The following is a 236,862-nucleotide window of genomic DNA, read 5'->3' on the forward strand; positions in this document are numbered from 1 at the left end:
GGGTAGGAAATGGCTTGGAGTCCTGCCCCCCGTAGGATGGTGTGTTGAGGTAGGGGCAGAATCTTTTTATGTGTCCCTCCTCTTGGCAGTAGTAACACCCCCTGGTACCTGGTCCCCATTGTCTATAGGGATTTGGGGGTCCTCCACCCCGGACCCCCCTTCCTCGGCTGAGGCCTCTACTTCGGTTAGGGCCATAGGTAGTTTCCATACTTAAAGCCAAGATCTGTTCGGCCTCGGGTTTTGTTTCCTTTTTCCTTCTTTCATCTCGAGAGTTGTAGACGGATTTTGCAATGGATAAGATTTCGCTTACGCTCTTTCCATCGTATCCAATTTGGAGATTTAGGGCTTTCCTAATGTCTGGGCAGGCCTGATCCTTGAAGAAACCTTTAACGATTACTTCATGCTGTGGATTTTCGGGGTCTATCCCTCCCCACGTCTTGATGGCAGAAACCAATCTGGTGTAATAATCAGATGGGTGTTCGCTTGGTCCCTGCATTATCGTCTGGACTTTGGTCCAATTAACAGTGCGTTGTCCGGCAGCCTTTACGCCGTCCAGAATGGCTTTCTTAAATAGGTTCAAGTACCAGATTCCATTAGTGGTGTTGTAATCCCATGCAGGTTCTACTCGGAGGCATTGTGCTGTGAGAGCCTGCAGTCCTTGGGGCCGTCCCCTCTGGTAGTCGGGTGATTCTATTGCTTCCCCAGCTTTAGTTAGAATGTCTGCCTTCTCTGCCTCATTGAAGAGGGCGTTCAGAAGGACATGGACATCTGGCCAGGTGGGGTTATGGGTGGAAAAGATGGCGCTGATTTGGCAGTGGCATTTGTCGGGGTCGTCCCTCAGAGAGGGCATCTGGTTTGACCAAGTTACGAGGTCAGAGGTATAGAAGGGTTGATGTGTATAAACCATTCGCGGGGATCCATCAGGTTGGAGCGGCGGAATCGGCAAAGCCCTTAGGGGCATCTGGACCGCGGTAGAGCTCACTGTAGAGCTTACTTGATCAGAAGTTCCTGGAGCTCCTATACTGTGATCTAGGGGTTCTGCTGTGGGCTCACAAGGTTCTGAGGGGAGAGGGTTCTTTGTAGCTCGGACGGGGTCCTCAACGGTGTCGCGAAGCGTTGAGGGGGGGATTTTAGTTTTGGCCTGCCCGGGGTCTTTCTGGTCCCTTTTAGCCTGTAGCCTTGTGACTCTTTTGTTCTCGTTGCTTTGTGCCCCTTCATCCCCCGTTTCTTCATCACTACTTGAGCTACTACTAGGCGGTGGCGGTGGTGGTCCTCTATAGTAAAAGGGAATCAGGGCCTGTTGTACATCATCGTCTACGGAGTGCCCTTCGTAAGGGGGAGGCATGGGCTGCCGTCCGGGATTCAATATAGGTAGCTGGTAGGATGTAGTCCCTTTCGGGGCTTGAAGGAATCCCTTTACGTCCTCAAAGGTAGCCAGGTATTCCAACTGACAGGGTTTTTCCTCCATCAAGTATTTCTTTAGGTGGTTCAAGCGCTCTTCATTAAACGAACCCCCTGCCGGCCAACGCAATTCAGGCTTGGCGGAGGCGGTGCTGGCGGGCCAGATTTCAGAGCAGAGGTCCTCTAATTTTTGCTTCGATAATAATTTGTGGCAAGGAATCGTCTTCCAATACGTGATGACAAATTGGAGAGGAGAGTCATGGTCCTTCTGAGACTGAGATGGCTTTCTAGAAGCCTTCTTCCCAGAGTGAGCCCGCTCGCGTTTGGAAGCCTGGGTACCCATTTTATGTTTTACGCGTGTCTAGACAGAAAGAGGGAAGAGAAGGGGCGGTAAGGATTGGTATATCTAGGAGATTGGTATACTTAATACAGGGATTTATAGTAAAGAGGGGTCTTTCGTCGCTTGGCAACTTCCTTAGTGGGTTTTTAAAGAGCTCTAGCTATCCGGTTCCTTATATTTCCTTCCTATTTCCTTAGTCAATAACCTGGGGTCCCTTTCCACTCTGCCGATCCCGCCCAATTTCTCATGGGCTATCCCTCCTGGCAACCTCCTACCTATCGACACATTCTCAGGAAAAGGGGCCCTACTGAACGCCCGCGCCGTGCGGTGCCAGATCGGGTGGTCCCTGGATAGAGTTTCGGGTCAAAAATCCCCCTTGCTTTCGGAAGCGGGCTTATGATACACGTGGTACGTAGCCCGACCGGTGCGGCTGGGATTAGGATAGAAAGCAAGACCACTTCCTGCCCCCTAGAAAGGACGCTCGGGAAGTTCGGAAAGAGAGCTCCAACCCCTTGCTTTCAACTGGGATGCCCGTTGCGGAGAGTCGACTATCTTTCAAGTCGGGTCTCTCCGTCTTACCCTTCGGGCTCCCAATTGGTGCGGCTGGCTGGAGAGGTTTTAGAGAAAGAGATAGAGCTCAGAACCCCCCTCTCGGGTCGAGCGGCGGTCCACGGTCTCTCTCACTAACCGGACCGAGAGAAAGGCAAGAAGGATCAATAGAGAGGAGGGCAGAGAATTCAGTTGCCAGGAGATTTCCACCCCCTTCCCACCAGTGCACTGGATTTACTTTTCCTATACTCACGCGTCTTCTACGGCGATCCCGGGATCGATGAGTAAGCCGGCCGGATTCCCTTTGCTCCCCGGCTGAACCCTTGGGACGTTCGATTACCGCCCGGAGGATGGCCGGAGGTCAAAAGGATCTTCCCAGGCAAAATGGCCCGGAGCCGGCTGAAGATTTCGGGGGCCCCGGTCAGCAACACGGGAGAACCGCCTGCCCCACGTTGGGCGCCAAATGTTACGGTAAATTCCCGGTGCGGAGTTGCCCTGCCACCCAGCTCATCGGACTAAGTCCGCGGGTCCTAGCGGAAGAAATGAGTTCAGCCGGAGACGGAGCAAGATGCGGAGATCCGAGTTTATTGCGCAACAGGTTCAAGATGAGATTGAACCCCGAGAATGGGGCGACATAAGCTTTTAAAAGTTCCCTCCAAGTCCCAGAATACAGTGCAGAAAACGTCATGAATATATTATGGGAAGGTTGGGTTTCACAGATTACATCATGAATACATTGCAGAAAGGTGGGGTTACATGGATTAGCATTTTGGGAAGGGAGGGGGAGATATGCAGAGCAAGAGATATGCACAGATAAACATAGATAAACGTTTCCTGAGTACAGGTGATGGCAAGACAATGGCGCAGATATGCATCGTCTGCCACCTGGCATTGCCCGAGGAAAGGGTTTGGCAGAGCGATCCGACTGGATTAGGGTCTTCCTGAGTACGTGACCTGTCGCTCAGGAGATTATGGAGGCATGGGAGCATCATGGAGTCCAGAGGGAGCCGAGTAGAATGACGGCAAGATGGAGAAAATCGGAGTTTTGGTTGATTTTATATTATTTTCCAAAGTTTCGGTACTTTGCCGGTCAAGTGTATATTGAGTATCAAAAGCGGAAACAAAATGGATACATTGTAACAAGACTTTGACAGTTTTACAAGGTCGCTGGTTTCGGTTCCATTGTTCTCGCAGCGGGGAGCTGTCAACGGCTTGTCAGGTGGTTAAATGAGGTGTGCAAGAGCTCCCTGAGCTAGCTCCTGCAGGGGAATGCATGCTCTTGATTGGCTGAGGCGCGGCCATTATAGTCAATGGAGAATGCAGTTCGATACGGTCTACCCATGTTAAAATAGGGCGAAAGGAAGGTTTAAGAAAGAAGGGCTTATTCCGCCCATATATAGAAGGGAAGGATATGATTTTATAAGGCCAAGGGGTATAGTGTGGTGCTTGTGCAACAGTGTGGGGGCTGAGGGTTCACGGCAGAGTTGGACACCGTGGAGGTCATCGCCTCGGGCCTTTCACTAGGAGGAGTGAGGAAAGGTACCCCCCCTCCTTCCGTATCAATTTATGAACATTTATTATATATTTAGGACCTTAAAATTCTTATTACACTCCCCAGATCAAGGGAAGTCATAGTTCTGCTCTGTTCTTCCTTGGTCAGACCACACTTGGAATACTGTGTCCAATTCTGGGCACCACAATTTAAGAAGGATGTTGACAAGCTGGAAGGTGTGCAGAGGAGGGCTACCAAGACGATCACTGGTCTGGAAACCAAGCCTGATGAGGAACGGTTGAAGGAGCTGGGTATATTTGACAGTGGAATGGTCTCCCTCAGAAGGTCATTATGGACAGCCCCACCGCAAGTGCTTAGAGTTGCTGGGAGACCCTTTCTCACCAGTCCCCTCCACCCTGGTAAGAAGGAGGGGTTGCTAAACCACTCAAGGTGGGGACGTCTCCTAGCAACTCTCAGGACCCTCAACAAACTATGCTTCCCAGGATTCTTTGGAGGAAGCCAGGACTCCTTAGTGGCCTGATCCTGTTTGCATATGCAGCACAGGTGTGGTCTGGGGCATGTGTTGTCTTTTTCCTTTCTTTTCGGAATAACATTGGGGGGGGTTATTAACAAGGATTGTAGGAATAATGAAAGATACAGATAAATAGACGAGTCTTTTCATGCCATTTGTATCACAAAAATAGCAGGAGGATCTACGACATATAGTTCATTATTGCTGGTCGCTGTATGAGTTCTTGGTTGGTGAATTAAACAGAAGCAGAAAAAATGGAGACAGGACAGAACAGAGTTTACAGAACAGCCCACATTGCATAGCCAAATGGCTAGTCAGGAGTCCTTGTGGGTGTGTTCCTGTGTCCAAGGCGTTGGAGTAGAGGGGAAAGTGCCTGGTTCATCTCTGTGGGGAGAGGGAATTCCCCAGCGGAGGATCCGGCGCCAGGATGCCCTCACTTCACCCCAAACTCTGAGATTGGGGAAACTACCAAGAGGGCCCCCTCTGCCAACCTGAACACGCAAGAGGGTTCCTGAACACCCAGGAAGGTCTGTAGGGAATCACAGGATCTGTGAGGTGGAAGTCATTGGCCAAGGTGTTGAATTCAGGCTTTTCTCTGTGGCAAGGTTACATCTAGGATTCACTGGCTGCTGTTCTTCAGCAAGAGTTTGCTTCAGCCAAATCCAGTTCACATCTGCACATGTCCAACACAAGGTAGGAGGTTTGGATGGAACTGAGAGCAACACGAGTCACCCCAGTAGCAGTGTCTGAGTCCTTTTTCCATGCCATGTGGAAAGAGCACCAGATCTTGACCAGGGGGACATTTTTGTCAATGTCTGAGACTTTTCCGGCAAGCTGCTCAAGAAAGTTTTTATGGTTTTCTTTTTACCATTGTTGATCTGCAGTGTTGAGGGTCATGGGCCCAGTGACTAGTGATTCAGACTCAAGTGCCTTCAAATAGGCAGGCCATGAGGAGGACCTCCCGAACAAGGGTCTATGGATGCTTTCTTCTTTCTCCTCCTCTTCTTTAATGTGTTTACTTTTAAGTACAGTGGTACCTCGGGTTACAAACACTCCGCTAACCCAGAAGTAATACCTCGGGTTGAGAACTTTACCTCAGGATGAGAACGGAAATTGTGTGGTGGCGGCAGCGGGAGGCCCCATTAGCAAAAGCGCACCTCAGGTTAAGAACAGTTTCAGGTTAAGAACAGGCCTCTGGAACTTATTAAGTTCTTAACCCGAGGTACCACTGTAGTTCTAAAACTTTTTTGATATTATTGTTCTATATGCTTTATAGCTGTAAACCACTGTGGTATGTTTTTAAGATACCATGGTCTATGAATTTTGACTAACCATCCTGTGTTCCCCGAGGACACACGCTGAGCTTGGTGGCAGAGCGGCAACGCTCCGTGTTAATATAACACATAATCCCATCTTATGTTCTGCTTCTGCATCACCCTGTTGACTCATGCTCAGCTTGTGATCTACCAAGACCCCTAGATCCTTTTCGTATGTACTGCTAGCAAGCTAGGAGTCCCCCCCCCTTATATTGGTGGATCAGGTTCTGCCTGCCTAAGTGCAGGACCAGACATTTTGTTGAAGTAAGTCTCGCTCCAGGACTCCCAACTGGGAAATGTATTGATTCTTCTGTATTTTGTAGTACTCAGAAGGGACCACCAGGGTCATCCATCCCAACCCCTTGCCATCTTTTGCCCGAGGTGGGGCTCGAACCCACAACCCTCAGGTCCCCTCCCAATATTGCTCGGACCTTTCAAGCTGCTGGTGGGCAGGTGAAGGGGACAGGGCCCAAGGCTGCGCTTCCCTTCTCCTCTCTCCTTTCCCGCCTTTTCCTTTCCCCTCAGCTCACGGCCGCGTCGAATTTCGAGATCCCCTTGCGGCATGACGTCACCCACGAGCCGTTAGATTGAGGGAGCGGAGGAGGCGCGGCTTCCTGCTGCCCTCGCGCGTCAGAGACGGCGACCCTCAGGGGTGCAGGGCGCAGGCGCAGGCGACATGGAAGAAAAGGAGGCGAGCTGGAATCCTAGAGAGGCCAGGAAGTGGGGGCGGGGGTCCCCGGTCCTCCAGAGCGGAAGCCCCTCCTTCGTCCTCTGCCAAGGCTGCCTGGTGGCCCCTCCTGGGATCCAGTGAGTCTCCTCTCTCTTTCCCCTTGGGGCGCCTGGGGGAGAAGGGGGGTCCCAGGGCTGCAGGGGGAGGATGCCCAAGGGGGGGGGAGCGTCCTCCCCCTTCCTCTTTCTTCTTCCTTTGCCCCTTTGGGGAGGGGAAAAAGTGGCATGCCAATGCCCCCCCTTCTGAGGGAGGAGCCCCCACCAGGCCGTCCTTTGCTTCTGGAACAGCCTTTCCCCCTACAAGCTGCTGCCTTACAAGGGGTCCCCACCCTCCCCAGAAGAAAGCCCCTCTCTGTGGGCTCCTGCTCTCCATAGAGGGGGGAACTGGGTGCGTTCAGCTCACGAAGGGTTAAAGGGAACTAAGCTGGATTCCTAGAGAAGGGAGGACAAGGGGGCGGGGTCCCTCAAAGCAAAAGCCCCCCCCCGTCTTGAAAGGGGAGGGGGTTGCTTTCCTCTCTCTCCTTTGCCAGAGCTGCCTGGGTCCCCCTTCTGGGATCTGCAGTCTCCTCTCTTCCCCCTTGGGGTGCCTTGCATAGAAGGCGGGTCCCCAGGCTGTAGGATGAACGTGCACGGGGGGGGGGTCAGAGACCCACAAATCAACGAGCTTTCCCTGCACCCTCATCAAACTACAGTTCCCCTGATTCTTTGGAGGAAGCCAGTACTCTTTAAAGTGGCCTCATCCTGCTTTGTAGATGGGGGGCTGTGTTTGTCTTTTTCCTTTCTTTCGGAATAACTCTTAATGTGGTCATGTAAACAAGGATAATGGGTACAGTAAATGATACAAATGAATAGACTGAGGCAGTCAGTAAAGCATGAGACTCTTAAACCCCTAGTCATGGGTTTGTGCCTCAAGTTGGGTGAATATTTCTGCATCACAGGGGGCTGGACTAGATGATCCTCAGGGTACCTTCCCATTCAATAGTTTTCCGACTGTAAATCCTCTCCCTTCATTTGTATATCACAAAATATCATAATAAATGTGCAGGGATATCTGCAACATATATTTCATTATTAGTGGTCACTGTACAGTGGTACCTCGGGTTAAGTACTTAATTTGTTCCGGAGGTCCATTCTTAAGCTGAAACTGAAGCACCACTTTAGCTAATGAGGCCTCCTGCTGCTGCTGCGCCGCCGGAGCACGATTTCTGTTCTTAACCTGAGGTACTATTTCTGGGTTAGTGGAGTCTGTAACCTGAAGCATCTGTAACCTGAGGTACCACTATACTGAGTTCATTCATTCATTCATTCCCCACCCATCTGGCTTGGTTTCCCCAGCCACTCAGGGCAGCTCCCAACGGAATATTAAAAACACAATACAGCATTAAACATTAAAAACTTCCCTAAACAGGGCTGCTTTCAGATGTCTTCTAAAAGTCTGGTAGTTGTTTATTTCCTTGACATCTGACAGAAGGACGTTCCACAGGGCAGGCACCACCACCAAGAAGGCCCTCTGCCTGGTTCCCTGGAACCTCACTTCTCACAGCGAGGGAACCATCAGAAAGCCCTTGGCGCTGGACCTCAGTGTCTGGGCAGAACAATGGGGGTGAAGACGCTCCTTCAGGTATACAGGACCAAGGCCGTTTAGGGTTTTAAAGGTCAGCACCAACACTTTGAATGTGCTCAGAAACGTACTGCCACTCCCAGTCACCAGTCTAGCTGTCGCATTCTGGATTAATTGCAGTTTCCGAGTCACCTTCAAAGGTAGCCCCATGTAGAGCACATTGCAGTAGTCCAAGCGGGAGATAAAACTAGAGCATGCACCAATCTGGCGAGACAGTCTGTGGGCAGGTAGGGTCTCAGCCTTCATACCAGATGGAGCTGATAAACAGCTGCCCTGGACACAGAGTTGACCTGCATCTCCATGGACAGCTGTGAGTCCAAAATGACTCCCAGGCTGCACACCTGGTTCTACAGGGGCACAGTTACCCCATTCAGGACAAGGGAATCCCCCACACCCACTTGTCCCCTGTCCCTCCAAAACAGAACTTCTGTCTTGTCAGGATTCAACCTCAATTTGTTAGCCACCATCCCTCCTCCAGCTGCCTCCAGACACTCACACAGGACCTTCACGGTCCAGAAGGAAGTTATGGTTGATGCTATCAAAAGCCGCTGAGACCCAGCTAGGAGAATAATTGCTCTACTGATGCAGAAACATTTTTAATGCCTTACTGTGTTTGATGTTCATCTTATTGGAAGCCGCTCAGAGTAGCTGAGATAACCCAGGCAGATGGGCGGCATAATAGTAGTAGTAGTTATAGTAGTAGTAGTAGTAATTATGTATTACTATTACTATGCTTAAATTTTTATTTAGACCAGCCAGACTGAGCCAAATTCTGATGATTTGTGTGTGTGTTTTCTGCAGATAATAACTTCTTAAACTTAAATTTAGACCAGCCAGATTAAGACAAATTCTGATGGTGTGGTGTTTTTTTTCTGGAGTCTTTATTTTTCTCTCACGGAGCTGTAATAAGTTTAAAAACAGCTTAAAACAACTTACAACTACAATATGTTCAGAGCCTGGGCTTTAGTGCAGTGCAGCCTTGATTACTAGCAAAAACCATCCACATTTGTCTGGGGACATTTTTCTGATCCTGACACAGTGCCAATTTTATAACAGAACAATGCATTTGCTTTGTAGGGTTTGCCAGCATCTCTAATTCGGACGGGAAGAACTTTGCAGAAGAAAAGAGGGACTCCTTCTGATAGCTTGGGAGCTTCCTGAAAACATAGATGGATGAGCAAGACTCGGCTGGCCCTAAAGCAGGAAGAGACCATGCGATTGAATATGGGAGCACTGGGGGATTCTGGGAAAACTCTGTGCTGGTGATCCAGGGTGAGAAGGACACCCTCCACTCAGATGTCCAGAGCCAGCAGCCCAAGCAATTCTGCTGCCAGGAGGCTGAAGGACCTCGAGAGGTTTGCAGCCGACTCTACCACCTTGACTGTCAGTGGCTGAAGCCAGAAAGGAACACGAAAGCTGAGATGCTGGACCTGGTGATCTTGGATCAGTTCCTGGCTGTCCTTCCACCCGAGATAGAGAGCTGGGTGAGGGAATGTGGAGCAGAGACCAGTTCCCAGGCAGTGGCCCTGGCCGAAGGTTTCCTCCTGAGTCAGGCAGAGGAGAGGAAGCAGGCAGAGCATCAGGTGAGAGAGACTTTCCTCTGGAAACTCCCAAGGGGCTCCAAACCAGAGCAAGAGTATCCCAAAATGTGGTACTAATGTCCCATCCCTTTATGGATCGGATCCAAGGAATGAGATCTGCTACCCCTAAAGTGTTTGCCTCTACCATTGCTTTTCTAATCCCCCTTGCCATTTTGTTTTGAATCTTTGTTGCTCTTTCAGGTTCAGGATCTGTTGACAGAAATGGGTCCTGATTCCTCTGAGGCAGAGAGGACTCTGATGGACACCAGAGAGAGACCACTAGGTAAGGAGCGAGTTATTTCTCTCCTTGGTCACATCCTGGGGATTTGGAAATTAATCTGTCAGTTTTTTCCGTCTTTTGTGGGGAGGCAGTTGGGGCCAAGAGCCCAAAGGAGGTGGGATAAATTTTTACATAACTAAAAGACGAAAGGTGTACGGATGTCAAAAGGCACTCAATAGGGTAGACTTCTTCAAAGGTACACCTGTAATTAGAGATACACTCCTGAACATTGGAGAAAAGCAGGCATTCATGGCTTCCCACTTCTCTTTGTCTCTGGAAGGTGACAGGATGATACCCACAAGACCTCCTCATCTGTCTTTTCATGAGCCTGAAGGGGAAGCAGCAGCTATGGAAGCAGATCAGGTAGGGGGCAGGAGACATGTAGGGAGAGAGGCTGAGGGGTGGGGCTGGCAGGGTGACTCCCTCTACCTCCTGGCTCCTGTCAACGGTGCCCTGAAGAAAATGAGGAAATGCCATTCAAGATGGTTTATGTGCTGAGAATATGGAACATCCACCTCATCCTTATCGCCTTCTCAATGTCGCCAATATTATTTATCAGCAGTTGCTGTTTTGTTTCTATATTTACATTGAAGACTAAATAGGTTTCTAAGCAGTTGACAAACCATAAAAATGGGCCAGGATTTATCTAACTAACCCCATCACCCTTATTTGTTTAGGATTTGGTATGCTTTGAGGATGTCGCTGTTCATTTCACGGGCAAGGAGTTGGCGTTGCTGGATCCTGACCAGAAAGCTCTGCATAAGGAGGTCATGGAGGAGAATCGTGGACTCCTGGATTCTCTGGGTAAGGCTCTCTGAGGATCATCATATCTTTTTTGAAATTCCATATCTCTCTCCTTGCGATGAATCTCCAAGGTTTGGCTGGAACTCAGTAGCGCTACCTACACCACCTGGAAATCTCAGGCCCCCAGAAATCACTTGGAATGGAGGGTGATTGGAGGTGTTGTCTGTGAATATCCGTCAGAGTGGGTAGGGAGGTTGAAGTAGCTTCTGCCAGATTTGTGTTTTTGCTTCTGTTGATTTTGGTTGACTAAAGAGATAACTGACAATGGATACATAGCAGATTCCATGATTGGGCCAAACAAAATTAATTGAATCTCAGGTTCCCATAAATATATCAGCTAATACCAGCCAACAAAGGCAGTGAACTCCATAGTAAAAATTCCCATCTAATTCCCTTCAGTTATTCCTCTTTTACAGCTGTTAATTAGCAATGTTGAAGAATGAACAGTTGTGAATGGTTGTTCTTCCTGAGTCTCTAATTACCGTGTTTTTTGCACCATAGGACGTACCCGACAATAGGACTCACCTTGTTTTAGAGGGGGAGAACAAGAAAAAAAAACTCCCCCTCTCTCCCCAGCGCCTCTTCAGCGAAGCGGCAGGAGGCGCTGCGCAGAGAGGGGGAGAATTTCCCCCCTCTTGTTTTCCCCCTCTAAAACAAGGTGCCGTTTAAGGTGCGTTCAGTCGCCTTCAGGCGGCTACCTTGGAAGCCTGGAGAGAGAGAGGGGTTGGTGCGCACCGGCCCCTCTCACTCTCCAGGCTTCAGGTTTCTTTCAACCTGCTCTTTGGGGCTGGGCGGGGGGAAGCCCACCGCCAGCCCCAAAGAGCAGGTCGAGGAGCAGGGGAAAGGCGCGCAGCGGAGAGGCTGCTGCCATAGTCGCACGTCACCTCTCCAGCCGGGAGAGGGTCGTGGGGCAATGGCATCTTCGCTCCATAGGACGCACACACATTTCCCCTTCATTTTTGAAGGGGGAAAAGTGCGTCCTATAGAGCGAAAAATATGGTAGTTTCTCTCTCTCTCTCTCTCTATGTGTTACAATACCACTTAAAATCTATATAACAACATATAGAAGTGAAATTGATTTTATTTGATCTGTTGTACTGTATTTTTCCAACATTCTTTTCCTCTTTCAAAAATTATTCTTCCACACTTTTCTCTTTTTATTCATTCCTCTTATCATATTATATTTTAATGAATGTAAAACATTTAAATAAAATGTTAATGTTTAAAAATTATTGTTTTTTACATTCCAGGGGGTGATGAATTGGAAATTAGTAACAAGGGGGACCAGGACAGAATCCACACAGTGAAGAAGCCATATAAATACTTGGAGAGTAAAGAGAACTTTAGTCAGAGTTCCCAGTCCACTTCTCATCAAAGAAATCCCATTGGAAAGAAACCCTACCAGTGCTTGGAATGTGGAAAGAGCTTCAATCAGAGCACCCATCTCACTTCTCATCAAAGAATTCATACTGGGGAGAAACCCTACCAGTGCAAGGAATGTGGAAAAAGCTTCAGATGGAAGATCAGTTTCATTTCTCATCACAGAATTCATACAGGGGTGAATCCATATCAGTGCTTGGAATGTGGAAAAAGCTTCAGTCAGAGCACACATCTCACTTCCCATAAAAGAATTCATACTGGGGAGAAGCCCTACCAGTGCAAGGAATGTGGAAAGAGCTTCAGATGGAAGGTCAGTTTCATTTCTCATCAGAGAATTCATACAGGGGAGAATCCATATCAGTGCTTGGAATGTGGAAAAAGCTTCAGTCAGAGCACACATCTCACTTCCCATAAAAGAATTCATACTGGGGAGAAACCCTATCAGTGCCAAGAATGTGGAAAGAGCTTCAGTCAGAGCGCCTCTCTCACTTCCCATCAGAGAACTCATACTGGAGAGAAACCCTATCAGTGCTTAGAATGTGGAAAGAGCTTCACCTGGAAGAACAATCTCACTTCCCACCAAAGAATTCATACAGGGGAGAAACCCTATCAGTGCTTTGAATGTGGAAAGAGCTTCAGCCACAGCCACAGTCTCACTTCCCATCAAAGAATTCATACAGGCGAGAAACCCTATCAGTGCTTGGAATGTGGAAAGAGCTTCAGTAAGAATGCCCATCTCACTTCCCATCAAAGAAGTCATACAGGGGAGAAACCTTATCAATGCTTTGAATGTGGAAAGAGCTTTAGTCACAAAAACAGTCTGACATCCCATCGAAGAAGTCATACAGGGGAAAAACCCTATAAGTGCTTTGAATGTGGAAAAACTTTCAGAAAGAGCTCAGATCTCACTTCCCATCAAATAATTCATACTGGGGAGAAACCCTATCAGTGCTTGGAATGTGGAAAGAGCTTCAGTCAGAAGTGTGGTCTCATTTTTCATAAAAGAATCCATACAGGGGAGACACCCTATCAGTGCTTGGAATGTGGAAAGAGCTTCAGTCACAATGGCTCTCTCACTTCCCATCAAAGAATTCATACAGGGGAGAAGCCTTATCAGTGCTTGGAATGTGGAAAAAGCTTCAGCCAGAGTAGCCATCTGACATCCCATCAAAGATTTCATACAGGGGAGAAACCCTATGAATGTTTGGAATGTGGAAAGAGCTTCCGTCACAGCTACAATGTCACTTCTCATCAAAGAATTCATACAGGGGAGAAACCATATCAATGTTCGGAATGTGGAAAGAGCTTCACTCAGAAGAGTAGTCTCACTTCTCATCAAAGAATACATAAAGGCGAGAAACCATATCAGTGCTTGGAATGTGGATATAACTTCAGTAGTAGCAGCAATCTTACTTCCCATCAAAGAATTCATACAGGGGAGAAACCCTATCAGTGTCAGGAATGTGGAAGGAGCTTCAGTCACAATTCCTCTCTCACTTCCCATCAGAGAATTCATACTGGAGAGAAACCCTTTCAGTGCTTCGAATGTGGAAAGTGCTTCAGCCACAGCTACAAACTCATTTCCCATCAAATAATTCATACAGGGGAGAAACCATTTAAATGTCAAGAGTGCGGAAAGAGATTCACACAGAGCACAGGTCTCACATCCCATCAAAAGATTCATATGGTGCAGAAACCATATCATTGCTTGGAATGTAGAAAGTGGTTCAGTCGGAAGGATAGTCTCATTTCCCATCAAAGAATTCATACAGGGGAGAAACCCTACCATTGCTTGGAATGTGGAAAGAGCTTCCGTCACAACTCCACTCTCTCTTCCCATCAAAGAACTCACTCTGGGGAGAAAGCATAGCAATTGCTAAGTTGTGATTGTATTTTAGTAGACTATAATTTGTATCGCAACAGTGTTCTTGTGCTTCTTCAACCCAGCAGAGAAGTCAGCCTTGCCTCTCAAATCCATGGAGTGCAAACCTGGTGTCCCATATTATTCATACTATGTATCCAGATCTGTAAGGTGGAAGTCAAGGTGTTGATTTCAGACTTTTCTTTGTGGGAAGGTTAGCTCTAGAAATCTCTCACTACTCTTCTCCTTGATCCTTAAAAGTCCTTAGCGCATGCCAGGAGCAAAGAATTGCATCCATGAGGGAAAAGGAGTTCTCTGTGTATTACATGTTCTAAACAGCAGTACTGTAAGCAGTTTGTTTGCTTCAGCCAAATCCAGTTCTCCTCTGCACACATATAATACATGGAAGGAGACTTAGACTGAACAGAGATTCAGAGCAGTGTGATTCACCCCAGTGGCAACGTCTTACACCTTTTTCCATTCCTGTTGAGTGAGCACCAGATCTTGACCGGGGGACAGTTTTGTCATTGTGTGGCATAAATTCCTTGAACTGGCGACCGTTTCCCTTCCTCCTTAGTGTTAGTGGAGTGTCAGTCCGTCACAACAGATGAAGTATTTTTAGGGTTACTTCTTCATTGAAATTTCTCTCTGCCTGTTGAGGTCAGGCAGCAACCTTGACTGTACTCTTTTTGATCCTTGCTTAAAATATTTTGTTATACAAACCTTTCCAGAAATAGAGGTATTGATTTGTTTCAATATTATACATTTAATATTAATGTTTTTACTCTTTTCTTCCATTTTTTATTTATTTTTCTCTTATATCTCTTATATCTCACCAACAAAACATACTATGTTAACGTCATAGACAAATACTACTACTACTACTAATAATAATAATAATAGTAGTAATGGCATATCTATATTATTCTAAATTATTTAAATCCTATACCGTATATCTTTACTTTTACTTCCCTTCCACTCTTTCCATGGTTTCTTTTTTCTTTTTTAATGGTAAGTGGTTCTTAAAACACACATGTCTAACACCTCAATTTGATGCAAATAGATATGCTGAACGGGCTTTGTTTCGACACCGTAGCATCTCAGTTCCAAATCGGCCAACTTAGCCTTGCGTTACTGACACATGATGTTTCCGACGTCCCACCTTGATTCACGCTGGCACACCAGGATATGCCTTGCACTCTGTAAACCGACTTGCGGGCAAGGTCGCTGGGAATCGTGGCACCTCCTGTCTCCTGCAACGTTGGGAATCAGGGCGAGTAAGGCCAACGCAATGTCAAGTGCAAGAAGAGGGTGGGTGAGTAGGAAATGAACTGCGATGATGAGCTAGTCCCACTTTCACTCCACCTTAAGTCGGGAGGGGGTCGTCGTCTCCTTTACTACACTTGCACTTGCAGCAAAGCACGAATGGGGTAGCAAGCAGAAGGAAAGGGGAGGCCACTAACAGTAACAGACCAAACCCTGCAAAGATCCCCACGGCCTGCGTTCTGTGCCAAATAACTGATGCCCTGGAATGACCGAGCTTATTTCGGCAAGGTCCCTTGTCATAATGTATAAGAAGGAAGTCATCGTCAAGTGATTCCAAACAGTACCAGCAAAAGGCATGTTTACAGTTTTTGCACATCATTTGGGCACAGCCTTCATCCCGTTCAATGTAAACTTTGCATTTTGGGCAGCGTTTGATGGGTGCATCATCTTCTTCCATTTTATAAGCAGAGCTTGTTTCCCCTGGAAGGTAGCTGATTGGCATATTTTCTTGACAGCCTTGTCCTGGATGCCAATTTGATTTGCACGCCGAGCAAAATTCTATGTCGCAAGATTTGCATTGTACCAGCTGGGGGTTCTGGGGGCCTGATTCCTGAAGCTGACAAACCGCTTGGCAGGAAGAGGATGGGCACCAAGTCCGACAAGGATCCAAAAGCACTTCTCTTTCAAACTGTAGCTTCTTATACTTCTGCATGATTTCTGATGCAACCATACACTCAATTTCATTTTCTTGAAGATGACCTCGCTTCGGGCAGGAGGCATCAGGGCAGCTAATGGCTGTTTCTAAGCCTTCCTTGATCAAAATCTCCACATACTGTTTCAGGCACAAAGTACAGAAGATGCACTGGCATTGTGCGATTGTTGTCATCTGCTCCACTGGAAATTCCCCAAGGCAGAGTTTGCACGACACAAGAGGATCGAGAACCAAGTCCCAAGTAGGTCTGTATCTTGCTGTAGTCATTGCAGAATAACCCTCCTGCCGCCGCCGCCGCGCGGGAAGAAGGGGGGACTGGGGCCGCCGCTGCCTCTTCCCTCCTGCTCTGCTGCTGCGGCTGCTTCTCCTCCTCCTCCCGCTCGCCTGGACCGCAGCGCCTCAGTCTCCTGCGCTGCCTTGCCCGGGTGTTGCCTCTTGGTGCATTGTGTGCGGCTGCCTTCCTGGCGAAGTCTTGCCCGCGCGCCTGGGCGCTTCTGCCTCTCCCTCTCCCGCCGCTCCTTTTCTTCTCCTCCTCCTGCCCGCTGCCCGCCTCCCCGAAGGAAGGGGAGGAGCTTTCCATGGTTTCCTGTCTGCACCTGTTATGACTCTTGGTGTAAAATGTTTCTATATAATCTGTATATGATATCCAGTCACCTTTCAAGTCTTTTATCATATTTCTTTCTTAACCTGTTTGTCATATTGGCTACTTTGATGTATATATCTAGTATTTTGAGATGCCATTCTTCTTTTGATGGGACATTTTTCTGTAGTTAGAATTTGAGTGAATGTCCTCACGTACATCCATAAGTTAATTTTTATTTTACTTTTTAGATTTCTGTCATTATTCCCAGAAGAAAAGCTTGTGGATTATTGGGTACTGTTTCTAAAAAAACCTTTTCTTAAGCTCATTGTACACCATCTCCCCAAAATTTTTGTTACCCTACAACATGAACACCATAAGTGATCAAATGTACCAACTGTTCCCTTACATTTCCAATTACATTTCCAATTATACTTTTAGATCTAAACATTTTGGCTAGTCTGTTTGGTGTCAAATACCACCTGTGGATCATTTTTAAATACTTCTTCTTTAGAGCATAGCTGACAATGAATTTGATTTGTTTTCTACAATTGCACCCATAAATTTAAATCACTATTGTGACCCACATCCCACCCCAACTTATCAAAGATGATTTCACTAGCTCTTCTTTCGTTTCCCACTTGAACAATATTTTATACATTTTACAGAGGTTTTTAACCGTACATCTTAATATCTTTTTCAAATTGTGATTATTGTTCTGTAAATGTGTTTTTTGTCTGCCTTAAATCTTGAGTTAATTTGATTATAGTTTAGCCAGTCCGACACATTTTTTTCCTAATTTCTCCATAGAGTTAAAAGGAACTCAGCTGGATTCCTATGTGACATGTTCTGTTATTAGTGGTCATTGTATTGAGTTCTGGGTTCGTGAATTGTCTTAAACAGAAGAAAGGGAAACAGGATAGAGAATAATTAACAGATTAGCAGTTCACATCGTATAGCCAAACACCTAGTCAAGAGGCCTTGTGGTTGTGCTTAAGTGTAAGTAAGCGTTATTTTTCCTCTTCTGCTACCAATGAAACAGCGTAAAGCCTTGGTCTGTTGATGAATTCGGGGGTGGGGGTGAGGTTCAAAGCGAGGAGAATAATTGCTGTATTGATGAAGAAAAGTTTTTACTCTTTGATGCCTTACTGTGTTTGATGTTCATCTTATTGGAAGCTGGGGTTAGGGTTAGGGTTAGGGTTAGGGTTAGGGCAACCCAGTCAGATGGGCAGCATAACAGAAGTAGTAGTAGTAATAATAATTATGTAATACTATTACAGTGGTACTTTGGGTTAAGAACTTAATTCGTTCTGGAGGTCTGTTCTTAACCTGAAACTGTTCTTAACCTGAAGCACCACTTTAGCTAATGGGGCCTCCCGCTGACGCTGTGCCGCCAGAGCACGATTTCTGTTCTCATGCTGAAGCAAAGTTCTTAACCCAAATTACTATTTCTGGGTTAGCGGAGTCTGTAACTTGAAGCGTATGTAACCTGAGGTACCACTGTAATTCGTTCCAGAGGTCCATTCTTAACCTGAAGCTGTTATTAACCTGAGACATGCTTTCGCTACCGGCACACAATTTTCGTTCTCAACTTGGGGCAGAGTTCTCAACTCAAGGTAATTCTTCCAGGTTAGCGGAGTTTGTAACCTGAATCGTTTGTAACCTGAAGTGTTTGTAAGTTGAGGTCCCACAGTACTGCGCTGAAATTTAAATTTAGACCAGCCAGACTGAGCCAAATTCTGATGGTGTGTGTCTCCCCCCCCCCCTATCCAAGAGATAGTAACTTCTGCTTATATTTAAGTTTAGACCAGCCAGATTAAGACAAATTCTGATGGTGTCTGCCCCCCCCCCCCAAAAAACTTTATTTTTCTCTTGTGGAGTTTAAAAACAGCTTAAAACAACTTACAACCACAATATGTTCAGAGTCTGAAGTGCAGCCTTGATTGCTAGCAAAAACCATCCACATTTGTCTGGGGACATTTTTCTGATCCTGACACAGTGCCAATTTTATAACAGAACAATGCATTTGCTTTGTAGGGTTTGCCAGCACCTCTAATTCGGACGGGAAGAACTTTGCAGAAGAAAAAAGGGACTCCTTCTAATCTCTTGGAAGCTTCCTGAGAGCACAGATGGATGAGCAAGACTCGGCTGGACCTAAAGCAGGAATAGGCCCGGCCACTGAAGATGGGAGCACTGAGGGATTCTGGGAAAACGCTATGCGGAAGATCCTGGGTGAGGAGGACACCCTCCGCTCAGATGTTCAGAGCCAGCAGCTCAAGCAGTTCTGCTACCAGGAGGCCAAAGGACCCCGAGAGGTATGCAGCCAACTCTACCACCTTGTCTGTCAGTGGCTGAAGCCAGAAAAGAACACGAAAGCTGAGATGCTGGACCTGGTGATCTTGGATCAGTTCCTGGCTGTCCTTCCACCCGAGATAGAGAGCTGGATGAGGGAATGTGGAGCGGAGACCAGTTCCCAGGCAGTGGCCCTGGCCGAAGGTTTCCTCTTGAGTCAGGCAGAGGAGAGGAAGCAGGCAGAGCAGCAGGTAAGAGAGACTTTCCTCTGGAAACTCCCAAGGGGCTCCAAACCAGAGCAAGAGTATCCCAAAATGTGGTACTAATGTCCCATCCCTTTATGGATCGGATCCTAGGAATGCGATCTGGTACCCCTAGAGTGTTTGCCTCTTCCGTTACTTTTCTAATCCTCCTCCCAATTATCTCTTTTGAATCTTTGTTGCTCTTTCAGGGAAAGGACCAGATGGCAGAAATGGGTCCCGATTCCTCAGAGGCAAGGAGGACTCCGATGGAAACCAGAGAGAGACCACTGGGTAAGGAGAGTGTTATTTCTCTCTTTGGTCACATCTTTGGGATTCAAATCTGTGGGTTCTTTTCCTTTTTCATGGGGATGTGGTTGGGCCCAAGAGCCCAGAGGAGCAGAGATGTATTTTTGCACAACTAAAATAGGAAGTTGTACAAATGTCTCAGTAGGATAGACTTCTTCAAAAGTCCATCTGAAATTAGAGATGCAGTCCTGAACATCGGAGAAAAGCAGGCATTCATGGCTTCCCACTTCCCTTTGTCTCTGGCAGGTGACCGGATGATGCCAGCAAGACCTCGTGCGTCTTTTCATGGTGGAGAAGGAGAAGCAGCGGCCATAGAAGGAGATCAGGTAGGGGGCATGAGACTTGTAGGGAGAGAGGCCGAGAGGTGGGGCAGCCAGAATGCTTGGAAGAAAACAATGTGGAGTTCCACCCATTTAAACAAAGATTAGGACCCATCATTAAAATAATAAAGTCATTCCAGCGAGATGTTAAAATAAGCATTCATACCATGTGGAGCAAAACAATCCCATTAAAACAACACAACAATTAACAGGCAGAAAACAACGGAGCAATGTGTGGTAGATCATCTTTATGCTGTCTAAGAGGAGAAGATTTCCCTTTTTCTTTTAGGGTCCGGTGTGCTTTGAGGATGTCGCTGTTAATTTCACGGACAAGGAGTGGGCGTTGCTGGATCCTGACCAGAGAGCTCTGTATAAGGAGGTCATGGAGGAGAATCATGGACTCCTGGATTCTCTGGGTAAGATTCTCTGAGGATCATCATATCTGTATTGAAATTCCATAAATCTCTCATTGCGATGAATCTCCAAGGATTGGCTGGAACTCAGTAGCGCCACCTACACCAACTGGAAATCTAATGCCCCCAGAAATCATTTGGAATGGAGGGTGATTGGTGGTGTTGTCTGCGAATATCTGTCAGTCAATGGAGACAGAGCAGATTTCGTGATTGGGCCAAACAAAATTAATTGAATCTCAGGTTCCCGTACGTATGTCAGCTAATACCAGCCAACAAAGGCAGTTAACTTGGTAGTAAGAATTCCCATCTAATCCCCTTCATTTCTTCTTATTTCACAACTGTTCATTAGCGATGTTCAATAATCAACAATTGTGAACGGTCGTTCTTCCTGAGGCTCTAATTAGTTTCTCTCTAATATATACATACCATGGAACTTGAATGCCTTGGTACGTGTATGCTTTGGCTCCCAAATGATTGAAAATTCAAAATGAGTGTTCCGGTTATCGAACGATTTTCGGAAGTCGAATGGTCAGCGCCGCTTCCAATTGAGTACAGGAAGCTAAGTCAATTGGAAGCAGCACCTTGGTGCAATACTTTTTCATTTCTCCCTGTTAAAATTCATCTTGTTTGTTTTGGCTCAGTTCTCTAATCTGTCAAGGTCGTTTTGAAGTGTGATCCTGTCCTCTGGGGTGTTAGCCACCCCTCCCAGTTTGGTGTCATCTGCAAATTTGATCAGGATGCCCTTGAGTCCATCATCCAAGTCGTTGATAAAGATGTTGAATAAGACCGGGCCCAAGACAGAACCCTGTGGCACCCCACTAGTCACTCTTCTCCAGGGTGAAGAGGAAACAGCTTAGTTCTCAAACTACTTGGAACCCGAACACTTCAAACCCAGAAATGAGTGTTCCAGTTTTTGAACCCTTTTCGGAAGCCAAACGTGCTCCAACTTGAGTGCACACTTCTGTTTTGAGCGAGCAGCTTGTCCCAGCAATGACTGCCACCACTCCCTTCCCCTCCCTCCCCTCCCCTCCCCTCACCTCTGATGGGAAGCGCCTCTTTCCTTGCTACAAAGTGGAGTTGGGTGGCTCCTCAGAATGTAAGTGACTCCGGAGTAGGGAGACTTGGAAGTTGGCGACTCTCCCCCAGCGGTGGGGGAACTATGCTGAGCAGGTTGACCTTCCCATCCCTTTGCCTTCCCTCCCTCCCCAAGCCCGACCCCAAGCAAGATCCAGGCGAAGCAGCAGCATGGGTGCCACATTCCCGAGCAGGAGATAGGGGCGCTCGCACTGTGCGCAGGCTCCAGCCCACCTGACTCAGCATCTGGCAACTAGGAGAGCAGCAGCTGCCGCCTCCTCTCTGCGCTCTGGTGCTGCTGCTGCTGCATTCCTGTTCCATCACACCAGGGATGTGTCGGCAGTACCGCCCTGGCTGGCCCAGGGCTGCTACTTTGACATGCTGCCCAAAGTAGAGACAGAAGCCCTGGGACTCGCCCAGGTGAATGGGGAGCATGGGTAGATGCTGGAAAACATGCAGAGGAGAGAGCAAGCAAGCGAGAGAGCTGCTTTGGGGAGAGAGAAATTTTGCCTCCCTTTCCTTCCTCCCACTTAAACTCCCCCTCCCGCATCCAGTTAGCCACATCCTTCCCCACACACATCCTACGCGCACTCCTCTTCCCTCCAGTTTGAGTGTTTTTCGTTCCCCCCACTTAAACTCCCCTCCCGCATCCAGCTAGCCACCTCCTTCCCCACATGCACCCCTTGTCCCTCCAGTTTGAGTCCTCACCTTAAAATCTCCTCTTTCACCCCTGTCCCTCCAATGGCAATGGGTAGATCACTGCCAGTTTTTGATACTGGGTAGTAGATGGCACCCTGGTTTATTGCTTTCATTTTATGGATCAACGGTCTCATTAGAGAGTAAAATTCAGGTTAAACTGCTGTTTTATGGGTTGTTTTTAATTGTCTGGAACAGATTAATCCATTTCGCATTACAGTGGTGCCCCGCAAGGCGAATGCCTCGCAAGATGAAAAACCTGCTAGACGAAAGGGTTTTCCGTTTTTCGATGCACTTCGCAAGACAAATTTCCCTATGGGCTTGCTTTGCAAGACGAAAACTTCTTGCGAGTCTTGCGATTTTTTCGCTCCCCCCCCCTTTTTCTAAGCCGCTAGACGCTAATAGCCGGTAAGTCGCTAAGCCTTTAATAGCCGCTAAGCTGCTAATAGGGCTAATCCGCTAAGCTGCTAATAGGGTTGCTTCACAAGACGAAAAAACCGCTAGACGAAGAGACTCGCGGAACGGATTATTTTCGTCTTGCGAGGCACCACTGTACAGTTGTACCTCTAGTTACGAACTTTGTAACTCGAGGTACCCCTGTACTTTCTATGGGAAAGCTCGCTTTGGTTTTGGGATACAATTCAAGAACAGTTTAAGTTTGAGAACCAAGGTACCACTGTAATTGGTTTTATAATTGCAGGTGGTGATGAAATGGAAATTAATAACAAGTGGGAGCAATACAGAATCCACACAGTGGAGAAGCAATATAAATACTCAAAGTGTGAAGAGAGCTTTAGTCAGAGGTCCCAGTCCACTTCTCGTCAAAGAAATCCCATTGGGAATAAACCCTATCCATGTTACGAATGTGGAAAGAACTTCAGCCAGAGCACCCATCTCACTTCCCATCAAATAATTCATACAGGGGAGAAACCCTATCAGTGCTTCGAATGTGGAAAGACCTTCAGTCGGAGCGGCTCTCTCACTTCCCATCAAAGAGTTCATACAGGGGAGAAACCCTATCAGTGCTTGGAATGTGGAAAGACCTTCAGTCGGAGCGGCTCTCTCACTTCCCATCAAAGAGTTCATACAGGGGAGAAACCCTATCAGTGCTTGGAATGTGGAAAGACCTTCAGTCGGAGCGGCTCTCTCACTTCCCATCAAAGAGTTCATACAGGGGAGAAACCCTATCAGTGCTTGGAATGTGGAAAGACCTTCAGTCGGAGCGGCTCTCTCACTTCCCATCAAAGAGTTCATACAGGGGAGAAACCCTATCAGTGCTTCGAATGTGGAAAGAGCTTCAGTCAGAGCACCCATCTCACTTCCCATCAAATAATTCATGCAGGGGAAAAACCCTATCAGTGCTTGGAATGTGGAAAGACCTTCAGTCGGAGTAGCCATCTTGCTTCCCATCAAAGAATCCATAATGGGGAGAAACCCTATCAGTGCTTGGAATATGGAAAGACCTTTAGTCGGAGCGACTCTCTCACTTTCCATCAAAGAAGTAATACAGGGGAGAAACGCTATCAGTGCTTGGAATGTGGAAAGACCTTCAGTCAGAGTGCCTCTCTCACTTCCCATCAGAGAACTCATACTGGAGAGAAACCCTATCAGTGCTTGGAATGTGGAAGGAGCTTCCGTCACAACACATCTCTCACTTCCCATCAAAGAACTCACAGTGGAGACAAACAATAGCAATTGCTGTGTAGTAATTTTATTTCAGGAAACTTTAATTTCTATTCCGACAGTGTTCTTGTGCTTCTTCAGCTCAGCAGAGAAGTCAGCCCTGCCTCTCAAAGCTCTCGAGTGCTAACCCGGTGCCCAATATTCTTCAAATACGTATCCAGATCTGCAGTGTGGAAGTCAATGGCCAAGATGTTGAATTCAGGCTTTTCTTTGTGGGAAGGCTAGGTCTAGAAATCTCTTGCTACTCTTCTCCTTCGATCCTTCAAACCATTTCCTGAGTGCATGCCAGGAGCAAAGAATTGCATCCCCAAGGGAGAAAGAATTATCTGTGTATTATACATCAAAGGCTGTTGGGAACAGCAGTAAGCTTGTGGAGTGAGCACCAGATCTTGACTGGAGACATTTTTGTCAGTGTCTGGCATATATTCCTTGAGCAGGTGACTCTGTTCCCTTTCCTCCTCAGTGTTAATGGAGCGTCAGTCCATCACAACAGATGAGGTATTTTTGATGATGATGATTTATCCTGCCCATCTGGCTGGGTTTCCCTAACCACTTTAGGTAACAGCAACAACCGGGAAAAGATAGACATAACATTTTACAAGGACAGGAAGGAACACTACGGACAGGATAATTGCCAGAACAAGGAGGTAGTTTGAATCCTTCATTTGTAGTCTTATAAATCATTTAATGTGTCAACACAAACAGAAGTTATTAATATTGCAGTTGTTGTATAAGGGATTATTATTATGACTGTAATGTAATTGAAATTTATAAGATTTTGGAATGACGAAGTAAAGAAAATAATCAATTATACAACAAACCAACAACACCAAAGCTGGCTTATGAATACAAATATAAAGGACAATTTTACTAGAATAGGTATATAAATTCATAAACCTACTAAACAAAAAGCAAACTAAAGTGCAATGTGCATAACCAAGCCTGGAGATACTCATAAACATAGAATGAACTAATGTCTTTCTTTACTATATCGGTTGTGTATGCGGTAAGTATTACATTACACGGCTGGAGCAAAGAAATCGTTCTGCAGATAGTCATTCACTGGAAGCACAAAACCATAAACGTAGGAGCAGTTGCGAGATAGCGTTCTTCCAATAGTCATACCTCTTCATTAAGAGATAGAGGCTATCCGCAGGAGTTACCGTATTTTTCGCTCTATAACACGCACCTGACCATAACACGCACATTGTTTTTAGAGGAGGAAAACAAGGGAAAAAACATTCTGAATGAAACAGTGGATGTATCATTTTTGGGCTTCATGCTGTGGCCACAGACATGTGATCTGATGGTGAATTTGGGATGACCCAATGCAAAGATCCTGAGAATCCCTGTGGATCCATGCTCTGTAACCACGTTTTTGCACCATTGCAGCCCCAGGCAACAGTGGGTGCGTGATTTTTTTGGTGCAGGCTGTGGCCATGGACATGCTATGTGATCTGATGTTGAATTTGGGGTGACCCAATGCAAAGATCCTGAGAATCCCTGTGGATCTATGCTTTTTAACCACGTTTTTGCACCATTGCAGCCCCATGCAACAGTGGGTGCGTGATTTTTTTGGTGCAGGCTGTAGCCATGGACATGCTATGTGATCTGATGGTGAATTTGGGGTGACCCAATGCAAGGATCCTGAGAATCCCTGTGGATCCATGCTTTTTAACCACATTTTTGCACCATTGCAGCCCCATGCAACAGTGGGTGCGTGATTTTTTGGTGCAGGCTGTAGCCATGGACATGCTATGTGATCTGATGGTGAATTTGGGGTGACCCAATGCAAAGATCCTGAGAATCCCTGTGGATCTATGCTTTTTAACCACGTTTTTGCACCATTGCAGCCCCATGCAACAGTGGGTGCGTGGTTTTGGGGGGGCAGGCTGTAGCCATGGACATGCTATGTGATCTGATGGTGAATTTGGGGTGACCCAATGCAAGGATCCTGAGAATCCCTGTGGATCCATGCTTTTTAACCACATTTTTGCACCATTGCAGCCCCAGGCAACAGTGGGTGCGTGATTTTTTGGTGCAGGCTGTAGCCATGGACATGCTATGTGATCTGATGGTGAATTTGGGGTGACCCAATGCAAAGATCCTGAGAATCCCTGTGGATCTATGCTTTTTAACCACGTTTTTGCACCATTGCAGCCCCATGCAACAGTGGGTGCGTGATTTTGGGGGGGCAGGCTGTAGCCATGGACATGCTATGTGATCTGATGGTGAATTTGGGGTGACCCAATGCAAGGATCCTGAGAATCCCTGTGGATCCATGCTTTTTAACCACGTTTTTGCACCATTGCAGCCCCAGGCAACAGTGGGTGCGTGATTTTTTTGGTGCAGGCTGTAGCCATGGACATGCTATGTGATCTGATGGTGAATTTGGGGTGACCCAATGCAAAGATCCTGAGAATCCCTGTGGATCTATGCTTTTTAACCACGTTTTTGCACCATTGCAGCCCCATGCAACAGTGGGTGCGTGGTTTTGGGGGGGCAGGCTGTAGCCATGGACATGCTATGTGATCTGATGGTGAATTTGGGGTGACCCAATGCAAGGATCCTGAGAATCCCTGTGGATCCATGCTTTTTAACCACATTTTTGCACCATTGCAGCCCCAGGCAACAGTGGGTGCGTGATTTTTTGGTGCAGGCTGTAGCCATGGACATGCTATGTGATCTGATGGTGAATTTGGGGTGACCCAATGCAAAGATCCTGAGGATCTATGCTTTGTAACCACATTTTAAGTGGGGAGGGAAGGAAAAACACAGAAGGGACAAGGAGCAGGAGAGGGGTGTGCAGAGAAGCAGCTGGCTAAGAATGCAGGAGAGGGGTAGGGAGGAAAGGAAGGCAAAAGTTTTCCCCCACCCAAGCCAGCCAGCCATCTCTCTCTCTCTCTCTCTCTCTCTCTCTCTCTCTCTCTCTCTCTCTCCCTCCCTCCCTCCCTCCCCCCCTCTCTCTCTCCCTTCCCCCCCTCTCTCTCCCTCTCCCTTCCCCCCCTCTCTCTCCCTCTCCCCCAGCAGCACTGGAGCTTGCCTGGAGGGGAGGGGCTTTCCCTGCTCTTTGTTCCGTTTCAGCAAACACAGCAAGGAAACAGAGAAGGGTGGGCAGTAAGACCCTGAGGCAGAATGCAGGAAAGCAGCCGCTTTCTCTTTTCAAGTTTCGCTTCTCTGTGCAGCGTGCAGCCCCGCGATTTGATTTTTGCTTGATTTTTCGGCTCCAGGGACCACACATTCGCTCTATAACACGCACAGACATTTCCCCTTCCTTTTTAGGAGAAAAAATCTGCGTGTTATAGAGCGAAATTTACGGTAATTCAAACAGCCTTTGAAAGGGCTAAAAGAACTAGGCAGGATTTGTTAGTACCGAAACCTAAAAACAAACAGGACAGGCTTTTTTGTTCTATAGAGTACAATTATTTATCTTCTCCTATTTAAAGGGCAATTAAGCGACAGTGTAATTGATAACTAATAAAAATTATTATTAAACAAATCTGATGATAGCTTGGCCAGTCCAATACAAAAATTTCTTAATTTTTACATTTTTGTTTCTCCCTCAAATGTTTTAGCAGATCATTGTAGGTATCCCATGTAAGGAATGATAATTGGAGCTTTTCAGATTGCTTTTCCAGAATAAATGATGCTTTTATTGCTTTTTCATAAAGGTAATAAGGTTGCAACAGCTAGGGCGTAGGTTGCAACAGTTAGCATATTTTTAATATAGCTTGTGGCTAGGCTACCTACAGGGAAGTTGTATCTTTAGAACAAATTGTGGTTAAGATGTTAGCAAGAAGAACAGAACTAGGGAGCTAATGTCTTGAAAGTAGCCAGGATGTGGCTTTCTTGCTAAAACTAGTATGTCAAGGGTTGAAGAGGTCAGACCCAAAAAGGGAATTCACAAATACAGTGGAACCTCAGCTCCTGTATGCCTTGGGAGCCAAATGCTCCAGCTCCCAAATGAATGAAAACCGGAAGTAATTGTTCCGGTTTTTGAACAGTTTCTGGAAGCCAAATGCTTCATGCTGCTTCCATGGCTTCTGCTTGGCTGCAGGAGCTTCCAATCAGAAGCCATGAATGCGCGGCGTGGCTTCCGCATCTTCTGATTGGCTGCAGGAAGCTTCTGTAACCAATCAGAAGCCGCATCTTGGTTCCTGAACTGTTTCAGTAATCGAACAGACTCACAGAATGGAATGAGTTTGGAAACCAAGGTTACACTGTATGAGAGAAGGTCGATGAATTCATGGGAATGGGAAATGTCAACAGTGGTGGAGAATTTACTATTTTAATTAGGTGGTCATAATTAGGTGCCCGTGTTTCATTGAATCTGGGTGATCCTGAAAACAAAACACCAAGGTGGTTTTTCCCAATAGAAGCAAAGACAAGTAAGGGAAATCAACATGGAGGACAAATGAGATATAAAAGTCCAGGTCCCAAAATTATTTATTACATTCATTTTTATCACCAAGATTCTCACCATCCACAATAGTTTCGTTCTTATCACTATTTCTATTTCTTTTTCTATTTCTTCCCAAATCTTCACATCATTATCATTTTAGATATTAGGATTATTTGCCGAAAATACCCTGATGTTGGGAAAATTGGAGGGCACAAGGAGAAGGGGACGATGGAGGACGAGGTGATTAGACAGTGTTCTCCAAGCTACCAGCATGAGTTTGACCAAACTGCGGGAGGCAGTGGAAGATAGGAGTGCCTGGCGTGCTCTGGTCCATGGGGTCACAAAGAGTCGGACACAACTAAATGACTAAACAACAGCAACATCACACTCCTAAATATTTCACTTTTTTCTCTATTTTCCTTGTACCTGTTACAATAACCCTTTATAATAACCCATCTTCTGGAAACTTCACACGATGTTGTTTGTAGGAATAAATGACTCTGATCCATTCAACGTATTATACAGGGCAGGTGGCAACCCTGCATGATGTGACTGTTGATCCTTAGTTGGGGTGGGGGGCCATAGGCGCCGACTCCATGGGGCCTGAGGGGGCCCGAGCCCCCTCAAAAATTCGTTTGGGGGGGCTCAGCCCCCCCAATAATTTAAGAAAATTATTACCGTAAACTTCGCTCTATAACACGCAGATTTTTTCTCCTAAAAAGTAAGGGGAAATGTCTGTGCGCAGGGGCAAAAATAGGCAAAAATCAGGCAAAAATAAGATCGGGCGGGCGGGCGGAGGGAAGGCAGAAGCTGCTGCTTTCCTGCATTCTGCCTCAGGGTCTTACTGCCCACCCGCTTCTGTTGCTGCGTTTGCTCAAACTCAACAAAGAGCAGGGAATCCCCTGCCCTCCTGGCAAGCAGAGGGTTAAGGAAAGGATCGAGTCCTTCCTTCTAATTCTTTCCTAGTCACACTGCGTGCAGGCTCCAGCCCACCACCTCCTCCTCTCCGTGCTCTAGGGATGCAGGTGGGAGAGAGAGAGAGAGAGGGCTGGCTTGGGGGGGGGGACTTTTGCCTTCCTTTCCTCCCCCCCACCCCGTTAAACTCCTCCCCTGCATTCTTAGCCAGCTGCTTCTCCGCACACCCCTCTTGTGCTTCTTGTCCCTTCTGTGTTTTTCCTTCCCTCCCCATTTAAAACGTGGTGACAAAGCACGGATCCACATGGATCCTCAGGATTTTTGCATTGGGTCACCCCAAATTCACCATCAGATCACATTACATGTCCATGGCTACAGTCTGTACCAAAAAAATCACGCACCCACTGTTGCCTGGGGCTGCAATGGTGCAAAAACGTGGTTACAAAGCATGGATCCACAGGATCTTTGCACTGGGTCACCCCAAATTCACCATCAGATAACATAGCATGTCCATGGCTACAGCCTGCACCAAAAAAATCACGCACCCACTGTGGCCTGGGGCCACAATGGTGCAAAAACGTGGTTACAAAGCACGGATCCACATGGATCCTCAGGATTTTTGCATTGGGTCACCCCAAATTCACCATCAGATCACATAGCATGTCCATGGCTACATCTTGCACCAAAAAAATCACGCACCCACTGTTGCCTAGGGTCACAGTGGTGCAAAAACATGGTTACAAAGCACGGATCCACATGGATCCTCAGGATCTTTGCATTGGGTCACCCCAAATTCACCATCAGATCACATAGCATGTCCATGGCTACATCTTGCACCAAAAAAATCACGCACCCACTGTTGCCTAGGGTCACAGTGGTGCAAAAACGTGGTTACAAAGCATGGATCCACATGGATCCTCAGGATTTTTGCATTGGGCTACTCCAAACTCACTGTCAGATATTAAAAATCTTTATAAAATAGAGAATTAAATACATACAGAATGTTAAATTTTCAGTTTCGAAATATTAGTACTAGTTTAGTACTGTATTTCTATATTACTATAGTACTGTATTAGTTATTTTCAAATACTTAAATATTTTTAGGGTGTAAGACCCAATTAAAGCCCGTTATTTACATACAGTATTACAGTATTTACATACAGTATTAGGCATACTGTATTAACTTTATTAACTGTATTAAAGCATTAACTTTGAGATATTATTTAATGAACCCTCAGCCTTATTCAAAGTAAGCTTAAATTAGCTATTTCACTTATTAATCAAAGTGCTATTACTGTGCGACAGCAATATTTTATGTTTTATTCTTTTAATGATAGTTTAGGATTTATTTAAATATCATTTCAGTCTTTTCAGAGCTATATATTCACTGCTCTGTAATAGTCTATAAGCATAATTGTTACTGTAAATTAAATTAGCTTTTTACGAAAATACCGTGCGTGTTTATGTTTTGTTTCTTTTTTCAAAGCCAAAAAGTGTTTCAGGCTTGTCGAGTTTCCCGGAGTGTGGAGTTATAGAGAGTCAAGTTTTCGGGGTTCTAATGTTGATCATATGACTCTAAAATACTTTTAAAAAACTTTAAAACTCACTAATTTTCATCTAAAATTTAGAAAACTTCCCGGGGCAGGACCCCGGTATGGGCCCCCCAATATTTTTTATACGTCGGCGCCCCTGTGGGGGGCAGATGGGGTCCTGCCACGATGGCAGGAGGGAGCAAGGGTATCTGCTTGTTCCCGCTCCCCTCCCACACCTGACCTTCCTTTATGCCCCTCCTGCCCCCCCCCAACACATCCTATACCGGATGAAGCAGGGTTGCCACTTCCCCCAACAGCATGCAGCGGGTTCGCTACGGGTACAGGTACTTCTCTGACTGGCAGGAGCTCTTCCATCGACCAAGGGAGGTTTGTGGCCATGTTCCGAGAGGAGGAGCCCCACATCCAAAGTGGGACAAGGACTACCTGCAGGGCTTCAGGTCCATGGTGGATGGCTTCTGCTGGGGCCACTAAAGGATCCTTGGGCCCTTCTCCCACCCAGTTTCTCTCTCCCACACGGACAGACACAAGTCCAACGCCTGAGGCGGAGGAGCCTCTTCATTTCTCCTCAGTGGCAGCGGAGGAGGAGAGAGGGAAGAGGGTGGCACTATAAGGGACTATTTAGGAATCCATTTAAATACTGGATGGCATGCAGGCAAAGCTTGGTGAAAGGGACTTTTTTAATAAAGCAAAATGCCTTTCTAAAGAAGCAGAAGCTCCAAAAGCAAGAGAGATGAACAGAAATTACGCAGAATGAAAAGAAATCCCCCGATAAATGAGGGAGCCCAGGGAAACTGTCGCCTGGTCTGCCAGGAATCGGCCTCCTTGGCGCCCAAAACTGAGGGGAGGGTCAGGTTTCGAAAGGCGGGAAGGTGGGAAAAGGCGGGAAAAGCCGTTTCCCTCAGAGCAGCCACGGCCGCCTTCCCGGCGGAGGGGCGGGGCCAGGGCTGTTTCGTCACGGGTCCTTGCCCCGCCCTCCCTCCGCCTATCCCTTTCCCCGCTTCGTGCTCTGAGGCGTCCGGGTCGCCGGCAGGGAGCATGCGCAGCTGCTCAGAGCCTCCTCTGCCCTCTGTGCGCTCGGCTCGCCAGGGGTTAAGAGGAGCCGAGCTGGAATCCTAGAGAGGCCAGGAAGTGGGGGAGGGGGTCCCCGGTCCTCCAAAGCGGAAGCCCCTCCTCCTCCGTCCTCTGCCCAGGCTGCCTCGGTGGCCTCTCCTGGGATCCAGTGAGTCTCCTCTCTCTTCCCCCTTGGGGCGCCCGGGGGAGAAGGGGGGTCCCAGGCCTGCAGGGGGAGGATACTCAAGGCAGGGAGCATCCTCCCCCCCTCCTTCCTTTGCCCCTTTGGGGTGGGAAAAAGTGGCATGCCATTGAAACCCCCCCTTCCGAAGGAAGATCCCCCTCCAAGCCGTCCTTTGCTTCTGGCACAGCCTTTCCCCCTACAAGCTGCTCCTCTGCCAAGGGGGTCCCACCCTCCCCACAAGAAAGCCTCTCTCTGTGGGCTCCTGCTCTCCATAAAAGGAGGAACTGGGTGTGCTCTGTCACCCAAGGTTTAAAAGGAACTAAGCTGGATCCCTAGAGAGGGGAGGACAGAAGGTCGGAGGGGTCCCCCAGAGCAAAAGGCCCCCCCCTTGAAAGGGGAGGGGTCACTTTCGTCCCTCTCCTTTGCCCATAGCTGCCTATGTGCCCCTTCTGGGATCTGCAGTCTCCCCTCTCTTCCCTCTTGAGGTGCCTTGGAGAGAAGGGGGGTCCCAGGGCTGTAGGATGAAGGTGCATGAGGGGGGCAAAAAACCCCAAATCAGGAAGCTTTCCCTGCACTCTCAACAAACTATGATTCCCATTATTCTTTGGAGCAGGGGTCAGCAAACCTTTTCAGAAGGGGGCCGGTCCACTGTCCCTCAGACCTTGTGGGGGGCCAGACTATATTTTGGAGGGAAAAAATGAACGAATTCCTATGCCCCACAAATAACCCAGAGATGCAGTTTAAATAAAAGGACACATTCTACTCATGTAAAAATACGCTGATTCCTGGACCGTCCACAGGCTGGATATAGAAGGTGATTGGGTCTGATCCGACCCCCGGGCCTCAGTTTGTTCATGAATTGGCTTAAACAGAAAAAGGGGAAATGGGATAGAGAGGAATTAATAGATTAGTAGTCCACATCCCATAGTTAAACGCCTAGTCAGGAACCCTTGTGGTTGTGCTTAGATTTTTCCTCTTCTGCGACCAATGAAACAACAGTTAGGAAGCCGTGTTGGTCTGCCGTAGTCGAGACAACATTTTTACAAAATCCTTCCAGTAGCACCTTACGGACCAACTAAGCTTGTTATTGGTATGAGTTTTTGTGCGCATGCACACTTCTTCAGATAGACTGAAACAGAAGTCGCCAGATGCTTATAAATAGTGAGAGGGAGGGGTATTTCTCAGAAGGGTGGTGGGAATGGGTGACTGGCTGATAGGTGTGGTAAATCTGTTGACGACTGTTAATGACTGCAATTGGTCTTACAGGAAAAAGCAAGGGGTGAGATGTCCAAAAATAGCTTAGCATGTGTAATGGGATAAGAATCCAATGTCTCTATTCTGACCAGGTCTCTCCATAGTTTTAAGTTTAGTTGTTGTTTAGTCGTTTAGTCGTGTCCGACTCTTCGTGACCCCATGGACCAGAGAACGCCAGGCACCTCTGTCCTCCACTGCCTCCCGCAGTTTGCTCAAACTCATGCTGGTAACCTCGAAAACACTATCCAACCATCTCGTCCTCTGCCGTCCCCTTCTCCTTGTGCCCTCCATCTTTCCCAACATCAGGGTCTTCTCCAGGGAGTCTTCTCTTCTCATGAGGTGGCCAAAGTACTGGAGCCTCAGCTTCACAATCTGTCCTTCCAGTGAGCACTCAGGGTTGATTTCCTTCAGTATGGAGAGGTTTGATCTTCTTGCAGTCCATGGGACTCTCAAGAGTCTCCTCCAGCACCATAATTCAAAAGCATCAATTCTTCGGCGATCAGCCTTCTTTATGGTCCAGCTCTCACTTCCATACATCACTACTGGGAAAACCATAGCTTTAACTATACGAACCTTTGTTGGCAAGGTGATGTCTCTACTTCTCAAGATGCTGTCTAGGCCTGTCATTGCCCTTCTCCCAAGAAGCAGGCGTCTTTTAATTTCGTGGCTGCTGTCACCATCTGCAGTGATCATGGAGCCCAAGAAAGTAAAATCTCTCACTACCTCCATTTCTTCCCCTTCTATTTGCCAGGAGGTGATGGGACCAGTGGCCATGATCTTCGTTTTTTTGATGTTGAGCTTCAGGCCATATTTTGTGCTCTCCTCTTTCACCCTCATTAAAAGGTTCTTTAATTCCTCCTCACTTTCTGCCATCAAGGTTGTGTCATCTGCATATCTGAGGTTGTTGATATTTCTTCCGGCAATCTTAATTCCGGCTAGGGATTCATCCAGCCCAGCCTTTCGCATGATGAATTCTGCATATAAGTTAAATAAGCAGGGAGACAAAATACAGCCTTGTCGTACCCCTTTCCCAATTTTGAACCAATCAGTTGTTCCATATCCAGTTCTAACTGTAGCTTCTTGTCCCACATAGAGATTTCTCAGGAGACAGATGAGGTGATCTGGCACTCCCATTTCTTTAAGAACTTGCCATAGTTTGCCGTGGTCGACACAGTCAAAAGCTTTTGCATAGTCAATGAAGCAGAAGTAGATGTCTTTCTGGAACTCTCTAGCTTTCTCCATAATCCAGCGCATGTTTGCAATTTGGTCTCTGGTTCCTCTGCCTCTTCTAAATCCAGCTTGCACTTCTGGGAGTTCTCGGTCCACATACTGCTTGAGCCTTCCTTGTAGAATTTTAAGCATAACCTTGCTAGCGTGTGAAATGAGTGCAATTGTGCGGTAGTTGGAGCATTCTTTGGCACTGCCCTTCTTTGGGATTGGGATGTAGACTGATCTTCTCCAATCCTCTGGCCACTGCTGAGTTTTCCAAACTTGCTGGCATATTGAGTGTAGCACCTTAACAGCATCATCTTTTAAAATTTTAAATAGTTCAGCTGGAATGCCATCACTTCCACTGGCCTTGTTATTTGCAGTGCTTTCTAAGGCCCATTTGACTTCACTTTCCAGGATGTCTGGCTCAAGGTCAGCAACCACACTACCTGGGGTATACGAGACATCCATTTCTTTCTGGTATAATTCCTCTGTGTATTCTTGCCACCTCTTCTTGATGTCTTCTGCTTCTGTTAGGTCCTTTCCACTTTTGTCCTTTATTGTGGAAATCTTTGTACGAAATGTTCCTTTCATATCTCCAATTTTCTTGAACAGATCTCTGGTTCTTCCCATTCTATTGCTTTCCTCTATTTCTTTGCATTGCTTGTTTAAGAAGGTCTTCTTGTCTCTCCTTGCTATTCTTTGGAAATCTGCATTCAATTTCCTGTATCTTTCACCATCTCCCTCGCATTTTGCTTGCCTTCTCTCCCCCGCTATTTGTAAGGCCTCATTGGACAGCCACTTTGCTTTCTTGCATTTCCTTTTCATTGGGATGGTTTTCGTTGCTGCCTCCTGTATAATGTTACGAGCCTCCATCCATAGTTCTTCAGGCATTCTGTCCACCAAATCTAAATCCTTAAACCTGTTCCTCACTTCCACTGTGTATTCATAAGGGATTTGACTTAGATTGTATCTTACCGGCCCAGTGGTTTTTCCTACTTTCTTCAGTTTAAGCTTGAATTTTGCTATAAGAAGCTGATGATCTGAGCCACAGTCAGCTCCAGGTCTTGTTTTTGCTGACTGTATAGAGCTTCTCCATCTTTGGCTGCAGAGAATATAATCAATCTGATTTCGATGCTGCCCATCTGGTGATGTCCATGTGTAGAGTCGTCTCTTGTGTTGCTGGAAAAGCGTGTTTGTGATGACCAGCTTGTTCTCTTGACAGAACTCTATTAGCCTTTGCCCTGCTTCGTTTTGATCTCCAAGGCCAAACTTGCCAGTTGTTCCTTTTATCTCTTGACTCCCTACTTTAGCATTCCAATCCCCTATAATGAGAAGAACATCCTTATTTGGTGTCACTTCTATAAGGTCTTGTAAGTCTTCATAGAATTGGTCAATTTCAGTTTCTTCAGCACAAGTAGTTGGTGCATAAACTTGGATTACTGTGATGTTAAAAGGTCTGCCTTGGATTCGTATCGAGATCATTCTATCATTTTTGAGATTGCATCCCAGTACAGCTTTCACCACTCTTTTGTTGACTATGAGGGCCACTCCATTTCTTTTATGGGTTTCTTGCCCACAGTAGTAGATATGATGGTCATCCGAACTGAATTCACCCATTCCCGTCCATTTTAGTTCACTGATGCCCAGGATGTCAATATTTATTCTTGCCATCTCATTTTTGACCACCTCCAACTTACCCAGGTTCATGGTTCTTACATTCCAGGTTCCTATGCAATATTTTTCTTTACAGCATTGGACTTTCCTTTCGCTTCCAGGCATATCCGCAACTGAGCGTCCTTTCGGCTTTGGCCCAGCCGCTTCATCAGCTCTGGATCTACTTGTACTTGCCCTCCGCTCTTCCCCAGTAGCATGTTGGACGCCTTCCGACCTGAGGGGCTCATCTTCCAGCGTCATATCTTTTATATGCCTGTTGTCTTTGTCCATGGAGTTTTCTTGGCAGGGATACTGGAGTGGCTTGCCGGTTCCTCCTCCAGGTGGATCACGTTTGGTCAAAACTCTCCACTATGACCTGTTCATCTTGGGTGCCCTGCTCGGCATAGTTCATAGCTTCTCTGAGTTCTTCAAGCCCCTTCGCCACGGCAAGGCAGTGATCCATGAAGGGGTTAAGTTTAGTAATAAGTTGTAATTCAACAACTTCTCTTTCAAGTAAATGAAACAAGACATAGTGTTGATCTGTTGATGAACTTGATGGATGATATTCAAAGCTAGGAGTATAATTGCTCTGTTGATGAAGAAACAATTTTAATGTTTGATGCCTTGCTGTCTTTGATGTTCATTTTGTTGGAAGCTGCTCAGAGTAGCTGGGGCAACCCAGTCAGATGGGCAGCATAGTAGTAGTAGTAGTAGTAGTAGTAGTAAGAATAATTGTTGTTGTTTAGTCGTGTCCGCCTCTTCGTGACCCCCTGGACCAGAGCACGCCAGGCACTCCTATCTTCCACTGCCTCCCACAGTTGGTCAAACTCATGTTAGTAGCTTCGAGAACAATGCTGATGGTGTGTGTGTTTTCTGCAGTCTTTATTTTTTCCTCATGATGCTGCAGTGTGTGTGTGCTCAGTTGTACCAAAATCTCAAGCTGTCGGGGGTGTGGGGTGTGGAGAGACTTTAAATTTCTTCACCCCCTTTCTGAAGGCTCTGTGTGTATCTCAAGGTTGGTCTGGTTGTTGTTGTTGTTATTATTCCTCTTATTCCTATGACTTCATTACAACCACATTTATAAGTTCAGAGTTGGCTTTAGTGGAATCCAGCCTTGATTCCTAGCAAAACTCATTGACGTTTACTGAAAGGACATTTTTATGATCCTGACAGAGTGCCAATTTTATAACAGAACAATGCATTTGCTTTGTAGGGTTTGCCAGCACCTCTAATTTGGACAAGCAGAACTTTGCAGAAGAAAAAAGGGACTCCTTCTAATCTCTTGGGAGCTTCCTGAGAGGAAAGATGGATGAGCAGGACTTGGCTGGACCTAAAGCAAGAAGTGGCCATGCCATTGAAGATGGGAGCAGTAGGGGATTCTGGGAAAACTCTGTGGGGAAGATCCTGGGTGAGGAGGACACCCTCCACTCAGATGTGCATTGCCAGCAGCTCAGGCAGTTCTGCTACCAGGAGGCTGAAGGACCCCGAGAAGTTTGCAGCCGGTTCTACCACCTTGTCTGTCAGTGGCTGAAGCCAGAAAGGCACACGAAAGCAGAGGTGCTGGACCTGGTGATCTTGGAGCAGTTCCTGGCTGTCCTTCCCCCAGAGATGGAGAGCTGGGTGAGGGAATGTGGAGCGGAGACCAGTTCCCAGGCAGTGGCTCTCGCTGAAGGTTTCCTCCTGAGTCAGGCAGAGGAGAGGAAGCAGGCAGAGCAGCAGGTGAGTGTGACCTTCCTCTGGAAACTCCCAAGGGCTCTGAACAAGAGATAGAGTATCTCAAAATGCAGTACTAATGTCCCACTGCTTTATGGATAGGATAAGTAAAGGTAAAGGGACCCCGACCATTAGGTCCAGTCGTGGCCTACTCTGGGGTTGCAGCACGCATCTCACTTTATTGGCCGAGGGAGCCAGCGTACAGCTTCCGGGTCATGTGGCTAGCGTGACTAAGCCACTTCTGGCGAACCAGAGCAGCGCACGGAAACCTCATTTACCTTCCCGCTAGAGCGGTACCTATTTATCTACTTTCGCAGTGCTTTCGAACTGCTAGGTTGGCAGGAGCAGGGACCAAGCAACGGGAGCTCACCCCATCGCGGGGATTCGAACCGCCGACCTTCTGATCAGCAAGTCCTAGGGACTGAACAACAGGAGCTCACCCCGTTGTGGGGATTCAAACCGCCGACCTTCTGATTGGCAAGTCCTAGGCTCTGTGGATTAACCAGGCATAGGCAAACTCCGGCCCTCCAGATGTTTGGGACTACAATTCCCATCATCCCTGACCATTGGTCCTGTTAGCTAGGGATGATGGGAGTTGTAGTCCCAAACATCTGGAGGGCCGGAGTTTGCCTATACCTGCCCTAAAGTGTTTGCCTCTGCCATTGTTTTCTAATCCCCCTTCCCATTTTGGTTTGAATCTTTGTTGCTCTTTCAGATTAAAGATCTGTTGACAGAAATGGGTCCTGATTTCTCTGAAGCAAAGAGGACTCCGATGGACACCAGGGAGAGACCACTAGGTAAGGAGGGAGTTATTTCTCTCCTTGGTCACATCCTGCGGATTCGGAAATTAATCTTGGGTTTTTTCCCTCTTTTGTGGGGAGGCTGTTGGGGCCAAGAGCCCAGAGGAGGAGAGATGTATTTTTACGCAGCAAACAGATGAAAGGTGTATGAATGTCAAAATGCACTCAGCAGGGTAGACTTCTTCACAGGTCCATCTGTAGTTAGAGATGCACTCCTGAACGTCGGAGAAAAGTAGGCATTCATGGCTTCCCACTTCCCTTTGTCTCTGGCAGGTGACAGGATGATGCCCACAAGACCTCCTCATCCAGCTTTTCATGGTAGCGAAGGGGAAGCAGCGGCTATGGAAGCAGATCAGGTAGGGGGCAGGAAACTTGTAGGGAGAGAGGTTTTTAAATAAATAAATAAATAAATAAATTTTTATTGTTAAAATAATTCAGCATTAATACACACATGTTATGAATATACAAACATACATTTCATACAATCCTTAAAAATATTCATACAGTCCTTAAAATATTCATACATACCCACACACAATCCCACAGATACTTCTTTTTCCCACCCCACCCCTTACGCCTCACCCCACTCTTGTGTTGAACTTCCAATCTACTCAACTGCAATTTCTTTCCACTTCTATTACCTTCTTTCACACACTTTTAAACCAATTTTCTGCTTCTTTTTCTGTTACGCATTGTTATCCATCTTATTATTTCAGTATTTATAACGGAACTTGTTTATTCTAATAGGAGTTCTGATTTTTCAATATAGTTTTGCAAGTATCCTTTAAACACTTTCCAGTCCTTGTCTATCTTCTCTTTTGAGATCCTTCCAATTTCTCCCATTGTTTTGGATATATTGTAATACTCCAATAATTTGGCAAGCCACTCTGTCGGTATAATACCACTTTTCCAATGTTTCGCAATCAATAGCCTTGCGGCTACTGTTGCATATAAATATAATGTCTTGTCTTCTTCCTTTAGACTTCCTGGTACTATTCCCAATAGAAAACCTTCTGGTGTTTTCCTAAATTAATATCTGAACTTTTTTTTTCATTTCATTGTATATTGTTTCCCAAAATTGTTTGATGTTTAAACAATTCCACCATATATGCATCATAGTACCTTTTCTAGTGTTGCATTGACAGCAGACATCATTACAATTTTTATTCATTTTTGCTATTCTTTCAGGTGTTAAATACCATCTATGTTGTATTTTAAGGTAATTTTCTTTCAATATATAACACATAGTAAATTTCATATCTTCTTTCCACAATTTTTCCCATTGTTTGAGCATAATATTTTTCCCAATATCTTGCGCCCATTTAATCATGGATGCTTTAACCAGTTCATCCTTTGTTTCCCACTCTAAGATCAGATTATATAATTTAGATTTTTTTTTGTATTAAGTATTTATCAAATTTTGATATTTCTTTTTCAAATCCTATCTTCTTGCCTTTTGCTAATCTATACTTAATTTGAATATATTGGAACAAATCACTAATATGAGCTTTAATTTCTGTATAATCCTTTAATTCCAATTCTCCATTTTCTTCCTTTAATACAGTTTTATAAGTATTTTTCTTTCATATTTAATTTTTTCACTGCAACAATTTCTGCCGGCTATTCCCACCAAGGAGTTTTCGGTTCTAGGTCTTTCTCCCGTATTTTAGATATAGACTTTCTGACTATATGCCCTAGGAATGTGGTACTAATGTCCCATCCCTTTATGGATCGGATCCTAGGAATGCGATCTGGTACCCCTAGAGTGTTTGCCTCTTCCGTTACTTTTCTAATCTTCCTCCCAATTATCTCTTTTGAATCTTTGTTGCTCTTTCAGGGAAAGGATCTGATCGCAGAAATGGGTCCCGATTCCTCAGAGACAAGGAGGACTCCGATGGACACCAGGGAGAGACCACTGGGTAAGGAGAGTGTTATTTGTCTCTTTGGTCACATCCTAGGGATTCGAATCTGTGGGTTCTTTTCCTTTTTCATGGGGATGTGGTTGGGCCCAAGAGCCCAAAGGAGCAGAGATGTATTTTTGCACAACTAAAATAGGAAGTTGTACAAATGTCTCAGTAGGATAGACTTCTTCAAACGTCCATCTGAAATTAGAGATGCAGTCCTGAACATCGGAGAAAAGCAGGCATTCATGGCTTCCCACTTCCCTTTGTCTCTGGCAGGTGACCGGATGATGCCAGCAAGACCTCGTGCGTCTTTTCATGGTGGAGAAGGAGAAGCAGCGGCCATAGAAGGAGATCAGGTAGGGGGCATGAAACTTGTAGGGAGAGAGGCCGAGGGGTGGGGCAGCCAGAATGCTTGGAAGAAAAAAATGTGGAGTTCCACCCATTTACACAACGATTAGGACCCATCATTAAAATAATAAAGTAATTCCAGCGAGATGTTAAAATAAGCATTCATACCATGTGGAGCAAAACAATCCCATTAAAACAACACAACAATTAACAGGTGGAAAACAACGGAGCAATGTGTGGTAGATCATATTTATTCTGTCTAAGAGGAGGACATTTCCCTTTTTCGTTTAGGGTCTGGTGTACTTTGAGGATGTCGCTGTTAATTTCACGGACAAGGAGTGGGCGTTGCTGGATCCTGACCAGAGAGCTCTGTATAAGGAGGTCATGGAGGAGAATCATGGACTCCTGGATTCTCTGGGTAAGATTCTCTGAGGATCATCATATCTGTTTTGAAATTCCATAAATCTCTCCTTGCGGTGAATCTCCAAGGTTTGGCTGGACCTCAGTAGCGCCACCTACACCACCTGGAAATCGAATGCCCCCAGAAATCATTTGGAATGGAGGGTGATTGGTGGTGTTGTCTGCGAATATCTGTCAGTCAATGGAGACAGAGCAGATTTCGTGATTGGGCCAAACAAACTTAATTGAATCTCAGGTTTCCGTAAGTATGTCAGCTAATACCAGCCAACAAAGGCAGTTAACTGTGTAGTAAGAATTCCCATCTAACCCCCTTCATTTCTTCTTATTTCACTACTGTTCATTAGCGATGTTCAGTAATCAACAATTGTGAACGGTCGTTCTTCCTGAGGCTATAATTAGTTTCTCTCTATATATACAGTCATACCTTGGAACTTGAATGCCTTGGTACGTGTATGCTTTGGCTCCCAAATGATTGAAAATTCCAAATGAGTGTTCAGGTTATCGAATGATTTTCGGAAGTCGAATGGTCAGCGCAGCTTCCAATTGAGTACAGGAAGCTAAGTCAATTGGAAGCAGCGCCTTGGTTTTTGATCAGTTCTGGGAGTCGAACAGAACCGTTCGAGAACCAAGGGACAACTGGATATTAGTGTAACAATACCATTTAACATCTATATGATATAAAAGGGAAATTTATTTTTATTACACTGCATATGTTCCACAATTTGTTTCCTCTTTTAAAAATAGTTCTTCCACACACTCTTTCCCTTTTCTATTCCTTTCTCTTGTATTACATCTTTATGAACACAATATATTTCAATAAGATATTAATATTTTTAAATGCAGTGGTACCTCAGTTTTCAAATAGCTTAGTTCTCAAACTACTTGGAACCCGAACACTTCAAACCCAGAAATGAGTGTTCCAGTTTTTGAACCCTTTTCGGAAGCCGAACGTGCTCCAATTTAAGTGCACACTTCTGTTTTGAGCGAGCAACTTGTCCCAGCAATGACTGCCACCACGCCCTTCCCCTCCCCTCCCTCCCCTCCCCTCCCCTCTGATGGGAAGCGCCTCTTTCCTTGCTACAAAGTGGAGTTGGGTGGCTCCTCAGAATGTAAGTGACTCCGGAGTAGGGAGACTTGGAAGTTGGCGACTCTCCCCCAGCGGTGGGGGAACTATGCTGGGCAGGTTGACCTTCCCATCCCTTTGCTTTCCCTCCCTCCCTCCTTCCCCAAGCCCGACCCCAAGCAAGATCCAGGCGAAGCAGCGTGGGTGCCACATTCCCGAGCAGGAGATAGGGGCGCTCGCACTGTGCGCAGGCTCCAGTCCACCTGACTCAGCATCTGGCAGCTAGGAGAGCAGCAGCTGCCGCCTTCTCTCTGCGCTCTGGTGCTGCTGCTGCTGCATTCCTGTTCCATCACAACAGGGATGTGCAGACAGTACCGCCCTGGCTGGCCCAGGGCTGCTGCTTTGACATGCTGCCCAAAGTGGAGACAGAAGCCCTGGGACTCGCCCAGGTGAATGGGGAGATGGGCAGATGCTGGAAAACATGCAGAGGGGAGAGCAAGCAAGCGAGAGAGCTGCTTTGGGGAGAGAGAAATTTTGCCTCCCTTTCCTTCCTCCCACTTAAACTCCCCCTCCCGCATCCAGTTAGCCACATCCTTCCCCACACACATCCTACGCGCACTCCTCTTCCCTCCAGTTTGAGTGTTTTTCGTTCCCCCCACTTAAACTCCCCTCCCGCATCCAGCTAGCCACCTCCTTCCCCACATGCACCCCTTGTCCCTCCAGTTTGAGTCCTCACCTTAAAATCCCCTCTTTCACCCCTGTCCCTCCAATGGCAATGGGTAGATCACTGCCAGTTTTTGATACTGGGTAGTAGATGGCACCCTGGTTTATTGCTTTCATTTTATGGATCAACGGTCTCATTAGAGAGTAAAATTCATGTTAAACTGCTGTTTTATGGGTTGTTTTTAATTGTCTGGAACGGATTAATCCATTTCGCATTACAGTGGTGCTCCGCAAGACGAATGCCCCGCAAGACGAAAAACCCGCTAGACGAAAGGGTTTTCCGTTTTTTGATGCGCTTCGCAAGACAAATTTCCCTATGGGCTTGCTTCGCAAGACGAAAACATCTTGCGAGTCTTGCGATTTTTTTCGCTTTCCCCCCTTTTTCTAAGACGCTAAGCCACTAATAGCCGCTAAGCCGCTAATAGCCGCTAAGCCGCTAATAGCGCTAATCCGCTACTCCGCTAATAGGGTTGCTTCGCAAGACGAAAAAACCGCTAGACGAAGAGACTCGCGGAACGTATTATTTTCGTCTTGCGAGGCACCACTGTACAGTGGTACCTCTAGTTACGAACTTTGTAACTCGAGGTACCGCTGTACTTTCTATGGGAAAGCTCGCTTTGGTTTTGAGATACAATTCAAGAACAGTTTAAGTTTGACAACCCAAGGTCCAACTGTAATTAGTTTTATAATTGCAGGTGGTGATGAAATGGAAATTAATAACAAGTGGGCGCAATACAGAATCCACACAGTGGAGAAGCAATATAAATACTCAAAGTGTGAAGAGAGCTTTAGTCAGAGGTCCCAGTCCACTTCTCATCAAAGAAATCCCATTGGGAATAAACCCTATCCATGTTACGAATGTGGAAAGAGCTTCAGCCAGAGCACCCATCTCACTTCCCATCAAATAATTCATACAGGGGAGAAACCCTATCAGTGCTTGGAATGTGGAAAGACCTTCAGTCAGAGCGGCTCTCTCACTTCCCATCAAAGAAGTCATACAGGAAAGAAGCGCTATCAGTGCTTCGAATGTGGAAAGAGCTTCAGTCATAGTAGCAGTCTCACTTCCCATCAAAGAATCCATAATGGGGAGAAACCCTATCAGTGCTTGGAATGTGGAAAGAGCTTCAGTCACAACACATCTCTCACTTCCCATCAAAGAAATCATACAGGGGAGAAACCCTATCAGTGCTTGGAATGTGGAAAGAGCTTCAGTCACAACACATCTCTCACTTCCCATCAAAGAATTCATAGTGGGGAGAAACCATATCAGTGCTTGGAACGTGGAAAGAGCTTCAGTCAGAGCGACTCTCTCACTTCCCATCAAATAATTCATACAGGGGAGAAACTCTATCAGTGCTTCGAATGTGGAAAAAACTTCAGTCGGAGCGACTGTCTCACTTCCCATCAAAGAATTCATACAGGGGAGAAACCCTATCAGTGCTTTGAATGTGGAAAGAGCTTCAGTCAGAGCGCCTCTCTCGCTTCCCATCAAAGAATTCATACAGGGGAGAAACCCTATCAGTGCTTTGAATGTGGAAAGAGCTTCAGTCAGAGCGCCTCTCTCGCTTCCCATCAAAGAAGTCATACAGGGGAGAAACCCTATCAGTGCTTTGAATGTGGAAAGAGCTTCAGTCATAGTAGCAGTCTCACTTTCCATCAAAGAAGTCATACAGGGGAGAAACCCTATCAGTGCTTTGAATGTGGAAAGAGCTTCAGTCATAGTAGCAGTCTCACTTTCCATCAAAGAAGTCATACAGGGGAGAAACCCTATCAGTGCTTTGAATGTGGAAAGAGCTTCACTAATAGTAGCAGTCTCACTTTCCATCAAAGAAGTCATACAGGGGAGAAACCCTATCAGTGCTTGGAATGTGGAAAGAGCTTCAGTCAGAGCGGCTCTCTCACTTCCCATCAAAGAAGTCATACAGGGGAGAAACCCTATCAGTGCTTTGAATGTGGAAAGAGCTTCAGTCATAGTAGCAATCTCACTTCCCATCAAAGAATCCATAATGGGGAGAAACGCTATCAGTGCTTGGAATGTGGAAAGACCTTTAGTCGGAGCGACTCTCTCACTTCCCATCAAAGAAGTCATACAGGGGAGAAACCCTATCAGTGCTTCGAATGTGGAAAGAGCTTCAGTCAGAGGGCCTCTCTCACTTCCCATCAAAGAAGTCATACAGGGGAGAAACCCTATCAGTGCTTGGAATGTGGAAAGAGCTTCAGTCAGAGCGCCTCTCTCACTTCCCATCAAAGAAGTCATACAGGGGAGAAACCCTATCAGTGCTTCGAATGTGGAAAGAGCTTCAGTTGGAATGACTCTCTCACTTCCCATCAAAGAAGTCATACAGGGGAGAAACCCTATCAGTGCTTCGAATGTGGAAAGAGCTTCAGCCACAGCCACAGTCTCACTTCCCATCAAAGAATTCATACAGGGGGAAAACCCTATCAGTGCTTGGAATGTGGAAGGAGCTTCCGTCACAACACATCTCTCACTTCCCATCAAAGAATTCATACAGGGGCAAAACCCTATCAGTGCTTGGAATGTGGAAGGAGCTTCCGTCACAACACATCTCTCACTTCCCATCAAAGAACTCACAGTGGAGACAAACAGTAGCAATTGCTGTGTAGTAATTTTATTTCAGGAAACTTTAATTTCTATTCCAACAGTGTTCTTGTGCTTCTTCAGCTCAGCAGAGAAGTCAGCCCTGCCTCTCAAAGCTCTCGAGTGCTAACCCGGTGCCCAATATTCTTCAAATATGTATCCAGATCTGCAGTGTGGAAGTCAATGGCCAAGATGTTGAATTCAGGCTTCTCTTTGTGGGAAGGCTAGGTCTAGAAATCTCTTGTTACTCTTCTCCTTCGATCCTTCAAACGATTTCCTTAGCGCATGCCAGGAGCAAAGAATTGCATCCATGAGGGAGAAGGAGTTCTCTGTGTATTACATGTTCTGAACAGCAGTACTGTAAGCAGTTTGTTTGCTTCAGCCAAATCCAGTTCTCCTCTGCACACATATGATACATGGAAGGAGACTTAGACTGAACAGAGATTCAGAGCAGTCTGATTCACCCCAGTGGCAACGTCTGACACCTTTTTCCATTTCTGTTGAGTGAGCACCAGATCTTGACCGGGGGACATTTTTGTCATTGTGTGGCATAAATTCCTTGAACTGGCGACCGTTTCCCATCCTCCTTAGTGTTAGTGGAGTGTCAGTCCGTCACAACAGATGAAGTATTTTTAGGGTTACTTCTTCATTGAAATTTCTCTCTGCCTGTTGAGATCAGGCAGCAACCTTGACTGTACTCTTTTTGATCCTTGCTTAAAATATTTTGCTATACAAACCTTTCCAGAAATAGAGGTATTGGTTTGTTTTAATATTATACATTTAATATTAATGTTTTTACTGTTTTCTTCCATTTTTTAATTTATTTTTCTCTTATATCTCACCAACAAAACATACTATGTTAATGTCATAGACAAATACTACTACTACTACTACTACTAATAATAATAATATAATGGCATATCTATATTATTCTAAATTATTTAAATCCTATACCGTATATCTTTACTTTTACTACCCTTCCACTCTTTCCATGGTTTCCTGTCTGCACCTGTTATGATTCTTGGTGTAAAATGTTTCTATATAATCTATATACGATATCCAGTCACCTTTCAAGTCTTTTATCATATTTCTTTCTTAACCTGTTTGTCATATTGGCTACTTTGATATATATATCTAGTATTTTGAGATGCCATTCTTCTTTTGATGGGACATTTTTCTGTAATTAGAATCTGAGTGAATGTCCTCACGTACATCCATAAGTTAATTTTTATTGTACTTTTTAGATTTCTGTCATTATTCCCAGAAGAAAAGCTTGTGGATTATTGGGTACTGTTTCTAAAAAAACCTTTTCTTAAGCTCATTGTACACCATCTCCCCAATTTTTTTGTTACCCTACAACATGAACGCCATAAGTGATCAAATGTACCAACTGTTCCCTTACATTTCCAATTACATTTCCAATTATACTTTTAGATCTAAACATTTTGGCTAGTCTGTTTGGTGTCAAATACCACCTGTGGATCATTTTTAAATACTTCTTCTTTAGAGCATAGCTGACAATGAATTTGATTTGTTTTCTACAATTGCACCCATAAATTTAAATCACTATTGTGACCCACATCCCACCCCAACTTATCAAAGATGATTTCACCAGCTCTTCTTTCGTTTCCCACTCGAACAATATTTTATACATTTTACAGAGGTCTTTAACCGTACATCTTAATATCTTTTTCAAATTGTGATTATTGTTCTGTAAATGTGTTTTTTGTCTGCCTTAAATCTTGAGTTAATTTGATTATAGTTTAGCCAGTCCGACACATTTTTTTCCTAATTTCATTTTTGTTTCTCCCTCAAGTCTAACATATGTAGCTACCCCATTTGTAACCCATATTGATTTTTTCCTTGTCTTTGCTTCTATTAAGGATACCCACCTTGGTGTTTTGTTTTCCAGTAAGTTTCTATGTTTTCCCCAAACCCTATTTTGTCCTGGTAACATGATTTTGTTGTTTAGTCATTTAGTCGTGTCCGACTCTTTGTGACCCCATGGACCAGAACATGCCAGGCACTCCTGTCTTCCACTGCCTCCCGCAGTTTGGTCAAACTCATGCTGGTAGCTTCAAGAACACTATCCAACCATCTTGTCCTCTTTTGTCCCCTTCTCCTTGTGCCCTCCATCTTTCCCATCATCAGGGTCTTTTCCAGGGAGTCTTCTCTTCTCCTGAGGTGGCCAAAGTCTTGGAGCCTCAGCTTCAGGATCTGTCCTTCCAGGGAGCACTCAGGGGTGATTAGAGAAGCTTTTATGTATTCCAGCTTTACCATACCAGATACATGAGTGCCAACCATGTCCCTCTAGCTCTTAACAGCTATGTGTTTTCCAGCAGTATCTAGCCTTTTATCCAACACAGATAGAACGCTTCAGAAGACGATTCTAAATCTGGAACTGTGGAGCCCACACTCACCCTGAACAACTAAAAGGCTCCTGGGAGGCCAGAGGGGCATTGCTGCTGCCCTGAGTGCTGGAAGGAAGACTGCTCCCTGCTGCAAGGCCCATTTCCATGTGGCGTAAAAGGCTCCTGAGAGACCAAGGGGACATTGCCGGAACAGCTGATTGAGGCAACTTGCTAAAATGTTTTAAATGGTTCTAATTTTGGTTCCCCTGTTTTGATTTTGTCGGGTTGGTGTTGGATAAATGTTATTTGGGGTTGATGGTTACTTTAATTAGTGTATAAATGTAAGCTGGTTGTTGTTCTTACTGTTTTCCATTGATTTATCGGTTACTTTGTTGCTTCTATAGATTTTTTTATTGTTTGTTGTGCTGTGTTTTTATATTTTTATATTGTTTTTATATTGTTGTTGTGCTGTGTTTTTATATTTTAAATGTTTGTTGTTGTGCTGTGTTTTTATATTTTAAATGTTTGTTGTTGTGCTGTGTTTTAAGCCAAAGAGAGTGGCTGTGGAAACCCAGCCAGATGGGAGGGATGTAAATTAAAAAATTATTATTTATTATCATTATATTCATTTTTATCACCGAGATTCTCCCCATCAATGATAGTTTCATTCTTTTCAATATTTCTAAATCTTTGAATTCCCCCACCCTAAATATTCACATAATGCTAAACCTAGGTGAGCACATAATGCTCACCAAAAAGCTGCCAGACCCAATCTTTACATCTTCACGCTACAAAAGTAGAGGTCAGACTAAGCATCTCTCTGGTCAGCCCAGAAGCAACACATGTGTAGAACATTTTTTGGAGCGAACCTGCACCTGGTTTAAATAACCCATCTTCTGGAAACTTCACATAGTGTTGTTTCTGTGAATAAATGAATCTAATCCAGCACATTAAACAGGGCAGGTGGCAACCCTGCATGATGTGACTGTTGCTTAGCTGGGGGGCAGATAGGGTCCTGCCACAATAGTGGGGGGGGGGTCTCCTTTGGCATGAAGGAGCAGGGGGTGCCTCTCCCCCCTGGAGTTGTCTTCCCCCACCTGACCTTCCTTGATGGCACCCTGCCCCTTGCAATAACATGTCCTGTACCAGATGAAGCAGAATTGCCACTTCTACAAGGGGATGCAGAAGGTTCGCTACCTGTACAGGTACTTCTTTGACTGGCAGGAGCTCTTCCATTTCGCTGATGACCAAGGGAAGATTGTAGCCATGTTTGCAGTGGAGGAGCCCCACATCCAAAACTGGGACAAGGACTACCTGCAGGGCTTCAGCTCCATGGTGGATGGCTTCTGCTGGGGCCACTACAGGATCCATGGGTGCTTCTTGTACCCCAGTTTTCTCTCTCACACACGGACAGACACAAGTCCAACGCCTGAGGGGGAGGAGCCTCTTCATTTCTCCTCAGTAGGAGTGGAGGAGGAGTCGGGGGAAGGGATGGCACTATAAAGGACTATTTCGAAATCCATTTGAATAAATGGATTTCAATACTTAATGGCATGCAGGCAAAGCTTGGCGAAAGGGACTTTTTAAATAAAGGAAAATGCCTTTCTAAAGAAGCAGATAGAAGCTCCAAAAGCAAGAGAGATGAACAGAAATCGCGCAGAATGAAAAGAAATCCCCCGATAAATGAGGGAGCCCAGGGAAACTGTCGCCTGGTCTGCCAGGAATCGGCCTCCTTGGCGCCCAAAACTGAGGGGAGGGTCAGGTTTCGAAAGGCGGGAAGGTGGGAAAAGGCGGGAAAAGCCGTTTCCCTCAGCAGCCACGGCCGCCTTCCTGGCGGAGGGGCGGGGCCAGGGCTGTTTCGTCACGGGTCCTTGCCCCGCCCTCCCTCCGCCTATCCCTTTCCCCGCTTCGTGCTCTGAGGCGTCCGGGTCGCCGGCAGGGAGCATGCGCAGCTGCTCAGAGCCTCCTCTGCCCTCTGTGCGCTCGGCTCGCCAGGGGTTAAGAGGAGCCGAGCTGGAATCCTAGAGAGGCCAGGAAGTGGGGGAGGGGGTCCCCGGTCCTCCAAAGCGGAAGCCCCTCCTCCTCCGTCCTCTGCCCAGGCTGTCTCGGTGGCCTCTCCTGGGATCCAGTGAGTCTCCTCTCTCTTCCCCCTTGGGGCGCCCGGGGGAGAAGGGGAGTCCCAGGGCTGCAGGGGGAGGATACTCAAGGCAGGGAGCATCCTCCCCCCCTCCTTCCTTTGCCCCTTTGGGGTGGGAAAAAGTGGCATGCCATTGAAACCCCCCCTTCCGAAGGAAGATCCCCCTCCAAGCCGTCCTTTGCTTCTGGCACAGCCTTTCCCCCTACAAGCTGCTCCTCTGCCAAGGGGGTCCCATCCTCCCCACAAGAAAGCCTCTCTCTGTGGGCTCCTGCTCTCCATAAAAGGAGGAACTGGGTGTGCTCTGTCACCCAAGGTTTAAAAGGAACTAAGCTGGATCCCTAGAGAGGGGAGGACAGAAGGTCGGAGGGGTCCCCCAGAGCAAAAGGCCCCCCCCCCTTGAAAGGGGAGGGGTCACTTTCGTCCCTCTCCTTTGCCCATAGCTGCCTATGTGCCCCTTCTGGGATCTGCAGTCTCCCCTCTCTTCCCTCTTGAGGTGCCTTGGAGAGAAGGGGGGTCCCAGGGCTGTAGGATGAAGGTGCATGAGGGGGGCAAAAAACCCCAAATCAGGAAGCTTTCCCTGCACTCTCAACAAACTATGATTCCCATTATTCTTTGAAGCAGGGGTCAGCAAACCTTTTCAGGAGGGGGCCGGTCCACTGTCCCTCAGACCTTGTGGGGGGCCAGACTATATTTTGGAGGGAAAAAATGAACGAATTCCTATGCCCCACAAATAACCCAGAGATGCAGTTTAAATAAAAGGACACATTCTACTCATGTAAAAATACGCTGATTCCTGGACCGTCCACAGGCTGGATATAGAAGGTGATTGGGTCTGATCCGACCCCCGGGCCTCAGTTTGTTCATGAATTGGCTTAAACAGAAAAAGGGGAAATGGGATAGAGAGGAATTAATAGATTAGTAGTCCACATCCCATAGTCACGCCTAGTCAGGAACCCTTGTGGTTGTGCTTAGATTTTTCCTCTTCTGCAACCAATGAAACAACAGGTAGGAAGCCGTGTTGGTCTGCCGTAGTCGAGACAACATTTTTACAAAATCCTTCCAGTAGCACCTTACAGACCAACTAAGCTTGTTATTGGTATGAGTTTTTGTGCGCATGCACACTTCTTCAGATAGACTGAAACAGAAGTTGCCAGATGCTTATATATAGTGAGAGGGAGGGGAGGGGTATTTCTCAGAAGGGTGGTGGGAATGGGTGACTGGCTGATAGGTGTGGTAAATCTGTTGACGACTGTTAATGACTGCAATTGGTCTTACAGGAACAAGCAAGGGGTGAGATGTCCAAAAATAGCTTAGCATGTGTAATGGGATAAGAATCCAATGTCTCTATTCTGACCAGGTCTCTCCATAGTTTTAAGTTTAGTAATAAGTTGTAATTCAACAACTTCTCTTTCAAGTAAATGAAACAAGACATAGTGTTGGTCTGTTGATGAACTTGATGGATGATATTCAAAGCTAGGAGTATAATTGCTCTGTTGATGAAGAAACAATTTTAATGTTTGATGCCTTGCTGTCTTTGATGTTCATTTTGTTGGAAGCTGCTCAGAGTAGCTGGGGCAACCCAGTCAGATGGGCAGCATAGTAGTAGTAGTAGTAGTAGTAGTAGTAAGAATAATTGTTGTTGTTTAGTCGTGTCCGCCTCTTCGTGACCCCCTGGACCAGAGCACGCCAGGCACTCCTATCTTCCACTGCCTCCCACAGTTGGTCAAACTCACGTTAGTAGCTTCGAGAACAATGCTGATGGTGTGTGTGTTTTCTGCAGTCTTTATTTTTTCCTCATGATGCTGCAGTGTGTGTGTGCTCAGTTGTACCAAAATCTCAAGCTGTCGGGGGTGTGTGTGTGGAGAGACTTTAAATTTCTTCACCCCCTTTCTGAAGGCTCTGTGTGTATCTCAAGGTTGGTCTGGTTGTTGATGTTGTTATTATTCCTCTTATTCCTATGACTTCATTACAACCACATTTATAAGTTCAGAGTTGGCTTTAGTGGAATCCAGCCTTGATTCCTAGCAAAACTCATTGACGTTTACTGAAAGGACATTTTTATGATCCTGACAGAGTGCCAATTTTATAACAGAACAATGCATTTGCTTTGTAGGGTTTGCCAGCACCTCTAATTTGGACAAGCAGAACTTTGCAGAAGAAAAAAGGGACTCCTTCTAATCTCTTGGGAGCTTCCTGAGAGGAAAGATGGATGAGCAGGACTTGGCTGGACCTAAAGCAAGAAGTGGCCATGCCATTGAAGATGGGAGCAGTAGGGGATTCTGGGAAAACTCTGTGGGGAAGATCCTGGGTGAGGAGGACACCCTCCACTCAGATGTGCATTGCCAGCAGCTCAGGCAGTTCTGCTACCAGGAGGCTGAAGGACCCCGAGAAGTTTGCAGCCGGTTCTACCACCTTGTCTGTCAGTGGCTGAAGCCAGAAAGGCACACGAAAGCAGAGGTGCTGGACCTGGTGATCTTGGAGCAGTTCCTGGCTGTCCTTCCCCCAGAGATGGAGAGCTGGGTGAGGGAATGTGGAGCGGAGACCAGTTCCCAGGCAGTGGCTCTCGCTGAAGGTTTCCTCCTGAGTCAGGCAGAGGAGAGGAAGCAGGCAGAGCAGCAGGTGAGTGTGACCTTCCTCTGGAAACTCCCAAGGGCTCTGAACAAGAGATAGAGTATCTCAAAATGCAGTACTAATGTCCCACTGCTTTATGGATAGGATAAGTAAAGGTAAAGGGACCTCGACCATTAGGTCCAGTCGTGGCCTACTCTGGGGTTGCAGCACGCATCTCACTTTATTGGCTGAGGGAGCCAGCGTACAGCTTCCGGGTCATGTGGCTAGCGTGACTAAGCCACTTCTGGCGAACCAGAGCAGCGCACGGAAACCTCATTTACCTTCCCGCTAGAGCGGTACCTATTTATCTACTTTTGCAGTGCTTTCGAACTGCTAGGTTGGCAGGAGCAGGGACCAAGCAACGGGAGCTCACCCCATCGCGGGGATTCGAACCGCCGACCTTCTGATCAGCAAGTCCTAGGGACTGAACAACAGGAGCTCACCCCGTTGTGGGGATTCAAACCGCCGACCTTCTGATTGGCAAGTCCTAGGCTCTGTGGATTAACCAGGCATAGGCAAACTCCGTCCCTCCAGATGTTTGGGACTACAATTCCCATCATCCCTGACCATTGGTCCTGTTAGCTAGGGATGATGGGAGTTGTAGTCCCAAACATCTGGAGGGCCGGAGTTTGCCTATACCTGCCCTAAAGTGTTTGCCTCTGCCATTGTTTTCTAATCCCCCTTCCCATTTTGGTTTGAATCTTTGTTGCTCTTTCAGATTAAAGATCTGTTGACAGAAATGGGTCCTGATTTCTCTGAAGCAAAGAGGACTCCGATGGACACCAGGGAGAGACCACTAGGTAAGGAGGGAGTTATTTCTCTCCTTGGTCACATCCTGCGGATTCGGAAATTAATCTTGGGTTTTTTCCCTCTTTTGTGGGGAGGCTGTTGGGGCCAAGAGCCCAGAGGAGGAGAGATGTATTTTTACGCAGCTAACAGATGAAAGGTGTATGAATGTCAAAATGCACTCAGCAGGGTAGACTTCTTCACAGGTCCATCTGTAGTTAGAGATGCACTCCTGAACGTCGGAGAAAAGTAGGCATTCATGGCTTCCCACTTCCCTTTGTCTCTGGCAGGTGACAGGATGATGCCCACAAGACCTCCTCATCCAGCTTTTCATGGTAGCGAAGGGGAAGCAGCGGCTATGGAAGCAGATCAGGTAGGGGGCAGGAAACTTGTAGGGAGAGAGGTTTTTAAATAAATAAATAAATAAATAAATTTTTATTGTTAAAATAATTCAGCATTAATACACACATGTTATGAATATACAAACATACATTTCATACAATCCTTAAAAATATTCATACAGTCCTTAAAATATTCATACATACCCACACACAATCCCACAGATACTTCTTTTTCCCACCCCACCCCTTACGCCTCACCCCACTCTTGTGTTGAACTTCCAATCTACTCAACTGCAATTTCTTTCCACTTCTATTACCTTCTTTCACACACTTTTAAACCAATTTTCTGCTTCTTTTTCTGTTACGCATTGTTATCCATCTTATTATTTCAGTATTTATAACGGAACTTGTTTATTCTAATAGGAGTTCTGATTTTTCAATATAGTTTTGCAAGTATCCTTTAAACACTTTCCAGTCCTTGTCTATCTTCTCTTTTGAGATCCTTCCAAGTTCTCCCATTGTTTTGGATATATTGTAATACTCCAATAATTTGGCAAGCCACTCTGTCGGTATAATACCACTTTTCCAATGTTTCGCAATCAATAGCCTTGCGGCTACTGTTGCATATAAATATAATGTCTTGTCTTCTTCCTTTAGACTTCCTGGTACTATTCCCAATAGAAAACCTTCTGGTGTTTTCCTAAATTAATATCTGAACTTTTTTTTTCATTTCATTGTATATTGTTTCCCAAAATTGTTTGATGTTTAAACAATTCCACCATATATGCATCATAGTACCTTTTCTAGTGTTGCATTGACAGCAGACATCATTACAATTTTTATTCATTTTTGCTATTCTTTCAGGTGTTAAATACCATCTATGTTGTATTTTAAGGTAATTTTCTTTCAATATATAACACATAGTAAATTTCATATCTTTTTTCCACAATTTTTCCCATTGTTTGAGCATAATATTTTTCCCAATATCTTGCGCCCATTTAATCATGGATGCTTTAACCAGTTCATCCTTTGTTTCCCACTCTAAGATCAGATTATATAATTTAGATTTTTTTTTTTGTATTAAGTATTTATCAAATTTTGATATTTCTTTTTCAAATCCTATCTTCTTGCCTTTTGCTAATCTATACTTAATTTGAATATATTGGAACAAATCACTAATATGAGCTTTAATTTCTGTATAATCCTTTAATTCCAATTCTCCATTTTCTTCCTTTAATACAGTTTTATAAGTATTTTTCTTTCATATTTAATTTTTTCACTGCAACAATTTCTGCCGGCTATTCCCACCAAGGAGTTTTCGGTTCTAGGTCTTTCTCCCGTATTTTAGATATAGACTTTCTGACTATATGCCCTAGGAAGCCTTTATGTACTTTGACTTTCTCATATATTAGATAGGGAGAGAGGTTGAGGGGTGAAGGAGCCAGAATTATTGAAAGAACAAAATGTGGCGTTGAACCCATTTACACAAAAATTCATCATTAAAATAATAAAGTAATTCCAGTGAGATGTTAAAATAAGCATTCATACCATGTGGAGCAATACTTTGGCCACCTCATGAGAAGAGAAGACTTCCTGGAAAAGACCCTGATGTTGGGAAAGATGGAGGGCACAAGGAGAAGGGGACGACAGAGGATGAGATGGTTGGATGGTGTTCTCGAAGCTACCAGCATGAGTTTGATCAAACTGCGGGTGGCAGTGGAGGACAGAAGTGCCTGGCGTGCTCTGGTCCATGGGGTCACGAAGAGTCGGACACGACTAAACAACAAACCATGTGGAGAAAACAATTCCATTAAAACAACACAACAATTAACAGGTGGAAAACAACGGAGCAATGTGTGGTAGATCATATTTATTCTGTCTAAGAGGAGGACATTTCCCTTTTTTTTAAAGGGTCTGGTGTGCTTTGAGGATGTCGCTGTTCATTTCACGGACAAGGAGTGGGCGTTGCTGGATCCTGACCAGAGAGCTCTGCATGAGGAGGTCATGGAGGAGAATCGTGGACTCCTGGATTCTCTGGGTAAGGCTCTCTGAGGATCATCATATCTGTTTTGAAATTCCATCTCTCTCTCCTTGCAATGAATCTGCAAGGTTTGGCTGGACCTCAATAGGGCCACCTACACCACCTGGAAATCTAACGCCCCCAGAAATCACTTGGAATGGAGGGCGATTGGCGGTGTTGTCTGTGAATATCCATCAGAGTGGGTAGGGAGGTTGAAGTAGCTTCTTCCAGATTTCTGTTTTTGCTTCTGTTGATTTTGGTTGACTAAAGAGATAACTGACAATGGAGACAGAGAAGATTCCATGATTCCATGATGAAACAAAATTAATTGAATCTCAGGTTCTCATAATAATGTCAGATGATACCAGCCAAGAAAGGCAGTTAACTCCAGAGTAAGAACTCCCATCTAATTCCCTTCAGTTCTTCCTCTTTCACAACCGTTCATTAGCACTGTTCAACAATGAACAGTTGTGAAGGGTTGTTCTTCCTGAGGTTATAATTAATTTCTCTTTATATATATATATATACAGTGGTACGTCTGGATGCGAACGAGATCCGTTCCGGAGCCCCGTTCACATCCTGAACAGAACGCAACGCGTGTCTGCGCAGGTCGCCATTCACTGCTTATGCACATGACTTCATTTTGAGTGTCTGCGCATGCACGAGTGGCAGAACCCGGAAGTAACCCGTTCCGTGACTTCTGGGTCGCCGCGGAACGCAACCTGAAAACACTCAACCTGAAGCTAACCCGAGGTATGATTGTATTAGTATAACTCTTTTCTCTTTTTATTCCTTTCTCTTATATTATTTCTTTATGTATCAAAACTCATTTCAATAAAATACTAAGATTTAAAAAATAATTCATTTTTTTATTGCAGTTGGTGATGAATTGGAAATTAATAACAAGGGGGACCAAGAAGGAATCCACACCGTAGAGAAGCCATATAAATACTCGGAGTGTGAAAAGAACTTTAGTGAGAGCTCCCAGATCACTCCTCATCAAAGAAATCCAATTGGGAATAAACCCTATCAGTGCTTAGAATGTGGAAAGAGCTTCAGTCACAAAGCCAGTCTTTCTTCCCATCAAAGAATTCATACAGGGGAGAAACCTTTTCAGTGCTTGGAATGTGGAAAGACTTTCAGAAAGAGCTCAGATCTCACTTCCCATCAAAGAATTCATACAGGGGAGAAACCCTATCAGTGCTTGGAATGTGGAAAGAACTTCAGACACAGTAGCCATCTCACTTACCATCAACGAATTCATACAGGGGAGAAACCCTATCAGTGCTTGGAATGCGGAAAGACCTTCAATCAGAAGAGCAGTCTCACTTCTCATCAAAGAATTCATAAAGGTGAGAAACCCTATCAGTGCTTGGAATGTGGAAAGAACTTCAGTCACAATGTATCTCTCACTTCTCATCAAATAATTCATACAGGGGAGAAACCCTATCAGTGCCTGGAATGTGGAAGAAGCTTCAGTCACAGTGCCTCTCTCACATCCCATCAAAGAATTCATACAGGGGAGAAACCCTATCAGTGCTTGGAATGTGGAAAGAGCTTCATTCAGAAGAGTAGTCTCACTTCCCATCAAAGAATTCATACAGGAGAGAAACCCTATCAGTGCTTGGAATGTGGAAGGAGCTTCAGTCACAACGCATCTCTCACTTCCCACAAAAGAATTCATACAGGGGCAAAACCCTATCAGTGCTTGGAATGTGGAAGGAGCTTCCGTCACAACACATCTCTCACTTCCCATCAAAGAACTCACAGTGGAGACAAACAATAGCAATTGCTGTGTAGTAATTTTATTTTCGGAGATTTTAATTTGTATTGCAGCAGTGTTAGTGTGCTTCTGTCATTCATATCAAAAACAATCTTATGTTTTATTCTGGGTTTGTTCCCCTTTCATATGAAACTAGACATGGGAGAACATTGCTGCTGCCCTGAGTGCTGGAACGAATACCGCTTCCTGCTGCAAGACCAATTTCCACCTGACTTTGAGGGCTGAGCCCACACTCACCCCAAACAATTAAAGGACTCCTGGGAGGCCAGAGGGACATTGCTGGAACAGCTCTTTGATTGGGGCAACTGGCTGAAATGTTTTACACAGTTTTAATTTTGGTTCCTCTGTTTTGATTTTGTCAGGTTTCTGTTGGTTAAATGTTTTTAGTTTGTGTTGATGGTTACTTTAATTAGGGTATAAATGTACTACACTTGATCTTAGCCAAAAGGCCGAGAAGCGATGATTAGGGTATAAATGTAAACTGTTTATTGTTGTTGTGGTTGTTGTTATTTGTTAGAAGAGTAGTACCTTAGATCCCAAATTTAATCTGTTCCGTAAGTCTGTTCCAAAACCAAAGCGTTCTAAAACCAAGGTGTGCTTTCCCATAGAAAGTAATGCAAAATGGATTCATCCAGAGGTTGGCAAGCTAAGGCCCATGAGCCGGAAGTGGCCCATGAGCCGCCACTGAACCGAGCTACCTTGGGCCCTTCTTCCACCCCACTTTTTTCTCTCACACACGGACAGACACATTTGCAATGCCTGGGAGAGAGAGAGAGAGAGAGAGGGAAGGGGGTGGCACTATATAAGTCTAATATAAATGAAATGAAATGGGTTACGGATGAGGTTTCAGTGACATTGTTAAATAAAGGCACCATAATTCACTTCTCCAATGGTATAACATTGTTGAAGTCCTATGAGAATGTATATGATTGTGTAATAAAAATACAATGTTCATAACTATGTAACCACCTGAATGTTACGTTGGAAAATATGTTAACTATAAAAGTAGGGAGTCAAGAGATTAAAGGAATAACTGGCAAGTTTGGTCTTGCAGTTCAAAATGAAGCAGGGCAAAGGCCTATAGAGTTCTGTCAAGAGAACAAGCTGGTCATCACGAACACACTTTTCCAACAACACAAGAGACGGCTCTACTCATGGACATCACCAGATGGGCAGCATTGAAATCAGATTGATTATATTCTCTGCAGCCAAAGATGGAGAAACTAGATACTGTCAGCAAAAACAAGACCTGGAACTGACTGTGGCTCAGATCATCAGCTTCTTATAGCAAAATTCAAGCTTAAACTAAATAAAATCCCTTATGAATGTTAGGAGTATCCTACTCTCATGTAGGACCCTGGCAGAGACACATGCCCGACTGGCATGATCTCTCCCTCCTGGTCGATCGTTTGGGAGCTTCAAAAGCTTTATCCAACCTGAACATCACAGCGACTGATGCCTTGGAGACATCAGCACACTCAGGGATCTGCAGAGTCTTCGCAGTTTGCATAACAGACCTCAGTAGCACAGCATTTTGGCTAATCTACATTTATTTACATATAATACACTTGGAGCATTCTGCTTTAGCTCCTTCTTCTTTCTCATCAGACAGCAAAGACAAAGAACAAGGGACAATAGTCCCACTTCACAGAATACAGTAATACCAAAACATCCTGTCTCTGCCACTTCCCACACTGTGGAATGAAAACATACGCTGTCATGTGATTGACAACAATCCCATGACTGCAGACACGGAGCAGGAATCCCCAACATCCTCCCCTGATTCATGAACCGAATTGTAGTCATCAGTGTAACTGCAACAAACATACAGATGCCATACACACAGTATACACCTGTATCCCCCGTTCCACCCTTGGAGCTACCTGCAACTGGATAAGCCTTGGGCCTTACCATCTTGCACTTCTGACTAGTCTTGGTGTCATAGCTCTCCTGACTATCAATAAGTTTCACACCTGGCTTTGTGGGGACTCGAAGCCTAGCCTTGTTCCTCTCTGAGGAATCAGTCTTCACCCTTACAGCCCTTGGGCGTGGTTTCCCACCCTTTGAGGACAAACCCTATACCCTTTGCAATACTTCTGGTTCCAAGACCTGTGTCAAGCCACTAGCCACAGTTAAATCTGCAACAGCTGTGTTAGCATACTCCTGAGCATACCTGGTGGTAGCTGTCTCAGATCTGCATATCAGGCACACGTCCTTCACTGTATCAGTGGGACTCACCTCACTTTCAGCAACAGCAGTAGACTCAGTATCTGAGCATTTAGAAGTGGGGTACCATGGAAAATACACACATTTCCTTCTGATTTTGCACTGCACTGAACATCCCTAGTGGGTAAAATCAGCTTGGTATGGGGCCTTCGTATTTTGTACAAGCCATCTCCATACCCAAGGAAGAATCTATGCTTCCTACCTTATGACATCTCTACCCACATGTCAGACCCATCCTCTGGTCCCTTTGCACATCTTGGGTTTACCTTGTCACAATCCCTATCAGAAACCTTGTTTGAATCCAGGGGAAGACCTTGCAAACTACGTTTGCCGAGCGTATCGCTCTGTTGCTTCTGAATCCACACATCAGAAACTCCATTAACAATAGGGTGCCTTTGTAAGATACCCATATTGCCTCCCCCTTTTCCTTTGTCTTGAGCACTGGTAAACCTGACCATCTTCATGTCAGACATCAGCAATCTGGAAGACCAATACATTACAATATAGTAAGAACAAGCCATTTATAATGTCACTTTCGTTCTTCTGGATGGTCGCACGCTGTTTGTTGACATAAACATAACAGCCACGTTGCATCAGCTCGGCTTCTCGACCTGGAATGAAAAACACGTTAGACATCACAATGTTACAGCTTTTCAGTTCCATGGTCCAGACGTGCCACTGGTGGCAAGTACCACAAAACAAAATGTAGCAGCTGTTGAAGCTTCATATTTGGTGGCACTTAGAATCGCTAGAGCTATGAAACTTCACACCATTGCTGAGGATTTCCTGTTGCCAGCGGCCAAAGACATTGTTCGAGTTATGACTGGAGATGAATTTGTTATGAAATTGAGTACAATTTCCTTATCTAATGACACTGTCCGCAGAATTATAGATGACATGTCTGCTGATATTCTTGATCAGGTAATCCAGGAAATTGAATCTGCTCCACTTCCAATATTTAGTATCCAGCTTGATGAATCTACAGACATTGCAAACTGTTCACAGTTACTGGTTTACATGAGGTATATTAATGATATAATAATGGTGACTTTAAAGATGAGTTTCTTTTTTGCAAACCTCTTGAAACGACAACTACTGTACGTGATGTATTTGACACTGTTGGTTCATTTCTGAAAGAGGATAAGATGTCTTGGGAAAAGGTTTGTGGTGTTTGCACAGATGGTGCTCCAGCTATGCTAGGATGTCGATCTGGATTTCAACGTTTGGTACTGAATGAGTCACCAAAAGTCATTGGAACTCACTGTATGATTCATCGGCAAATATTAGCAACGAAGACGCTGCCACAAGAGTTACAAGAAGTAATGAAAAGCGTCAAGTTCTGTCAATTTTGTAAAGGCGAGCACTTTAAACAGTCAACGTTTTCACAACTGTGCAACGAGTTGGATGCGCCGAACAATGCTCTGCTATTTCACACTGAAGTGAGATGGTTGTCGAGAGGAAAATGTGTTTCTGAGCTTCGTAATGAACTCAAAATGTTATTTAATCAGAAAGCAAGACTGCCGTTCAAAGCTCTTTTCAGCAATAAAAGTGAACTGCAGAAAATAGCTTACTTGGTTGCCATCTTTGCCATCTTCAATGAGTTAAATTTATCACTGCAAGGACCAAATGCAACATGCCTCGATTTGTCTGAATAGATCCGATCATTCCAAATGAAACTTCAGCTTTGGCAAAAAAAATTGGATGAAAATAAAATTTACATGTTGCCCACCTTATCTGCTTTCTTTGAGGAACATGACATTGAACCAGACAAAAGGATTTCTGTGAAAGAAAACTTGCACTTGCTTGCAGATGAAATTTCATTGTACTTTCCAAATCTACTTGACACCCCATTTGCACTTGCCAGAAGCCCATTCACAGTCAAAGTTGAAGATGTCCCTGAGACAGCACAAGAGGAGTTCATTGAACTTATTAACAGTGATGCAGCGAGAACTGATTTCTCTACAATGCCAGTTACAAAATTCTGGATCAAGTGTTTGCAGTCATATCCTGTTCTGAGACTGTGTTGCGCCTTCTTCTTCCATTTCCAACAACATATCTTTGTGAAACAGGGTTTTCCAGCTTATTGGTTATCAAGTCTAAATAGAGAAGTAGACTTGTTGTGGAAGATGATCTTCGTTGTGCTCTTGCAAAGACGGCCCTGAGAATTTCTGATCTGGTGATAAAGAAGCAATCTCAACCTACACACTGATGTTGGCTTTTTACACATACTGTTGCAAAATGTAGCAATGTAGTTTACTGTTGTTATAATAAGACTGTTACCCATGCTACACCATGCTTCAAGACAAAATTTCATTTATTTGTCGTTAGAAATAAATATTTCACAGTATATAATTACATATTGTTTTTGCGATTAATCACTATGATTTAATTATTTTCAATTTGTAATAATGAAAATACATCCTGCATATCAGATATTTACATTACGATTCATAACAGTAGCAAAATTACAGTTATGAAGTATCAAAGAAAATAATTTTATTGTTGGGAGTGACAACATGAGGAACTGTATTAAAGGATCAGTTACAGATAGGTAGCGTGTTGGTCTGCCATAGTCAAAACAAAAAAAAAATCCTTCCAGTAGCACCTTAAAGACCAACTAAGTCAGTTCTTGGTATGAGCTTTCGTGTGCATGCACACTTCTTCAGATACACTGAAACAGAAGTTTCCAGACCCTTCTATATAGTGAGAAGGTGGGGAGGGGTATTACTCAGAAGGGTGGTGGGAATGGGTGATTGGCAGATAGCTGTGATGAGCCTGTTGACGACTCTTAACGACTGCAATAGGTCTTACAGGAAGAAGCGAGGGGTGAAAAGGTGAAAAATGGCTTTGTCATGTATAATGAGATAAGAATCCAAGGTCTTTGTTCAGACCAGGTTTCTCAATGGTTTTAAGTTTGGTGACGACCCCTCATGTCGTTAAGAGTCGTCAACAGGCTCATCACAGCTATCTGCCAATCACCCATTCCCACCACCCTTCTGAGTAATACCCCTCCCCACCTTCTCACTATATAGAAGGGTCTGGAAACTTCTGTTTCAGTGTATCTGAAGAAGTGTGCATGCACACGAAAGCTCATACCAAGAACTGACTTAGTTGGTCTTTAAGGTGCTACTGGAAGGAATTTTTTTTGTTTTGTATTAAAGGAATTACAGTTATGAAGCATCAAAGAAAATAATTTTATTGTTGGGAGTGACAACATGAGGAACTGTATTAAAGGGTCGCGGCATTAGGAAGCTTGAGAACCACTGCCTTAAGGTAACACTGTTGAAACAGCTGCCTAGGAGAGCCATTGGGGGTGCATGACAATGGCACCTCTCCGAACCCTCCCATGAACCACTGAAACAAAGGGGGAAGGAGCAAAGGCTGCTGTCAAAGGGGTGTGGCTCCCCCCTCCAGAAAACAGCCCAGGAGTGCGAGGCAATGGCAGGCACCCCGCCCGCTCCTTCCAAGCCTCCCCTGAGCCATCAAAATGAAAGGGGGTCTACCGGCAACGTGGCACGCCCCACCCCGGAAGCAGCCCAGGAGTGCAGGGAATGATACCCACAGGCTTGTCTTCTATATTTGCCATTTATGGGTGTGAGTGCATGCAGAATTTGAAGGAAGCAACTTACATTCGGGTATTGCTATTTTTTCTCTCCCCCCCCCCCCCGAATTTTAAAGGTGTGGTTTATATTCGGATGCGGTTTATATTCGGGCCAGTATGGTTTCACTTTTATATCTAAACATTTTGGCTAGTCTGTTTGGGGTCATTCCACGCCAAATCATATGGTGCCATGAGATACCTATGAGATAATCTCAAATTAATGTTTTAAGATTTTTTTGGTTCAAAATTCGGTGCGAGAAAATTTTTTGAAAATTCCTATTTTCATGCCATTTACAATAGGTAAAAAAGGTTAAGTCCAGTTGCAGACGACTTGGGTTGTGGCGTTCATGTCACTTTACTAGCCAAGGGAGCTGGCGTTTGTCTGCAGACAGTTTTTCTGGGTCATGTGGTCAACATGAATAAGCTGCTTCTGGTGAACCAGAGCAGCACACGTAAATTCCGTTTACCTTCCCACCGGAGTGGTACCTATTTATCTACTTGCACTTTTGATGTGCTTTCAAACTTCTAGGTTGGCAGGAGCTGGGACTGAGCAATGGAAGCACACCCCATCATGGGGATTTGAACTTCCGACCTTCTGATCAAGAAACCCTAGCCTCAGTGGTTTAGACCACAGCGCCTCCCGCATCCCCTCATGCAATTTAGGCTAATGCAATTTCTGCATCAGTTTAGAAAAAAGCTCTTTTTATGCTTATTTTTCAACCAACTGCGCTTATTTTGGTATCAAAATAAAGCAACTTTTTTCTCTCTTGAAATAAGGCAGAATCAGGCATGCCTACCTACCTCAGGAGACCATTTCAAATATAAGGAGTCACCAATGATAAGGCCCCACCATTGGATCTCCACCAACCTCACCTCCAATGACTGCATTATAGCCTCTGTTCCCTACTCATGCCTCCTTACTTCTCAGACTCCCGAATCTCCTTTGCCAAGTTTTAAAAACAGTGGGGACATTGGTTCCCGGGCTAGAGATGATCACGGTGTGGATTTGCCAAGTGTGCCTTCCTCTTAGCATGTTTCTCCCTTGTGTCCAGAGTTTGAGTGTCTTCAAGGCCCATGACACCTTTGGTAAAGGCTGTTCTCCAACAGGAGCGCTCGCAGGCCAGTGTTTCCCAGTTGTCGGTGTTTATACTACATTTTTTTTTAGATTTGCCTTGAGATGGTCCTTAAACCTTTTCTGTTGACCACCAGCATTACACTTTCCATTTTAAAGTTCGGAATAGAGTAGTTGCTTTGGAAGACAATAATCAGGCATCTGCACAATATGACCAGTCCAACGAAGTTGATGTTGAAGAATCATTGCTTCAACACTGGTGATCTTTGCTTCTTCCAGTACACTGATTTTAGTTCACCTGTCTTCCCAAGTGATGCGTAAGATTTTTTGGAGACACTGTTGGAATCTTTTGAGGAGTTGGAAATGGTGTTTATAAGTGGTCGACATTTTCCAACATTACACCATCGAGCTGGATTTGTTGCCCTGCCCCCCGCACAACACACCAGATGAAGCAGGATTGCCACTTCTCGCAACGGTATGCAGCGAGTTCACTACCTGTACAGGTACTTCTCTGACTGGCAGGAGCTCTTCCATCGACCAAGGGAAGTTTGTGGCCATGTTCCCAGAGGAGGAGCCCCACATCCAAAAGTGGGACAAGGACTACCTGCAGGGCTCCAAGCCCATGGTGGATGGCTTCTGCTGGGGCCACTACAGGATCCTTGGGCCCTTCTTCCACCTCAGTTTTCTCTCTCCCACACGGACAGACACAAGTGCAGTGCCTGAGGCGGAGGAGCCTCTTCATTTCTCCTCAGTGACACCCGAGGAGGAGAGAGAGAAGGAAGAGGGTGGCACTATAAGGGACTATTTTGAAATCCATTTAAATACTGGATGGAATGCAGGCAAAGCGGTGGTGAAAGGGTCTTTTTAATAAAGCAAAATGCCTTTCTAAGAAGCAGACAGAAGCTCCAAAAGCAAGAGATATAAACAAAAATTACGCAAAGTGAAAATAAAACCCCCGATAGACGAGGGAGCCCAGGGAAACTGCCGCCTGGTCTGCCAGGAATCGGCCTCCTTGGCGCCTGAAACTGAGGCGAGGCTCAGATTTTGAAGGGCGGGAAGTTGGGAAAAGGCGGGAAAAGCCGTTTCCCTCAGGGAAGCCGCTGCCGCCTTCCCGACGGAGGGGCGGGGCCAGGTCTGTTTCGTCACGGGTCCTTGCCCCGCCCTCCCTCCGCCTCCCCCTTGCCCCGCTTCCTTCTCTGAGGCGTCCGGGTCGCCCGCATGGAGCATGCGCAGCTCCTCAGAGCTTCCTCTGCCCTAATGTGCGCTCGGCTCGCCAAGGGTTAATAGGAGCCGAGCTGGAATCCTAGAGAGGCCAGAAAGTGGGAGCGGGGGTCCCAGGTCCTCCAGAGCGGAAGCCCCTCCTCCTCCGCCCTCCGCCAAGGCTGCCTCGGTGGCCCCTCCTGGGATCCAGTGAGTCTCCTCTGTCTTCCCCCTTGGGGCGGCTGGGGGAGAAGGGGGAGGGCCCTGGGCTGCAGGGGGAGGATACTCACGGGGGGGGGGAGAAGACCCCCAAGGCAGGGAGCATCCTCCCCCCTTCCTCTCTGTTCAAACTGCTGCTCCTCTCTGCCTGCCAAGGGGGTCCCACCCTCCCCAGAAGAAAGCCTCTCTCTGTGGGCTCCTCCTCTCCATAGAGGGGAAAGCTGGGTGCCTTCCGTTCGCCAAGGGTTAAAAGGAACTAAGCTGGATTCCTAGGGAAGGGAGGACAGAAAGGGGGGGAGGGAGAGGACCCCCAGAGCTAAAGCCCCCCGCCCCCGTCCTTGAATGGGGAGGGTGTTACTTGGTCATGGGTATGTGCCCAAGTTGGGTGAAGATTTCTTCATCACAGGGGACTGTACAATATGGTCCGCAGGTTCCTTTCCCACTCAATAGTTCTCTGATTGTAAATTCTCTCCCATCCTTTGTATATCACAAAATATCGAAATAAATGTGCAGGGATATTTGTGACATATGTTTCATTATTAGTGGCCACTGTAGTGAGTTCCAGGTTCGTGAATTGGCTGGAAAAGAAAAAGGCAAAACAGGAGAGAGAAGAATTAACAGATTAGGAATCCACATCCCATAGTCAGATGCCTTGTCAGGAGCCCTTGCGGTTGTGCTTAGATTAAGTGTAAGAGTCATTTTTCCTCTTCTGCTACCAATGAAACAGCACAAAGTCTTGGTCTATTTGATTTCGGAGGAGGGGGGATTCAAAGGGAGGAGAATAATTGCTCTATTGATGAAGAAAAGTTTTTAATGTTTGACGCCTTACTGTGTTTGATGTTCTTATTGGAAGCCGCTAAGGCAACCCAGTCAGATGGGCAGCATAGAAATAGTGGTAGTAGTAGTAATAATAATAATATTACTATTACTATTGCTATGCTTAAAATTATATTTAGACCAGCCAGATTCAGCCAAATTCTGATGGTGTGTTTTTTCCCCTTTTGGAGATTTTAACTTTTGCTTATATTTATGTTTAGACCAGCCAGATTGAGAAAAATTCTGATGGTGTGTTATTGTTTTTCTGGAGTCTTTATTAAAACAACTTACAATCACAGTAAGTACAGAGTCTGTGTTTCAGTGCAGTGCAGCCTTGATTGCTAGCAAAAGTCACCCAAAGTCACCCCAGACACCCAAAAGTTTGGGGACATTTTTCTGATTCTGACAGTGCCAATTTTATAACAAAACAATGCATTTGCTTTGTAGGGTTTGCCAGCATCTCTAATTCAGACACAGCTTTGCAGAAGAAAAAAGGGACTCCTTCTAATCTCTTGGAAGCTTCCTGAAAGCACAGATGGATGAGCAAGACTCGGCTGGACCTAAAGCAGGAAGAAGCCATGCCATTGAAGATGGGAGCAGTGGGGGATTCCGGGAAAACTCTGTGGGGAAGATCCTGGGTGAGGAGGACACCCTCCACTCAGATGTGCAGAGCCAGCAGCTCAGGCAGTTCTGCTGCCAGGAGGCTGAAGGACCTCGAGAGGTTTGCAGCCGACTCTACCACCTTGGCTGTCAGTGGCTGAAGCCAGAAAGGAACACGAAAGCTGAGATGCTGGACCTGGTGATCTTGGAGCAGTTCCTGGCTGTCCTTCCACCAGAGATAGAGAGCTGGGTGAGGGAATGTGGAGCGGAGACCAGTTCCCAGGCAGTGGCCCTGGCTGAAGGTTTCCTCCTCAGTCAGGCAGAGGAGATGAAGCAGGCAGAGCAGCAGGTGAGATATATTTTCCTCTGGGTTTTCCCAAGGGGCTCCAAACCAGAGGGAGAGTATCCCAAAATGCATTACCGATGTCCGATCCCTTTATGGATAGGATCCAAGGAATGAGATCTGGTAAAGTGTTTAGCTCTACAAAATCCTTTTCTGATCCTTCTCTCCATTCTCTATTTTGAATCTATGTTGCTCTTTCAGGGAAAGAATCTGATGGCAGAAAGGACTCCGATGGACACCAGGGAGAGACCACTAGGTAAGGAGGGAGTTATTTCTCTCTTTGGTCACATTGTGGGGATTTATAAACTACTGTAATCTGTTAGTTCTTTTCTGCTGTCTGCGGAGGAGCTGCCGGCTCTGGAAGGGGGGGTGGAGAGCAGGCGGGGGCATGGCTGGTGCGCATCCTGGGGGCAGGGCGCCGGGGGGGGTGCATGGTCGCACGTCCGGAAGTGGCCGCGATGGCACCCCACTGGCATGGTGGTGCGGGGGGCGGTACACTTGCCTGCGCCTCTTGTCCTCCACCAGTGGAGGCTGTTAGGGCCAAGAACTCAAAGGAGCAGAGATGTTTCAACTAAAATATGAAAGGTGTACGAATGTCAAAAGGCACTCAGTAGGGTAGACTTCTTCCAAGGTCCACCTGTAATTAGAGATGCAGTCCTGAACATCGGAGAAAAGCAGGCATTCATGGCTTCCCACTTCCCTTTGTCTCTGGCAGGTGACCGGATGATGCCAGCAAGACCTCGTGCGTCTTTTCATGGTGGAGAAGGGGAAGCAGCGGCTATAGAAGCAGATCAGGTAGGGGGCATGAGACTTGTAGGGAGAGAGGCCGAGGGGTGGGGCAGCCAGAATGCTTGGAAGAAAAAATGTGGCGTTCCACCCATTTACACAAAGATTAGGACCCATCATTAAAATAATAAAGTAATTCCAGCGAGATGTTAAAATAAGCATATCATGTGGAGCAAAACAATCCCATTAAATCAATGCAACAATTAACAGGCAGGGGGGAAAACAGAGCAGTGTTGTAGATCATCTTTATGCTGTCTAAGAGGAGGACATTTCCCTTTTTTGTAAAGGGTCTGGTGTGCTTTGAGGATGTTGCTGTTCATTTCACGGACAATGAATTGGCGTTGCTGGATCCTGACCAGAGAGCTCTGCATGAGGAGGTCATGGAGGAGAATCATGGACTCCTGGATTCTCTGGGTAAGGGTCTCTGAGGATCATCATATCTTTTTTGAAATTCCATCTCTCTCCTTGCGATGAATCTGCAAGGTTTGGCTGGAACTCAATAGTGCTACCTACACCACCTGGAAATCTAACGCCCCCAGAAATCACTTGGAATGGCGGTGTTGTCTGTGAATATCCGTCAGAGTGGGTAGGGAGGTTGAAGTAGCTTCTGCCAGATTGTTTTTTGTGTATTTCAGCTAATACCAGCCAACAAAGGCAGTGAACTCCATAGTAAGAACTCACATGTAATTCCCTTCAGTTCTTCCTCTTTCACAGTTGTTCATTAGCAATGTTGAAAAATGAACAGTTGTGAATGGTTGTTCTTCCTGAGGCTCTAATTAGTCTATCTATATATACTGTATTAGTGTAACAATACTACTCAATACCTATATAATAACATTATAGCCTATAGAATATAATAACCTACCGTATTTTTTGCCCTATAGGATGCACCGGCCCATAGGACGCACCTGGTTTTTTTGGTGGGTGGGGAATAAAGAAAAAAATAATTCCCCCCCACAGCCGTGGATTCAGCGCGCCCTGCGCTCCGGGCAGCAGGCTGCTATCCGCAGCCTAGGGAGCCCTGCAGGAACTCCTGCGGGCTCCCAAGGCTTGCTGATAGCTTCCTGAAGCCTGGAGAGTGAGAGGGGTCGGTGCGCACCAACCCCTCTCGCTCTCCAAGCTTCAGCGAAAGCCTGCATTCGCCCCATAGGACGCACACACATTTCCCCTTCATTTTTGGAGGGGAAAAAGTGCATCCTATAGGGTGAAAAATACGGTACTTAGTCTATTACACTGCATTTTCCCACCATTTCTCCCTCTTTAAAAATTATTTTCTCTTTTTATTTCTTTCTCTTATCATATAATTTCTTTTTTTGTTAGAGCATTTATTAATTTTCCAATAAAAAACATCAAATCAACATATCAAATCATAATCCAATAAAAATAAAAAAGATCAATTTGTCTTCCGAATTGTAATTTTTATTTTACGAATTCCCATTCTGAACCTCAGTCCTGCATCTCATCGATATTTCCATATCTCGATTTTATCTCTCCAACCTTCTTTGTCTCTGCGATCCTCAATCATGTCAGAAAACAGATAACCCTTTGTCCGTGTAATGTACCCTTTGTTTGTGTAATGTACCCTTTCAATTGTTGTTGTTTTTTTACTTCATCTTGCCTCCATCCATTCCGGGCTTTTGTCCAGCTCTCTGAAGTTTATTATCTTGGCAGCTCCCAAATCATTAATCTTTCCCATCCAGCTGTTGTCAAAACCTTCCTTTTAAGATTTGTAAATGCAGTATCTTGCGCCTTATTGAGTTGTTCTTAAGCAGACTGTTTGCTGTATTGCAATATATCAGTCATTCGGTGATCGATCAGCCTTCCTGGAAGCCACCCAGTCCCCCCTCCAGGCCCTAGAGGCCATTTAGCCTTTTCTCTCGTTCATAATGGAAAAAATCTTTTGCAAACAGCTGCACTGTATATTATCCAAAATATTGTCTCAAACCGTTGTAGTCAGCCAACAATTACCGTATTTTTCGCTCTATAACATGCACTCGACCATAACACGCACGTAGTTTTTAGAGGAAGAAAATCCGTAGGCATGCCACCCGTAGGCATTCCCTCCATAACACGCACAGACATTTCCCCTTACTTTTTAGGAGGAAAAAAGTGAGTGTTATGCTGCAAAAAATACGGTAATTCCTGTTTCTCTTAATCAGGGAGGGATTTCAAATTTTCCATAACCGCGTAATAGGGGAGCAACATTTTAATCCTTTGTTCTCCTCTTTAACAAACATTTCAAGTCTTAAAAAAAAAGAAGCTGCTCATGAGTCCGAATTGTAAATAGAAGTCCTTCTGCACTCATTTTTTTTAGAAGCAATTTAAGTTCTAAATGAGGCTTAGCATGAAAAACCAATTCTTGATCTTAAGAAAGGAGAATAAGAGCATATCAATCACCTCCGCAATCCACACACCATGATGAGGATCTCTTTGAAGTCCGAGCTTATACACCAGAGACTGTACATTCAGCAGGTTCCCCCCCCCCCGGCTTTTTCCATTCAGACCATGTCTGTTTGTTTTTCAAATCAATCCCAAACAGATGTGTCTGGCTATAGGAGTGACATCGGAGAGTGCCAGCCGTGACCGTGCTCTTTGACCCCGTGTCCTGCCGGCTGCACCTTAGTGCACGCTGGCAATCTCGGACAACCCGCAGGTCTTTGAGACAGTCCTCCCGTACACTGGGGAGGCTGCCAGGGCGAATTACCCCCATATAAGCCCTGAATTATCGGCACAGCTGGAGTCCGATCTTGTGGGAGGCTGCCATTTCCCACCGCCGGAAACAGGAAGTCCTCTTACCATATAATTTCCTTATGAATGAATTATCTTTCAATAACATACTAATATTTAAAAAATAATTGTTTTTTTCATTGCAGGGGGTGATGAAATGGAAATTAATAACAAGGGGAACCAAGAAAGAATCCACACCATAGAGAAGCCATATAAATACTCAGATGGTGAAGATAACTTTAGTCAGAGCTCCCAGACCACTTCTCATCAAATAAATCCCATCACGAATAAACCCTATCAGTGCTTGGAATGTGGAAAAAACTTCATTCAGAGCATTCATCTCACTTCCCATCAAAGAAGTCATACAGGGGAGAAACCCTATCAGTGCTTGGAATGTGGAAAGAGCTTCAGTCGGAGCAGTTCTCTCACGTCTCATGAAAGAATTCATACAGGGGAGAAACCCTATCAGTGCTTGGAATGTGGAAAGAGCTTCAGTCAAAGTGCACATCTCACTTCCCATCAAAGAATTCATACAGGGGAGAAAACCTATCAGTGCTTGGAATGTGGAGAGAGTTTCCGTTTGAATCGTCATCTCACTTCCCATCAAAGAAGTCATACCAGGGGGAAACTCTATCAGTGCTTGGAATGTGGAAAAAACTTCACTCAGAGCATTCATCTCACTTACCATCAAAGAAATCATACAGGGGAGAAGCCTTATCAGTGCTTCGAATGTGGAAAGAGCTTCAGTCACAAAGCCAGTCTTTCTTCCCATCAAAGAATTCATACAGGGGATAAACCTTTTCAGTGCTTGCAATGTGGGAAGACTTTTAGAAAGAGCTCAGATCTCACTTCTCATCAAAGAATTCATACAGGGGAGAAACCCTATCAGTGCTTGGAATGTGGAAAGAGCTTTAGTCAAAGTTCACATCTCACTTCCCATCAAAGAGTTCATACGGGGGAGAAACCGTATCAATGCTTGGAATGTGGAAAGAGTTTCCGTCTGAATGGTCATCTCACTTCCCATCAAAGAAGTCATACAGGGGAGAAACCCTATCAGTGCTTGGAATGTGGAAAGACCTTCAGCCACAGTAGCCATCTCTCTTATCATCAAAGAGTTCATACAGGAGAGAAACCGTATCAGTGCTTGGAATGCGGAAAGAGTTTCCGTCACAGTAAGACTCTCATTTCCCATCAAATAATTCATACAGGGGAGACACCCTATCAGTGCCTGGAATGTGGAAAGTGCTTCCGTCACAGCTGCACTCTCTCTTCCCATCAAAGAACTCACTGTGGGGAGAAACCATAGCAATTGCTGTGTTGTGATTGTATTTTAGCAGACTTTAATTTGTATCGCAACAGTGTTCTTGTACTTCTTCAACCCAGCAGAGAAGTCAGCCTTGCCTCTCAAATCCATGGAGTGCAACTGGTGTCCCATATTGTTGTTGTTTAGTCGTTTAGTCGTGTCCAACTCTTCGTGACCCCATGGACCAGAGAACGCCAGGCACCTCTGTCCTCCACTGCCTCCCGCAGTTTGTTCAAACTCATGCTGGTAACCTCGAAAACACTATCCAACCATCTCGTCCTTTGTCGCCCCCTTCTCCTTGTGCCCTCCATCTTTCCCAACATCAGCGTCTTCTCCAGGGAGTCTTCTCTTCTCATGAGGTGGCCAAAGTATTGGAGCCTCAGCTTCACAATCTGTCCTTCCAGTGAGCACTCAGGGCTGATTTCCTTCAGAATGGAGAGGTTTGATCTTCTTGCAGTCCATGGGACTCTCAAGAGTCTCCTCCAGCACCATAATTCAAAAGCATCAATTCTTCAGCGATCAGCCTTCTTTATGGTCCAGCTCTCACTTCCATACATCACTGCTGGGAAAACCATAGCTTTAACTATACGAACCTTTGTTGGCAAGGTGATGTCTCTACTTCTCAAGATGCTATCTAGGCCTGTCATTGCCCTTCTCCCAAGAAGCAGGCGTCTTTTAATTTCGTGGCTGCTGTCACCATCTGCAGTGATCATGGAGCCCAAGAAAGTAAAATCTCTCACTACCTCCATTTGTTCCCCTTCTATTTGCCAGGAGGTGATGGGACCAGTGGCCATGATCTTCGTTTTTTTGATGTTGAGCTTCAGACCATATTTTGCGCTCTCCTCTTTCACCCTCATTAAAAGGTTCTTTAATTCCTCCTCACTTTCTGCCATCAAGGTTGTGTCATCTGCATATCTGAGGTTGTTGATATTTCTTCCGGCAATCTTAATTCCGGCTTCAGATTCATCCAGCCCAGCCTTTCGCATGATGAATTCTGCATATAAGTTGAATAAGCAGGGAGACAATATACAGCCTTGTTGTACTCCTTTCCCAATTTTGAACCAATCAGTTGTTCCATATCCAGTTCTAACTGTAGCTTCTTGTCCCGCATAGAGATTTCTCAGGAGACAGATGAGGAGATCAGGCACTCCCATTTCTTTAAGGACTTGCCATAGTTTGCCGTGGTCGACACAGTCAAAGGCTTTTGCATAGTCAATGAAGCAGAAGTAGATGTCTTTCTGGAACTCTCTAGCTTTCTCCATAATCCAGCGCATGTTTGCAATTTGGTCTCTGGTTCCTCTGCCTCTTCTAAATCCAGCTTGCACTTCTGGGAGTTCTCGGTCCACATACTGCTTGAGCCTTGTAGAATTTTAAGCATAACCTTGCTAGTGTGTGAAATGAGTGCAATTGTGCGATAGTTGGAGCATTCTTTGGCACTGCCCTTCTTTGGGATTGGGATGTAGACTGATCTTCTCCAATCCTCTGGCCACTGCTGAGTTTTCCAAATTTGCTGGCATATTGAGTGTAGCACCTTAACAGCATCATCTTTTAAAATTTTTAAATAGTTCAGCTGGAATACCATCACTTCCACTGGCCTTGTTATTTGCAGTGCTTTCTAAGGCCCATTTGACTTCACTCTCCAGGATGTCTGGCTCAAGGTCAGCAACCACACTACCTGGGGTGTATGGGACATCCATATCTTTCTGGTATAATTCCTCTGTGTGTTCTTGCCACCTCTTCTTGATGTCCTCTGCTTCTGTTAGGTCCTTTCCACTTTTGTCCTTTATTATGGAAATCTTTGTACGAAATGTCTTACATTCCAAGTTCCTATGCAATATTTTTCTTTACAGCATTGGACTTTCCTTTCGCTTCCAGGCATATCCGCAACTGAGCGTCCTTTCGGCTTTGGCCCAGCCGCTTCATCAGCTCTGGATCTACTTGTACTTGCCCTCCGCTCTTCCCCAGTAGCATGTTGGACGCCTTCCGACCTGAGGGGCTCATCTTCCAGCGTCATAACTTTTATATGCCTGTTGTCTTTGTCCATGGAGTTTTCTTGGCAGGGATACTGGAGTGGCTTGCCGGTTCCTCCTCCAGGTGGATCACATTTGGTCAAAACTCTCCACTATGACCTGTTCATCTTGGGTGCCCTGCTCGGCATAGTTCATAGCTTCTCTGAGTTCTTCAAGCCCCTTCGCCACGGCAAGGCAGTGATCCATGAAGGGGGTGTCCCATATTATTCATACTATATATCCAGATCTGCAAGGTGGAAGTCAACGGCCAAGGTGTTGAATTCAGACTTTTCTTTGTGGGAAGGTGAGGTCGAGGAATCTCTCACTACTCTTCTCCTTGATCCTTAAAAGTCCTTAGCGCATGCCAGGAGCAAAGAATTGCATCCATGAGGGAGAAGGAGTTCTCTGTGTATTACATGTTTTGAACAGCAGTAAGCAGTTTGTTTGCTTCAGCCAAATCCAGTTCTAATCTGCACACATATGATAGATGGGAGGAAACAACGAGGGCCTTCTCGGTAGTTGCGCCTGCCCTGTGGAACAGGCTCCCAGCAGATGTCAAGGCAATAAACAACTATTTTATTTTTAAATGACAACTGAAGGCAGCCCTCTTTAGGGACGTTTTTAATGTCTGATGCTGTATTGTTTTTAATATTCAGTTGGAAGCTGCCCAGAGTGGCTGGGGAAACCCAGTCAGATGGGCGGGGTATAAATAATTTATTATTATTATTATTATTTATTATTTAGCCAGACCATTTAGAGGACACCCCCTACAAGCGTCTTTCGATGCTAGTTTTTGTTCTGTTTGTTTGTAATGTTGGCTATTAACTAGTTTTTAACTTCTTGTGATGCTATTGTTCAGTTTTATGTTTTTGCCTTATCTCCCAGGTCCTGTGCCATTGAATAAAACACACAATCCCGTAATGTTTAAAATGAATTAATAGATATGAACAATTGTTTATGTTTCAAAGTGAAAAATTTCAAGCCTATAGCACAGTCGTCAAAACAACCACGTGAAATAAAAATAAAACATTTCAGAAGTTCCTGAAATGATGGATCATTGGTCCAAAGACGGGCCATGACGCTGGGCTTTGCTGCTGCAAAAGATGAGTCTGGCAGATCACGGTTCTGTTGGTGATTCATTCCCTGTGCCTGCAGTCATGGGATTGTTGTCTATCCCATGATGGTGTATGTTTTCATTCCACAGTGTGGGAAGTGGCGGAGACAGGATGTTTTGGTATTACTGTGTTCTGTGAAGTAGGGCTATTGTCCTTTGTTCTTTCTCTTTTTGCTGTCTTATAGAAAGAGGAAGGAGCTACAGCAGAATGCCCTGTATTGTATGTAAATAAATGTAGATTAGCAAGAATGCTGTGCTGCTGAGTTTGTTACGCATCCCTGAGTGTGCTGATGTCTCCAAGGCATCAGTCGCTGTGATGTTTGGGTTGGAGAAAGCTTTTGAAGCTCCCGATCAACCATTAGGGAGAGAAAATGCCAGTCGGGCATGCCTACACGAGCGTAGGACGATCCTAACAGGTTCCTGTGCCTCGACTGGGACACCCAGCTTCTAAATTGGACTTAAACAACCATTGCAGGAATCATCTCAAAAGGTTAAAGGGAGCCTCTTCAGTCACCCACAACCCATGGGGAAAACCCCCATAACCAAAACCTGTTGTGGTTATGAGGTGGGACCAGCCTGCGCCCATAGCACTTGGCCCCTTTGTGGCAGAGTAACACGCAGCTTCCAAGTGCGCAGGAGTCCCAGGTCTGGTCCAGAGAATGGAAGGAAATTACAGGAAACATCCAAGTACAGACAGAATTCTTTTACTCCTGGTCTCAAGCCTGCTGGCTTGGCCCTGGGACCAGGTGCCTGGGGCTGTGCATCTGACATCAGCATGCAGTGACATCAGGCACTCATGCCCCCACTGGGCCATGCATGGCCCTGGCGCAAAAGTTGTGGGTGCCCAGCCCCTCCATTGGGGGGATGTAGGGGCTGCCAGGGCCCTGGAAAGCCTGTGCCTATGGTCTGTCTTCAGCGTAATGGTTACAAATCATACATAAATTAAGCATCTTTGCTTCAATACTGGTGATCTTTGCTTCTTCCAGTACACTGATTTTAGTTCACCTTTCTTCCCAAGTAATGCGTAAGATTTTTTGGACCAAACAAAAAAAATTCCTTCCAGTAGCACCTTAAAGACCAACTAAGTTAGTTCTAGGTATGAGCTTTCGTGTGCATGCACACTTCTTCAGATACACCGAAACAGAAGTCACCAGACCCTTCTATATAGTGAGAAGGTGGGGAGGGGTATTACTCAGAAGGGTGGTGGGAATGGGTGATTGGCAGATAGCTGTGATGAGCCTGTTGACGACTCTTAATGACTGCAATAGGTCTTACAGGAAAAAGCAAGGGGTGAGAAGGTGAAAAATGGCTTTGTCATGTATAATGAGATAAGAATCCAATGTCTTTGTTCAGACCAGGTCTCTCCATGGTCTTAAGTTTGGTAATAAGTTGCAATTCAGCAGCTTCTCTTTCCAGTCTATTTCTGAAATTCCTTTGTAGTAAAACAGCTACTTTGAGATCTTGTACAGAATGTCCTGGGAGATTGAAGTGTTCTCCTACTGGTTTCTCTGTCTTGTGATTCCTGATGTCAGATTTATGTCCGTTTATTCTTTGGCGTAAGGTTTGGCCTGTTTGTCCAATATAGAGAGCTGAAGGACACTGTTGGCATTTGATGGCATACACAATGTTAGATGATGAGCAATTAAATAGTCCCAAGATGGTATGTGTGATGTTGTTGGGGCCAGTAATGGTGTTGTCCGGGTGTATGTGGCAGCAAAGTTGGCATCTGGGTTTTTTGGAGACACTGTTGGAAACTTTCGAGGAGTTGGAGATGGTGTTTATAAGTGGTCGACATTTTCCAACTTTACACCATTGAGTTGGATTTGTTGCCCTGCCCCCCCCCCCCCACAACACATCCTATACCGGATGAAGCAGGATTGCCACTTCTTGCAACGGCATGCAGCGAGTTCATTACCTGTACAGGTACTTATTTGACTGGCAGGAGCTCTTCCATTTCGCTGATGACCAAGGGAAGATTGTAGCCATGTTTGCAGTGGAGGAGCCCCTCATCCAAAACAGGGACAAGGACTACCTGCAGGGCTTCAGCTCCATGGTGGATGGCTTCTGCTGGGGCCACTACAGGATCCTTGGGCCCTTCTTCCACCCAGTTTCTCTCACCCACACAGACAGACACAAGTCCAACGCCTGAGGCGGAGGAGCCTCTTCATTACTCCTCAGTGGCAGCGGAGGAGGAGAGAGGGAAGAGGGTGGTACTATAAAGGACTATTTTAGAATCCATTTGAATAAATGAATTTAAATACTGGATGGAATGCAGGCAAAGCAGTGGTGAAAGGGACTTTTTAATAAAGCAACATGCCTTCCTAAAGAAGCAGATGGAAGCTCCAAAAGCAAGAGATATAAACAGAAATCACGCAGAATGAAAATAAAACCCCCGATAAACGAGGGAGCCCAGGGAAACCTCGGCCTGGTCTGCCAGGAATCGGCCTCCTTGGCGCCTAAAACTGAGGCGAGGCTCAGATTTTGAAGGGCGGGAAAAGGCGGGAAAAGCCGTTTCCCTCAGAGCAGCCGCCGCCTTCCCGGCGGAGGGGCGGGGCCAGGGTTCTTTCGTCACGGGTCCTTGCCCCGCCCTCCCTCCGCCTCCCCCTTTCCCCGCTTCCTGCTTTAAGAGGAGGACCTGAGTCGCCCGCATGGAGCATGCGCAGCACTTCAGAGCTTCCTTTGCCCTCTGTGCGCTCGGCTCGCCAAGGGTTAACAGGAGCCGAGCTGGAATCCTAGAGAGGCCAGAAAGTGGGGGCGGGGGTCCCAGGTCCTCCAGAGCGGAAGCCCCTCCTCCTTCGTTCTCTGCCAAGGCTGCCTCGATGGCCCCTCCTGGGATCCAGTGAGTCTCCTCTCTTTTTCCCCTTGGGGCGCCTGGGAGAGAAGAGGGGTCCCAGGGCTGCAGGGGGAGGATACTCAAGTGGGGTGAAGACCCCCAAGGCAGGGAGCATCCTCCCCCCTTCCTCTCTGTTCAAGCTGCTGCTCCTCTCTGCCTGCCAAGGGGGTCCCACCCTCCCCAGAAGAAAGCCTCTCTGTGGGCTCCTTCTCTCCATAGAGGGGAAAGCTGGGTGCCTTCCGTTCGCCAAGGGTTAAAAGGAACTAAGCTGGATTCCTAGAGAAGGGAGGACAGAAAGGGGGAGGGAGAGGTCCCCCAGATCTAAAGCCCCCCCCCCCTTTGAAAGGGGAGGGTGTTACTTGGTCATGGGTATGTGCCCAAGTTGGGTGAAGATTTCTACATTGCAGGGGACTGGACTATATGGTCCGCAGGTTCCTTTCCCACTCAATAGTTCTCTGATTGTAAATTCTCTCCCATCCTTTGTATATCACAAAATATCGAAATAAATGTGCAGGGATATTTGTGACATATGTTTCATTATTAGTGGCCACTGTAGTGAGTTCCAGGTTCGTGAATTGGCTGGAAAAGAAAAAGGCGAAACAGGATAGAGAATAATTAACAGATTAGGAATCCACATTCCATAGTCAGACGCCTCCTCGGGAGCCCTTGGGGTTGTGCTTAGATTAAGTGTGAGTAAGAGTCATTTTTCCTCTTCTGCTACCAATGAAACAACATAAAGTCTTGGTCTATTTGATTTCGGAGGAGGGCGGATTCAAAGGGAGGAGAATAATTGCTCTATTGATGAAGAAAATTTTTAATGTTTGATGTCTTACTGTGTTTGATGTTCATCTTATTGGAAGCCATTGAGGCAACCCAGTCAGATGGGCGACATAGTAGTAGTAGTACTATTACTAGTAATAATATTTCTATTGCTATGCTTAAATTTATATTTGGACCAGCCAGATTGAGAAAAATTCTTTATTTTTCTCTTGTGGAGCTGTAATCAAGTTCAAAAACAGCTTAAAACAACTTACAACTACAATATGTTCAGAGCCTGGGCTTTAGTGTAGTGCAGCCTTGATTGCTAGCTAAAGTCACCCACATATGTCTGGGGACATTTTTCTGATCCTGACAAAGTGCCAATTTTATAACAGAACAATGCATTTGCTTTGTAGGATTTGCCAGCATCTCTAGTTCGGACAGGAAGAACTTTCCAGAAGAAAAAAGGGACTCCTTCTGATAGCTTGGGAGCTTCCTGAAAACATAGATGGAGGAGCAAGACTCGGCTGGCCCTAAAGCAGGAAGAGACCATGTGATTGAAGATGGGAGCACTGGGGGATTCTGGGAAAACTCTGTGCCGGTGATCCTGGGTGAGGAGGACACCCTCCACTCAGATGTGCAGAGGCAGCAGCTCAGGCAGTTCTGCTGCCAGGAGGCTGAAGGACCTCGAGAGGTTTGCAGCCGACTCTACCACCTTTTCTGTCAGTGGCTGAAGCCAGAAAGGAACACGAAAGCTGAGATGCTGGACCTGGTGATCTTGGAGCAGTTCCTGGCTGTCCTTCCACCTGAGATAGAGAGCTGGGTGAGGGAATGTGGAGCAGAGACCAGTTCCCAGGCAGTGGCCCTGGCCGAAGGTTTCCTCCTGAGTCAGGCAGAGGAGAGGAAGCAGGCAGAGCAGCAGGTGAGATATATTTTCCTCTGGGTTTTCCCAAGGGGCTCCAAACCAGAGGGAGAGTATCCCAAAATGCATTACTGATATCCGATCCCTTTATGGATAGGATCTAAGGAATGAGATCTGGTAAAGTGTTTAGCTCTGCAAAATCCTTTTCTAATCCTTCTCTCCATTCTCTGTTGCTCTTTCAGGGGAATAATCTGATGGCAGAAATGGGTCCTGATTCCTCTGAGGCAGAGAGGACTCCAATGGACACCAGGGAGAGACCACTAGGTAAGGGGGGAGTTATTTCTCTCTTTGGTCACATTGTGGGGATTTATAAACTACTGTAATCTGTTAGTTCTTTTCTGCTGTCTGCGGAGGAGCTGCCGGCTCTGGAAGGGGGGGTGGAGAGCAGGCGGGGGCATGGCTGGCGCGCATCCTGGGGGCAGGGCGCCCAGCACGGGGGGGGGGGTGCATGACGCACGTCCGGAAGCGGCCGTGATGGCACCCCACTGGCATGGTGGTGCGGGGGGCGGTACGCTCGCCTGCCCCTCCCATCCTCCACCAGTGGAGGCTGTTAGGGCCAAGTACTCAAAGGAGCAGAGATGTATTTTTACACAACTAAAATATGAAGTTGTACAAATGTCTCAGTAGGATAGACTTTTTCAAAAGTCCATCTGAAATTAGAGATGCAGTCCTGAACATCGGAGAAAAGCAGGCATTCATGGCTTCCCACTTCCCTTTGTCTCTGGCAGGTGACCGGATGATGCCAGCAAGACCTCGTGCGTCTTTTCATGGTGGAGAAGGGGAAGCAGCGGCTATAGAAGCAGATCAGGTAGGGGGCATGAGACTTGTAGGGAGAGAGGCCCGAGGGGTGGGGCAGCCAGAATGCTTGGAAGAAAAAATGTGGAGTTCCACCCATTTACACAAAGATTAGGACCCATCATTAAAATAATAAAGTAATTCCAGCGAGATGTTAAAATAAGCATATCATGTGGAGCAAAACAATCCCATTAAATCAATGCAACAATTAACAGGCAGGGGAAAAAACAGCAGTGTTGTAGATCATCTTTATGCTGTCTAAGAGGAGGACATTTCCCTTTTTTTTAAAGGGTTTGGTGTGCTTTGAGGATGTCGCTGTTCATTTCACGGACAAGGAGTGGGCGTTGCTGGATCCTGACCAGAAAGCTCTGCATGAGGAGGTCATGGAGGAGAATCGTGGGCTCCTGGGTTCTCTGGGTAAGGCTCTCTGAGGATCATCATATCTTTTTTGAAATTCCATATCTCTCTCCTTGTGATGAATCTGCAAGGTTTGGATGGAACTCAGTAGCGCAACCTACACCACCTGGAAATCTAACGCCCCCATAAATCACTTGGAATGGAGGGCGATTGGCGGTGTTGTCTGTGAATATCCATCAGAATGGGTAGGGAGGTTGAAGTAGCTTCTGCCAGATTGTTTTTTGTGCTTCTGTTGATTTTGGTTGACTAAAGAGATAACTGACAATGGAGACAGAGAAGATTTCGTAATTGGGCCAAACAAAATTAATTGAATCTCAGGTTCCCGTAAATGTTTCAGCTAATACCAGCCAACAAAGGCAGTTAACTCCATAGTAAAGACTCTTGAGAGTCCCATGGACTGCAAGAAGATCAAACCTCTCCATACTGAAGGAAATCAACCCTGAGTGCTCACTGGAAGGACAGATTGTGAAGCTGAGGCTCCAGTACTTTGGCCACCTCATGAGAAGAGAAGACTCCCTGGAGAAGACCCTGATGTTGGGAAAGATGGAGGGCACAAGGAGAAGGGGACGGCAGAGGACGAGATGGTTGGATAGTGTTTTCGAGGTTACCAGCATGAGTTTGACCAAACTGCGGGAGGCAGTGGAGGACAGAGGTGCCTGGCGTTCTCTGGTCCATGGGGTCACGAAGAGTCGGACACGACTAAACGACTAAACAACAACAACAACAAAAACTCCCATCTAATTCCCTTCAGTTCTTCCTCTTTCACAACCATTCATTAGCAACGTTGAAGAATGAACAGTTGTGAATGGTTGTTCTTCCTGAGGCTCTAATTGTTGTTGTTGTTTAGTCGTGTCCGACTCTTCGTGACCCCATGGACCAGAGCACGGCAGGCACTCCTGTCTTCCACTGCCTCCCGCAGTTTGGTCAAACTCGTGCTGGTAGCTTCGAGAACACTGTCCAACCATCTCGTCCTCTGTCGTCCCCTTCTCCTTGTGCCCTCCATCAATCCCAGCATCAGTATCTTCTCCAGGGAGTCTTCTCTTCTCATGAGGTGGCCAAAGTACTGGAGCCTCAGCTTCACAATCTGTCCTTCCAGTGAGCACTCAGGGCTGATTTCCTTAAGAATGGATGCGTTTGATCTTCTTGCAGTCCATGGGACTCTCAAGAGTCTTCTCCAGCACCATAATTCAAAAGCATCAATTCTTCGGCGATCAGCCTTCTTTATGGTGCAGCTCTCACTTCCATACATCACTACTGGGAAAACCATAGCTTTAACTATACGAACCTTTGTTGGCAAGGTGACGTCTCTGCTTCTCAAGATGCTGTCTAGGCCTGTCATTGCCCTTCTCCCAAGAAGCAGGCGTCTTTTGATTTCGTGGCTGCTGTCACCATCTGCAGTGATCATGGAGCCCAAGAAAGTAAAATCTCTCACTACCTCCATTTCTTCCCCTTCTATTTGCCAGGAGGTGATGGGACCAGTGGCCATGATCTTCGTTTTTTTGATGTTGAGCTTCAGACCATATTTTGCGCTCTCCTCTTTCACCCTCATTAAAAGGTTCTTTAATTCCTCCTCACTTTCTGCCATCAAGGTTGTGTCATCTGCATATCTGAGGTTGTTGATATTTCTTCCGGCAATCTTAATTCCAGCTTGGGATTCATCCAGCCCAGCCTTTCGCATGATGTATTCTGCATATAAATTAAATAAGCAGGGAGACAAAAAATAGCCTTGTCGTACTCCTTTCCCAATTTTGAACCAATCAGTTGTTCCATATCCAGTTCTAACTGTAGCTTCTTGTCCCACGTAGAGATTTCTCAGGAGACAGATGAGGTGATCAGGCACTCCCATTTCTTTAAGAACTTGCCATAGTTTGCTGTGGTCGACACAGTCAAAGGCTTTTGCATAGTCAATGAAGCAGAAGTAGATGTCTTTCTGGAACTCTCTAGCTTTCTCCATAATCCAGCGCATGTTTGCAATTTGGTCTCTGGTTCCTCTGCCTCTTCTAAATCCAGCTTGCACTTCTGGGAGTTCTCGATCCACATACTGCTTGAGCCTTCCTTGTAGAATTTTAAGCATAACCTTGCTAGTGTGTGAAATGAGTGCAATTGTGCGGTAGTTGGAGCATTCTTTGGCACTGCCCTTCTTTGGGATTGGGATGTAGACTGATCTTCTGGCCACTGCTGAGTTTTCCAAATTTGCTGGCATATTGAGTGTAGCACCTTAACAGCATCATCTTTTAAAATTTTAAATAGTTCAGCTGGAATACCATCACTTCCACTGGCCTTGTTATTAGCAGTGATTTCTAAGGCCCATTTGACTTCACTCTCCAGGATGTCTGGCTCAAGGTCAGCAACCACACTACCTGGAGTATACGGGACATCCATTTCTTTCTGGTATAATTCCTCTGTGTATTCTTGCCACCTCTTCTTGATGTCTTCTGCTTCTGTTAGGTCCTTTCCACTTTTGTCTTTTATTATGGTAATCTTTGTACGAAATGTTCCTTTCATATCTCCAATTTTCTTGAACAGATCTCTGGTTCTTCCCATTCTGTTGTTTTCCTCTATTTGTTTGCATTGCTCGTTTAAGAAGGTCTTCTTGTCTCTCCTTGCTATTCTTTGGAAATCTGCATTCAATTTCCTGTATCTTTCACTATCTCCCTCGCATTTTGCTTGCCTTCTCCCCTCCACTTTGTAAGGCCTCGTTGGACAGCCACTTTGCTTTCTTGCATTTCCTTTTCATTGGGATGGTTTTCGTTGCTGCCTCCTGTACAATGTTACGAGCCTCCATCCATAGTTCTTCAGGCACTCTGTCCACCAAATCTAAATCCTTAAACCTGTTCGTCACTTCCACTGTGTATTCATAAGGGATTTGACTTAGATTGTATCTTACCGGCCCAGTGGTTTTTCCTACTTTCTTCAGTTTAAGCTTGAATTTTTGCTATAAGAAGCTGATGATCTGAGCCACAGTCAGCTCCAGGTCTTGTTTTTGCTGACTGTATAGAACTTCTCCATCTTTGGCTGCAGAGAATATAATCAATCTGATTTTGATGCTGCCCATCTGGTGATGTCCATGTGTAGAGTCGTCTCTTGTGTTGTTGGAAAAGCGTGTTTGTGATGACCAGCTTGTTCTCTTGACAGAACTCTATTAGCCTTTGCCCTGCTTCGTTTTGATCTCCAAGGCCAAACTTGCCAGTTGTTCCTTTTATCTCTTGATTCCCTACTTTAGCATTCCAATCCCCTATAATGAGAAGAACATCCTTCTTTGGTGTCACTTCTATAAGGCAGCGTTTCCCAACCCCTGTTCCGCGGCACACTTGTGTGCCGCGAGACGTTCCCTGCTGTGCCGTGGGACGGAGCGGGCGAGTCGGGCGGCGAGAGGCGGGGCGGCGGCGGCGAGCACACGCGGGGCGGCGAGCGAGCTCCCTTCGCCGCTCGCTACTGAGCCTTTGTGTGCTTCCGAGCCTTTGTGTGTAGCGGCTGCATCCCATTGCCGCTCGCTGCTGGGCCTGCGCATGCGCGAAGTTTTCGCGCTTCCCATCACCGCTCGCTACATTTTCGCGCCTAGCAGCCTACCTCCCTGCTTTTTGCTGTGCCGTTGGACGGAGCGGGCGAGTCGGGCGGCAGCAGGAAGTGGGGCCGTCCTGCCTCTACCGAAACAGCACGGCAGGTCTGAGCTGGCGCCTGGAAGGACACAGATTGCTTCATTTCGCTGCATTCCACAGCTCCGAGGCTGGCAGGTAAATGCGTGCACTTCTCTCTCTCGTTTTATTTAATGTGCATTTTAGAAGCATGTGGGAAAGTGTGCATGTGTGTGTTTGGGGCTAGATTTCATGCATGCCTTTTTTAAAAAAACAAAAAAAAATCCTTCCAGTAGCACCTTAAAGACCAACTAAGTCAGTTCTTGGTATGAGCTTTCGTGTGCATGCACACTTCAGATACACTCAAGCTTTGCATGGCCCATATATATGCGCGTGTGTAAGGCATGTGCCATTCCCATTACGGATTTCTGATCCCCGGGTGGGTGCCCTCTGGGATCGAGGAACAACAGTGCAGAGAAATCAGCAAGCTTTTTTTTCTTAAGTTCTCTTCCTGCTTCATCCACATTCACCCCCCCAAAAGGCCATTTTCTGCGTGCTGAATAAATTCTGCCACTCAAACGGCACGAGGTGCCAATGCATCGGGGCTGTGGAATTTATTCTGCTTGCAGAATTCTTCAACTCAACCGCATTTTGATGTTTAAATGTTGTATTTTAATCTTGTTTTTAAGTTATATTTCAATCAACTTGTTTTTTATTATTGTTTTTATTTCAATCGACTTATTTTTTATTATTTATTATATTTCAATCGACTTGTTTTTTATTATTTGTTGTTAGCCGCCCTGAGCCCGGTCTTGGCTGGGGAGGGCGGGGTATAAATAAAATTTATTTGGGAAAGATGGTTTAGGTATGTCCAAGCAGGCTTGATAGCAAAAACTGTTTCTCACAAACTTAACATCGTATACAGACAGTGGCCTTATTACAGTGTTTTTCAACCGCTGTTAGTGTTTTTCAACCTTTTTAGGTTTTCTGTAAACTGGGGAAGACATCCATGTTGGAAGTTCAATTCCTTGCTTAGCCATGAAGCTCAATGGAAATTGCCTTGCTCTTGCCCTCTCTAATCCAGTGTTTTTCAACCGCTGTTCCGCGGCACACTAGGCCCTCGGGGACCTCGTGGCTTCCGCTTTTGCGTGTGCTGCCGTCACTCTTCCCGCCATTCCCATGTATAATTCGTGCCCGTAATACAGGCAGTAAAAACTGTTCTGTATAACGACTACCCCGCCTCTCTCCCCCATCTAAACCCATTTTTTTTCCTTTGCAGAAAGGAGCCGCTGCATTGAGGTCCGGACTCCAGCCTGGACCTATCACAGTAGGACATCATCTTCCGACTTCCTTCCAGAGCACAGAGACCAGGACTCAGCGGGAGTCGGCACTGCAGAGAGGCCGGATACTGCAGTGATGGAAAAGTTTTTGAAAAGAAAAGAACTGGACTCTGAACAAAATTTGGAGCCAGATGAGAGCCCAAGTATGAGTGGGCATGAAAAGAAAGCAAAGATGGTTAGCTCAAGCAAATCCTCTGGCACAAGGCTATATAGCGAAAGCTATATTTCATTTGGATTTACTTTCACCGGAGATGCAAGCCAACCAATTCCACTGTGCGTGGTGTGTGGTGAAAAGCTAGCTAACAGTGCTATGGTCCCAAGCAAACTTAAACGCCATCTCCAAACGAAGCACCCTTTGCTTCAAAACAAGAATGAAGACTATTTTGTTCGCCTGCGTGAAAACACGGAGAAACAGGCAACTTTCATGAGACAAACCTCAAAGGTAAATGAAAGAGGTCTTAAAGCTAGCTATCACGTTGCTGAACTTATAGCCAAGTCAAAAAAGTCGCACTCTGTGGCAGAGACATTAATACTTCCCGCCTGCAAAGCTATTGTAGAGGAGATGCTCGGACCTGAAGCAGCTAAGGAAATAGCCAAAGTCCCTCTCTCAAACAACACAATTTCCAGACGTATTAATGACATGTCTGCAGACATTGAAAGTGTGGTTTTGGAAAAGATCCATAGCAGTGAGAAATTTGCATTACAACTTGACGAGTCTACTGATATCAGTGGACATGCTCAACTCTTGGCCAATGTGCGTTTTGTTGATGGTGATGCAATTAGAGAAAACTTCTTTTTCTGCAAGGCATTGCCAGAAAAAGCAACAGGAGAAGAAATTTTTCGGGTCACATCAGAATACCTTGAACAAGGAGGACTTAAGTGGGAAAACTGCACAAGTGTCTGCACCGATGGAGCTGCAGCCATGGTCGGGCACACCAAAGGCTTTGTAAGCAGAGTGAAAGAAAGAAATCCAGATGTGATTGTTACGCATTGTTTTTTGCACCGTGAGGCCCTCGTAGCCAAGACTTTACCAGCAGACCTAGTTCATGTGTTGGATGATGTTGTGCGCATGGTAAACTTTGTAAAGTCACGACCCGTGAAAAGTCGCATATTTGCAGCTTTGTGTGAGGAGATGGGAGCGAAGCATAAAACCTTGCTGTTTCATACGGAGGTCCGGTGGTTGTCGCGTGGCAAGGTCTTGGTTCGTGTGTATGAGCTGCGGGAGGAACTTAAAGTGTTTCTGACAAATGAGAGGTCAGATTACGCAAAACTGCTTGCAAGTGATGAGTGGTGTGCAAGGCTGGCATACCTGGCAGATATATTTCATCATCTGAATGAACTGAACACACGAATGCAAGGCCGAAATGAAAACCTGCTTACAAGTACAGATAAAATAAATGGATTCCGTGCAAAGGTGCAACTCTGGCATCAACACGTGGAAAGTGGCAATCTTGAAATGTTCACACTCACCAAGCAATGGCAAGGTGTTCACACTGCTGCACTGTGTGAGATAATAGCTAAACATTTAAAAACTCTCGAGGGGAAGTTGTCATTTTATTTCTCTTCAGTCTCCACTGAATGCCTTGACTGGGTTAGGGACCCTTATAGCTCAGCATCAGTTGGTGGAAAGGACATGACTTTACAGGAGCAGGAGGAACTAACTGAACTGAGACAAAATCGTGGTTTCAAGCTAAGATTTGCTGATCTACCTTTGGACAGTTTTTGGTTGGAAACTGCCAAGGAGTTCCCCCTTCTGGCAAACAAAGCTATTTTGACATTGCTCCCATTTTCCACTACATATCTCTGTGAGTTGAGCTTTTCAAGCATGATTGCTATAAAAACTAAAAACAGAGAGAGACTGAGAGCTGTTGACGAAGAGCTACGTGTGTGTCTTTCTTCGATTCCAGCCAGAATATCAGCTTTGTGTTCAGCCAAACAGGCCCAGGTTGCGCACTGAATAAAGTATTTTATAATTTTTCATATTTCTGTTTACTTACTATTTCATAATTAAGTAACTTATCTTATATTTATTTACGGCTATTAGCCCATAAAATATGTACAAACATAAAAGCACAGAAGCATAAAAACCAATACATCGAACGACAGAAGAGGAACACCACGATGCAAGAGTGGGACATTGAGCAGTGACAAATAACAGCTTGGGGCCCAGAAAGTTCCGAGGGACGGTTCACAGAGAAAGGAGAACTGGAGACGAGATCCGTCGTGCACTCTCATCATAACTGTCCGATTAGTTTTTGTTGTTGTTGTTGTTTGGTGGTTTTTGTGTGTGAGATAACCGCATTCAGGAATCTCGCCACCTGCAGAGTTAAAGAAGAATCTGTATCCTGCAAGATACAGTAAGTAATTATAAAATACTTTCTTTGTGTTTATTTGATGCCTATTAAAGAGAGTTACTTTATATATAGTCAATATAGGCACAGAGTTAATTTTTTAAACATTTTCTAATGGTGGTGTGCCTCGAGATTTTTTTCATGAAGCAAGTGTGCCTTTGCCCAAAAAAGGTTGGGAAACACTGCTATAAGGTGTTGTAAGTCTTCATAGAATTGGTCAATTTTGGTTTCTTCAGCACCAGTAGTTGGTGCATAAACTTGGATTACTGTGATGTCAAAAGGTCTGCCTTGGATTCGTATCGAGATCATTCTATCATTTTTGAGATTGCATCCCAGTACAGCTTTCGCCACTCTTTTGTTGACTATGAGGGCCACTCCATTTCTTTTACGGGTTTCTTGCCCACAATAGTAGATATGATGGTCATTCGAACTGAATTCGCCCATTCCTGTGCATTTTAGTTCATTGATGCCCAGGATGTCAATATTTATTCTTGCCATCTTATTTTTGACCACATCCAGCTTACCAAGGTTCATGGTTCTTACATTCCAGGTTCCTATGCAATATTTTTCTTCACAGCATTGGACTTTCCTTTCGCTTCCAGGCATATCCGCAACTGAGTGTCCGTTCGGCTTTGGCCCAGCCGCTTCATCAGCTCTGGATCTACTTGTACTTGCCCTCCGCTCTTCCCCAGTAGCATGTTGGACGCCTTCCGACCTGAGGGGCTCATCTTCCAGCGTCAAAACTTTTATATGCCTGTTGTCTTTGTCCATGGAGTTTTCTTGGCAGGGATACTGGAGTGGCTTGCCGGTTCCTCCTCCAGGTGGATCACGTTTGGTCAAAACTCTCCACTATGACCTGTTCATCTTGGGTGCCCTGCTCGGCGTAGTTCATAGCTTCTCTGAGTTCTTCAAGCCCCTTCGCCATGGCAAGGCAGTGATCCATGAAGGGGTCACTAATTAGAGGCTCTAATTAGTCTATCTAAATATACTGAATTAGTGTAACAATACTACTTAATACCTATATAATAACCTATTATAGCCTATAGAATATAATAACCTACTTAGTCTATTACACTGCATTTTTTGCACCATTTCCCCCTCTTTAAAAATTCTTTTCTCTTTTTATTCCTTTTCCTTATCATATAATTTCTTTTTTTTGTTAGAGCATTTATTAATTTTCCAATAAAAAACATCCAATTAACATATCAAATCGTAATGCAATAAAAATAAAAAAGATCAATTTGTCTTCCAAATTGTAATTTTTATTTTACAGCTTCCCATTCTGAACCTCAGTCCAGCATCTCATTGATATTTCCATATCTCGATTTTATCCAACCTTCTTTGTCTCTGTGATCCTCAATCATGTCAGAAAACAGATAACCCTTTGTCCGTCGAGTGCAGATTTGTTTGTGTAATGTACCCTTTCAACTGGTTTTTTTTTTACTCACGCCACGTCATCTGGTTCCATCCATTCCGGGCTTTTGTCCAGCTCTCTGAAGTTTTTGTAACTTGGCAGCTCCCAAATCATTAATCTTTCCCATTCAGCTGTTGTCAAAACCTTTCAAGATTTGTAAACGCAGTATCTTGCGCCTTATTGAGTTGTTCTTATGCAGACTGTTTGCTGTATTGCAATATATCAGTCATTTGGTGATTGATCAGCCTTCCTGGAAGCCACCCAGTCCCCCCTCTGGGCCCTAGAGGGGGGCTTCTAGACATCCATTTAGCCCTTTCTCTTGTTCATAATGGAAAAAATCTTTTGCAAACAGCTGCACTATATATTATCCAAAATATTGTCTCAAACCGTTGTAGTCAGCCAACAATTAATTCCTGTTTCTCTTAGTCAGGGAGGGATTTCAAATTTTCCGTAACCGCGTAATAGGGGAGCACCATTTTAATCCTTTGTTCTCCTCTTTAACAAACATTTCAAGTCATTAAAAAAAATGTGCATGAGTCCCAATTGTAAATAGAAGTCCTTCTGCACTCATTTTTTTTAGAAGCAATTTAAGTTCTCAACGAGGCTTGGCATGAAAAACCAACTATTGATCTTAAGAAAGGAGAATAAGAAAAGCATACCATTCACCTCCGCAATCCACACACCACAATGAGGATATCTTTGAAGTCCGAGCTTGTACAACAGAGACTGCATTCTGCAGGGGTTTTTGTTCAGCTTCGATTCAGACCATGTCTGTTTGTTTTTCAAATCTATTTTAATTCCCAAACAGATGTGTCTGGCTATAGGAGTGACATCGGAGAGTGCCAGCCGTGACCGTGCTCTTTGACCCAGTGTCCTGCCGGCTGCACCTTAGTGCACGCTGGCAATCTCGGACAATCCATGGGTCTTGAGACAGTCCTCCCCTACCCTGGGGAGGCTGCCAGGGCTAATTACCCTGAATTATCGGCACAGCTGGGGTCTGATCTTGTGGGAGGCAGCCATTCTCAACCGCCGGAAACAGGAAGTCCTATTACCATATAATTTCTTTATGAATGAATAATCTTTCAATAACATACTAATATTTAAAAAATAATTGGTTTTTTTTCATTGCAGGGGGTGATGAAATGGAAATTAATAACAAGGGGAACAAAGAAAGAATCCACACCATAGAGAAGCCATATAAATACTCAGATGGTGAAGATAACTTTAGTCAGAGCTCCCAGACCACTTCTCATCAAATAAATCTCATTACGAATAAACCCTATCAGTGCTTGGAATGTGGAAAAAACTTCATTCAGAGCATTCATCTCACTTCCCATCAAAGAATACATACAGGGGAGAAACCTTATCAGTGCTTGGAATGTGGAAAGAGCTTCAGTCAGAGCATTCATCTCACTTCCCATCAAAAAATTCATACAGGGGAGAAACCCTATCAGTGCTTGGAATGTGGAAAGAGCTTCATTCAGAGCATTCATCTCACTTACCATCAAAGAATACATACAGGGGAGAAACCTTATCAGTGCTTGGAATGTGGAAAGTGTTTCCGTCTGAGTAGTCATCTCACTTCCCATCAAAGAATTCATACAGGGGAGAAACCCTATCGGTGCCTGGAATGTGGAAAGAGCTTCAGTCAGAGGAACGGTCTCACTTACCATGAAAGAATTCATACAGGGGAGAAACCGTACCAGTGCTTGGAATGTGGAAAGAGCTTCAGTCGGAGCACCTCTCTCTCTTACCATCAAAGAATTCATACAGGGGAGAAACTCTATCAGTGCTTGGAATGTGGAAAGAGTTTCCGTCTGAGTCACCATCTCACTTCCCATCAAAGAATTCATACAGGGGAGAAACTCTATCAGTGCTTGGAATGTGGAAAAAACTTCACTCAGAGCATTCATCTCACTTACCATCAAAGAAATCATACAGGGGAGAAACCTTATCAGTGCTTAGAATGTGGAAAGAGCTTCAGTCACAAAGCCAGTCTTCCTTCCCATCAAAGAATTCATACAGGGGAGAAACCTTTTCAGTGCTTGCAGTGTGGGAAGACTTTCAGAAAGAGCTCAGATCTCACTTCTCATCAAAGAATTCATACAGGGGATAAACCCTATCAGTGCTTGGAATGTGGAAAGAGCTTTAGTCAAAGCTCACATCTCACTTCCCATAAAAGAATTCATACGGGGGAGAAACCCTATCAGTGCTTGGAATGTGGAAAGAGTTTCTGTCTGAATGGTCAACTCACTTCCCATCAAAGAATTCATACAGGGGAGAAACCCTATCAGTGCTTGGAATGTGGAAAGACCTTCAGTCACAGTAGCCCTCTCTCTTATCATCAAAGAGTTCATACAGGAGAGAAACCCTATCAGTGCTTGGAATGTGGAAAGAGTTTCCGTCACAGTAAGACTTGTTGCGTTCACAAAGTAAAGGAAGGATTGAACTCTGATTAATAAAAATACACACAGCGGCTTGAACCAGCAAGACTCTGGGAAGGGTGCGTATAATCGTGTCTCTCTGTGCTTGTCCGTCACACAGTCCCTGGCCCAGGCCGTTTTATTCACAAAAGAACTTTTGACAGAGCGTTCAAAATAACCAATCAGATTTCTTCTGAGCATTTCCACAAACCCACGTGGGGAGGAAGTTAACCTATAAACACTAGTTATCCATGCACACTTTTGGGGTAAATAAGTTGAGAACTACAAAGGGGTGCATCTGGCAACCCCAGAGGTGAGAAATAAACATGATAAGGATGGCCAGAAAGACCAGATCACTATCCCCTTCATGTGAGATCTGTTTCCTGGCTCCAAGATTAACATCTTAAGATAAATATATAAGAAAACTGCATCAAAGAAACTTGCCCACTATCTTTATGGCACAGGATGCCTGCCTGGCGAAGCAACTGCTGTGTACGTGACATGTGAAATGGGCAGTAGAGGAAATGGCCAGAGATGCAGTGGTGTAGATTGATCAAGAATCATGTCAAAATAGTTTAAACCCAGTCAACGCAATGCTTTCATTGCTGACACAGTTGGCTTACTCTATATTTGTTATAATTCCTCATAGCAATCCCACCTGATCACTACATCTCTGGATATTTGCACTCCGACAAGACTCTCATTTCCCATCAAATAATTCATACAGGGGAGACACCCTATCAGTGCTTGGAATGTGGAAAGTGCTTCCGTCACAGCTGCAATCTCTCTTCCCATCAAATAACTCACCATGGGGAGAAACCATAGCAATTGCTGTGTTGTGATTGTATTTTAGAAGACTTTAATTTGTATCGCAACAGTGTTCTTGTGCTTCTTCAACCCAGCAGAGAAGTCAGCCTTGCCTCTCAAATCCATGGAGTGCAAACCTGGTGTCCCATATTATTCATACTATGTATCCAGATCTGCAAGGTGGAATCAATGGCCAAGGTGTTGAATTCAGACTATTCTCTGTGGGAAGGTTAGGTCTAAGAATCTCTTACTACTTTTCTCCTTTGATCCCTCAAAGTCCTTAGCACATGCCAGGAGCAAATAATTGCATCCATGAGGGTGAAGGAGTTCTCTGTGTATTACATGTTTTGAACAGGAGTAAGCAGTTTGTTTGCTTCAGCCAAATCCAGTTCTCATCTGCACACATATGATACACGGAAGGAAACAGCTCTATTCAGCCAGACCACTTAGAGGACACCCCCTACAAGCGTCTTTTGATGCTAGTTTCTGTTTTGTTTGTTTGTAATGTTGGCTTTTAACTAGTTTTTAACGTCTTGTGATGCTATTGTTCAGTTTTATGTTTTTGCCTTATCTCCCAGGTCCTGCGCCATTGAATAAGACACACAATTCCCTAATCTTCAAAATGAATTAATAAATATCCACAATTGTTTATGTTGCAAAGTGAACAATTCCAAGCATATAGCACAGTCGTCTAAACAACCACATGAAATAAAAATAAAACATTTCAGAAGTTCCTGAAATGATGGATCATTGGTCCAAAGACGGGCCATGACGCTGGGCTTTGCTGCTGCCAAAGATGAGTCTCGCAGATCATGGTTCTGTTGGAGATTCATTCCCTGTGCCTGCAGTCATGGGATTGTTGTCTATCACATGATGGTGTATGTTTTCATTCCACAGTGTGGGAAGTGGCGGAGACAGGATGTTTTGGTATTACTGTGTTCCGTGATGTAGGAGTATTGTCCTTTGTTCTTTCTCTTTTTGCTGTCTGATGAGAAAGAGGAAGGAGCTAAAGCAGAATGTTCTGAGTGTATTATATGTAAATAAATGTAGATTAGCCAAAATGTTGTGCTACTGAGGTCTGTTACGCAAACTGCGAAGACTGTGGATTCCTGAGTGTGCTGAGTCGGGCATGTGTCTCTGCCAGGGTCCTACACGAGAGTAGGACGATCCTAACAGGTTCCTGTGCCTGGACTGGGACACCCAGCTTCTAAACTGGACTTAAACAACCATTGAAAGAATCATATCAAAGGTTAAAGGGAACCTCTTCAGTCACCCACAACCCATGGGCAAAACCCCCATAACCAAACCTGTTGTGGTTATGAGGTGGGAGCAGCCTGCGCCCGTAGCACTTGGCCCCTTTGTGGCAGAGTAACACGCAGCTTCCAAGTGTGCAGGAGTCCCAGGTCTGGTCCAGAGAATGGAAGGAAATTACAAGAAACATCCAAGTACAGACAGAATTCTTTTACTCCTGGTCTCAGGCCTGCTGGCTTGGCCCTGGGACCAGGTGCCTGGGGCTGTGCATCTGACATCAGCGTGCAGTGACATCGGGCACTCATGCCCCCACTGGCCCATGCATGGCCCTGGCACAAAAGCTGTGGGTGCCCAGCCCCTCCATTGGGGGGATGTAGGGGCTGCCAGGGCCCTGGAGAGCCAGTGCCTATTGACTGTCTTCAGTGTAATTGTTACAAATCATACATAAATTAAGCATCTTTGCTTCAATACTGGTGATCTTTGCTTCTTCCAGTACACTGATTTTAGTTCACCTGTCTTCCCAAGTGATGCGTAAGATTTTTTGGAGACACGGTTGGAATCTTTCGAGGAGTTGGAGATGGTGTTTATAAGTGGTCGACATTTTCCAATGTTACACCACTGAGTTGGATTTGCTGCCCTGCCCCCCCCCCACAACACATCCTGTACCAGATGAAGCAGGATTGCCACTTCTTGCAACGGCATGCAGCGAGTTCACTACCTGTACAGGTACTTCTTTGACTGGCAGGAGCTCTTCCATTTTGGCATCAACCAAGGGAAGTATATGGCCATATTCCCAGAGGAGGAGTCCCACATCCAAAAGTGGGACAAGGACTACCTGCAGGGCTTCAGCTCCATGGTGGATGGCTTCTGCTGGGGCCACTAAAGGATCCTTGGGCCCTTCTTGCACCCCAGTTTTCTCTCTCCCACACAGACAGACACAAGTCCAACGCCTGAGGCGGAGGAGCCTCTTCATTTCTCCTCAGTGGCAGCGGAGGAGGAGAGAGAGAAGGAAGAGGGTGGCACTATAAGGGACTATTTTGGAATCCATTTAAATACTGGATGGAATGCAGGCAAAGCAGTGGTGAAAGGGTCTTTTTTAAGAAAGCAAAATGCCTTTCTAAAGAAGCAGAAGCTCCAAAAGCAAGAGAGATGAACAGAAATCACGCAGAATGAAAATAAAACCCCGATTAAACGAGGGAGCCCAGGGAAACCTCGGCCTGGTCTGCCAGGAATCGGCCTCCTTGGCGCCTAAAACTGAGGGGAAGGTCAGGTTTCGAAAGGCGGGAAGTTGGGAAAAGGCGGGAAAAGCCGTTTCTGTCAGAGCAGCCACCGCCGCCTTCCCGGCTGAGGGGCGTGGCCAGGTCTGTTTCGTCACGGGTCCTTGCCCCGCCCTCCCTCCGCCTCCCCCTCGCCCCGCTTCCTTCTCTGAGGCGTCCGCGAGAGAAGGCCCTGGGTCCCCCACAAGGAGCATGCGCAGCTCCTCAGAGCCTCCTCTGCCCTCTGTGCGCTCGGCTTACCAAGGGTTAACAGAAGCCGAGCTGGAATCCTAGAGAGGCCAGAAAGTGGGGGCGGGGGTCCCAGGTCCTCCAGAGCGGAAGCCCCTCCTCCTTCGTCCTCCGCCAAGGCTGCCTCGATGGCCTCTCCTGGGATCCAGTGAGTCTCCTCTCTCTTCCCCCTTGGGGCGGCTGGGGGAGAAGGGGGAGGGCCCTGGGCTGCAGGGGGAGGATACTCACGGGGGGGGGAGAAGACCCCCAAGGCAGGGAGCATCCTCCCCACTTCCTCTCTGTTCAAGCTGCTGCTCCTCTCTGCCTGCCAAGGGGGTCCCACCCTCCCCAGAAGAAAGCCTCTCTCTGTGGGCTCCTCCTCTCCATAGAGGGGAAAGCTGGGTGCCTTCCGTTCGCCAAGGGTTAAAAGGAACTAAGCTGGATTCCTAGAGAAGGGAGGACAGGTGTCTTGGGGTTGTGCATGCTGGGGGAAGGTGCGTCTGACATCAGCGGGCAGTGACATCGGGCACTCATGCCCCCACTGGGCCATGTATGGCCCTGGCACAAAAGTTTTGGGTGCCCAGTCCCTCCATTGGAGAGCCTGTGCTTATGGTCTGTCTTCAGCGTAATGGTTACAAATCATACATAAATTAAGCATCTATCGGAGCCCTGATAGAGATTCAGCTTAATAACTTAACAGTTTGAGAGTAGAGTTCTGACTTGGCTACAATATCATCAACTATATGAAATGTTTAAAACAGACAGGAAAACATTTTTTGGACCAAAGCTCACCATTTGTAAAAGACCTTTTACAAAACAAAGAAAAATATTATCTATAATGTACAAACTGTTGTTAGATTGGGAAACAAAAGATGAGCTTGTTAAAGCTTCTATGACACACTGGCAATAGAGAAAGGATATAAATGATAATTAATAATAATAATAATAATAATTGTGGCGTTTGCCTCCAAGTGGGTCATAAGGAAAGGGTTAAATGAGAGAGGAGGAGTGAGAGTGGAGCTGTGTGGAAGTCAGTTGAGAGTTGGGAGTTGAAGAGGGAAGTTAAGTCTGTGGGTTGGTCGAGTTGTGTTGTGAGTGAGTGAGAGGAATTGTTAGGTGAAGTCTGATAGATAGTTGGAATAATCAGTTTGAAGTTCCAGTTACAGATAGGTAGCCGTGTTGGTCTGCCATAGTCAAAAAAAAAAAAAAATCCTTCCAGTAGCACCTTAAAGACCAACTAAGTCAGTTCTTGGTATGAGCTTTCGTGTGCATGCACACTTCTTCAGATACACAGTTTGAAGTTGTTAGAAACGCGTAAGACAGTTAAGGAACAAAGATTAAGAAACTGCCAAGAAAAATTAATTGTAACCATAAGTTTGTTCATGCCTATAAATAAACTTGATTATTTGTTAATGTTGTCAGCTGTCTGGACTCTGTGTACCTGTGAGAAACGGGTTGGTGGCAGCGAATAAAGCAATCACAGTGGTGGCACAGGGTCAATAGACCGTCAAACGTCCGGGGACCCTGTGTGATCGCCACAATTAATCTGAGCCTCTGGGAAAATCTGTGGAAGAGCGATTTGAAGTACACAGCATGTAATTCTTTGAAGGAGAACTACCTGAAAATGATTTCCCGATGGTATTTAACTCTGAGCAGACTTGCTAAAATAAGTGCTGGAGATGTAATGAAGTCGAGGGTACATTTTATCATATGTGATGGACTTGTAAAAGGGTAAGAGAGTATATTGGGAAATTATATACAGTGGTGCCTCGGTTACTGAACATTTCGGTTTTTGAATGCCAAAAACCTGGAAGTAAATGCTTCCATTTCCAAACACACCTTAGAAATCGAACTACTTCCGAGGCATTTTTCAATTTTCTCAATAGAATTTGCCATCTGCCCATTGCGCCCAGGTTGTCGAATGTTTCAGAACTTCCGGAATGGATAACATTTGACAACCAATGTACCACTGTATCATGAACTGGAAAAAAAACATGTTTAAAAGTTCATTTTCAAAAAGCAAACAATCCCCAGTGTTATTTTTGTTGGAGATAATTCGGAGGGAAATTCCTAGGTGTCAAAAAAGGCTATTCATGTACGCCACTACCGGGGCCTGTGTCTTGTGAGCCCAAAGAAGTAAAATGAGGTCCCAACCAAAGAAGAATGGAAACTTAAACTGATGAAATATGTGCAGCTTGCAGACTTAATTTATAGAATGAGAGCAAGGATGCACGTTTAAAGAAGCCTGGAAAATGTTTACTGAATATATGGGTGTCAGGGGAGTGTCATCGGAACAGGGAAGGGAGGCAGAGAGACCGTTGGGATACAGGGAGCCCCCAAAGATCTTGCGAAGCAGTTCCTCTTCCTGTGGTGGGGAAAGCCAAGCCTCCAGTGGGGAAGAGGGATGGGGGGGGTGCTGCTGGGAGCCCCAGCACCGCACCTTGCCAGGAGGGAAACACGCATCTTCAGTCGCCCACCTTGCGCAGAGGGGTAAAACGCAAGGAAGGAAACGGCTGGGGGTGACGAAGTTCTTATGTTGGGGTAAAAACAAGAAAGAGCCACTCCTGGATAACTGCTAGCGATTGAGGCAGACATGAACTTTGGGGTTCTGCACTGTAAAGTTTTGCACCAAAATAAAACCTGTAAAAGACAGGTCAGAGTCCTGCCTGGTTACTTACGAGCAACCACCAGTGCCACCTGACAATGGGTAAAAATTGTGTTCATTTAAAAACGCTGGTAGCATTAAGATAAATTCAACAGTGTAAATAAGTTTTGATGGATGCAATAATGGAATACTGAATGGTTTAGTTCATGTAAAATATGCAGGGATATATGGTATGTAAAATAAACCACCGAAAGAGAAGGGAGGACATTGATTTAAGGTTGTTTAAATGTCGTTTAGAAAATTTAATAAAAATTATATATACTGGTGTAAAAGGTAAAGGGACCCCTGACCATTAGGTCCAGTCGTGGCTGACTCTGGGGTTGCGGCGCTCGTCTCGCTTTATTGGCTGAGGGAGCCAGCATACAGCTTCCGGGTTATGTGGCCAGCATGACTAAGCTGCTTCTGGTGAACCAGAGCAGCGCACGGAAACGCAGTTTACCATCCCGCTGGAGTGGTACCTATTTATCTACTTGCACTTTGATGTGCTTTTGAACTGCTAGGTTAGCAGGAGCAGGGACCGAGCAACGGGAGCTCACCCCGTCGCAGGGATTCGAACCGCCGACCTTCTGATCAGCAAATCCTAGGCTCTGTGGTTTAACCCACAGCGCCAGCAAAAGGGCAAACCATTTTAGTTTCTATTCTTGACCCTGTTTTCCTACAAGGGGGGAAAGAAGCAAGCACCAAACTTACCCTCAGCTGGGAGTCAGACCCACCCCATGCATTTTGGAGCACACAACCTCTCTCCAAAGAACCCTGGGAACTATATTTTGTTGAGGTGCTGGGAACTGCAACACTGAGTAGTAGTAAACCAGTTCCCAGAATTCCTTGGGCACAGTCAAGTGCTTTAAATTGGGTGCACATGACCTTATAAACCTTTATCTTTCCGTCTCCTGGCTAAAAATTCCCCAAGCTATTTGGACTTTCCTTGTAAGGGATTCTCTCAGTCCCTGGCAGTGCTGCTTTTAATCAGGTGTTTTTTAATTATTTTATTTACTGGAACATTTCCCCCCCAAAAGAGGGATCCCTCCCAACGTACATTCTGCCGTTGTCCCTGAGCATTGATGCTGTGGGCCTCTGAGCCCCCTGGGCTGGCCAAGACCCCGCTCCCTCCTTTGCCAGGAAATGTGCAGAGATGGGAAACCCACTGTCCAGGCCCCCCAGCCACCCACCAGAGACAAAGGAGGAGACAAGAGCATTGAGAAAACCCTTTTTTATTATTATCTGCACGGGGAAAGATTTACTTCTTCTTTGAGACGCCCACGGTTCTGCCACGACGGCCGGTGGTCTTGGTGTGCTGGCCACGGACACGTAGGCTGGGATGTGGAGAGAAGAAAAGTGTGGTGTATCAGCAAGGTGGGGGGAGAAGAGAAATGACAGGCATGCCCCCCCCCCGCTCAGCCCTCATGACCCAATTTCTCAGCCAACTAATGAGTACAGTGAGGGGCCTGCCAGATATCAACAGGCAGGGAATTTGCTACCCAGGAAGCTTTCTTATCCTCTCAGTGTCGCCCCTCTGCCCCCCAACACCTGCTCGCTGCTGCTTGAACCCGCACGGACACCCTCTTCTTAGCCCCCTCCCTCTTGGCTACTCACCCCCAGAAGTGGCGCAGGCCCCGATGCGCCCGGATCTTCTTCAGCCGCTCCAGGTCCTCGCGGAGCTTGTTGTCCAGCCCGTTGGCCAAGACCTGTTGGTGCAGAGGAAAGGGGTTGGCCATGGGGCAGTTCCCTTCTCAGAACAGAGGCCCTGCATCCATGGGGCAGAGGATACACAGCCGCCACCCGCCAGCCCGGGAGGCAGATGTCCACCTAGCATGCCTTTTGGGCTCGCATGGGAGAAGAAGAATTTGGATTTGATATCCCACTTTATCACTACCTTAGGGAGTCTCAAAGCGGCTAACATTCTCCTTTCCCTTCCTCCCCCACAACAAACACTCTGTGAGGTGAGTGGGGCTGAGAGACTTCAAAGAAGTGTGACTAGCCCAAGGTCACATAGCAGCTGCCTGTGGTTCACCAGATTACGAGTCTACTGCTCTTAACCACTACACCACACGGGCTCTCAGTGTAGGAAGAGGTCTGGGCAACCGCGCCTGGTCCTAGCCCCTGCTGAACTCAAGAGAGACAATTTCATGCCCACTTCTCAAGTCCATTTTGCAGATTTTACAAACCATAAGGACCTAGGAAGAGCCCTGAGGTTGAACCAGGCCAGAAGGGACCCTTCTGGACTCTCAGCAGCTAAGCAGATCCCTGTTAAGGGAATCTCGCAAGCAGGATCCAAGCTGAAGAGTAGCTCCTGAGATTCCTAGCAGATAGTATACAGGAAGATCATTGCCTCTGAGCAGGGAGGAAGTGTGGAAACAGCCTTCACTACAAATCTGTCCAGTCTTCTGGTAGCCAAAGCTATCAACGTTTGTGGGTCAAACTCTCTGTCTGAACAGGCTCTCCTCCTCTCAGCTTTTCAAGTCCAACCGTCGCCACTGTCCCATGGATTTCTCTTTGGCAAGGTTTCAAATTGACAGCCCACCAGCTGCTCCTCAGAGGAGGCAGGCATTTCACTTGCTGCTGTCCTCCTGGCTCTCACCTGGCTGTACTTCCCATCCTTGACGTCCTTCTGCCTGTTCAGGAACCAGTCAGGGATCTTGTACTGACGAGGGTTCTGCATTATGGTGATGACACGCTCCACCTGCGAGGGAGAGGGCCAAGAGCGTCACAGATACGTTCTGTGTTGCGTTTGAATGAATCCTAAACATGAGACTGATTGTATAATAACTACAACAGGCAAAAACCCCAGTAAATAATAATGATCATATTGTGTTAAGTAAATCAAAGATCAAGGTACATATATATTTAAAATCCTGTTTTATATTTCAGGAAACAGGAGTACCAAAAAGAGAGAAGACACCAAGATTTATATCCCAACAACAATGAAGTATAATTATTATTATTATTATTATTATTATTATTATTATTATTATTAATTTATACTCCGCCCATCTGGCTGGGTTTCCCCAGATGGACTCATTCAGGAAAGCAGGGGAGCATTAGAGGAGGTTGTTGGATTTAGCCCAGCATCCTTCAGTGGCCACGCGTTGCACCTGAACCACCGCAGAAGCCATGCTAGTCGGGACAACCAGCTGAACAAGGTGTGCAGCAGAGGGTGCCCCCATCCACCCACCCACATGCACAGCTCGCCCTCTAGGCTTTCTGGAAGGACACCCAAGACCCACTGAAGATAGGACACACACACACACTCACCTCATCTTCGGTGAGCTCTCCAGCCCTCTTGGTCAGGTCGATGTCCGCCTTCCTCAGCACCACGTGGGCGTAACGCCTGCCCACCCCCTGCAAGCAAGGAGAGGGGAGGATCAGGGGAGCAGGACCAAAGTGGCACTCGGAGAAAAGGCCACATGAAGGGATGCGACAGAGAGCACGGAAGTAGCTAACCGAATCTGCTTACTCAAGACCGTTCTAGGAACAACTGCGCAAATAATTTTTTTGCAGAAGCAAAGAGTACGTTTGTGCAGGAAAAGCTTGGCCTTGAGCTAGTTTGATAAGAGGGAGAAAGGAGGCCCTCTGCTTTTGCCGAATCACAAACCCAGCCCCGGTCACAGAGGCCTGTTTCCCCCTGAGAATGTGACTTGGTTCCTACACAGGGGTTAAGTAAAGGCGAAGGGACACCATGTCATTTACTGACCGCTGCAGGTCCCCCAATGGCCGCCGCCACCTCAAACATCACAACCGCTGTGAGAGTGGCATTCCAGGGGGCGGGCTGGACTAGATGACTTAACGGGGTCCCTTCCCATTCTATAATTCCATGATTAACTGAAGGAAACGGACCTTGATGGCGGTGATGGCAAAGGCGATCTTCCGCCGCCCGTCGATGTTGGTGTTGAGAACTCGCAGGATGTGCTGGAACTTCTCGGGGATGACAAGCGACTTGGGGAGGAGAGAAGCAAAGATTTATTGAGGCTCTGGAAAGGGCAGCAAATCCTGGCAGCTCTGCAAAAGAAACAAGTCTCCCCATCGCCACTGCCACTGGAAGCTTGGAGGGCTCAGAGATGGGGGCCCAGACCCCTAAGAATGACTTAAAACCAGGCTTCCTGTGCCCTGAGTGTGTGTAGAAAGTGAAGTCAGGGAAATAGATGTTTGCAGGTGTAAATGATTTCAGGCCTCCATTTCACAGATGGAGAAACTGAGGCTGAGATGAGCCACAAGCTGCCCATTTCCAGCCTCAGAATCCAGAATCCCACTTCTCCCAGCGGACCGAAAGGGAAACCTAGAAGTACATAATAGTAATAATAATAATAAATTCTTCTGCAGTTCCCAGAAACAACATTGCTGCCTCTGACCGCAGAGACAAAACATACTTCTTTGAACCACCCTGAACCCTGTGGGTCTAGGGTGGTATATAAATTTACTGTAATGATTATAATAGCAGCTATTTCAGCCTCACCACCACCTGTGAGCAAGGCTAGCCTGACAGTTGCTGGAGCCACCCAACCAGATGGGCAGGGTATAAACAATAAAAGTATCATTACTGTTGTTATTATTAGAGTATGAGCTTGCAACCAGTAAGCCCCAGAGCCCCACGAGGGCTTGACCCCAGATGAAGCCCCTGCCCACAAATGCCCCCCATCTCCCTCTCTGCAAAGTCAAGACGAAGCACGGCGGATCCCGCCTCCCTTGCAGGGCTGTCGCCAAAAGCATCTGGAGCGACTTGAGGACTAGGAACCTGCCAAGCCCGTTTGCCCTCAGACTTGGTCTGACCCTTCTGTTTCCCTCCCCTTATGGTCTTGATTTATTGGCTACTTTAAAATGAGGCTGCATTTTAAATTGGTCCCCCCTATGTTTTTACTGTGATTTTATTGGTGTTAGCTGCCCTGAGCCCGGCTCTGGCTGGGGTATAAATTATTATTATTATTATTATTAGCGAAGGGAGCTGAAGTGAACTGTGCGATTGAGGCTCCTCGAGGGGCACTGCCTGCCAGGATCAAGGAGGCTGCCCCCCAAAGAACTCGGCCAGGCCCACTCTCAGGCTCAGCGGCCCATTCGCCCCCATTTCCCAATTGGAGGTGATCACACGACTGGCCTACCTAGCAGGCTCGTTGTGAGGCTCGCGGCAGTTATGAGCAGCTTCACCGGAGCTCCCAGCTGCGGCCACGCAGGCAGGAGTTCACCAGGTGCAGCGCTTCGCCCGCTTGGGAGAGAATCTGGGGAACTCCCTCCTTCGCCCACCGGGAAGACCCCCCGCGCCCTTAATAGCTCCCCGAAACCAGAGCCCATGCGGCACCCTCCCCGGGGAACACCACAGTCCCGCTCCCGGCGCTCCCCCCGCGGCAGATGGCGGCGGATTCCCGGTTCCCCCCTCGGACCCACCATGGCTGCAGCGCCTGTCTCTCTCTCCTGCTGTAGCCGGAAAAGGAAGTAGAGCCGGCGCCACGGCCTGCATATAAGACCCTCCCACCGAAGCGAAAACAACTTCCGGCGAAGGTGGGGCCTAAGGACAGACCCACTTCCGGAACCATAGAGATAGAAATGTAGAGCTGTCATAGGGAAGCCCTTTGCTCAGCGACGTGGACCGGGTCGTCCCGCTTGTATAACCCCACTCATTTACAAATGTGTCAGGGGTGAAGCGGGTAAAATGGGGTGCCGCCCCATTTCTGCTGGGAAATGCAATTACGTGTTAACACGTTTTCTATATCTATGGTCCAGGGAGGAGTTTCTCCAGTTGGCTGTGCTCCGCCCTGTAATGCCCGAGTAGGAAACAAGGAGGTGGAGCGGAAGGTTCCGTGAGAGCATATCTCCTCGCCGGAGGAAACAAGGCGTCCTTTTGGGGGTATCATGGGGAGGGGGAGGAGGAAGAGGGGTGCTCGACCACCACAACCCCTTCGAAGCTTCCGCCGCCTCAGCAGCCGACGAAGAGGTCTCCTATTGGGCCACTTCCGCAAAGCGGCCGCTGGGCATTCTGGGGCTTGTGGTTCTCCGTGTCGAAAAACCGGAAGCCGTTCCCCTGGAAGCCCCGGATGAGGAAGGCAGCGGCCCCGGGCGAAGCGGAGCCCGGAGAACAGCGGCGGAGGCGGCAGCAGAAGCAGGAGCAGCCGCAGCTCCGGGCGGGAGACATGGACGAGGAAGAGGCGGGGGACGGATCGGTGAGGGTCACGGACCTGCCCCCGTTTCCGGTCTCTGAGCCCCCGACTTCCGGTGTCTCATAAATAAAGGACACCCTCCTCTCGTTCCCCCTCTTTATCTTTTTCTCTTCAGTCGCGAAAATAATATTTGGGCTGGGGGTGGGGAATGTTCTGGCGACCTTTGACCCCGCCCCCCGCAGTCTCACGTCTTTGGCCGGTGCGCGTGCGCGGTGGGGCTTCCCCCTCTGCACCTGTTGGGCTCCTGCCTGTCGCTTTTAAGCAGTCGGAGCCCCTTTGGGCTGCAAAGAGGCAAAGCAGGGCAGAAACGCAGCTGGACAAGCCATAACGGGGAAGGCGGGCTGAATAATAATAGTAATAATAGTAATAATAATAATTATATTTTATATTATTTGCACCCTGCCCATCCGGCTGAGCTTCCAGCATATACAGAAACATAATGAACCATCAGACATTGCAAACTCCCCTCTTCTGGGCTGCGTTCAGGTGCCTCTGATCTGCCTCTTGAAAGCAGAACCTTTGCACTTTGGAACTCCCTGCCTCTTGACACCAGGCAGGCCCCTTCTCTGCGTTTTTTCCGGCACCAATTGAAGTCGTCTTTGTTTAAACAAGCCTGTCCAGGTGTTCAGAAAATCTGTATGCGTTTCTAGTTTATTCTGCTTTTAACTTTCCATTTGTTTAAAAGTCACAGTTGCAATTTTTAAAGTAATGACTTTACTGTTTTTGTCTTTCTTTCTAAACCACTTGGAGGTTTTCCCCTACAATCAAGCAGTATATAACTTTCATAAAATAAACAAACATTATTCTGCTCATTGCACCTATATTCTGCCTTCCCTCCAATGAGCTTGTGATCCCTGCCCTGACACACAAACACCGTTTTGTCCTCTGGACAGCCCCGCAGGGTAGAAACTGGCCCAAGGTCGCGCAGTGAGCCTCATGGCTGTTAAGGGATTTGAACCCGGGTCTTTGATTCGGTTGCTCTGGACTCCCCACCAGCTCACCTGGCCTTTGGCAGAAGCAGCCCTTGCCCATGTTGAGTTACAGCACCAGACTCAAAAGGGCAGCAAGGTTTTGGCTCAGACCCTGACCGTGTGTCTGCCAGTTAATGGCTTCCTCTCAGTCTGACTTATGGGGGGTTAAAATTGTGCCGAGTGGGACCATTTGTGTCTCCCCTCTGAGCTCCTTGCGGAAAACAGTAGCCAGTTCCTGGAGGGGAAAGTGGCTCTTGTGCTCAGATCCTGGCTCTTGTGCTCAGATCCTGCTTCCTGGTCTGCCCCACGGAGAACCTTAAGGTCCATAAATAGCAACACCCTAGAGCAGTGTTTCCCAACCTTGTGCCTACAGCTGTTTTTGGACTACAGTTCCCATCATCCCTTGCCACTGGTCTTGCTAGTCAGGGATGATGGGAGTTGTAGTTCAAAAACAGCTGGAGGCACAAGGTTGGGAAACACTGCCCTAGAGGTCCCTAAGGAAGTCAGATTAGCCCCAACCAGAGCCAGGGCCTTCTCAACACTGGCCCCGGCTTGTTGGAACGCTCTGTCTCATGAGACCAGGGCCCTGCAGGATCTGATTTCTTTCCGCAGGGCCTGTAAGACAGAGTTGTTCCGCGTGGCCTTTGGCTTGGAATCAACTTGATCCCCTTCCCCTTTTTCCTTTCTCCTCCTGTGATGGAACTCCTATTTGGGGACTTCCCTGGCTTTTTTCTGGCCCATGTAGGACCAGCCTGGATAGTTAGTCTTGGTGAAGACCTGATGTTTTCATCCCCAAAAAAGTGTTTGATTTGAGTTTCCATTGATATGAGGTTACATTTTAATGCTTTAATGTTGTATTTTAATCTTGTTTTTAAGTTGTATTTCAATCAATTTGTTTTTATATTGGTTGTTAGCTGCCTTGAGCCTGGTCTTGGCTGGGGAGGGTGGGGTATAAATAAAATTTATCATTATTATTATCATGGGCGCCTGGTTGGCCACTGTGAGAACAGAAGTCTGGACTCGATGGGCTCTTTTCTTGCGTCCCTAACCTTCCTTCCTCTGCCCTTTAGGGTCCGAGCGAGGAGGCCTTGCAGCTGAACCTGGGCGAGTTGGACCTGACCTCGGATGAGTTCATCCTGGATGAAGTGGACAGTAAGTTCTCCTCCTTCCCTCTCCTTCAGAGCTACTTGCTTTGGGAAGGGCCCCAAAGGGTCATCCATACTGACCTTTGTTCAAGGGAGGGCCAGGAAACTGTTCCACCTCCTCCTGGAGAGGAAACAGGGTTCAAAATCAGAGTTTCCCAGATCCTAAACTGACACTCTAAACCGTGGGTAGACAAACTAAGGCCTGGGGGCTGGATCAGGCACAATCACATTCTATCAGCATGTTTTTACATGAGTAGAATGTGTCCTTTTATTTAAAATGCATCTCTGGGTTATTTGTGGGGCATAGGAATTTGTTCATTCCCCCCCCCTTCAAAATATAGTCCGGCCCCCCACAAGGTCTGAGGGACAGTGGACCAGCCCCCTGCTGAAAAAGTTCACTGACCCCTGCTCTAACCACTACACCCCACTGGCTTCCTAGAGTCCTTCCGCTGTGGGAATTAAGCAGGTCAATAAATACAGGGAAAGGCAAACTCTTCGAGAAGGATCTGAAATGTTTCCCTTGGAGCTTGAATTTATTCTGGGTGGTTTCATTTGATGTTTTAACGGGTTGTAAACAGTGTTGAGATTTTTTCCCCCTTTAAAATATAAAGCAGCATTTTTGGGGCAGCAGGGTTTGGGGGGGGGGCTACCTGCCTTGAAAACAAGGGGGTGGGTTTCCCTCCTGCTCATGCCCTGCTCTGAGTTATGACCAGTGGGAAAACCTTTCCGTCTTGGCACGATTGCTCTGTCACGCCCCCATAGATTTTTTTTTGGGGGGGGGAGGCAGAGCAACCGTGTCCCGTCCCCCCCGGTCTTGACCTTGTTCTTTCTCCCCCCCCCCCCAGTTCACATCCAGGCCAACTTGGAAGATGCTCTGGTGCAGGAGGCGCTGAAGACGGTGAGAGGGGGGAGGTCTGCCGGGGCTGGGAGATGGGGAAGGGAGAGCGCCCCCCCCCAGGTGGTGACCCCTCCCCATTCTATCCCGCAGGGGGTGGACCTGAGGCACTACTCCAAGCAGGTGGAGCTGGAGCTGCAGCACATCGAGAACGCCTCCATCAAGGACTGTATCCTCAGAAGCAGAAGGGTTGAACGGGGCACCCAGAGGTCCTCTAGCTGAACCTATGCAAGGTGGAAAAGGCTCACCAGAGCCCAGGAACAGAGCTGGCTTGGCCTGGCTTTCTGCACGGGGGGTGGGGTCTGTGGAGTTTTGGGCGTGTACCCAAATGTTTGGAGGGGGAGCTTTCGTCGGCTGTCTCCTCCCAGCAGGCATTTCTCCTTAGTGGCCTCATCCAGACATCAAGGAGAGCAAGAACATTGCGTCGCTCCACACGCAGATCACGGCCTGCGACGCTGTCCTGGAGGTGAGGAGGGCCCCCCTCTGTAATATTAGTAATAATAGTAATAATAACACTTAATTGATGCTACAAAAAAACCAGCATAAAATACGGTATAAAACGTGAATAACAATAAAATCAAAAATCAATTTAGGGGGGAAATCCATCCAATAAACATTAGGGCTAGCTGGCTGAATTAGTCCTATCTGGGCCAGCGAGGAGACCAGGGGAGAATTAGCTGTGGGGTCTCAGAGCGGGTAATCTTCATAAAAAGGGGAGGGGGAGGGAAGGAAGGGGGAATAAAAGATCAGGCTAAGTTCAAATTGAAAGCCAGGCGGAACAGCTCTGTCTTACAGGCCCTGCGGAAGGAGGTTAAATCCTGCAGGGTCCTGGTCTCATGGGACAGAGCATTCCACCAGCCCGGAGCCATCACCGAGAAGGCCCTGGCCCTGGTGGAGGATAGTCTGACTTCCTTAGGGCCCGGGACCTCTAAACTATGGTTTTTCATGGACCTTAAGGTCCTCTGCGGGGCAGACCAGGAGAGGCTGTCCCGTAAATATGAGGGCCCTAAGCCACAAAGGGCTTTAAAGGTCAAGACCAGCACCTTAACTGTAGGCACCTTAACTGTTTTTAATCTCATCCTGCCTTCCTTGGGAAGGGGAGAGGGAGAGTCACGAAGCTGTATTTCACCCAAGCGCCAGTCTGAGGTGTCGTGCTCTGCTCTCCCTCTTCACGATGCCCCGATCTGTGCGCGGGAGCAAGACCCTACCCTGTTCTCAATGAATCACTGTGAGGCTCCTCCCTCCCAGAATCATATATAGGATTGTCGTTGGAAGAGACACCCGGCGGTCATCTAGCCCAACCCCCTTTAGCACAATCATCTCAGCTAAAGAATTTCTGACAGATGGCCATCCATTACAGTCATAACCTCTTGTTACGTTCAGTTCAGGTTACGTCTTTTCAGGTTGCGTCCCGCGGCGACCAGGATGTGCCAGAAAGGGTTACTTCAGGGTTTCACCGCTCGCGCATGCGCAGACGCTCAAAATGACGTCATGCGTAGAAGCGGTGAATCGCGGGATGCGCAGACGTGGGTTGTGTTCTGCTCGTGTTGCGAATGGGGCTCTGGAATGGATCCCATTCGCAACCAGAGGTACCACTGTATTATGTGTGATTATCGTTTTTGTGTTTCTTATACGTACTACTGGAAGAAGCATACGTGTGTGTGTGTGTGTGTGTATATATATATATATAATGTATATTGTTACGGAATAAATCTAGGTGTGAGGCTGCTCAGTCACTCAGCTCATCGGGCAGAGCCCACTGGTCCCTACGGAATTCAGTGGTACCTCGGGTTACAGACGCTTCAGGTTACAGACTCCATTAACCCTGAAATAATACCTTGGGTTAAGGACTTTGCTTCAGGATGAGAACAGAAATCGTGCTCCGGTGGCACAGCAGCAGCAGGAGGCCCCATTAACTAAAGTGGTGCTTCAGGTTAAGAACAGACCTCCGGAACGAATTAATTACTTAACCTGAGGTACCACTGTATTGTGATCTACCCTGAGGTATAAGGGTGTAGGGTGATATGCAAAATTGATTGATTGATTGATTGATTGATTGATAATATCATCATCGTCGTCGTCGTCCAACCACTGCTTCAAAACCTCCAAGGAAGGAGAGTCTACCGCCTTCTATCCCTCGGTCAAACAGGTCTGGCCGTCAGAAAGTTCTTCCTGTTGCTTAGCTAGAATCTCTTTCGAAGCCACGGATTCAAGTCCTGCCCTCCGAACAGCCCTTGATATATTTGAAGATGGCTCTCCTGCGAGCATCCCGATGGGGACGTTCAGGGGCAGCCAGCCAGCCATCTCCCACTGTCTTTGTCCACTGCTGCCCACCTGCAGCTCCTCAAAAGGATTTTTCCCTCTGCAAACAGAAAATTTTCTCCCCTCCAGTTAATCATTCCCAGAGGTAGACATCTCCTGAGCGAGGAGGTTCTGCTTTAGACATCCTGGCCGAGGGACATTCCCAGGGAGAGAGTCTGTCTCCTTACGTAGGTCTTGCCAGCAGGTATTAATAATAATAATAATAATAATACTGGTAATAATAAGAATGATAATAAATTTTATTTATACCCTGCCCTCCCCAGCCAAGACCGGGCTCACGGCGGCTAACACCAAATATAAAAGCAATCGATTGAAATACAGCTTGAAAAACAAGATTAAAATACAACAGTAAAACATTAAAACATTAAAATGCAGCCTCATTTCAGTGGAAACTCAAATCAAAAACTTTTTTGGGGATGAAAACGTCAAATCTTCACCAAGGCCAACTATCCTGACTGGTCCTACGTGGGCCAGAAAAAAGCCAGGGAAGTCCCCAAATAGGAGTTCCAACACAGAGGGAGAAAGGAAAAAAGAAAGAGGGGGAGGGAATCAAATTGATTCCAAGCCAAAGGCCAGGCGGAACAACTCTGTCTTACAGGCCGTGCGGGAATAAACCAGAAATCAGGCCCTGGTCTCATGAGAGAGAGCGTTCCACCAAGTTGGGGCCAGTGTTGAGAAGGCCCTGGCTCTGGTCGAGGCTAATCTGACTTCCTTAGGGCCCGGGACCTCTAGGGTGTTGCTATTTATGGACCTTAAGGTCCTCTGCAGGGCATACTGGGAGAGGCGGTCCCGTAGGTACGAGGTTCCTTGCTTCCTTCAGCCATTTCTCCCTAAGCATGACCCGCCTTTCCTTCCTCCCCGCATGTTGCAGCGCATGGAGGCCATGCTGAGCTCCTTCCAGTCCGACCTGAGCAGCATCAGCTGTGAGATCCAGACCCTGCAGGAGCAGTCGGTGGCCATGAACGTCCGGCTGCGCAACCGCCAGGCCGTCCGGGGCCGCCTCTCCCAGCTGGTGGACGAGCTGGTGGTCCCCAACATCATGATCAGGTCAGTGGCGCAGGTGGAAGGCGGGAGACGTGCCAGGCGAAAATGTCTCCCTCCGAAACAAAGACTGAAAAGTGGATAAGTTCAGATCCAAGCAATATTCACTGCTAGCCAGTCTTTCAGTGCAGTAGCAACGATGCACTCTGGAACTCCCTGCCACTTGAGTTTCAATCTCTTTTTAAAATCTTATTTTCAGTTTTTTGGGGGGGGAGTGGGTGGGAGACAGGAAGTCCTAGGGGTGAGTGTGTGACATCCCCTCCCCCCTGCCGTGTTGTCTTCCCAGCACCATCCTGGAGTCACCTGTGACGGACCAGGCCTTTCTGGAGCAGCTTCATGAGCTGAACAACAAGATCAACGCTGTGAAGGAGCAGGCTTTCCGTGAGACCATGGCCTGTACGGACGTGACTGACATCCTGGACAAGCTGAAAGCCAAGGTGAGGGGTGAGGGGACCCTCCTCCCCAGCTGAGCCCCCCCCATGACCCCCCCCATTCAGGGTCGGCACCTTGGTGAGTTGTCTCACCAAACGCAGCCCCTAGCAGGTTTCTTCTATCCATTCCTTGAAGGATGGATTTTTGTTCTTCCGGTTCATGAACGCCAGTCTTTTTGTTCCGTCAAAAGGGCACAGAAAGTCCATCCATGCCGTCCAATGTATTCCTGTTCTGTATTAAGATTTTTCTGATGTTGTAAGTAAGCCGGAACTGGTCTGTGACCGTAATAATAAAAATTCAATTCAATCACCCATGCCGTCCCTTAGCTAGACGGGGATACAATTCAAAAGGATTTTTTCCTCTCCTCTGCAAACATAACATTTTTTCCGTCCAGTTAATCATTTCTGTCACCCTCTCCCAAAAATTTACCAACGTAGGACATTGAACAAATGTCTTTTTTTTAAGAAGTACTGTCACAAGGGCGTTGTCATAGAGGCCAAGTTCCTGTTTCTATGTACATTCTATGCCCACATGTCTCCCTCTGGCACAACCTCTGTTGCTATTACCGTATTTTTTGCCCCATAAGACGTACCTGACCATAAGATTTTAGAGGAGGAAAGGGGGAAAGCCCCATTTTTGGGGGGGATCAGCTCACAGTTGTGCAGCTTCTTTTGCAAAGGGGAAAAGCCCTGGTTTTTTGAGGATCAGCTCAAAGTTGTTGAGCTTACTTTGCAAAGGGGGAAAAAATCCTGTTTTTATGGATTCAGCTCTGTTCTGTTCAATTCTGCAGCTTCTTTAGGAAAGGAAAGGGAGCTGTTTCTACAGTTTCCAGGCAGATATTCTAATCAGCCAGTCACATGTCGGTGGGGAAACAAACAGCCTCCGTCTGCAGAACATTAAAAAATGGAGGCCTGGGCAAGGGGCCGGAAAGGGAGCCAGCGATCGACCACACACCTGCTCCATAAGACGCACAGACATTTCTCCTTACTTTTTAAGAGGAAAAAAGTATGTCTTATGGAGCGAAAAATACGGTAGTTATTAAATTTCTACCGTGCCCTTCGTGATTGACCTCATATGTGGAGAGGCCTGAGTCCTGAGCTTTTTAAGTCCTGAGCTTTTTAAGACTTTATGGGTCAAAACCCGCCCTATGAATTGGACCCAGAAACTACTTGGCAGCCAGTGCAGAAATTTGTCAATTCTGAAGTGATTTGGGGGGGATTTTTTGAATGGGGAGCTGCTCCCTCCTCGCTCTGCGTTGCCCTGGAAGAAAGGCTGAGGCTGGGGGCTCTTCAGGACCCAAGCCAACCCCCCCCCCCGCCCTCAGTCCTCTTCCCTGACATGCCCCCCTCTCTCCCCCTCCTGCCAGGCGGTGGCCAAGATCCGGGAATTCATCCTACAAAAGATCTACTCCTTCCGCAAGCCCATGACCAACTACCAGATCCCCCAGAATGCCCTGCTCAAGTACAGGTAGGAAATTGCGGTGCCCTTTCAGGAGTCTCCCAGCATTCCCTGCTGCTGGCTGGGCCAATAAGAGAGCAGCCTCCCACAATCCCCTGCTTAGTTTCGTTTTCTGGCCACCCGCTGTGGACTGCCAACTCCCAGCAGCCCTTGCTCAGCCTGATCGGAAACATCAGGCGCCTGTGTGTGTTTGTGCGCCCTGCGTTATGAACACTCGTTTTATTTTCTTATTTATTCCATTTGCACAGCGCCCTTTCTCCAAAGATCCCAGGGCAGTGTGCAACTTTCAGAGCGTCACCTTTAGGAAACACCTGAAGGCAGCCCTGTCTAGGGAAATTTTTTAATGTCTGATGTTTTATTATGCTTTTTTATTTTAATGTTTTTAATATTTGATGTATTACTGTATTTTAATATTTGTTGGAAGCTACCCAGAGTGCCTGGGGTAACCCAGTCTGATGGGTGGGCTGCTGCTGCTGCTTCTGCTGTTGTTGGGTGGGCAGTTGCTGTTGTTTATTTTACACAGCATAATAATAAGATCAGCACAGTAATAGTTCCCCATGACTTGCTCAAAGCGTTGGTGCTGACCTTTAAAGCCCTAAACGGCCTCGGTCCAGTATACCTGAAGGAGCGTCTCCACCCCCATCGTTCTGCCCAGACGCTGAGGTCCAGTGCCGAGGGCCTTCTGGTGGTTCCCTCACTGCGAGAAGTGAGATTACAGGAAACCAGGCAGAGGGCCTTCTCGGTAGTGGCACCTGCCCTGTGGAATGCCCTCCCACCAGATGTCAAAGAGAAAAACAGCTACCAGACTTTTAGAAGACATCTGAAGGCAGCCCTGTTTAGGCAAGCTTTTAATGTTTGATGAATTACTGAATTTTAATATTTTGTTGGAAGCTGCCCACAGTGGCTGGCAAAGCCCAGCCAGATGGGTGGGGTATAAAGAATAAATTATTATTATTATTATTATTATTATTATTATTATTAAACGCCCAAAGACCTGGGAATGTTTTTGTCTGGCGTCTAGAGACATGCAATTATTGTGCCACCACAGAAAAGGCCCCCCTCTGGACCTCATGGGGAGGGGGGACACAGAGAAGGGTCTTGGATGGCAAACACAGGGTCTGGGTCAGCTCTTGGTGGGAGGCTGGTGTGCAAATTCCTCTGGCGTCATCCTGGCTCCCGAATTTCCCAGCATGCCTTGCTCAGGGCCAGGTCTGGAAGCGAAGTCTCCCCACTCGCTGTGTCCCCCAGTCTCTCTTTCTCTCCCCTTTTCTCTCTGCAGGTTCTTCTACCAGTTCCTGCTGGGCCACGAGCGCTCAGTGGCCAAAGAGGTCCGGGACGAGTATGTTGAGACCATGAGCAAAATCTACCTCAGCTACTTCAAGTCCTACACCAGCCGCCTTATGAAAGTGCAGGTGACTCTCCTTTAGATCACTCGTGCCCCCGAAGAGTAGGAACGGACCCCAAGAAAAGGACCCCAATGTGGGAATATTTGTGGGGCTCAAACCCACGGCCTAGAGATTAAGAGCCTTGTGTTCTGCCGACAGAACTACCTGCTCTTGTTTTTGCCATAAAGGAGTGTTAAATCATATAAAAAAGCGCTTTGGTAAAGATTCCATGATGCGTCTTAAGAGCAGTGGTTGTAAACAGAGGAAAACCAAATGTCAGATAAGTAAACCGCGAAATGTGGGTTGCGCTAGCTGAGCCTTGTGGACATAGCTTTTCCCTTTTCTTGCGAGGAATCCTGTTCGGAATAAGGGAATTTCCCTTAAAAAATGGGAAACGTTGACAGCTATGCTGGGGGATCCTGTCCAACTCTGCAATTCCATGATTTTAAGTACGGTTGCCCAAGGGCTAGAATAACAAAGTCCAAGTTAAAAAGCGGGAATGAATGTTGCGTTCACAAAAAGGGATAATATCAGCGTCTAGTTCCAGGTGTGCCAGGCTTGCGATGAGGCTCATCTGGAAAACGTGCATGCCGTGAAAGAATGCCAAATCATGTAAAACGTGCTTGGAGGTGCCAGTCCTCATGGAAATCTCAAATTACACATCATTTCCTCCGTTGTTTCAGTATTCCTGAGTGAGTGGTGTAAGGTTTCGAGGTGCTTCCCAGCGAACTGCAATTAATATTTGAGCTGGCAAGATTGCAAGATTGCTCAATATATCTATGCTGGTATCACCAGACGTATTCTGTGTTAATTTTGGGTGACAGCCGTCCGTCCATTCCTTCAAACTCCTCTCTCTCTCTCTTTCTCCCTGCCCGCAGTACGAAGAAGTGGCCGAGAAGGACGACCTCATGGGGGTAGAGGACACGGCCAAGAAGGATATCCTTTTTGCGGGGGACGACGGCACTTGCCCCTTTCCCAGCCTGGCCCCTGATAACGGGGTTGGAATAGATGACCTTTGGGGTCCCCCTCCAGTTGGGCTGGCTGCCAAACGGGAGCTTCGAGAGCTGCCTTCAACAGTTCCCTCTTGCGAGGGGCTTGGATCCTGAGCAGAACTCTCATTAACGTCTATTAAATTTATCAGTCACAATTTTTTTGCCATTGCAACTCAGAAAAAGCCACATTAAAACTGGGCAGGGACTGCATTTGAAACAGCCCACCTGCTCCCAAAGGCCACCATTGGCAGCCAAAGACCTGGCTAGGAATGAAATAATAATAATAATAGTAAATTAATTATATGCACCACCCATCTGACTAGGTTGCCCCAGCCACTCTGGGCAGCTTGAGGAGATGGTAGTGATGGCACCAGGTGAGCCTCCCAGGGAGAGATTTCCGCTAGTGGGGTGCCACCACCAAGAAGGCCCCGTTCCCGTGCTCCTTTTGGGGGGCACCCACAAGGTCTGGGTGGGGGTCTGCGTCCCTGGGCACGTTTCTCCCTTGACTCTCCTCGCTGCCGCCACGCTTTTTCTCAAAGCCGTCCCTCCGGAACCGCAACACCATTTTCACGCTGGGGAACCGGGGCAGCGTCATTGGGGGGGCCGAGCTGGAGGGCCCCATCATCGTCCCCCACTCTGCCCAGAAGAGCGACGTCCGGGTGAGTCCCTCTCTTTTAACCCCCTCCTTTCTGTCTCCCCCTTTTGGAGTGGGCCCTATGAAAAACATCTAAATATTAGGGATTCTTGGAGCAGCTGTTTGCACCACTTTTGAGCATAGCTGTCAACGTTTCCCTTTTTTTAAGGGAAATTCCTTTATTCCGAATAGGATTCCTCGCAAGAAAAGGGAAAAGTTGACAGCTATGCTTTTGAGGCTTATCATCATTATCATCGTTATTATTCAGTAAATTTGTATACTACCCTTTATCCATAGATCTCAGGGCGGTTCACAACATAAATGCTCTGAAGCCCTCCAGTGGGAGGGAGTTCCACAGGTTACGTCCTTTTAATCGGTACCGACTCCACCAGTTCCAGAGTTAGCTCTCCTCCAAGCTGGGCAGGATTTCACAGACTCCAATCGTGTCGCCTTCCCCCAACCCTACAATGTCCCTTTTCATGGGCTTCTTCCCATTTGGGGACATCAGTTGAGGACAGGCCAGATCCGGCAGCCGGGCTCCTCCTCCTTATGGAGCCTCCAGCCCAGAGGCAGTCTACCTGGATTCCCAGGTTCATTTGGCCCTTGCGAGAAGAGGCCGCTGGCCTGAGCTAGCTGTCTTCTTGGAGAAGGAATAGATTGGGGTGCCAGGCGTCTCTCCCCTCGGGGTGCAGGGAAGCTCTGCCTGCTGCTCTCCTGGTCCTGATCCTGACCCCCTTCTCTTCCCGCCCCCCCCAGTACCCCTTTGAGTCCCTCTTCCGCAGCCAGCACTTCGCCCTCCTGGACAACAGCTGCCGCGAGTACCTCTTCCTCTGCGACTTCTTCCTGGTGACGGGGACCCCCGCCCTGGACCTCTTCAACGCCGTCATGGGGAAGACGCTCACCATGTTCCTCGTGAGTAGGGGTGCCCGGGGAGGGGGGAGACTGCCAGGGACAGAGGAGGGAAAGGGACACCCTCCTTCATGTTCCCTTTCCCCACCTCTCCGAAGCATATGCTTCCAAGGAGCGTGACTTTGGAACTCCCTGCCTCTTGATGCACGGCAGGCGACTTCCCTGCATGCTATTCGGTGTCAGCCACGACTGGACCTAATGGTTAGGGGTCCCTTTACCTTTAATCTTATAATTGAAGTTAATTAAACTTTTTGTGTGAACTGCTTTAAAGTGGGGTTTTTTAAACACACACACATACAAACAGACCATCAGGTGGCATATAAATTTGTTGAAACAAATGACTAAATTGTTGGTTTGCCCTTTGGGTTTGTCTCTCACTCTCCCCCCAAAAACCAACAACAACAACGGCAGAAGCACATGGACGCTTACGTGAGCGACTGCTACGACAGCATCGCCGTCTTCCTCAGCATCCATATCGTCCTCCGCTTCAAAGCCATCATGGCCAAGCGAAACGTCCCCGCCATCGACAAGTGAGTGGGGAAGGGGCCCCTTCCCGGGGGGGGGGGGGGGCGGTCATAGCTGTCAACTTTCAGATTTGAAAATAAGGGATCAGCAGCCTCGAAAATAAGGAATCAGCAGCCTCAAAAATAAGGGATCAGCAGCCTCACCTGTCCTCACCTGTCCCGGGGACAGTCTACAGGATATCTAACAATCCAGGATAGCAGTGGGAAACGGTGCTGGAATAAGGGAATTTCCTGCAAAAAAAGGTTGACAGCTATGGGGGGGGGGGTCAACCAGTCCAATCCAGTTCAGGGATCTCAGCTCAAAAGATCCCTGGCAGACGGCTTCCCGCCCTCTTCTCCATCGCCTCCTGCAGAGCAGGATTCCCCCTGGACCCGCCTGACAACGGAAGTCTTTCTCCCAGCCTTGTTCTCCTGCCGGGTTGAGGGCGATCTTCCCCCTGGCCAGACTTCTGGTCTCCAGCTTTGGGGGGGGGGTCCCTAAGGTGCTGGATCTCGGGATATCTCCGTCAAATATAAATATTAAGCGAGGAATCCTGTCTGCCTGCTCTCCCCTGCTCCCCGCCCCGGACATGCAGGTATTGGGACAGGCTCCTGGAGATACTGTGGCCGCGCTTTGAGCACATCCTGGAGCTGAACATTCAGAGCATCCAGAACACCGACCCCCAGAAGCTAGGCTTCCTCGACACCCGGCCCCACTACGTGAGTCTGGGGAGGGGGCGCCACACCATTTGAATCCCTTCCAAGGGAATCGGAAACAGTTTAATGAGGGATATAGCCCAGGGTTTGGTTTGTTCTTGTGCTTGCTTTCAGTATGTGTCTTGTGTCTTGCGTATATCGATCTCTGGCAAGCAAGCAGCCTGATAAGCAGTAATGACTCTCCGTCAGTTTTATGTATGTTTATTTGCAAGAAAAGCACATCCAGAGCACGGCTTTCTGCATTCTCTCATTAACGACAGTTGATCAGTCTGAATCATCGTCCCTCCCCCAACAGGAAGAATGCCACAATCCGGCTTTTCTTCTTCTTCCCTTCTGTTGCTCTCTGAGCTTAACTCGCCTCCTAGTACGGGGACTGGCCGGCTAGTCTGCCTCCTCCCCACTCCCAGAAGACACAGTCTCAGACTCTGGCTTATCTGCTGGCTGCCTGGCAACACTCTGGCCACCTTCCAACTCTCCCTCTCCTTTAGAGCTAACAGCATCTTCCTTGGGAAGGAGTGGGGCCGAGCTGTCCTTTCCAGATTCTGACAGCCAGCTCTCATCTGCAGAGTCGGCCCCTTGCTCGCTTAGCTCAGTTTCTGAGGCCGACTCTTCCACGGCGCTCTGGGGGGGCCACGTTCCTGACATTGTGTTTTTATGCTGCGAGCTGCCCTGAGACCTTCAGATGAAGGGGGTGGTATACCAATGTAATAATCATAATAACAATAACAATAATGCCATGTGAGGCTTCCCTCCTGACTGTTCAGAGCCTGGCCATGGGAAGAGCGAACCCAGAGGATGCTGGGCGGTTTGGTTTTATCTTCCTTAGAAGTTCTGATTTTGTTTGTCGAAAGCATTTTGGCCAGCTCAAAAGAGGCTCCCGCAGTGTGGCTTCCAAACGCCTTAGGGGTGGTAAAGGCAGCCTCTGCACACACACACACACACACACACACACACACACACAACTCAGGCTCGCATCTCCAGTACATGACACAAAAGGAAAAAGGGCTGCGGGGGGATGAGGGGGAAAGCAAGCTCAGATGCCAACTTTCAGCCCCCTCAAAGTTGGTGGGCCTTGCCATTGCCCCTTTCCCACAAGCTTACCTGCAAAACACCCCCCCCCCATATTTTATTCAAGTTGGCATCCCTGGCCCTCTCTCTCTCCCTTTCATGCAACTGGAAAAGCCTGACAGAGCCGCTCTGGGGTGCACATTCACCGCTCCCCAAGCACGCTCATCTACTAACCCTCTCCCTTCACCCCCAGATCACCCGGCGGTACGCAGAGTTCTCCTCGGCCATTGTCAGCATCAATCAGACGTTCCCCCACGACCGGACGCTGACTCTGCTGGGGCAGTTGCAGGTAAGGTGGGGGCTAATTTAGTCATCATTACTTGTATTAGAGCATTTGCACCCGACTCTCCCAGAAAGGGACTTGGGTTCAATCAAAACGAGACACGTAGGCTCTCAGTCTTAAAAAGAAAAGAAAAACAGCAACAACATGCAAGGGAAAAGGTATAGGGAGGGAAGAGAAAAAACTAAAACTCAGGCAGTAGCATGTAAACAGGTGTCCCTGTTGGCGTACGCTGGCTTATGGCTACCTGGAAAATGGGGGGGCCTTCAGAGGAACAGGCCCCCGCCCCTGCCCCACCCTGTGATGCTGTTGCTTCTTTCTTGGGAGGGGAATCCATTTAAAGCAACCACCCCCTTTCTCTCACTTTCTCCCTCTTCCAGACGGAGGTGGAGAATTTTGTCCTGCGGGTGGCGGCCGAGTTTTCCTCGCGCAAAGAGCAGCTCATCTTTCTCATCAACAACTATGACATGATGCTGGGCGTCCTCATGGTAAGGAGTGGGTCCCGGGGAGCTGGGCTCCTGAGCCCCATGCACTTGGGGGGCCGGAGGCCGAGATCTCCCAGCCCTGGGGGGTCTCCGGTTGATGGGCAGCCGGGCAGCCATCGTCCCGGCGGTTGGACGATGAGAAGCCTTGCTTCCTTTTTTCCTCCTGTCCTGAATTAGGCTGTTGAAACCAAGAGAGCTTGAGAACATGGAGCTATAGACTCCCAGGGCTGGAAAGGGACCCCCAGCGGCCATCTAGCCGATGATTTATTAAATTTATGTACCGCCCTTTATCCAGGGACCGCAATGCGGTTTGCAGCATAGGACACAAAATACGTAGGCCGTGTATACATATGAACCGTCCTGACATCCTTTTTTATAATTGACCTCACCTCCAAAGGGGGATTGTTGGGTTGATATTTATAATTATAATTTATTTATACCCCGCCTTTTCTCCCTGACAGTGATTCAAGGTGGCTTACAGATAAATTATGCATTTTGTGTTTTTTACATTGTGATTTTATGTTGTGAGATCTATGGGCATTGGGCATTATACAAACAAACTAAAGAAAGGTGCTCTCCTCCATGGTCTCCCAAGTCAGACAGATGAGGCGAAAAACAAGAAAACAAATATTCTGAACGAAACAGTGGATGTATGATTTTTGTGGTTCATGCTGTGGCCACAGACATGTGATCTGATGGTGAATTTGGGGAGACCCAATGTAAAAATCCTGAGGATCCATGGGCTTTTACCTCCCCCCTCCCAGGCAGCCTCATTTATTGCTAGCATCCCTTATCTCCCTCCTGATCCCTTACCAATCAGCTGCTTCCTTTCAGCACTCCCTTCCCTCTTGTTTGCCTTAGTTTCTTTTCCTTAGCTGGAGAAGTTTTTTGCTCCTCTTTTTCTTCTAATTTCTCTCCTTATTGCTTTAATCTTCCTGTCTCCCCCCTTTGCAAGTTTGCTGCCTTTACCTCCCCCCTCCCAGGCAGCCTCCCAGGCAGCCTCTAGCCTCCCTTATCTCTCTCCCCCACCCCCGATCGGCAAATGATCAGCGGCTTTGTTTCAACACCCCCTTCCCTCTTTCAAAAAGAAAAAGAAAAAAGCATGATCTGCTTTTTGCCCCTGGGCAATTCAGCTCCAGGGACCACGCATTCGCCCCATAAGACACACAGACATTTCCCCTTATTTTTTAGGAAGAAAAAAGTGTGTCTTATGGAGTGAAAAATACTTGTGTGTGTACACACACACATATATATGTATGTATGTATGTATATGTGTGTGTGTATATATATATATATATATGTATGCAGGTTTTGGTGTCCTCGGGTGTCTTCCCGTGTAAAAGTTGGGGTGTCTAGGCGACGTTTCGACGAGGTCTCACTCGTCATCTTCAGGCTGGTGCTTTCGGCTTCTTGTTACTGGAACAGAGCGGGATCTCAATGTTTGAGTTCCTATAAATACTGTAGAGGGGGTGTGGTGTCTAGCCTCCAATGTTCTGGGCAGAGAGGAAGTTCCCAGGCTAGTGTGCCTTTTCTTCTTTTGTTCCTTAATTACTTGAGAGATACCTTGAGTGATTTCTTGAGTGATATCCTGAGTACCACTTAGGTGGGTCATTAGGTGTGGATTAGTTGCTAAAGTCTTTGTGTCTTGACCTCTTGAACTTTGTGAAGAGTTTTCCTGAGAAGATGGCTGTATTGCACTTAGTTGTGCTTTGGCTTGGCTTCGTGTATAGGGGCGAGCTGTGGTTTTGTGGCTTGTGTCAGCCAGATCTGTGTAGGGATTGCAGGGGGGTGCAGCATCCGGAGGTGCCACCATGGATTGGCTACTGGATGGTGTCAGTAATTCATCTGTGGAGAGGGTCTGGGTTTGGGTCTGGTGTGGTTGATTGGTGTTGGCGTTCTGTGTGCCTCTGGATCTGGTGTCAGTTTTTGTGGGGAGGGCTAATTTCCAGATGTCTGGCAAGCGGGATGTGTCGTCACGCTTGTTCATGTTGTGAGGGTGTTTCTCTATCTCGATGGCTTCCATGATTATTCTCTTGTGGTGATGTTCCGTGTTAAAGAGCAATTTGGAATCTGCAAAATTAATTTCGTGTCCTGTTTCTTTCATGTGTTGGAAAAGAGAGGAAGTTTTTTCTTCTTCTGCCAGACATCTGGAAATTAGCCCTCCCCACAAAAACTGACACCAGATCCAGAGGCACACAGAACGCCAACACCAATCAACCACACCAGACCCAAACCCAGACCCTCTCCACAGATGAATTACTGACACCATCCAGTAGCCAATCCATGGTGGCATCTCCGGATGCTGCACCCCCCTGCAATCCCTACACAGATCTGGCTGACACAAGCCACAAAACCACAGCTCGCCCCTATACACGAAGCCAAGCCAAAGCACAACTAAGTGCAATACAGCCATCTTCTCAGGAAAACTCTTCACAAAGTTCAAGAGGTCAAGACACAAAGACTTTAGCAACTAATCCACACCTAATGACCCACCTAAGTGGTACTCAGGATATCACTCAAGAAATCACTCAAGGTATCTCTCAAGTAATTAAGGAACAAAAGAAGAAAAGGCACACTAGCCTGGGAACTTCCTCTCTGCCCAGAACATTGGAGGCTAGACACCACACCCCCTCTACAGTATTTATAGGAACTCAAACATTGAGATCCCGCTCTGTTCCAGTAACAAGAAGCCGAAAGCACCAGCCTGAAGATGACGAGTGAGACCTCGTCGAAACGTCGCCTAGACACCCCAACTTTTACACGGGAAGACACCCGAGGACACCAAAACCTGCATTCCTGTACCCGTGAAAATCTACGAAAGCAAATATATATGTATATGTATATATATGTGTGTGTGTGTATATATATGGTGGTATACAAATTTGATTAACGTTAGTGTGGCAAAGGTAAAAGAGATCCACCATTCTGCTCCTGAGCATCCAATTTGCTCCCTTGGCAGACCCAAGGGGGGGGGGGGGAGGGAAAAGCAGGAGCAGGTTGTGTGGGGCAGAGGTCTGCCCCCTCCCTGCCCTGGCGGAGAGAGGAAGGCCTGGCTCTGCCCGCGAGGGGAGGGGGCGGGGGTAGCAAAGGCCCCTTTCCCTCTGCCCCCCTCTGTGACACCCCTCTTCCCATCTTCCCAGGAGAGAGCAGTGGAGGAGAGCAAGGAGGTGGAGGGATTCCAGCAGCTGCTGAACGCTCGGACGCAGGTAAGCAAACAGAGCTGCACCCAAGGAGGGCACGGTTGCACCCATACCTGTGCCCCCTCTCAAAGGGTGCTGTGGGTGGGAGACGAGTTCGAGGCAGGCTCCAGGAAGGCCCTGTGCTGCTGGCTTCAGCCGTGGAGCCAGGCCGCAGTTTCCTCTCCCCGTCCTTTGGGGGGTTTGGCCCTCCTTCCAACATGAGGGCTAGGAACTTGAAGCCGATGCAGCACACCACTGAGAATTTATCAGCTGCCCTGGCGGGGAGGGGTAGTCTCTCTGGTGGGGGGCATGTCCTGCTCCTTCGGGGGTCCTTTGTCCCTATCTTGCACTTGGCTCTCACCTGCCGGCATGCAATAGCAAGAAAAAAGCCCACCAAGAACTCAGGTTTCAATAGTGGGAGTGGTCTCTACTCGCACACCACACACTTCTCACAGCCCAAAGTAGAGCTGAAATAAAAACCAGGAGTGACCTTCTTTCTATAAAAACTTCTGATAAACCCAAAGAAAACCGCATATATTCAGCGTTGCAGTTCTCACAGCGTTGCAGGCGCTCTTGAAACTTATTTTGGCCTGAGTTCTTGGTGTGCTTTTTTCTTGGCATGCGACAGCAGCCACAACCTAGGGAACGGCTTCGACTGGCTGGCTGAACCAGGAGAGGGAAGCCAAGGGGTCTCAAGCCCTCTGGGAGTTGGGGGCTTCCCCTGTGTGTGAAGACCGATGGAGCAGGCGAGACCAAGAGGGGCTTTGACTGCTCAGAAGGCAGTTTTCTAGAGGGCCGGGCAGGGCAACCGGGGTTTGCCAGTCTGGGAGAGGGAAAAGGAAGGCTCTGGTCCTGAACATCTGCTGCCTTGAGGGACATCTAGGGAAGGAGGAAAGGCTTGCGTCGTTTTGGGGCCTTGAACGCAGCAGAAACGTGTGACGCTGCAGTTACAAGTCACCACAGGAGGGGCTGTGGACTTCATTCCATTGCCAAAGACAAACCTGAGCTCCCGGTGCTAGAAACTAGGGGGAGCCCTTTCAAACGGCGCTGGAAGCACGTGAATGGGGTGGCCGTAGGGGGAGCTTGGTCCTCGAGACGCCTGTGGGGCTGGGAGGGCATTTGAGCTTCCCAGAAATTCCAGTGGGGCTCTCCAACGGGCGGGCGGTTGTGATCTGGGTCCCTCCGCAACGGTTCTCAACCTGTGGGTCCCCAGATGTTGTTGGACTACATCTGTTAGTTTCTGTTTCTCCCTGAGCAGCTGCGTGGAGTCACAGGACTCTGTTTACATTCCTGGGATTCCATACTATTGGAGTCTCACGGGAAAAGAGACGGGATGTGACGTTAGTGGTTTCCTGGTTCCTTTGTTCCTTTGTTCGGTTGCTCTCTGCTCTCACAGGGAGTGGATGTATATTTCTTTGCTCTCTGCATAGCTAGAAAATAAAGCATAGCAATGTAGCTCATACTATCTCATCCTTCCGCCTGCTGTTTTGATGCTCTGCTGGGACGACGCGCCTGAGCTCTGGCCTTGCTAGCTAGGGGTGATGGGAGTTGTAGTTCAACAACATCTGGGGACCCATAGGGGGAGAAAGGCTGCTCCAGAGGTTCGCAGACTCCGACTCCCATCACCCCCTGGGTTGTACACCCTTATTTTCCGGGGCTTCTGGGAGATGGAGTATAGCGAACGGAGGGCGGCTCCGCTGGGGGTCTCTTCCATCCTTCCTTCTCCCTCTCTCCCCCTTTCTCCTTTGCAGGAGTTCATTGAGGAGCTCCTGGCGCCCGGTTTTGGGGGAATGATTGCCTTCGTGAAGGAAGCGGAGGCCCTGGCAGAACGAGGCCAGATGGAGAGGCTGCGCGGGGAGGAAGGTGAGGGGTTTGGCAGGTGGGGAGAAGCAAGGAGGCAGGAATCCTAGAGTTGGGACCCCGAGGGTCATCCAGCCCAACCCCCTGCAGTGCAGGGAATATTTTGCCCAATGTGGGACTTGAACCCATGGCTAGGGTGGATAAAAAAAAACAATTTTAAAATAAAGTAAAAATCAAAGTTCAAAACATTTTTTAAATTATTATTTAAATTGGATTTTTGAAATAAAATACTTTTGAAGGAAAAATCTTTCTAAATATAGTTTTCTATTTAAGTTCCATTATAGTCCAAAGGCTATTCATCAGGAAACAAGGATTTGTTTTAAGTTTTTCATGTGTGCTAAAACTCAATCTAAGGTGTGTTGTGTGTTGTTGTTGTTTTTTTAAAAAAAGTTTAACCACATCAGTTAATAAACTATAATGCTATAATGTTATTGTTTTAGCTAAATAATTTTTTATTAAGGAAATGATTAGTTATCTCTTTCCAACAAAGTACAGCAGAAAAATTGTCCATATATAAACAGTTAACTTACTAAACCTCACAATGATGTCATTATTATCGCTCTGTGTATTTCTAATAGTATAACCAAATCAGTAATTTTTTATATGACTGTAAAAATGACTTCCAAAAAGGAAACCTTCATCTTGTTGTAAATATTAAGATTATACCAGCAATAATGAGTCTTTCTGTAAAAAAAAAGATTTCAAGTCTAGTGATCGATTTGATTTAGATCATGGGTAGGCAGATTAAGGCCCGTGGGCAGGATGAATCCAGCCCGCGGACGTTCCAGGAATCAGTGTGTTTTAACATGAGTAGAATGTGTGCTTTTATTTAAAATGCATCTCTGGGTTATTTGTGGGGCATAGGAATTTGTTCATTTCCCCCCCCCCCAAAAAAATACATTGTCCGGCCCCTCACAAGGTCCGAGGGACAGTGGACAGGCCCCCTGCTGGAAAAGTTTGCTGACCCCTGGTTTGGATCAAATCCACCCTGCCCACGGCCCGGAGGCTGAGAGTCTCATTTGCTACCGACGGAGCAATTTATGGAGTTGTAGGGATGGAAGTGGGTCCCCCGAAGGTCATCCAGCCCAACCCCCCTCCCTGGTACAGTGCAGGAGTTGGTGTCCGTCTTAAAGGTAAAGGTACCCCTGCCCGTACGGGCCAGTCTTGCCAGACTCTGGGGTTGTGCGCTCACCTCACTCTATAGGCCGGGAGCCAGCGCTGTCTGCAGACACTTCCGGGTCACGTGGCCAGCGTGATGAAGCTGCATCTGGCGAGCCAGCGCAGCACACGGAAACGCTGTTTACCTTCCCGCTAGTAAGCGGTCCCTGTTTATCTACTTGCACTTAAGAGTGCTTTCAAACTGCTAGGTTGGCAGGCGCTGGGACCGAGCAGCGGGAGCTCAGCCCGCCGCGGGGATTCGAACCGCCGACCATGCGATCCGCAAGCCCTAGGCGCTGAGGTTTTACCCACAGCGCCACCCGCGTCCCTGCCGTCCGTCTTACCTCTGCTTAAAAAACCTCCCAGAGGAGGAAAGTCCCTCTTCAATGCCCCCACCCAAATCTCCCCCCTTCCCCTCTCAGCCCGGGTGACGCAGCTGGTGCGCGGCTTCGCGGGGACCTGGAAGGCGGCGGTGGAGTCTCTCAGCCAGGATGTCATGCGCTCCTTCACCAACTTCAAGAACGGCACCACCATCATCCAGGTGGGCCCCGTGGGCACGGAAGGGTTAATGGGTGCCGTGGGGGGGGGAGGGAGGGAGTGTCCACAACACCCCCCCATTGAAAAGACAGAGGGCCGCCCCATGGCTTGTGGAAGCCCCAACCTGAGCAAATTCAGGAAGAGCTGGTGTGACTTGACGTCTCCATCCCAAAAACAGTTTTGGATCTGAGTTTCCATTGAAATGAGGCTGTGTTTTAATGTTGTATTTTAATCTTGTTTTTAAGTTTCAATCCATTTGTTTTTATATCGGGTGTTAGCCGCCCTGAGCCCGGTCTAGGCTGGGGAAAGCGGGGTATAATTAAAATTTATTATTGTGTGTATTATTGCACCATCCAGGTTTTCCCCTAAATCCCCCCCCCCCCAAGGGAACAGGGCAGGATTTGGCTGAGGTCCCACAATCGCAAATCCCAGAAATCATCTTTAAAACCCCCTAGGCTCTCCCCCCACCCAATTTCAAATGGTTCTTGCACCCCCCAAAAACCCCCAGCTGCTTCCTGCTTGTAGAATCCCAGGGGACCCCCAAAGGTCATCCAGCCCAACCCCCATAGCACTTAGTACGGGGTGTCCATTTGTTGTTCCGGGGGGGGCTCTCCGCTGTGCCCTTGTGTGTTCTCCGGGGGGGGGGGGTGCCTGTGACCTTCTCCCCACCCCCACCCCGTGTCTCTTATCTCACCCCCCGACCCCCCTCTCTCCCCACAGGGGGCCCTGACGCAGCTAATCCAGTATTACCACCGCTTCCACAAGGTCATGGCGCTGCCCCCCCTCAAAGCCCTCCCCGTCCGGTCTGAGCTCATCAACATCCACCACCTGATGGTCGAAGTCAAGAAGCACAAGCCCAACTTCTGAGCTGGGGGGGGGCGGTTGGTTTTGTGCATGGCAGGTCGTGTTTTGGGGGAGAGGCCCTATCACTGCTTCCCCCCCCCATCGCTCCATGATCTCCATGGTGTGGGGGGCAGCCCTGTTTTGGGACCACGTCTCCCGTTTGTCTCTCTGTCTTGCTTTGTACAGTGGAAATAAATTCTCTAGCAACTGACGCCTGGGATCCATCGTTTCATTGCCAGGAGGAAAAAAAGGGAGGAGGGCCGTTTATTTCTCCTCCTCCAGGAGGTTTTTTAAGAGAATCACAGCGCTGGAAGGGGGCCTGGAGGTCATCTAGCCCAGCCCCGAGAGAACGAGAGAGGGGAGGCATGTTTGTGTGAGGAGGATGAGGTCACAATAGGCTCCTGGATCAGGCCCATGCAGTTCAGCCTCCTGCTCCCGCAGTAACCGATAGAAAAAAGACAGTCACAAAACTGAGAAATTGCACAAAACAAATTAAACACCGTGAAAATCCCTGAAACAAGAAGTAATCGGCTAGAAATATTATCTTGTGGAAATAAACTAAATAATAAAAATCAAAAAGATTAAGGAAAAAATTAGAAAAACCTAAGAATTGAACAAAGCCTTCATGGGATGCAGGCTACAAACATCATTTCACTGAACTATTTGGTTTCCTCAGAAGGAAATAGAAAAATCACAAACTTTAAATGACCAAAATTCAAAAAGAGGGGTAGAAACCCCCAAAATTCCGAAGTGTTATAATCCTAGCTCAACCGAGGTAAAGCAAAACGCAGTAATAAAGGATTAAGGACTCAAAAGTACAGTTTCTAATACTGAATTTATAAAAAAGGGGTTTGAAAACCTAAATGGCACGTTTTAGACAAAGCCCAGCTTGAAGAAAGCAAAGCGCAGTGATCGAGGGTTGAGGACTCAAGTGTGAAAATTCTAGTGCTGCTTTTACAAAAAGGTTTAGAAAGGAATACAAGACGAGCTGTTTTAGATTTTAAACAAACTCACCAACAGGGCTGAAAGGCTCCCATGGTCTAGATGTTACTGCTGATGTTAAAGACTGGTCTTTTTGATTTTTATTATTTAGTTTATTTCCACAATAAATAATGTTTCCAGTCGATTACTTCTTGTTTCAGGGATTTTCACGGTATCTCATTTGTTTTGTGCCACTCCTGCTCTCACAGTGGCCAACCAGACCCCTGCGATCTGCCCTGAGATCGTGTGATAAAATAAATTCCTATCGTGAGAAGCCAGTGAGCAGGATTCGAAAACAAGACCTCTCTCCCCCTGCTGTGGTTTCCATCAACTGATATTCGGAAGCATTTGCTGCCTCTGCTGGGACTCTTAGCCACCCAAGTTGGTCACTTCATCTTGTGGCAACAGGTTCCGCAGGCTAACAGTGCCTAAGTCCTTTTTATCTGTCCTGAATCTCCCAGCCTTCAGCTTCCTTGCTTGCCCACTGGTTCGCTGGATCCAGAGGATGGTTGTTGTGGAGCGTTAAGAATCAAGTCCCCCCGCCCCACAGAGACCCCTGGGGGGGCGCCTCCCTCGAACTCCCTGCAGAAGGCTTTAGTTGACCCTCTTATTTGCACACTGGGGGGTAGGAAAGCGAAACTCCAACGGACAGGCAAAGGCGAGGAAATAATAATGGAGCCAAAGAAAGCAGCAAAATTATAGATGATCTATTAGGCACCATACAATTTCCACAATTAATTACAAAACATTACATGGTTGGGTCGCCTGCTTCCAGCACCAGGGGGCAGCCCCTCACTCGCTTTTTAAGAAAACAAAAAAGCCAAGGAGGAGCTTTTGTGGGGGGGGGACCCCTTTCAAGAGAGAATGGGTGGGAAAAAAACTTTGCAGGCGGCCGAGAGAAAATAAATTTATTTTTAAAAACTTCCCGAGCACCAAAAACTGGGTGTGAAACTCGCCTTTTTCCATCTTCCATAAAAATAAAAAGGCAGCAGGAGATGAAAATAGTCTCTTTTTCTTATATCCACTCCTTTAAATAATATAATTAATTTATTTTTATTTTTTTCTCTTTATAAAAAAAACAAAAAACAAAAACACACAGTTTTCCTTTCTGGTCTTTGGAGCTGCTCTGGGGGCGAAGGGAAGTTGGGGAGGCAGAAGACGCTTCTTAGAAGCACGCAGAACATTGGGGAGGGGCTTGAAAGTTTAGCAAGGGGGAGGGGAGGGGGGCTGAATTCCTGGCAGGACACTATCATTTGTGCAAAAGGGGGGAACCTCCCAGGGGCAGTGTCTAGTTTTAGAACCATTAAAAAAAAACAAAGTTAAGATATGTTTGGGGCAATTATTGAGGTGGCTAGGGTGGAGATAACCAGGGTTTGGGGGAGACTCCATTGGGAAGTCAAAGGACCCCTCTCTGCTCTTGGTCTCTGAACTGGGTGGGGGCTTTTGTACCAAGTTTGCCCCCACTGAGTGTCATTTAGCCCTTCTGGTTTCAGCAGTGCCTATTCAATCGCATTTGCCACCTTGTAATGGGAGCTTGAGTTCATCTTGCTTGGTTCCTGTGCTCTGTGCATTAGGGTAGAGACAAGCAAAGTTGTTCACTCCAGCTGCCTCTTTCCAGCCCACAGGCAGGTTCCTGTAGTATCTCCCCCCCCCCCATTTCCTTCTGTAAATGTGGGGCTTAATTGGTGATGCCTGTTAGGGGGTGAAGGGATTGCCCTAGAGAGCCCGGAAAAGGCTTGTGGCTTCCCTTTTGCACCTGTTGGGCAGCTGGGACAGGGGTGGTGGGTGAGGCCTTAAAACGGGTGCAAGGGCCAGCAGGGAGTGGGAGTGGCCATTAGGGGTGGGGGCAAAGGGTCCCTGTTCTGGGGTGGGCAAGGTCACGGGGGAAATGCAACAACTGGATTTGGGATTGGGGAGTTACAACTGGAAAATTCTGCAGATTATTGTTGATTATACCCCCCACCCCAATTGCTTCCTTCCCAAGAACCCCTGAAGGAATAGGGAAAGGGATGCTTTTGGGGAGGAGGGGGACAGACAGCCGCAAGATCAGGCACGGGGTGGGGTTAGAATAGTGGGTTCAGCGGAAAAAAGCTACAGTGGGGAGGCATCCCTGTGTGTTTGGGGAGGGGGCTTTGTTTTGTAACCCGCTACTCGTGGAGGAGAGGTGGGGAGGAGGAATGGGGATAAAATATCATCTGGCTTGTCCCAAACGGTCCACTTCTCTTTGGTTTGCATTGGTGCCCCGGACCCCTGATGCTCCTCGGTCTCCCGTTGGTTGGCGGCGGATCCGCTGTGTCTTGAGGGGGGGCGTGGAGAGAGGCCGGATCCTGTTCCGTCACTGCTTGTGGGGTGGGGGGTTCCTCCGGAGACCAAGGGCAAATGGGGTCGGGGGGTGGGCTCAGCGAAGTGCGCAGGGTGTTCCCGCCACCTTAGCCTCGGAAGCAGACCGGCCCCACCTCGAACCCAAACCTCTGGCCGGGCTCCCCAAAGTCCGCCACGCGAACGTCCGTCAAAGGCAGCTGCTCCACCTGGGGGGTGTGGACCTCCAGGACAGTCTTGTCCGATCCTTTCCGTGTCTGCGAGGGAGAGGAGACGGCGTGAGAATGTGAGGGCAAACCTGGCCAACGTGGTGGGAAACCTGCTAGCGGGATCTGAGTGCGAGAAGAACTTTTCCTCTGGCGTTCAGAAACATTGCTGTGAGACGAAGACCTTTAGAGGCCCTACGCGCCTAAAAGGTTTTGGTGCCCCGTATATATGCAATTCAAAATATAAACAACGGTAAACCGTAACAGAAAATTATATTTCGGGGAACGAAACGAAAGCTACAGTCTTATTGTCTACTTCCACTTTGTATATATTTGAAGGGGGGGGCCCTCCTTTTTCTAATGGCAAAGTCTTTGACCAAGATCAAATCTATCCATTTTCTTTACACAGTTAAACTAAGTAGTTTTAATTGACTTTTGAACAAATGTACAATTTCTTGCTACTGCTTTGAATTTTGTTGCGTTATTATCTTAGAGGTTCATGCAAACTGCTTTTCTGAATTATGTTGTTTTGGGTGGAGTGTAAGTTCATTGAACCGTGGGGGGGGCAGTAAAGTTGGGGAACCACTGATCTAGCAGAGCAGTCATTGTTTTGTTTGTGATTGCTATACTGATGATTTGTTAAGTATTCTATACGATTTATGCTGTATCCGTGACATTCCATTATGTCATTTTTTTCTTTTGCTTGTAAGCTGCTTAGGGATTTATTTGAATACAAAGTGGCATAGAAATAGAATTATTTAAAAAACAACAACCCAAAAACCTGCTTTAGAATCACAGATTTGTGTGGGTCCCAGGGGTCATCCAGCCCAACGCTGTACCATGACCGGAATTTCTACTACAGCATCCATGACAAATGACTCTTTTTTTAAAAAAAAGGAGCTGGACTTTTTGTGGTTTGGAGATCCCTGCTGTCGGATAGCCTCCCCGCAAGAATGATACTCAGTAAAAGCCGGGCATTGATTCAGCTCTGTGAAAGCTTCAAATTCCCCTCAAATTCCCGTAAAGTGACCCCCACCAGCCCACTCTGTCATAAGGACTACTGGATCAGGCCAATGGCCCACCTAGACCACCATCCCCTTCTCAAATGCCCCCAAAGAATCTGGGTAGACTGCCTCTGTCCCTGGAGGCTCCATCAGGGCATGCAAAGAGCCTTCCCGGCTCAGCTGCCCAAAGGGGCCCGTCTGACCCAGCCTCCTGTCCTCACAGCATCGCCCCCGGGTGCCCCCCGCCCAGGGAACCTGGCTCCCGCCCGACGCCACCCCTGCTGGGAGGACTCACCGCGCAGCCGTCCCGCAGGGCCTTGATGTAGGGGCTGCTGTCGTAGCTCAGCTCGTCCTCGTTGGCGCCCTGGAAGCGGAGGGCGCGCTGGTAGCCCCCGGGGGCCGGCTCCCCGCGGCTGTGCCAGGCGGCCGAACGCTGGCAGTGGTAGGTGAAGTTCTGGCGGGCCGAAACGCTCAGAAGGCGCAGGAAGGTGAGCTGCACGATGCCCAGGGGGTTGCCGTCGGCGTCCGAGTAGGAGAACTGGCGAGGGGGAGAAAAGTCTTAGGATATACAGTATTTTTCACTCCATAGGGTGCACCGGACCATAGGGCGCACCTGGTTTTTAGGGGGGGGGGAATAAAGGGGAAAAAATTATTCCCCCCCCCGGTCCAGGAGCGGTGGCAAGTTTGCGCGCAACCTCACCGCCGCTCCCAGAGCTTGCGGGGCTGGGGGCGGGGAAGCCCGAGCTTCCCCCGACCCCAGGCCCCAGAACAGGCAGCTATCTTGGCAAGCCTTGGGAGCCCAGCGGGAACTCCCACGGGCTCCGAAGGCTTGTGGATAGTTTCCTGAAGCCTGGAGAGCGAGAGGGGTCGGTGCGCACCGACCCCTCTCGCTCTCCAGGCTTCAGCGGAAGCCTGCATTCGCTCCATAGGACGCACACACATTTCCCCTTCATTTTTGGAGGGGGAAAAGTGCGTCCTATAGAGTGAAAAATACGGTAGTTCCGTTCCACCTTAAAAGGGAACAGGCATGAGTGTTGTGTATCACATGCCTGTTTACATTTCCAGCACAGTTTGCTGGGAACTTTCGTTTGTATATTGCTTTTGCTTTTTGCTGTTTTGCTGGAGACGAAGGGAAGCAGACATGTTTTCCTTTGTTCCTGAACTATGCTGAATAAAATGCTGTACATTATGCTAACACATATCTCTGTCCTCCTCTGCTGCTGTGAGATTTATTCACTCTGCTGATAGAGCGTGCACGGGTCTCTAAACGTATCTGAGGCTTGTGTCGCTGATTGACGCTGTTCCAAGGTGGTCGCCTGGCTGCCAAAAAGGGGTCAGGGCTAGATTGCTGCAACATACTCTGCCTGGGGCTGCCCTTTTGTGCCCCATCTCTGCTGTATTCAATAAACACACAAGACGTAACCGGCTGTATGTTTGAAAAAACAATGTATGCTATTCATTGTATTGAATTGTAGATTTCAACAAAAGCAGCTCATCAAGTTCAACGCAAAAAGAAGAAGACCCAGTGGATCAGTTCGTTCTCTAATCAGTTTATGCCTAAGGTGTGTGAAATATGTGAAAGCGTCTATTCCACACGAAAGGTTGTTGCAGTTCCACAGAATCCTTTCACAGTCTACTACTACTGATGAAGCCCAAGACGGCGAAACAAGGCTAATATTCCGGAAATCCTCGTCTTAGACTCTGTGAAAGGATTCTGCAACAACCTTTCCTGTGGAATAGACACTTTCACATATAATATGCATAGACTGATTAGAGAATGAATGGATCCACTGGATCTTCTACTTTTTCCGTTGAACTTGATGAGCTGCTTTTGCTGAAACCTACAATTCAATACAATGACTAGCATATATTATTTTTTCAAACGTACAGCCGGTTACGTCTTCTGTGTTTATTGAACATGTTTCAGGTAACCAGAGGTTTGTTGTTATTTTACCCAGTCTCTGCTGGGCGGAGGTTTGGAGGAGAGCTGGTGGGGATGTTGCAGACAGGCTGGGACACGGGTCAGCAAGGTTTTCCTCGCCTGGGCTGGTTCACTCCAGCAGAGATCCCGCTGTGGGCCGAATCATGCGCATGCGTGAGCGCGCATGCCCGCAATTTCCGGTGCCTGTGTCTGCGCAGACGCGATTTCCAGCGCCACAGAAGCGAGTCCCTCATCTCTCAGCCTAGCCTACCTCTGTACTGGTGTTATATACCATCATCTATACATCATTTTCATATAATTTCCTTTCAAAAGAGAGCAATCTGTAAATTTTAAATGTGTTTTCCACAATTTTTCCCAATCTTCAAATAATATGTTATGACCTATATCTTGTGCCCATTTTATCATTATTTCACCTCCTCATCTTTTGTTTCCCATTCTAGCAGAATACTATACGCACCCTTCAGCAACTTCACTTTCCCTTCTATGACTTCCTTTTGAAATCTAGAAGTAGTGTAACTAAATCCTTTCTTGTTATCTTATTATTATTATTACAGTCATACCTCTTATTACAGTCATACCTCATGTTGAGCGTGTTCGAGTTGCGCTCCGCGGCAACCCAGAAGTAACGGAGCGCATTACTTCCGGTTTCGCGCTTGCGCATGCGCAGACACTCAAAATGATGACATGCGCAGAAGCGGTGAAAAGCAAGACATGCGTGCGCAGATGTGCCGTCGTTAGTTACGTTTGCTTCTGGGTGCGAACGGGGCTCCAGAACGGATTCCGTTCGCATCCCGAGGTACCACTGTATTATGATTATTATGATTATTATGATTATTATGATTATTATGATTCCTCTTGGTCTGCAGAGCCCCAGAGGCGCTGAGGGGGTCACTATACAGCATGTAAATAACCCCCTGGATCACAATTCTCTCACCTTCTTGCCTTTCTGGAATTGGCTGAACCAGGTTTGAGGTTTCTCTTTCTCCCACGTCGACATTTTCACCTGGGAAAAGGAGAGCGAGAGAGAGAAATATACTGGAAAGCAACCTTCATTTGTAAAGAATAAGAACGGCAGCAGCCATCAGTTCAGAACAGGGTTTCCGTCACGTGAACATCGCAGTCAGTCCAGTTGCGCATCAATTAAATCAACATCTGGAGGGCAGAGATTCAAAGAATCGCAGAATGGGAAGGGACCCCCAGAGGTCATCGAGTCCATCCGTCCCCCCTGGCAGATCTAATCCCATTTCTCTTACCTCTCGAATCTCCTGGCTGGGGAAGACGCAGGTCTCTCCGCCGGCCGTGAAATTACAGTAGACTTTGAAGGAATCTCGTGAGCAGCCCTGGTTGGGGTCGATCCAGTATTCGCCTGGATATTATTATTTTGGGGGGTGGGAAGAAAAAGAGAAAAGGAACATCAGAAAACCTTGCAGCAGCAGCAGTTGGGTGAGGCCATAGGCCCCCCCCCCATCTAATTCTGACAGTGGCCAAAGAAAAAGGAACGGAGATAGACTACTTCTGGGTCTGAAGGTTCCCTTAAAGCAAAGGATTCCTCACAGCTGCGCAACTTTTTCTGAAGGCTGCACGGAAAAGCACATGAACCTGACCTTTGGAGAGTTTGTAAGTAATCCAATTTTTCGGTTACTCAATTTATGGTCTCTCTCTACGCTTAGGGAAGAGGGGAACTTTGAAAGGAACTTGGAAGGGCCTGTATTTCCACACTGAACCGCTGCACGTTTTGAGATTTTCAATCCCTGCTGGGGTTTTCTCATCATCTTTGCCTCCAGGAATTCCCCTTTTCTATCTTTGCCGCTCGCCTTGCATCAACAAAGCAGGCTAGGAATCCTGTGCTGCTTTCATCCCAAAGGATGCAGCTGGGCTCACTTACGCGAGCTACCCGAAGCTCTTTGTCCTGCCTCCTTGCGAGGCAGGAATCGCACCTCCCACCTGCCGCTTTGGTGGCTCGGGCAGGATGGGCCAGGAAGCCTCACCCAGCGGCTTCTGTGACTCCTTGCAATGGCCTTGCCCACCTGTAGACATTGGACTACAACTTCCAAGATCCCTTGCGCTTGTTGGGAGCGCATGGGAGTTGCAGAAGAACTCAAGTGCGGCTGGACAACCACCACCCTGACCCAGCCAGATGGGCGGGGTGTAAAGAATAAAATTACTCTTATTATTACTCCTGTCTTCCAGGGGACCCTGAGCCCCCAACCCACCATCAGGCAGGTCCGGGTGGCAGAGCAGCAGGTCCTGGCAGGTTCGGCCGGGGCTTTCCTGGGTGCCCAGGGGCTTCCTCATCTGCTCAATCTCCTGCCGCAGGGAGTTGAGGGAACCGTAGATCTCCTCCATGCCCTCCGAGGGCGCCTGGCCTGCCCCGTCCGACGGTGACTGCTCCTCGGCCACCAGCTGGCTGCCGTCCACCGAACGCTTGTTCTTCTTGGGCCTCTGGATGGGCAGCGGCTGGATCACCTCTCCGGGGGGTCCCTGGCCAGGAGGGCGGGAGAACGTGAGAACCACAGAACCCACCCACCCGTCAGAATTCGAACTCAAGAGCCCCCTCCCCTCCTGCGGTTTCTAGCCACGTTCCCCTCCAAGTCAAGAGCACCGCCATTAACTTGTCCAGTCCTCTCAGTGTGGGATGTGAAACACAAGAGCAGTCGAGTACAACATTCCTAGAGTGAACATGTTTACACATGGGGAGGAATGTTTGTCCAGCCAGCAGGTCAACTTCCTGTTTCCTTCTGGGCTGGGACAGACTTCCTCTGCATGGGACTAGAGGTGGGTGTGGCCTCACCTGTGCAGGTAATGACAAAAGCACAGGGCAGGGCAGCCATCTCTCTCTTTCACTACATGCATCGAAGAAGCAACATCTGCTTAGCCAAAGATGCTCTCTTGGCCTCCAGCTAAGAGAGGACAAAGGGACTGTCTCCTTATGAGATAGAAAAATAACATACACCTGGAAACTAAGTTAAGTCTGCCTTCTGGGATCCGATTGTGAACAGAATGTTGTGTGAGTAAACCTTTTTATACTTTTATAGAAGACTGCGTCGTGTCTTATCTTTTATGAGGGAATAAGGGGGAAATACCAGAACAGTATTTTCTGGCAGCATGGGTGGCGCTATGGGTTAAACCACAGAGCCTTGGGCTTGCCAATGAGAAGGTTGGCGGTTCAAATCCCCTCAATGGGGTGAGCTCCCGTTGCTTGGTCCCAGCTCCTGCCAACCTAGCAGTTCGAAATCACCCAGAAGCTGTACGCCGGCTCCCTCGGCCAGTAAAGCGAGATGAGCGCTGCAACCCCAGAGTCGGCCACAACTGGACCTAATAGTCAGGGGTCCCTTTGCCTTTACCTTTACCAGAACAGTTATTATAGAGGCTTTAGTGAGCCTGAGCAAATGCATCCGCTGCGAGTTTAAAAAAGGGGAATGTTACTCTGCATAAAATTGTGACCTTGTTAACACAAGTTGGAAAGGCTATAATCGAACAATATATCCTCTCCTGCATCCCTGAACATTCCCACACTCAGTAATAATAATAATTTATTATTTGTACCCCGCCCATCTGGCTGGGTTTCCCCAGCCACTCTGGGCGGCTTCCAACAAAGATTAAAAATACATTAAAATGTCACACATTAAAAACTTCCCTGGTGGCAATGAGTTCCACAGTTTAATTCTGGAGAGGGGCTTCCTTTCGGCTGCCCTGAAGAAGGCAGAGGGCAGCCGTGCAGGTGGCTGGGTGGGGAAATCCCAGTTACCAGAACCCAATCCAACAGCTCCACTGCTCTTATTATTACCACAGAAACACAGGTTTGGAAGGGTCATCTAGTCCAACCCATCTTTTGCCCAAGGCGGGGCTCGAACTCACAGCCCTGGGATTAAGAGTCTCGAGCGCTACTGACTGAATATTTACCATGAATATATTTTTTTAAGAACAACAACAACACAGTTTCCCAGGCCATTCAAGTCAGGAGGGTTTCACCTTCCCAGCTGGAGGAACAGCAACAATCAGACCATGGGGTGTGGGGAGGAAGAAGGGAATGTGTGGGGTTTTCTTACCGGCCGTCCAGGGGGACCAGGGACTCCGCGCTGACCTTTGGGTCCCGCTTGACCCTAGAAAAGGAAGTTGGCGATGTGAGTGGCACGCGAGGGAAAGAGGGGCAGGCCCTCGCCCCATCTCTCCCCCCAAGAGAGTGGGGGGCTCAATGTGTGGGGAGGCTCTTACCGTGGCTCCTTTAGGACCTGGGGGGCCGCCTGGACCCTGGGGAAGGGAGGAGGAAATGATATATAATGAAACAAAAAGGATATTCAAAATAACCTTTGTAAAAAATACCAAAAGCTTTCCATTTGGGAATTATAGGGACAGAACTACCCAAACCGTATAGAAACTTATTCATGTACACGACTACTGTGGCAATAATAACAATAATAATAATTTTTTATTCATACCCCGCCCTTCCTGGTTCAAAAACCAGGTTCAGGGCGGCGAACAACAAATTTAAAACACTTTAAAACACTTAATTATAAAAGCAGCATAAAATACAATATAAAAACATGATTAACAATAAAAGTCAAAAATCAATTAGATATGTTACTTGCCCACAAAACAGAAAGAAGTCCCAGCAAAGGAAGAACGGATACAAAAACTTACAGAATATGCGGAAGTGGCGGAACTTACCGCAAAAATAAGAAACCGATACACTCTTTTAATAAAAGAGTGGAAATGGTTTATTGAATATTTACAGATAAAACCATTGGCAGGATTATAAAACCTGAGGTTTTATAAGGGTTATATATTTAAATTAGACGAATAAACGAGCAAATTCGGTTAATTTGGATATGCAGAAGATATTAGAAATAAATTTAAGGAGCCGCAGAAAGAGGGGGAAGGAAGTCAAGTTTTGAAACGTCAGAATGGTTGAAAAATTAGTGAAATGTATAAATCTGAAAAGCATTATTTTTTTTAAAAAAGGTGTTAGAAGGTGCCACACAGGGAGGGGCTGTGGGGAGGGCAAAGGGGGGGCTCACTTACGGGGAGACCAGGGGGTCCTGCGGGTCCCAGGGGGCCGGTCGGACCAGGGATTCCCTGTGGGGGGAAACAGAGGGAGAAAGGGTTAGTCAGGCAAGGCCATGCCATCTCAGAGGACCCAGGAGTCCTAGCTGGCCCCCCGCTGGTCCCTGAAACCTTCCCCCCATGCTATAGGCACAGAACACTCCCACCCAGCTTCTCCCCCCACCCCCCAATGTCCCCTCCCCCGCCTTTCGCTTCTCTCCCTCTTTGCGGCGACCGGAATCGGCTTCACTGGAAGATTTTGGTCTTGTTTATTCGTTGAGAAACCTTTAAAGGCAATAAAACCTGCAGACAGGTAACAACGACAAATTATCTGCATTTTTATCCCTGTTCGTTTATCCACTGCCCACCCTTCACTCACCCTAAGGATACAGAATTTAAAAAATAAATCAAATTAAACAGCGAAAAGAAACAAGCGGTGGTGCAAAAGTGTGTTCCGAGGAAGACTCAAGTGGATGTCGATATCTCATAGGATGGAGGGTTGTTTCTCTGTGTAATCCTAGAGTTGGAAGGGAACTCCAGGGGTCATCTAGTCCAACCCCCCACAGAGCAGAAATCCCCGCGAAAGAATCCTTGACAGGCAGGCAGACAACGTCCCCGGAATGGAGGCCTGGCCACAAATTCTCCTTCATCCTAGGTTTCCTGTTGGTGTTTCCCTGATGGCTCAGGGATTAGGGTCCTCCATTTTTTGTTCTGGTTTTATTTGGATCCCGGCCGCCCCACATCTCTGCCCCCAAACACTCACCGTTTCTCCTTTCTGCCCCGCGGTGCCTTGTGGGCCAGGCAGGCCTCGGTCTCCCTTCTCCCCTTGCTCTCCTGGGGGTCCGATCAGACCAATGAGACCAGGGTGTCCCTGTGGGGAGAGGAGGCACTTACTGGAGGGGGGGGAATGGACTGGACCGCTTCACAAACCACTGAGGGTCTAGTCAATCTCTAGATCTCAAGTCACTTAGGGTCTTGTCAATTTCTTGATCCCTAGTCACTTATGGTCTAGTCCATTTCTAGATCTCAAGTCACTTACGGTCTAGTCAAACTCTAGATCCCAAGTCATCGAGGGGCTAGTCAATCTCTAGATCTCAAGTCACTTAGGGTCTAATCAATCTCTAGATCTCAAGTCACTTTAGTCAATTTCTAGATCCCAAGTCACTGAGGGTCTAGTCAATTTCTAGATCCCAAGTCATTGAGGGTCTAGTCAATCTCTAGATCTCAAGTCACTTACGGTCTAGTCAATTTCTAGATCCCAAGTCATTGAGGGTCTAGTCAATCTCTAGATCCCAAGCCACTGAGGGTCTAGTCAATTTCTAGATCCCAAGTCACTTAGAGTCTACTCCATTTCCAGATAGCATGCAACCTGCAGTCCATTTTTGAGGATCCCAAGCGACTTAGGGTCCAGCCAATTTTCGCATCACAAGCAACTTATGGTCTAGTTAATTTCCAGCTTGCAATCGAATTATGGTGTAGTCAGTTTCTGGCTTGCAAGCGATTTATGACTTCATCCGTTTCCAGTTTGCAACCGACCTGCAATCCAGATCCCAAGCCACTTGTGGTCTAGTCAATTTCACTCCCCCAAGAGAAACCTGGAAAGCACTCATCTCAAGCTACATTTCCCTGCAGATTAAACTGGGCCTGTATTTGTCCATTTTTGCCCACCGAACACCGAGGGGAAGCTTCCTAGCCAGAGGTCTCCCTGACCAACAGTCCCTTTTCTATTGGCTGAGTTTGACGTTCACCACTTAAGAGACCAAAGTGATGATGTGGCATGGACATCTTGGGGGCAAACAGAGAAGCAACTGCCCCCTATCCAAGGAGGGAACCCTCGCCGTACCTTCTCTCCTTTGGGTCCAGAGTCACCTTTCAGCCCAGGCAAGCCGGGGGGGCCCTGAAGGAAGAACCGCAGAATAGCAGAGTCAGAAAGGAACCCAAAGGTCACCCAGCTCAACCCCCTGCAAGAGGCCCAACGGTTGGGACCCTTAGCTCTCTCCCCATAGGCTGTCACACCGCCCACCCCCCTGGCCATGGAGAAGACCCCAGACACTCACCACTGGCCCCGGGGGCCCAGCCTGGCCGGTTGCTCCTGGCTTGCCCTGTGCCCCCTGGAAGAGACGGGCAGGGGGGCAAAAGCGTTCAGTTGGGGTGGGAAATTCAGTGCCCAAGAGCAGCCCTTCCCAGCCTCTCTAGGTGGCCCTCGGTGGCCTCACACAGCCCCACCCTTCAAAGCGCCCAGTGCCCCACCCACTTTTGCTCTGGCCCCGCCCACCAGCCCCCCCCCCCCGCTGCAATGCATCCCCCCACCAATCTTCTTCAGGGCTGAAGTTCAACTGCCGGAGAATCACAACGGCCACTGCAGCAGGGTACCGGAATGGGTTACTTCTAGGTTTCGGCGGTCGCGCATGTGCAAAAGCACTAAATCGCTCTTTGCACATGCACAGAAGAGCTGAATCGCAACCTGCGCATGCACAGATGTGCCACTGCGGGTTGCAAATGTGCATCCCGCACGGATCACGTTCACAACCCGAGCGTCCACTGTGCTGCCTTCTCTTTTTTATCCTGATTGAACAGACTTTATTTCTGGCCTTTAGAAGCAACCATGTGAAGCGTAGAGATTTCAACCACCTTCCATTCTGGTCTTTGCTTTATTTCAGGAAAATTAGAATTGATCCAACAAGCAGTGGATTATCTACAGAACATAAAAATACCCCGCAGACTAAGTAGCAGTCTCTACGGAGACCACCTTCAGCCATAATTTTGGCACCTCCGTAATAATAATAATAATAATAATAATAATAATAATAATAATATTAATAATTTATTATTTATACCCTGCCCATCTGGCTGGGTTTCCCCAGCCACTCTGGGCAGCTTCCAACCGAATATTAAAAACAACACAGCATTATTAAAAACAAAAAGGAGATGGTTCTCAGATCGGCTTTCCTGATAACCTCAAAAACCTCCTCGCAACCTGCCGCCATGTTGTTTTCCTTCCTCCACTGTCTTCTTGAAGACTTGGTCCTGCCAGAGCCTGTCTTCGCACGCAGCCGAAGCCCCTAACTCCGAGGGTCTGAGACCCCTCAGCTCCCCTCACCGTTTCCCGGGATCGGGACCCCTGCCCCAGGCTGACAACTCCCCGGAGTGCAAGGTGGGGGCCAAAGGTTGACAAACCACCCCAGAAGGAGAAGACATGTCCCCACCAGAGGCACCACCCCTCCCCCGACACCCCATAGGCCCCCCACAAACTCTCCAGGGTCCTGCAACAGGACTTGGTTGGAGGACCACAAGACACCAATCCTGCCCCACTGTTGGGGGTCTTTGAGGCTCCCCTGGTGCCACACGAGGGGCCCCCAACTGAGCCCGACTTCCGTGGACACACACATGCGCACCCGGCCCCTCCCAGAGAACCCCGGCGTCCGGGTCGGTCTCCTTACCACTGATCCGGGGAGGCCCCTCAGTCCGTCCGTCCCTGGCTTCCCCGGGGGTCCCTGGGGGCCCACGGGCCCCGTCTTCCCTGGGGCTCCCAGCGCTCCTGGCTCTCCCTAGAGAGGGAAGGGGAAGAAGGTCACAGGGGGTTGAGCTGGATGACCCCCGGGGTCCCTTCTGACTCGACAAGTCCACAAAGAGGCCAATCCCTGCCCCCTCACTTTTATTATGGAATATTTTTGCATTTGCTCATCTGGCTGTTTCCCCAGCTGCGGATTTTGGGTGGGGAGGGGTAGGGTTCTGCATGGGAGAAAGCCAGCAGGGAGAAAATTAGACACACACACACACACACACACACACACACTCCTTCCCTCCAAAGCCACAAACTCCCCAGGCTGTGTTTCATCTAGAAATAATCAAAATTATGGTGGGAGGGGGGTCTGTCCCAGCCTGTTGAAGCTGCACCCAAGTCGGCCCTCACCAGCGTGGAATGGCAGACCAAGCTGTTGGACTATGCAGAGATGGCAAAAATGACCGGGGACATCAGAAACTAGGAGGATCAAAACTTCAATGAAGAATGGGGGAAATCTATATTATATTTGAGAGACCACTGTAAGCATCTGGACTCTATAAAGGTAAAGGTAAAGGGACCCCTGACCATCTCGCTTTATTGGCCGAGGAAGCCGGCGTACAGCTTCCGGGTCATGTGGCCAGCAGGACTAAGCCGCTTCTGGAGAACCAGAGCAGCACACGCAAACGCCGTTTACCTTCCCGCCAGAGCACTTTGATGTGCTTTCGAACTGCTAGGTTGGCAGGAGCTGTTGGGATACTGCCAGGGAGATATAGCCCATCATGGCCCCCAGCGAAAGATGCACACAGGAGAGCATTATTTAGAAGTTTATTCAGCATTGGTCAGAACAAAGGAAAAAACATGACTGCCTGCTTGCGTGTTCAGGCACAGAGAGAGAAACGAAAGCAATAACAAAACATAAACTTCATTTATGTTAAATGAACTGTGACTCACAAAGCCTGCTCCCTTTTAAGGTGGAACGGAACTATCCTAACAGGAGCAGGGACTGAGCAAAGGGAGCTCACCCCGTCACGGGGATTCGAACCGCCAATCTTCTGATCGGCAAGTCTTAGGCACTGTTGTTTAACCCACAGCGCCACCCCCGTCCCTTTTATTTGGACTCTATAAAGGTAAAGGTAAAGGTACCCCTGCCCGTACGGGCCAGTCTTGACAGACTCTGGGGTTGTGCGCCCATCTCACTCAAGAGGCCAGGGGCCAGCGCTGTCCGGAGACACTTCCAGGTCACGTGGCCAGCGTGACATCGCTGCTCTGGCGAGCCAGAGCCGCACACGGAAACGCCGTTTACCTTCCCGCTGGTAAGCGGTCCCTATTTATCTACTTGCACCCGGAGGTGCTTTCGAACTGCTAGGTTGGCAGGCGCTGGGACCGAGCAGCAGGAGCACACCCCGCCGCAGGGATTTGAACCGCCGACCTTTCGATCGGCAAGTCCTAGGCGCTGAGGCTTTAACCCACAGCGCCACCTGCGTCCCGTTTTGGACTCTATAGCAGGTCTTAAATAACTCTTGCAATGTTACATAGACTTTGGACAACTGACAAATTAGAGTGATTTACAATATGCAGTTGGAAAGGTTAATTACAGAACCCATGGAGGGGAGGAGGGAAGCCCAGAGATTTGGAAGAATCTTGTGTAATTTTTTATTATTTGTGATTTTGAATGAGCACAAATTCGTAAAACAAAATGATAATTGTTTTTTAAGAAACTGCACCAAAGTCCCTGAAGCAACTCGTCAGATTGTCAGATTTGTAAACAAACGCAACTCTTGCACATTGAGATGATGATGATGACAATGATAATGATAATAATTTTACCCCAGCCACTCTGGGCAGCTTCCAACATATACAAAAACATTTTTGATTCCTGAGAGGGAGATCCGGAATTGTAGGGCTGGAAGGGAATCCCAAGAGTCATCTATCCCAACCCTGTGCAGTCACAGCTAACTGGTCCTTGTGGGGCTTTTGCTCTTTCTGGGAAGAGCAAAACACCTCCGTCTCCCACAGCTGTTTAGCGATGGCGTCAGGTGTGCGAGTTGGTGCGTTGCTGTCCTAAGAGCTAGATAAAGATCCCAGAACTTCGTTGTTCTGTTTCAGAAAAACAGAGCACCCTGTTTCCTAGCCCTCTTTTGCTGTTTATCCGTTTTGAGAATTTATAGCCTGCATTTCCATGAAATATATAATCAAGGTGGCCTAAGCGAGGGAGGGCTCCAACTTCATCTCGGCAGGGGATTTTATTTCTGTTCTTTCGCAGCCCCAAGCGGTTTGCAGCCATCGCCCCGGTAATCTTTTGAAATTACAGCTCAGGGTTTTGTTTTCTGTTTTTTAATTGCCGCTGGGAGATCCATCCTAAACCAGCTACAAATCCCTCTGGGGCCAGGAGGGAGCGGAGGACCAGCCTCAGGCCACAATCCTGCCACCTAGCAATTACTTCTGCGTGGGCCTCTCCGGGGCTTACTCCTGAGTAGACGTGTACTGGGATTGTGCTGCCCTGCAGAGTGCCAAACAGAAGCAACCAGGATGTGGAGTGGGCTGGGGGAATTCAAGTCCTTGAAGGGGTTTTGGGAGCAGGATTAGCCTGGAGGGAGGTAGGTTAAGAACCGTGGAACTGCAGAGTTGGAGGGGAACCCCAGGGGTCATGCAATGCAGGAATCAAAATCTATTTTTTAAAAAATGAAAGAGCAGTAAAAATATATTTCAGTTGTTCTAACGCCTGCCCTGCGACCTTAGAGTGCAGGGCAAATAAATTCAAATATTAAAGGAGCTCATGGAAAACAGAAAGGTATAAGCCCCCAACACACACACACACACACACACACACACACACACACACACTGTTGTAAACAAAAATCTGCTCTATGATAATAATTTTAAGGTCATAGATATATAATAAATGTTCATAAATGTACCGACCAAGCACGTACATAGATCAGCACAGGAAGACCGACCTGAAACCATTTTTGATTCCCAAACTGACCAAATGTTCTCTCTGCAAGGAAAAGGGAAAAGCCTCCCCATTGTCTTTTCCTTCACAATCCTGTCTTAAGGGTATGTCTGTGTATGAACAGGGTGAGCCTGTGACCTGGCTCAGGAACTGAGTATTTGACATTACAAAAGACGGGCCAGGCTCCCCAGGAAATCCAATCAAGTGAGCATGAACAGGTAACCTGCCAGACAGGAAATAAACAACAACAGGAGATAAACAACACACTCAGATTTCTGCTGTAGACCGCCCTTTCTGTGATGTAGGTATGATGTATGGAGGGGTGGTCTTGAGCTCCAGGGTAGGGAATTTAACATGTCTATATAAGGGCAGGAGCACCTTTGTTCTGTGTCCTCCTCCTTTCCTGCGTGTGAGGGGAGCACCCTGTTGCAACAGTTCAATGAAGATCAGGCTTACTAGCTGCTTTGCTTCTCAATATTCTCTGGTTGGCCTCTGTTATTTTCTCCTAACAATAGGGAACCTACATAAAGACTCTATATGGGCTCTTGGATACCCCTCTGATATCCCATAGTTTCTTCTTTAGGGTAGCCAAGCCTGTCCGGCTTCCCCTTCCATTTACCTGGCGACCAGGTAACTCACCTTGGCACCTTTCTCCCCTTGGCGTCCTTCGGGGCCTGGGGTACCGGCTGGACCCTGTGAAGAGAAGAGGGGAGGCACTGGGCTCAGAGAGATGCCAAGCTGGCCCCCAGGCACAGGGGCACCCCACTCTCTGGCCCCCGAAGCCCAAGGGCCTGGACCCTCTTGAGAACAGGCTTGTGGGTCAACCAGGCCCCTCCCTTTCCACTCACCCTCTTGCCAAGCGGGCCAGGGGGTCCGTTCTCACCAGTGGGTCCTGGAGAGCCCTGGAAGGGGGAGAAAGAGAAGGGGTCACACTGGGCGGGGAGGAGTAGTGGAATTGGGAAGAAGACAAAGAAGGGGAAGATGACTCTGGCAGAAGGACGTCTTGGGAAGCCAAGAAGGCGATGGAGACCCTTCGCTGTTGGGGAAAGAGGAGGGTGGACTGCCAGGAGGCATCATGTCTGGAACCAAACCCAGCAGAAGATGACCCGGAACCTCTTTCCGGCCAGACCTAGAACGCTTACCGCCTCTCCGGGCTCTCCGTCTTCTCCCCGGTCGCCTTTGGCCCCGTCTTGGCCCTGTTGGCAAGAGAGGAACAAAGTCACAGTCAGCCCCCGGGTCAGATCCTGGCCCTTCCGTGGGGGCTCCTAGGGAAAGGGGTCTCATGACTCACCCGAGGTCCCATTTCACCAGGGGGTCCTGGATCTCCAGGGAAACCGACTGGACCCTAAAAAAGTGAGAGACAGAGATTAGGCCAACCAAAAGAAAAAGTCTATAAGGATTGGGAAAATCTTTAAAGAATCTTTGGAAACCTATGGAATTAGGCTAATCCCTGTATTGTATAAATATAAGTTTGTAGGGAGGTAAAAAGAAACGATATAAGAAATATGTAACTGTGCCGTATAAAGTAATGGATAGATAAAGTACAGTGAGATTAATTGGAAGTCAGTTTTAAATTTATTCTCTGTAAGTTTTATAATTGCGTTCAGTATCAGGAGTATATAGGATGATAATTATATTAATCTTCTTGTATCTTATAGGGTGGTGGTTTGTTTGATTTTTCATGTTATTTGTTTGTTTGATTGTATGTTTGTTTACTTGTATGTACGTCTGTTTCCTCATAAATGTATTTATTTTAAATTAATAAATATAGATTTAATAAAAAAAGAGATTAAGCCCCCCTCCCAGTTGCCCAGTTGTTCCTTCCCAACAGACACATGGCTTCGTTTTACCATTCGACGACAGCCCCCTTTCCGATTTTAAGGAACTTCCCCCCAAGAATGGAATGGAATAAAGTGGAGATAGAAACAGAGAATCACAGAATTGTAGAGTCGGAAGGGACCCTGAGGGTCATCTAGCCCAACCCCGACAAGGCAGGACTCGCCCCACTCTCTCTCTGCAGTACCACTTACAGGGTTCCCTTTGGGGCCATCGTCTCCGGGGGGGCCCTTCCCGCCAGGGGGCCCGGCGACGCCAGCAGCTCCAGCCTCGCCTTTCTCTCCTCTTTCTCCCCGTGGGCCCTGAAGGGAGAAGAATGGCGGTGAGACAAAATGGCTTCCAGCTCCAGGGGCAGTCTACCCTCCCAATGCCAGGGGCTGTGTGGAGGGAGGGGGACTCCAGTCCCTGGGGAGGGCAGGGGGGCTGGATTGGCCAGTGCAGGAGACACCAGAAGGATTTTTTTTGCCTGGTCCAGCGACCAAGCCCTTAAATTTGGGTCTTGAATAGGGGCAGAGAGAAAAGGTGGTCGCAGTGAGGTTAGGCAGTGGGTTGTTTGCATCTGTGGGAAGGGAGCGTCTATGGAGGGCCATGAAGGATTTTGGGGGCCGGGAGGGAAAATGTCAGACATTAAAGTTCTGTACGGTGAACCTGGATCAGGGCCTGGCAAGTGTAGAAGTTCTTGTTTTCCGTTTCTCCAATCTTTAGCCTGCTTCCCCACGTTTCCCCACATTTATCATTTTTTTCCAAAGTCCTTCCCATCAGCATTTTAGTACAAATTTCTCCCCCCACGGGCATTTTTGCAAGCCGTTTGTGCCTAACCCACAAATTTTGGCAAAGCGACTTCCTCCGGCACAAAGCGAGGAAGGGAAGGACACAAATTAAACAAATTGATAACAATATTGCCCATTCAGATAGGTAGCCATGTTGGTCTGATGCAGTTGAAATAAGTAAAACATTGTCCAGTAGCCCCTTAAAGGTAAAGGTAAAGGGACCCCTGACCATTAGGTCCAGTCGTGGCCGACTCTGGGGTTGTGGCGCTCGTCTCACTTTATTGGCTGACGGAGCCGGCGTACAGCTTCCAGGTCATGTGGCCAGCAGGACTAAGCTGCTTCTGGAGAACCAGAGCAGCGCACAGAAACGCTGTTTACCTTCCCGCTGGAGTGGTACCTATTTATCTACTTGCACTTTGACGTGCTTTCGAACTGCTAGGTTGGCAGGAGCAGGGACCAATCAACGGGAGCTTACCCCGTCGCAGGGATTCAAACCGCTGACCTTCTGATCAGCAAGCCCTAGGCTCTGTGGTTTAACCCACAGGGCCACCCATGTCCCTCTAAGTAGCCCCTTAGAGACCAACTAAGTATGTTCTGGGTATAAGCTTTCGTGTGCATGCACAGCTGGTATCTGTAGAAGATGGTTTCTGAAGAAGTGTGCCTGCACACAAAAGCTTTTACCCAGAACATACCTAGTTGGTCTCTAAGGGGCTACTGGACAATTTTTTATTTAGTTAAATATTGCCTGTTTTTGTCTGTTGTTTTGCACTGATCTTTGCCCCCTCGTGTAGATGTGTTAGTTGGGGCACCTTGTTGCAACGCAACATTTCATTTTTTACTTTTTTACTTTTTTTAACTTTATTCCAAAACCGAAAAGGAATTACAAACATCAAATTCAAAATCCATATTCGTTTTGTAGTGTAAGCCTATTACATAGCTGATTAGATTAAAATATACCTAATTGCTAGAGACTTCCCTTTGCTATATATAGATCCAACGCAATTAGAACTATTAGATATTTTTATAAATTCCCCACTCCCCTTCACCCATGTGTGATCTCAATATTTTTAAAACTTCTTCCATCTTGTTGTGTTGTTGTAGTTTAATAATTATTCAATTGATTCTTTTATTACAGTGGTGCCCCGCAAGACGAAGGCCTCGCAAGACGGAAAACCCGCTAGACGAAAGGGTTTTCCGTTTTTTGATGCGCTTCGCAAGACGAATTTCCCTATGGGCTTGCTTCGCAAGACGAAAACGTCTTGCGATTTTTTTCACTTTCCCCCCTTTTTCTAAGCCGCTAAGCCGCTAATAGTGCTAATCCGCTAAGCTGTCAATGGGCTTGCTTCGCAAGACGAAAACCCGCTAGACGAAGAGACTCGCGGAACGGATTGTTTTCGTCTTGCGAGGCACCCCTGTATTTCCTTGCTTACCCCTGCACGTTTGACACATTATCTATTAATATTCCAGTTCCAGAACCATATTTTTCCATGTATTCCTTCACTCCATTCTACTCTTTAATTATTCTCTGATTTGAATGGCCTCTAACGATTGCCGTCAATTTTGCCATTTCCACAAACTCACAGAGCTTGCTTTGCCATTTGAATAATAATGATGGTATTTTCTCCCCCTTCCAGTTGGAAGTGAGGTGGTTTGCCTTCAAATGGGGAGAGAATCCAACTCTTCTCCCCTGTCCCTCACCGGGACGCGGGTTTCACTCCTGTCAATCAATCCCATCAGGGGTGCTGGGCAGGCCAGGTGTCGCAATGGTGGTGGCAGAGGTGGTGGATGGGGCAGGTAAGGAGGGAGGGAGAGGGGTCTCTTACCTTGCCACCTGGTTCTCCAGGGACTCCAGGACCTCCTGGCTCTCCTGCCTCACCCTGAAACGACAGAAGGATATTGAGGGCTGTGTCAGTGTGGGTCTGGTCCTATCCAAAGCTCTTCCCATCCTCCATTCTCCATATATTCCAAGCCAGTGTGTGTGTTTATACTCATTCTGAATCTCAGGCCCTCCAGACCTCTCAACCTGGCCCCTGAGGTTCTCTCCAGGACACACCCCTCACTGCAAATAGACTTGGGAACAGTGAATATAACATAATAGGCTCAAGAGAGCTTTCATTAGGCAGCGGGGGCAATTGGGGGGATTCGAAGGGGATCGTGAATATCTGGGGAGAAGGATCCCTAAGGGGGGGGGGAGTCTGTTTGAGAGACTCACAGCTCATCTGCCATCCAGAGAACCAAGAACCAGGAAGAGGAGATCAATACCCAACTCATCCCCAGATCCCCAAAAACACACAGAGACCCTACTCATTGCATCATAGGATCGTACAGTTGGATGTTCATCTTGTTCATTTCCCATGCTCTGTGCATTAGTATAGAGACAACCGAAACCAAGAGTCATTCCCTCCAGCTGCTTCCTCCTCGTTCCCTTCTTGCTCCAGGGAAGCCAGATTCGCTTTTCAGAACACACAGGGATACTGGCTCCCAGGCCCCACTCCCAACTAACCTCCCCAGAGGACCCAGGGGTCCTGTCTCCCAGCCACTTACCTTCTGTCCTGGGGGACCAAGGTTTCCTACGCCCCCTGGCGGGCCTTGGGGACCCTGTGTGGGAAGGAAAAAGAGACCCCAAATTGTTAGACTAGAAGCCCATGCTGAATATCAGTTAATGGGCGGCGGTGGTGTAGCGGTTGTGGGGGGTTGTGGAAGGAGAAATACACTCACATTTGCTCCAGAGGGTCCGGCTGGGCCACGTGGTCCGGGGGGTCCGGGGGGTCCCTGCATGGAGAAGCGTATTTATTATTAGCACCCGAGCCCCACTATGTGGGTCATTGATGCTCAGGTCCGACTCAAGGACCAATGTGCTGCTCTTAGCAAACACTCTGCTTTTGACAGGCAGAAAAGGGAGGGGAGCAAGAGAGCCCCTTTGCTTTCATTTCCATAATATTCAGAAAAAGATGCCCTCTTCTTATTCTTAGGCTCCCAAACTCAAAGGGGCGACACACAGTTTCACCTCTTAAAGAGTAGGCAGAGGGCTTAGTCCCCAATCTCACCCTTCTAGTCTTCACAATAAGATCATAGAACCACAGCATGATAAAGGGACCCCGAGGGTCATCTAGTCCACCCCCACAAGGCAGGAGCATCCCTGACTGATGCCCATGGGCATCGGTCAAGAGCAGGCAGAGGGATCTTTTATGTCCGCATCTGATCAGGGGTAAAGCTGTAGCGGCTGAGAAGCCACTTTCCATGGGGCAGCACTGGCCTGCAGGCCACAGGTCAGTCACGTCTGGTCAAGGCAGTTAACCAGCCGTCCGGCAGCTATGTACGTAAAAATAGCCGAAGAGCTCCAAATCAGCTGGGTCAGGCCCAACAGAAAACATCAAGGCCCCCTTCCTGTCCTCACAGTGGTCAAATGCTATAAAGAACCTAGGAGTCGAGATAGACTGGTTCTGGGCCTGGAGGTTCCACAGGAAGACGAGAAGGGCTTGGCAGATGGGTTAGTTGCCAAAGAGCCAGCCAAGTACCCCAGTGGGAAACCTGCAATGCAGTTAGAAACAGGAACCCCAAAACACCACAATTAGGGGTGCCTGTATAGGGACAGAACTACCTAAATTGTGGAGAAACTTATTTATGTGTGCAACTACAGTGGCAAGAATGTTACTTGCCCAGAAATGGAAAGAAGAAGAAGTCCCAGGATACAAAAACTTACGGGATATGAAGAAATGGCGAAACTTACCAGAAGAATAAGAAATCAAGATAACAAACTTTTTTTATATAAAAGAGCGGAAATGGTTTATTGAATATTTACAGATTATTTGTAAACAGATAAAAACAGGGTTATTGTAATAACCTGCAGTAACATAAGAGTATATATTTAAATAAGATAAATAAATTAGTAAATTAAGTGAATTTGGACATGCAGAAGATATTAAAAATGAATTTAAGGAACTGCAGGAAGAGGGGGAAGGAAGCCAAGTTTAAAAATGTCAAAATGATTGCAAAATCAGTGAAATGTATATACCTGAAAAGTATAAATAAAAATATAGAGAAAAAACAGCAAAACTGGGGTGCCTTGGAACAGAGAGAGAGAGGGAGAGAAGGGGCAGGGAGGCAGCACTTACCATGGGACCCACATCGCCCGTCTCCCCCTTTTCCCCAGATGGTCCCGGCAGACCCTGTCAAGAGGCAGGATCAATCACGGTTATTTATCATGACATCTCTCTCCCGCCTTCATTCCTCTGCAGAGCTTGAGGTGGGGTAGTACATGGTCCGTCCCCCCGCCGTTTCACCCCCACAACAGCCCTGTGAGGTAGGTTAGGTGGGGAGAGAGTGACTGGTCTAAGGCCACCCAGGGGGCTGAATGACCAAGTGGGGAATTGGGTGCAGGTTGGAGGGTTGGACGGGGGGAGGGGCAGAGGTGTGACCCTCCCTTCAGGGTGTCCCTGGGCATACCTGCAGGCCGATGGGCCCTGGGGGACCATTAAACCCTCGGGTTCCCTCATCCCCCTTTGCGCCAAAGTGGCCTTGGGGGCCCCTCGCTCCAGGCTCTCCGTCTGCGCCCTGAAGGGTGAAAGACAAGAATCATAGAAAGGGCACCCAAGGGTCACCCAAGCTGGAACCCCCCCCCCCACACACACACACATAATGCAGGAATCACAACTAAACCAGTTTCCTTTTCTTCTGAAAGATACCCAATTCTTCATGGCGGTTTCAAATTTCATCTTGCTTCTTCCTTAGCGGGTCGCGCAAACCGCTCTTCTGAAAAATGCTTTTGACAGGGTATGGTGGGAAGCTTATTGAACTAGTGTGGCTGCCTCCAAAAGTTTGGAGATTTAGCTGGAGGCAACCCTCTGTTCAGTTAAAACTGGCCGCTATATCGAATCAATATGGTCAACTGAACATTTCATAACTGTGCTGATTTTTTTTGGGGGGGGGCATTCTTAAAATTCCTGAATGACACCAGACACAAGGTGGTAAAATGAACTTGAGGACTTACTGCGGCTCCTGGTTGCCCGAGAGGACCCAGTGGGCCAGGGGGTCCCGGTGGCCCCTGCAGAGAGGAAGAGAAAGAGGCGAATGGCATGGATGGAGAGGCAGGGGAGGAAGAGCCCCACCCAACGCATTTCGTGGCCCTGCCCCACAAGTCTCAAGATGACCCCAACTTACGTGCTCCCCTTTTGCCCCTTTGCCGCCCTTCTGGCCAGGATCACCCACTTCGCCCTGAGGAGAGAGAGAACGAGAGAGTGAGCCGTGGAGGCGCAGCCCAGAGGCCGGGGCAATGGGCAGGGGAGACGCCACGCTCCAGACTCTTACCTTGTCGCCATCCTCACCTGGGCCCCCCGGAGGTCCTGCGGGGCCAGGCAGCCCAACGGGGCCCTGGACGCCATCGCGGCCTGCGGGGCCAATGGGACCTTTCTCGCCCTGGGGAAGAAAAGAGAAAGTGAGGGGGAGGGCCCCGAGACTCACCCCGGAATCTCAACCACCCAGCCCCCTTTCCCAGGGGTGCTTCAGAGTTCTTGACCCCAAGCGCCACTTGCAGCTTCTGCGTCTCTTCCACCAAATTCTTGCCTTGAAGGGGGTTGGGCTGGATGACCCCTGGGGGTCCCTTCCAAGTCTACAATTCTAGGATTCTAATCAACATGACCCAGGAATCCAGAGAGTGTTGAGGGGTCCTTATTACATTCCCTCTCCCTCCATAAAAACTTGGGGGGCCCTCTGCCGTACCCCACCATCTGCCCCTCTCCCCGCTCTGCTTGCCTTTTTCTCTACCCTCCCTTCCTCCCGAGAAGACCCATAAGTCCTGCCCCTTCAGCCCTACTCACAGGCACGCCTTTCTCCCCAGCCGAGCCAGCAGGTCCTTGAGGGCCTGGTCTTCCTGGGGGTCCGATGGGGCCACCTGGCCCTGGGCCCCCCCTTTCCCCTGGGGATCCCTGGAAGGCAAGATGAAAAGAGGGTGCTTAGGCCTGATCCTGAAGGGAGGCTGAGTGCAGGAGAAAAGGGGCTTGTGCCCAGAGCACCCTCTGCTGGAGCCACACTGCACTACCCCAGCACAGTGGGATGCTCAAAGCTGACGCAGGCTCTCGCCAAACGCGAGATCCAACATGGAGACGACGACAGACCCATTTAGACAGAAATTCCCCTCCCCTCCTGGGTTGACTCTCCACTATTGAAATGTTTCAGTGGGCCTATTTATTCTCTATTTTAATTGCCGGTGCTCTTCTGTAGGCTGAAAAAAAAGGCTGGCGACAAAAATTCCTCTGATGATAACCTTTTGTGCTTTTTTTTTTTTTAAAAAAGCACACAAATTGCTGCAAAATGTGGAGAGCTGAATGTGGAGAGCTGGGGGGGGGGCGATGAGAAACTGGGGAAGAACTGAAATTCTTAATAGATACGGGTGTGAATGTGGTTTCTTGGGCATGTGCAGAGCTCCATCGGCACGTCAGGAGGTGCCAGGAGAAGGGCAGCGTTGTGGCTGCAGGGCGTGCATTGGGTCGGTGTGTCAGGGCCGGGGGGGGGGAGGAAACACTCACGGCGGGTCCTGGGGGTCCAGCGGGTCCCTCGTTGCCTTTCAGTCCAGGCCCGCCCTGCAAGGTTGGAGGGAAGAGTTTGAGGCAGGCCGACAAGTAGACACACAAGCACAAAACACCCACCCCTTGTCCAGTCCTTCTTCCATTCCCCTTTTAGTCATGTGAAGTGTTGCAGAGAACACTTCCTCACCAATAAGGCAGAATAAGAGAATGGCACAGTTGGAAGGGGCCCTAGCGGTCATCTAGTCCAACCCGCCCTTGTGAAGCAGGAATCACAGGTAAGTAAAATATAAACAGCCAGGTGAGCAAATGAAGGATCAGCGCTGGCAGCAGGGCCAAGGCGGAGCGGGAGGTGCAGGTCAAGTGGCAGGGAGTCCCTCTGTTCTAAAGTTGCTGCCAAAGAGGGCAACGTGGGGTTTTATTTTGCCTTTTTCTGCTATGAACCGCAACCCCAAGATGCAACCATATAATTCTATTTTTCAGTACAGAAGCTGAAAGGATCTAAAAAGGGTATAAGCAATTTAATGAATAATGGCAATAATCATAAACCAAATAAACCAAAATAATACTATTTGGGACTCAAGGCAGGTAAAATACAAAAAGCTAAAAGCATACAAAAGGTAATTGTTTAATTAAACTCTAATAGAATTAAAGCAAACCTGCTAAAAAAATAAACAGCACAGCACTGTTGAAATGCACTTTCCCAAAAAAAACAGCAGAAAACAAACCCGGCCAGATCCCAGAGGCCTGTGGTGAATTTTTCAATGCTCACATTCAAAAAATAGGTAAAGGTAAAGGTACCCCTGCCCGTAGGGGCCAGTCTTGCCAGACTCTAGGGTTGTGCGCTCATCTCACCCAAGAGGCCGGGAGCCAGCGCTGTCCGCAGACACTTCCGGATCACGTGGCCAGCGTGACAAGCTGCATCTGGCGAGGCAGCGCAGCACATGGAAACGCCGTTTACCTTCCCGCTGGTAAGCGGTCCCTATTTATCTACTTGCACCCGGGGGTGCTTTCGAACTGCTAGGTTGGCAGGAGCAGGGACCGAACGACGGGAGCGCACCCCGCCGCGGGGATTCGAACCGCCGACCATGCGATCGGCAAGTCCTAGGTGCTGAGGTTTTACCCACAGCGTCACCCGCGTCCCACGCTTCCATATATATATATATATATGAGACCACTCCATTGTAACTATCCAGCCTCCCAAAATTTCAACACCTTGTGTGATGGTTTGACACCTTTCCGTTTTAACAGTACAAATTCTGCAAACACCTTCCGTATCTCCTCCTCAAAACCATTCCTCCTGCATATTCCCCATCTTACCTTAATGGCACATTAATTTATAGTTAATAGCTATACCCCACACGTCTTTATACCATTCTTCCTTTTTATATTCACCTTGCCCCTTCCACTTCCTGGCTATAATAATTTTGCAGCTGTCAATAAACTTGTAAGCAAGTCCTTCATAGCCTGTGAACCTTCTGTCCCATCATAAATTGATAATAACGCTACCTCTGGAGTTTTGGTCAGCTTTAACCCAGTGGTTTCTGTTATCTCCTTAAACACCCCTTGGCAAAAAAAATATATACATATTTACACCCCCACCACATATGAAGAGAAGTCCCTGTCTCCTGGCATCTCCTCCAACAGACCTGCGGAACTCTCTGCCACTGGAGAATCGGGGGCCCTTTCCGCGCCAACTTTCACAGACCTGCTGAAATACTTTCTATTCTGCCCGGCCCACACAGGCAAATGAAGAGGACCTCCCCCCCCCCCACAAAAAAACCCCAAGTTGGTTTTTAACTTTTAACTTGTTATGCTCTTACGGACTAGATTTGTATTGTTGCACCGTGGGTGTAGCCAAGAGGGGGCAGAGAGGGGCAGCTGCCCCCCAAAATCAATAAAAATCCTTAACCAAATGATGTTCTTACCCCCCCCCACCAAAAAACCCCAAAATCCTGGCTACACCCTGCATGGCGGCATTTGAGTATTTTTTCTACCTACATTTAGCTCCTGGCAGTTTAATCTCAACACCCAGAGCAGGCAGGATGGTTGCAACGCAAAACGCTGTGCCCCCCCCTGCACCCAGGCTACGTTTTCCCAGGCCATCCCCATGGAAGGAGCCCCCCCCCCAGTACGTACAGCAGTTCCAGGCAGGCCGCGCTCTCCGGGGAAGCCTCGCAGCCCAGCCGGGCCGTCCTTGCCGGGTCCTCCGGGGGTGCCGGGGTCGCCCTGAAACGCAGAAGGGGGCAAAGGACACGTTGACCCCCCAAATCCTGGTCAGAGCCCCCCAGACCCCGGACCCCCTCTTCTTGGGCTGGAGGGCCTGAATCTATCATGGCAGGATCCTCGAAGGGGGAAGAGGGGCAGGTATCCCGAGGCTCAGAATTCTGGGGAGCACTGGGTGGGGCCTGGGTGCTAAGGGGAGGAGCCTGTGATACCAGGGGCGGGGCTTAGAGGGTAAAGGGGATTTCCAAGGAAGTTTCCTAGACCTTTGAAAGCACAGTTTGAGCTTCCAACCTCCTCTTTTGAGCCTAACTAGCGTAGTACTTGGAACCCCAAAAAGGGGTTCCGCTTTGGATGTTTTCACCCCGTGGGTCCCCGGGAAAGGTAGTGGGGTCCCTTAGAGAGCTTGGGAGCCTGTTACGCCCCTGTTATGGAAATTACAGGGCCCCCCCCACATCTTTAAAGTTGTTAAATGTTACAGATATTATGCATAAATGTATCCTTTCGACTTGACAGCTTAGGAAAGTTACATGGCTTTAAAAATACCGCATTTTTCACTCCATAAGACGCACGTTTCCCCTCCTAAAAAGTAAGGGGAAATGTGTGTGCGTCTTATGGAGCGAATGCAGGCGGGAGGGCAGCCCGTCAGTCCCTTCTCCCTCCTCGCGGAAAAGCCCCCGAGAGCCACACACACGCTTCACGCGGCCCTTTAAAGGGAGCGCAGCTCTTGGGGGCTTTTCCCCGAGGAGGGAGAAGGGACTGACGGGCTGCCCTCTGTCCCTTCCCCCACCTCCTGGAAAAGCCAGGCTCTGCTCAGCGCCCCCTTGTAAGGACTCCCTTTCGTCCCTCATCCCACTTTGCTGGGAAGCCAGAAGAAGAGGCACTGTGCAGCCATCGCTCTTGCTCTGCTGGCTTCTCAGGGAAGCAGGATGAGGGACGGAAGGGTTTAAAGCAAGAAAGCGAGAGCCGCTTACATGCTCTGCGCAGAATATTTTTTTCCTTGCTTTCCCCCTCTAAAAGCTAGGTGCATCGTATGGTCAGGCGCGTCTTATGGAGTGAAAAATACACAGTAATGTAAAATCAACTCCTTTGCCAGTTTCCTCCATTTCAACACTATTTTGCCCTTCAAAAAACCAACTCTTTTCCCCACCACCTCCCCAAGCACACCTCCTACCCCAGAAAGTGCCCAGAGGTGACAATTGCTGAGCTGATTGTTGGCCAAGGAAAGCCTAATCCCATCCCCAGACTTGCCAAGGGGCCAGACATGCAAAGGAACTTCTATTGTACTTTGGGCGGTGGGACTTCAGAGGTGTTTGCCTGTGCTCATCTTATACCTGGGTCTTGCCCTGACATGTCTGCTTATGCTAATCTTGTACCAAGGACTTGTCTGCACATGTTTGCCAAGGTTGAACTAGTGTAACCCCTGTCTAAAAGCTAAAGGGAGCCCTGACCATTAGGTCCAGTCGTGGCCGACTCTGAGGTTGCGGCGCTCATCTCGCTTTATTGGCCGTGGGAGCCGGCGTACGGCTTCCAGGTCATGTGGCCAGCATGACTAAGCCGCTTCTGGCGAACCAGAGCAGCGCACGGAAACACTGTTTACCTTCCCGCCGGAGTGGTACCTATTTATCTACTTGCGCTTTGACATGCTTTCGAACTGCTAGGCTGGCAGGAGCAGGGACCGAGCAACGGGAGCTCATCCCGTCGTGGGGATTTGAACCGCCGCCCTTCTGATCAGCAAGTCCTAGTAACCCGCAGCGCCACCCGCGTCCCTTTAACCCCTGCCTACCCCTCCCCTTTTGCGACATGTCAGTGATGTAGCAATGATGTATCGATGATGCTGTACGAACTGTATTCTGGGATATGGTGGGAAAGTTTTAAAAGTCTTTGTCACCCCATCCTCAGGGTTCAAAATTCCTCTTTGAACCTGTTGCGCAATAAACATTGGTGGCTGGACTCCTTCCTTTATCCCTGGCATTTTTTCTGGCCTATGTAGGACCAGTCTGGATAGCTGGCCTTGGTGAAGACTTGACGTTTTCCTCCTCAAAAAAATTCTGATTTGAGTTTCTACTGAAATGAGGCTGCATTTCAATGTTGTGCTTAATCTTGTTTTTAAGTTGTATTTCAATCAATTGTTTTTATATCTGGTGTTAGCCGCCCTGAGCCCGGTCTTGGCTGGGGAGGGTGGGGTATAAATAAAAAATATTACTATTAATTATTATTATTATTATTATAATTATTATTATTATTATTCCACAGGGACCCGCAGGCTCTGCCCAATGAGCTGGGTGACTGAGCAGCCTCACATCCAGATGTTTCCCGTAACCCCACCCCCGCCTCCCCCTGCTGGGCTGCCCATGAGCCCTTGCCCTCGCACCCAGACCCTGCTCCCCCTGCCCAGGACTTACCTTTGTACCTTCTTTCCCAGAGGGTCCAGGAAGGCCTTGCTCTCCAGGAGGCCCAGGCGGCCCAGGGTGGCCCCTCTCCCCCATCTGGCCTGTTTCTCCTGCGGGGCCCTGCCAAGGAAACAGAGAGCTGTAGGGTATGGAGGGAACCCCAAGGGTCACCCAGACCAATCCCCGGCAATGCAGGAATCTCAGCTGAAGTGTCCATGACAGGTGGCCAGACAGCCTCTGCTTAAAAACCTCCAAGGATTGAATCCCCTGAGCAAGGAGAGAGCCCTCCACAAACAATCCCTTCCCCACCCTCCAGATTTTATTATTATTGATATTATTAGTGATTTACTTATTCATAATTTGTTGTTGTTGTTGTTATTGCTGCTGCTGCATTTATATCCTGACTTTTCCCCAAGCCAGGACTCAATGTAACTTGCACAGACAAGATAATATTAATATTAATATTCTGTCCATCTGACTGGGTTGCCCCTCTGAGTGGCTTCCAACCAATTAAGACATAAAATTAAACTGGCAAGAGATTTGTTAGCCCAGAAATGGAAGCAAGAAGAAATTCCAACGAAAGAAGAATGGCAGACGAAATTAAAGGACTACGCAGAATTGGACAATATGACAGGAAGGCTTCGAAACCTGAGGACCAGAGATTTACAGAAGATTGGAAGAAGTATATTGAATTATTTGAAGAGCAACTGTAATCAACAAATTACACTAGTAGGACTACAAGAAGTTTTGTAAGGAGAAATATACAAAGTGTTACAAAGTAGAAAAAGATAGAGATATTGGTTATGAGTTTGAAATGTAATAGGAAAAATAAGAAATGCATACTGAGAGATTAGACTGGAAAATTTTCAGACAGGACTGATGGAAGTAAAAAAAATGGAATAAGATGTAAAAGTATGTTCAATTATTGTTGAACATATAAAAAGTTATAAAAAAGTTATATAAAAAGTTATATAAAAAAGTTATATAAAAAAGACATCAAACTAAACTAGAAAGGTATTCAATGTAATTGTTTTAAAATCATCAAACTCAAAACAGAACTAAAACAATACAAAATACCAAAATCTGTTAAAATACAGGTAATTAAAACAGAACACGCCCCGCCCTTGCCATCTTCTGACCGTCCCCTCCCAGGGTCTGGTGTTTTGGCTGCTCTCTGGTGCTGAGGAGGAGCAGAGCGACCCCCGTCGCCTTACCTGAGGGCCCACAACCCCCGGTCCTCCAGGGGGTCCAGTCTTGCCTTGGAATCCCTGTGAGGGAGAGAAAGAAGGGGGGGGGTGAGGTTACAACTGTGATAAGAATTTTAAAGTCTTAGTTATATAATAAATGTACCAACCAAGCACATACATAGATCAGCGTAGGAAGACCGACCTGAAACCATTTTTTATTCCCAAACTGAGCAAATGTTTTCTCTGCAAAGTCAAAGGAAAATGGAAAAGCCTCCCCATTGTCTTTTCCTTCACAAATCCTGTCTTAAGGGTATGTCTGTCTGTGTATGAATAAGCTATGAGCCTGTGACCTGGCTCAGGAACTAAGTATTTATCATTACAAAAGACTGGCCAGGTTCCCCAGGGTATCCAATCAAGTGAGCATTAACAAGTAACCTGCCAGACAGGAGGTAAACAATGCACTCAGATTTCTGCTGTAGACCGCCCTTTCTGTGGTGTGGGTATGATGTATGGAGAGGTGGTCTGGAGCTCCAGGGCAGGGAATTTAAAATGTCTATATAAGGGCGGGCACACCTTGGTTCTGGGTCTTCTTCTGTCCTCCTGCATGTGGGGGGAGCACCCTGTTGCAACAGCTTTAATAAAGATCAGGCTTACTAGCTGCTTCGCTTCTCAATATTCTCTTGTTGGCCTCTGTTATTTTCTCCTACAGATAGGGAAACCACGTAAGGACTCTATATGGGCTCTTGGGTACCCCATAAGGGAAGAAGGGCAAATTTTGTTTACAACACGACTCTCTCTTGTTTCCCCTGGGTGGGATTCCTCCTGCCTGACCTGGTGTCCACAATGGTGTCAGAAGTGGGATGAGATGCGATGGAGGAGTGAGGGGGATCCGTTGGAAAGCAGGGTTTTCAACGCACCAAGGGCCAGCCGACAAATGCGTGAAAACCCCTGAGTGTGTGCAGAGCGCAAAAGCAAAAAAAAAAAAAAAAAGCACACTCAGAGTCACTCAACTCTGAGTGTCTTAACTGTTGGGGAATCCTGAGGAAGCAAATGGTTCTAGGTCACTTAAGGGATTGTCTGAACCTTTATAGCTCAGCTCAATTCCTGAGTGCCATTGGTCATTCCCCAAGTTGGTGAGGCTCATTGGACCACAATGAGAAGCCAAGGATTCGGCGTCATCGGCGCAGCCCTGTGGAACTCTGCCACTGGAGACCTACCAGCTTTTCAACACCTGCTGGAAACCTTTTGATAGGTCCTTCTGGGATGGTTTGCTAGTGTTTGTTTTTAATTCTTTGCCTTGCTTTTACTTTTTAAATAGTTTTTACCATTATATAATCACAAACTGCTGTAATCTAGTTCTATGGTAGAAATACAGTGGTTATCTCAGTTGTCAAACGTTCCAGAAGACCGTTCAAATTCCAAAACGTTCGACAACCGAGGTGTAAAGGGAGAGCGTCAATTTCAATAGTGAAAACTTAAAAAAACACACAGCGGAAGCCGTTCGACTTCCAAGGCATGTTCAAAAACAGGAGCAGCTGCTTCCAGATTTTCGGCATTCGGAAACCGAAATGTTCGGCTTCCCAGACGCTCGAAAACCGAGGTACCACTGAACTTTCATAAGGAAACGAATGTTGCTCTTTGGAGTTCGGTTAGCCAACAGATCCGCCTTGCAGCGACATCGTCCAGCCTGCACTTTGCCAGCTTCCCCCAAAGGTTATTATGGGGTGCTGAGTGGAAGTCACCAGGGGAGAGGAGAGGGAGTAGGAGTAGGAGTACTAGGAGTAAGAGTACCAGGAGTAGGAGTACTAGGAGTAATAAGCAAAGAGTAACATACGACTTCTCCCCGCTGGCCAGGGTGTCCGGGCAGACCGTCCTTCCCCGAGGGGCCCTGTGGGCAAAGAAGACAAGAGGGTCAGTGGGTGGCCGGAGGGGGGATGACCGGTGGGGGTGGGCAGAGTGTGGGGGCAGATAACCGGGAACTCACCGGAGGTCCTTTTGGCCCAGGGAATCCGTTTGGTCCTTGTGGTCCCGGTTGACCCTGCAGAAGATGCAGAAGGAGAAGGAAACATTGAGAAGCAGCTGGTGGAGGAGGAACCGCAAGGCTTCCTAAAATCATTGGGACCCCAAAGGGTTATCTAGACAAACCCCCTGTAAGGGGGGGGTATTGGTTTTTTTATTATGCATTTTTGGATTTTGTGATTTTATGTTGTCACCGCCCTGAGGCCTGTGGGCACAGGGAGGTATACAAATGTGATATATAAGAATAATTTTAAAAGCAGGAATCCTTTTTGCCCAACATGGTTCTTGAACCCATAGCCCTGAGATTAAGAGTCCCATGCTCTACCGACTAAGCAGACGGTGACGCAGGGGAAACCGACCCCTAAGTAGCAGCAGCACCCAGAGAGTGACCGGCGACGTGTAACAAAACATTGACACTTTTGAAATTTTAGTCGGGCAGGGGCTGCCCTTGGGAACTTCCTGCCACTTGATAGCAGGCAGCTGCCTTCATCGTGCTCAAAACTTTATACCCAGGGGCTTAGAAGGCGGTGTGAGTTTTAATCTGCTTGTTTAACTTTCTCAATTTTATTGTTCTATCTTTCTTTTTTGCAAACCACGCTGAGGCTGCTGTTGGTTGGTTGGTTTGTTTACAGTCAAGCAGTGAATAAACATCACAAAACAAATACATAAAATGAATAAACATTGTGCTGGATCTGGATGTGCCATCACCACCCAGATTCCAGAGCAGCAATGGCCGAAGGAAGGCAGCTGTGACCTTTGGAACTCCCTGCTGCTGGATGTTCACATGGCGTGCACTTTTGAATTCGAGCCTCGGTGCTCTCTTAATTCCCTGAGATTCTCACTGGGGGCTCCTTCCTCCTCCTCCTCCATCTTTCCTTAACCCCCACCCCGTCTTCCTTCCTGTTTACTCACCCTTTCCCCGGGGGGCCCGCCTGGTCCTTCGCTGCCCGAGGTGCCCTGCATGAGGATGAGACGAAAAGGCAGCTATTTAGAAACACAGAATGGCCCCTGCCAGCCCTGAGAGAACCCAGGAGGCCCCTGGAAAGGGAGGCTGAATCGAAACATATATAAAACACGCTGTGGAAATGCTATTCTAAAAAACATTTTAAGATATATATTGAACTTACGGTTAGCTCAACATCGCCATCTATTGTCACGTTTGTATAATGCACTTAAAACACACTTGAAACATTATATTTGCAGCTGTATAGCTGAGTCCAGAGACAGAGAGACAGCAGCCCCAACCCCTGACCCCCATAAAACCAACCTTTGCTCCAGACTTCCCTGTGGCCCCTCGTGGCCCCCGCTGGCCTCGTGGCCCCTAGAAGAACAGGGGGCAGAGAGAGAGAGAAGTAAGTGATTCAGAGAGCCAGGGGGCAACTCATCTCAGCGCGGTCTCCCTCCCATCTGAGGGGATCCAGTTCCGCCCTCCTTACGGTCATTTCCGGGTTCAGCGCATGATCGCGCATGTATCAGTGGCGCCTAATACGGGGGTTGCCAGTATCGCAGATCCTCTTGGGTGGGGGCTCCTCCCCTCCCATCCTCCACTCTCCCAATTAACCTCCGTCTCTGAAAATTATTGCAGGTGCTCTCAGGGGAGTCTGCCCCCCTCCGTTCCCCCTTCCCCTCTCCCAATTAACCTCCGTCTCTGAAAATTATTGCAGGTGCTCTCAGGGGAGTCTGCCCTCCTCCGCTCCCCTTCCCCCCTCCCAATTAACCTCAGTCTCTGAAAATTATTGCAGACACTCTCAGGAGAGTCTGCCCTCCTCTGCTCCCCCTTCCCCCCTCCCAATTAACCTCAGTCTCTGAAAATTATTGCAGGTGCTCTCAGGGGAGTCTGCCCTCCTCTGCTCCCCCTTCCCCCCTCCCAATTAACCTCCGTCTCTGAAAATTATTGCAGGTGCTCTCAGGGGATTCTGCCCTCCTGCTCTCCCCCTTCCCCTCTCCCAATTAACTTCCATCTCCAGGCCTCACCAGTAGGAGGGAGCACACAGAGGAAGAACCACCAGGGTCCACCATCTGCCCCCCAGCATATCACCAGGACCTCCCCCCATCTCAGGCTTGGGCCCTGGAATTTTGGGTCTAGGGTGATCCTAACCTGGCACCCCTTCCCATGGGTGGGAAAGACAGTATGTGTGGGTCCCGCCTCCCCACCCCCAACTGTCCATTAAGATGTGGGGAGTGAAATGGGGGTGGTGAATAGGAAGGCAAAAACTGCCCCCCACCCGATTTGACCCGCGCCACCTTCCTCCTTGGCTACTCACCGTGGGGCCTCTCTCGCCTCGGGGTCCCAACTTCCCGGAGATCCCCTGCAGAGAGGAACAAAGGCAGATGATCCACAGCAGGATCCCACAAACATTTAACCCCCCCCCCTCGCCCCCTCCCTCTCCCTCCTTCTAGCTGTGCGACTAATCAACACAGTTTGGCTTCAGCCTGCGAAAGGGGCTTAGTTCCCCCCCCCCAGCTGCTCCAACACCTTTTGGCAGGATCGGAACTCGGGCTTCCTTTACAACAGTCATTCACTTTTGGGGGGCCCTACGTTCCATAGACTCACCCCCAGCTCCCCCTAACCCTAGAAAAAGGACTGTTTGGAACAGCCATCTGGAAAACCCCCCCAAGGAAGACGCCGCCACCATAAAATTCAGAACAGTGATGGATGTCTTTTAGAATATTTCAACTAGGATTTATATATTGTAATTTTGAAGTATGAATATGGAATCATTGATTATGAAAAACATTTTTTCTCTTCATTCTTTTTCATTCTGGTTGGTTTCTTTTATTTTAAGTCTTCTTTTCTAGTCTGCATTCTGGAAAATTGCGTAGGTTTTATGTATGGTTATGTATTTTTTTCCCCTTTTCATTTTTTGGGGGGGTAACATCTAATAAAATTTAATAAAATTAAAAAATTAAAAAAATAAATAAATTCAGAACAGCAGCAATCGATTCGAAACTATTTAGTTTAACAAATTCGACGTCTTTCCGAAACCGCCCACTCAAAAGAGAAGTTGCTGGGGGGGGGCTGGGAGAGAAGGAGGTCCTTGAGGAGGAGGGGGCCACTTACCCGTCCCCCCTTTTCGCCGTTCGTCCCGGGGAAGCCAGGGAAGCCTTGAGAGCCCTGGAGAGGAGGAGGAAGAGGAGGTTAGGACAAGGCAGGAGGGGACTTTCGGAATGGACCGGCCGGGACATCGCAAGGGGTTGGACTAAATGTCACTGGGGTGTCATCGCTACAATTCTATGAAAATCGGAGTGGGGGGGCCCAGAGAGTGCAGGGGCCACGAAGGAGGCGGGAGGAGGACGGACACAACTTCTCTCCCTGCAAGGAGATTGGACATTCCACCCCCATTATTAGGGGGGCACAGTGTTGGGTAGTGGTGATGCCGCAAGGGGGCCGGTACAGATCCACACAGGGAAAATTTATTCCCCCCCCCTTCTTTGCAGGGGAAGGAAATGGCTCCCACGACCCTCCAAATCGTCATCCTTCGATTGCTCCGTTTTTACAGAGAATCCAGAGAATAAGGCCGAATATTGCAGATATTTGGGGTTTTCCGTGTTCACAATTGATTTATGGCCGTTATTTGCTGAAGGAAACACACTGGTGAGAAGATTTTTTTGGTGGGGGTGCAAGAGCAAAAGTAACTGGAGTCAATAATAATAATAATAATAATAATAATAATAATAATAATAATAATTTATTTGTACTACGCCCATCTGGCTGGGTTTCCCCAGCCACTCTGGGCAGCTTCCAACAAAGTTTAAAAATACACTAAAATGTCACACATTTAAAACTTCCCTGAACATTAAGGAAGTTCAAGTACCTAAATTTGGAGGTATACTGACCTTGGGTCCTTGTCGGCCGGGATACCCAGGGAGACCCGGAACACCCAGTTTCCCCTGCAAGAAAGAGAGGTGTAAAAAATAAAATGAGCAAGGAGACCTTATACCCCCAGGGAGGAGGCCCTGAAACCCCAAAAAGGAGTAAAACCAGATTAATAATAATAATAATAATAATAATAATAATAATAATAATATTTGTACCCCACCCATCTGATTGGGCTTCCCTGCCAGACGGCTCCCGACAAATTATAAAACCACAGTGGGACCAGTCCACCTCCACCTGCGGCTGGACTAGATGACCGCTGCAGGGCCCTCAGAACTCTACAGTTTTATCTCCACCACCCCCCAACCCAGAATCCGCACCTTCTCTCCGACAAGCCCAATGGGACCTGGGTCCCCGTGGGGCCCGGTGCGGCCCTTAGGGCCTTCGGGGCCGTCTTCGCCTCGGGATCCTGGGACGCCGACTTCACCCTGATCATGGGGGGAGAGAGAGAGAGTGAGTGAGTAAGGAAGGAACAGGGGAGGGGGCTGTGGGTGCAAGTGGGGAGGGGGCTTGTCCTACTTACCCGGTCCCCTTTCACGCCCATGTCGCCCTTGAAACCAGGAAATCCTTCTTCCCCCTGCAGTGAATAAAGGGGGGGGGAGTGGCGTTAAGAGGGATTCAGGACCCCCCAGACTCAGAACGCCAAAGGGACCTCAGGCTCCCCCCCCCCAGGTTGGATGGTGTGATAGGAATTTTGAGGTCTTAGATATATGGAAATGTTCATAAGCGTACCAACCAAGCACATACATAGATCAGCACAGGAAGACCAACCTGGAACCATTTTGATTCCCAAACTGAGCAAATGTTTTCTCTGCAAAGTCAAAGGAAAGTGGAAAAGCCTCCCCATTGTCTTTTCCTTCACAAGTCCTGTCTTAAGGGTATGTCTGTCTGTGTATGAATAAGCTATGAGCCTGTGACCTGGCTCAGGAACTAAGTATTGATCATTACAAAAGACTGGCCAGGCTCCCCTGGGTATCCAATCAAGTGAGCATTAACAGGTAACCTGTCAGACGAGATAAACAACACACTCAGATTTCTGCTGTAGACCGCCTTTTCTGTGCTGTAGGTATGATGTTTGTGGGGGGTGGTCTTAGGTTACACCCCTTCTGTGATGTATGTATGATGTTTCTGGGGGTGGTCTTCATCTACAGGGTGGCAATTTCAAAAGTCTTTATAAGGCCTTGCGTGCCATTGTTCTGGGTTCCTCCTCCTTCCTGCGTGTGGTGAGTGAGGACCCTGTTGCAATAAAGATCAGGCTTACTAGCTGCTTTGCTTTTCAATATTCTCGGCTTTGCCTCTGTTATTTTCTCCTACTGATAGGGAACCTACGTAAGGACTCTATGTGGGCTCTTGGATACCCCATAAGGGAAATGGGGCAGATTTATTTGTTTACAGCAATGGCCACCTGCCAGCGATTCCTTTGCTGCGATTGTGGGGGGTTGGAATAGATGACACCTGGGGGCCCCTCCAACCCCTACAGTTAGGGGTTTCCATGTTTTCTCCGTAGCTGAACAGAAATGTGGGTTTTGGGGGCTGCTGCTGCTGTCTGCTGACCCACCAGTTCCCTTCCCAACAACCCACCTTTTCGCCTTTGTGGCCGTTGAAGCCTCGAATGCCATCCATTCCCTACGAGGAGAGAGAGGGGTTTGGGGGGAGACATTATCCCTGGCGCGTCTTATATTCCAGGTTCCTGCCTCCATCCCCCCCCCCCGCCATACCCGTCCTGTCTCTCCTACCCAACAGGTCCAGGCCCAAAACCGGGACACACGTCTCCCGAATTAACTTGTGTGACCCGCGTGCAATCATGTCCCCCACCATCCCACCACCAAAAGCACTTTTTTGGGGATAAGATTGTGGTTGCGAGATCACAGCACCCAAAATGGCCACCATTCTCTCATGCAATTCTTTTTAAAAATCCCCCAGTTTTCCCAGGACAGTTACAAAGTGTGCAACCATTCTTATTACTATTATTTATTAGATTTGTATAAAAAGGTAAAGGTAAAGGGACCCCTGGCCATTAGGTCCAGTCACGGATGACTCTGGGGTTGCGGCGCTCATCTCGCTTTACTGGCCAAGGGAGCCAGCGTACAGCTTCCGGGTCATGTGGCCAGTATGACTAAGCCGCTTCTGGCGAACCAGAGCAGCGCACGGAAATGCTGTTTACCTTCCCGCCGGAGTGGTACCTATTTATCTCCTTGCACTTTGACGTGCTTTTGAACTGCTAGGTTGGCAGGAGCAGGGACAGGAGCTCACCCCGTCGCGGGGATTCAAACCTTCTGATCTGCAAGCCATAGGCTCTGTGGTTTAACCCACAGCGCCACCCACATCCCTTATTAGATTTGTAATACACCCACCAACTGAAGATCCCAGGGAAAATATTTGCAGAAAAATACAAATTGCTGCGTAGGAGCGGGCGGGGGGGGGCTCTCAATTTATTTCATTCTGACTGCATATGCCGCCTTATATAAATAGTAATAATAATAATATTACTAATTATTATTATTATTATTATTATTATTATTATTATTATTTATACCCCGCCCTCCCCGGCCAGAGCCAAGCTCAGGGCGGCTAACAACAGTAAAATTACAGTAAAAACATAATAGGAATAAAAGACCAATTTAAAATACAGGTTCAAATGCAATTTAAAATGCAGCCTCATTTTAAAATAGTAAATAAATCAAGACCATAAGGGAAGGGAAACAGAAGGGTCAGACCGAGTCCAAACCAAAGGCCAGGCGGAACAGCTCTGCCTTGCAGGCCCTGCAGAAAGATGTCAAGTCCCGTAGGGCCCTGGTCTCTTGTGACAGAGCGTTCCACCAAATCGGGGCCAGTACTGAAAAGGCCCTGGCCCTAGTTGAGACTAATCTAACCACCTTGCGACTTGGGACCTCCAAAATGTTGTCATTTGTGGACCTTAAGGTCCTCCGTGGGGCATCCCAGGAGAGGCGGTCCCATAGGTACATGGGTCCTGGGCCACAGGGATGGCTTCAGGGGGTTGAGCTAGATGACCTCTAGGGACCCCTTCCAACTTCTCTAAGGCTCCCAAGGGGCCGCCTTTCTCCCCTTCTCCAAAGGGAGAGGGCAGCCCTGCGCATCGGAAGCAAAGGATGGTGGGGAATCCGGCCCTGCCAAGTCCCACGAGCCAATCAGGCGCTTGCTTACCTTCGCCCCGCGAGGCCCCGGGTAGCCAACTGGCCCCTGAGGCCCAGACGGGCCCTGGAAGGGGAGAACAGAGAGAGAGAGGAGGAGGAGCCGGTCAGAGGAGAAATCACAAGGAGGGACCCCCCCAAAAAAATGCCCACCGGAAGACCCTCAGCCCTGATCATTCCGCTCCTCCACCAGCATGACTTTAAAAAAAAATAGTTTTTATTAAGTATTTCAAGAAAAGAAAAAGAAAAAATAGAAACAAAAATCAATACATAACACTGTAAATACATTTGTCTACGTATTTTCCAACATACAGACTAGAAAAGAAAAGAGACAAAAGATAAAAGGAAATGAAAAAGGGAAAAAAATTATTTTTCCTAATCAATAATACCAAAATTATATGTCAAACATTACAATATATAAATCCTAGTTAAAATATTCTAAAAGACTTCCACCACATTCACCACACGTCTCTTCGTTTCTAGTTTGCCTTTCCATCTGTGTTCTCTATATTCTTCACAAGGTTAGTCTAAGCACAACCAAACTTTCGCATTCGAGCCCTGCTTGTGTGAATATTCACTTAAGCATTCCCATTGTTTCTCTACCGTAGTTTTGGATTTGTGTCTTATTAAATCCATCAATTTACCAGCACGACTTTTAAGAGCTGCAGGGCAGGCTGAAATTCAACAGGTGCTGGCTGCTCCCCTTCTCCATGCCAGTCAAAGCTGGATTTCTGCCTGTGTTGGCTAAGAGGTAGGATGGGGAAATGACCGACCCTGCTGCCCTCCGCCCCTCGACACCCCGTTTTCCTGGCACATCTCTGGAGTTCAGGCAAGGCGGAAATACCAAGTTGTGTCTGTGAGGGTCCCTACTAGAGAGGCCTTTGCAAAGTGTGTGTGAACCTGGGTTTCGTAAGGGCCTAAGAACCTAACTGTCTAGTCCAGCAGCCAACCAGATGCCTGTGGAGAAACGGCAAGCAGGATTCGAACGTGATTCTGGATTCTGGATTCAAGCAACTGGCATTCCAGCTAGTAGCCATCGGGAGCCCTCTCCTCCTCCATGAATTTGCCTAACCCTGTTTTGAGGCTGTCTAGGTTGGCGGCTGTCAATCACCGCCTCCGGTGGGAGGGAATTCCACAGGTTAACGGTGTGCTTTGTATGCGTGAGACTGCACTGCCTCCTGCTGGATGGAAAAGGAGGCGCTGCTCTCTGTGTTGAGTCCTCCTGCCACCTAGTGTCTGGAAAGGGCATAGCAGAAGTGCAAAAATAAAAGCATCCTTTTGTGTGTGTACTTTGCTCTTCCTGGGATATTTTTTCACTTATGGTACTGGAAACTGAGCTGCCTGCCTGCCCTGGAAAGGCTTGTTCTCCCTCTTGAAGACCCATCGCTGTCAGAAGAGACCCACACGGTGTCAGTCGCTCAGAGAAACCGTTTCCCACGCCTGGTGACCTGCCACCTACGGCCGTTCGTGAGTGGGGAGAGCCTCATGGCGCTACTCTATACTTCCATCACCACCACCCCAGTTAGACTGCTGCCACGTGTTGGGCGTGGGGCTGCCCCTTCTCACCTGGTTTCCTTTGGTGCCTGGGTGCCCCTCTTTGCCAGGGTGGCCCTAAGAGAAAGGGATGAAAGGAAGGAGAGAGAGAAAGAGCAAGATGGAGTTGAGTTAATAATCCACGGGACTTGGATCGCTGCTTCCTTTTCGAATCCCACTATTTGGGGAGAAGGCAAATCTCCATGCCAGTCTGCCAGGGCCTTCTTTGCCCAGGGCCAGGGGAAAGCCATTTGAGGACATGGGAGTTCAGCTGGAAAATGCCAGGAGAAGGCACAAAGGATGGGGCAGCAGCTCACTTCCTGCCTAATATGACTAGCAGGCTATGTCAAACGTGGGGGGTGGAATGATTGTGATTATTGTATCATTATGCTCTGTATTATTATGCTCTGTATTGTGTTTTTATTATTATACTACATTAATTATGTCCTTAATGTTGTACACCACCCTGGGATAAAGGGTGCTACTGTATATACAGTGGTGCCCCGCAAGACAAATGCCTCGCAAGACGGAAAACCCGCTAGACGAAAGGGTTTTCCGTTTTGGAGGTGCTTCGCAAAACGAATTTCCCTATGGGCTTGCTTCGCAAGACGAAAATGTGTTGCGAGTTCCTGCGGGTTTTTCCCGCTTTCCCCCCTTTTTCTAAGCCGCTATGCCACTTATCAGCTGATCCGCTAAGCTGATAAGCCGCTAAAAGCCGCTAAACCGCTAATAGCGCTAATCCGCTAAGCTGTCAATGGGGTTGCTTCGCAAGACGAAAAAACCGCTATACGAAGAGCCTCACGGAACGGATTAATTTTGTCTTGCGAGGCACCACTGTAAATTGAAATTAATTATTAATACTACTACTATTACTACTACTACTACTACTACTACTGACCATAGTTCACTTCCTGTCTAATATGCCCACCACATCAACTCACTTCCTAATATGGCTGCCACATCAACTCACTTCCTGTTTAACATGGCTGCCACATCAACTCACTTCCTGTCTAATATGGCTGCCTTCCTGTTTAGTTTATGGCTACCAGGGAATGCAAAGAGCGCACTTCCTGTTTAAAACTGCCCCCTGTGGGACCCGAAAGTGCCCGTCATGCCAACATTTCAGTTTTACCTGTGGGAGGCTGATCTGTGACACTTTGTGGCTGACATGACCAGGACAGAAGGACCACCCTTTGGGGGGATCTCAGGGGCCCTATGGACGTCTGCTCTTTTTTGCAAGGGCCCCAACCCGCTTGCCTTGCTGGGTAGGCCAGCCACGAAACTGCTGCAACATGACGATGGGTGGGTGAAGGCGTTGGTGTGGGGACTGGTGTGCAGCATGGCAACTAGGAAAACCCCACCATAATCATGTTAATATTGTCCTCCCCTTGACAGAAACAGTGGCTTCTCGGTGTTCTCTCTTCAGTGGGAACCCCAAGAAGGCCACGGCCACCAACTACTTCCTGTTAAACATGGCTCCCGTTTTTGTTGGGGGGGGGCCACTGAGCCACGGGAGGCCTGAGGCAGTGGTGAGGGGCAGGTACTTACAGGCGGGCCGTCAGAACCAGGCATCCCCGGAAGTCCAGGTTTCCCTCTGGGGCCCTGAAGGAGAAAATCCCATGAGCCCAAGAATGGTCACCCCAACCCTAAAACCCAACCCAACCCTAAAACCCAACCCAACCCTAAAACCCATTCCATTCCAACCCAACCCTAAACCCAACCCTAAACCCATCCCAACCCTAAAACCCATTCCATTCCAACCCAACCCTAAAACCCAATCCAACCCTAAAACCCATTCCATTCTAATCCAACCCTAAAACCCAACCCAAAAACCCATTCCATTCCAACCCAACCCTAAAACCCAACCCAACCCTAAAACCCATCCCAACCCTAAATCCCAGCCCTACCCAACCTAACCCAGTGGCTGCCTCCCTGCTTTGGGGTTCGGCGCGGTTGCCCCTCTTGGTCACCAAGCCAGGGGTCCCTCCCAGCTCACCTTCTCCCCGTGAGGTCCCATTGCACCTTGAGGTCCCGGCAATCCCTGAGAAGAAGGAGAAAGAGGAGAACGTCAGGTGAAGGGGGTCCTTCCAGCCCACTTCCTGGAGCCGCCCTCCTGAGGCCCCCACCCAAGGACAAAAACACCACCCTCCCAGATCTCTCTGGCGGCCCTTCGCACCCTGCCTCGGTCGGGGTCGTTCCTTTGGGACCAGAAGGTCAGGAGAACCTGCGGGATCGGGCCCAAGGGGGTCTCATCCTGCTCTTACAGTTGTTGGCCAGAGGCCTCCTCTAGAGACGTTTCAGGAGACGGTCAAAAAGGCCCCACACCAAACCCTGGAAGAATTTATATTTCCTGGGCAAATTCTCCCAATTTGATGTACCATATTTTTCGCTCTATAACACGCACCAGACCATAACACGCACATTGTTTTTAGAGGAGGAAAACAAGGGAAAAAACATTCTGAATGAAACAGTGGATGTATCATTTTTGGGCTTCATGCTGTGGCCACAGACATGTGATCTGATGGTGAATTTGGGGAATCCTGAGAATTCCTGTGGATCCATGCTTTGTAACCACGTTTTTGCACCATTGCAGCCCCAGGCAGCAGTGGGTGCGTGATTTTTTTGGTGCAGGCTGTAGCCATGGACATGCTATGTGATCTGATGGTGAATTTGGGGTGACCCAATGCAAAGATCCTGAGAATCCCTGTGGATCCATGCTCTATAACCACGTTTTTGCACCATTGCAGCCCCAGGCAACAGTGGGTGCGTGATTTTTTTGGTGCAGGCTGTAGCCATGGACATGCTATGTGATCTGATGGTGAATTTGGGGTGACCCAATGCAAGGATCCTGAGAATCCCTGTGGATCCATGCTTTTTAACCACATTTTTGCACCATTGCAGCCCCAGGCAACAGTGGGTGCGTGATTTTTTTGGTGCAGGCTGTAGCCATGGACATGCTATGTGATCTGATGGTGAATTTGGGGTGACCCAATGCAAAGATCCTGAAGATCCATGTGGATCCATGCTTTTTAACCACATTTTTGCACCATTGCAGCCCCAGGCAACAGTGGGTGCGTGATTTTGGGGGGGCAGGCTGTAGCCATGGACATGCTATGTGATCTGATGGTGAATTTGGGGTGACCCAATGCAAAGATCCTGAGGATCCATGTGGATCCATGCTTTTTAACCACGTTTTTGCACCATTGCAGCCCCAGGCAACAGTGGGTGCGTGATTTTGGGGGGGGGCAGGCTGTAGCCATGGACATGCTATGTGATCTGATGGTGAATTTGGGGTGACCCAATGCAAAGATCCTGAGGATCCATGTGGATCCATGCTTTTTAACCACGTTTTTGCACCATTGCAGCCCCAGGCAACAGTGGGTGCGTGATTTGGGGGGGGCAGGCTGTAGCCATGGACATGCTATGTGCTCTGATGGTGAATTTGGGCTGACCCAATGCAAAGATCCTGAGGATCCATGTGGATCCATGTTTTGTAACCACGTTTTTGCACCATTGCAGCCCCAGGGAACAGTGGGTGCGTGATTTTGGGGGGGGCAGGCTGTAGCCATGGACATGCTATGTGATCTGATGGTGAATTTGGGGTGACCCAATGCAAAGATCCTGAGGATCCATGTGGATCCATGCTTTTTAACCACATTTTTGCACCATTGCAGCCCCAGGCAACAGTGGGTGCGTGATTTTGGGGGGGCAGGCTGTAGCCATGGACATGCTATGTGATCTGATGGTGAATTTGGGGTGACCCAATGCAAAGATCCTGAGGATCCATGTGGATCCATGCTTTTTAACCACGTTTTTGCACCATTGCAGCCCCAGGCATCAGTGGGTGCGTGGTTTTGGGGGGGCAGGCTGTAGCCATGGACATGCTATGTGATCTGATGGTGAATTTGGGGTGACCCAATGCAAAGATCCTGAGGATCTATGCTTTGTAACCACATTTTAAGTGGGGAGGGAAGGAAAAACACAGAAGGGACAAGGAGCAGGAGAGGGGTGTGCAGAGAAGCAGCTGGCTAAGAATGCAGGAGAGGGGTAGGGAGGAAAGGAAGGCAAAAGTTTTCCCCCACCCAAGCCAGCCAGCCATCTCTCTCTCTCTCTCTCTCTCTCCCTCCCCCTCCCCCCTCTCTCTCTCCCTTCCCCCCTCTCTCTCCCTCTCCCCCAGCAGCACGGGAGCTTGCCTGGAGGGGAGGGGCTTTCCCTGCTCTTTGTTCCGTTTCAGCAAACACAGCAAGGAAACAGAGAAGGGTGGGCAGTAAGACCCTGAGGCAGAATGCAGGAAAGCAGCCGCTTCCTCTTTTCAGGTTTCGCTTCTCCATGCAGCGTGCAGCCCCGCGATTTGATTTTTGCTTGATTTTTCGGCTCCAGGGACCACACATTCGCTCTATAACACGCACAGACATTTCCCCTTCCTTTTTAGGAGAAAAAATCTGCGTGTTATAGAGGGAAAAATACGGTATTTTTGTCTCCCCTTTCCACATGAAGCAAAGAGAATCAGCCCGTTTTCAGAGAAGCAGGCAAGCTGCAGCTTCGAAGGAGCACTTCTTGGAAGTGATCCGTTCTTGAATAAAGAGATGAGCTTGCAAATGTTGCTTCCCTCTACTTTTTGAACCCACAAAAACACTCCACAGATGGGGAGTGGATGGAGCCAGTCCCTCTGCCGTCTCCCAGCTCCAAAAATCCATTTAGTAGAGGATGTATCTGATATTAAACGGATGGGAGCAGATCTTAGGCCAAAGGCTGATCCAAACACAGGAATCACAGCGCTGGAAGGGACCCCAAGGTCATCTAGTCCAACCCCCTAAAACACAGGAATCAATGTTGGCTAGGAATCTATCTAGAAGCATTTGGCGTTGGCTTCTCCCAACCTGAGGCCCTGGACTGCAATTCCCACCATTCGCTACACCCTGTGGGGCTGATGGGAATCGTAGTCTGAAAACGTCTGGAGGGCACCAGGTTGAGGAATGGCGGCTGGAGCTTCTCCTTAAAGCGATGCATCTGGAGAGGAAAGGGGCCTGTGAGCCACTCCTGATGGCCGCCGTACAGAACCTCCCCATTGAGGGCTACTCTATCTCCCCATTCCAGCCGGCCTGCAGACTTCATGCCGTGGCGGTAAGCGGGAAGGAGGATGTTGGGGACGGATCCAGCAGAGGTCCTCTGACGGGTTCACTCACCTGCGTCCCTGGAGTCCCCTGCTGGCCAGGGGGTCCCGGCTCCCCTTGAGGTCCCTGGTCAAAAACAAGAGATTCAGAGTCAGTCTGAAACTGGGGAGCATCATGGCCTAGGACCATCGTACCAACGGGACCGCCTCTCCTGGTATGTCCCACAGAAGATCTTACGGTCTTCAAACAAAAACATCTTGGAGGTCCCGGGCCACAAGGAGGTTAGGCTGGCCTTGACCAGAAGCAGGGCCTTTTCAGTTGTGGCCCCGATCTGGCGGAACGCTCTGTCACAAGAGACTAGGGCCCTGCGGGACCTGACATCTTTCCACCAGGCCTTTGGCCAAGGCACAGTCTGACCCCCTCCCTCTGTAATCCTCACAGAACTCTAGCCCAATGGTTGCCATTAATTTGATTCTGAATTGATTTTAAAATGAATTGATTTTAGAATGTATTTTAATTAATTGATTGTGTTTTTATGGAAACTGTGTTACTTTTATTGTTGTTAGCCGCTCTGAGCCTGGCTTCAGCTGGAGAGGGCAGGATATAATTTTATTTATTTATTTATTTATTTATTTATTATGGGGGGGCAGGCATGGGGCCCCTCAATGAGCCCCCTCAACGTACAGAAGAGGCAATGCAGAAATCGCAGCATCTCCATCTTCTCTGAAGAACAGCTTCAAAAGGGGCAAGAGAGCAATTTACTCATTTGTGACACTGATATCCCCAGCCACTTTCCTCCACGGAAGCATACACTCTGTATTCTTAACGCTCTATTCATTTCCCAAAACTTACAGACCGCTTAACTGTATTAAAGAAAAACAACCAACCAAAGCAGATTTCAATAAGAGAAAACCATACAATCAAGAGAAATCTACAACCCTGCTTTAAAACACACAGAAAGTTAAACTACTAAAGCAAGGTAAAATTCACATCCAATTTTTTTTAGCAACTATCAAAACAGGGATGTTTTTGGCAGGCACTCAAAAGCAGACAGCCTCTTGGGATCAAGAGGCAGGGAGTTCCAAAGTGTAGATGCCACCACAGCCAAATATTGAATTCTTACTAACGCAGAAAGTGTCTTGTGTGGCACCTTGTAGTCGATCGAATAGGTCTGGGGGGGAAAGGCGATCTCGTGGGATCACCTGCTCCCCATTTTGTCCTCACAACAGCCTTGGGATGAGAGACCGTGAGTGGCCCGAGGTCACATGGAGAAGCTCCTTGTCTGAGTGGCGTTTTGAGTCCTGGATTCCAGTGCTGACCTTGAAAGCCCTAAATGGCCTCGGTCCAGTATACCTGAAGGAGCGTCTCCACCCCCCATCGTTCATCCCGGACACTGAGGTCCAGCGCCAAGGGCCTTCTGGCGGTTCCCTCCCTGCGAGAAGCCAAGTTACAGGGAACCAGGCAGAGGGCCTTCTCGGTGGTGGCGCCCGCCCTGTGGAACGCCCTCCCACCAGATGTCAAAGAGAAGAACAACCACCAGACTTTTAGACGACATCTGAAGGCAGCCCTGTTTAGGGAAGCTTTTAATGTTTAATAGGTTCTTGTATTTTAATATTTTGTTGGAAGTTGCCCAGAGTGGCTGGGGAAACCACCAGGTTTATTACTCACCAGGTTCCCCTTGGGCCCGTGGGGTCCATCCATGCCACGCACACCCTGTCAGGAGAACAGGCAGAGACACAAGAGGCGGTTAGCAATGAGGGGCTGGGGGTGCAGCTCAGTGGGGCAGGGAAACCCCCTCCCCAGCACTTACCGGAGGGCCTGGGATCCCTGGGGGTCCTTTGGGGCCAAGAAGACCTCGGGGTCCCTGAGGAAAAGGAGAGAGAAACGGTCAGGCACTCACCTTCTGGGGGCTGGATCACAGAACTGTCAAGTTGGAAGGGACCCCTAGAGTCATCTAGTCCAACCCTCTGCTTGGCAAAAATCTGCCGCATCACTCTGCTGTCCCATGTTTTTAATGCTCAACGTTTTACAGTGGATGCTTGGGTTGTGGACGTAATCCGTGCGGGATGCACGTTCGCAACCTGCAGCGGTGTGTCTGTGCATGCGTGGGTTGCAACTTGGCGCTTCTGCGCATACGCGACCGCCGAAACCTGGAAGTAACCCGTTCCGGTACTTTCGGGTTTCAGCGGTCTGTAACCTGAAAAAACGCAACCTGAAGCGTATGTAACCTGAGGTAGGACTGTATTGTGTTTTTATGTCTGTTGGAAGGCACCCACAATGACTGGGGCAAGGCAGTCAAATGAGTGGGGTACAAATATTAATGTTGTTGTTGTTTTCTCCCCTGGACTGGAAATGGGGCTTGGTCTGGATTAAAAAACTGCAGTAGTAGTAGTAGTAGTAGTAGTAATAATAATAATAATAATAAAAAGACACAGTCCACTGTACGGTGTCAAAACACAGCAGCTACAAACCACCTGGATGTAATGTCCAGAAATTTGGCAATACAGTGGACGCTTGGGTTGCGAACGTAATCAGTGCAGGATGCACGTTCGCAACCCACAGCGTTCGCAACCTGCAGCAGCACATCTGCGCACACGCAGGTTGCGATTCAGCACTTCTGCACATGCGCAAAGCGCAATTTAGCACTTTTACAAATGCATGAGCGACAAAACCCGGAAGTAAACTGTTCCGGTACTTCCGGGTTTTGGCAGTCCATAATCCAAAAGAACGCACCCTGAAGCGTCTGTAACCAAGGTATGACTGTACTTGAAATAATAATAATAATAATAGCCACCTTTATTTTAATGGTGGGTGGGGTTTCCGGGGAAGAGGGAGGGGCCTAAGGCCTTGTTGGCAAGAAGCCAATGTGGCTACGATCCAGTGGTCAGGAGGAATGTGCCACTTCGGACAGGAGGTGAGGACTCGCCACCTGCTTTCCCTTGCCCCCTTGTCACCCCCGTCCGTTACTTGGGAGGAGACGAGGCCCCCACCATTGGGACACGCCAATGGGGGCCCCAGACTTGGCCAGTCCCCAAGATCCCTTGCAGGAACGGGACCATACGCACCGGTTCTCCAGGAAGCCCGCGTTGGCCGACCTCTCCGTCGTCTCCCTGCATGGGGGGGGAGGGAGACAGAGTCACAAAGGAGCTCAGGGAACAACAGGGTCTATGTGCATGTGCAGAATTCATCTCAGGGAACGCTGCCTCCGCCCCTCCACCAAAAAACATTCCTGTGTATGCGTAAAGGCTCTCAAGCTCCCCGCCCAACAGTAGTTGCGTCAGAGAATCTCAACTCCTGCTGTTTTTGAAGGGGCAGGTCGCTAGTCCTCAAGGTTGAAAAATAATGCGTATACTTGGTTTGTAATGTCTGATGTTTTTGATGCTTTCCTATTGGTTGAAAGCCACAATTATCATTATCATCATCATTTTGGAACATGGAAAGAGCCTATCCTTGCCAAACTGATAACACCGAGAGTATTTACTTGGACTTTTTCATTTTAACCCAGATACAACTGGACTCGTTCTGGTTTTCTTTCTCACCTGTTGAACTTTGCCTGGGGTTACAAGGGTTCTCTCTGTTATAGATACATTATAAAAGGGTTTTTTATATATAAAAAAATGCAAAGAGATAAGGTCAAAGGTCAGCATAAGTCAGCATCTTGTCCTCACAGTGCCTGCGGGAAATTGGCAATCAGGATTCGAACCCCTCTCCCTTCCTGTGGTTGCCAGCAGCTGGGATTCAGAAGCCTGGCTGCCTCCAGCCATGAACAGCCCTTTCCCCCTCCAGGATTTTCTCTCATCCCCTTGTAAAGCCACCCAATGTGGCGGCCATCATGGGGGAGGGAGTTCCGTAGGTTAACCTGCGTGAATATGGACTTTTGAAATCCATCCTCAACAACGAGGAGAAGCAGGACTAAGATGTGGAGATATCCTTCAGACCATGGGGAGCTCCGAAAAACTAATAACTATAATTTGGACTATAATTTGATTTTTTATTTTAATTGGAGTATTATGATTGGATATATTAATTGGATGTTTTTTATTGGAAAATCAACAAAAATGATTTTTTTAAAAAAGAACTCCATCCTGAATCTTCTCACATTCCGCTTCCCCAGACATCCACCGGTTCGAGTCTTATGAGAGAGGAAAAAGAACTTCCTCCCTTCCGTGCACAATTTCGTAAATTTCTACTACGCCTCCTCCTCTTCTGGGCTTTTTCTCCAAGATGAGAAGCCCCAAACTTGGCAACCTCGCAGGGGTCTTGCTCCCCGCTTCCTAGAATGTTTCTTCCTTTTTCTATGCCCCCTTGATGGACAGACCTCTGTCGGATCAAACCCCACTGTATGCTCCCTGCACCCCAAATCCCCCTCTCTTTGCACCCGTGGCCAGTACTCACCCTCTCGCCGTCTTCCCCGGGGGGCCCAGGAACACCCTGAGATCCGGAGTCACCCTAGTGTGGGGTGAGAGAGAGACACACTGATCAGAAGAGACACAGAAGAGCACCCCCTGCATGAGGCCCCGCCTCCTTCACCCAAGGGATTCTGGGAACCGTAGTTTTCAAAAAGAAGAAGAGAAGAACTATCCCAAGAGTTAGGAATTGAAATTCATAAAAAAGTTAAGTACTTAAAAATATGGTTAACAACAAGAAACATAAATATATAAAAAGATAATTATGAGAAAATATGGAATGAAATTAAAAGAAATCTAGAAATCTGGGGAAGGATGAATCTTTCCATGTTAGGGGTAATTGCAGCAATAAAGATGAGTGCTTTGCCAAAGATACTATTTCTATTTCAGGTGATCCCGGTGATAAATAACAAGATATCCTTCAAAAAATGGCAAAAAAGATATTTCAAAATTTTATCTGGAATGGGAAAAGACCAAGGATAAAACATAAGATACTAACAGACTTAAGAGACAGAGGAGGCTTTTCCCTCCCAGATTTGAAATTGTGTTTTGAAGCAGCATGTCTTGTTTGGATACGGGATTGGATAAAATTAGAAAAAGAAGAAGAGTTAGAATTAGAAGGACACGACAATAGATTTGCCTGGCACTCATATTTATGGTATGGGAAAGGGAAAATGCATAAAGGTTTTTCAAATAATATAATAAGAAAGTCATTAATAAGAGTCTGGAGAAAATATAAAGATCTGTTAGAGTGGAAAACATCATGGTGGCTGTCACCCACTGAAGGATTTTCACTTAAGTCGACCAAAAAAGTAAGCTGGTTGACATATAGAGAGTTATTAGCAGCAGAAGAAGGTAAACTCAAATTAAGAGATTATGATAAACTGAAAGACTATTTACAAAGTTGGTTACACCATAGGCAATTAAATGAAATTTTTAAGGAAAACAATAAAAAGGGGTTTAGTTATACAACCTCCAGATTTCAAAAAGAAATAGTGGAAGAGAATGTTAAAGCATATAGTATTTTATTAGAGTTGGAAACTAAGGATGAAGAGGTTAAATCAGTTATGATTAAATGGGCTCAGGATGTGGGACACAACATCCAATTTGAAAGTTGGGAAAAATTATGGAAAGTTGATATAAAATTCACAGATTGCATACTATTAAGAGAGAATTACATGAAAATGATGTATAGATGGTATATCACACCAGTGAGAATGGCAAAGATGTTTAGGAAAGAAAATAACAGATGTTGGAGATGTAAGGAAAAGGAAGGAACATTTTGTCATATGTGGTGGGAATGCAGATGCATTAAAAATATTGGGAAATGATATACAATGAATTGAAAAAAATGTTTAAAATGAATTTTGCCAAAACACTTTTGCTACAACAGTGGCAAAAATCTTGATTGCACAATATTGGAAGATGGAAGAAATACCACCAAAGGAACAATGGGAAGAAAAGCTGAGGAACTCTGCAGAATTGGCAAACTACGAGAGAAGGACAAAAAGGACTTCAAAAGGGTCTGGGAACCATTTACAGTCTATTTGCAGAAACAACAGAATGGACTGGATACACTGGCAGGATCTGAATAAACTTCCACAACTTCATTTGAGTAACAGATATTTTAGAGAAATAATAAGGGGTTTTATTTTTGTGCAGAAAAAGCAGGATACGATAAATAAAACTAAATAACTCAGCAGAGAGGGGATTGAGGGAAGTCCAGAGGGAGAATAATTGTAAATAACACGATGAATGAGATTCGTATCATTCATTGTTATAAAATTTAATAAATATTTTAAAAAATTATTCAAAAAATGAATTAGTTTATGTAGCATTTTTAATTTAAAAAAACCAAGGCAATGAAAAAACCATGGCAATGAAAACATAAAACTGTATGATAAACACCAGCCTAAAAAAACAACAACAAAACCCTCTGGAAGGAGGATTCTGAGTATTATCGAATGCCTGCACAGAATTGATGGAATAGAAAGTGGCAGGGAGTTCCACAGGACTCCCTTGGAGCAAAGCCACCGCAGATGCAAAAGGGGTATTCCAAGAGTTAGAATCACAGCGGCAAGAGTATTGTTAGCCCAGAAATGGAAGCAAGAAGAAATTCTGACGAAAGAAGAACAGCAGATGAAATTAATGGACTATGCAGAATTGGACAAAATGACAGGAAGGATTTGAAACCTGCGGGACCAGAGATTTACAGAAGATTTGAAGAAGTATATGAATTATTTGAAGAGCAACTGTAATCAACAAATTACGCTAGTAGGAGTACAAGAAGTTTTGCAGGGAGAAATATACGAAGTGTTACAAAGTAGAAAAAGATAGAGATATTGGTTATGAGTTTTAAATGTAACAGGGAAAATAAGAACCGTATACTAAGAGATTAGATTGGAAAATTCTCAGACAGGACTGGTGGAAGTAAAAAAAATTTGAAGAAGATGTAAAAATATGTTTAATTACTGTTGAAAATGGTATATGAGTTAGAATCACAGCATGGTGGCGTTGAAAGGGACCCCCCCAGAGGTCATTGAGCCCACCCTCCTGCAGTGAGCAATTCGGGAGGGGCTGCCGACCCCCAACTTGCAGGCTCCCCCGTTTCACTTACCCGATGTCCTTTCTCCCCCGGGAGGCCTGGAAGCCCATCAAACCCGCGGTCGCCCTGCAGGGAGAGAAAAGGGAAAGGTGACCCCCCTTCTCACAAGGTCAGGATGGCAAATCCCAAGGGGACGGTGCTAGTCCTCATGAAACCACATTCCCTACAGGCCCTTTGTCTAGAATGGCAGAACTGTTGGGTTGGAAGGGACCCCAGCGGTCATCTAGCCCAACCCACTGCGACGTCCAGAGGGTCGCCTTACCTTGATGCCCGTTTCCCCGGGCATGCCCCGGGCACCGTCCGCTCCAGCACGACCCTGTGGGAGGGAGGGAGAGAGGCAGGTTGATGGAGGGAGACAAATCTCATAGCTCCCCCTTACAAAGGGGCCCATAGAGCCCAGCACCCTGGCCTCACAGCAGCCAAAGAACCCACAGAATCTAAATAATAATAATAATAATAATAATAATAATAATAATAATAATAATAATAATTTATTTATACCCCACCCTTCCTGGTTCAGGAAACCGGGCTCAGGGTGGCTAACAACAAATTTAAAACACTTAATTGATGCTACAAAAAAACCAGCATAAAATACGGTCTAAAGCATAAATAACAATAAAATCAAAAATCAATTTGGGGGGGGGGGGGAATCCATCCACTACCAGGGCTAGCTGGCTAAATAATTCCTATTTGGGCCAGCGAGGAGACCAGGGGAGAATTAGCTGTGGGGTCCCAGAGCGGGTAATCTTAATAAAAAGGGGAGGGGGAGGGGAGGAAGGTGGGGAAAAGATCAGGCTAAGTTCAAATTGAAAGCCGGGTGGAATAGGTCTGTCTTACAGGCCCTGCAGAAGGAAGTGAAATCCTGCAGGGCCCTGGTCTCTTGGGACAGAGCATTCCACCAGGTCGGAGCCATCACTGAGAAGGCCCTGGCCCTGGCGGAGGATAGTCTGACTTCCTTAGGGCCCGGGACCTCTAAACTATGATTATTCAAGGACCTTAATGTCCTCTGCAGGGCAGACCAGGAGAGGCAGTTCCATAGATACGAGGGCCCTAAGCCACAAAGGGCTTTAAAGGTCAAGACCAGCACCTTGAACCTGACCCTATACTCCAACGGGCGCCAATGCAGCTGGAAAAGCACTGGGTGAATATGCTCCCATGGCAGAGACCCCGTGAGGAGCCTCGCTGCAGCATTCTGCACCCGCTGGAGTTTCTGGAACAGCTTCAAGGGCAGCCCCGCGTAGAGCGAATGACAGTAGTCAAGCCTGGAGGTGACCGTCGCATGGATCACTGTGGCCAGGTCGGGGCAGGAAAGGTAAGGGACCAACTGCTTGATGCGGCGAAAGTGGAAAAATGTCACTTTGGCTGTTGCTGTAACCTGCACCTCCATGGAAAAGGAGGCATCAAGGATTACACCCAAACTCTTAACGGAAGGCACTGGCACTAATAGACTATCTCTGGCGCTGGAGGCTCCATCAGAACATGAGAAGGCCTAGTCCAGTATCCTGTTCTCACAGTGGCCGACTAGACTCCTGTGGGAAACCCGCAAGCAGGATTCGAACCAGGAGCCCTCTCCCCTCCTGCCCTTTTCCAGAAACTGGGATTCAGAATCCTTCGGCTGCCTCCGACTGCAATGGCAAAGCACAGCCACGGCGGCTCAGTCCTTCATTAATTTGCCTACCCCTCTTTTAAATCCATCCACATTGGTGGCCGCCATCGATGCCCCTTGTGGCAGAGAGTTCCACAGTTTCCACTGCACGAAGGAGTCCTTCCGTTTAATCCACCCCAAATCTTCCAAAATGTCACCCCCTCCAAGGCTCGCCCCACCTAACTTTCAAGCAAATCACTATTGTTGTTTTTACTTTTATTCCATGACTCCCAGGACCGTAGGATCGCCATGCAGGAACGGGACCCCGAGGCTCATCTAGACCAACCCCACCACAATGCAGGGGTTGCAGAGGAGGCGGGAAAAGGCAACCTGCCTCCGTTTTTTTAAAAAATAAAAAATAAACATCAGAAACAGAAACTTACTCGGCGTCCGGGCTTCCCTGGGGGTCCAGTCAGCCCCTGTGGACCTCGAGGACCCTAAGTGGAGAAAGAGAGAGTCATATTAGGGTGCCCCGTCTTGTCCCCAAACATTGGGGGGGGAGACGAGAGAGGAAACCCTCAGACTTCATGAAAGAGGGGTGGGGAATTGGGTAGGGGTCCCGCCCCCCCCGCCAGCTGTCTGTTGCATTTGAGGTCTGTAGCAGCCACTATATTTTTTGGGGGGGGGGAGGAATCTGAGCTGGGGGGGCGGCAGCCAAATGACCCCAAGGACATGGAGATGGCGGCAGTTTGGTACTGTCTGCTGGTTTGGGGAATATCCCACCCCCTCCAACATTTCTCCCATGGAAACAGGGGCATCCTAAGGAAAAGCGGGAGATTCTGGGTCAAATCAGAAATCGGGACTGTCCCTGGGAAATAAGGTCACTTGGGGGGTCGGATATGCCTTGCTGCAGGACGCGGCTTGGACCTGGGAACAAATCAGCAAAAGTCCAGCTTGTACGCAGGTCCTCTGGGGTGGTGTGCAATGGGTCTGTGTGAGCCAGAAAACCATAGAGTTGGGCTCCCCAAGGGTCCTCTAGTCTGACCCCTTGCAATGCAGGAATCTCAGCTCAAGCAGGTCCAATAAAACACAACTTATATCGTACTTGGGACGTGCAGCTAATATTTTAGTTGTTTTCTAAATGCTTTTGCAATTGTTTTACTGACAATTTCCTCGCCATCTTGCACGATTCACACTGAGCTTGCGATGTTCTGATGCGCTGCTGTTCTGTCTCATTTGCCAGCCGCTTTGAACAGAAGGAGGTCAGAGACGCAGGTTGTGCTAGAAGGGGGTTTGGGGGGCGCAGGGGGGAGAGACTGGGGCGCTGGCAGGGGGCTCCCAGCTCAGGTTGGGAAGCCAGCTTACCTGGGGACCAAAGTCTCCCTGTTCTCCCTTCACACCGTTGCTGCCAGGTTGACCCTGGAAGACAGGAAAGAAAAAGACATTCTTAGCTCTGAAGGGCTGCGCATTTCATCTGGCTCGGTACGGCGATTATTTATCCATTTGGGCTGCCCTTGGGAAGATAAAACAACTAACAAATTCAAATTGGCTGTGATTGTATCCCAGCTTTTCCTCCGAAGAGATCGAGGTGGTGGACTCTGCGTCAGAGGTTTCCAAACTGTGTGTCTTGATAGTGTTTCAGCTGCAGTGTGTCAGTGAGTCGTGTGAATCCTTCCCAGGGCTGGAAAGGGGTTAGTTTAACCTCCAGTTTGCTAGTAAAACTGAATTACTGTGTTGTGAAATGATGCGAAACTGAATTACTGTGTCGTGAAATGACGCAAAACCGAATTATTGTGCCACGAAATGATGCAAACCGAATTACTATGTCGCGAAGTGATGGAAAACCGAATCACTGTGCCGCGAAATGATGCAAGACTGAATTACTGTGTCAAGAAATGATGCAAAACTGAATTACTGTGTCACGAAATGATGCAAAACTGAATTACTGTGTCACGAAATGATGCATGTCACCAACATGAAGCTTGGAAAGCTCTGCTCTGTGTAGCCCATCGTCTGGTAACTTCCAGACTGGAGGTATAGAACTCTAGGATTGTAGACTTTGAAGGTAGGCCCAAGGGTCATCTACCTCAACCCCCTCCAAAGCAGGAAACTCAACTAGAGCACCCATGACAGGCGGCCGCCCAACCTCTGCTTAAAAGCCTCCAAGGAAGGAGAGGCCACAACCTCCTGAGGGAGACCGTTCCACTGTCACACAGCTCTTCCTGTCAGAAAGTTCTTCCTGGTGTTTAGTCAGAATCTCCTTTCTTGTAAGTTGAAGCCATGGGTTCGAGTCCTACCCTCTGCAGCAAGAGAAAACAAGCCTGCTCCCTCTTCCATGTGACAGCCCTTCAGATATTTGAAGATGGCTCTCCTATCTCCTCTCAGTCTCCTCTTTCCCAGGCTAAACATAACCAGCTCCTTCAACCGTTCCTCATCAGGCTCGGTTTCTAGACCCTTGATCATCTTGGTCGCCCTCCTCTGCACATGTTCTAGCTTGTCAACATCCTTCTTAAATTGTGGTGCCCAGAACTGGACACAATAGTCCAGGTGGGGCCTGACCAAGGCAGAAGAGAGTGAGACTATGACTTCTGCGGGTGGCACTGTGTTTTAAACCACAGAGTCTAGGGCTTGCCAATCAGAAGGTCGGCAGTTCAAATCCCCACAATGGGGTGAGCTCCCGTTGCTCGGTCCCTGCTCCTGCCCACCTAGCAGTTCAAAAGCACATCAAAGTGCAAGTAGATAAATAGGTACTGCTCTGGCGGGAAGGTAAATGGCGTTTCCGTGTGCTGCTCTGGTTCGGCAGAAGCGGCTCAGTCCTGCTGGCCACATGACCTGGAAGCTGGACGCCAGCTTCCTCAGCCAGTAAAGCGAGATGAGCGCCGCAACCCCAGAGTCGGCCATGACTGGACCTGACGGTCCGGGGTCCCTTTACCCTTTACCTTATGACTTCCCTTGACCTGGACACGAGGCCTCTGTTGATGCAGCCCAGAATAGCATTAGCTGTTGACTCAGCTACTGCAATCCGCTCTGTCTGGGGCTGCCCTTGAAGACGACTCAGAAACTTCACTTGCTCCAAAATGCAGTGGCAGAACCCCCCCATTCCAGAAACAAACGCTCTGGTCGGCAGCTTCATTTCCGGACCCGATTCATGGTGCTGAATTGCTTTTTGCTCCGACTGCATTGCCACACCTCACGACTGAGGGGGGATTCGAACTCTGGTTCCTTCCAGGTCTTCGTCCGAAAAAACTCAAACCACCACAGCACTGTTGGATTCTGGATTTATCGTCCTGGGAATGTGGGTGAGGATGGCTCTTCCAAACGCACCCAAGTCCTTCTACTCTGAGCCCCAGGAAACAAACCCAAGCACCCCCCCCCCAGCAAAATACTCACCAGGGGTCCAGGACGACCCGTATAGCCCATGGGTCCTGGGGGGCCACGCAAGGCCAGCTGCGGAGGAAAGAAAAGGGGAGGGAGGAGAGGTTAAGGTGTTCGTATCAGACCATCACTGGAAGAGCGTTTGGACGCGAGTGCTCCTGGGAAGGGAGAGGTGAAGTGAAGGCAGGAGGCAGGAGTTGGTAATGCAGGTGAGCTGGGCCTAAGCAAGCTGCCAGCTAGCTCTGCGGAGCCTCTTTTTATTAGCACAATATGCAAAACCAGCCAGATACATTGCAGACTATGCCCTTTACACATCTTCCAGTCCTAAGATCATGGGGTGGTACAAAGTTATTTTGGCACCTGTCTCCACCACGTCATTTCCTCCTTGCACAATGTATGATGGAGGAGACAGAGGTCACAGACAGGGCACGGCAGACCACTGAGAAAGCCAAAGGTTAGATAGAGGGCATGATGTTCAGACAGCTGTGGCTTGTCTGCGGGTGGAAGCATGCTCCACACCCGGCGGTCATTCCTTCAGAGAGGACTCTTAAGAGCAGGGAAAGAGCCTCGCCGGATCAGGCCGGGGACCCCCTCTCATCCAGCATCCCGTATTCTCACAGTGGCCCAATGCCCCTAAGAAACTAGGGCTCCAGATAGACTGCCTTTGGGCCTGGAGGCTCCACAAGAACATAGGAAATGGCCTTCTCACTTAGGCCAGCATCCTGCTCACAGTGGCCAAGCAGATGCCCCAGGATGAAACCCGGTAGGCAGGATTTGAGCACCAGAACAGCCCCCTCCCCTCCTGGGCTTTCCAGTCAGTGGGATTCAGAAGCCCTCTCCTCCTCCTGACCCTAACCCTCTTCTGAAGGCATTCAGGTTGGTGACCCCATCCCTGACTCCGGTGGCAGGGAGTTCCATAGTTTAACTCTGCGAAGAAGGACTTCCTCTCATCTGTCCTGAACCTTCCATCATTCAGCTTCATTAAGTGTTATGAGAGAGGGAGAAAAACTTTTTTCTCTCTCTCCTTTTTCTCTATGCCAGGCATATTATGCTTCATAAACTTCCTTGCACCCCCCCAAGAAAGCCCCTCTTTCAGGGTCTTGGAAGACCAGTGTTAGGCCAGACAAGGACCCACCCCAGAAAGGCAGGTCGAGAAATCTGGGTGGCCCACCAGGAAGCGAAGACCACCTTTCCCTGAACTTTAATAGGGGAAGTAAACAGGATGGGGGTCTTTATCACCATCTTCATCCCCCCCTGAAACCGGACTCACCCGAGCTTGCTGCAAGATGGCCTGGGCTTGGGCTTCCTGGGCCGCCACGACTGGCCCCTTTCCACCACCGCTGCTCCCAAATCGGAACTGAGGGAGGGAAGAGGCAAAGTTGAGGTTCCACCGAGAGGCACCCAAACACCCCCACATCCACACATTTGCCCCCCAACCCCAGTTGGAGGGAGATGTTTCCCTCAGATTCCTTTCAGGACTGATTTCTAGGGGAGAGCCATCCGTCTGCAGCAGAATTGGGCTGTGCATAGCTCTGATTGGCTAGTGTTCATGGCGTCAAAAACCCTCACCCCAATCCCTGAAGAAACTGGCACTGGTCAGCCGCTCACAGCATCCTTGAGAACTACCCTGCATTTAATCCCTGAAGATCCTAGATGTCAGCCTCTGGCTTAGGACCTTGATACCGGCCGGCCTCTCTCTGCCATCCCGACTCACCGGAAGCATCATGGAAGTGCCAGGGGGTCCAGGAGATCCATCTGAGCCAGGGATGCCGGGGCGTCCTGGGGGGCCCTGTTGGGGGGAAGGAGGGAGAGCAGAGTTGGGGCGGGAAGGAGCGGCTCGCACGTTTGCACGTGTGTGTGAACGACAAAGCGCACTGGCGACAATCGGCCAGGGGCTCACGGCCACCCAAGCCCAGTTTAACCAGTCCAACCTAGTCCAGCATCCTCTTCTCCCAAGTGCCTCTTCAACAGGTCTGGCTGCCTTGATCTGGGCTTTTGCATGAGCAGAGAACACCGTGTGTGCCTGGCACTTGCTGATTGCTGATATGCCAGCACGCAGGGGAGGGGAGGTCGATCCCTTGCCCCAAAGAGCACCTTACTCTCCTTTGCATTGGCTCCCAGGACGTTTCCGAGCACAGTTCAAAGTGTTGGTGCTGACCTTTAAAGCCCTAAATGGCCTCAGTCCAGTATACCTGAAGGAGCATCTCCACCCCCATCATTCAGCCCGGATACTGAGGTCCAGCTCCAAGGGCCTTCTGGCGGTTCCCTCACTGCGAGAAGTGAGGTTACAGGGAACCAGACAGAGGGCCTTCTGGGTAGTGGCGCTTGCCCTGTGGAACGCCCTCCCATCAGATGTCAAATAAATAAACAACTACCAAACTTTTAGAAGACATCTGAAGGCAGCCCTGTTTAGGGAAGTTTTTAATGTTTGATCTTTTACTGTGTTTTTAATATCCTGTAGGAAGCTGGGGAAACCCAGCCAGATGGGTGCTGTATAAATACTAAATTATTATTATTATTACTATTATTATGATTATTATTTACTTCCCCAAAGGACATCCATAAAGGAGAACGAGGCGTCCTTCAGGGTACCAAACGACAGGAGCCAGCCAGCAGTGCATCACCCCAGCCAGCTGGAAGTAAACTCCTTGTGAGCAAAAACAGGATCGCCAGGCCCAATGAGCAGAGCGGCTCAGTCAGCTCTTGCCCCATGGATCAGTTGTTGAGGATGAAGGTCCCCGCCTCCCCACAGCCATCTATGTCTCTTCCTCTCCAGGCCTTCCCCAAGCAAACAGAGACCTGACCCTCATCTCTGCTTCTGCTCTTCCCACTTCATGCCTCTTCTGGTCCTGGGAAACCAGAGGGGAGGGGAGCTTGTTGCAGCAGGAGGGGGAGACCCCCGTGCCTCTTCCCCAGCTGAACTCCTCTCTGCCTCTGGGCCTCCCTCCTCTCCAGCTTCAGCTTCTGCCTCTGAGTCTGGACTTCTCTCTGCCACAGACTCTCCCTGCTCACTAAGGCCTGTCGCCGCTTCAGCTTCCGACATCTCCTCTTCCAGGTTTTTCCCTCTGACGCCTCATCATTGTCCCACCCCAGATATCTGGGCTCTGAGCCTTCTTCCCTTTGGGGTGCCCCAGCTAGTTCCTCCCACCCTTTCTCTGCATCCAACCAATCTGGGACGCTGAATTTTGCATCCCATTCAATCTGTGACGCTGAATTTTGCATCCAATCTGTGACGCTGAAGTTTGTCTGCATAGGGGCAGGAGCTGCCCTTTGGCGCCTCCTTCACCACATGCCCTTCACTCTCCCCTCTCCTTCGCCGGATCGCAGCCTTACCCTCTCGCCAGAGTCGCCGGGGGGTCCTGGGGGTCCCGTGGTCCCTGGTGGTCCGCTGATGCCCTGTGGGGAAGGAGGAGCAGAAGACCATCAGCCTTGCCCACCAGACAGGGGGCATGAGATGGGGTGGAGGCCTCGTCCGCCCCCTTAAACCCCCCACCCGGGGTTTTGCACGCCTCTTACCGGAGCTCCTTCGGGGCCTGGGGGACCTTCGACCAGCATCCCCTGCAGAGGCACAAACACAGGCATGCAAAAAGAAGGAGTTAGGAAGCAGCCGCAGACCTGCCTTGGCAGAGGGACAGGCCCCGTCCCTCTGCTCTCGCCCGTGAAAGAGCTCATTGTTTACACCCCCACCGGCTATTCTCCCCCCTCCCCACCAACACACACCCAGTGCGCTATGCTGAGACGATAACGCTACACAAAAACCCGAGAACTCTGGGGCATCGCAGCTCCGCCGGTTGGATGGCTGCCTTGCACGGTCGCTCAGAGGTCAACCCCGTTCTCTGGGGAATTCTGAAGGCCGCCCAAAAGGAGCCGAGAGGCCCCGATCCTGCCGAGATCTGCTGGTGAGGCCTCAGATTCCCCTCCTGCCTTGGGAGCTTGCAAGGAAGCTGGAACTGGGCAGGGGTGGTCTTTGGGGGGATGTTATTCCGGGGCAACTGCTGGTGCAAAAAGGGCTCCCAGTCCTGCAGTTACTGGGCAGGGGGAGCAAAATGGAAGCCCCCCCCCCACGCTTGCCGATATTTATTTTCAATTCCAAACTGAGCCGTTTGCATCCTGGTTTGGTGCACTCTGGGATGCACTCAACGCAGCCTGTGAAATGAATGGAAACAACCAGAGCCAATGGGAACCCTGCCTTGCAGGGGGTTGGACTGGATGATCTTTGGGGGTCCCATCCAACTCCACAACTATCTTAGGGACTCCGATTTGTGTCGGGTTTACTCCTGAGCCTTTTATTCTCCGCAGGACAGTGGAGGTTTAGGGTCAGAGTTTTCCGTCCCCTAGATGGGCTACCTTCCCAACATTACTAATTAAATTAAAACCTACAGGGACATGAAAGATGTATTACTGGATCCATCCGATTCGTGGAGGAAAATAAGCTGGGTTGTGTTTTCCAGAAATCATCTCTGGAATAATTGCTGGAAACTGGGGAGAAAGTCTTGAGGCTCAGGTCCCGCTGGCTTCCCTTTGAGGAGTCTGGCCGGCCTTTGCCACAATCTCACAATTTTGAGACCTGGGTGGGGCAGAAGCAAGCCGCTAGACCTCATGGAGGCGAAGCGTCAGGGCAGCACAGCGGGGGGTTGGGCTAGATGACCTTTGGCAGTGACCCTCCAACTCAACAATTCTTCAAACCTACAGTGCCGGAGTTGGCTGAACGTGCCTGCGAAAACCAGGCCTTGCGCACAACAGACTGACTTGTGCAAAACGAGGAAGAAGGTCGTGCAGATTAGAAGCGGAGAGATATTGCAGGATTTGGGAGACCTCGGTTTGCGAACAGTCTGGTTTGCATACGTTTTGGATTACACATCAAACCCGTGTCCCGGTTTGCAAACTTTTTTCTGGATTACAACCCATTAATTTTTTTGGATTACGACCAATTTCTTTTTGGAGGCCCCATTGGTGAAAGCGCATCTTGGGTCGCAACCTGTTTTGGTTTGCAAACGGACCTCCGGAACGGATTACAGTTGTGAACCAAGGTACCACTGTATTTGCATCCGTCGTGGAATTGTGGAGATGGAGGAGACCTCAAGGAGACAGGCAGTCCGTTGCAGCCTGCCTAGACTGCCCGATGTTTGGAGGGGCTGCCCCACATCTGGAATACCCTGGACGTAGCCGGGATTCGCCCCTCAGAAACGGTGGGATTTTCAAAAATCGGAAAAAATGTCTTTGCTAAAAAGGTTCGGCAACTTTGCCCAAAAAAGGCTGAGCAACTTTTGTGTGGGGGAGTGTTCACCTTTGGAAAGATGGCATCCATAATGCTGAATTTTCTCTCTCACACACACACAGTCCGAAATGACACACACACCCCCCATCCAAGCCAGGCCAGGACCCCCTTCCCCTCCAGGAACTTACGGGTTCGAAGACGGCTGGCTCTCCCTTCTCTCCTTTATAGCCTCTGGCTCCTCGGACGGCCTGGGGGAAGCAGACATGTAGCCGCACAGAGGAGGCCAGTCAACAGAATGGCGCCACGGGCTCAACCCCCCCCAACCCCAGGCCCTGGGTGCAAAAAGTGGGGGGGGGTCCACACCTGAGGGGGTTCACAGATGCAGTTCACTGCGGGCGGGAAGAGGAGGGGCTCTCTGGGGAAAAGGAACAGCCTGCAATCGACTGGGAAGGGCCCTCCAAAGGCCATCCAGCCCAACCCTCTGCCATGCCGTCCCTGCGAAGTGGGCAGCTTGGCGACGTGGACTTAAAGCCAAGCATATGTTGGTGAGCAGCTGCCAAAAGGGCCGGAAAGGACGGAGATTCCCACATTGCAGAGGGTTGGACTAGATGACCCCGGGGGGTCCCGATTCCGATTTCATGATTCTATGCACATCTAAAAAGGGGGAATGGCTGGCTTGCCGCTGAAAGGTGGGGCAGGAGGGGGAGTCAAGCTGCTGTTTGTTTTTCATGGAAGCAAACAGCGAGGGTCGGAGCCGCAGGCGAACAAAAAGGGATCTGTTGTCAAAATGGACTGAGAATGAAGGGGGGGCGGCACGTAAATAAACCAGCTGGAGGAAACTCAGAGTAAACCTGTAGTAAGGTTTGAGTAGGGCCTTGAGTAAAAGTGGAAAAGGGGGAATTACATGTTCTGGCGGAGAACATTTTTCAGGCACCTAAGTAGTAGACAAGGTTCATCCTACTCAGAGTAAACCCACTGGAATAGATGGATGTGACTCCCTTCAATGGAGTAGAATTTAGCTGGCTAAAAGCCTATGTGTTCATTATTTTAAAAAATAAAAATAAAAGTGGGGGGGGTTTGCCCCTATTCCTTCTAAATTTAGATAGAAATTAACTCTTATGTATCCTGGGTTGTTTTTTTTTATTTCATAAAATTTATACACCGCTTGTGACCAGTGAGCCTCTGAATCCCACAGCTCTTCCCGCAAAATTCTACACATGAAGATTCGGAGGTTGAAAGGGGTGTGAGGTTTGGGGCCAGGGTGTGGGGAAGAAGGGGAAGGGGCTGCTTTCCAAGATGGCAGCGTGGACTGACAGTTACCATGTCCTGTTTGGGGGCTTTTGGCCCTCCCCCCAAACTGGTAACTGAGTTCCAGCGATTGCACCATGCCAGGAAAGTGGAGGCTGTCTGCAGAAATGGCCCTGCAGTGCGATGACATCATAGGGCATGTGATGTCATCACAGAACAGGGAGGAAGCTTCCCTCCTGCCATTGCCACAGCTGCGACCAAGGAAAGGATGGCAGCCCATTTCTATGTAGACTGTGTTGCAGGACACGTCAACAAGGAAGGAAATGACATCACAGGAAATGACATCGCCACACAGAGAAATGGCATCACAGGAAGTGAGTTGAAATAAATAACTAAAGAGGAACTTCAGAAAAGAGTGCAGCAGAAAATGGCAAACAACTCAAACAGGCAACATGACAAAACATCCAGCATCTGCCAATAGCAGGAAATGATGTCATCAGACAAAGAGGAGGGTCATAGGAAGTGAGAAGGGTTGCACACGGAACAGGAAGTGCTACCGCCACCCAGTGGTGAACAGGGGCAAGGGCAGGAGGAAGTGGCGACTTCGAAACAGGAAGGGGTCGCAGGCAGCAGGAAATGGGCATTCTCAAACAGGAAGTGACATCAGCAAACCGAATCCACAGCCACATGCCCACCAGGAACCGCAAATCAAAGTTGTTGGGAAAAAAGGAGTGTCGTGGCGGAGAACCGAAAGAGGAGGAAACAGAAATGGGTTGCGGATAAAACACCAAAACAAGAGCAAGAGGCCAAGGCCGAAACCATTCCATAAGCAAACCCCGGGCAAGAGGAAGTGACATCACAGACAAGCACGACCAACAGGAAGTAGACCCAAGAGGACAGGAAGGCACGGCAAAGAACGCCAGAGGGCCTCCAGGGAGGGGGCAGCACCCCACTTACGCCTCCGCCGTGGGGGGTCTCGGCCGAGAGCACAGGCCCCAGCTCCGAAGCCTCGGCCCCCTCGCCATAGCTCCTATAGGCGTACTCGTACTCCAGCCCCACGCCGGGGACCTCCTCTTCAATGAACGCCTCTTCCTCGGCGGGACGTGGGCTGGGTGCTTCCTCCTGGCCCCCGGGCAGGGTGGGAACCCACGGATACATTAGGGGGGGCAAACGGGGCTGGTGCCCACCCACCTATGCCTCATTCTTGGGGGGGGGGGTCTCCTGCCCCACCAGCCTGCCAGAGAAGCAGCAAGGGGGCAGAGGAAGCTGCGGCAGGGGTCCACCCATTGCCTTGGGACTACAACTCCCATCATGCCTTTCCAGAATTTCAGGCCCAGGGGGTCTTCCCTGGCCCTACCTGCACTGAGCTTAGAGGGCTCTTCCCCTCGCTATCCAATCCGCCCTGCTCTTCCTGAGAACCCAGGAGTCCGGGCCTCAAGCCCATTGGGTCTCTCCTTCCCACAGACCCCAGGAGTCCTGGCTCCTCTCTTGCAGACCCTGCATGGCCCACCCAACCAGGGAGCAAACGCCCTTCCGCCAGGACGCAGGTGCTAGAGGCACATTTACCTCTCCCCGTGGCGATGAGGCAACAGGTAGGGACTCCTGCTGTGTGGGGCCCTCTTCCCAATAGGTCTCTTCCGCCTCAGGAGGCAAGGTGTAGTCAAGGTACTCGTGGGCCCCCCAGGGCTCCTCTGTGGGGAGCAGGCCCACGTCCTTGAGAGGGGGTGCAGCAGAGTGGTGGCAGCAGAGGAAAGAGTCACGAGCCGGGGAGGGGAAGAGGAAAGCAACGCAGTGTGTGGGGTTGGATATGTACGGAAGGAGGAGGAGCAGAGTTGGTGTGTTGAGGAAGGAAAGGAAGGATGTGTTGATGGAGGGGCAGAGAAGATGCCCCAGAGAGGGGGAGACGCGGCCGTCACATTGTGGGGCGAACGGACGAGTGGGAGAGGGAGAGGATGGGTTGAAAAAGGAAACAGGCCAGAAAGGGGAAAGGAGGGAGAGAGAAAAAAATATGCAGGCATGGTTAGTTCATCCAAACTTCTCCTCTCGAGTCCCGGGAGAAGGAGGAGATGGCCGTGGGTTGGTCTGGATGACCCTGTGGGGTCCCGTCCCAAACTCAGCAATTCTGCAAGGAGCGTTCCTCCTTATCCCGGATCATTTTCCCTCAGGGAGACAAATGGATCTCGGGGAGCAGAATCTCACCCCCCCCACCTGCAAGCCGGACAAGGATGCCAGCAATTTGGGGGGGGCAGGTGTCCATTTGGGGAAAAGGGAAAGGGCAAGAGAAGTCCGAACTTAGGATAGGGCCCCCTGGCACGGATGCGGGTTCTCATTTCCCGGGAGGTTGAGGGAAAGTCAAATCTCAATCCAGCCGCCCCTCCCAAGAGAGGATGAGGAGCCCTTCCGAAGTTTCGGGGGCCCTTTCTCTTGAGGCCCCCCAACAGCCCAGCAAGCAGGACGTGGTACAGTTAACACAGAGACACGTGGAGGTGGGGAGATGCAGACAGACACACAGGCAGACGAGAGGGCAGTGGGGTGGTTTTAGGGGGCCAGAGTAGCCAGCTTTGCCCGGATCCCAGGGTTGGGGGGCCAGGCTGCACCCTGCACCCCCTCCCCTGTGCCTCTACCTGCTGGTAGCCGTTCCCCGGCTTCCGGGCTCCGACGGCGCCAGCGTGGGCCTGGCCCCCCGATTTGCCTGGGGGTTTTTTCGTGGTCGCCTTGGCGCTGCCGGCCTTCCCGCCGGACTTCCCGTTGCCGGGGTACTTGGAGCCATTTTTGGGGCCGGTCTTGGCGGCGTAGGCGGGCGCCGTGCCCGCGAGCTGGCGTTTCTGGGGCTGCTTCGGCTTCGGTTTGGGCTTGGCGGGGGGCTTCCCCTTGGCCGGTTTCTGGCAGCGGCGAGGAGGGCGACGAGGACAAACGACAACAGAGGACGGGGTGATGAAGATGGCGATGGAGGAGGAAGAGGGGAGGAGCAGGAAGCAAAAGCAAATGAGAAACATGGTGGCCAAACCCTAAACTGTGGTTAATCCCAACCACCGTCAGCGGAAGAGCTTCGTAAACTGTGGTTTGAAGCTGCCTTCTCTGCACTAAGCATAGCTGCTACCAAGGTGGGAGAAGCGGGATTCCCCCCCCCCCCCCGGGGTTTGGAAAACACAGCAACACGGCTTAACAGAACACAGGAGAAAAAACTTCTGAGCTGCTTCTGGTGGCCAAATTGGGGCACAGCATGCTCTCCAAACACTAAACTATGGTTTAGCGTTTCTCCTGAACCAGCCGACTTCCAAGTAAATACTCACAGCCTTCCACTAGTATAGGAACTACAGAAGGATATTTCTTATTATGATGATTTTATTTATTTATTTTGGTTCAGAATGAATTCAGTCCACAGCCTAGAGCTCCACAGATTTCTGCACAAAACCCGCCCGTAAGATTGTGGTTTTCCTCACTGCAACTGGTCCACTGATTCTGCATTGCCCCAGATACTCCCGCATGTTCGGGTTTCAGCCACGGCCGTGCTGCACCATGGGCTCTGCCGCTTCCAATGGACTACGTGGGATATGATGCAGCGCAACTGCGAGTGAACTCCACCATTCATTGCGGCATTTAAAAAAATAATATTAACAAGGTTTGCCTGCAACTCAGCTATTATCTACCCAAGGATGGTCATGATCCTGCCTCTCCAGCAATGGCTATTTCCCAACCCACACTCTCCCAATCTGCCTGGATAACTCCCCAGACTCTACTCTCTCCTTGGCTGTTCATCTCTGGAAGAAACTAGCAGGGGACCGGGGTTTGCCCCCCCAAGTTGCTAAATTAAAGGCAAGGTAATGCATAGACACTGATAAATGGATGGATGGATGGATGGATGGATGGATGGATGGGTGGGTGGGTGGGTGGTTGGATGGACGGATGGACAGGTGGACGAGACAGACAGGTGGACTATTCCACAACCACATGACAAGGACAAGACTCGGGTACGAGGACGGACAGATGGACGGACGGACGTTTCTGGGAAGGAGCACCACAGCGCCGCTCCCTTTACCTGCTCACTGGCTCCCCCCAGAGGCACAGAGGGGAGAGGGCCCAATCCACCCTCGCTAAGCCCGTAATAGTAGGGGTAGGCGTCATAGTCCTGCAGGTCCTCACCAAAGTACTGAGGAAAAGCAAGAGAAGCGGTTTCTTCAAAAACAGAACAAAAAAACCATAAACGGCTGCAGAGATTCGCCAGTCCCGGGGGGGGGGGACCAGAAGGCCAAACCCCCTCCCCCAGCGGTTGAGAACCGTTCCCGCAGATGGGTGCAGGGTTCTCTTAGAAATGAGGGGTGCAACATCGGGGGGCTTTGAGCTCCCTGAATACATTCTCCTCTCTTTTTTAACTCAAAAAAATACTGGATTGGAGAAGTGGCAAGTGGTTTCCTGCGCCCCAGCCTTTTGAAACACCAGCAAAGGGGGGGGGCTTTTTCCTGCGGATTCAGTGACACTGATCATGCCCCCCCCCCAAAAAAGCAGATATGGGAGGGAAGGTTAATCCTAAGAAACCTCAAAAAGGAAAAAGGAAAACAATTTGAGAGGGAATCCAGTTTTTGCCCGCTTCCCAACTGATAATTCACCAGGACTGCAAAGCTGATCTGTCAGTTAGTTGGTTAAATTGATCAACTATGGCTGGATTAACCTATCTGCTTAAAAATGCAGGTGGTAAAAACTGGAGCCTCTTTCACCAAGGGGGGGGCCGAGGGATTATTTTTCACTCTGCATATGAAAACGAATGCAGATTTAATCAATCCGTTAAAATGCAGCGGGCGGTTAATAGAATAAGATTTCTCTGATCGAATGGCAGCCGCACCACCTGAAATGTTCCAAAAAGTTTGTAGAATTGAAGTGTTGAAAGGGACCCTAAGAGTCCAGCCCCCTGCAATGAAAGAAACACAGCTAAAGTTGTCAACAATGTGCTCAAACTGGTGTGTGAGAGAGTTTTTGCCCTTTCACCATTACGAGGAGGGGAGCTGATTGCTAGTCCATATTTTACCAATATGTAAAAACGTTCTCAATAATCGCCCCAAGTTAGCAACCTGCTTCCCCTTCAGGTGCAACATGGACACAATCCTGCACTCCAGATCCACCGGCAAAAGGGGGCGTTAGGAACTGCCAGGAGGCGAAATCGCAGTGCCAGCGAGGACACTTAAACACCCCAGAGCCTTCAGCTGTGCTTCCTGCATGGCAGGGGGTTGGGCTAGATGACCGCAGAGGGTCCCTTCCGACTCCATCTTTGGGCTGCTCAAAAGGGGAGCCTGGCCTTGCTCCGAAAAAACACAAGGAATCAACGAAACGCCCTGAGTCAGAACGAAGGTGGAAAATTCCCCAAAGAAGGAAGATGTGAGGCGGATTTTCGCTCTGATTGACCTTAAGAATCTGGCATGTGGAAAAGGTGTTTCCTTTGCGTCATTGCTGCCTGCAAAATAGTTTCCTTTCCCTCTCCTGGCACAGTCCAGGCAGATTTAGCGTCCTAGGAAGCTGTTCTGTACAGAGTTGGACCCTCGTCCGCAAAGATCCGTCTCTCCCAGAGGTCAGGCGGGGGTCTCTCCCAAGGCCCAACCTTGAACCAGGAGCCTTTGGGCATAGCTGTCAACGTTTCCCTTTTTTTAAGGGAAATTCCCTTATTCCGAATAGGATTCCTCGCAAGAAAAGGGAAAAGTTGACAGCTATGCCTTTGGGATTGGTTAGTAGCCCGTCGCCACTTCCCCACCTGTCTGCCCTCAACAACAACCCCCCTCCCAGGAGGGCAGGTGAAGGTTCATACTGTGTTTCGAACACAGAACCACCTCCTGGTTTCCTCCTCCTCCTTTCCCCAACTCCCGCTGCCTGGCAAGGATGCTGAGGAGGTGGAAGGGGGTGGGACATGGACCCCTTTCCTGAAACCCGGCTCCTCTGCCCCCCTCACCTCACCTCATGTCTGCTGGGGCTCTTCTGGGCCTCCTGCGCTTGGGGCTTCTGGGCGGCCTTCACGTCGCAGTCGGGGCTGAAGTCTTCGCAGAAGTCGTAGGCTGCTTGGGGGCTGGAGGAGATGAGCAGCTGCTGGATGTCTCCCTGCGGGGAGGAAGCCAAAGGAAGAGGTTGAAGAGCCCGGCACCCGCAGGCCGAAGTAGCAGCGGGAGAGAGCGGAGAAGGCCGCCCACCTCAAAGACCTCCTCGTCCAGGATGCGGGTTCCAAAGACGGTGATGCCGCGCGTGTCGATGGCCGGCTGGTTGCCGCGGGGCAAAGGGCGGGTCACTTTCTTCTTGCAGTCCAGGATCAAGGTCACCTGCTTCTTGCTGACGCTCAGAGCCACCCGGTGCCACCTGGATAGAGGGGGGGGAATCGCAGAGTCACGGAACTGCATAAAGTCGGAGTAATAATGCCAGTTCCACGTGGATAAGAAGGGCCGATATTCAGCGTGGTGCCACCTACAGTTTGGAACTCCCTCGACTTTATTGAAATGCACCGCTGGCAGAATGGGAGGATGAAAAAATAAAAATTATTATTATTATTATTATTATTATTATTATTATTATTATTGGAAACCTTCCCATCAGATGTCAACCAGATAAGTAACTACACACCTTTCGGAGACACCTGAACTTAGGCAGCCCTGTTCAGGGCTCAGTGAAACCCCTCCAGGCAGCTGATACATAGGGTATACAATATTCAATAATATACATATTCAATAATAACATATTCAGATTAATTATATGTACACTTCTATATACCTTAACACCCCTCCTTCCACAAGGTTTATTTAACTTTTAACATTTTAATTGCCCCAAATTGTTCAAACCTATTCAAATAGTTCAATATCTTCTCAAACCAATCCTCCTCTTTCTCACTGACCTTAAACCCTTTCATTCTATGTATCTTCACAGTTTGGTATTCTAAAATTATAATTTTTTTCAGTTTTTTCCCTTGCTCTTCTGCATTTTTCCAATTACTCATTATAACCTGTCTGGCTGCAATTACCATCAATTTTACCCATTTGCATTCCTCTTTTGTTTTTTAACTCGGTGATACTCATGGCAATAAGAAACATTAGGTGTTTTATTATGTTTTTGTGTGTGCTGGAATCTGCCCAAAGTGGCTGGAGAAACCCAGTCCAATGGGACGGGGTACAAATAATAAAATTATTATTAAATTATGGCGAGGCCATGAGCAGGTCCAACGGCGGTTTCTGCACAGGTTGTAGAGGAAAGGAGTCCATCTAGGAGAAGGAAAACTCTGGTCCTAAATCTCCGCTGCCTTGCGGGATATTTTCGGGAGAAAACAAGGCTCGGGAGCAAACACTACACAATTCCAGTGTGGAGTGTCCCGTAGCCCGTCGTATGGAGGCGCACGCCATTGCCTCTCGAGACAGATGCCAACCACGCATCATGGAATAAAGTCTGACCGACAGAGAATTAGACGTGAGCCTCCATACTACAACTCCCAGGGTGAATCTCCTGCCTGGGCTACGGTTCGAAGGTGCCAAGTGGAAATACCTTGTATTTCTCAGAATTTACTGTATTTTTCGCTGCATAAGACGCACTTTTTTCTTCCTAAAAAGTAAGGGGAAATGTCTGTGCATCTTATGGAGCGAATGCATGGTCCCTGGAGCCGAATTGCCCAGGGGCAAAAAGCAGGTCATGCTTCTTCTTTTTTGAAAGAGGGAAGGGGGTGTTGAAACAAAGCCGCTGATCATTTGCGGATCAGGGAGAGAGATAAGGGACGCTAGAGGCTACTTGGGAGGCTGCCTGGGAGGGGTGAGGTAAAGACAGCAAACTTTCAAAGGGGGGAAACAGGAAGACTAAAGCAATAAGGAGAGAAATTAGAAGAAAAGGAGGAGCAAAAAACTGCTCCAGCTAAGGAAAAGACACTAAGGCAAACAAGAGGGAAGGGAGTGTTGAAAGGAAACAGCTGATCGGTAAGGGATTGGGAGGGAGATAAGGGATGCTAGCGATAAAGGAGGCTGCCTGGGAGGGGGGAGGTAAAAGCCCATGGATCCTCAGGATTTTTACATTGTGTCACCCCAAATTCACCATCAGATCACATAGCATGTTCATGGCTACAGCCTGCACCAAAAAAATCACACACCCACTGTTGCGTGGGGCCGCAATGGTGCAAAAATGTGGTTACAAAGCACAGATCCACATGGATCCTCAGGATTTTTGCATTGGGCTACCCCAAACTCACCATCATGTCTGTGGCCACAGCATGAACCACACAAATCATACATCCAGTTTCATTCAGAATATATTTTTTCTTTTTTTCCTGCTCTAAAAACTAGGTGCGTCTTATGGTCAGGTGCATCTTATGGAGCGAAAAATACAGTATATACCACTTGGTGGTAAAGAGAAGATGAAAAAAACTGTTTACATGAAGAACAGAGCGATGGAGCTATCAGGAAAACACAGCTAAGAATGAACGACTATACTGAACCTTCAAAAAATAATTTGAGTGTACTGATAAACTAAAAACCAGATTAGAACACCTGCCAACACTGGTCTACGTAGAAACACAGGAAGACGCTTCCCGTGGAGTCAGACTGTGAGCTCCTCTGGATCAGTATTGTTTACACAGACTGGCAGCAGCTCTTTCAGGGAGGGTTAGACTAGATGACCCTTGAGGTTCTTTCCTACACTACGATTCCCAACAAACAAAACCGTTTTTAGCAGGGGCCGAAAAGAGACCAGCGAAGGCACCTGCTCAATGTCGATGGGCAGAAAGTCGCAACATGTAGGTCTCCAAAGATCGGTTTCTTGCAAACGCGTCAGGATATTTCGCAAATTAGAAATAAAGAACTCGTAACACATCCGTTAACTGCGGGGGGCAAGAACGACCATAGCCAGGACATGGAAATCATTGCAATGACTGACTCCGGACCAGAAGGCATAGGGCAATCTGGCAGAAAACATGGTTGGAAAAACTGACACAGAAATTACAGGTTGAGCAAGAGGCCAAAGGTTTGTATAAAGCACATATTTTAATTATTATTTTTCTTTCCCCCTCCTCTTGCTTTTGAATAAACTCCTGTAGAGCATAGTTGATGCTGATACAGTATATATATATATATATGGCCAACAACCCAGGCAATGGATGTTACTACGCATTATACATTATATTTGGTGTTTGTTAAAATTGTGGTGCTTTTCTCATACACACTTTGGCGAATTCTGCTGGTGTATTTAGAGACGATTCTCTGAGTGTTTCATTTTTTATTTTTATATTCTGTAATTGTCATGTGTTGTATGTGTTAATCACAATATCAAAGGATCGTGGAATGGAAGAGTTGGAGAGGGGTCCCCTGAGGATCATCCAGCCCAACCCCGGGCCATGCGGGAATCGCACCGGGGATCGTGACAAAGCACAGGCCTTCCCCCTGCAGTGGAACGATGGAGGGGGCAGAGAAGGAAGCCGGGAGGGGAGGGCACTCACTTGCCGTCGGCCAGGTTGACCCCTCGGAAGATGGGGTAGTCCTCTGGGGCTGGGCGCCCACTCTGGTCCTCATAGAGGAAGACGGGGGAGCGGCCCAGCTCCACGCCCAGCTGCTGGGTGCCATGCTGGTTGTAGATGGAGAGCAGGAACGCCTGGAGTCCGGATTTGGGCTTCACCAGAGCCATGATGGAGAAATCCTCTGGGAATTTACCTGGGGGGGGGGAGAGAGGAGGGTTTAAGGAGGGCTCCGCAACACCCAGCAAACCCCACAAAAGGGATGGTTTTGGAGGCTCCCCACGTAATAATAATAATAATAATAATAATGAAATTAAAAAATTAAGGTCTTATATATATACTAAATGTTCATAAATGTACCAAGCAAGCACGTACATAGATATGGGGACCACATGTCTGGAGCAGCACAGGAAGACCGCCCTGCAACCATTTTTTTACTCCCAAACTGACCAAATGTTTTCTCTGCAAGGAGGGAAGGAGGTGAAAAGAAAACCTTCCTTGTTACAGGAATTGAGTATTCACTATTTCTACCAGGAAAGGCAATCAGATCAGGCATTATCAGATAACCTGCCAGACAGGCGATAAACAACGCACTCAGATTTCTGTTGTAGACCGCCTTTCTGTGATGTAGGTATGATGTATTTGGGGGGTGGTCTTGAGCTCCAGGGCAGGGAATTTAAAATGTCTATATAAGGGCAGGCATTACAGAAGACTGGCCAGGCTCCCCAGGATATCCAATCAAGTGACCATTAACAGGTAACTTGCCAGACAGGAAATAAACAGTGCGCTCAGATTTCTCTTGTAGACCGCCCTTTCTGTAATGTATGTATGATGTTTCTGGGGGGTGGTCTCGGGCTACACCCCTTTCTGTGATGTAGGTATGATGTATGGAGGGGTGGTCCTGAGCTCCAGGGCAGGAAATTTAAAATGTCTATATAAGGGCGGGCACACCTGGGTTCTGGGTCCTCCTCCTTTCCACAGGGGGGAGCACCCTGTTGCAACAGTTCAATAAAGCAGTGGCGTAGCGTGGGTTGTCAGCACCCGGGGCAAGGCAAGTAATTTGCGCCCCCTAACCCGTGGATTTGCGCCCCCTAACCCGTGGATTTGCCCTAACCCCAGATGTTGCGCCCGGTGCGGCCGGCCCCCCCTGCACCCCCCACGCTACGCCACTGCAATAAAGATCAGGCTTACTAGCTGCTTTGCTTCTCAATATTCTATGTTATTTTCTCCTACTGATGGAGAACCTACAAAGGACTCTACAAGGGCTCTTATGTCCCCCATAAGGGAATGAGGGCAGATTTTCATTTATTACAATAATAATAATAACTTTTATTATTTATACTTTGCCCACCTGGCTGGGTCTAAGCTACGAGAAGCATTGGCACATTTAAAGTACAGCGGTCCCTTGGTTCTCAAACGCCTTGGTACTCAAACAACTTGGAATCCAAACACTGCGAACCAAAAGTAAGTGTTGCCTCCTGGGCTAAACTGAGGGGGCGTGATGGGAACTCGCTCCCCACAACACACACACTCTTCGCTTGCGTACCTGGGAAAAGCTGCCGGGTGGGGGCGCTGATCTGCGCCTGCCGTGATATCCGGTAGGCCACGTCGGGCCCCGATCCTGAGCGCCTCTTGGGGCAGAAGCCCGTGGTCTTGCGGACGCCCTCGGGCTGGTTCTGCAGCTGCAACACTTTCAAGACGTCCACCGGTTCGGCTGCAGGAGGGAAGAGATGGAAAATGGGGTTACAAAACTGGCCCGCCTGCCGCCCGCCCCCCTCACCCCATGCAGATCCTTCTAGCTGCTCTAAAGTTGCCAACTTTTTCCCCTGCCCCTGCTCCTCTGCTTTCAGGAGAGCCTGCTGGCCCGGTCCAAATATCCCACTCCCGTTCATCTTCCTGCTTTTGGCCAAACTGGCACAGGAGCAGAGCCAGTCGGGAAAGGTGGCAACCCTGTGCGGCTCAGCCAAGCGGGGAGGGTCGGGGGAAAGGCGAAGCGAATCTGATTTCACATCGAGTTTGCTGGAGGGAGGAAACTTGAGAATCAGCGAACGGGGGGCTTCCAGAATCCGGGGGGAAGGAAGGAAGGACAAATTTTTCACAGGCTCCGCACAGCCGCCGCCTCCTCATTCACACGGTCGTGCCTGACGCGCTCTAACCACTGAACCACGCTACCTCACAAACCCGCACGGTCCAGTCCTCGACCCTCCCAGTCTCGCTGCCCCCTCTGCGTGCCACAAAGGGGGTCCCCATGGAACAACACCCTCTCCCCCTCCTCTAAATGGGGGGCCCTCCACGAGGCTGCATGGGAACGGAAGGGGGCTGGCATCTCGGGTGTGCCCAAAGCAATCGGCATTCCGATCTCCTCTCTCCGGGCCGTGAAAAAGGGGTCTTTGTTTGGCGCTGGGAGGTGGATCCCGGCCAGGCGGACGCCGGGCACACGCCTGTGCGCCCCGCCAGCGAGGAAAGAGGGAGGAGGAGGGAGGAGGAAACGCAGCGGACAGGCAGCTGCACGCGCCGCGCAAGAGGCCGCAGGGTGTGCGCCTTGTAATCTCAGCCTCTGCTTAAAAACCTCCAAGGAGAGTCACGCCTGCCCTCCCCAGAGCTGCCAGGTGGAGGCACTGCCATTCCAGAATTTGGGGGCAAAGGTCCGCACGCAGCCCCTGCAGAACTGCTGCCTGCTCGAAATCCACATGCATGAAGGCGGAGCGGGGCCTTCAACGCAAGACCCGTTCCGTATTTGTGAGAACCGGGTCTTTATTTCAGTGTGGCAGCACCAACGCACTTTGGAACTCCCTGCCACTTGACAGCCGGCAGGCAGGCGCCTCCGCTGAGCACCCGCTTAAAAGATTATTTTGCTTAGACCAGCTGACTGGGTGATTTAGAGAGCTGGCGTGAATACACCACCGTGGGATATCTTTCACAAATCAGAATAGCTTAGTCGGTAGAGCACAGCTCTCTCAATTTCAGGGTGGTGGGTTCGAGTCGTACTTGGGGTGCAAGATTCCTTCACTGCAGGGGGTTGGTCTAAATGACCAACTCTATTATTCTTTTCAAGCTTTCTATAATTATTAGAATTATTATTATCTTGCCATTTTATCCTTTTATCCTTAGGTGAGCTTACAGAACCAGCCACTGGACACAAACCTCCTTCTCTGTTGTGGCCGCGTAGTTTTAGGGAAAGGGCCACGAAGAACATGTTTTAAAATTGCTACCCCAGCTCTGCCCATCTCGATACCTGAGGATTTCTGTAGGGAGGGAGGAGGAGGCCTCTCGGATATTTGGGACCTGAGTTGATAACAGTATAAGCCTTTGGCCACCATCTGAGCCATGCCTACTTTAGAAGACATCTGAAGGCAGCCCTGTTTAGGGAAGCTTTTAATGTTTCATGCATTACGGTATTTTAATATTTTGTTGGAAGCTGCCCAGAGTGGCTGGGGAAGCCCAGCCAAATGGGCGGGGTATAAATAATAAATTGTTGTTGTTGTTGTTGTTGTTAGTAGTGTGTCCTTTGGTTTTGTTATACACACACGAAAACACACACACACACATATCATTCCCAACAATCATATAACATAATTTCTCCTCTTATACAACGTTTTGGACTTCCATCAACCACATCTGAAGATTTTTCAGACTTTTATCACTTAATCTACATTGCTTAAATTATTACTTTCAATTATCCCTAACTAACAATTCTCTTCATAATCTTCTCTGCAATATTCCGCATAGTCCTCCTTCCAATACGTCTTGCAGTCCTACTAGTGTAATCTGTTTATTACAATTGCTTTTCAAATAGTTCAGATATTTATTCCAGTCCTCTGAGAATCTCTGGTCCCGCAGGTGTCCTTCGGAGTGCAATGAGGCTTGCTCCCAGGTAAGTGGGGTTGGCCTTGTAGCCTGAGTCCAGTAAGAAGCTGTTTTCCACGTGAGGGCCGCCGTCCTTTCGAGGCAACCTTTCAAGGGCCGGAGGTGGTGTGGTGGGCGGGGCCAGAGGCAAAAGTGGGCGGAGCAACAGCTGTACATGTGGCCCTTTGTACAGTAAGTTAGTTTTCTGCATTCTCTCTCTCTGTCTTTCACCCAGCCAAGGAAGATATTTAGTGCACAAAGTAAGAACGCAAGAAATTTCTGCCGCATTAAGCCAGTGGCCCATCTAGTTCTCACAGCGGCCGACCACAGGCCCCCCAATGAGAAACCCACAAAAACGAGTCTTCCAATCATTCTCATTGCACTGTTTATACTGTCGTCGTTTCCCCCTGCACAGTTTTATATTCTTTAATATTTTGGTCAGAAGACTTTTTTATTTAAGTGTTAATTAGGAAGATTAAGGGTTTTTTATGGATGTAAATCTGCTTTTTCTTCTTTTTTCTGTATTTTCTTCTTTTCTTTTTTCTTTTCTTTCTTTAATTTTCTTTTTGTAGTATGAGATTGTAAATTCTTTGTATATGTGTGTAATTTAAAGTAATAAAGATTATTTTTAAAAGAGAGAGAGAGAGATCCACAAGCAGGATTTGAACCCAGAACCCTCTCCCCTGTTGCGGTTTCTGGGATTCAGAAGCATTGCTGCCCTGGACTGTGGAGCCAGAGCACAGCCCCCTTGGTTAGCAGCCATCCATAGTCTTCTCATGTGGCAGCAGGTTCCATAGGCTAACACTGTGCTGCGTGAACAAGGCCTTTCAGCTTCAGTGGGTGAGTTTCAGCATCATGAGAGCCAGGCCAGGTTTCATGAGCTCCGGACGTGCTTTGAAGGTACCCGGCCTGAAGAAGAATCCACCAGCTGCCAAAAACTCCTTCGCTGGCATGGCCCGTATTTATTTGCTGGGAGGCAGCCTCTGAACTCCTGGCTGCTCTCTGGAAACCTAGAGCTTCCTTTTTCTCAATGGAGAAGCCAAAGCAGAACGCAGGGATGCCTGGGAGCAGGAAGAATCTCCAAATATTGCAGCAGTCTAACCGTGAAGGTGGAAGGCAGGTCACCCACATCCCTCTGTTTATCTCTGGCGAGTAAGATTGTCTTCCATAAACACGGCCTTAACAGGGAGTGACTGTGGAGGCCAGTTCTGGATCCACACGTCCTTCCACAGTGGGGACATTGGTTTCCAGGCAGGAGTTGATCACGGTGTGGATTTGCCAAGCGTGCCTTCCTCTTAGCACGTTTCTCCCTCGCGTCCTGAGTTCGAATGTCTTCAAAGCCCATGACACCTTCGGTAAAGGCTGTTCTCCAATTGCAGCACTCGTAGGCCAGTGTTTACCAGTTGTCTGTGTTTATACTACATTTTTGCCTTGAGGCAGTCTTTAAACTTCTTTTGTTGACCACCAGCATTACGTTTTCCATATTAAAGTTCAGAATAGAGTACAGTGGTACCTCGGGTTAAGAGCTTAATTCGTTCTGGAGGTCTGTTCTTAACCTGAAACTGTTCTTAGCCTGAAGCACCACTTTAGCTAATGGGGCCTCCTGCTGCAGCCATGCGATTTCTGTTCTCATCTTGAAGCAAAGTTCTTAACTCAAGGTACTATTTCCATCACCTCCTGTCATCACCTCCTGGCAAATAGAAGGGGAAGAAATGGAGGTAGTGAGAGATTTTACTTTCTTGGGCTCAATGATCACTGCAGATGGTGACAGCAGCCACGAAATTAAAAGACGCCTGCTTCTTGGGAGAAGGGCAATGACAGGCCTAGACAGCATCTTGAGAAGTAGAGACATCACCTTGCCAACAAAGGTCCGTATAGTTAAAGCCATGGTTTTCCCAGTAGTGATGTATGGAAGTGAGAGCTGGACCATAAAGAAGGCTGATCGCTGAAGAATTGATGCTTTTGAATTATGGTGCTGGAGGAGACTCTTGAAAGTCCCATGGACTGCAAGAAGATCAAACCTCTCCATACTGAAGGAAATCAACCCTGAGTGCTCACTGGAAGGACAGATTGTGAAGCTGAGGCTCCAGTACTTGGGCCACCTCATGAGAAGAGAAGACTCCCTGGAGAAGACCCTGATGTTGGGAAAGATGGAGGGCACAAGGAGAAGGGGACGACAGAGGACGAGATGGTTGGATAGTGTTTTCGAGGTTACCAGCATGAGTTTGACCAAACTGCGGGAGGCAGTGGAGGACAGAGGTGCCTGGCGTTCTCTGGTCCATGGGGTCACGAAGAGTCGGACACGACTAAACGACTAAACAACACTATTTCTTGGTTTGCGGAGTCTGTAACCTGAAGCATCTGTAACCTGAGGTACCACTGTAGTTGCTTTGGAAGACGATCATCAGGCATCCGCACAACATGACCCGTCCAACGAAGTTGATGTTGAAGAATCATCGCTTCGACACTAGTGATCTTTGCTTCTTCCAGTACACTGATTTTAGTTGGTCTGTCTTCCCAAGTGATGTGTAAGATTTTCCGGAGACACTGTTGATGGAATCTTCCGAGGAGTTGAAGATGGCGTTTATAAGTGGTCCATGTTTCACAAGCATATAGTAAGGTTGGTAGTGATCTTTGCTTCTTCCAGTACATCCAGACAGGGGCTGAGCCCCCAAGAACTCACCCCCAGATTACTCTTTCCTCCCTTTGGCCGAGCAACAGAGATGAACCCCCCGCCAACGTCGCCTCTGTCTTGTCTGGATGGATCTCCGGTTTCCTGGCCTTCATGCAGCCCCTTGCCAAGGTCAGGAACCAGTTCAGCTTATCCTCCGCCTCCCCTGCTTGTGTGGGCAACGCAGAATCGCAGAATGGGAGCATAGGAAGGGACCCCGAGGGGTCATCTAGTCCAGCCCTCAACTGTCGCAAAGGAAGCATCCCGGATAGGGGCCATACATCTGTGTGTCATCTGTGCGTGGATGACAGTGCATCCCCAAACTGTGGAAGACCCCTGCCCAGTGGTTTCACACAGATGCCCAACAGAATGGGCGAGGGGAGCTGTTCAGAGAAGGTGCAATCCTGCGGAACTCCAGCCCACAGGATTCTAATGAGAGCCAGTGTGGTGTAGTGGTTAAGAGCGGTAGTCTCGTAATCTGGGGAACTGGGTTTGCGTCTCGGCTCCTCCACATGCAGCTGCTGGGTGACCTTGGGCCAGTCACACTTCTTTGAAGTCTCTCAGCCCCACTCAGCTCACAGAGTGTTTGTTGTGGGGGAGGAAGGGAAAGGAGAATGTTAGCCGCTTTGAGACTCCTTGAAGGGAGTGAAAGGCGGGATATCAAATCCAAACTCTTCTTATTCTTCTAATATCAAAACAGCCTCAAAACGCCACCTTCTGAAGCTGACTGCAAAAAGAGACACACCCCCTCACTCCTAACCCAGACAGAGGCTCCAGATTCCAGAAGGACATATTGGCTGATGGCATGGAAAGTTGCTGAGAGATAATAATAATAATAATAATAATAATAATAATAATAATAATAATAATATTATGCAGGGTGGGTGCAATCATCCCAGTGCTGAATCCAGATCTAAATGGGACCTCCTCCAAGATCCCAGATCCGTGTGTCTGCATCCCAGCAAAGATGTTCTGGGATCTAGTGGGGCCGTCAGTTAAGCAATTCTTAAACTGCTGTGAGCTAACGAGCATAAAATCCTTCATTAGATTAAGCCCTGCTTGTGTGACAGGTGTTATTTATTATTTATAATTAATTAATAAATAATAAACATTATAATAAATATTAATATTAACATGATTAATATGGCTACACTAGATTGTAATCGTGAGATGAGAGGCAGCGTATTTTGCTATAAACCTGCTCTAAGGCAGCCTCCGCCCACCTGACGCCGAGGACTGCAGTTCCCACCAAAGGACAAGTGGGGGGGGGGCAGAGCCACTGCAGGCCTAGTGGTTAGAGTGCTGGGCTAGGACCCGGGAGACCCAGGTTCAAATCCCCACGCGGCCACGCAGCTCCCTGCCTCGCAACCTCAGCTGTCTCCCTGGGCTGTTGTTGTGGGGAATAAACGCTGGGGGAGAGAAAGGCGTGTGAGCTGCTTAAAGCTCCTTGCGTGGGGGGGGGGGTGGAATGGGAGCGCAATAAATTACGGTAATAAACCTCTCTGCGATCCCTGCATTGCAGGGGTTGGACTAGATGACTCCTGGGGTCCCTTCCAACGTTACATAAAATGAATACGCCCCCCCCGCCCAGAACTTGACCCCGCCGACTGTTGTCATTCCCACGCGCTGTTTTTGTTCTTTCCTGGAAATATATTTCGCCTCTTCTGTGCCTCCTATCCTGAACTTTCCCCACTAACACCACTGCCTCCGACAGCCCCAGCTTTCTGGGGGGCGCCGGCTTGGCAAAGGCTGTTTTTTCAGCCGGGGGGGGGGGGCGTCCGCAGCAGAGCCGAACCGGCAGATCCGCGCGCAAAGACGCAGCGCGCGACCCGGGGGCCTCTTTGGCTCTGCACTGGCCCGCCGTCGGTTTTGTGCCCCCCCGCGCGCGCTCCCCGCCCCGCATCTGGCCAAGCCATCATCCCCCGGCGTGTGCCTCTCCCCCCCCCGACGCCCCCCCTCCAGCTCCTGATGGCTTCCCCAGACTTGTTATTGTTCCGAGGGAAATCCGAGCCGACGCCTTTGGGTGCCAACTGGAGGGGAGGGCGGGGTGGGGGGAGCGGCTGGGCGCGAAGCTGACCGCTGAGAGAGACGGGGGGGGTGCAGCAGAGGGCGCGGGGGCGCGGGTGGGGAGGGACACACATCCCACACCCCACACCTTCTCGCCTCTCCACCTCCCCAGCTCGTCTTGGCGCAGGAGGCAACTCCCAATAAAAAAATTTAGGGGGCGGGAGGGGGCCAAAGTCAATGGGCATCGCCTTTCAAAAGGTGTGCAGGCATCACGTCACGTGATCGATTAGGGGAGCGGGGCTTACCTGTCCTGTCCCCCCCCCCCGCCCCGATATTTTATTCAAGTTGGCATCCTTGTCCCGGGGTGGGGGTCGTCCTGCTGCTGCTGCTGCGACGGGGGGGGTGAGAAGAGGGCATACAAGAGGCTCCCCCCCCCATCCCTCTGTGCACATCGCCTGTTTGAACCCCCACACCTCTCAGTCCTGGGGGGGGGGGGGCCTTGCAGGTTATATGTACTGCCCAAAGGAAACTTTCGCCAAACGTCCCCTCCGCACTGCACAGAGGCCCCTCAGTAGCAGTTAGAATGACAGAATTGTAGAGTTGGAAGGGACCCCGAGAGGTCATCTAGTCCAACCCCCTGCAAGGCAGGGATCTTTTGCCCAAGGTGGGTCTCGAGCCTGCGAACCTGAGATTGAGAGTCTTGCGGTCCGCCGACCAAGCTATTTTGCTGTTTTTCGTTATTCTTCCGTTCTTGTTCAGACTTGCATCCAGGAGTCGGACTGGATGATCCTTATCCCTACATAGAATGCTAGAACTGTATAGAATTGGGCACACCAGTGGTCATCTAGCCCATCCCCCAGAACCACAGGTAAGAAATCCTCAAGAGACGTGTCTTTCCAACCCTTCTATTTCTAGGATCCCTGCCCAGGAGTTGTGGGTTACCTGCACGCTTCTCCCCTGCCATTTCATCAACACAACATCCCTGCGAGGCGGGAGAGAGGCTGAGGGCAGGAGGTCCACCTACTACTACTACTACTACGAATAATAATAATAATAATAATAATTAATTTTATTATTTGTACACAGCCCATCTGACTGGGTTGCATGAAACTTGTCACAGCTCCACTCTCTTCACGCCTCTCCTGGTACGCCAGGTTCTGCCCAACTTTTTTGGGGGGGGGGGTCCGGCTCATGCATGTGATGTCACGTGGCGGGGCGATGCTTGTGCTATTGTGACCCAAGAAAATCCTTAATTAAACAATAACAAAAGCAACAATGATAATGGAGAATATTGAGGCAGACCGACCCCCTCCTTGAAATATTGGGGGGGCACACCCCTGGGAGTAGGGGAGCTTGCTGCAGCAGGAGAGGGAGACCCCTGTACCTCTTCCCAAGCCTGACTCCTCTCTGCCTCTTGGTCTCTCTCCCTCCTCTCCATCTTCAGCTTCTGCTGCTGAGTCTGGACTGCTCTCTGCCACCAACTCTCCCCTCTCACTAAGCCCTGTCGCCTCTTCCGCTTCCAACATCTCCTCTTCCCAGTCTTCTCCCTCTTCTCCCTCATCCCTCCTCATCCCACCACCAATGTCTGGGCTCTGAGCCTTCTTTCCCTTTGGGGTTCCCCAGCTGGTGCCGCCCACCATTCCTCTGTCACCAGAAAGTGCCTGACACACACACCCTCCAACATTTCTCCAAGGATGTCCAAAGGGGGACATTCCGGGATTGGGTCAGAAACCAGGATGGCATCTGTAACTCCAGAGCTGTTCCTGGAAATTGAGTACACATGGAAGGACAGAGAGTGGAATATAAGATGATAATGGTGATGGTGATGATGACGATGATGATTACTTTAATTAATTAATTGTACCGCCCTATACCCACAGGCGGATCATTTGTTGTTGTTTAGTCGTTTAGTGGTGTCTGACTCTTCATGACCCCCTGGACCAGAGCACGCCAGGCCCTCCTGTCTTCCACTGCCTCCTGCAGTTTGGTCAAACTCATGCTGGTAGCTTCAAGAACACTGTCCAACCATCTCGTCCTCTGTCGTTCCCTTCTCCTTGTGCCCTCCACCTTTCCCAACACCAGGGTCTTTTCCAGGGAGTCTTCTCTTCTCCTGAGGTGGCCAAAGTCTTGGAGCCTCAGCTTCAGGATCTGTCCTTCCAGTGAGCACTCAGGGCTGATTTCCTTAAGAATGGAGAGGTTTGATCTTCTTGCAGTCCATGGGACTCTCAAGAGTCTCCTCCAGCACCAGAATTCAAAAGCATCAATTCTTCCAGCATGAGTTTGGCCAAACTGCGGGAGGCAGTGGAAGACAGGAGTGCCTGGCATGCTCTGGTCCAGGGGGTCACAAAGAGTCAGACACGCCTAAACAACAACAACAATGAATTGTTGGAGGTGGGCATAAGGGTCATCTAGTCCAACCCCCTGCAATGAAGGAACACAAAAATGGAGTAGCTTTGAATAGAGCTTGAGGTGACCTCATACCCTCAGTGAGCCCTGCAGGCCTCTGCGTGGCCACACGAAGGAAGAGCTATGGAGATTCAATTGGTGTGTGTGAACATGCGCACATATGGAAAGGGGGTGTTCTGCAGCAAAATGTTGCAGTGCAGAGTCCTTAGGCCCTGTCCCCTGGTTTCCCTTCCAGGTCCCTGACCCCCTCCTGAGCAGCCGGTCAGCAATTCTCAGCCCTCTTGGGGCAGGGTTACCAGACGCCCCCGGATTTGCAAATCTGTCCCCGGGAAACGTTGACAGCGGCAGCCTCGGCAGCCTGGCAGCGCAGTTGGCTCTGGGTTGTTTCAGGAGCTGCTCGCTGCCGTGGCGCCTGCCATTTTTCTTCTCCAGAAGTCCCCATATGATGTGTCTTGTGTGCAACACATCATATGGGGACTTCTGGCGAGGAAAAATGGCGGGCGCCATGGCAGCAGGCAGCGAGCAGCTCCTGAATCCAGCCAGAGCCAACTGCGCTACCAGGCCGCCACTGCCAAAGGGGAACCGGGGACGTCCGGCGGTACAGATCTCCTGCCCCCTTTCCCCTTTGTTTTGACTGATCAGGGGAGGCCCGGGAGTCGTGGCCGGCCAGCCATTGCCCAGTTTTTTAAAAAAACTCTGCACATTTATGTTTCACAGGGTGCGAAAGAAAGGCTTTGCAGCTTGCCTGGCAGAGAAACCTTGCACCTTGCGCCCCTCCTGGGCAGCGCTGCTGCACGCGACTCCTGAGCCTCCCCCAATCTGTCAAAACAAAGGGGGAAGGGGGCGGATATGCATGTGTGCTTGGTCCCAGGGTCTTTTGCCTCTCCATCCTGACTACTGACTCAACTGTTGCTACTCAGCTGAAGAAGAAGAAGAAGAAGAAGAAGAAGAAGAAGAAGAAGAAGAAGAAGAAGAAGAAGAAGAAGGAGTGTCCCCGGATTCATTGGAAAAAATCTGATAACCATATCTTGGGGGGAAACGCAGGGCGGTCATACTTTCCACAATTTCCCCATCGATGTGATTCCTGCACTGCACGGGGTTGGACTAGATGACCTCAGGGTCCCTTCCAGCCCCACAATCCCACATTGCTGTGATTCTCCCCCGGTGTCTCTGCGCAGCTCTCCCTTCCGGCCCTGGGAAGGGCGACCAAGAGTTTCCCAATCTGGTCCCTTTCCAAAGAGAGGGGGGTGGGATGGATGGACGGCTCCCCATTTGCCTGCCCCCCCCTTCCTGCGCCTCCTTCCCCCCCCCCGGCTGCCACTGCTCGGGGGGGGGTTGTTACCCCGAGTCTGTCGGGGCTTCTCTCCCCCGACTACACTACCATTTTATTTTTTTAAAAATCACTTGGCTGCCAAAACGGGAAGGGGAGGAAGTCCCATTAAATGTTATTGGGCTGCGCGGGGAGAGAAAGAAAGAGCTACTGGGATCCTAGAAACGCAGAAGTTGGAAGGGATCCCCAGGGGTCATGTAGCCTGACCCCGAACCCCCCCCCCCTTGTGATGCAGGAATCGCAGCTCCCATTTTGCAAAACTTAGGAAAGAGGCGCGGGGAGAGGAGCGCCGGAGAGACGCGAGGCGAGGCGACCTTCTCCCTGGAGCCAAAATTCCACTCCCAGAAATGACCCGCATTCCCGCAGGGAGCGCATAGCTGTCAACGTTTCCCTCTTTTTAAAGGGAAATCCCCTTATTCCGAATAGGATTCCTCGCAAGAAAAGGGGAAAGTTGACAGCTCTGATGGAGCGCAAAGAAGCGCGCAACGCGCTCACGGAGAAACCAGCTCCCTCCCCAAACCCGACCCACGCTATTTTGGGAATGTCGGGGATTTGGGGAACGTTTTCTTACTAGGGCTGCATCACGACCCCAACAGCCAGCCGGGGAGGCGCTTGGCTGGCGAAGGAGGCGCGTTTTTCCAGCAAGGCGCCCCCACTGGATTCCGCTGGCTCCTTTCTCAAAGCCTGGAAAAACTTGGAAGTGTCAAGCGGGGCACCTGCTCCCCTCCTCCGCCGCCGCCTTCTCCTCCTGTCTGGTACGACAGCAAATGCCTCTCTAGTTTTTCCTCTCTCTCCTGTGAGAATCATAGCGTTGCAGATTTGGAAGGGGTACCCCCGAGGTCATCCAGCCCAACCCCCAGAGATGCAGGGCCAAAAAATTCCGTGGCAGGTGGCCGAGGGAGTCTGTTGCGCTGGAACGGCTCTTAGGAAATTTAGGGAATCTCCAGGACGAAAACCAGGAATAATAATAATATTCGGTGCTTTTGGGGTGTACGCAGGGACACGCATACCCATAAACATTTTGTGGATCTTTGTACTTTTGTGCATCTACTGTCTTTATTTTCCCCGATTTGAATGTTAAAATGGTGGTTTTCTGGAGTCCAAATGAGAGTACCCCTAAACGTTTTAAAAGAAAAAAGCACTGATAATAATGATGATGATGGTGATGATGATGATGATGATAATAATAATAGGTAATGATAATATACCCCGCCCATCCGACTGGGTTGCCCAAGACACTCTGGGTGGCATCCAACAGAATATAGATGTTAGATTGATAGACGCAATTCCTGCACTGCTGGGGTTGGGATAGAGGACCCCTGGGGGTCCCTTGCAACTCTATAAGAATATGATTCCATGACTATGATTCTCCAGCAATAGAAGAGCCACCGCTTCCTTCATATTATTATTATTATTATTATTATTATTATTATTATTATTATTATTATTATTATTATTTATTAGAAATAATAGAAATAACAACAACAACAACAATAATAATAATAATAATAATATACCGCCCTATACCTGGAGGTCTCAAAAAATATCACAACCAAAGGCCTGGTTCAAAAGGAACGTTTTTGTCTGGCACCTAAAGCTGTATAATGAAGGTGAACTTCCCTGGGGAGAGCATTCCACAGATAGGGAGCCACTGCGGAGAAGGCCCTGTTCTCATGTTGCCACCCTCCGGACCTCTGGGGGAGGAGGCACACGAAGGAGGGTCTCAGAAGGTGATTTCAGGGTCCGGGTAGGTTCATATGGGAAGAGGCGGTACTGCAGTCCTGAGCCGTTCATGGCAAATAGGATGCATTTTAAATCGCTGTCCAAATGGCCCTGGCGTCTGCAAGGAACGCCAGAAGCTGCCACCACCCACTGAGTCAGATCATTGCTCCGGGGAACTCAATATAGCCTCCACTGGTTGGCAGCTACGGCTCTTTGGGGATGCTGTCAGGAATGGGCAAGTCGGAGTTAACTTTTTATTAGTAAGCACATGATCCGCGCAGGAGCGCCAGGCCCAGGAGCCCATCCCTGGTAGGTCTTGCCCCATGGATCAGTGGCCAGAGCTAAAGGTCCCTAGTCCATCGGAGACTGCGCCCGTGTGAAGCCAACCTCTCCTGCCTTTGGAGGCAACTGCCCGATTCATAGAACCATGGACCCCTCAAGTTGGAAGGGACCCCGGGGTCATCTAGTCCAACCCCCTGCGAGAGGGCAGAGAAGGCCTTTTTGGGGGGAGCGGGGTCCGATCCAACTTAGTAGACCTTGGATTTTAAGCTTCGAAGGAGCTCTCAGAGGAAAGAATTTGAGTGGGGGGAGAATTCCCTGCTCCGTCTCCAAGAAGCAGCAGCCAGAAATTTTGGGTAATAAAAGGATTTGGGATCAAGCCAAGAGACTCTCTTATTTTTATTAAGTCCTGAGCGAGGATCGTGATTCTGTTACGGATAGCAATTCCCCGAAAAAGAAACCTGGCCCACAAAATTTCCTTTTATCTTTAGCTGAGATTCCTGCACTGCAGGGGGGGTTGGGCTAGATGACCCTTGTGGTTCCCTTCCAACTCTACAATTTTATGAATTAATTAAAATCCACTGGTCATTTTGCATACTCCTCCCACCCACCAGAACCCAGGTGTCCTGCTCAACAACACGCCCCCCCCCCTCCCGCCAGCTGCGTCGGACGGCCAGCTGTTCGCAATTTCGCCGGCTGGAATTTGCAGCCGGAAAAAAAACGACTTTTTCCAGGCGCGACCTGCTGAGGAAGGGGGGGGGGTGTTTTGAGGGGAGGCGCCGCCCCCTTTCTTAGGAAGCCAAGGCCTGGCGGAGTCATTTGCAAGGAGCAAGTGTGGGGTGGGAGTCTGGGGTCTAGAATCTGCTTGCAGATTCATTCCCGGGGGGGGGGGGATCGGGGGTGCAGCCTTGCTGGGGGAAGCAAAGAAGGGGTGCATTTCATAATTCAGTTTTTAAGCTATAATTCTTGCACTGCAGGGGGCTGGACTAGGTGACCCTTGGGTCCCTTCCAACAGTTCTATGATTCTAAAAGCAGACAAGGCGGGCGAGGAGGGGCGCCCCCTTTTTTAGGATGCCGAGGCCTGGTGGAGTCATTTGGGGGGAATTAATTATGCGGTCCAGAGGCTGTTTGCACATTCCTTCCCAGGAAAAAAATTGAAGATGGGGATCCCAAGCTTTGTTGTATTGTGGGGCGGGGGGTGGGGGGGGAAGCAAAATCAGGCAAGGCTGGGGTGGGGAGGTGGGAGACGCATCCTGAACCAGCCAAGACTCCGCCTGCCCGGGCTGGAATTCCAAAGGGGCCACCATCCAAGCTCGAGTCCTAAACCCAAATTATTAAAAAAAAATTATATACACACACATCACAGCCTCCTTCTCCAGGCAACGGGCAGAGATGAGTTTAGCAGAAAGACCTGCCTCGGCTTCGGCCCCACAAACTGGATGAACGTGGAGGGGAGACGCCGCCTCGCCCGCGGTGCGCTGCGATGGGACGTGTGAACCGTGGCGCGCGCGTGTGCCGGCAGGGGACACGCGCGTGGGTGGCCAGGCGCGCCCCCGCCTTTGACGCGCGCCTCGGCGGCATTCCTTCCTATTATATATAGATCCCAGACTATTTATAGGGCGCCCTCTCGGCGCGCGGCCCCTTTCCAGCCTCGGGGTGGGGAAGATGCGAGGGTCCCCCTTCCCCGAGGAACCCACGTCCAGGTGGGGAGTAGAGAGATTTGGGATTTAGAGTTGGGGAAAAAGAGGCACCAAAACGATAAAGGGGTTGGAGCGACTCCCCTGTGGAGAAAGGGACTTTTTAGTTAGAGATATGATAAGTAGGGATTTGAGAGAAATTTATACAACTATGTCTGGCCTGGAGAGAGAGAGAGAAGTTTTTCTCCTTCCACACTGACTCGGCCCCGGACACACTGACCAGATGCTTGGAAGCTGTGGCTGGATGGTTTCGTGGGAGCCGATTGAAACTAAATTCTTCAAAGACAGAGGTCCTATGGCTGGGTCGGGATGGCATGGGGATGAGGGACCAACTCCCTTCTCTTGCCGGGGCCCAATTAGTGCCAGTACCTTCCGTTAAGAGTTTGGGTGTAATCCTTGACGCCTCCCTTTCCGTGGAGGCGCAGGTTACAGCAACAGCCAAGGCGACATTTTTCCACCTTCGCCGCATCAAGCAGTTGGTCCCTTCCCTTTCCCGCCCTGACCTGGCCACAGTGATCCATGCGACGGTCATCTCCAGGCTTGACTACTGTAATTCGCTCTACGCGGGGCTGCCCTTGAAGCTGTGCCAGAAACTCCAGCGGGTGCAGAATGCTGCAGCGAGGCTCCTCACGGGGTCTCTGCCATGGGAGCATATTCACCCAGTGCTTTTCCAGCTGCACTGGCTCCCGGTGGAGTACAGGGTCAGATTTAAGGTGCTGGCTTTGACCTTTAAAGCCCTTCACGGCCTAGGACCCTCATACATACGGGACCGCCTCTCCTGGTATGCCCCACGGAGGACCTTAAGGTCCATAAATAGCAACACCCTAGTGGTCCCAGGCCCTAAGGAAGTTAGATTAGCCTCAAGCAGAGCCAGGGCCTTTTCAACTCTGGCTCTGGCCTGGTGGAACGCTCTGTCTCATGAGACCAGGGCCCTGCGGGATCTGATTTATTTCCACAGGGCCTGTAAGACAGTTGTTCCGCCTGGCCCTTTGGCTTGGAGTCAGTTTGATTCCCTCCCCCTCTTTCTTTTTTACTTTCTCCTCCTGTGATGAGGCTGCATTTTAATGTTTTAATGTTGTATTTACCGGTAACCTTGTTTTTTAAGCATTTCAATCAACTTGTTTTTATTATTGGTTGTTAGCCGCCCTGAGCCCGGCCTTGGCTGGGGAGGCCAGGGTATAAATAATAATCATCATCATCATTCATAGTGCTGGAACTGGTGGCATTCAAGGAAGCTGAATGTTGGAAGATTCAAGACAGATAGAAGAAAGGACTTCTTCATGCAGTGCAGAGTTAAACAGTGGAACTCCCTGCCACAATGGCCACCAACTTGGACGGTTTTAAAAAAAAGGATTAGACAGGTTCGTGGAGGAGGAGAGGACTATGGAGAGTTGTCCTTGCGCTGGGATCCCACATGAAGGTTTCCCATAATAGGCATCTGAGTGGCATCTGTGAGAACAGGATGCTGGACTCCACGGGCCACTGGCCTGAACCAGCAATTTCAAACACAGTAACTTCAAGAAAAGCACAGATCAAGTCACTCATTGATAGAAGCAAACCATTTGCCCATGTACAACGTTGCAATGCCTCCTTTAATATTAATATTATTACATTATTGTAAGGGTTGTTTTTTTTGGTATGCTCTTAGAAGGTTGCATCATGTTAAAAGGGTTAAAAGGCCGTGAGGGAGGCAGCTGCGACTCTCCAGAAGGGACCCTGCACTTCTGAACCTTAAACAGATCAGGACCGCAATACCTTAAGGAGCGCCTCTTCCCTACCCGGACCCTGAGTTCATCACCCAAGGTCGTCCTTCGTGTGCCTCCTCCTCTTGTGGCCTTCTCTGCAGTGGCTCCCCTGCTTGCGGAATGCTCTCCCCAGGGAAGTTTGCCTGGCCCCTTCATCGCACACCTTTAGGCACCAGGCAAAAACGTTCTTTTTGAACCAGGCCTCTGGTTGACCTGATGCAACATCCCACACCGTTTTAAAATGTGGCTCTTGGGGGGGGGTGTTATTGGGCTGCTGTTTTTATTCTGATTATATACCGTATTTTTCGCTCTATAACACACACCCGACCATAACACACACGTAGTTTTTAGAGGAGGAAAATCCATAGGCATGCCACCCATAGGCATTCCCTCCATAACACGCACAGACATTTCCCCTTACTTTCTAGGAGGAAAAAAGTGAGTGTTATGGTGCAAAAAATACGGTACATTGTGATCTTTCCTGTGAACCGCCTGGAGACCTCTGGGTATAGGGTGGTATATAAACTCAATTAATAATAATAATAATAACCTGTCCCTGCACGACTGGGGACATGTTAATGTGATGTCCTTCTGCTTTTCTCCCCTCCCAGTTGCAATATGAGGGAAGGGAAGCGAATTTCTCTCTGGCCACTCCTTGGGCACCATCTGAGGCCCTCCTTTTATGAACCACAAAAAGGAGGGTCAGAAACGGTGGCCAGGAGGGATGCAGCCAACACCTTTAGATGGAAATGGCCTGCAGGACCGCTCTTCCTGGGCCAGGCCACTCTGGTTCCTGGAGAGACAGTTGGCTTGGCTTTCCGACCGGGTGAAGCCGGTGGTTCTGCCAGGAGACGATGGCAAGTGTGGCAGGGAGACCCAAGGGCAATCGAAGAAACATTTAAACTGAATCGCATCGTATCGTCTGTTTTTTTTTAATTTGCAGAGTATGGGTAGATCTTTTCAAAACGAGAGCACTGGCTATTATTATTCTACAGTTCTCCATGGCATATTGTTGTGTGAACGGGGATTTTCAACTCTGGAAAACGTGGAGTTGAGAGTTTGCCTCAAACTAGACAAAAAATAAATGAGATTATGCAGCCAAAGCAAGCTCACGCCCCTCGCTGAGTTTGGATGCCGACTTATAAGCACCCTTCCGCTGTGCCCAGCTGGCCTCGGATGCAGATTGGATGTGGGTTAGACTAGATGACCCTTGGCGCCCCTCCCCAACTCTGCAGTTCTGTCATCTGAACAGGCCTGGATTGCTCCGGCTGGGCGTTGCATCCTTCATGACCCACAACAAGCACAAGTTTGTGGAGTCACACAGAGCTCTTTGTCAGGGACATGGCTGGGACCTGGAGCCAGCAGAAGACAGCTCAGTGAGGTGGAAATGTGTTTTTTCCCCCTGATGTCATTGTCTCCATCTGCGCGCATTTCCTCTTGCAAGCAGCTTGGCTCTGGCTCTGGAGGGAAGGGCCTTCCACTATCCTTCCTGACAAAGAGCTCTGTGTCAACTCCGAAGTCTGCACGTCCCCACTGAGAGATGGTTGACCTGGTGTTATTCGTATATTTGTCTAGTTTTCAATTAGCTATTTTTAAACTCTCTGGTAACGCCTGGGCAGCAGGCTTCCTGGGAGTAAGGGCATGCTAATGTCCAACCACAGGCATGCATGGAGATTTTCCTGCCAGTCTCCCCATTACAGGCAGGCATTCAACAGGAAAGCCTTTCAGAGTTTTGCCTCTCATTTAGCTGCTCCTCCTTCACACGAGGGAGAAAGGTTAAGGGATCCCAAGGGTATATATATGGGTGAAGTAGGGGCTCATCGCTGCTTTGCCCCCCATCAGAGGGCCAAAATGGTGGGTTTTCAGGCCTCCTGTGGGGAAACTCAGTCCAGATTTCAACATGGGACACCTAGGGCCTCAACGGTGCCATTCCATCAAATGGGTACAGCAGAGTTTTCAGGTGGCTGTCAGAAAGGAGGTTGGTGGGTCTTGCAAACAGGCTTGGCAGAAAGATGAGCCACTTATTTCTGGAGTCGCCTGCCAGGCATAAACCCAACAGGTGAAGTCCCCCCTATGCTCTGATTTTATCACTTGGTTTATCCCCATAAAAACATCCGTGTGACAGGCAGGAGACCAACAGGCACAGTTCCCACCCACCCCCTTGGCCAGGAGGAAAAATTTCGCCTCGACAGCTATTAAACGCACAGGAGCTCTGCCCGGAAGAAAACATGGCAACCCAACCCTCTCCTGACACAGCTCATCCTGAGCTCTTTTTGGAGTCGGACCCTGGAGGGGGTCCAACTAACGGGGTGGGAGGGGAGGGGCATATTTCCCTGCCTGTCTCTTCCATGCATCCTTTTGCTAAGGGGCAAATTTGCATTTTGGCATCAACAACCCGGCTTAGACTATTCTCTTTGCCAGCAGAGTCCAAACCTTTCCACTCCCTGAAACTCAACAAAAAGGGGATCTGTGGCCCCCAAATCCCCCCCCCACAACAATCCTGCTTATACTCAGCATTCTGGGTCCCTGTAGGCTGCAAGGGGGGGGGGGCTGAGAGCCCCTGAGCTGCCCAGACCAGGATCTATTATTTCCTGAAAGCCCCATTGCAGCACATACGTTCAAGACGACGCAATTGTGGAACTGGGACCACCAGGGGTCATCCAGCCCAACCCCGGTTTAAAAAGAAAAGCCACCGTTGAGCAGCTCTTAGGTGATGACGGGTGACAGTGATGAAATCATGCGCCAATGAGTTCCGAAGGTTGCTCATGGCATCCCAGGAGCAAGGAAATTCTAGTGCGCCCCCTGCAGGTAGCTGCCCGGGAGACCTCCAGTGCATCCTTGGCTCCTCTGAGTTCAAAAGGGTCCCTGGAGGTCAAGCGGCCGGCAAGACCCTCCTCAAAGAAGGAGCTGTTCAGCCTCTCTCTGGGGCCGCCTCCCGCAAGAGGGAGCCCCCACCCCACCTCTCCTTTGCTCCCAGGGACCAAGCCTGATGACAGCAACACCCCCTTGCCCCCCCCCCCGAAGTAGGTCCGGGGCAAACCGTAAAATACTTATTGAGGAGGAGAAGGAAAGGGAAGGAGCAGGGCACCTGTTAGAAATGGGGTGCATCGCACAGCCCCACTGCAGCCCGCCCCCAATTTAAGTGGTGGAAAGCAGGAAAAGTCGCTGCTTTAGTGCAGGGGGGGGTCGCTTTAAAAGGCAGCTCTTGTGCACTAGAAACAGACATAAGTCCGGCAGGTGCTGCGGGCATCTCCACAGCTGGGATTGCACCGGTTGATCTCCCGCCTGTCTGTTCCCCGCAACGCGCAGAACGCGCAGAAGAGGGAGAAATTATTCGAAAAGTGGGGAGGGCCCACTTATGGGGGGTTTTGTGGGGGGACAGGCGTCCATACCCTCCCCTCTTGCCTTCTCCTTCTTCTCATGGTGCCTTTCAAAGGCAGCTCTAACGCCTAGGAAGCAGGCAGAAACCCGCCCGATGCCGTACGGCAACCCCCCGTCCGTTTTGCGGGGAGGCTGCACCGGTTGGTCTCCTGCCTGCCTGTTCCCAGGGTCGGGCGGAATGTGCAGAAGGCGGGGGATAAATCCGTCGATTTAGGGGGGCAGGGGTGCCCATGCAAGCGCCTCCTCGCCCTGCGGGGGTGTGGGGAGCGGGGGGGGGTCTCGGCGGCCAAGGAGCTGCTTCGGGAGCCGCCGCCCAAAGGCAAACAACCTCCGCCCGGGCGGGCGGCCGCGCACACTCGCTCACTGTTCGGGCGCACAAAGGCCGCCCTGTCTGGGCAGACGGGGGGGGGGGCGAGGTAGACCGGGCAGCAGCGGAGGAGGAGCAGCAGGAGCGAGGCAGCGGCGTCCGCAAAGACCCCCCTCCCGCTGCAGAAAGACCCCCTCGCCTCTTCTCCAAACTGGTCTTCGGAGACCCCCCAAAAAATCCCCACGGCTGAAGGGGGCTCGTGCGCAGTAGCCAAAGGAGACTGACTCCCAAGCCAACGCTGGAGGACACCCGCCCCCCCCCCCCGCAACAGCAAAAGGTGACTGCTTCCCAGAACTCGACTGAAAGGAGCCCCCTGCAGAAGGGAAAGGGGACTGCCACCCCCCCCAAAAAAAACAAGGGGGATGGGAGGGCCGCATTAGGAAAAAAAGGAACTGACAGCCCCCCTCAGAAAAAAACCGAAGGCTTAAGGGCTCTCCCTCTGCAATAACAAAAGGGGGTACCCTCCATACAGGCACATTTCAGCAACAGCCCCCCCCCAAAAAATCAGCGGGGACCCTCAGACTAACTCGGAGCTTCTCCAGCGCTGAGATTTCGGATACGCACTTCGGAGGCGACCCTCCCCTAATCTCTTTCCCGGCATGGTTCTTTGGGAAGGGGAGAAATAAACGTATTAAACAGACTCCACAGGTTTTTTTGGGGGGGGGGCGAATAAAAATGGCGCAGGTCACCCCGTCACCCCCGTTCCCAAAAGGTAATTGTCTATGGCGAGATGGGGGTTCATGAAATGTACACCCGACGACAGCCCATACCTCTAGGGCCACCTTTTTTGGGGGGGGGAGAGGATAGACGGAGCAACAGAGCCAGATCACCACGTGGCGCTGGGGGGGGCACTGCCACCTGGTGGGCGCGGGGCGAGCTGCATAAATGAGGGGGGCAGAGATGGGATGAGTGACAGTCGGGGAGCGTGTCCCCCCAAGTCACACCAGCGCTTCCTCGAGCAGGCTGACTGTAGGCCAGGTAAAGAGACCTCTTGCGCCCCCCAGGAACATCTTGCAGCTCCCCAAAACTTGGGCAACCTCCTCTGCAGTTAAATCCCCCCCCCAAGTGCCCCCTTCCACGTCCTGGCAGCCTGTTAAACTTCCAGCCCCGCAAGAGCCTCTCGGTGCGCGGCTGCAGCGACACCTGCAAACACTCTTGGCGCCGGAGTCCTGAGCGCAAAAACTCGCTTGAATCCGGCAGTGGGGAGTTTGGTCCGGCTGCGGCGCCTCACCTGCCCTCCTGGGCGGAGGGACCCCAACATATCCCCCCTTTTCACCGCCACAAATTCGCCCGCCACCGTTTCCAACAGGAGATCTCGGTGCGCCCATCACTCTGGCCTCCTGGCTGCTATCCTCACCTGCACGCCATTGTCCTTCTTCCCGTGGGGGACCCCAACACACACACCCTAATTCCAAGAGGGGTCTGCAGAAGAACCGTCAGGGCCATGTCCCCCCCCCCCAGCCGGGGTCTTCTGCTGCGCCAAAATCCGGACCTCCGTCCTAGACGGCGCGGTCTCCCCAATTCACATCCATCCAAATTGCAACCCCTTGGACTCTAAGCACCGACCCCCCACTCTGTCCAAAGAAGAGGGCGCCCCCAATTCTGGAAGAAGACAACTGACTCCTTCTTCCTCGACGGGGCGCACAAGCCAGGCCCCCCAGCCGGCGCAGGAGACCTTCGGCGCGGGCTGGAAAGCGCGCCGCACCCGCCACTCTGAAGTGCCAGTCGGACGGTGCGTCCGGCGCGCTCTTACCTGCTCGGGCGGCGAGGCAGGGCAGCAGCAACAGGAGCAGCCGCGCCAACTCCATGGCGAGCGGGCGGGCGGGCGAGCGAGGGGCGACGGTCAGCGGCGGCCCATGCGGACGGGGCGGGCGCGGGAGGAAGGCAGGCAGGCAAGGCCGGCGGCGGGCGGCTCGCTCCGTCGGTCCTCTGCGCCGTCTGGCTGAGCGAAAGGGAGGCGCGGCCGCTCTCTCGCTCCAGCCCCGACCCCGCCGCAGCCCCAGGCAGCCTGGCTCCCCCTCCAGCCCTGCCTCCGGGCCGCCTGGACGGCCCCCGACACGCCCCGGCCGCCAGCCCCGGACGGCGCGGCCACTCCCTCCCGCCACAGACCGATCGGAGCCGGCCAGGTGTTCCATGAAGCTCCACCGGTTGGATTTCTCCCCGGCCTGCGGATATCAAAGGCAGGCAATGTTGGCCAACAGCAGGAACCCCCACCAATCTAAGCCTGGCCTGTCCCCTCCCCTCTGGGACCCCCTGGACTTCCAGGGGTCGCTCCCCCTCCAAAGTCCTCTGCATCAGTTTATAAATCTCTGTCGTGACGCCCCCTCCCCTCCCCGTCTATCTTGCCAGCTTCAAACGCCTCCTCTGGTAGGAAGGTTCTCTGGTCGGCTCGGTTTATCATTAAACATGGTTTAAAATAACTTTGCGCGTCATTCTTTTACCTTTATTGTGCACATACTTGATATTTTCATATGCGTGCTTGTGTGTTTGTGTGCGTCATTGCTTTGGAGAAAGCACTCTGCACATGCCCCGGGGTGCCCTTATTGCTCATGCCCCACACCCGCTGGCTCCTGTCTTTCTCTACAGACCAGCAGCATTCCCTCGGGGCCCTGTGCAGAGTGCGGTCGCCTCCCAGCCCCAACCTCCTGAGATCCTTTTCCTGGAGCTGCTGGGATTCGAACACAGGACCTCCTCCCTTGTGGGCACAGCTGGTTCCCTCTGCGGCCTCTGGACTCTCACTTGCAGCTGGCCTGGGAATGCACCAAGCCGGCCTGGGTGTCCAGGCAGGACTGTCGACCTGGCAGCCCCTTCCAGGCGTTTTTGGACTACAACTCCCATCAGCCCCCAGAAGGGCAGTGCCTGATGGGAGTTGTAGTCCGAAAGAGCTGGAGTTGGGCAACCTCCAGGCTCTCTGACTGAGCTGTTAGCAGTGGTTCCTGGGGGGTCCCTCCCAACTTGACAATTCTATGCTTTTTCTCTCGGGCTTCATTTAGGCTCCCTCGAGAGTCTGGGATGGGCTTTTATTTTATTTGCTATTTATTACATTTGTAATAATCAGACAGCATCTTAAAAAGCAGAGACATCACCTTGCCGACAAAGGTCCGTATAGTAAAAGCTCTGGTTTTCCCAGTAGTGATGTATGGAGATGAGAGCTGGACCATAAAGAAGGCTGATTGCCGAAGAATGGATGCTTTTGAATTCTGGTGCTGGAGGAGACTCTTGAGAGTCCCATGGACTGCAAGAAGATCAAACACATCTATTCTTAAGGAAATTAGCCCTGAGTGCTCACTGGAAGGACAGATCCTGAAGCCGAGGCTCCAAGACTTTGGCCACCTCGTGAGAGAGAAGACTCCCTGGAAAAGACCCTGATGCTGGGAAAGATGGAGGGCGCAAGGAGAAGGGGACGACAGAGAATGAGATGGTGGGACAGTGTTCTTGAAGCTACCAGCATGAGTTTGACCAAACTGCGGGAGGCAGTGGAAGACAGGAGTTCCTGGCGTGCTCTGGTCCAGGGGGTCACAAAGAGTCGGACACGACTAAATGACTAAACAACAAGCAAAGCACAAAATAGAATTGGAAGGGGTCCCAGGGTAATCTAATCCAACCCCCTGTGGTGCAGGAATCTCACAAAGGATCTCCCAACCTCCAACAGACATCCACCCAACCTCTACTTAAAACCCACCTCTGGAGGGAGACTGTCCCACCATCCAAAAGCTCTTCCTGTCAGAAAGTTCTTTCTGATGTTGAATTGGAATTTCTCTTCTTGGCCCTTGAAGCCACGGGTTCGAGTCCTACCCTCCAGAGCAGGAGGAAACCAGCTTGCTCGGTCTTCCCTGGGGCAGCCCTGGAGAGGTGGGAAGAAGACTCTCCTATCTCCTCTCACCTGGAGATATAGATAAATTTATATATCTCTGACTGAACTTCAGGAAGAACTTTCTGGTGGCAAGAGCTGTTCCACTGTGGCAAGAGCTCTAGCATCCTCGGAGGGTCTTAAGCAGAGGTTGGGCGGGCATCTGTCACGGATACTTTATTTTTAAAAAAAACCATAATTGTTACAAAATATAAGCAAAATATTGCAAATACATACATACCTATTTCAAATGAGCACATATGTATGAAAAAAGGAAAAAAAGAGAAAAGAAGAAGAAAAGGGGGGAAATAAAGAGAGGAAGAAAAGTTGGAAGAATTTATTCCAAGTTTATTCTACAAATATCTCAATACAAACATAGTAATAAAACTTCATTGATTGACTTCCATGGCTTACACTGCACTTCCTATATACATTTTAAGCAAGGTTGTATCTGTTATTCCGTATTTTTCCCATACAAGGTCACACAAATACTCTAATCGATAAGTTTTCTAAATCTTTCCTAAATCTGTCGTGGGTACTTTAGTGGCGATTCCTGCGTTGCAAGGGGTTTGACTAGATGACCTTTGGGGGTCCCAGCTCCAACCATTGTATGATTCTTCACGAAGGGCCTGCCACAGAGCAGGAGGTGCCCGTTTGGGAACCACCGCCCCACGCAGTGCCAGGGGCCGTATTCCCCCAAGCGAGCCTATGGGTCTCAGGGAATGTGGGGTGGGTGGTCTCCCAGGGCCTTCTCCTTGCCCAACTCGGTCACACCGCCACATCTGCCAGGCAGGAGCGCCTGGGTTCCACGGTGCCTGGCGCAGGAGCCCTGCCCTGCCCTTGCCCAGGGAAGCCATCTCTGGGCACGCTGGGCGTGGCTCCCTCCTTCCCTGACCAGCTCCTAAAAATGGCACTATAATCAGGGTCCCTGTAATTAGCCTCTCGGCCTCCTCTCTCTGCGGGAAGCGCAAGGAGCAGCTCAGCTGGGAGGGGGGCAGCGTGTGGGATGCGAAGAACAGAAAGGAGGTGCCAATGGGGCACATTTGGGGGCGGTTGGGCCCTGAGGACTCTGCGTGGTGGCAAGTCAATCTGGTTCTGCATATCGGGCCCCGGAGCCCATCTCTGACAGTGTGCAAGAGAGGCCCAGGGGTATTTTGTTTAATTGACTGAATTTCTACAACACCCTTTATGTGTATATATATTTGTGTGTGTGTGTGTGTGTATAGATATATATAAGGGACGCGGGTGGCGCTGTGGGTTAAACCACAGAGCCTAGGACTTGCCGATTAGAAGGCCGGCGGTTCGAATCCCCGCGACGGGGTGAGCTCCCATTGCTCAGTCCCTGCTCCTGCCAACCAAGCAGTTCGAAAGCACCTCAAAGTGTAAGTAGATAAATAGGTACCACTCCGTCGGGAAGGTAAACGGCGTTTCCGTGCGCTGCTCTGGTTCGCCAGAAGCGGCTAAGTCCTGCTGGCCACATGACCCGGAAGCTGTACGCCAGCTCCCTCGGCCAATAAAGTGAGATGAGCGCCGCAACCCCAGAGTCGGCCACAACTGGTCCTAATGGTCAGGGGTCCCTTTACCTCTATATATTTATATATATATTAGATATGCTTATTTGGTTTTCAAATCAATGTTTCACAGTCACATATGCAATGTACAGTGGTATCTCTAGTTGCAAATGGGATCTGTTCCAGAGGCCTGTTTGCAACATGAGCAGAATGCAACCAGTGTCTGCACGTGCGCGGGTCACGATTTGCCGCTTCTGCACATGCACATGATGTCATTTTGCGTGTCAAGAGCGAGCAGAGAACAGTGGCGTAGCGTGGGTTGTCAGCACCCGGGGCAAGGCAAGTAATTTGCGCCCCCTAACCCGTGGATTTTAGCACTGATTTTAGCACTGTGAGTGCTAGCGCCCCCCCAGATGTTGTGCCCAGTGCGGACGGCCCCCCCCGCACCCCCCACGCTACGCCACTGGCAGAGAAACCCGGAAGTAACCCTTTCCAGTACTTCTGGGTTGCCGCGGGACGCAAGCTGAAAATGCTCAACCTGAAGCAAACGTAACATGAAGTATGAGCGTATGACTGGACACAGAATTGACCTGCGCCTCCATGAGCCCAAAATGACTCCCAGGCTGCGCACCTGGTCCTTCAGGGGCACAGTTACCCCATGCAGGACCAGGGAGTCCCCCACACCCGCCCGCCTCCTGTCCCCCAAAACAGTACTTCTGTCTGGTCAGGATTCAACCTCAGTTCCGAAGCGCATCTCTGCGCACTTGTAGACAGTGCCTCGCCTTTGCCGTTTCGCGGCCCCTTCGCTCCTTCCCTCCTGGCCAGCCAGCCTGCAATTTCCACCCTGGCCTGGCCCTAATTGCAGCTCTTGAGAGCTGCCTGGATCCGGCCAAGAGACGTCTATCTATATCTATTCTATGGCCCCACCTATTTTCTCTCCCTGGGTAGCTCTGAGCTGCAGATGCAGAGGGGAGGGGCACCCGATCACTGTTCAAAGCAGCCCGAGGCCTGGTTGTGGGGCCGGTCAGCTTGGGGTGGGGCTGTGATGGAGAGGGGCAGAGAGCAGGCACCCCACCCACCCCACAGCTGCCCAGATGGAGGGAACTGGCTTGAGAAAAGCAGGGGGCCTTCTGCCCAGTGCTAAAGTCAGCCGGAGTTCCTTTGGCGAGGAGAAGGCGGCTTCAATTCTGTGACTTCTGTTCACACAGAATTGCAGTGGCCTATTAAAATGTGGGTTTTTTTATATTTTGATTATGGATTTTGTGATTTTTATATTTTGATTTTATTCTGCAAACTGCCCCGAGACCTGCGGGTATAGGGCGGTATATAAATTCAATAAATAAATAGAGGGTCATCTAGTCCAACCCCTGAAAGTCAGGAATTGAACCCACAACCTTGGCATTTTCAGCACCAGGACCTCGCCTGCTGTGCTCTTCCAAGCCCACATTTCCAGCACTTAGGAAAGTTTTTAATTTGTGATGCTGTGTTGTTTTTAATATTCGGTTGGAAGCAGCCCAGAGTGGCTGGGGAAACCCAGCCAGATGGGCAGGGTATAAATAATAAATTATTATTATTATGTGAGAGGCAGTGTGACACAATGGTTAGAGTGCCTGATAAGGACTCGGGAGAGCAGGGTTCGAATTCCCACTCCATCCTGACAATCTATGTCAGGATTAGGCAACTCAATCGCCTTCTCAATCCGGCCCACGGATGGTCCAGAAATCAGCGTGTTTTTACATGAGTGAAATGTGTCCCTTTATTTAAAATGCATCTCTGGGTTGTTTGTGGGGCCTGCCTGGTGTTTTTACATGAGTAGAATGTGTGCTTTTATTTAAAATGCATTTGTGGGGCACAGGAATTCATTCATCCCCCCGCCCCAAATATAGTCCAGCCCCCACATGGCCTGAGGGATGGTGGACCGGCCCACGGCTGAAGAAGGTTGCTGACCTCCTGTTCTTACAGTGGCCAACCAGAGCCCCCCCTCCCAAGGGAAACCCTCGAGGAGGATTCGAACCCAAGAGCCCCGTCTCCTCCTGGGGTCTCCAGCAGCCGAGATTCAGAAGCCTTGAGCGTCCAGGAGAGCTATCCTAGCCAATGGCCACTTCCTCCTCCTCTGCCACCTCGAGAGGCAGTGTGGTGCACTGGTTAGAGGCCAGGGGTTCCAGTTTGCACTTGGAGACCAGGGACCCCCCCCTGGGTGAGCATGGGACCTAACCAACCTCTCAGGGTCGCTGTGGGGCTTGAACAGGGCGGCGGGACAGGAATGCAACAAGCGCGTAATACGTCCGTGGGAAGGAAGAGGGGCTGCCTTGGCACATAGAGACTGCGGAACTCCCTGCCACAAGAGGCAGCGAGGGCCACGAAGGTGGCTGGCTGGAAGAGGAGCCTTTGGCGCATCTGCAAGAGCCAGGGCACTTCGGTATCCCTGCCCCCCTCCCATTTTATGTCTCTGCGGTGGAGTCCCCCAGGATGGCGAGGCCAGGAATGTCCTCTCGGGAGGCGGCCAAGCGCCCGGGCTATTCCTGGCAGCGGGCGGGGTGGGAGCGAGAGGCCGCAGAGCCGCCCGGAGCCAAGTGGGACTCAGCGGAGGAGCGCCTGAAAAAGAGAATTTTTTTGCGTGCGGGGGAGATGTCCAGGAGAGCCGCGGATTCTCCCCGCAGACGGGATGAGGGTCTGATATCTACATTTTTAAAAGAGCAAAAATCTGTCCAAGCCAGCCGATTCCCCCCCCCCGCCCCGTTGTGTCGACACGCTCTGCACATGTTCAGAGGCAGATTACGCACGCGCGTATATATATATATCAGGGCTGGAAACTCGATCTTAAATGGGACCCGGGTCTCCTAAATGCGTGGACACGCTCTGCACATGCTCAGAGGGCAGAGGCTAAGCCCGGTTGCGTGCGCGCGTATATATATAATCCATCCTAGTTGTTGTTGTTTAGTCGTTTAGTCGTGTCCGCCTCTTCGTGACCCCCTAGACCAGAGCACGCCAGGCACTCCTGTCTTCCACTGCCTCCCGCAGTTTGGTCAAAATCATGTTATTGGCTTCCAGAACACTATCCAACCATCTCGTCCTCTGTCGTCCCCTTCTCCTTGGGCCCTCCATCTTTCCCAACATCAGGGTCTTTTCCAGGGAGTCTTCTCTTCTCATGAGGTGGCCAAAGTATTGGAGCCTCGGCTTCAGGATCTGTCCTTCCAGTGAGCACTCAGGGCTGATTTCCTTAAGAATGGATGCGTTTGATCTTCTTGCAGTCCATAGGACTCTCAAGAGTCTCCTCCAGCACCATAATTCAAAAACATCAATTCTTCAGCGATCTGCCTTCTTTATGGTCCAGCTCTCACTTCCATACATCACTACTGGGAAAACCAGAGCTTTTACTATACGGACCTTTGTTGGCAAGGTGATGTCTCTGCTTTTTAAGATGTTGTCTAGGTTTGTCATTGCTCTTCTCCCAAGAAGCAGGCGTCTTTTAATTTCCATCCCAAAAGCCAGCCAGCGGCCCAGCGAATGCAGGGACACGCTCTGCACGCGTTCAGAGGGGCGCGTGTATATTTTGGATGGAAGCTCCCATTTTAGAAGGGGCGCGAGGCTTTTGCTGCGCCCCCGAACGTCTTTTGGGAATGGTGAGTGGGGGGAGATAAGGATATGGGGGGGGGCTTCCCTTTCTTGCCCCCCCCCACTGAACAGCTGCTGCTGCGTGGTTGCGCTTTGAACGGTTTTCCTTGGGTTTCTCCCCTTGGAGAAAAATATATTCCTTTTTTTTCCCTGGGTGGGGGGATTTTAAAGGAAGGTGGGGGTCACTCTGCACCCACCGGCGCTCCCTGGCTCTTCTCCCCGCCTCCCACCCCCTCCTGCCAGGGTCTGCGTGGCCTGCCGGGCCCGCCAGGTGAGAGGGGGCAGGACAAGGCCCCCATTGATGGGGCGGAACAAGACCGGCTTTGTGCCGCCTCCTGGCGGGCGGCGGTTTGCAGGCCGGCCTGTGAAAACAGCAGCTCGGGGAGGGACTGAGCGCCATTCATGAGCCAGGATGGAGCCCGAGGGGGGGGGCGGCGAGGCAGCAGCGAGGGGGGGGGGCTGGGGGTCAGCCCAGGCCACGATTCCAAGCTGCGGGGAGGGAGAGAAATTGCGCCAAGGGAAGCCACCGAAAGACCATTTTGCATTTTGTTTTTTTTTTTAAAGGTGGGGGTCCTGCGGATTTAGGCGGGATGCTTCCTGCTGAGGTCTGTTTTGGCGAGGCGGGAGGAGCCGTATCCATCCTTGGGAGGTTTAGAAATATGTCAGGAATTTCGAGGGGAGGGAGAAAGGCTGTTCTGCAAAAGAAAAAGCAACTTTCCCTTCCAACTGGGAGACGTAATTTTGGGGTTGGGAAAGAGGTGCCTGTCCCTGGAAATGGGAACCCTTCATCCTGCCCCCCCCCTCCGTGTCTTAAATCTGCGGGTGGCAGGCTGCGGTGAATTGGGCAGCAAAATGCTGCGGCGCTCTGCGTGCGCTCAGAGGAAGCAGTCCGGGTGCTGCTCCGCGCAGACGAGCCAAACTTTCTTTCGAACCTGTTGCGCCCCAGTTAATGGTTGTGGGGCACACAGGAAGAAATTATAGAGTAGTGGGGCAGGGAGCGTGCCCCATAGACTGAAGGAGGGCGATGATGATGATGAAGAGAGGAACTAGCCCAAACCCCTGAATAAAAAGTAACGAGTGTTTCCCATCACTTTTTTTTTTCGGCGGCGAGGGGAGCCAAATAAAGGACAGGAGGGGAGCGAAGCAAGCCCACCCCCCGCCAGAGGACCCCAAGAGGAAGAAATTCCAGGTGTTTAGGAGCTAGGAATGGGGCGGGGCTCTTGTGGAGGAGGCGATCTGGTGACACGGAGGAGGCGTCCCCTGGAATACCCTCCTTTGCAGGGTGGGGAGAGGAAATGAGGGTGGCAGGTGGGAGACCAGACAACGCCGCCCCCCCACCCAAAAAACCCTCATACGCAGCTCAGCTCATGGGGCACGGCTGCCCCCTAGTGGCGGAGGGGGAGACTGCGCTGAGAAAGCCAGACGGTGCTGGACTCGGGTGAAGACGGGAAGGGGCTCAGGCCAAAGGGACTCTGGGAGGGGCCGAGCAGACGACCTCAGCTGAAGCCTCTCCCCTCCTGAGACTTCCAGAAACCGAATTTCCTAATCTCTTTTCAAGCAGTTCCTATTGGTGGCAATCCTTGTCTCCTGTGGCAGGGAGTCCCATGTGCTGCATGAAGGGCTTTATTTCACCTGAATCTTCCAGCATTCTTCTTTCTTGGAAGTCCCCAGTCCTGCAACCTTCCTTCCAAGAGGAGCCACTCCTTCACCCCAGGGCAGCCCTTTCCTGAACTTCTCCCAGCTCCACAACATCCTTTTGAGGCAAGGGGACCAGAAGAGGACAACAGTACTCCAATGGCAGCTGCACCGCAGATTTATAGAACAGCATTAGGATATTGGCAGATTTGGAAGAGTCGGGGCCATGAGGGCAACTTAGTCCAGCCGCCTGCAATTCCCCCCACCAACATGGGATTCGAACCCACAACCCTGGGATTAAGAGTTCCGTGCTCTGCAGTCTTCTTTCCTAATGATCTCCAGCACAGGGGCTGCCCTCTTATACTGCCACTCTGCCTGAGGAAGAGGTCTGCAAGAGGCAAGGTTGGCAATCCCTTGCAAGACCACCACGGTCAGGTTGTGCGTCCGTAGGAGTGACCAGAGGAGGAATGGCCGCTGGGAGGAGCAGAGATGAGGATGAATATTAATTGAATTTGTTTGCCGCCATATGCCCATAGATCTGAGGGTGGTTCACAACCTAAAATTATGAGGAATGCCCTGGTTGCTTCTACACGCCTGGATGCCTTCGACTCCCCCGGCTGCAACAAAACATGTCTCTCCCATTTCTGTCTCTACTACAGCAACTCTTATTATTAAATATACCAAGAAAAAAGCACACCAAGAACTCTGGCCAATATAAATTTCAGTAGTGCGAGTGGTCCCTAATCGCAAGTCAATTGTAACAAAAACTAATCCATTCAAAAGTATGTATTCTGACAAGGATTCCAAACTCAAATAGAGATTACAAACTCAAACTCATAAGGACATGTATAACACAATAATTCGCTACAGAATCAGAGATAAGAGTTTATGAGTAGAGATAAGTTCACGTTAGTCCATAGTCAGATTCGACGTGAAGGTTTGAGTTTCAATCATTGAGCAGAAGTCAGAAGTCAATTATGGATCAGAAACCAGGACAGGGCCCTGTTTCGATGTATTCACCTTCATCAGCTAATT

At 48.7% G+C, this 236,862-nt stretch overlaps 6 protein-coding genes, 3 long non-coding RNA genes and 1 pseudogene across 27 annotated transcripts; 6 read left to right on the forward strand and 4 right to left on the reverse strand.

Moving 5' to 3' along the window:
- Positions 1–6,284: 6,284 nt before the first annotated feature.
- On the forward strand, positions 6,285–48,232 carry LOC310837254 (uncharacterized protein). Of its 12 annotated transcripts, none has more exons than XM_083723495.1 (6): positions 6,285–6,437; positions 18,481–18,986; positions 38,121–38,202; positions 38,479–38,561; positions 40,749–40,875; positions 43,359–48,232. In XM_083723495.1, the coding sequence occupies exons 2-6, from the start codon at positions 18,573–18,575 to the stop codon at positions 45,272–45,274; spliced, it is 2,622 nt and encodes an 873-aa protein (XP_083579621.1). In that variant the 5' UTR covers positions 6,285–6,437; positions 18,481–18,572; the 3' UTR covers positions 45,275–48,232. The 12 variants fall into 12 exon arrangements, with proteins under 12 accessions (XP_083579621.1, XP_083579625.1, XP_083579626.1 ...); XM_083723499.1 differs by lacking the exon at positions 38,479–38,561 and adding an exon at positions 40,386–40,465; XM_083723500.1 differs by lacking the exons at positions 38,121–38,202; positions 38,479–38,561 and adding exons at positions 40,043–40,124; positions 40,386–40,465.
- Positions 15,069–16,381, reverse strand: LOC310837929 (E3 ubiquitin-protein ligase RNF144A pseudogene; annotated as a pseudogene). The gene has a single exon. The product of its transcript is annotated as an E3 ubiquitin-protein ligase RNF144A pseudogene (transcript).
- A 1,312-nt stretch (positions 48,233–49,544) lies between the features above and the next one.
- Positions 49,545–72,297, forward strand: LOC310837483 (uncharacterized protein; the record flags this gene model as incomplete). Of its 4 annotated transcripts, none has more annotated exons than XM_083724131.1 (6): positions 49,545–49,741; positions 51,864–52,369; positions 53,079–53,160; positions 53,437–53,519; positions 55,399–55,525; positions 71,027–72,297. In XM_083724131.1, the coding sequence occupies exons 2-6, from the start codon at positions 51,956–51,958 to the stop codon at positions 72,184–72,186; spliced, it is 1,866 nt and encodes a 621-aa protein (XP_083580257.1). In that variant the 5' UTR covers positions 49,545–49,741; positions 51,864–51,955. The 4 variants fall into 4 exon arrangements, with proteins under 4 accessions (XP_083580257.1, XP_083580258.1, XP_083580259.1 ...); XM_083724132.1 differs by lacking the exon at positions 49,545–49,741 and adding an exon at positions 50,396–50,755; XM_083724133.1 differs by lacking the exons at positions 49,545–49,741; positions 71,027–72,297 and adding an exon at positions 56,386–57,293.
- On the reverse strand, positions 57,317–59,554 carry LOC310838227. Its single transcript, XR_014560827.1, has 2 exons — positions 57,773–59,554; positions 57,317–57,715 (listed from the first exon to the last, which is right to left on the reverse strand). It is a non-coding gene; the product is annotated as an uncharacterized lncRNA (long non-coding RNA).
- Positions 65,457–94,003, forward strand: LOC310837405 (uncharacterized protein). 4 transcript variants are annotated; one of them, XM_083723963.1, is made up of 7 exons: positions 77,930–78,145; positions 78,684–78,828; positions 79,315–79,820; positions 80,003–80,084; positions 80,549–80,628; positions 80,906–81,032; positions 90,844–94,003. In XM_083723963.1, exons 3-7 carry the CDS (start codon positions 79,407–79,409, stop codon positions 92,169–92,171), a joined length of 2,031 nt encoding a protein of 676 aa, XP_083580089.1. In that variant the 5' UTR covers positions 77,930–78,145; positions 78,684–78,828; positions 79,315–79,406; the 3' UTR covers positions 92,172–94,003. The 4 variants fall into 4 exon arrangements, with proteins under 4 accessions (XP_083580088.1, XP_083580089.1, XP_083580087.1 ...); XM_083723962.1 differs by lacking the exons at positions 77,930–78,145; positions 78,684–78,828 and adding an exon at positions 65,457–65,599; XM_083723961.1 differs by lacking the exon at positions 78,684–78,828.
- LOC310838216 lies at positions 74,016–143,066 on the forward strand. The gene is made up of 3 exons (XR_014560815.1): positions 74,016–74,707; positions 74,941–75,993; positions 143,045–143,066. It is a non-coding gene; the product is annotated as an uncharacterized lncRNA (long non-coding RNA).
- On the forward strand, positions 96,680–97,094 carry LOC310838311. The gene is made up of 2 exons (XR_014560916.1): positions 96,680–96,798; positions 96,964–97,094. It is a non-coding gene; the product is annotated as an uncharacterized lncRNA (long non-coding RNA).
- RPS18 (ribosomal protein S18) lies at positions 99,538–103,765 on the reverse strand. The gene is made up of 6 exons (XM_083725330.1): positions 103,716–103,765; positions 102,177–102,275; positions 101,595–101,681; positions 100,921–101,022; positions 99,936–100,027; positions 99,538–99,655 (listed from the first exon to the last, which is right to left on the reverse strand). The coding sequence occupies exons 1-6, from the start codon at positions 103,716–103,718 to the stop codon at positions 99,580–99,582; spliced, it is 459 nt and encodes a 152-aa protein (XP_083581456.1). The 5' UTR covers positions 103,719–103,765; the 3' UTR covers positions 99,538–99,579.
- Positions 104,100–127,508, forward strand: VPS52 (VPS52 subunit of GARP complex). Its single transcript, XM_083723748.1, has 20 exons — positions 104,100–104,488; positions 106,527–106,608; positions 107,447–107,499; positions 107,590–107,665; positions 107,895–107,962; positions 110,690–110,865; positions 111,146–111,296; positions 112,658–112,758; positions 114,029–114,161; positions 115,013–115,070; positions 115,652–115,785; positions 116,517–116,672; positions 117,081–117,199; positions 117,769–117,892; positions 119,151–119,246; positions 119,618–119,725; positions 122,863–122,928; positions 124,653–124,764; positions 126,342–126,460; positions 127,177–127,508. Exons 1-20 carry the CDS (start codon positions 104,363–104,365, stop codon positions 127,321–127,323), a joined length of 2,205 nt encoding a protein of 734 aa, XP_083579874.1. The 5' UTR covers positions 104,100–104,362; the 3' UTR covers positions 127,324–127,508.
- On the reverse strand, positions 128,973–227,067 carry COL11A2 (collagen type XI alpha 2 chain). The gene is made up of 67 exons (XM_083722329.1): positions 226,970–227,067; positions 205,312–205,479; positions 203,751–203,961; positions 200,485–200,647; positions 200,255–200,395; positions 196,939–197,196; positions 195,881–196,027; positions 195,272–195,436; positions 193,255–193,314; positions 191,365–191,406; positions 191,182–191,244; positions 189,563–189,637; positions 189,119–189,205; positions 187,864–187,920; positions 185,839–185,892; positions 184,917–184,970; positions 183,151–183,204; positions 182,901–182,954; positions 180,273–180,326; positions 178,943–178,987; positions 177,688–177,741; positions 177,546–177,590; positions 175,950–176,003; positions 172,760–172,804; positions 172,312–172,365; positions 170,797–170,841; positions 169,244–169,297; positions 167,660–167,704; positions 166,602–166,655; positions 166,399–166,506; positions 166,039–166,092; positions 165,263–165,316; positions 164,466–164,510; positions 163,469–163,522; positions 163,114–163,158; positions 162,167–162,220; positions 162,017–162,070; positions 160,210–160,263; positions 159,008–159,115; positions 156,519–156,608; positions 154,383–154,436; positions 153,675–153,782; positions 153,166–153,273; positions 153,019–153,072; positions 152,849–152,902; positions 152,305–152,412; positions 151,974–152,027; positions 150,577–150,630; positions 150,403–150,456; positions 149,682–149,735; positions 147,283–147,390; positions 146,544–146,597; positions 146,395–146,448; positions 146,101–146,154; positions 145,892–145,945; positions 142,235–142,342; positions 140,852–140,905; positions 140,638–140,691; positions 139,558–139,665; positions 138,774–138,827; positions 137,967–138,002; positions 137,801–137,854; positions 135,965–136,232; positions 135,005–135,117; positions 134,686–134,754; positions 132,105–132,347; positions 128,973–130,856 (listed from the first exon to the last, which is right to left on the reverse strand). The coding sequence occupies exons 1-67, from the start codon at positions 227,022–227,024 to the stop codon at positions 130,710–130,712; spliced, it is 5,511 nt and encodes a 1,836-aa protein (XP_083578455.1). The 5' UTR covers positions 227,025–227,067; the 3' UTR covers positions 128,973–130,709.
- Between the last annotated feature and the right edge of the window lie 9,795 nt (positions 227,068–236,862).

Source organism: Podarcis gaigeae (assembly GCF_964106915.1).
Source record: "Podarcis gaigeae genome assembly, chromosome: 2".
Lineage (NCBI taxonomy): Eukaryota > Metazoa > Chordata > Lepidosauria > Squamata > Lacertidae > Podarcis > Podarcis gaigeae.

Bases quoted from the DNA above. Each gene is read 5' to 3' on its own strand.
- LOC310837405 (XM_083723962.1), top strand. From the start codon at position 79,407: ATGGAGGAGCAAGACTCGGCTGGCCCTAAAGCAGGAAGAGACCATGTG. The intron at 80,085-80,548 runs GTAAGGGGGGAG...TGTCTCTGGCAG, and splicing joins CACCAGGGAGAGACCACTAG to GTGACCGGATGATGCCAGCA. The intron at 81,033-90,843 runs GTAAGGCTCTCT...TTTTCATTGCAG, and splicing joins TGGGCTCCTGGGTTCTCTGG to GGGGTGATGAAATGGAAATT.
- COL11A2 (XM_083722329.1), bottom strand. From the start codon at position 227,024: ATGGAGTTGGCGCGGCTGCTCCTGTTGCTGCTGCCCTGCCTCGCCGCC. The intron at 167,705-169,243 runs GTAAGCAAGCGC...CTCTCCTCGTAG, and splicing joins CGGGGCCTCGCGGGGCGAAG to GGAATGGATGGCATTCGAGG. The intron at 152,028-152,304 runs GTATGCCCAGGG...GCCTCTTGACAG, and splicing joins CAGGGCCCATCGGCCTGCAG to GGTCTGCCGGGACCATCTGG.
- RPS18 (XM_083725330.1), bottom strand. The intron at 101,682-102,176 runs GTCCGTTTCCTT...CCTTGCTTGCAG, and splicing joins TTGCCATCACCGCCATCAAG to GGGGTGGGCAGGCGTTACGC. The intron at 99,656-99,935 runs GTGAGTAGCCAA...TCCACATCCCAG, and splicing joins GGCCTGCGCCACTTCTGGGG to CCTACGTGTCCGTGGCCAGC.
- LOC310837254 (XM_083723489.1), top strand. From the start codon at position 9,150: ATGGATGAGCAAGACTCGGCTGGCCCTAAAGCAGGAAGAGACCATGCG. The intron at 9,564-9,761 runs GTGAGAGAGACT...TTGCTCTTTCAG, and splicing joins GGAAGCAGGCAGAGCATCAG to GTTCAGGATCTGTTGACAGA. The intron at 10,204-10,517 runs GTAGGGGGCAGG...TTATTTGTTTAG, and splicing joins CAGCTATGGAAGCAGATCAG to GATTTGGTATGCTTTGAGGA.
- VPS52 (XM_083723748.1), top strand. From the start codon at position 104,363: ATGAGGAAGGCAGCGGCCCCGGGCGAAGCGGAGCCCGGAGAACAGCGG. The intron at 116,673-117,080 runs GTGAGTAGGGGT...CAACAACGGCAG, and splicing joins AGACGCTCACCATGTTCCTC to AAGCACATGGACGCTTACGT. The intron at 124,765-126,341 runs GTGAGGGGTTTG...TTCCCCTCTCAG, and splicing joins GAGGCTGCGCGGGGAGGAAG to CCCGGGTGACGCAGCTGGTG.